Here is a 253,461-nt window from a genome sequence, read left to right as displayed (position 1 = left end):
TGATAAACTAGGTTTACCAACTGTTAACTTTAGTTTACGGACTCTAAACTATAGTTAACTATAGTTTCTTGTTAACTATAATTTGCGGTTCGTAAACTTTAGTTAACGATTCGTAAACTATAATTAACGATCCGTTTACTATAGATTTTATCTGCAAAACCATTTTTAACATTAGTAAACCATAGCTTACAAATGATAATTTATGTTGATCTGTCTGCAAATAACGTTAACGATAGATTATGCAGATGAATATAGATTCACATCTGTAAACTATAATTTGCATTCGTTGTTAATCATAGTTGCACACTCTTGAAACTATATTTATCAGATAAACTATGTTTTGCAATTGCAAATGGTTGTTTTCAGTGTTAATTATAGTTTAACACAGTTGAAACATAGATGATGCTTAAACTATGGTTTACAGATATGAAATATAGATTATCGTCGTTAACTATAGTGTAAAATCCGTAAACTTTAGTTTACAGCCGTTAAACCTAGTTTATGGACTATGAAACTATGATTAACTCATTTTCTGTGAATTTGGCGTGCCATACCTGTGCCAACAGTCTACACATATGCGATCAGAAAGCGTTGCATAAGCGTTCCGTCTCCAAAAAAAAGAAGACAGAAAACCCCCAACACACTCAATTAAAAGAAGTACCGGGAAAAAATCATAAAAGTAATATATTTATTGTATTAATATGATAAATTATTCACTAGTGAAAAATATTGTCAATCGAAGATATAATGACCTATATTTTCTTTGGAAAAAACTAAAGAGGTAGCTAGCAATGGAATATGAATACTTTTCATTTACATTTCTTGGAGAAGGTGTAAAGAGTACCTGACTATAATATTATATCGTGAATAGATAGTGCGCACTGATCGAATATATTAAAAAGGGCACATGATAATAGAAATAATGATATTGATAAATTTATCTTTATCAAATTTTTATCTTAACTACCAATATTACTATTTATTCTTTGCCTTCGCAAGTTTGCTCTCTCGCCTTCGCAACCTTGGACTTTCGTCTAAGCCTTTTTTGATCCCATTCAATAAGCCTCGGTCGATTACTAATAATTTTCTGCAGGCACCTTACTTGCCCAAGCTTTGCCGATTAATCTCAAATGTTATCAGTATGCAAGCGCTAGGACATCTTGCTATCATTTATATTTATTAATATTTTATTGTGTTATGTAACATGTGTTTACCAGTGTTGCCTATGCCCAATCATTATATACTTCACATGAAACTAAATGTTCGCCAGAATATGTACACATGCACTTCCAGAATCCTGTCACTTATCAGCTGCATGCTTACCTTAGATCAATACTGCTATTAAAATACTGTGACATTTTAATTTCAATTTGCGACATTCATGCACAGATCTAAAGGGGAGAAGACGTCGAACTTCATCTCCTTGAAAATCTAATGTTATTACTTTTGTATAGTTAAATTCCTAAAAATATGCCTCGGGACCCCCCCCCCCCCCACCCCCCCCCCAACCCCGGCAAACACAAGTATCCCATTTTTAGAAAAATCGTCGGGCTCCGCCATAGCATCATCGCAATTTCACTCCTTTGGGGGAAAATAGGTAATGGAGATAAGGCACCCTTTGTCGCTGACATTAAGGGTATATAATTTGGCGTCTTTTTGTCGCTGATTAAAGGTACCACTGTATGGAAAGTGTTAATCGAAAATGCAGTTGATTTGGACCACTGGCTATACATTTACTGTCTGCACATTTAGACAAAAATACAATATTAAGATCTTTTAATCAACTTTGATTAATTGCATCAAACTATTTAAAACAGAGATGTTTTCATTTTCAAAGTTTATGGTTTTTTTTGTTTGTTTTCATTTTCATTTTCAGTCATTTATGACAGGCGTTATTCATCAGTCTGATTGTTAATGTTTAAATATTTATCCAGTAATGTAAACTTTGGAAAGGTGTTTATTGTTACATGAATCAAGAATATATACGAAGCATTCAAATTAAATTCGAACACAAGTTTTTTTTCTATGCCTTGAGAATGACACCAAATATATACCTACCCTCGTTTTTGAAAACTAATTTATGTTTGCTTAGTAATTTTCTAAAGACTACCCTTTGTTGTCACGACGGCTATACCATTTTCAGGTAGATCTCATGTATTGTGCATTATACAATTGATAATCAACACTAGACTTTACGGTTTCAGGTACAGTATTTATATTAAAACGTTACAACACAGTTTCAGGAACATTGTGATTGTATAGCGTTTTGTTTTGTTATGGATTTTTAGCTCGCCTGAACCGAATATCCTGACTTCAATATCTTTACTTATTAAAAATGAGTCTGTGCTCCATATTTTGTCATAGGCAAGATAAGGTATAATGGAAACTAACCGATTTTAATCAACAAACACGTAGAAAAATGATCCACTGTATATTTAAAATATAATTTTGGATCCCAATAATTGAACGTTTTAGAAAAATAATATATGTCCGTGTATTTGTGGCGAATGTCCCATGTAGCATTGAAACAGTACACTTTGTTGTGACTGAATTGGCTCAGATGTTATAGCACCAGCAATTTGTTCACCTTATGGAATTACGGCTCGAAACCACCAAACCTTAAGGTTTTTTCCTAATTGTTTGTTAAAATATTAAAAATTAAACATAGTTTAAATGTCCTTTTGCTAACTGGAATTAAAACATGAGTAAATAGATTTTTTTTAAATGGAAAAATCTGTTGATGTATTCTTTTTATTTAAATGTTCTCCAGTTGGGGTAGCCAATAAAAAAAATCTTGACAAATACTAGTAAATAAAATGTTTATAACTATTACAGTCAAACCATTCATAATTTTCATATTTGATTTGTGGTACCTTTTAACATAATTAGCGATAGATGATAACTGTACGTTCATTTATAGCTAAAACATAACTTGTATTTAATTATATTATGATTGCAGTAACAGTGATGCAAAGTGTTGCTTAAGTAGAATCGTTGCAATAGATGCAGTTGGAAATATTCTTTACATTGTATTATATAACTGTCGTGATTGTTTAGTCAAACACAACAAGATTCGATTTCTATTTACAATTTTTATATAAAATAAAACTAAACAAATATACATAATTTATACATAACATGAATAATAAAATGTTTAAGTTGTCTGGTGTCCCAAGTCTCCATCACAGGCATGTAGAATAGAAATAGATGCCACCCAGTGAGTAGACGGTAGATATGGTATGGCGTGAGACAGTGGCGGACAGGTATAACCATGGCGATGGACTGCCAGAAACTGGATAGGGACCTTATTAAATTAAACAAATAAACATATTTTGAGTCACATGATTAATATAGCTTACATAAACATAGTCGCACGGACTTAAATATAACATTATGGCAACAACAGCACGCCATACAACAGCACGAAACCACAGCGAATACGAACACTGCATAACGTTAAGAGTATCACACTTTTAAACAAAGAAAAACCACGTCAAAACAATATACAAATACTCCGTACTACACGGACAATATACAAGTACACTGTACTACACGGCAAAAATACAAGTATATCATGCATTTATATCCCAATATTAAGCACACACACTCGACACGTGACCACACAGGAACACGCGCGAGCAAGCACCTATGTTAACATGTAACAGTTCTACCTCGTAAAACCAGTATATCAAAAAGTAACAAAAATACTTAATATAAACTCCACAGTAATGTAAAAAGACTGAGCCGTAGTTAAATTACAAAAGTATAAAATAGTTTAACTTACCCCTAATAGGAGAAAGGGTTACTCAAAACCTTAGCTGCTCATACCTATCATGAAGAAAACGTGGCCACTGTCTGCAAGGTCTGTAATGCGGCAGTTTAAAAAAGGTAATCAAACAATAGAAACTGACTAATACGTACTGTAGCTGACACTTTGTCTGGAAGTGGTCGAAGTTCCTCATTTCCTGCAATATGCCCAAGACACTAAAGACTTTTATATCCTATGAAACATTTGCTAGGTTTAACAGTAAGGTTCGCAGCACAAAGTCTCTCTAAAAAGTCGTACGTGTAAAAACAATGACATCGTCAATAAAGTTATCAACACATTGCATCCCTTCAAGAAATTTTCTCATAAGGCGACTAAAACTAGCAGACGCATTGTCTAACCCGAACGGCATCACTGAAAATTGTTACAAACCCATCGGAGTCTGGAGCGCTGTGATCTCAATCGAAGATTGCCCCAACGGTAACTGCCAGTAGCCCTTAGAAAGATCGAATTTAGACACATATCTACAACCTGACAATTGAACAGAAATGCCATCAGCGTTAGGGATTGTTTCAGCATAAAAAACAGTGATTTTATTGATTGCGCGAAAGTCAATACAGAATCTGTTAGTCCCGTCCTTCTTCACAATAACTATTGGTGAACAATATGGACTTGACGACGATTCAACTACGCCTGCTTCTATAATCTTCCGCACCTCTTCACACACGGTATCTCGGGAAACGAAGGAAGAGCATATGGTTTCGTACGAACTGGTTCATTTGTCGTCAACTTGATGTCGTGGACCCCCAAAGTCGTTACACCAGGAACATCTGATAAAACATCTTCAAAATCGTCAAGTAATGTTCGTATTTCAGTGTCTTCTTCTTCAGAGAGGTCATCACTTACTGTAACTTCCCTAGCACCTTCTGTTCTTTCCTGCCCCGGAGAATCGCACAGCTCGTCTTCCCCATCGTCTTCGTCGTCAGCAAGATCTACGACTGCAACTCCTGCAATTCCTAAAACACCTGCATCATTCTCATTGTCTCTGTCAGGTTCTCCTTGGCCATCGTGCACGTTGACTCGAGCCGCTCTTTGAGATCTACAATGTATTGATAAGTAGTACGAACTTCAGGATCATTTACCTCTTTAGTCCAGAGTTCACGCAAAATTCTCTTCGGTCCTCTCACAGTTCGTCCATACACAAGTTCAAAAGGCGAGAAACCTAAACTTTCTTGAGTAGCGTCACGGTAGGCGAATAAAGCTGCTGATAGATACTTGGTCGCTCTGCACATAAACGGCGTAGAATCTGTTTCAGCGTCCCATTGAAGTGTTCAACAAGACCATTGCACATCGGGTGGTAAGGTGTAGTCGTAAGCTGCCTAAAGGAAAGAAGGCGACTCGTCTCTGCCATCAGCTCTGACGTAAATTACGTACCCTGGTCCGTAAGCGTTTCTTTCGGAACTCCAATTCTACAAAATATATCAATCAAAGCTTCAGCAACTTTCTCTGTCTCTATACCTTTCTGTTCGAGTAGCAACGAGTAGCAAAGTCCACCAGCGTCAAAATGTAGCGATTGCCCCGGTCCGTAGCTGGCTTTATCGGTCCTATCAAGTCCACTGCTACACGTTGAAAAGGGACGTCGATAAGCGGCAATTCACCGAGAGGAACCTTTGTTGTCCTTCCTTTGGGAGTCGTTCTCTGACAAATGTCACACGATCTGCAATAACGACGCACATACGCCTGCACCCAAAGCCAATAGAATTCAGACATAACTTTATATGCTGTCCTACTTGAGCCTAAATGTCCAGTCATTAATGAATCGTGTGCAAGAGACATTACTTTGTTTTTCGAAGGTTTTGGTACGATAAGTTGAGAAATTTTCTTATTATTTTCAACTGTAGGTGATTGAAAAGATCGATAAAGAATACCGTTTTTCCGGACTTTGCTGCTTTCGTCTGCAGGTTGTTCAGCTAGCTGCCTTATCTTGTGCAATGATTCATCTTCTCCTTGAGCTCGGATGACGTCATCTGGACTACAGGAAAGTTCTGGACCAATTATGTCAGGTACATGAAGAGCTGACTCGGCTTCCAGTTTTGATCTGGATCAGATGGGTCTCTGGCTTTTGGGATGTTTCCTATTATAAGCTCAAATAGAGGATTTTCCAAACACCAAGCACCAACTTCACCCACAAAATATGGCGTATCAATACTCACACGAGCTATCGGTGCCTCAATCTGTGATCCATCTGTCAGTTGCTCCTCTGGAACTAACGCTTGACGAACAACAACCCCATTACACCCAATGTCTCTCAACACTTTCACAAAATGGTCATTAAGTATACCATCACTTGTAGGCAAGCTACCTACTGATGCACTAGCGTTACAAGAAGTGTTCGGTATACTAATTTTTTTGCTGCGGATACGGATGAGGTAGTAGTTACTGTAGTAAATGTAGCGCACTTGACTAGATAACTGTTATCCGAAGATCCTTTTCCGTCGACTGCCATCCCAACAGAATTTCGTTCCTTTGAACACTGATATGAGAAGTGGCCTGCTTTTCGACGACACTTGTAGCACGTTACATCCATCCTTGCTTTGGGTGGTTGGTCTTTGGGTTTCCCTGCAGTTTCCTTCTGATCTCGCTGAACCTGAGGTTTGGGTTGGCTAGAATTCTGAGGATCAACTGATGTGTCTTTTCTGTTAGAGTTATCTAATGTTTGAATGTTAGCACATCTTGCCTCCTTATATTGATCAGCCAAAGCACACATATCTTGAATATTATTGAAAATGCGTTCTTTAAGAAACAAAATTAAGTCTTTGTTGCATACTGATAAGAAATTGATCACGAAGTACAAAGTCATATAATCCTTGAAAAGTCTTGTTCACTTTCCCAATTTCTATCCATCTGTCGAGATAGCTCGCTAATCTAACAGAAAACTGGGTAAATGTGTCACCTCTCTCTGGGCGACATCTGCGAAATTGCTGTCTAAACCATTCCTCAGTCTTCTCGAAACGTTTCAACAGAGCTGCCTTCAGGGTTGCATAGTCTAGGGCCCTCTCTTGTGGCAGAAGAGAGTATACGTCCAACGCTCTTCCCCGTAGCAACGCATCAAGGTTTACCGCCCACGTTTCGCCGTTCCACTTCCGTGCTGTAGCATAACGCAGAAGCATTACTAGACATATCAGTTTTAGTTTCTTGTAACTGTTGTTCAAGCTTAAGTAACGTCTCTTTGTACTTACTTTCAGCTTCAGCAATACGTTTAGCTTCCGCTAACTTCATCCTCTCCAAATCCAGTTCTTCTCTCTTCAGCTGATACTCTCTCTCCTCTTTCTCCTTAGATCTTTCTGCTGCTCTCAAATACCGATAATGAGTTTGCTGTTAGAAGAATTTCTGAAGGTCTGTCCCCTTCAACTCCATCTTTCTCCCGTTTTCTGTTAGCTCCTGTAGTGTTGGCGACTCCATCTTAACTACGCTAACTAACACGACAATGAACAAAAATAATTCTTACAAAAGAAAAAGCGTTTATAAAAAACAATGCTTCTAGTATCAATATAACTGACCTCTCAACACTCGAGAGTTATTACATATACAAACTTGAGCAACCTTTTTCAGTTCGGGGCCCTTCCATATATCAACGCCACAAAAAAAATCTACAAAAATATATTTACAAACGACTTAGACAGTCTGCTCCAACATTATCTGAACCCTTAATAGATATAATTCAAAATCTATAAGGTTGTAATAATAACGCCCATCGCATCAATCGAGCATTGGATACTTAAGCTTGTGTCAAGTATACTAACGGTTGATGATCTGTTTCTAAAAGAAACTCCCTTCCGTATAGATATCGCCGGAACTTTTGCACTGACCATACTATTGATAAGCACTCTTTCTCTATCGTGGAGTAGTTGATCATGACTTGCCATTTGGTAAGTTTCTTGCTGGCATACGCAATTGACTTTTTACACCATCCTCGTACTGAAGTAACTCCAACTCCCAAATCAGAAGCGTCTGTCTGTAAAATTAACGTTTCATTCAAATTTGGCAATTTCAAAACAGGCGTTACCATAAGCACCGATTTGAGGGCTGTGAAGGCATTCTCCTGTGCTTCACCCCACACCACCTTGTTTGATAGGCCCTTCTTTGTAAGATCTGTCAGTGGTGCTGCCACAGCAAAAAAGTTTGGTATGATCTTGCGATAGAATCCAACCAGACCGAGAAAGGAACGTACTTGCTTCTTTGTAGAAGGTCTTGCGAACTTCGAAATAGCTGACACCGTGTCCAGAGAGGTACACTACGGGTATAAAAATAATAGTTACACAGGAACTTTAAGAGGGCCCCTACAGATACTTATACGTAAAAATAGGATACCGGTAGATACTGATTTGTGAAAATAACACAAATACCCAAATCAAACATTTCCTATCAACTCAACTTGACTATAACAAAACGCGAATCAAGCATCGCATGAACACCAACTATGAGAGGCCATGAATTCAAACTCTACAATTACTTACTCTGCTTTATCACTGTTTCAATTAACAACGACTCGTTGTTGGTTATCAATACCCAAATCAATCATACGTAAATGTTGAAATCATCATACTATCTTAAAAAAAATAACGAAACTTCGTTTATTTTTCTGACGGATAGGAGAAAAAGTTGCAATATCATAAAAAAAATAACGAAACTTCGTTTATTTTTTTGACGGATAGGACAAAAAGTTGTAGCAATCGCAAAAATCTTTTTCAAACAAAAAAAGCAACACTGTTCATTTAAGTTTAGTTATGCTTTTCGGAATAATTAGGTAGCAAGCTTTTTACACAGTAACCCAAAACTAACTTTTCTGATATATTTAGTCTTTCTTATCCCCTTTGTAGTTCTGCATTTCAAACATACACAGGAGTATCCAAATCAAATATAACTAGTGATCCAATCAACCACATTTTTGATAAGCACTTTTCAAAAAGTGGGCGCCTTTTGTTGCTGACATTAGAGGTAGATGGTTGGGCACATTTTGTTGCTGATTTAAGGGGTTGATGATCTGGCATCCTTTGTTGCTAACTTTAGGGTAAGTTGATTGGGCGCCTTTTGTTGCTAACATTTAGGGTAGAAATATGTATATGACATTGGGCAGCTATTGTCGCTTACTTTTGGGGAAGAGATAAACACAGGAGATTTGTCGCCTTTTGTTACGGATATTGTCACCTCATATAGAGTTATTATCAAATCATGACATTTGGCAACTATTTTTGCTTACTTTTGGGGTACAGTTAAATGCAAAAGATTTGGTACCTTTTGTCACTAACATTGTCGTCTCATACCAGGTACTGTCAAAGGGGGATGGTCACGATTATGGTCAATTTCATTCATAAATTTTATTGCTTACAATGCTCAAGTTATGCATTTTTATTCATCAACAAAAATGTGAGGGTCAATCGTAAAGTTATAAACATTATACATAGCTTATAATTCTTGTTATGCAGACAAGACTTGTGCCATGTTTTATTTTACATTAATTCAACATATCAGTTAAGTTCTTTTCAAACTGATTTTTCTATTTTGTACATAGCGTTTGTCACAATTATCTCTGGTCTAAGCCTGGAAATTAAAAATGTAAACAAAAACACGGCAAAGAATTAGAAGTTGCTTTTATAAATCGACGATTGACACTCAAATTTTGTTTGACTAATGTAGATTCCTTGTTTTACACGATTCAACTGTTTTCCATCAAATTGCACGAATATAAAATGGTAAATTCCGGCCGACTTTTCATCTTATTTTCATGTAGTTTACAAGTCCGGAAAATACAAGCTTGATGTGCTTTTTGCAATTTTACGCTGATTTCAATTCATTGCGTTAAATTAGGAATCTACAGTATTAGAAATGCCTTTCTTAAGCATTGTAAACATTAAAAAGAATAGAGTGTTTGACTTGAATCGTGACCATGACCCTTTTAAAAGTATACTGAACTAAGGACTTATAACAAGATACGATGGGATCTTTGTTTTTGTCTTGGTGCAAGCTACAACATTGTCTTCAAGGTACGTAGGAAATGGAAATTAAAGATAACAAATGCAACAGATTTACTGTTTTCATCACTTTATTTTGATAAAAACTATTAAAAGAGCTCTATAAAAACATATACCAGGACCTCTCTTTGTGGTAATTTAAAGCTAATGTCTGTAAAATCTGTGCCTGGGCTTTTCCAGTCTGTTGGACCAGATTTCTGAAGAATCCATCCTCTTTTTGTAGAAGTCGATGTGGTGTATCAAATTCAACAAGTTTTCCCTGGTTTAAAACCTAGAATAAAGACACATGCAGGCATTTTAAAATCAGTTATATCCAAACCGAATGTTATTTATATCAAATTACTTTATCAAAACAGAGATGAAGTATATGCTGAATTTTGCACACTAGTACTGCTAGGTTGTTTATTTTTTATAACATGTGATTGTGTGAAGGTATGAGGCAAAGATACTTACCATGACTCTACTGGAGTCCATAATGGTATGAATCCTGTGGGCAACTGTTAGGACCGTACAATTCTTGAACCGACTTCTAATTGTTTCCTGGATCAACATGTCAGTGCTGTCAAAATAACTAAACTACTGAATATAACCTAATTCTAATATTCAGTGTTTTGACCTCCTCTACGATATCTGACTTTTTTTATCTAAATGAATTTAAAGTTAATATAATGATATTGTGACCTACTTGTGACCCAAATATTTAGATTAGTATAAATGACCTACTTGTCACCCCCATAAGACTCCATGACCTACTTGTGGTCCACATTGGCGGTGGCCTCATCCAGCACCAGTATGTTGTTCTGTCGGAGGATGGCCCTGGCCAGACAAACCAGCTGTCTCTGCCCCACACTCAGGTTCTGTCCGCTGTCAGACACCTCCATGTACAGACCCTCTCTCTCACTCTGAACTTTCAGCTTGAGCTGTACCTGTAATAAAATGCAATGCAGCTTAGACTTAATACATCTGTAAACACTGATTAAATTTCAATTTCAGACTTTAAATAGTGAGTTGAACACATTTAAAGAACTTTATACAATTAATAACTTGTTTTTACAATATTATAACACACATCTGTCAGTCTTACTGCCATGTTTGTACCTGTTCTAGTGCCATCCATAGCTGGCCATCTGTGTATTCCTCAAAAGAATCCAAATTCTTCCTTAAAGTACCACTGAATAAAACTGGATCCTTAAAACAAAACGTTTATCAATTCAGTTCCCATCATTCCATGGTCTAATGTAAGTTGAGAGAAACGTAATTCATGTGCTGGCATATAAAATGTTCAAACCAATTTCTTCAATTGGTATGTGACTTGTCAGGTTGGCCTTACCTGTGGAATGACAGATATTTTATTTCTGAGTTCGTGGAGGCCGATCTTTAACACATTGACATCGTCGATATAAATCTCCCCTGTAGGCTCAGCTAACCTCAGTAAAGCGGCCAGTAAAGAACTCTTCCCTGCTCCAGTCCTCCCCACAATCCCAATCTAAAAGGAGGACCCCGATATTATTTGAATCACCATGACAATGTTAATTTGATGAATTGTCAATATTATTGGTTTATAGGGATATTTATGATTTAGTTAAACTTGTAATGGATAAAGAATGTCTTTAATAATATGTTCGGGGTATTTAGACCTATTCATTGGTGAAAGGTACCAAAAAATCTCTAGAAACTAAGTCCCAATGGTTTTACAGTACCTAATAATCTAAACACGTCTTGTTAGGTTATTAAAATATTATTCATGTATTTGCAAGTCCTGTGTAATTAAAATTAGACCTGAAAGTCTGCATACCTACGACACGCTATACAATATCCAAAAGCATATTGTACGGAGTCATCCCAGAGTGACCTTTCAAATAAACAATGATATCACCCACTCAGTCACTCACTCACTCACTCAATCCTCTATGCACTATTAGTTGCCTGAGGCAGTTTCAAGGGATTTCCAACTGTCTACTCGAGGTGCTGTCTCTTTGATCAGGCATCTGCTATTCAGGTCTTTTAGGGAAGATCGTCTCAACTTCTCCTTTGGCTGGTCTTTTTTCCCTTTCCCCTGGGGTGTCCATCTAAGCTAAGGACGACCATGGGTAGTGAGTTTGAGGGCATGCGCAGAACATGACTAAGCCATCGCCAGCGTCTTGTTTGGATGATCTGTGATATTGTAGTCATCCTTAATCGTTTCAACCGTTCATTTGAGATGGTGTTTGGCCAGATCGTTAGATACTAGATGAACCCCCCCCCCCCCCCCCCCCGCAAGCGCGGGAATTAACACTATACACATTAATTTAAATATGATACGATGCTTTATATGTTGAACCATAATTTTTTAAATGGATTTTTGAAATTCAACTATAGCTAACGGACATCATCTCACATGTGATGGTATACCAAAGGTGTGAGAAGTTTCATGGTGCAGGCGTTTTGTAGTTTATTTTCAAAAAGTCTTATTTCATAAGTATAGATACGTCTGAGGGATTTTGTTTAAAAGACTTCGTTTTTCTTTCAAAAACTACAGATTTTCCATCACTGTATACCATATAGAAGGACACCAAGAACTTTCCTATTAAAGACTTTGATTTTGGTGTAGATGTTAAGTGCTGTTGATCTCAATTTAGGGTTCAGAATTGCAAAAGCTTGGTTTGACTTGCTGATTCTGGTGTCGATTTCTATGTTGCAGTCGCCAGTATAGTGAGTAAGCTACCCACGGAAGTAAACTCCTCAACATCCTGTGTTGGTTATGCTTTCAATAAATACTGGGTTACTGTTTGAAGTTTTTCTCATAAAACCGTTGTTTTTTTATTGCGACAATGAATTCGCTGCAGTCGAAATCTTGCCTGTTCGGTATTTCGGATATTTGTTTCTTTATAACCGATAAACCTCGAGTCCTCGAGATACTTCGTGTAGTAAATAGTCATGTCGAAGTGCATGTGTCGATTTTGAAGAGACCTCGAAACGATTTGAGATCAAGTTATTTATTTTATTTTTCAGTTTTAAATGTTAAAAAGGTTTGTAAAGGTGTTTTAGAAGTCTCGTAAAAATTTGAGTTAAAAGCAATATACAGGGTTTAGATTTTTTGGTGTTGTTAACAAAGCTCGATGCTTGTTAATGTTAATAGTTTCAATCAAATGTTTAAAAACTAGAAGTTTGGTCGGATATTTTACACACGATTTTCAGGAAAAAGTAAATTTCGCATAAGAGAGACGATTGACCATTAGCTCTTGAGTTGAAAGAAATAAAGCTATTAAACTAATTTAGACTTGATTATCGAAGCTAGAATCTAATTGGTGTAAATATTTATGTTTATTCATCATTGAAAGTTCTCTGTAAAATGACATTGAATGGGTAATTTAGATCTTGTATAGGGTATCGGAGAGGAGCGGAATTACAATTCTTATTTTAATTAGACTGTGTGTCAATCTGTCTTATTTATAATGATTTAACTCTGGGCCTACCTTCTCTCTGCTTTTCATAAGACAGGTTATATTGTGTAAGACGTGGTCAGTATCAGATGAGTACCGTAGTCCAACATTGACTAGTTCAATCTCACCATTTTGAGGCCAGGAGGAAGGGGGCGGGAAATCAGAGACTATGGGGGCCTCCTGTTCTAGCCTTGTAAATGACATGATTCTTTCCACGGAAGTAATCTATAATCAAAGCCATTTTAGAATTATTAAAAGTAGAAGTAACATTAGAGCAAAATTCTTCTCCTAAGACTAAAGAACTTCGGAAATACATGTACAGAAACAAGTAAATGGATCTGAATGGAATCCTACTTGTGTGTTTAGGACCGCAGACAACCTCATCATGTCCTCAAAAGGGTCAGCCATTGTTAGCAAATAGTTAAGAGCCATTCCAAACAACCCTCCGGACAATCCGATCACTGAAGTAAACAACAAATACGGATGCGGTTTATAGTGAGAAAAAATTCAATAATTCATTTTTACACAGTTTAAAAAACAATCAACATTTATATAATATATCTGTTGATTTGTTTTTACTGTCAAAATCATGATATTTCCCAAAGGAACTTACCTAAAATGACTAGATTTATTAATGCTGATTTCTTGCAATTGGTATTAATCATATAACTGAGACCATTGTACATTATTTTACAGCATCCACTGCATACTATCTCATTGAGACCACTACTTACTATTTTACTGAGGCGACTTCTAATTATCCTTCTATCACTGCTTACTTTTTTACTAAGGCAACTTCTTATTATCTTTCTATCACTACTTACAATATAACAAAGACCACCATTTATAATCTTACTGAAACCACTGCCTACAATCTTGGTGGGGCCACTATATGCTATTTTTCTGAGACAACTACTTACCAATCTTACTGAGACTACTACTTACTATCTTCCTGAGAACAATACTTATTATCTTACAGAACTAGTTCTTAATTAATTACTGGGTTTTCTACTTAATATCTTACGGTCACCACTACTTGCTATCTTTTTATTTACGTTCACCTCTTAATATCTCCATGAGACCACTACTTACTATCTTATAAGACACTACTTACTATCTCACTAAGACCACCACTTACTATCTTACTACGACCATTACTTTCTATCTTGGTGGGACCACTACTTTTTTATCTTACTGGGACCACTGCTTGCTATCTTACTTGGACCACTACTTACCGTCCTACTGGGATCACTACTTACTATCTTACTTGGACCACGACTTATTATATATTATTATGCCTTCTGTCAGTTTGTCACTATATATTCAATAAACATCTATTTTCGCATAGTATCAAAGGATTTATATAGCGTAAGCATACTATGCCGAAATAGAGCATGGCAAATATTTTCAACGAAAATCTTTCAAGCGCCGACAGCGGGATTCGAACTCACGACGCTAAAATCATTCCAGCTATATTCGCCGTTATTATATCTAACGGTAACTATATATATAATACGTAGATATACATGACTAACATCAAGCAATTAAAATTATTCATTTTTCCAAAAACACTTCATTATTGGCGGTAATTTTAAAGTTTAAGTTTCTTATAAACTATTGAACAAATTGATTGAACATTTTTCAAAGAAATTCTACAAGTGAATCACAAAAACGCTTTTTTAAATGACGCTTGATAAAGAATCTACCAGAAAAAAATTCAAAGAGATTTCGTCTGCTAAACATTTCGAGTTTTCTCGGTAAGGCCAAACGTCTCTCATATCTTGAAAAGAACATAAACCTTTATTGACTTTTTATTGTACAACAACTTGTTGATTAAATAAACAATCAAATCAATTGATTAATTTGAAAAAACAACAAAACAAACGCTTGCTTTTCAAGTGATTATTTTTAGGGACTTGTCAACACTCGAACGTCACAGCTACTGATAACAAAGCACGTCAGTATATTCAACAGTCGGCATAATAATAACAATAGTGTTGTGTTGTGCATGTACTATGCCTAAATAGTAGTCAGGGTTTGATACATAGTGGACTCGCCTCCGGCTCGTGCACTATTTATCAAACCCTGACTACTATTTAGGCGTAATACATGCACAACACAACACTATTATATAAATAGGGACAACCTCTTACTATCTTACTGGGACAACTACTTACTATCTTACTGGGACAACTACTTACTATCTTTGTGGGACCACTACTTACTACCTTTCTGTGACCACTTCTTACTATCTGAGACCACTACTTACTATCTGAGACAACTACTTACTATCTTACTGGGACCAATACATACTATCTTATTGGGACCACTACTTACTATCTTTGTGGGACGTCTGATTACTTTCTTCTTGAGACCATTACTTACTATCCCTAAGAACCAATGACAACAGGATGACAAAGATGAAGTAGATGTCGAGGAAGAAGAGAGAGCGCAGACTATACCAGCGGTTGGCAGACAGATACAGAAAGAAGGCGCCGGTGTGTCGGTCCTGGAATCTGTCAAAATCCTGCAGGAACTTCCGACTCATCCCCAGAGCTCGGATTGACTGGAGACCCACCAGAGTGTCAGAGATGTGGGAGAAGATAGGGCTCTTGGCTAAACAAAGAACGGAATGTGTGGATGATAAAGAATCAAATAATTTTTTTGTGTAAATTTTAGATGATCTGACATGTGTTCAATGAGAGATCTCAGTGGTTATTGTATTTGCTAGAGTAGATACATGTATACAAGTCCTGCTATATGCCTTGATTGAATAAATGTTTGTTATGGCTAATCTAGCATACGCTTCAAGATCGAAAATTGCCATATAAAGGTTATTATCAGCTAAGACCTTGTACATAACCCTTTACTTGTAACACTTACTCATGGCCTCTAAGCGTTTCATATTTCTGGTGGTTGGTACAGACCCTGAAACGTACTACTACACCAAAAAAGCGTGCGACTTTCGTGCGAGAAACGTTTCGTGTAAACCGTTTAGCGTTTCGTGTAAACCGTTTAGCGTTTCGTGTGAATCGTGAAGCGTTTCGTGTAAACCGTTTAGCGTTTCGGGCAAAGCGTGCAGCGTTTCGGGCAAAGCGTGTAAATCGTTTCGAGCAAAGCGTGCGAGAACCGTGTGAAACGTTCATCAGATTTCATTCGGAACTCTCTGACAATTTAATTGTTTCAAAATAGCCCTCGTGTTAAACATTACTTTAAACTGATTGGCAAAACTCCTTTGAGATATTCTCGTAAAATAAATCTATAAGAAATAATATACTTATCTTTTTACAAACTTGGATTAATTTTTAACAAACAAAAGAAAAGTACGCGTATTGAAAGAAGACTAGTTACTGAGACTTTTAGGCTGTGTACAACCAGTACACATACATGTAACCTCGGACATCGGGTAAGACCTGCACCTGGCTGAACCTGTCAATCAAACTCTGTGTATTCGTTTTCATTGGATGGTCACGCATCTCTTTTTTTGTCAATAGCCAATAGAAATTTAATGACTTCAAGGTAGTCGGAATCAGTATTTGATGATGCACACAATTTCAATGATAGATTATTTAACATTAATTTAAACAAAATTAAATGTAAACATAGAAAGAAAATATACTGTTCATTTCTATGAAATGCGGGAAGTAAATTCTTCTGAATCCCGATTAAAAATATTTCTACAAGTTATTATTTTAATTATTTAAACACTGATACCGGAAAACAACAAGCAATTTACACACTGAAATTTTCCTAAAATGTACACATGCAATTAATTATTATGGGAATCTATATGCATGGTACTTAATTCAAATAGATTAATTTATGATAGATATATTGTACGCCGTTATGCAGGGTGCCGGTTATGTATACGAATATTGAGACAAAAATCTAAATCATTTTTTTATTTGTTGTTCTTTCCGAAATCCAAAATAGTAATGACAACTTTCTTTATTGTTTAATCCATTGATTTTTCTCTGTGATGTTATGTACGGAACATTTATTTACGCGAATGATTCGACATAAAAAAAATTAGTTGGTTGTTTTATAGCATTTTTCTAACTTATGTGACTAATTTAATTTTACATAACTTTCAAAATTATCAATGTAAATAACTACAGGTTTATTTACAGTTAGTTTTTTTTACATCGTATTCTCTGAAACCAATAAGAATATTAATGTGAGAAGAAAAAACAAATCCCGCCGAATACTGAAAAACCAAATTGTCAATGTAAATAATTACAGGTTTATTTACAGTTAGTATTTTTACATCGTATTCTCTGAAACCAAGAAAAATATTAATGTGAGAAGAAAATACAAATCCTGCCGAATACTGAAAAACCGATTTCAGTTTGTAATCATACGGATTTTATTTTTGGTATTGAATATTGTGTTATGGTAACTTTTTTCTCTGGAATTTTTATTATTTACTGGACTAATAAGAATCATGGATATTTCTTTTGAGCAATAAATATTTTTATAGAAGTAATATTTTTGACTAGTTCTGTGAATAAATAATTTTTTGCTTTAAATATAAGTACCAAATTAATTGAATTAATCAATTCAATACTTATGTACATATATGTTTCTAATATCAGTATTTCAATTATTTCGTGTTTTCTTAAAATTAATTCCTACTAACAGAGTAAGAAGAAAGAGAAAGGGTAAAATCCGAGAGGACCCGAATCGATCAGGATAAAATCGTGTCCAAAGCGTGTGAAAAGCGAGCAAATCGTTTCGTGCGAGAATCGTTTCGTGTAAACCGTTCAGCGTTTCGTGTAAATCGTTAAGCGTTTCGGGCAAAGCGTGCAGCGTTTCGTGTAAACCGTTCAGCGTTTCGTGTGAACCGTTCAGCGAGCGTGTAGCGAGCGTGCAGCGAGCGTGTGGTGTAGTAGTACGTTTCAGGGTCTGTAACGAAAACCATCTTATTAGGTAAATCACTAAAACCAAGGGAGTCAAAGGTAACAGCAAGAATGGATTGATGATACAGGTTATACCAATTTGCAAGGCCAAGCGAACGATTATCTATGTTCAAGTGCAAAATAAAACAGACATTAAATATAATATTATGAATTAAAAGTTTAAAAATCAGTAGACTCATGGGCCTGAAAGGTTGCCCGAACAAACAAATAATGACTCAATGCATTTCTTCATTAAAGAGACATATATTGAAACATATAATTATTTGACGTAGTGAACTCTGACTGTAGATGTGTTTGTCTATCAGGTTTGCTGGGATATTACATGTACATTTATTCATATTTGTATCTTTTCCTAACACTTCCTTATTTGAACTAATAGATATACTTCAAAAAAGATATATACCATTTGTGGTAGTTTTATTTTCAAGTGTATGACATGTAAAACCTTGCAATATTTAATTTTTTTCTATGTGTATTGACTATTTTTTTATTTTCTATAACTTTGCAATTACATTTTATAATTTCAATTTATATTCTATAATTTCAATTTGTATTCCATAATATTTCATTGTTTGTTTTAGATAATTTTCATTTGGAATTTTTTACAATGGTTTATTCCGAAAAATCTCTTTTGGTCTGATCTTATTTTTCTAATACAATATATTCAAAATGGGAAATGCTCAGGGTATTTTTGGTGGTTTACCAGAGATTAGCGGTCCTAGTTATTTTTGTCGACGTTAATTGTTATTGTTAATTTAATGGACTAAATACTTATCGAAATCATCATATACCAATCTGCATGCTGCATATGATTTGTGCACAAATTTTTCGCTTGGGGTGATTTTTAAATTAAACGATACAGCCTCTAATTAGCCGTTCTTATTCCAATATTATCATTATTTGAATCATGCTTGTTAAATTAATAGTATATATTATAAACCAATCAAATATTAACGTAAATTCAAAAGGACACTACCACAATTATGAGTTACCTGACATATGTTATTTGTTAAATATTGCCTAATAGAGGAAACGTTGTTCAAAAAACATTTTGGTCCATTCGTAGCAGTAACTCCTACTTAAATTGGTGTACTGAAAACGACATGTATCTTGGTATCTAAATAACCTGTCAAACTTCATAAAAAAGCTAAGACAGATGACATTGTGTAAACCATCTAAAGATATATGCATTACCTAGTATGATAAAGGATACATATTAAACCAATGAAATCCTTCGTAATAAACCAAAATAAGCAATCCTTTAAGAAACAATAGGAATGAAATATTACGCAATGCAATTAAATAAGTATACAATACAATTGAAATATTTTACAAATGGAAATAAATAAATAAAAATAGAACTTATATGATACAAATAAAAAATTTAACAATACCAATGAATTGATACAAAAGGAAATAGAGAAAAATATACAATGCAAAAAGCAAATTATAGATTTGAAATAAAATTTACAGAATATTAGTAGAAAATCAAATAATTCAACTCGAATGAAAAAGATCGAACATTGCAACGTTTGGCATTCCTATCACTCAGGCTGGTTCTTTTATGTAATTTAAAATTTATCTGGACATTGTAGTAGAATAAAGATATAAAAAGATTTTCAAAATTCCCCTCAGATAGTATAATGTTGAACATTGAGCCACTTTTAAACGAATGTTTTCAAAGACATATCACATTAGTATTACAGTTCTCAAGAAGATCTAAAACAAATATCTAAAAACCTACATCAAACTTTGAGCAAAACTGTCCAGGTTCTGAGCTATTGAGAATCAATAATATGTCAAGATGTCCGCTTATTAGTAAAACCATACATCATAACATTTAAGTTTACAAGAATAGTTTATTTTTTTCTATGGCTTTTGAGATTTCTTAAGATTTTTATCTACTAGTATATATTCCTATGTAAAAATGTGATCCCCAGGCCACACCCTACCTTTGGGGATCAGGATTTGAACAAACTTGAATCTACCTCACCTAAGGATGCTTTTGCGTAAGTTACAGCTTTTCTGGCTCATTGGCTTTTAAGATGATCTTAAAAGATTTTTCTCTATAAATCCTTATGTAAAACTATACCCCCTATTGTGGTCCCACTGGGGATCAAGATTTGAACAAACTTGAATCTCCACTAATTTCTCTATCTCCCTTTGAAAAGGGCTTGGTCCTTAATTCTCACAACTTTAAAGCCGCTTTGCCTAAGGGTGCTTCGGTTGAAATTGGTTTAGTGGTTCTGGAGAAGATGCTGAAAATGTAAAAAAGTTTACGGGCAGATGGGTATACAGACGGACAGACGGACGACAGACAGAATGTTATCAGAAAAGCTTACTTGAGCTTTCAACTCGTATGAGCTAAAACCATTTCATTATTCTTGTCACACAAGACCAACAGACTCAAATCCATCGATTGATGATGTCACGGCTTTGTTCTCTCCAAATGCAGATATTGTAATATTATATTAAAAAAAAAGAAAATGGAGTAAACACTAATATACCTCTAGAACCCTGTTTGTTAATTCAGGTATGACTGAATATATCAACCCCAAATCTCTTGCAAATTTGTTCAATGTTCGACCTGAAGAACAAAATAGTATGTAAAAGTCAAACATGAGAGCTGAGAATAAAACAAGACTGATGGAAAGACAGACAGAGATGGTGAAACACCTTCAAAAAGCAACTCCAAAAAATGCAGCTAGCAAATAAATTAAATTTATTGGATTGTACATGTATTAAAACCATTTATTCGACCTCCAGAGATAAGACACAGAAAAACAATACATTTCATATATATTTCCCTACCCACAGGATTTGAGTCAAAGAAATGGGTCTTGGCCCCCATCACTACCCGGAACATGTTGTTGTGAAGTCTCTTGCTGATGATGACTGACATTCTGAAGTACACCAGGCTGAAGAGGCTGATTCCCACCACAAAGACAGACATGGCCACCAGGTACTGCTGCATCAACTCATCTCCCTGGACGGGGATCAGGGACCCCTCAGTAGTAGAGTTACTGGTCTGTAGAAGGGGTGTTATGTTGTACAATGTGTTTGATCCTAGTGTTTGGTTCAATGTATTGGCCACTGGATATAGTGGATACGATCCATTTTGTGCCTTAACGTTCAGAGAATCGGAGAGTTCAGCCCTTGAAAGATTTCGAAATAACAGATAACCCCATTAAAGAGAAATTATTTCGACCTATGTAGTTTATTCATACATAGCATAATTCAAATGCAAGAAATAACTTTCGCACTTCTTTCTTTCATTGTAGATTGACTGACAGTTTTACAACACCCACAGAAATAATAGATTAAATAATTGATAATAAGTTTTATATGCAAATTCAGTACAAATATATTTGCAAAAAGGTCGTTTACACATCACTTAACATTTAGCTAAATGACAGTCTCCATACCCATAAGCAGCCTGTAAATTTGTTTTAAAAAATTAATCTTTGATGTTAGAAACTGAAACCTTTAAGAGGTACTCAGAATTATGTTGTAGAAATTCCTGAACAGTATGAACATTCGTTGTTTAAAAATCCTGTTAACAAAGGCATCATCAGTCTTGCTTTCTTCAAAAATCAAAAATCTAATTTATGTGTATATTTCCGTAAAATCCTTAAAAATGTGTGCAGAGATATCTTTGTTATTTATATGATTAATTTCTTTTCTTTGTCATCACATATAGTCATGGATGAACTAAAGGAAATTCAGTGTAGTATCAGAATAAGAGATGCTCAATTTGCAAGTATTTTGCATATCCCTATATGTGTACAAAGGATTCAAACCCGCCACACATACACCCCCCCCCCTCACACACACACACACACTGCTAGAACGCCACACACACTCTTGTTAGCTAATATAACTGACATAGGCTATCACAAGAAGGAACATGGTCAGTGGTAGGAACAGCCATGGCCGCCCAGAGAGGTAGTAGTCCATGTAGAAATTCCAACCAACGTCCCCAGTCTCCGCAAATTCAACGTCATCAACCGCCTTAGTACTCTATAGAAATAAAATGTATCCTCACCTCAATGGTCTCAGATCTTTTTAGTTTCCAATGACATAAATGTTCCACACTAGTATGTAAATCAAATATCTTCCAGTTTGATAATCACATATTCTTAGGTCAGTTGCGAATTCCAGATCAGGAACCTACCTTTTCTCCCGTTACATTGACGGATTTTTCCTGACTTTCATCTTTTTCTTCAATATTTTTGTCATGTCTGGTAAGGATGGAGGAGAATTCTGTCCCCTGTTTCACGAGTTCATCATATGTTCCAACACTTACAACTCTACCCTACAACAACATATCGTAGTTTTTGGTATCCTTTTTATCAAACCAAAGTAAGAGAAACGTAACAAAATATGTGCGACTTCAAAGATAACTAACAGTAACCATTAACAGCATTGGTCAGATTAAGAGGAACAAACCTCATTCAGAACAATTATTCTGTCAGCTGACCGTAGATACTGCAGCTGATGAGTCACCAAAATCCTGGTCTTCCCTCTCATCAACTCACAAATACATCTGAATAAAAAGACATGAGCATTTTATTACGTCTCTCTATCTCTCTCTCTCTCTCTCTTTCTCTCTCTCTCTCTTACCTCTGGAACAGGTGACTCCCCACCTCTGTGTCCACTGCCCCCAGGGGATCATCCAGTAGATACACATCTGCCTCTCTGTACACCGTCCTATAAATCAAAAAAGAATGAAGAGCATGGTCACCCTACATTTTTTATATCAAAATGAATTAAATTTGGTTTATATTTAGGTCAGAAATTTATCAATGTAAAATTTTCACCTGACATGTACAAACAATTATTAATCAAAGTACTGAAGAACTGACGGGAGTTGATTTTGTCGATGTTTATTTATTTTAAAATCAATGATATGTTATTTTGCATGACAAGTACATGTAGTTTCTAATTTGAATTACGCACATTTTTATAATATGAATTTTTGGACATTTTCGACAAGAATGTCGAGAAACCCCCATACGAATCATGTTAAATAATATTTAAAGATAAAATTAATTCAATCAAACTATGTATCAGTAATAGAAATATTTCTCGAAAAATGTATGGATCCAAGCAATATTGAACTCTAGTCTCGTTCAACCAGACGCTTGGCTGACACCGTAAATCTCCGACAAGGATTTATGGAGACAGCCGAGCGTCAAGTTGAACGAGACTATATTGAACACTGGCGTAGGAATACATACGACTACAAAAAATATCTAAATTGTTCGTACCAATTAAAATCTGACTATTTTCAAGGTATTTATAAATAAGTTTCCTTGAAAAACAATGCTTTAGCATACATTACATCGAATTTATCAATTATTTTCAAGAACTAAGTCTTGTCAGCAGCAATGATTTGTGCTGAGGTCCAAACACTGTTTCACTTTCGGTTTGTCTGAGTAATTGCATAGGAGAGTTGATTAAAATTAACTCCCAAAAACCATTAAAAACTTTAACACATATTGATTTTGACCTCTGTGGAAGCTATTTTTTCATGGGTGGGCGCATTTTCATTGTTACTTAAGTGTTACGCAAAACTCGTTCATTTCTTCATTTCAACATAAACTGTATTTGAGTTTATACACGAATGGGATGAAAAGCATGGTCTGTTGATTAGTGTGATGCTGAACTTATCTTTGATAACTTGATTTCAACATGAACTTTGAGTTTAAAGTTGTGTTTAAGTAAAACTTTAAAAAAAAATTATTCACGCTACATTTTTGCAGTCTACATAGATAAATAATCATTAAAAGATTAAAATTCACCAAATGGAGAATTATCAGTAAAACAAAAAACACTAAAAACTTTCATTGCTGATTTTACCTCAGTCTATGAATTCATTTAAATTTGACTGAGCTATTTTTTCATGGATTGTCAAATTTTAAAAAGTTTGTTGATATTTAATTTTATGAATTAAATGAAGTAAGAATATATAATTATAAATTAAGGCATTTTGCAAATAAACAACAAATGCCTGTACCTGAGTAATTGCTTACGCCTTTGGTATTTCAACGCATGTGAGATGATGTACGTAAGGTATAATTGAATTTTAACTGATAAGTTATCATTGTGTAATTAATCAAAGACCTACTTTCATGTTCGATACAAAAGCCCGAAATAGCAAAAATGATAGTAACGTGGTGGACACGCTTTGGCGGATCCATTTCAGGGATAGTCTCGATCAAAATATATACTTGCAATAAAATAATATTGAATGATTACGTGTAGAGTGAATATATCTACTGTGAGCCTATTTAGAAAATATATAAATTTAAAGGTAAGATTTGACAAATGTTGAATAGATAAAATAAGTCAATTCGTTTCTGTAATGGGCGATTTTAGTTTTGATACTTATTCGCTTGCGAAGCACGACCTCTGGTGAGAGAATGAGGCAGACCTTTCCAAAAAGGGGTAACCAAGAACGCGGATTGACTTATTAACGAAAAGTGTAGGACAAGTTCATCATTCATCGCGGGCAGATACCTTGCAACGGATTTCGGTTAATACAAAAAGTTAATTAATAAAATGGAACAATAAATACGATTTAAGTATTACCAGAAAGAACATTCCAGAACAAGTTGCCTAAAAACGGGTTGACTAATTGACATCATGGCGGAATGAAAGGTATATGTGGCGTATTTTTTTCAAGCTAAGAAATATTTGATTGATTCATTTATTTAAATTAGTGATATAAAGATAGATCTTCACAATAAATTGCGATGTTTATATCGGGTTAAAAAGATATAGACATTAATAAATAGTTTTTATAATTTTTGTGGAGTCCACAATAAATACAGCATTTGAATAAACCCCGCCTAAATTGGTCACTTGATACCACGCCCAGTCTATCACAACAATTGCGACGACGAGAGAGTTAGTTATCCCGTTAAGTTTGATAGATTTGGCAAAGAACAAAACAAAAGAGACAGACTGACAAGGATAGGAACAAATGGAAGATTGTCATCGGAGACCATGTAGATTAAGGAAATAAGAAATATATTGATCATGAAGTTGTAGGGGTTTTGCTAGTCAGGTTCGTACGTACTCCATGTGTTCCATGTCTTTACTTTATAAGTAATAAACCACAAGTGGATTTTCATTTAGAGAAAATTTTGAATAAAGAATAAATACTCTCAGTATACATGCATCCCTCAGGGAGAGGGGGTATTCACTCATTTTACCGCGTCGTTGATGCTAAAATCGTGTTTCATCTTTATTACACATAATTAGCAATTTCTATCGTTCTACATTAATGAATAACGGAATAATAATGTGTCGGATATCATCTGATATAAGAATTCTCTAATTTAAGACACGAAAAACGTGGTTGTAAACAAACTGTTCTTCCATCGTGTTTTCTATGTTTTTCCGCACTCATGCGCAGTAGCGTTACAATGGCGAATTCCATTGATACTCATCAGACGTGTAGCAAAGTTTAGAGACAAATAACTAAAGAAAGAACATGCCTAAAGTTTGCGAAACGCCTAATTATGAGAAGCATGATGTAAATGTTTACTCAAACTCATGTCAAAATTTTTACTCCAAATAAGCCACATATACCTTTAACCATCGGCTTTGACCAGCTACCAGCTACTTTGAATCCGACAACTTTTGATTAAAATATGTATGCAAATGAATAGTAATGCATATTAGAACCTAGCATGTTTTGATTGGTTGTAAACCTTAAACGTTAACAAACAGATAATTGTATTCTATGTCTATATACTGTCAATCTTCTCGGGAAGTTTCGATTGTTATACCGTATGGATAAATGATGTATGCATAAAACGGAAACGTTTAATGGGGATGCAGCCCCCCCTCCTTCAGATTGTTTTTCTTTTATCCGAGATTCTTATTTGCAACAGAAATAGAAATTATATTAAAAATTGACCTAAAGAACCAAATTTAGAGAGATACACTAAATACCTTTTCACTGGTTTGAAGTAAATACATGTAGAATTTAAAAAAAAGTTTATTTTTATTTAAGTCAGTTGTCTACGGACTTTTCCGCGTTTTTTCCCGTATACAACAAAGAGCACAGAGCCGGTGTGACCGGTTAGCAGAGGATGCTCTTTTCTCCTAGGCACCTGATCCTACCTCTATCTTTTTGGAGGTAAGTGTTGCTCTTTTTTGATTTTTCTTTTCTTTTTATGGATTTTTGAGATGGTTGCAGTTTGTTATTGTCATATTTTTCGTTGCAAAAAACCGTATTAAGGCCACGTACATGTGTATAAATTCCTTTTCAGTTTGGATTTTTCATCCCTGCCCGCTCCTCTGGATATCTAACAATGCAGTTCGTTTTTTATTTCATTTTTAAAGGATTAAGATAAGGGAAAACATGGACAAAGCATAAAAAAAAAATATGGTTTTACATATTAAGCATCCAATTATAATGTGTAAAGTGTTTATTCCCGCGCTTGTGCAGGGTATCATCTAGTGTTTTATGATATGTTGGAGGTTTTGATTCATTGGTGAGGGTTACCTAGGAAAATCCCCAAAGAATGGTCAATACCTTGCTAGTGTGAGCCTTGCCTTCTGGCCACCACTCAGTAACAAGCCTCGCTCCCCAACCAAAGTCTGGTCTCCCAATCTCATCAGCTCCAGGTCCTACAGAGAGTGTGCAGTCATATATAATTATTAAGAATTCAATAATTACATTCACCAGATCCTACAAAAGAGAGCAACCAGTTATGTAAACTATTTATTTTTTTAAAAACCTTGATAATATGAACTTCCATCCAAATCCAATTTTCAAGGATCAGAAGGAAAATGTTAATAGAATCAAAAAATGGTAGTGATTGAAAAGACAACAACTGTACCTCAGATCAGCTGCTGAATGTTTCTGGCTGGCGTAAGGATTACTGAGCCTATTTTTACCTTGTATAAAGCACAGGCATGTAGCACCTGGCGATATCTTCCTTCTTCCACATTCTCTCCAAACGTGACGTTGGCTTGAATGGTTCCAGACATGACCCACGGCGTCTGAGCCATATATCCCAGTCTGCCCTGCACACACACCTTTCCCGTCTCGGGTGGAAGTTCTTTAAGAAGGCTCAACAGAAGGGATGTCTGTGGGGAAAAATATCTCATTTCAAATCTTATGCAGTCTATACATTTACAAACAACAATAGAGAAACGTATATATAAAAGAATACCGAAATCAACTGAAATACAAACCTTTCCAGAACTAACTGGTCCTACTACTGCCAATAGTTCTCCCTGGAATAAAAGAATTAAATTCATAAAAAAAATTATGAAATTTCAAGAATATTTATACTTTTTGTCAAAGAAAAAAACCATGACTGTTAAAATATCAGAGCTTTGTTATTGACATTTATTTATTACCTTCTTGATATCTAGATCAATATTCTTCAAAGAAAATGCCTCAGTCATCTCCTGAAATAAAGCAACATAGGAAAGTTGACTTCAACTTGAGATTGATAACATTTTATTTTAACAATAATGGTTGAATTATATCACTCATAATGTTTTTCAGATAAGTACATACCATTAAAAAGCAAAAAACATATATGTAAACAGTGTTTTAGATGAAGCATTCTGAAATATTTTCTGAACACTGCTGAGATGTTAAGTAATCTATTTGTGTAGTTTAGCAAATAATTTTAAAATTTTATAATTCCGTTTTAAGCTCTGAATGGCAATAATAACCATTAATAATTGTTTATCAAATTGATTACTTTTATTATGCAAACTCGCCTGGTCAAAAAGTTTATTGGCAAAACCACCCTTGTCCAGGGGGTGTGGCCCGTGCCAGCTGGTAGTCATGTCCCGAATACAGACAAACACACCCCCTTTTTCCATCGACTTAGTTGTTCCTTCAGACTCAGAAAAGACCTTCATATCCTCTATTGTGAGGAAAGACTGTGAAAAAGTTAAGCATGTGTAGATTGTGACAGACAGGCAGAAGACAACTAATTCAAAAAAGGTTTTTATTAATATGCTTGGTTGGGAGGAATTCACGTTCTGTCAAAATACTGAAGAGAGTACATATTTACAGTTTTCTCTAGCAAATTCATTAAAGGTTTACCTGTATTCTTTTGAGGGAAGATTCCAGTTGTTTGTTATTTTCCACCAGGTACATCATGAAGAGGAAGATGGTTTGTCGCAGAGAGAAGACCCAGCCCAGGGTACTGTAGATCCTCTGGGCGGACAGGGGAACCCCCGTATACCACGCTGTTCCAAACAGGGCCATGCTGATGATCACAGAGGCACTCTGGAACAATCCAATGTTGATGGACTTGGCAATATTGGCTTTCCATATCTCAGATACTTCCCACCTGAAAACAAAGCTTAAAGTAAGTAAACTGCTGATCTTCACCAACTTTATAAGTAAATCAAAGATTTTTTTAACAATTTTGATGATATTTAAAAATTCAATCAACCCAAGCAACATTTAAAACCTACCAATGACAGATACCAGATACATGTAATCAATAAAAGTTACAATTACCCTCTGATGTTAAATACAATTTCACTGAATGGTTTCTCCCAGCAGTACATTTTGATCACTCTCATCCCAGCGATTATCTGGTTCATCAAATGGATTCTTTTGTCTCCTGCAGCTCCTATCGTCATCCTTCACGAAAATTATTCATAATACATAACTTGTGATAGATATCAACAAAACTTAACAACTCTTTAATACAGTCAAACACATTTACAGCATACAAGGAATTCACCCTTACATTGATTTCGGTTTTTATTCTCATCATTATTTATAACAAATCAAAGTTATTAATATTTAGTACTTGTTTTTTTTTCTTTTACTGTAGCTACTAAAAAGTATGATTAGACTTAAAAAAGGCAATAAATGTCTGCACCTAAGCTTCCCATAAATCCATCCCATCATGAACTGTAGGGGTAGGAGAACCAGGGTGACGGCTAGAGTAAGGAGGCTGACTAGACCTATCTGTTGGTACAACAAGTACAGGATAGCCACAATCTCCAGGGGACCAAGCCAACAGAAATGGAAGCTCTCGATCGTCTGAGTAACACAACAGGTAAACACTCAGTTGAAACTTAAGTTTTTGTCAATAACAAAAAACAACATAAAAATTTGAATTAAATTGAAACTTACGTTATTCTCAACCACAAAAATAACATAGAATTGCTTCAATAAATTTACTTAGAGAACATTTTCTTACATATGAAAACTTCTCTAAATCCGTTGACAAATGGTTGATGATTTTCCCTGATGTTGTGGAATGGTTTGACAAGCTGGTAATTTTGAGTATCTGAAAAATTTCAGTTTTAGAACATGAATAAGAAGTCTAGATTTAACGTTGAGATATTCACTGGTAATGAATAAAAATACTGAGCAATATCAGATTAATTGGAATTATAAACATCAATACGAGGTTTGTTAAGGAAGAAGAATACGTGCAATTTGGCATCTTATTTTAACGGTAATATAATAAGCCTGAAAATTAATCACTGTTTTGATTCAGACCAAATTTTTTATTATTTTACGTTTAAATAAACGTTAATGCAATAAAATTGGTTAGTACAGTGTACATTATTACCACCTCGGTGCATTATGATATGATAACTAAATATAACCTGCCTATATATATATATATATATATATATATATATATATATATATATATATATATATATATATATATATATATATTCAATATCAGCCCGAGGGCCGAAGGCCCGAGGGATGATATTGGTCGAGGGCTGATACAGGCTGTGATATGGAAAAGGGTATTTATTATTATATTTATTACATACTAAGTAATAAAATTTTTAAATAGAATCAACTTGAACAAATTGATTTCAAATATTTTTTGAAAGTAGTCTGTACTTGTACTAAATGAAAATATGAGATCGTACTGGTTTTCCATACATTCAGCTACAGAACCAGAATTTCCTCGTGTTTTGAAATTAACTGCTCTAAAACAAGTTTTTAACTGCATTAAAAAATGTCGACTGTAAGAAATGTTTTATTTTTCGTCTGTTTACATGCAGAAACGAAAAATCCGCACGGAGTGTAATACGGATTCGTATCAGCCTTAGGGCTGATAACCTGTATCAGCCCCGGAGGCCGATATGCGTTTTAGGATGTCATCTGTATCACATAAGCACTCGTAGGTCTTTACTAAACAATAAACATAAAAACTAAAGACAAAACATCTCAGTTTTATGAAAATTGCTGCTAGAATCCTATGATCTTCTAGATTAAATATTTATTCAGTTAGCCCTCTGAAAACCATCCCCAAATGTTATACAGTTTGTACAGAAAACGGCATGTTGAATTAAAGCCACACAGAGTGGAACATTTTTAAAGCAATTTTTAAAGGGCCATGGCCACGATTTTGGTCATATTTTATTTTTCCGTTTTTATTATTTACAACGGTTTAGAATTGCATTTCTAATGATGAAATAAAATTTGAGAGTCCTCCATAGAGTTATGAGCAAGATATAACTCGCTTATAGCTTAACAAATGACACTCAAATGTCGGTTGCCTTTTTAAAATGCCTTACTGAAGCATTGTAAAAATTAAAATCAATAATTTTGGACCAAAATCGTGACCATGCCCCTTTAATTTCAGCATACTTTAGATACTTGTTAGATATGTGTCAAGCTATATGGGATAGTAACGCTGTTCTATTCAGACTTTTATATTGTAAACACCGACAGAAGAAAGCCTGGCCGAGCAATAAAAGCATCGTTACATACTTCTTTTAACAAATATTTGATTCAATTAACATCTATTCCATTATTCTCTTATTCAATTTGCAGTAAATTACACCAAAATACTTTATTTGAGTTCTAAGTTTTCTTGTATTTTGAACCTGTTGACAATGCTTTCCGCTCAAATTTGCAGGACTTTCAGTTAAGTTGTCATCAATGTGTAAAATCTACATAACACATTTTAATCTATTGGGAATAATTATTTCCGATTTTATTTTATTTGTTTTTACTCTACGTTTCTTTGGGTTTTTTAATTTTATAGGTATATAATAAAACCCCATTTGTTTCTAGTATTTAGAGGAATAACGTGTAACTTAGATTCCACGTGCTTCCTTAACACCCCTGGGTAAACAGTGAATGATAGAGTTTGTTTTACCTTCCTATAAATGAGGCTAGCCACAGCTACTTTCATTTTCAAAGCAATGTGGAGACAGGTAAAGAAATACTTGGGATAAACGATCAGCTGTAGAATGTGGCTGACTGCCACCACCGTTGCGTAGATGTACACCTCGGTCTGTGACAAGGTGGAAGCAGGCTTGAAGTAGGAGATTATCCGACCAATCAGGTAGGGCTGGGCAATTCTGATTCCTTCCTACGTGAAAAAATGAAGGAAAAAAACTACCATAAAATCATTTTTTATTAATCTGGTAAAGAGTACGAGGTTAATTTTTCTTTTAGTTATAGCATGCTGATACATGCTGATACTTGGACAACCATATGCATTAACTAAATGTTTAAATAATTATATTAGGAATTTCTACTTAAAATTTTCTTAATTGTATCACAAATAAGTAATTATTTCACCGAAAAAAATTCCCATAGGTTACTAGAATCTACTAGGGATTGGTATCGCAAACAAATTTGAATTACGATATTTTTTTTTCAAAATATCGCGAAAATTTTAAAAATAAATGAAAAATCAATGATTTCATTATGTATTTGTGTTTTAATTTGTGTTGCATTTAACTATTCATATAAAATCAAACTGCATATAACAAAAAGCAATCCAATAAAATATAAATTTGAATATATTTAAACTCGATTGTAAGTTCGCGTATCGCGTTACCTATCGGTCGACAAAAAATCGCGATATGCCGGTTTATCGATAAAATTGCACAAGTTTTAACGTAGCGTGCTGCACAATTTGCAAAATGCTTACAGAGGCAACTAGAAAGATGCCGTTAACGCCCCACTCCCATTTGAACTCTGTAATGACTGCCCAGTACAAACTTGGCTTTTTCCCTTTCTCTTCACATTTTTTCACATAGGCATTCCAGGAACTACAAGCATCAGACGAAAAAATCCTAATAAGATACACAATTCTATAGATTTCTAAATCATTCTAATCAGTATACGTTCATGTTAATATTCATGACTTTTCTTACTTTTCCATGCGATCCCCTAACAAGTCGGACTGGTCCTCTGGTAGGACATCGTACAGATGATCCTGTGTCAAGGGGTGGCGGAAACCATAACGGAACAGTGGAAAAACCCACCTATGTCACCAAAGACAATAATTATCAATAAATATATCACCCACGTAAATCACAAAAATACTGTCAACAAAAATCGCAAATGTCTACATTTCCAAAGACATTAAGGAAAAACATGTAAAGTATGAACATAGATATAGTAAAATCTCAAATATAACAATGTTATGTTGAGTCCCTGGCAAAATTCAACGGCGCAATAGGTTAGAGTGTTGACTTAGTATATGTTAGTCATGTGTTCGAATCCCGCTGGAGCTTTAAGATTTTAACCTTCCAAAAGTTTTTAAAACATATTTTTTGGTCAAATACTGTGTAATTTAAAATTTTTAAAATGATAAAAGTATTTAGGTTACTTTTGTTCACAATAATATCGACTGGTGTCGCATTCCACTTTAATTAGTTAAAACACTTATATCAAACTAAATCAATACTGCTGGATGAAAACAAATATTAAAATACATTCTCCTTCTTAACACAAATATCTAAAAAAGTGCAAATATTTACTAAATATAACTCACTTACTTGATGTCAGAACTGAGTAATCACATGAACTAAATTTAAATCGAATGTGATACCTTGTTGACCAAATGGTATACCAATCTAGCAAGCTGTTGAAACTCTACCGGTAATCAGTATTTCGCTGTATATATAGTTTAAAATTAATTTCTTACCGAGTCCTGAATCTACCACTTATTTTTTATTCAGGCATATAAGACTTATCAACAATAGTGCTAGTAATTCAGTTCCAATAGGCTGAATGAGATAACTTATTTTGATTCCACCTTTTTTTGTGCAACAAAAAATACACATTAATTTAATTCTACCAGTATTAAATATCCTTCAGGAATTATGTTCGGCTCCGTTTTTCCGTTTTAGAAAAAGAGCACACGGCGGATGTGATAGATCATCAGAGGATGCTCATTACTCCCTGGTACCTGATCCCATCTTTTTTAGAGGTCCGTGTTTACTCTGCTTATGTTTTGTCTTTTTCCTTTGGATTTTGGTGTTAAACACTGTTTGTTATAACCATTTCTCATTTCTAGTAATCGAAATTCCAAATGCTAAATGGTTTAACATACTCACTCAATCGTCTCTGTACCGTGATGTGCTTGAGGCGTCTACAAGGGATTTCCATCTGACTCGGTATGCAGCTATTCGAGGTGCTGTCTCCATGGTCAGGCTCTGCTTCCAGGCCTTTTAGGGCATTTCTTCTCCAGCTCTCCGTTGGCCGGCTTGTATTCCTTTTAGCCTGATTTGTCCATCTTAGGGCGACCCTAGGCAATGAGTTTGGGGAATGGATATGACCAAGCCATCACCAGCTTCTTGTTTGGATGATCTGTGATATTGTGGCCATCCAAGTTTTTTTCAACAGTTTACGTATGGGGGAGTTGGTTTAGAAGACACCAGGTTTCTTTTAATTAATAGAGAGGTTTTACAAATCTTTGAACCATATAGGAGGACACTGAGTACGTTGCTATTAAAGATCTTGATCTTGGTAAAGATGTAAAGTGCTTTATTTCTTTATCTAGGTTTCAACATTGAAAAATCTTAGTCTGCCTTGCTGATACTGGTGTCGATTTCTATGTTGCATTCGCCAATTGTGGTAACTTTGCTGCCTAGGTAAGTATACTCTATTAGTTTGCTTTCGAAAAGAACTGGATTTCTGTTGGTAGTATTTACTCGTTAAACCTGTGTCACTTGGTTTTGACCTTTATACCGATTTTGCTAGCTGTTGCGCTGAGAAGTTCTGTCTTCTAATGGATTTCCTGATGTTTGCTTGACCAGAAATCTAGGTCATCAGCATATCAGCATAACTCAGGTCCTCTAGGATTAGGATCAGTGTCTACTGCAATTCCTGTTTTTTGCCTAAGGTGATGTTCTTCACAATCCAATCTATTGTAAGGGAAAATAGCACAGGTGACATCCTTGCTTCCATCTGCCGTTTACTGCAAAAGGCTCTGTGGACTGGTTATTATAAATCACCAGCACTCAAAGTTTTCAAAGAGTAACTGGATGATGTAAACCAGTGTCTGAGGGATTCCGTAGTGAAACAGGATCTTCCAAAGAGAATTACGGTGCAAGCTGTCAAAAGCCTTATCGAAAACGATAAATACAGCATCATGTGTGCTGTATCACTCGCATGACTGTTCCAGTATCTGTCTTAGTACAAATATATGGTCAACACAGGATTTCCTCTTTCATGATCCAGCCTGCTCCTGGCCGAAGTATATTTACTACAGCAGTTGTGATGCGCTGCAGTATGATGCGACTACAGACTTTTCTGGTGAGAGAGAGAGAGAGAGAGAGAGAGTGAGAGAGAGAGAGAGAGGTGTTATTCTACGCCAGTTGTTGCAGTCTACAAGGTCAGCTTTCAGTTTGATGATGACTCCTTTCTTCCAGTCATCTGGGAATCCTCTTTATCCCATTATTCTTTATTCCATATACTTTGGAGGATACGCTGCAGTATGTAGAGTGTTTCGTTTCATTCTGATTTCAACCTCTGGGGACATATGCCATCCCCCCTTGGGCTTTATCACTTTTCAATTTATGTATTGCGTTTTTCACCTTATTTACCTTATTTAGCGTGATGGGGCCCATTTTTATCTCAAGGTCGTTCTCTGTCTCATCAATGTCGGGAGGTATCAGTGGATCTGGTCGGTTCAGAATGCTTTCTGCATCTCCCTGGTTTTGCCCTCTCCTCTGTTTTTGCTGAACTTAGTACAAATATATGGTCAACACAGGATTTCCTCTTTGTATAGGATCGTTATTACCACAAAGTTTTTTCGGGATCAGGTAAACGGTTTTCATATCAGCAATTTTAGCAGCTCTCTGTGCTTTCTCAGCAAGCTTGTCTGTGTAACTACTCTTATCTCTCATTGCTGAATTCTTCATTTCCGTTTGTCTTTCTCTATATAAAGCAGCTGACCTTTTATTAAGTCTGGGTGCATTTGCATCTAGAAACTTTTTTTAGTTGTTTCCTCTCTTCCATGGGGCCCACATGTTTTTGGTTAACCATTCTGATTTGGTTGATTTTTTGTAGCCTATGCTTCAGTTGCATTTTCAGTCACGGCCTGATGGAATTGGTCGATAGTGACAGCTGTCTCATCTTGGAGTGTTCTGTATCGGTTTATGATGGTTATGTTGAATTCTTCTTTGACATCTGGGTCCTTGAGATTGCTAACATCATACTGTTTGATGTTGCAAGTACCGATCTTGGCCTTTCACACTTAATGAATCTTGGCTGTAACAATTTTATGGTCACTACCGATGGCGCATTTGTCGCAAGTCCTGTAGAGAGTGTCTCCATTTGATGTTAATGGTTAATATAACATGCAGTCTATTCGATAAAATACTTATAGAGGCGACAGGAAAGATAATGCCCCACTCCCACTCCTATTTGAACTCTGCAGTCACTGCCCAGTACAAACTTTGGTTTTTTTTTCGTTTTTTCTTCACATTTTTCTTCGCATGGGCATCCCATGCTCTACAGGCATCAGACAGAAAACAAAGAAAATATATTTATAAACATTTTGATGATAATTATTTGGATTAATTTCTTGATCATCAATCATACAAGAACCTTATGATTTTTGAATTGATTTACTGTCCGTTTCTTGGGCTGAGACCATTCAGAGCAAAGGCGGACCATAAATGTTAACAATAAAGGTCTACCCGAAACGTTTTACTGTACAGACCTTTAATTATACGACATCGGTAAGACATTGTAGATATTATCCTGTGTCAAGGGTGGAGAAAACCATAACGGAATAGTGAAAAAACCCACCTATATTACCAATGAGTTTTTATTGCGAATATCACAGATGATCTATATATATTATTGTAATCCATGACCTCATTTCACCCTTAAAAAATGTTAAACTTAAAATCTCCAGATAGCATCCTGCAGTTTATAGTGGTACTGAATTAGTTTTATACTGCAGGTAGGATACTTACACATTATGTCAGTTGATATGATGTCATGCCTTTTCTGTAGAGTTTATGTACCAGGAGGCCTTCCTTACCACCTATCGGACATTCATCACACCGCACCAACTCATCGACAAGCTGCTGTACCGCTTCCACAAATTCCACCATGCCAGCGAGAAGAAGAAGAAAGTTGCCAGGAACACATTCTCCCTGCTTATCATTGGGAGATGGAATGGGCCAGACAAAACCTAGAGGCATGTGACCATATTTTTCAACCTCAAACTTTTTTGACCACATTTCTTCTGTACCTTAAAATTCAACTTTGATGGGATCACAATGCTGTACTTTAAAGTACTTTGATATGACCCTATACCTGTACTCTTAACTTCTATTTTGATGGGTATCAAGTTGATGATGTAGGCTAACCGAGATATTGCCTTTTTTCAGGCATTAAAAGAGTTCTGTCAGTTGATTGACAGTTCTCGGTCGTTCCGAGCTTACCGCCAGGCTCTTGCTGAGACTGAGCCCCCCTGTATTCCATACATGTAAGTCATGGCAGCTGTCACTCTCCTATTTGTGTTTTTTTTTTAAAATAAAGGGAATGCTGCATTCAAATCCCTGCAAAGAGGCAGGGACATGTTATTAAATTTGTTGATTTTTTTATGGGACTTTTCTCCTGATTCTACTAATCTTAATGTATGTACTGTAATAGATTGTTCAGAGCTTTTAATAATTCTGAAGTGAATTACTCATTTTCAGAGCCTTTATAAGAATACATGTATTTCCAATTGTGGTTGGAGAATGTAGAACTGTTTTTTCTCTCTCTCCCACAGAGGTCTGATTCTACAGGACCTCACCTTCATCCATATTGGCAACCAGGACCTACTGCCCGATGGAAGCATCAACTTTGCCAAGAGGTGGCAGCAGTTTAACATTCTAGACAACATGAGGCGATTCAAGAAGTGGTAAGTGTAATTATGAGGATATTTATGCAGAATTCAGTCTTCAAGAAATTGTTTGTACTTAAGGTACAATGTCCATCTAACAATTAAGATCAAACATTATCGTTAAAGATATTTTTATGCACAAGGATACTCAAATTTGAATTGTAATTGATATAACTTCAAAAATTGTTATTAAAAATATATTTTCATGCATGAGGATACTTGGGGAATATTGCATCTTTATCTATTAAAACACACAAAAATCTTTAAAATATGATTTTATATTTTTATTGCAGCAACTACCAGATTAAAAGGAATGAGAAACTGATAAACTGCTTTAATAACTTTGATGATTATCTCAGTGAAGAAAGTTTATGGCAGATATCAGAGAAAATTAAACCTCGCGGTGGGAACAAGAAAAGGTTGGAGTTTGACAGCTAATGAGGACAGTAAGGAACAAAGCTGATGCTGGGATAACTCATCTACTGATTCAGTTTGCAGGGTCAGGAAGGAAGTGATACCATGTATCCAATAAGCCATAATTTAATTCACTGAATCATTTTGTGTGGAGTTACATGCACCATTAAATGGGAATATGTTTACAGAAGAGACATGAAGGTTTTGTTTTGAGTGTGAGAGTTGGAGATGATACAAGTTGTACTTATTGTTATAACGCTATGTTTGTTACATTGACCAATCCCTGACTTGGGGATTACTTGTTATGGATGACCAGATTCCTACTGGTGATGTTCATTGAATGACATTTGATTGGTTGTAGACTTTTATTCATTCCACAGAGTTTTCTTTTTTACCCAATCCTAGGTTGAAATCAAATTCCTTAAGAATCTAAAAAATTTTTATTATTTAATGAGAGATTATTTTACAATACAAATATAACTTTTTTTTTTATCTTGTCAATGATTTGTAAAACCTGTATCCACACCTTTAGACTCTGAATTAAATATCTGAAGCACTCTCTTTTTCAGTAAATATAGTGATCAATTTTTGGGTTGTCTTTGTGCCAAATTGCTTCTGCTATTGATTGTGCTATGAGAGGCCTAGAGTATTTGGAGAGTATTTATTGTTCTATGTATACAAGTGCTATGATGTGTCACATTTTATAGAGTTCTGTAATTTATTTCACCATGTGTAGCAAACTTGCTGTGATTCTGTAGTTGATTAAATGATGTCCTATTTATCATGTAGACTTGTAGAATACAGGGAGTTGTATGTTATAGAAAATGGACAACAGGGGTGTATTACAATATTACCATGGATTTGAATCAAAGTGGTGTTATGGAATTAAAATATCACAATTTTGTTAATTGATGTAAAATATGATTGGATCATAGGCATCTGTATTGCATTTATTACAAGAGTGTAAATTATTGTAACACTACAATGGATTATACACTGATCTGTAATACAAATATTAAAATGAACTGTAATATGTAATCTTATGATGGACTGTAATATGTATTGTTTACACTAGTGTGTTAATTATAATTTAGATGTTAACGAGTCTAAAGATGCAGAAAGGAATACCAAGTGTCAAATTCACTCAGTTGTTGTGGTTTTATATACAAACAATGCCAACCTGTTCTATCACCAGTATTACTGTTAGTTGAATGAACTCTGACCTCGAAATGAACACCATGTACTTTTCTATTGAGCTTTTTTAAAAAATTGATAAATTACCCGTTTTTCTAGAAGAAAAAGATGTAGGATTTTAACAGTTGAGTTTTGGAGACCATTTTTCTCTGTGCTGACGTTTGGAGTCACGTTCAGAATGTTTGTGTTGTTTGATAATTCTGTGTAGGAGATATTTGTAGAGCTGGCTGGTGTTCAGAATGTATTGTTTTGTTATAGCTGAGTGACCTAGGACATGTACATAGTCGCCTCATATGCAGTTATTATTAAAGAGTATCAGAAATAAAGAATTATAACAAGAGGCTGTCTCTGTCGTTATCTCGGTTGTTCTGGAAAGGAGCAGCTTTGTAAGGCACACAGGAAATAAAAGATAACAAAAGAATTAATGATTTTAATAAAATTCTTTAAAAGAGTTCTTAAACAAAACATATATATCAAGATCTCTCTTTGTGGTAATTCTCAGCTAATGTCTGTAAAACCTTTGCCTGGGCTTTACCAGTTTGTTGGACCAGATTTCTGAAGAATCCATCTTCTATCTGTAGAAGTTGATATGGTGTATCAAATTCAACAAGTTTTCCCTGATTCAAAACCTGGAATAAGAAACACATATGCAACTATATGTAATTTAATTGTCTATGTTAAAGTGGACTATTCGATTTACTAATAGCTATATCATTCATTCGTTATAACCGTAAAATGAATTAGTAATACTAAGCATAGTGAATTCATTATATACCAGTTCATGTACATGTTTCCTTTCATATGACTACCACTTGAATGTGATAATTTTGGCATTGAATAAAAATACATTTTTACAACTTTGAATGATTGGATTGAAAATATAAAAATATGTGTAAATATACATTTCAACAATAATGTCAATAAGTACTACTATCTTTTATCAATTAAAAACAATACGCTATAAGCAATGTAAATTTCATTATTTTTCACCTCTACGGGGCTCAGTTCGCCAAGTTGTTTATTTTTTTATACATGTGATTGTGTGGAGATATGAGGCAGGGATACTTACCATGACTCTACTGGAGTCCATAATGGTATGAATCCTGTGGGCAACTGTCAGGACCGTACAATTCTTGAACCGACTTCTAATTGTTTCCTGTATCAACCTGTCAGTGCTGTCAAAAAAACCTCAGCTACTGAATATAACCTCATGCTACATTTAAGTGTTTACATGTTTACACATTCAGTCATCTCAGGCCTACTTGTTACAGTTAACAACATCAGAATTCAGCATGCTTGGCCTCTACGATTTCTATGATATTTGACTTAAATGAACTTATAGTTGACATTAAGATGCTGTAACCTAGAAGAAGATCCCTAGTCATTCTTTGACCTACTTGTTGTATTCTGTGATCTGCATTTGACCTGAACATATTATGGAACCTTATTTTGATTCCTTCACACTTTGTGACCACCACAGATTCTGTTATCTGACCCTTCCTGACTGTGACCTACTTCTGACCTCCACAGACTCCGTTACCTACTTGTGGTCCACATTGGCCGTGGCCTCGTCCAGCACCAGTATGTTGTTCTGTCGGAGGATGGCCCTGGCCAGACACACCAGCTGTCTCTGCCCCACACTCAGGTTCTGTCCGCTGTCAGACACCTCCATGTACAGTCCCTCTCTCTCACTCTGAACTTTCACCTTGAGCTGAACCTGTAATAGAATGCAATGTAGCTTAGACTTAATGCATCTGTAAACACTGATTAAATTTCAAGACTTATTACAACAATGATATTGTAACACACATCTGTCAGTCTTACTGCCATGTTTGTACCTGTTCTAGTGCTATCCATAGCTGGTCATCTGTGTATTCCTCAAAAGGATCCAAATTCTTCCTTAAAGTACCACTGAATAAAATTGGATCCTAAAAAAAAGTTTATTAATTCAGTTCCAATTTGAATGGGATCTATATAAAAAGTGCATGTATGTGCAGACCTGATAAAAAGAAAACTTGACTGTTAGATGACCCCCAGTGTTAAACAATGCCAACATAGTGGAACCCTAAACTGAAAACTTGTTGAGATTTTGCAAGATAACAAATTGTACTTGTGTATAAAATATACTCAAGTATAAAGTGTTCCAATTTCTTATATCAGTATGTGACTTGTATGGTTGACACTACCTGTGGAATGACAGAGATTTTATTCCTGAGTTCATGGAGGCCGATCTTTAACACATTGACACCGTCGATATAAATCTCCCCTGTAGGCTCCGCTAACCTCAGTAAAGCGGCCAGTAAAGAACTCTTCCCTGCTCCAGTCCTCCCCACAATCCCAATCTGAAAGGAAGATCAGACTTATCCCATTGTCAAAGCATGCTTTATTAGGTCCTCAAAATATCTTCGCTGATTGTCTTTAATTGATCATCTGGCTGTCTGCCGGTCTATCTGTCTGTCTGTGTGTCTTATGGTGTTTTACATGTACATCTGATTTAACTCTGAACTTACCTTCTCTCTGCTATTGATAAGACATGTTATATTGTGTAAGACTTGGTCAGTATCAGATGAGTACTGTAGTCCTACATTGACTAGTTTAATCTCCCCATTTTGAGGCCAAGAGGAAGGGGGCAGGGAATCGGAGACTTTGGGGGCCTCCTGTTCTAGCTTTGTGTAGAACACGATTCTTTCCACAGATGTCAGCTACAATCAGAGTCATTTAAAACTGCTTACAAGTAGAAATAACATAGAGCAAATTTCTTCTCTAAACACCCAAGAATATCTAGAATACATGTACAGAAAGATGTGAATGGATGTAAAATGGACTCTTACTAGTGTGTTTAAGTCGGCAGTTTTCCTCATCATATACGCAAAAGGGGTGGCCATTGTCAGCAAATAATTCAGAGCCATTCCAAACAGTCCCCCTGATAATCCAATCACTGAAACAGAAAACCAGTACTTACTATCTTACTGAGATCACTACTTTCTATCTTCCTGAGACTTCTACTTACAATCTTACTAGGACCACTACTTACTATCTTTCTGGGACAACTACTCACTATCTTACTGGGACCATTACTTTCTATCTAACTGGGACCACTACTTACTATCTTACTAACACCATTACTTTCTATCTAACTGTGACCAGTACTAACTATCTTACTGGGACCATTACTTACTATATTACTGGGACTACTACCTACTATCTGAGACCACTAATTACTATATGAGACCACTACTTACTATTTTTCTGGGACAACTACTTACTATCTGAGACCATTCCTTACTATCTTACTGGGACCACTACTTACTATTTTACTGGGACCACTACCTACGATCTTACTGGGACAACTACTTCCTATCTTACTGGGACCACTACTCACTATCTGAGACCACTACTTAATATCTTACTGGGACCATTACTTACTATCTAACTGGGACCACTACTTACTATCTGAGACCATTACTACCTATCTTACTGGAACCACTACTTACTATTTTACTGGGACCACTACTTACTATCTTACTTGGACCACTACTTACTGTCTTACTGGGACCACTACTTACTATTTTACTGGGACCACTACTTACTATCTTACTGGGAACATTACTAACTATTTTACTGGGACCACTTCTTATTATCTTACTGGGACCACTACTTACTATCTTACTGGAACCACTACTTACTATCTTACTGGGACCACTACTTACTATCTTACTGGGACCACTACCTACTTTCTGAGACCATTACTTATTTTCTAACTGGGACCATTACTTACTGTCTTCCTGGGACCACTACTTACTACCTGAGACCCTTCCTTTCTATCTAACTGGGATTACTACTTACCATTGAACTAAGATCAATACTTTCCATCTAACTGAAACCACTATTTACTATCTTACTGAGACCATTACTTACTATCTTACTGGGACCACTACATACCATTTTACTGGGACCATTACTTACTATCTTACTGGGACCACTACTTACAATTTTACTGGGACCAATACTTACTATTTTACTGGGGCCACTACTTCCTATCTTACTGGGACCACTACTTACTATCTGAGACCACTACCTACTATCTAACTGGGACCATTACTAACTATCTAACTGGGACCACTACTTACTCTCTTACGGGGAATACTACTTACTATCTTACTGGGACCACTACTTACTATCTTACTAGGACCACTACTTACAACTTTACTGGGACCAATACTTACTATCTTACTGGGACCACTTCTTACTATCTTACTGGGACCACTACTTACAACTTTATTGGGACCAATACTTACTATCTAACTGGGACCACTACTTACTCTCTTACTGGGACCACTTCTTACTATTTTACTGGGACCACTACTTACTATCTTACTGGGACCACTACTTACTATTTTACTGGGACCACTACTTACTATTTTACTGGGACCACTACTTAGTATCTTACTGGGACTATTACTTACTGTCTTCCTGGGACCACTACTTACTACCTGAGACCCTTCCTTTCTATCTAACTGGGAATACTACTTACCATCTTACTAAGACCAATACTTTCCATCTAACTGAAACCACTACTTACTATCTTACTGAGACCATTACTTACCATCTTACTGTGACGACTACTTACTATCTTACTGGGACCTCTACCTACTTTCTGAGACCATTACTTATTTTCTAACTGGGACCATTACTTACTGTCTTCCTGGGACCACTACTACCTATCTTACTGGGACTACTACTTTCTATCTTACTGGGACCACTACTTACCATTTTACTGGGACCATTACTTACTATCTTACTGGGACCACTACTTACAATTTTACTGGGACCAATACTTACTATTTTACTGGGGCCACTACTTCCTATCTTACTGGGACCACTACTTACTGTCTTCCTGGGACCACTACTTACTACCTGAGACCCTTCCTTTCTATCTAACTGGGAATACTACTTACCATCTTACTAAGACCAATACTTTCCATCTAACTGAAACCACTACTTACTATCTTACTGAGACCATTACTTACTATCTTACTGGGACCACTACTTACTATCTTTTTTTGGACCATTACTTACTATCTTACTGGGACCACTACTTACTATCTTACTGGGACCATTACTTACCATCTTACTGTGACGACTACTTACTATCTGAGACCATTACCTACTATCTTACTGGTACCATTACTTACTATCTTACTGGAACCACTACTTACTATCTTACTGGGACCTCTACCTACTTTCTGAGACCATTACTTATTTTCTAACTGGGACCATTACTTACTGTCTTCCTGGGACCTCTACTACCTATCTTACTGGGACTACTACTTTCTATCTTACTGGAACCACAACTTACTATCTTACTGGGACCACTACTTACTATCTTACTGGGACCACTACCTACTTTCTGAGACCATTACTTATTTTCTAACTGGGACCATTACTGACTCTCTTTCTGGGACCACTACTTACTATTTTACTATGACCATTACTTTCTATCTAACTGGGAACACTACTAACTATCTTACTGGGACCACTACTTACCATCTGACTAAGATCAATACTTTCTATCTAACTGAAACCACTACTTACTATCTTACTGAGACCACTACTTACTATCTTACTGGGACCACTACTTACTACTATACTGGGACCACTACTTACTATCTTACTGGGACCATTACTTATTATCTTACTTGGACCACTTCCTACTATCTGAGACCACTACTTACTATCTTACTGGGACCACTACTTACTATCTTACTGGGACCACTACCTACTATCTGAGACCACTACTTACTATTTTATTGGACCTATTACATACTATGTTAATGGGAACACTACTTACATTTAACATCTAACTGGGACCACTACTTATTATCTTACTGGGACCACTACTTACTATCTGAGACCACTACTTACTATCTTACTGGGACCACTACATTCCATCTGACTGGAACAACTGCTTACTATCTTACTGGTGCCACTTCTTACCATCTAATTGGGACCACTACTTACTATGTTATTGATACCACTACTTACTATGTTATTGATACCACAACTTACTATCCCTGAGAACCAATGACAACAAGATGACAAGGACAAAGTAGACATCCAGGATGAAAAGAGAGTTCACACTGAACCAGCGGATGGTGGACAGGTAAAGGAAGAAGGCACTGGTGTGTCGGTCCTGGAATCTGTCAAAATCCTGCAGGAACTTCCGACTCATCCCCAGGGCACGGATTGACTGGAGTCCCACCAGAGTGTCGGAGATGTGGGAGAAGATAGGACTCTGGGCTTAACAAAGAACAGGAGATTGAACAAAGTATGCATACTAAGATTTAAATTGGACTCATGGCTACCCTAATTAAAGAAACAAGGAGTGGAACAAACTGTACATGATAAAGGCTCAAATCATTGTTTTGTTACTTTAAGAAGATGATTTGACAAGGGTTGCCTGCAAGATCGTAGTGGCTTTTGTAGCTTCTAAGTAGATACATGTATCCAAGTCCTACTGAATGCACTGTATGTGTTAATGCTTCTTATGGATAAACTAAAATATAGTTTAAGATTATAATGGCCACATCAAACTAGTTAGCTGCTAAAATCTTGAACACAGTCTTGAACTTGCATTCTACTTACTCATGGCTTCTAAACGTTTCATATTTCTTGTAGTCGGTAACGAGAACCATCTTATTAAGTAAAGCACTATAACCAAGGGAGTCAAAGGTAACAGCAAGAAAGGATTGATGATACAGGTTATACCGATTTTCATTGCCAAGTGAACAGATATCTAAATTAAAATACAAAATGAAAGAGCTGACATTTAATATTTAGAACAATAAACATATGGGTCTTAAAGGTCAATTGAAAAAATATGACACAATTTTTAAAGGGGCATGGTCACGATTTTGTTAAAAAATTATTTTTCGGAATTTTATGTTATAATGCTTCAGGAAGGCTTTTTTAAATTTTGAGTTATAAGCAAGTTATAGAGCTTACAATTCTTTGCTTTGTAAACAAAGCTTTTGTTTACATTTTGAATGTTCAATTGAAAATTCTAGTTTTAGACCTAAATTGAATGTGTTTTGACGTTTGGAACTGTTTATTTATGCTTAAAATGAATATAAGAAGATAGACAAACCAGCTTGATAAAGAAATCTTACAAGTATATTGAACCTATGTAAACAAAAACAGGGCATGAGCCTTGTTTACATGACAAAGAATTGCGAGCTCTGTATCTTGCTTATATCTCTACAACTGACTTTCAAATTTCATTTGATAATTAGAAACGCATTTCTAAAGAATTGTAAATAATAGAAACAACAAAATAAAATTTTACCAAAATTGTGACCATGCCCCTTTAACCACACTTTACTTTATCTTCAAATAGTAAAATAAAGACACTGATTTTAATTTAATCAATACAAGAAGATTGGTATGCAATAGCTGTTTCCAAGATCCTGAGTTTCAAAAATAAAATTCAAGTTAAGGATTTCTTTTATCATATTGCAGATATTTAATGTGTGAAAAAATATGTTCCTGGGTAAAGGATCGAACTTACTTCTATGACCATGCATGTTAATGAAGGTATGAGTGAATCTATCAAACCCAAGTCTCGTGCAAATCTGTTCAGTATCTGACCTGAAAAGAGATCGACAGCATGATTTAAGTCAATCTTAAGGGTGACCATGAGAATACCGGTAAGACAGACAGACAAGATGGTGTCACATCTTCATAAATAGTCTCTTAAATACTCAGTTAACAAACAATAACATAAAGATACAAAGTTATTAGGTTATGAACATAGGGTTATTAGGGCTTTTCGACTTTCGGTCGAAAAGACCTATTGTTATTGTTCTGTTTCATTATTATTATTCTTCTCGACGACAAAGTTTCGTCAGCGATTTTTTGAGAACGTAACAGAAAAATAAAAATTTAATGTTAGATTCTTTTAGCAATTGTTTAGTTCTCCCGTATGTCCTCTTTTAGACTTCCGGTCTATATACTTCCGGTTTACACATGCAAAAAAAAAAATATTAAAAGGACCTTTGTATCTATTTTATTTTTTGATTATAAAGAAATTTTGGATTTAGAGACTTCTGTAATGAAAATTCCTTTGATTATGTAAATAGAGCAATCAGGGTCAATCAAATATATTCAATCATAAGCTATTCCTTGGGTGTGGTAAACTGTCTCAAACGATTTAATGATCCTCGGATGAGTCAGCAGAATTGACGGAGGGTATAAATAGGAAGCGCGTCTGCGCATAGTTGTTAGTCTGCTGATAGACGCAGAGGAGAGAAGATAGGTAAAGTTAGCTACTAGTAACTGGCTACTAGTAACTGGCTTCGAGAAGTAAGAAAACCTAGCTACTAGTAACTGGCTACGAGATGAAAGAAACTTGGCTACTCGTTACTTGTTACTGTTCATGTGAGTACAAATACCTAGGATTTTTATTTGTGTTCTTAAGATGAACATTGCACTATATCACTGTCAATTGTCAATATATCTCAAGTAGCTGTATATATAAATTGAAGATATATGCCAGACTTGCTAATATCAACATTATGTCAAGTCATCCACATAATAGCACGACACAATTACTCAGATATCCCTCTGTATGTAGTCAGCTACTTGTGAATTTTGTTACAAATATCCTTATATTTTGACGGTTTTGTCAATAAATTGCAAGTAGCTGTATATTTAAACTGAAGATATATGCCAGATATGCTATTATCAACATTCCTTCAAATCATCCACATAATATTACGACACAATTACTCAGATATCGCGCTTTATGTGGTCAGCTACTCGCGCTTTTTTGTTACGATTTTGGCGGTTTTGTCAATATATCTCAAGTACATGTAGCTGTATATTTAAATGGAAGATATATGCCAGACATGCTATTATCAACATTCCTTCAAGTCATCCACATAATATTACGACACAATTTCTCAGATATCTCTCTTTATGTAGTCAGCTACTTGTGCATTCTGTTACAAATATCGTTATTTATTGGTTGTTTTGTCAATATATCACAAGTAGCTGTATATTGAAATTGAACATATATGCCAGACATGCTATTATCAACATTCCTTCAATATTACGACACAATTAATCAGATATCCCTCTGTATATAGTCAGCTACTTGTGCATTTTGCTACAAACATCCTTATATTTTGGCGGGGTTGTCAATATATCTCAAGCAGCTGTATATTTAAATTGAAGATATATGCCAGATATGCTGTTATCAACATTCCTTCAAGTCATCCACTTATTATTACGACACAATTACTCAGATATCGCTCTTTATGTATTCAGCTACTCGCGCATTTTGTTGCAAATATCCTTATAATTTTGCGGTTTTGTCAATATATTGCAAGTAGCTGCATATTTAAACTGAAGATATATGCCAGACATGCTATTATCAAACTCCCTAAAGTCATCCACGTAATATTACGACACAATTACTCAGATATCTTTCTTTATGTAGTCAGCTACTTGTGCATTTTGTTACAAATATCGTTATTTTTTGGTGGTTTTGTCAATATATCAAAAGTTGCTTTATATTTAAATTGAAGATATATGCCAGACATGCTATTATCAACATTCCTTAAAGTCATCCACATAATATTACGACACAATTTCTCAGATATCTCTCTTTATGTAGTCAGCTACTTGTGCATTTTGTTACAAATATCTTTATTTTTTGGCGGGGTTGTCAATATATCTCAAGTAGCTGTATATTTAGATTGAAGATATATGCCAGATATGCTATTATCAACATTCCTTCAAGTCATCCACATATTATTACGACACAACTACTCAGATATCACTCTTTATGTGGTCAGCTACTCACGCATTTTGTTACAAATATCCTTATATTTTGACGGTTTTATCAATATATTGCAAGTAGCTGTATATTTAAACTGAAGATATATGCCCAACATGCTATTATCAAAATCCCTAAAGTCATCCACATTATATTACGACACAATTACTCAGATATCTTTCTTTATGTAGTCAGCTACTTGTGCATTTTGTTACAAATATCGTTAATTTTTGGTGGTTTTGTCAATATATCACAAGTAGCTGTATATTTAAATTAAAGATATATGCCAGACATGCTATTATCAACATTCCTTCAAATCATCCACATAATATTACGACACAATTACTCAGATATCGCGCTTAATGTGGTCAGCTACTCGCGCTTTTTTGTTACGATTTTGGCGGTTTTGTCAATATATCTCAAGTACATGTAGCTGTATATTTAAATGGAAGATATATGCCAGACATGCTATTATCAACATTCCTTCAAGTCATCCACATAATATTACGACACAATTTCTCAGATATCTCTCTTTATGTAGTCAGCTACTTGTGCATTCTGTTACAAATATCGTTATTTATTGGTTGTTTTGTCAATATATCACAAGTAGCTGTATATTTAAATTGAACATATATGCCAGACATGCTATTATCAACATTCCTTCAATATTACGACACAATTAATCAGATATCCCTCTGTATATAGTCAGCTACTTGTGCATTTTGCTACAAACATCCTTATATTTTGGCGGGGTTGTCAATATATCTCAAGCAGCTGTATATTTAAATTGAAGATATATGCCAGATATGCTGTTATCAACATTCCTTCAAGTCATCCACTTATTATTACGACACAATTACTCAGATATCGCTCTTTATGTATTCAGCTACTCGCGCATTTTGTTGCAAATATCCTTATATTTTGGCGGTTTTGTCAATATATTGCAAGTAGCTGCATATTTAAACTGAAGATATATGCCAGACATGCTATTATCAAACTCCCTAAAGTCATCCACGTAATATTACGACACAATTACTCAGATATCTTTCTTTATGTAGTCAGCTACTTGTGCATTTTGTTACAAATATCGTTATTTTTTGGTGGTTTTGTCAATATATCAAAAGTTGCTTTATATTTAAATTGAAGATATATGCCAGACATGCTATTATCAACATTCCTTAAAGTCATCCACATAATATTACGACACAATTTCTCAGATATCTCTCTTTATGTAGTCAGCTACTTGTGCATTTTGTTACAAATATCTTTATTTTTTGGCGGGGTTGTCAATATATCTCAAGTAGCTGTATATTTAGATTGAAGATATATGCCAGATATGCTATTATCAACATTCCTTCAAGTCATCCACATATTATTACGACACAACTACTCAGATATCACTCTTTATGTGGTCAGCTACTCACGCATTTTGTTACAAATATCCTTATATTTTGACGGTTTTATCAATATATTGCAAGTAGCTGTATATTTAAACTGAAGATATATGCCCAACATGCTATTATCAAAATCCCTAAAGTCATCCACATTATATTACGACACAATTACTCAGATATCTTTCTTTATGTAGTCAGCTACTTGTGCATTTTGTTACAAATATCGTTAATTTTTGGTGGTTTTGTCAATATATCACAAGTAGCTGTATATTTAAATTAAAGATATATGCCAGACATGCTATTATTAACATTCCTTCAAATCATCCACATAATATTACGACACAATTACTCAGATATCGCGCTTTATGTGGTCAGCTACTCGCGCTTTTTTGTTACGATTTTGGCGGTTTTGTCAATATATCTCAAGTACATGTAGCTGTATATTTAAATGGAAGATATATGCCAGACATGCTATTATCAACATTCCTTCAAGTCATCCACATAATATTACGACACAATTACTCAGATATCTTTCTTTATGTAGTCAGCTACTTGTGCATTTTGTTACAAATATCGTTATTTATTGGTTGTTTTGTCAATATATCACAAGTAGCTGTATATTTAAATTGAACATATATGCCAGACATGCTATTATCAACATTCCTTCAATATTACGACACAATTAATCAGATATCCCTCTGTATATAGTCAGCTACTTGTGCATTTTGCTACAAACATCCTTATATTTTGGCGGGGTTGTCAATATATCTCAAGCAGCTGTATATTTAAATTGAAGATATATGCCAGATATGCTGTTATCAACATTCCTTCAAGTCATCCACTTATTATTACGACACAATTACTCAGATATCGCTCTTTATGTATTCAGCTACTCGCGCATTTTGTTGCAAATATCCTTATATTTTGGCGGTTTTGTCAATATATTGCAAGTAGCTGCATATTTAAACTGAAGATATATGCCAGACATGTTATTATCAAACTCCCTAAAGTCATCCACGTAATATTACGACACAATTACTCAGATATCTTTCTTTATGTAGTCAGCTACTTGTGCATTTTGTTACAAATATCGTTATTTTTTGGTGGTTTTGTCAATATATCAAAAGTTGCTTTATATTTAAATTGAAGATATATGCCAGACATGCTATTATCAACATTCCTTAAAGTCATCCACATAATATTACGACACAATTTCTCAGATATCTCTCTTTATGTAGTCAGCTACTTGTGCATTTTGTTACAAATATCTTTATTTTTTGGCGGGGTTGTCAATATATCTCAAGTAGCTGTATATTTAGATTGAAGATATATGCCAGATATGCTATTATCAACATTCCTTCAAGTCATCCACATATTATTACGACACAATTACTCAGATTTCGCTCTTTATGTGGTCAGCTACTCACGCATTTTGTTACAAATATCCTTATATTTTGACGGTTTTATCAATATATTGCAAGTAGCTGTATATTTAAACTGAAGATATATGCCCAACATGCTATTATCAAAATCCCTTAAGTCATCCACATTATATTACGACACAATTACTCAGATATCTTTCTTTATGTAGTCAGCTACTTGTGCATTTTGTTACAAATATCGTTAATTTTTGGTGGTTTTGTCAATATATCACAAGTAGCTGTATATTTAAATTAAAGATATATGCCAGACATGCTATTATCAACATTCCTTCAAATCATCCACATAATATTACGACACAATTACTCAGATATCGCGCTTTATGTGGTCAGCTACTCGCGCTTTTTTGTTACGATTTTGGCGGTTTTGTCAATATATCTCAAGTACATGTAGCTGTATCTTTAAATGGAAGATATATGCCAGACATGCTATTATCAACATTCCTTCAAGTCATCCACATAATATTACGACACAATTTCTCAGATATCTCTCTTTATGTAGTCAGCTACTTGTGCATTCTGTTACAAATATCGTTATTTATTGGTTGTTTTGTCAATATATCACAAGTAGCTGTATATTTAAATTGAACATATATGCCAGACATGCTATTATCAACATTCCTTCAATATTACGACACAATTAATCAGATATCCCTCTGTATATAGTCAGCTACTTGTGCATTTTGCTACAAACATCCTTATATTTTGGCGGGGTTGTCAATATATCTCAAGCAGCTGTATATTTAAATTGAAGATATATGCCAGATATGCTGTTATCAACATTCCTTCAAGTCATCCACTTATTATTACGACACAATTACTCAGATATCGCTCTTTATGTATTCAGCTACTCGCGCATTTTGTTGCAAATATCCTTATAATTTTGCGGTTTTGTCAATATATTGCAAGTAGCTGCATATTTAAACTGAAGATATATGCCAGACATGCTATTATCAAACTCCCTAAAGTCATCCACGTAATAGTACGACACAATTACTCAGATATCTTTCTTTATGTAGTCAGCTACTTGTGCATTTTGTTACAAATATCGTTTTTTTTTGGTGGTTTTGTCAATATATCAAAAGTTGCTTTATATTTAAATTGAAGATATATGCCAGACATGCTATTATCAACATTCCTTAAAGTCATCCACTTAATATTACGACACAATTTCTCAGATATCTCTCTTTATGTAGTCAGCTACTTGTGCATTTGGTTACAAATATCTTTATTTTTTGGCGGGGTTGTCAATATATCTCAAGTAGCTGTATATTTAGATTGAAGATATATGCCAGATATGCTATTATCAACATTCCTTCAAGTCATCCACATATTATTACGACACAATTACTCAGATTTCGCTCTTTATGTGGTCAGCTACTCACGCATTTTGTTACAAATATCCTTATATTTTGACGGTTTTATCAATATATTGCAAGTAGCTGTATATTTAAACTGAGGATATATGCCCAACATGCTATTATCAAAATCCCTAAAGTCATCCACATTATATTACGACACAATTACTCAGATATCTTTCTTTATGTAGTCAGCTACTTGTGCATTTTGTTACAAATATCGTTAATTTTTGGTGGTTTTGTCAATATATCACAAGTAGCTGTATATTTAAATTAAAGATATATGCCAGACATGCTATTATCAACATTCCTTCAAGTCATCCACATAATATTACAACACAATTACTCAGATATCCCTCTGTATGCAGTCAGCTACTTGAGATATATTGACAAAAATAAAGATATTTGTAACGAAATGCACAAGCTGACTACATAGAGAGAGATATCTGAGTAATTGTGTCGTAATATTATGTGGATGACTTGACAGAATGTTGATATTAGCATGTCTGGCATATATCTTCAATCTTTATATTCAGCTAATTGACAAAACCGCCAAAAAATAAAGATATTTGTAACGAAATGCACAAGTAGCTGACTACATAATGAGAGATATCTGAATAATTATGTGATCTTATTATGTGGATGACTTCACAGAATGTTGATATTAGCATGTCTGGCTTATATCTTCAATCTATATATTCAGCTACTTGAGATATATTGACAAAACAGCCAAAAAAAGATGATATTTGTAACGAAATGCACAAGTAGCTGACTACATAAAGAGAGATATCTGAGTAATTGTGTCGTAATATTATGTGGATGACTTGGCAGAATGTTGATATTAGCATGTCTGGCATATATCTTCAATCTATATATTCAGCTACTTGAGATATATTGACAAAACAGCGAAAAATAAAGATATTTGTAACAAAATGCACAAGTAGCTGACTACATAAAGAGAGATATCTGAGTAATTGTGTGATCATATTATGTGGATAACTTCACAGAATGTTGATATTAGCAAGTCGGGCATATATCTTCAGTCTATATATACATCTACTTGAGATATATTGACAATTGACAGTGATATAGTGCAATGTACATCGAAAGAACACAAAATGAAATCCTTGGAATGTGTTCTAACATGGACAGTAAGAAGTAACTAGAAGCCAAGTTTCTTTCATCTCGTAGCCAGTTACTAGTAGCTAGCTTTTCTTACTTCTCGTAGCCAGTTAGTAGTAACCAGTTACTAGTAGCCAACTTTTATTTAATCTCGTAGCCAGTTACTAGTAGCTAGCTTTTCTTACTTCTCGTAGCCAGTTACTAGTAGCCAGTTACTAGTAGCTAACTTTACCTATCTGAGGAGAGAAGACATCATTCAGAGATCAGAGTTACAGCGATAATAGTAGGTACGGGTTTATGTTTCATTTGCGGGACCCCAAAATACTGCGGGTGGACCATTTGAAACATTAGAGTATATCATATAGTCCGGGAGCATAGGCTCAGAAATAAATAAGTTCGGACTAGGTTCAGAACAGGGTCTGAAACGGTGGTCTGAAACAGTGGTTTCAGACCAAGTGCTGTACAAGGATAGCGAAAGGAAAATTATACGTTATAAATCAGTTAGAATCATCGTGTTTGATTTAATTTGATGAACAGTGTTTAAGAGTTGATTTTATTCCAATCATTTAGAAACGTAGGAAACGTTTCGGGAAAATTAATATCTGTGGTTTTAACCCACATTACACGTTACAAATTTTTGGTGGCAGCGGTGGGATAATTCAAACGAACTTAATTTTCTTTTCATTGTGATTAAGCTTTTCAAACTATTGTAGTTTTAGATAGAATTTTGTATGTTCATATTTACTTTTCATGTTTGAAACAAGTTATTAAGAGATATTCATACAGGGTTAAATAATAAAAATCATGGATAAGATAGATGAAGAAATCAGTTTTCTGGAGGAGAGAATTAAGGAGCTTTCGAATGTAAGCATGGAGATTAAAGAGCACAGGACACAGTCAACGCCTGGGACTGTGAGAGATTCGGGAATTGGAGCGTCTGGACGTGGTGTAGAACATACCGTGGAAGAAAACTATGATGCCAAAGGTGCAAGACCTAGACCAAGATGTATGCCCAGACAGAAGATTCGTTTGAACTTTACGATAGAAATGACAGGGTTCAAAAGGAAACAACGCCGATGTATTTAGATACGCCAGACAATATGCCAAGAAATATAACATCGCGTAGAAACAGGGATGTGCCGCAAGTTCGCACTTATGATGATCAAGAGAATACATATAAGCCTGGTAAGCTGAAGCCAGCAATCTACGATGGGTCAACACCATGGGTGGATTATAAATCACATTTTAATGCGTGTGCTTGTTTGAACCATTGGTCCGAGGCTGAACAGGGAATGTATCTGGCTGTTTCCCTTATAGGTCAGGCTCAAGGAGTACTTGGAAACATGGCTGAAACATTACAGATGAATTTCAGTGCACTATCAAAAGCTCTAGAAGAGAGATTTTCCCCAGCCAACCAAACAGAACTATATAGAGTTCAGTCAGAGAAAGAAGACAAAAAGCTAGTGAGACAATACCACAGCTCGGACAAGATGTCAGACGATTGACACGGCTGGTCTATCCTACTGCCCCAGCGGATGTTTGTGAAACTCTCGCCAAAGATTATTTCATTGATGCTCTTACAGGCGCATACATGCGTCTGAGGATAAAACAATCCAGGCCACAGGATCTCAACGATGCTATCAGACACGCAGAAGAGCTTGGTGCAAAACGTAAAATGTATGAAGAAACCGGATTTCTAAGAGAAGTTGGGGATCAAATTAAGCCTGAACCAAAGCGTGAAAGGTTGGAGGAAACTGTCGGTTCAATAAAGGAGATATTGGTTAAACTGCAGAAAGAAATTAATGATTTGAAACATGAAAAGAAGGGATCTCATAGAACCGACAATGTGCCAACAAATCCTATGAAGTGTTACAATTACGGCAAACCTGGTCATATAAAGAGAAATTGCAGACTTAACCAGTCAAACAGAAAGAATGATCAGAAGTTTCAACTACTGAACAAAAACAAAGTTGACAAACCCAGTGAAAGAAAAACCGGCAGCTCCCGACATTTCAAAAAGGCAACGCATAGAATGAGAAAACCAACTGCAACACGTGGGTACCAAGGAAGCATTGGAGTTCAAAGAAATGCTAATGAACCAGGAATGTATGTCAGAGGAAACATAAATGATATTCCTGCCATGACGTTAGTTGATACAGGGACTACAGTCACACTAGTGTCTCGGGAAAAGTTTGAAGAGATGAATAAAAAGTGCAAAATAGAATTAGCTGAAACGAATCAAAGTATTCTATCAGCGTCTGGACCGCCTCTTCAAATTTACGGTAAAGCACTTGTCAAATTTAAGTTTGGCGACAAAATATTATATCAGACAACACTGGTTGCTGACATGACTGTTGATGCTGTTCTGGGCCTTGATTGTTTGAAGGCTTACAAGGGCATTCTTAATTTGCAGGACAGAACACTGAGTTTGAGGGGAGAATTGGATGTTTTAGAATTGTAGCACTGGAAACTGTATCCATATCATCCAAAATAGAAATTGTTACAAAAGGAAAAGTTGTAGTTCCAGAGAACGAAGAGATGCACTTAGATGTTGGAGTAGTGGAACCAGCAGAAACGTTTTTGAGTTCTGGCAGAGGATTGGTTGGAAGAACAGTAGTGAAAGGTAGTTCTACTGTTCCAGTAAGACTCTTTAATCCGTCTGACAACAATGTAATAATCCACACTGGAACAACGGTTGGGCAATTGTCACACATAGACCGTATAATAGAGGAAAAATACTAAGCTACAGTTGAGAAACTGCCTGAGCATTTAGAGGAGTTGTATAGAAGGACTAGCCAAAATATGAGTAAGACAGAAGCAGGTGCAGTCAAAACACTCCTAATAAACTATGCTAATCTATTTACAAAGTCCGATAAAGACATGGGAAGAACAGGACTTGCTTAACATATCATTGACACCGGAGATCACAAACCCATCAAGGAAGCTCCTAGACGACTCCCAGAACACATGAATACAGAAGTAGAAAAGCATGTGAAGGAAATGATGGAGAACAAGATAATAGAACCCTCAAACAGTCCTTGGGCTTCTAGAGTGGTGCTTGTGAAAAAGAAGGATGGCTCTACACGATTTTGTGTAGACTATAGGCGTTTGAATGCTATAACTGAAAAAGACGCCTATCCAATTCCACGCATTGATGAGACCCTGGACCAAATGGCAGGGTGCAAATGGTTTTCAACCCTCGATTTACACTCAGGCTATTGGCAGATTGAGATGGACCCAAAAGACAAAGTCAAGACAGCATTCGTCACTCGAAATGGGCTATATCAATTCAATGTGATGCCCTTCGGGCTGTGCAACGCCCCAGCAACGTTCGAGAGGCTAATGGAGTTAACATTACAAGGGTTGCACTGGGACATTTGTCTCATCTAATTAGATGATGTCATTGTAAATGCAATGACATTTGATGAAATGAAGACTAATTTGTCGAGAGTCTTCGACAAACTTGCAGCAGCTGGACTAAAACTGAAGGCGAAAAAGTGCACGCTATTTTCACGAAGTGTCGATTACCTAGGACATTTTGTGTCTGAACATGGTATTTCCACAGACCCAAAAAAGACTGAAGTTATTAAGAAATGGCCCCAACCTTGTAATGTAACAGAACTAAGATCCTTCATTGGTTTCTGTAGTTATTATCGTAAATTCGTTCCAAACTTTGCAGTTTTGGCGAAACCATTACATGTTTTGACAGAGAAGGGAACAAAATTCATTTGGTCTAGCGACTGTCAAACGTCAAAACGTCAAACTTAGCTGAAACTAGTTAATAAAATTGTATGTAGAAAATGGACAGTGTTCGAGACAAATGACGAAATACTCCAGCAAGTTATTCCTCTTTCTGACAGAAGAACGATTTTGAGACTTTGTCATGATGAAAGAAACTCGGGACATCTTGGAGTACATAAAACGATGTCAAGAGTTAGGCAAAGGTTCTACTGGCCTGGCTTGCAACAAGACGTTAGACAATATGTCACAGGCTATGATATTTGTATGAAGCGGAAGAATCCAAACAAGAAAAAGATAGCACCGATGCAGATAGTTCCATCAGGAATGCCCTTAGAGCGCATAGCAGCTGATATTCTCGGCGAACTTCCAGTTACGGAAAATGACAACAGATATATTTTAGTAGTCTCAGACTACTTTACCAAGTGGACGGAGGCTTTTCTTATGCCAAACATAGAGGCTAAGACCGTGGCTAAATTGATTGTAGAGGAAGTTATTGTAAGGCTTGGGACACCTTAAATAATACATTCTGACCAAGGCAGGCAATTTGAATGTGATTTTTTTAGGGAAGTGTGTAAACTTTTAAACATTCAGAAAACGAGAACCAATGCCTACCATCCCCAGTCTGATGGGATGGTAGAAAGGTTCAACCGAACCTTGACAAGCATGCTGAGCGCATACATACAGGAAAATCAAAGAGATTGGGACACACATATTCCCTATATTATGATGGCATATAGGTCAGCTGAGCATGAATCAACAGGTTTTACACCTAACATGCTTATGCTAGGAAGTGAAACGTCTTTGCCATTGAATTTGAAGTTCGACATGCCAGAGCCTCTAAAAGAAATGAGTCCAAATGAAAGGGCTTGGACTCTTAGAGAGAGAATAGAGAGAACTCACAGTTTTGTTCGTCACTACACAGAAGCTGCTATGAATAGACAGAAAAACTATCATAACATGAAGATGTCTTGGGAGAAATTAAAACCAGGGGACCAAGTTTTTGTTTATTTCCCACAAAAGAAAATAGGCTGTTCTCCGAAACTCACTTCATTTTTGCGCGGGCCATTTGACGTCCTTGAAAAATGGTCAGATGTTCTCTACGCTGTTAACTGTGGAAGAAAAGGAGAAAGGCAGATCATACATTGTGATCGTTTACGCAAAAAGAGGGATCAAACTCTCAGAGGAGAGGATACTGGTTTAATTACCGAGCTGTTAGACAGTTATACTGAAACAGATGAAGAAGAGCAAGAAACTGATAAGATTTTAGAGAGTGTTGATGAACTTGTCGAGTCTGCCAGGCCTTAAAGAAAATGTGGCCGTCCAAAGTGGTTAGAGGACTATGAGTCCTATTAAGTTGTGTAAAACTTTATTATTTAGTAAGAAAGCTGTTAATTTTTTTTTTTATTTTGTAGAAAATGCCGAACCTGAAAGTTACAAAAGCTAAAGTTAGAAATCAGATGTCCATTGTGTGAAGGTAAAGTTGTTGATTACCAATGGCCTGAACATTTGATGAGATGCGCGGGAGGCAAATTTCTTTGCAAGACGTGTGGAAAATTATTCAAGAAGAAGGAATATTTGATCAGACATGAGAAGAAATTCCATGAGAAAGAATCAGTCAATCAAAATGACAATGGTGTTGACAGCGGCGATGAAGAGTGGCTTACACAGGACCCAGGTGATTTGCTTGGACATGTATCCAGTACAGATGACAGTACCAGTGACGAGGGAGCTGAGTCCTGTGAACACAATTCAGAGGAGATTAAAGAGCAGGTTTGAGCAGCGTCAAATGAAGATAAGGGTGAAAGTTAGAAAGAGAAGCATAGTGCGAAACCAGAGAGCCGTAGTCCTTTGGAAAAGGGTAGAGTTGTGCGAAAGCGTACAGAACCAGCTCCAGTGGTTTCAACCCAAAGCAGTGGGGTCTGCACATCTTCCGTATCGAGGTTCAGTTTTGGAACGACATACAAGTCATCGAGCACACAAACGGAGAATCAGTCTGGTGATGGACAAAAGAGAGTTTTGAAGAAGCGGAAGTTGCACAAAGTCGTGTCAACCTACACCAAGGATGACAAGCAGGTTGAAGAAATTGTGGAAGAGGAAGAATTCGAGTACGTGGAATGAAGGACATTGATTGATGTGAACAGGCAGAAACCTGTTATGCTTCTGAAACATTTTGTTTTGTTGAATAACTTTATCAAAAATGTATTATAAAAAAAAGTTCGTATTTTGTTTTATTTCATATGCAGGGTCGCATATATTTCGGAGGCGTGGGTAATGTAATGAAAATTCCTTTGATTATGTAAATAGAGCAATCAGGGTCAATCAAATATATTCAATCATAAGCTATTCCTTGGGTGTGGTTAACTGTCTCAAACGTTTTAATGACCCTGCGATGAGTCAGCAGAATTGACGTAGGGTATAAATAGGAAGCGCGTCTGCGCATAGTTGTTAGTCTGCTAATAGACGCAGAGGAGAGAAGACATCATTCAGAGATCAGAGTTACAGCGATAATAGTAGGTACGGGTTTATGTTTTATTTGCGGGACCCCAAAATACTGCGGGTGGTCCATTTGAAACATTAGAGCATATCATATAGTCCGGGAGCATAGGTTCAGAAATAAATAAGTTCGGACTAGGTTCAGAACAGGGTCTGAAACGATGGTCTGAAACAGTGGTTTCAGACCAAGTGCTGTACAAGGATAGCGAAAGGAAAATTATACGTTATAAATCAGTTAGAATCATCGTGTTTGATTTAATTTGATGAACAGTGTTTAAGAGTTGATTTTATTCCAATCATTTAGAAACGTAGGAAACGTTTAGGGAAAATTAATATCTGTGGTTTTAACCCACATTACACGTTACACTTATAGTATAATATACGAAATCGTAAGCGACAACTTTTTTGTATCTCTTTCTGTTTTTGAGATATTAGACTTTAAACTATGAGAAAAGGGGGGATGAAAAAACTAAAAATTGAAATAACCACCAAATGTTTTAAATGAGGAATGGAAAATGTTTAAACTGTCATAAATATCATATATTTAAAGTTTCGTTTGAAATCATTGAGAAATTCTGGTTTTATAAGTTGATAAAAAATCGTCTATGGGTGTTTTTATGTTAAACTGAATTCACGCGTGCCACTTTTTCTCAAACAGTTTTCAAGTAAATATTTTCATATTTAATATTTATATTGAGGGACCTAACTTGCAGAACGGAAAATGTTTTGAGATAAAAATTTTGAAAGATAAGGGATCTAGAAGGGTCGAAGCTAAAAACAACCCTATAGTTGTATTTTTTTTTTTTTTTTTCATTCGATTTTTAAAATCTTTTCGGTTTTAAGTTTTGAGTAAAGAGTACAATTAAAAAATTATGGTCCGTAGGGCCATTTTTTGACTCTTTTAGGAGTATTATAGGGGCATGGTCACGATTTTGGTTAAATTTTTATTTTTCTGTTTTTATTATTTACAATGCTTTAGGAATACATTTCTAATGATCAAATGAATTTGGAGAGTCAATCGTAGAGTTATAAGCAAAATACAGAGCTCACAACTCTTTGTAATGTAAACAAGGCTCATGCCCTGTTTTTGTTTACATATGTTAAATATACCAGTAAAAATCTTTTTCAAACTGATTTTTCTATCTTCTTATTCATTTTAAGCATAAACAAACAGTTACTTAAGTTTAACACATTATGTTTGGTATAAAACTGTAATTTTCACTTCAACATTCAAAATGTAATCAAAGGCTTTGTTTAAATAGCAAAGAATTGTAAGCTCTGTAACTCGCTTATAACTCAACAAATGACACTCAAATGGTTGCATATTAAAAACGCCTTACTAAAGCACTGTAAACATTAAAATCGGAGAAATAACTTTTGACCAAAATCGTGACCATGTCCCTTTAAGGGCGTAATATTTGCAACTTTTTGAAAGTTTAAAAAGTGATTTAGAAATGGTTTTCTCGCATTATCACCGGTGTGAGATCGGTTTGTCCAGTGTGAGACAGCAGTGTGAGATTTTTCTGTCTTACACTGTGTATTACTACGCCGTTTTAAAACGTAAACAAACGTTTTCTGCTGTATGTAAATGCAAAATGATTGATTGAGATAATTCATTAAGAAACTGTTTTGCTCAGTTGATTACAATTTATTATATTTTTATTAATGAAACTGTCGGGTGCTCTTATTTTGACTTGCACTATTTGAAGCACGCGGAGGGATAAACCGAAAGTAATCTTTTGATCGTCATGACAGAAAGTTGTCAGACATGGTTTTTAATGTAAACTAATGCGAGAAAAATAATCATTCATTATATACTCGTGTGAGATAGTGAAATTCCACCTCGGGGCCAAGATTCACGGTCTGGGACTCGGCAAAGCCTCGTCCTAGACTATGAATCTTGTCCCCTCGGTGGAATTTCACTATCCCACACTCGTAATAATGAATGATCCTATTAATCTCGCTTTGCTCAATGAACGTAGAACATTAATACTCTAGGCATACCACGTTTTCTATTTGAGAAAGGAATACTTATTTTTTTTTTATGATTTTTTGGAAATATTCTTTTAGAAATTAAAAGTATATTTACTTTTAAAGTTCTGAAGTTATCTTTTTTTGACATTGCATTATTTATAAGGTTATATTTCTAATAGGCAACTGATTATACCAAGGCGGTGAAGAATTTTTAAATAAAAAATAGAAACGTTTTTACCTGACATTTACAATCAAAAAAATGAAAGGGGATGTCGAAAAGCCCTTTCTTTTTGTTGAAGACTAAAAAAGTTCTCGTTTTTACTTTTTATTTTTGTCCTTCTAGACGCAGTTTAGCCCCATCTTTAATTTGCCCAGACACAATGCATGTGTTTAAGGAGAGATGTAAAACATTGGAATTCGCCCTTGATTTTCTTAATTTTGCCTCGACAACGAGGGCAACAGGAGCAAAAATAAAAAAAGGGGGGAAAATTTTCCTGTATAAAGTACATGTATATCAAAACCATCCATTGGTCTTATCGAGAAACGACAGACAAGCATATATTTTGTGTATATTTCCCTACCCACAGGGTTTGAGTCAAAGAAATGGGTCTTGGCCCCCATCACTACCCGGAACATGTTGTTGTGAAGTCTCTTGCTGATGATGACTGACATTCTGAAGTACACCAGACTGAAGAGGCTGATTCCCACCACAAAGACAGACATGGCCACCAGGTACTGCTGCATCAACTCATCTCCCTGGAGGGTGATCAGGGACCCCTCAGGAGTAGAGTTACTGGTCTGTAGAAGGGGAGTTATGTTGTACATGTATATTGTGTAAAGTCCATGTGTTTGGTTCAATGTATCAATCACTGGATAAAGCGGATATGATCCATTTTGTGTCCTTAAGTTTAGAGAATCTGAGAGTTCAGCCCTGGAACCAAGAGATTAAGAAATTACAGGTGTGAAGTAAAATATAACTACTTGTGTTCATACATTAATATATTGACTGGCATGACTCACAGCACCCACAGATATAGGAAAAGTTAAAGTTTAAACATGAGCAATCAGTACAGATATACTTTGAAAAAGGGTGGTTCATGAAACACTAACCATTTAGCTAGATACCAGTGTCCATATCCATAAGAAGCCTGTAAATTCATAAAAATTATTTTATATTTAAATCTAGGTTACCCTATAGGTAGTCACGCAGAGACTATCCTGACACCTTTAATAAATACTTAGAAATATGTTGTTGAAACTGTGGAACAGTTAAAACAGATTTATTTAATAGTAAAAACCTAATACAGTAATCAAACCATCCTCAAACATTCATTCTCCCACAATGTAAATGTTTATATCTACATGTATATCACTGTAAAATCCCTCCAAAAAGTTTGCAAAGATTTCCTGTGTACTGATGTATATATTTCACATCTATGATTTATTTACATTGTGATGTGATCACATACATATTCACAAAAGGAAATTCAGTGTATTTTCTGGATAAGTTTCACTTTATTAGATGCTCAAATATTTTGCATATCATGGATTCAATCTGCCCCCCCCCCCGTATTTCACATCCACACCCACACCCAGACTTGCACTGTTGGTTAGCTACTCTCACTGACATAGGCTATCAGAAGAAGAAACATGGTCAATGGTAGGTACAGCCATGGCCGACCGGAGAGGTAGTAGTCCTTGTAGACATTCCAACCAACATCCCCAGTCTCCACAAATTCACCATCATCGAACGCTTCAGTACTCTACATAAAAAAGAAATTTATCATCTGCTCAATGGTATTGGATTTCTTTCTAGTTTTTTCTAGTTCCAGTTTGACATATTTTTAGTTTTATCTAAGGTCAGTTGACATTTCCAGATCAGGAACCTACCTTCTCTCCCGTTACATTGACGGATTTTTCCTGCCTCTCATCTTTTTCTTCTATGTTTTTGTCATGTCTGATAAGGATGGAGGAGAATTCTGTCCCCTGTTTCACGAGATCATCATACGTTCCAACACTTACAACTCTACCCTACAACAACATATCGTAGTTTTTGGTATCCTCTTTATCAAACCAACTTTAAAAAACGTAAGAAACGTAAGAAAATATCAGCAAAAATTAATAATACAATGGACATTAAACAAAGAATATTTGCGACTACAAAGATAACTAAGAGTAGCCATTTACAGAATTGGTCAGATTAAGTGGAACAAACCTCGTTCAGAACAACTATTCTGTCAGCTGACTTTAGATACTGCAGCTGATGAGTCACCAAAATCCTGGTCTTCCCTCTCAACAACTCACAAATACATCTGAATAAAAAGACAACAGCATTTCATTACTTGTTCTCTCTCTCTCTCTTTCTCTCTCTCTCTTACCTCTGGAACAGGTGACTGTCCACCTCTGTGTCCACTGCCCCAAGGGGATCATCCAGCAGGTACACATCTGCCTCGATCCCTTTACGTCCCCCCTCTCTCTCTCTCTTACCTCTGGAACAGGTGACACCCCACCTCTGTGTCCACTGCCCCCAGGGGATCGCCCAGCAGGTTCACATCTGCCTCTATCCCTGTACCCCCTCTCTCTCTCTCTTTCTTTCTCTCTCTCTTACCTCTGGAACAGGTGACTCCCCACCTCTGTGTCCACTGCCCCCAGGGGATCATCCAGTAGATACACATCTGCATCCCTGTACACCGTCCTATCAATCAATAAAGAATTAAGAGCATGGTCAGTGATCATCTCTAATTTCAAAAGGAATTCAAGTTGGCGTTTTCTTAAAGTCAGAAATTAATCCACACTACATTTTCACCCTACATACATTGGAAGAGAATTATTAGAAAACATTACAACCTTAAAGGAGCTGGATGGTCAACAAATTAGCCATCATGCAGATCTTTAAAAATGTCAAGACATGAATTGTCAAACTGTAAATTACAACCCATAATAATTTATCTTTCTAATTGGGTGTTTCTTTAATTATTTCTGGAACTCTTCCTAAAAAGGGGATCAATACAGTTTTAAAAAAAAAGCCACAGCCATCAAGCCTACCGAATAATTTTGAAACCTGTGGATTCATTTTTTGTAGGAGCTATTTTTTATGGATTGTCACATTTTCAAAGGTTTGTTGGTATGTATTTCATGGAATTGCTTGTACATGTATTTGGCTAAGAATGTGTTTCAAAATTGTTGGAGATGTTAATTTCAAGGTGAGAAGTACCCATGAAATCCACCTTATTGAGCCCCCATAGAACTGTGAGTACCTTGCAAGTGTAAGTCTGGCCTTCTGACCACCACTCAGCAACAAGCCTCGTTCCCCGACCAAAGTCTGGTCCCCATATCTCATCAGCTCCAGGTCCTACAGAGAGTAAGCATCCCTCAATCAGAACTTGATATACAAAACTTCCTATAATACAGTTTTACAGGAAAATAGCCCCTGACTCTTTATTTCTGGCAGTGTATTGAAATCTGACAAGCTAGAAAGGGCATTTCAAAGGAGAAATCTTGGAATTTTTTGATACATTTTTGTATCATTAAATAAATTACATTTGAACCTAGAGAATGTGCTGCATTAATATCCTTGGACAGAGTGAAGAGGGTAAACCATGGTACATTTATTACATCAACAGTTAATGATCATTAACTAATAATGGCTTGACTTATGATGAAAAGGATTTTGACTTAAATAAAGGTCTACTGCTGATTATTTATAGCTAATTAATTAAAGTTAAATCCTTCCCGTGCCATTAAGGCGTATAAGGCAGGTGCTTATCCCCGGTTTCCTTGGTACTAAGTGGACAAGAATTGTTGATTCCTCATGGATGGCTGGTTCATTCCAAGCACAAGCCGGTACCCAATTCCAGCTGGGTGGACTGAAGCAATGTAGATTAAGTGCCTTGTCAAAGTGCACAAAACACAACATCAAGTGACCACAGCAGGGGTTTGAACCAGTGACCTTTTGGTTACTGGTCTAACACCTATGACCACTGATCCATGTGCTCTACAACTAAACGATTAATCAGCCTATTTTTACCTTGTAAAAAGCACAGGCATGCAACACCTGGCGATATCTCTCTTGCTCAACATTCTCTCCAAATGTGACATTGGCCTGAAAGGTTCCAGACATGACCCACGGCGTCTGAGCCATGTACCCCACCGTACCCTGTACACACACCTGTCCTGTCTCAGGTGGAAGCTCTTTAAGCAGGCTCAGCAAGAGAGATGTCTGTTGGGGAAAATATATTTTGAAATTCTATTTTGAAACTCTTTTGCAGTCTATACATATAATGTAGGAACAACAATTGAGAAATGTATGTGTAAAAGAATACAGAATATTACTAAGATAAAAACCTTTCCAGAACCAACTGGTCCTACTACAGCCAGGAGTTCTCCCTTAAATAAAAAGTGAAATTCACATAAAATTATATAATTCAAAGGATATGAAAACTTCCTGTCCAAGAAAAATCATTATAACAGTTAAAATATCAGAACTTTGTGACTGACATTCATCTCCTACCTTTTTGACTTCCAGATCAATGTTCTTCAAAGAAAATGCCTCACTCATCTCCTGAAATGAATCAACAAAATAACCTTGACCTTTGGTATTCTTTTTTAAAATTGAGATTTACATAATTTTATTGGGAAGAAAAATAAAAAATTTAGTACAATTATTCAATCAATCAATTAATAATCACTCTGATTGTTGATTGGAATAATGTATAAATCAAGAAATATTGATTGCTTAATTTCAATCTTTTCAATGCTTAATCATTAGTATGAATAAAATATCTTTTTGAGTTTCCTTCCCCTTTCAGTAAGCTCTGAATGGCTCTTATAACCATTAGTAAATTGTTATTGATTCTGTTACTTTTATCTCACCTGGTCCAGAAGTTTTTCGGTGACACCCTCTTTGTTCTGGGGTTGGTGCCCGTGCCAGCTTGCGGTCATGTTCCTGATACAGACAGACACACCCCCCTTCTTGTTTGATTTGGCCTTCCCTTCAGAGAAAACCTTCATATCCTCCACTGTGAGGAAAGACTGTAAAAACAAGCATAAAATGATATATACTAAGTAATGTTGATATGTTATAAGAAAATTAATTCAAGAAAAGATTTTCATTAACAAACTTTGTTAAGAGGAACGTCCTTACATTAACAGTATTCTGATTAACTGAGAGTTTACCTGTATTCTTTTGAGGGATGATGCCAGCTGTTTGCTATCTTCCACCAGGTACACCATAAAGAAGAAGATGGTGAGACGGAGACAAGAGACCCAGCCCAGAGTGCTGTAGATCCTCTCGGCGGACAGGGGAACCCCCGTGTACCACGCTGTTCCAAACAGGGTCATGCTGATGACCACAGAGGCACTCTGGAACAATCCCATGTTGATGGACTTGGCAATACTGGCTTTCCATATCTGGAACACCTCCAACCTTAAATCAGCATTTCAAATATATTTAAAATTGGTACAATCTTTACAATATATTAATAAATAAAGCTTGATTTGTAAGGCTTTCCATGAAATCAGACATTGGCCATGCAAGTAGCAGTTACCCTCTAAGGTTAAATCAAAGTACACAGCGTACAGATATTTGGGCTCATTTGATGTGCATTGAAAACATTTTCTTGATATGGCATTATTACAAACGAAAAAGACACATTGAGTCATGATTCATGATTTAACTGAGTTTATAAGGATATTTATACTAATACTAGACTAAGTATCAAAAATGTAATAAATTGTAGGAGGGTAAGATATTTAACACCCTAACTAAGATTAATTGTTGCCAAGTTTCGCTCTTAAAACAATTCCCGCAACAATTTGACTATGTACTTGAACTGTATAAGCTCGAAGTATTTAGAATATTACAGAGAAGAAGAGTATCATGTGGTTATTAATTATATAATTATAGATGTAAAATTAAAATGACTGAACGGCATGCTCTACATTCTACCTTCTCTTTTAAGTTGGAACTACATTTCTTGTGTGTAGAAACAATTTCAGTGGTTGTTCAGTCAATATCCGCTAGTGTGCACTGTAACTATAGCCTAGCCATTGCTTACGGAATGAGCCAAGCTAATAAAAATTCTTTTTAAAAATGGTTTCTCCAAGTAATACATTTTTATAGCCTTGATCACAGCAATAACTTAGTATGTCAAGATTTGTGATTTTTTTTTGCCTTAAACGATCGAAATATTGTTGGTTAAGCAGAGACGTAGTGAAAGTAACAGTTACCCTCTAAGATTAAATACAGTTTCACTGAATGGTTTCTCCCAGCAGTACATTTTGATCACTCTCATCCCAGCGATTATCTGGTTCATCAAATGAATCCTTTTGTCTCCTGCAGCTCCTATCTTCATCCTGCATAATAACATTCATGAACATAATCTGTATCAAACAGCAGACTTTTCTTTAAGCACCCTCTCTATACAGTAATGATGAGCATGCTTATAACAAATTCATGCTGGTACATGTAGGGGTACAAATTATTGAGCATTAATCATTTTGATATTAATTAAAATATGTCGATAATTAAGTAAAATAAAATTTTCTCTTCGAGTACTCTCAGTACTTTGCTGAATTTCCTTATTGGCTGCTAGCTTCTACGGGCTTAGTGGCTGCTGTTAGTGGCTGCTAGCTTCAGCCTGGTTGTAGTGAAGTCAGTTTCATTTCCCCTAGCTTTTATAATAAGCTAATACATATTTCAAATTACATTTGTAATGAATCAAAATTGGTTGTTCCTGGCACTTCTTTCTAATCATGTATAGCTGTAAATACTGGTAATATATACTTCAATCTAGAGTGGAAAAAGGCTAGTGTAAATGTCTGCACCTCAATTTCCCATAAATCCACCCCAGCATGAACTGTAGGGGTAGGAGAACCAGGATGACGGCTAGAGTAAGGAGGCTGACCAGACCTATCTGTTGGTACAACAAGTATAGGATAGCCACAATCTCCAGGGGACCAATCCAACAAAAATGGAAGTTTTCAACTGCCTGCATGAGGAAATAATTCACATTCATATTCATTGCAATTAATCTTTAAGTTTTTCTTGGCAACAAAAAAAAATCATTTAAATGTTTCAAAGAAATTATACTTTGATTATCTTTCTTACATATAAAAATTTATCTAAATCTGTTGACAAATGGTTGATAATTTTTCCTGATGTTGTGGAATGTTTTGACCAGCTGCTCATCTTGAGTATCTGAAAATGTCACCTTATTTTTTATTAGAACAATAAATGGAAGTATAGTATTTAGCACTGGTTATAATTTAATAAAATTGCAATTCTATTTAAAATTCACATGAATTATAATCATCATTAAAAAGTGAATTGTAAGTTTGTCCTACCTTCCTATAAATGAGACATGCAACAGCTACTTTCATTTTCAAAGCAATATGTTGGCTATTACAGTAATACTTGGGACTGACAATCAGCCTTAGAATGTGGCTGACTGCCACCACCGTCGCATAGATGTACACCTCGGTTTGTGACAAGGTGGAGCCAGGCTGGAAGTAGGAGATGATCCGACCAACAAAGAAGGGTTCGGCGAGTTTGATGCTTTCCTATTACAAATAAATGAAAAGTAAAAACGAAAAAAATATAAAAAGACAGTATTATATAGTTTCTATATCTGGCGGTAAGTTCAAAATAATCTAATTTGCCATTTAGTCAAAGCATGGTGATTCTTGTACATTGGATTGTCTTGTCCTCAAGCACTATCTGCGTTGCTAGCTTATTATATTAGCTGTATGCTATAATGGCAGAAAAATCATTTTTTAAACCAGCTAGTTAGCATATATCTGAATTAGTGAGCTCCTGATGTTTCTATTCTTTAACATATATGCAAGGCATTGGTGATGTACCTGATTTAGTTGATGCCTTATTCCACACAAAACAAAATACACCTTTTTTTAAGGAATGCATGCACTTTTAAAAAAACCTTACAGTCTTTACTTGTGAAGCAAAGTAATGATCAAAACCGAAAATATCCCTTTGGTTCCCTGTGGTAGTATTATGCTGACTTCCGGTTTCATGAACGCATCCCATTCGATTCTCATCTGATCACGTGGTACCTGAAGGGTAAATAAGCTGAGAAAATCTGTGGGATTGGAGAGTTTGTGTTTGACGGCAGAAGCATCAACACATCGAAGCCAGAACAGAAATCGATGTTGGAAAGATAAACCTGTCTATATATGGTCTTACGTGCCTGTAATAGGCTTTCGAGACTATAGGTGTATATTTGAATTAATAGATTTACAAATTGGCTTGTCGACTGTGGTTGGTACGCTACAGTCCAAGAACGGCGCGTGCGCCCCTGTCTCCAAGCAGTGCATACGCAATCATCATTCAAAGTGCGTGCACCACATAGAACCGAGGGATAATACTTGTACATATTTCTAATTAAAACATGTGATTGAGGAAATAGATTATCAAATTCACACTTTGATTTGCTCAGGGAGAGCGGCCAAATCCCTTATCGAACTCAGAAACGTTACACTAGGTATAATACAAAATGAAACAAGAAATCATATTGACGCAAGCGTCAAATGGACCGCAAAAAATATAATTGTTGTATAAATCATTCGTTGTTTACATAAAAACACACCACAAAGAAGAAAAAAAGTTGTACTAATTTGTATGGTAAATTTTAATATACTTTCAGCAACTTGTTTTGAAGTTTAACATTTTACTATTATCATAAAGAATCGATTTCGTTACTGTAAGCATTTCTAACGGAAATTGTATGATCATTGCCATAGTATGAAGTAATGGAGAACACATTGATTTTTACATTACTCTAATAAAAAGTTCAACTTATCATTTTTCTCTTGGAGATTATGTATTTCAAACCATTTTTTTTTTGTTTTTTTTTTGTTGCATTGTATTGAATGAAAACTTAATGCATTACATAGTCATTTTATTTGACACGGCACATAGAAATTCAAATGTATCATTTATATAAAATTTAATTCTATTATCATAAAGAATCGATTTCGTTACTGTAAGCATTTCTAACGGAAATTGTATGATCATTGCCATAGTATGAAGTAATGGAGAACACATTGATTTTTACATTACTCTAATAAAAAGTTCAACTTATCATTTTTCTCTTGGAGATTATGTATTTCAAACCATTTTTTTTTTGTTTTTTTTTGTTTTTTTTTTGTTGCATTGTATTGAATGAAAACTTAATGCATTACATAGTCATTTTATTTGACACGGCACATAGAAATTCAAATGTATCATTTATATAAAATTTAATGACATTCAGGTCTTTCGTATTTCAGGTCTTTAGTATGTCCCGCATACCGATCCTGATGCATTGTTTTGAAAAGAATGAAGAACTCCGAAATTTTCCGAATAGATTATAGTCTCGATAAAAACGCGCCAAATACGACAATCTACTATAAGTATGACCTACTTTTCATTTACGAGTAAAACAAAAAATATGTGATATTTTCTAAAAGGCATAAAACATATTTCTACATGCAAATTTACGTTTAATTCATAAAAATAAGCATAGTATTAATTCTATTAAAAAAGAACTATCCCGCAGAAACGCAGTAACAATATTTAAATGTGTATCAAATAACGGACCGCCTTCCGGCGGCCCGTAATAAAGTATCGAAAGCCTTATTTAGGCATGTGAGACTTAACCTATTTTAAATTGTTTGTTCTCACCTAGTGAAAAAGTGACTGTCTTCAACTTAACACTGCAACTAACTTAAACTTCTTTTGTGGCTGCTTACATACTCTTGCATCTTAAGTGATCAGCAAGGATCGAAAGGGAGTGATAAACCGAAAGTGCTTGATAACTCGGCTTCAATAGACTGTATAGGAACTGTGATCTCGATTCCACATTTGTTTCACATCCATATGTACCCATATTACGAAAAGTTACTTTTATTTATTTAAAATTTTTTATTTGTATATGTTTGTTTTTTTTTTCATAATAAAGATGCTTTGCTTTATGTGTCATTTATCAGTAGGTTAGCCTAATGGCAATCAAATGACATTGGGTGTCTTAGGCAAAGGCCTAATTATGTTATTAATGACGCCCTCTTGCTTGGTGCCTAATGCCTAATGGTGGCCTAATCTTCTTAGGCAGCAGGAAGCCCATTTATTATTTGGAGCCTAACAGAAGCCTAACTACGCTAGGCTGTTACCTAGTATAAATACAGGGTGAAAGAATACGCTGACCTTTTTTCCTTACTTTCTTTCTTGTTTTTCTCGCTGTAATTGGTGTACATTTGTTACAATACAATTTGTTATATGAAAGCACGGTGTTGCTCTTCATTGATTTATAAAGATCGCAAATCCGACGCACGTGTTGCTGATCCACATAATTTTTGTGACTTAGCTGAGGTTTAAGTGGAGTTTGACATCCACAGGTCAAGAATATCCAGGCACACTTTATTTTCAGGATTGCAGGTAGCTCGCAGGATTAATAGCCCCATTGTCAAATCCGAGTTAGCAGTGAGTGTCTTTAGAGAGAGAAGCGAATCTAGAACAAGCTTAAAGAAAATCCTGTTCATTTGGTCTCTTTTTGCTTTGGTTGATGTTAATTGTACAAAGCCTGGACCTCTTTCCATTTAATGAAATTAAATGTTTGGCGATCTAATGAACATTTAACAATTTCTCTCGCATCTGTTGCGAGTGTAATAATGTTATTGATTATAAAAGTATCATGAAAATATGGGAGAACAAGCTCTGTAGCTTTAAATGAATCCTCAAGGGATCAAACGTTGGCTATTTTGGTGGCGAGGCAATCAACAGTCTATAGGGTACCTATCAGGAACCTAATGTAGTTGGGCAGCTGAGGCCTGATGCCCTTAATGTGGGGTCAAGGTTCTTCTCTTGGAATAGGGCATAACTTTGAACTCCCATTTGCTAATGCAACTCCTGTTAGCAGTCCAATAAAAAGGAAGCAGGATAAGATGTGTCCGAGGGTGACTGAATATCCGGTTATTCGGGAACATACAATAATGTTTGGAACGAATTTACTTATTTTGAAATATTGCTGAGCTCAACTCATGGGGACCTGAGAAGTCTAGTCGAGTGTTGTTGAATACACGGCGGGGTCAAGCAGACAGTTACACTAATTAAACACCCATTGCAACTCAAAGGGATTATGAACAACTTAAACAAAAAATGGAGCAGAGATTTTGCCATTCTATTATGAAAACACGCTATATAGCAGATGCTTAACTTCAAAACAGCAATCTGGGGAGTCTTTACGAAATTTCGGACAAGCTTTTGAGACCTTTACAAGAGAGCTTATCCAGAAAATCTTGACATACTTGACGAAAACACTATTATGTCGTGTTTGGACAAGTGTAGACAGTCTGAAAATTTTTGTCTGGCAGTGAAGAGGACATGGCTTAAAACACTGCAGGAAGCTGTCCGAAACGATATGTAAGAGTGGTGTCTGCAAGTTGGAGAGAGGGAACTGCTGAAGGAGCACAAAGTCGTCCACCAACAGATATATGAAATTGGAACTAAGAGGGAGGGGGCATACCGTCGTTGCAGGTTTGAGCAAATATAAGGGTTAAGGAAGGCTTGAAGGAACACCTATAGAGAGGAAAATAGATACTTGGACAGAGCGGACGTCTGCGTCTAAAGAATCTATACAGCATCGTACAAAAACCAACTCTAGGTCCTCTTAATGCCTCGTATATTGTAGCGGATGGACGATCTCTAGACTTTGCTGGCGAGGCTACCATGGTACTAAATTTTGGAGATAATGCTTTTGAGCATCCGGCTATTGTAGGAGATAGAAAGCTTAACCTCATTGTGAAGATTTATTGATAGGTTTCGTTGTGGATGGGATCAAGACGAAAAGAGTTTTATTATCAAAGGGGTCAAGTACGTCTGTGAGGCTCTGATAAAGAAGGACCTGGAAGAGTGATATCACTAGAGTCGACAGATGTCCCAACTGGTGGTGAAGCCCTGGTTCTTTCTGGATTTACTGGGCGTAATAGAACGAACGCAGGGGAAAACTTCGGGGTTACTACGCTTAAGAGACCTTTTATGGAACGATATGGGTTAGTTATAGAAAGGACATTGGTTGATTCTAAAAATGCGGCGATCAACACTAGGATATTTTATCCTAGGGAAGAAGACGTGAAGATCTCTCGACATACGCATATAACGTTATTTACCCCAAATGATAATGTTTGGCAAGTATTTGAATTGCGAACGAGTAAAAGCAATAAAGAGCAAGTTGAGGTGAATGATAGTTTGATTACTGATATCCCGGAACAACTCCGGGAAGTGTTCACAAAAGGATGCGAACACCTCGATAAAACGTAAGCAAAGACATTCTAAGAATTCATTTTTAGTTAGCAAAATTAGTTTTGCTAAACCAGGAGAGGTGGGAAGAACAAATCTAGAGTACCATGACAAAAACCTGTCCGGGAATCTCCAAAGAGAGTTTTATTACACAAGAGAAGCCTAAGAAGAGGAAGTTAAGAAATTAGAGGTTAAGAAATTAGAGAAACAAAATCGAATAGAAAAAAGTACGAGTCCCCGGTTATCTCATATCGTTATGATACAGAAGAAGAACAGATCATGGAGGAAGTGTGTAGATTGTAGTAAACTGAATGAAGCAGAATGGTTTTCCTCCCTAGAATTAGATATGGCCTACCATCAGATACCTTTAGCGGAAGGAGACAAAGGAGAAACTGCTTTCGCTACGCCTAGGGGAGGTCTGTTATACTTGCAGTGGCATACTGCGGTATTGTACCTGGATGATATCGTTGTATTTGGGAAGACATTTGAATAACATTCTAAGAATTAAAATTAGGTTATGGATCGATTAGCAAAGGCTGGTCTGAAGCTCAAACTAAAGAAATGTCATTTCCTGGAGAAGAAAATAAAGGATTATATTTGGAATGGTCAAATATTTGCCCCCCCCCCCCATATTTAACCAATTTTTAAAATAGTATTGTATAAAATCAATTCTTTATAAATCATTTTACAGAGGATTTCTATCACTTGCATCATTGCTAATTCGCTTTTTATTTATGACGTCACCTAAATGACCAAATTCCCGCAATTTTGCAAACAAAAAATTGTCATTTTTCTTTCTATTTTGCGTTCGGGAGTATAGAGCGCAGGTCTGCTCAGGTACGATTTTAACATTTTTCTTCATATATCTATACACCCAATGCCCATATTTTGCTACAAAACATTTATTAACAAAAGAAGACCATCTTCATGAAGTCATTTCGACATTATAACGTCAATGTGGTGTTAACCTTTTACACACTTATTTTCAATATGATTTCAACTATCTTCCGCCTCATTTTTAAAGCCTTTTACAAACTTTTAATTTTGGGGGCGAAAAAGTGCATAATACTGCACATAGTCCTTTCCTGGAACGTGGTTTCAAAAGAAGGTATACAGACAGATCCAGAGAAGACGAAGGCAACAGATCCAATTCGATTAATTACTTCTTTTAAAAACGTGCGATGTTTATTAGGATTGGCCTGCTTTTATAGAAAATTCGTAAAGGCTACTCAAAAATTGCGTAGCCTCTATATGACCTCACAAAGCAAGATAAGAAATAGTTTTGGACAGATAATTGCCAACGTGCGTTTGAATAACTTGAGTTCAAGTTAATATCAGCTCCTATTTTGGCATATCTCAACATGAAAAGAGGGGAGTTTGTGCTCGATATCTGTGCTAGTGCCTTTGCTATCGTAGCAGTCTTACTACAAAAGCTAAATGGTAAACAGAGGGTTATAGCCTCTAGAATCAGGAAGCTCAATGAGCCACAAAGAAATTGTTGTGTTTTAAGAAGGGAAATGTTGGCTGTTGTATACTTTACAAGATATTTCAAGCATTATCTGTTAGGAAAAAGGTTAACCCCGAGGACTGATCATGGTTCCCTCACGTGGCTAAATTTTTTTAAAGAACCTGATGGCAAGATACATAGGTGAATGCAACAACTTAGTCAGTTTCACATGAAGATACTAGTAGTGCATAGGCCAGGAAAATGACTTGGGAATGCAGATTCAATGTCAGGTTAACAGAATTACCAAAGGAAGTATATAAGCAATGTGATATGTCAAGTAACTAAGGACTTACAGAAGTAGACGTTCCATACATGAAAGAAGGATATCAACATAAAAACCACAAGCAGTGAGTGATGAGGAAATTTTAGAGAAGGGTAGAGAACATGAAAGTCCTATCTTATTTTCAAATAATGGAAGTAATAGTGGACTACATGATTCAGATGTGATTGATGGAACACCTATTTTGAGAAGGAGTAGGAAGGTTAACAGATTCGTAACCGCAAAACAAAGATCCGGACCCAAACTTAATCTAAACTACACTAATAAAAGAATAAGAGGAAGACGAATTAATTTATTTTGCTATTTTTACTTGGCAGTAAACTAAAAGAGAACTTTACGAAGAAAATAGAAAAAAAATACTACTCAGGGATCAAGTGACTGAACTTTATCGAAATATTTGCAAAGTATTATGGTGCTGATGATGTGACTGTATAAAGTTTTGTTTTATTTTTATGTCAATTGGTCTTATATATATTAACATTTTTTAAAGTTGAAATTGTTCTAGATTATATTTGTCACTTATATGTTCATTATGTTTTTGTTTTGAAAATGGGTCGTGTACATTTCATTTTCGTTTAATAGTCTCGTTTTTTAATGGGCACTAAAATTCCATTGCTTTAAGGAAGGATCAATGTAATGGATTTTTTTTGGTTCCATAATAATGTTTTTTTTATTTGACATTTATCACTAGGTAGCCTAATGACATTGGGTGTCTTAAGCAGAGGCCTTATTATGTCAGGTTATGAGACCCTCTTGCTTGGTGCCTAATGCCTAATGGTGGCCAAATCTTGTAAGGCAGCAGGAAGCCCAATTATCCTGGTGTGCTCTTGTGCCCAGTAGTCGTGCGCTGAAATAATCTCATTTATTGAGCAGTTAAATTAAATTGATGGTTATTTGTCACGATAATTAAACTTACTGAACTGTAGCCTTATTTATTGTTAATCTAAAATACATCAAAGTACTTTAAACAGCTTATTATCGAGGCCCAACGAAGCGAGATTTCAATATCGGCCATCTTTGTTTGGAACCAGTAGTCGTGCACCCGGATGTATAAACAAGAATTAGACCAAGAAAAGTAAATGTTTGTATGTTTTGTAACTTTTTCATTTTCATATCACAAATAACATATCAAATATATTCATAAACATCAACATATTCCAATAAATGCAATGAAAACTTAACAATAAGTTAAATAAAGTATGTTTCATAATTCCAATGAATTTCATTATTTCACAACAACTTACGGTTCAGTCATATACAAACAAATAACACGTCTATAGGGCACGCACGACTATTGGACCTTTAACCATATTTGGAGCCTAATAGATGCCTAATGTAACCTAACGTAGTTAGGCTTTAACCTAGTATAAATACAGGGCGAAATAATACGTATACCTCTTCTCCTTTCTTTCTTGTTTTCTTCGCTGTAATTGGCGTACATTTGTTACAATACAATTTGTTATATGAAAGCACGGTGTTGTACTTAGTTGATATAAAAAGATCGCAAATCCGACTCACGTGTTGCTGATAGCACAGGAACCACATACTTTTGTGACTTAGCTTAGGTTTAAGTGGAGTTGGAATAACCGTAAGCAACATTACCCCCCAGTCGCGTTACAATGCCATTTATAAAAAAATTGCTTCAAGAATTACATTTAGTTCAAATATGCATGAGTTACACTATTGCAGGAAATTCCAAACGCTATTAATAGTTCTACACTACATGCAGCCTTTTTGACACAATGCTTACAGAGACGACAAGAAAGATGCCATTAATGCCCCACTCCCATTTGAACTCTGCAATCACTGCCCAGTACAAACTTGGTTTTTTCCCTTTCTTTTCACATTTTTTCACATGGTCATTCCATGATCTACAAGCATCAGATGGAAAGCACAGAATTTTTTTAATAGAGATTATGAATTATTAATAATCATAACATTATTAATAATAATTATTTGGATCAATTCCTAGATTATCAGACAAACCATAGAAGAACTTTTTAAATCAATTTACTGTATGTGTATGAATTTTCTCTCCTTACTTTTCCATGCGATCCCCTAACAAGTGGGACTGGTCCTCTGGTAAGACATCGTAGAGAATATCCTGTGTCAAGGGGTGGCGGAATCCGTAACGGAACAGCGGAAAAATCCACCTATATCACATGCACCGAAAACAAAAACATCAATCACCCACAAACATCAGAGAAACATGATAAACAAAATTAAACTACAGGTCTTGACGGTCACCCGAGTACCGTGGTCCTTAGAGAGACCTATTATGGACTCTCGTGTTTGCATTTTAAGTTTCATTTTGGAGTATAAACCCTTATCTGAGATTCCCCTGACTGTTACCCTTACTTTTATTTGATGTTTGCAAAGGAGGGGGGGGGGGCAGTGTTGCAGAAATCTAGGATTGTCTATACCATAGTTCAAAGGGCCAAAAAGTGTAAACTTTTAGTAAAAAGAAACCTAAATGCTTTTAATGTCACTTGTCAATTGTAAAATGAACGTTTGTAGCTGAGAATGCTGTGAGATTTAATAGCCTTTCTTATTCTCTTCAGCTATTAAAGTACAGCAGCCATAACTCTGATCAAATCAGCATAACAGTATCAAAATCAAAATATCTTTTATGGCAATGTGGTTTTAAAAAAAAGATATTAAAAGATTTTCTCTATATCTACCTATGTAAAAATTCGAGCCCCCCTCCCCCCTCTGATGTGGTCCCATTATACTCTTGGGATCATAATTTGAACAATCTTTAATCTACACTATCTGAGGATGCTGCAACTTAAGTTTAAGTTTTTCTGGCCTAAAAATTTTTTAGAAGATTTTAAAAGATTTTCTCTCTATATCTTCCTATGTAAAAATCCATCCACCATTGTGGCCCCATCTTTTCCCCGGGGACCATGATTTGAACAAACTTGAATCTACACTACCTGAGGATGCTACTATACAAGTTACAGCTTTTCTGAAGATTTTTAAAAAATATCAACAATATTTTAATAATTCTAAATTATCTTCTCTTTAAAAATTAGTGTGACCCTCAATTTGAATAAACTTGAATCTTCTTCATCCATTGATGCTCTGTTTCAAGTTTGGTTGAAATCGGCCCAGTGTTTGCGAGAAGATGAAAATGTGAAAAGTTTATACTAATGACGACTGACAACGGACAAATTTTGATCCGAAAAGCTCACTTGAGCTTATAAATAACTGGTTATTTAAATCAATAAACAATGTCAAACAGTTAACATTGTAATTTTGCATTGTTAACATTCTCCCAGTAAACAATATTACTGTCAATAATAGACATTATTCTTATTGGTGACGAGTCCTGAAAAGCAAAATGGTTATGTCATTTGACTGACAAAAAATTCTAACCCAAGAGAGCGAGTGCATGCATAGATCAACTTCCCTTAGGTGTTAGAGGCTAGCTAATGCAAGCATTCTGTGTTCGGGCGTGCATTCTTAGTATTTATGACATTTTCATTTACTATGTGGCCAAATTGGCCCTACCCAAGAGCCTAAAGCTTTATCCAGGGGCCATTAATGTCATTGTTTTGGTAAACATCCTCATAAACATGATAACCATGAATTCTTTTTATCTCCAAGTATACTGTGGAATTAAAGAAGATGTTCTAAGATGAAATACATTTTCACTCAATGGTCATACTGGGTTTGCCTTAGGGCCTGAGCTACTGATTCAAAAGTTTATTAATTAGAAAATAGAGGGCTTTATGCGATTGTGATGTTAGTCTTGGATTGTGTTATGTGAATCCCTGTCTTATGTGGCATTTTTATTTGTCCCTTGGATGGTCTCATAAGACCAGTCTAGACTGTAACAAATTTCAGAATTTAATTTCTACTTATTATGTAGGTGTGAAACTAATCTCTTACTGTATATTTAAATTCTATGAGTGCGCCATCATTGGATTTTATATTTTATTCACTTTTCAAATTTCTTTATCTCAAAAATGGGGATTCCTAAAAAATAAACACATTCTGTTGGCTACCAAAATGTCTTGTGCAAACGTCCCTATGAAAGTTGAATTCTCTTTTCACCCATTTATTATAAAGTTGTAGAGTATTTACAAACTTACCAGTAAATGAACCTAGAGAGCCAGTTAGCTGTACTATATGGACATGGTCCCTTCAGTTTCTCTGCCATTGAGTCACCTTAAGTGTTTGGATTTTGATCTCATTCAAATGGCTTTATGTAAGTGTTTCAATATCATTTCCACCTAAAAAACAATTAAATCAAATACACATTAAAACAGTGACCAAGCATGTTTCTGCATTTCAGATAACTTAAACAACAAAATGCTCTCTTTGGTGATTCATCCGGGACATGAATGTGGCGACACTGCAGAAAAATTAAATACATAACCGACGGGTTATGTTCATTTTCTCTGCAAAAATCGCTAACTTCATAACCCACATAAATCATTGAATAAAGCATTTTATAGTTTATATTCGCAACTTTGTTTTAACAAATAAATAATTTGATTGTAAAAAGTAAGTTAAATTAACTAAATCACTGTTAATCTACATCAGTACATTAGCTAAAAGAAACAGCCAAATTGTCTCATTTGGGAATTTGAGTCTGACATCATCATGATTATTTTGTGCACTCCGTGACTTACGTTGCTGTAGATTTCGATCAATCGATTAAAGAATCGTGTAGATTGTTTCTATAAAGATGAAATTAATGATAAGTTTTCTTAAGAAATAGAGGGAATCATACTCGGTAAATGTAGATATAATTTCGGAAATTATCATTCCACCTCGGTGAGTTTCAATACTTTGATTTCTTTTAATCTGGCCGCCAGGAATTGGTAAATTTGAATATACCTTGAAAAGTACTACTACACGACATTCTCGCTGCAAGTTACCATGAAACGCTTATTGGTAAACGAAAGCCGTACTTTTTGCTTGAAACGCTGTAAACGATTTACACGAAACACTGCATTCTAAGCAACTTTGCCCAAAACGCACTTAACGATTTTTCACAAATGCTGAACGTTTTAAACGTCTTGCACGAAACGATTTCCCCGCTTTTCACAGCCTTTGAACACGCTTTCATCTTGATCGATTTCTGTTTTAATCGGGTCCTCTTGGGTTTTTCCTTTGACAGTAAGACTTGTTTTCACATAAATAGAATAATGTATACATATATGGCTTACCAATATCCAAAATATTCGACTTTTACTTGAATGTCACTGTGGTCAGCAGCTCTCTTAACTAATTATATAAATCACTGAATTCGTTAAGAAACTGGTGTATATAGTTTCTCATGTATGTAACAAATACTCCCACCAGTCTTGCGTCACTAGCATTACAAACTGCAAACATATGTACGGCAAGCCAAATTCACCAAAATGAGCGAAACATGTTTCACATATGATTAATTAGGTTTATCGACTTGTAACTATATTTTACGAACCGCAAACTATAGTCAAAGATTCTTTAACTATAGTTTTCATCTGTAAAACTATATTTAACGGTTGTAAACTATAGTTAACGAATGATAATGTAAGTTAATCTGTCTGCAAATTACGTTAACGATGGATTTTGCTGATCAATATAGATTCACATCTGTGAAATATAATTTGCATTCGTTAACTATAGTTTAGAGTTGTTATTCATAGTTTCACAATCGTGAACAATATTTATCAGATAAATCATGTTTTACAATCGCAAATGGTTGTTTTCAGTATTAATTATACTTTTACACGTCTGAAACAAATGTTTGCGTTAATTATGGTTTACAGATGTGAAATATAGATTAACGGCGCAAGATAAAGACACAGATGATAAACTAGGTTTTCCAACTGTAAACTTTAGTTTACGGACTCTAAACTATAGTTAACTATAGTTTCTTGTTAACTATAATTTGCGGTTCGTAAACTTTAGTTAACGATTCGTAAACTATAATTAACGATCCGTTTACTATAGATTTTATCTGCAAAACCATTTTTAACATTAGTAAACCATAGTTTACAAATAATAATTTAAGTTGATCTGTCTGCAAATAACGTTAACGATAGATTTTGCAGATGAATATAGATTCACATCTGTAAACTATAATTTGCATTCGTTAACAATGGTTAAGAATTGTTAATCATAGTTTCACACTCTTGAAACTATATTTATCAGATAAACTATGTTTTGCAATTGCAAATGGTTGTTTTCAGTGTTAATTATAGTTTAACACAGCTGAAACATAGATGATGCTTAAACTATGGTTTACAGATGTGAAATATAGATTATCGTCGTTAACTATAGCGTAAAATCCGTAAACTTTAGTTTACAGCCGTTAAACCTAGTTTATGGACTATGAAACTATGATTAACTCATTTCTGTGAATTTGGCGTGCCATACCTATAACTGTGCTAACAGTCTACACATATGCGATCAGAAAGCGTTGCATAAGCGTTCCGTCTCCAAGAAAAAAGAAGACAAAAAAACCCCAACACACTCAATTAAAAGAAGTACCGGGAAAAGAATCATAAAAGTATTATATTTATTGTAATAATATGATAAATTATTCACTAGTGAAAAATATTCAAAGATATAATGACCTTTATTTTCTTTGGAAAAAACTAAAGAGGTAGCTAGCAATGGAAAATGAATACTTTTCATTTACATTTCTTGGAGAAGGTGATTTTTAAAAATAATTATATATATATATATATATATATATATATATATATATATATATATATATATATATATATATATATATATATATATATATATATATATATATATATATATATAACACATTTGTTATTAAATCTGCTGATCATGGATGAAACAATATCTTCAGTGCAATTTTGTAAAGAGTACCTGACTATAATATTATATCGTGAATAGATAGTGCGCACTGATCGAATATATTAAAAAGGGCACATGATAATAGAAATAATGATATTGATAAATTTATCTTTATCAAATTTTTATCTTAACTACCAATATTACTATTTCTTCTTTGCCTTCGCAAGTTTGCCCTTTCGCCTTCGCAACCTTGCACTTTCGTCTTCGCCTTTTTTGATCCCATTCAATAAGCCTCTGTCGATTACTAATAATTTTATGCAGGCACCTTACTTGCCCAAGCTTTGCCGATTAATCTCAGATGTTATCAGTATGCAAGCGCTAGGACATCTTGCTTACTATGAATATTTATTAATATTTTATTGTGTTATGTAACATGTGTTTACCAGTGTTGCCTATGCCCAATCATTATATACTTCACATGAAACTTAATATCCGCCAGAATGTGTACACATGCACTTCCAGAATCCTTTCACTTATCAGCTGCATGCTTACCTTAGATCAATACCGTTATTAAAATACTGTGACATTTTAATTTCAATTTGCGACATTCATGCACAGATCCAAAGGGGGAGAGGACGCCGAACTTCATATCCTTGAAAATCTAATATTATTACTTTTGTATAGTTAAATTCCTAAAAAATATGCCTCGGGATCCCCCCCAACCCCGGCAAACACAAGTATCCCATTTTTAGAAAAATCGTCGGGCTCCGCCATAGCATCATCGCAATTTCACTCCTTTGGGGAAAAATAGGTACTGGAGATAAGGCACCCTTTGTCGCTGACATTAAGTGTATATAATTTGGCGTCTTTTTGTTGCTGATTAAAGGTACCACTGTATGGAAAGTGTTAATCGAAAATGCAGTTGATTTGGACCACTGGCTATACATTTACTGTCTGCACATTTAGACAAAAATACAATATTAAGACCTTTTAATCAACTTTGATTAATTGCATCAAACTATTTAGGCAGAGCTGTTTTTATTTTTAAAGTTTATGTTTTTTTTGTTTGTTTTCATTTTCATTTCCAGTCGTTTATGACAGGCGTTATTCATCAGTCTGATTGTTAATGTTTAAATATTTATCCAGTAAAGTAAACTTTGGAAAGGTGTTTATTGTTACATGAACCAAGAATATTTACGAAGCATTCAAATTAAATTCGATCACAAGTTTTTTTTCTATGCCTTGAGAATTACACCAAATATATACCTACCCTCGTTTTTGAAAACTAGTTTATGTTTGCTTAGTAATTTTCTAAAGACTACCCTTTGTTGTCACGACGGCTATACCATTTTCAGGTAGATCTCATGTATTGTGCATTATACAATTGATAATCAACACTAGACTTTACGGTTTCAGGTACAGTATTTATATTAAAACGTTACAACAGTTTCAGGAACATTGTGATTGTATAGCGTTTTGTTTTGTTATGGATTTTTAGCTCGCCTGAACCGAATATCCTGCTTTCAATATCTTTACTTATTAAAAAAAATGTGTCTGTGCTCCATATTTTGTCATAGGCAAGATAAGGTATAATGGAAACTAACCGATTTTAATCAACAAACACGTAGAAAAGTGACCCACTGTATATTTAAATATCATTTTGGATCCCAATAATTGAACGTTTTAGAAAAATAATATATGTCCGTGTATTTTTGGCGAATGTCCCATGTAGCAATGACACAGTACACTTTGTTGTGACTTAATTGGCTCAGATTTTATAGCACCAGCAATTTGTTCACCTTATGGAATTAGGGCTCGATACCACCAAACCTTAAGGTTTTTCCCTAATTGTTTGTTAAAATATTAAAAATTAAACATAGTTTAAATGTCCTTTTGCTAACTAGAATTAAAACATGAGGAAATATATTTTTTTTAAATTGAAAAATCTTTTGATGTATTCTTTTTATTTAAATGTTCTCCAGTTGGGGTAGCCAATAAAAAAATCACGACAAATAAATTAAATGTTTATAACTATTACAGTCAAACCATTCATAATATTCATATTTGATTTGTGGTACCTTTTGACATAAATAGTGATAGATGATAACTGTACGTTCATTTATAGCTAAAACATAACTTGTATTTAATTAGATTATGATTGCAGTAACAGTGATGCAAAGTGTTGCTTAAGTAGAATCGTTGCAATAGGTGCAGTTGGAAATATTCTTTACATTGTATTATATAACTGTCGTGATTGTTCAGTCAAACACAACAAGATTCGATTTCTATTTACAATTTTATATAAAATAAAACCAAACAAATATACTTAATTTATACATAACATGAACAATAAAATGTTTAAGTTGTCTGGTGTCCCAAGTCTCCATCACAGGCATGTAGAATAGAAGTAGATGCCATCCAGTGAGTAGACGGACGATATTGGTAGATATGGCATGGCGTGAGACAGTGGCGGACAGGTATAACCATGGCGATGGACTACCAGAAACTGGATAGGGACCTTATTAAATTAAACAAATAAACATATTTTGAGTCACATGATTAATATACCTTACATAAACATAGGCTAAGTCGCACGGACTTAAATATAACATTATGGCAACAACAGCACGCCATACAACAGCACGAAACCACAGCGAATACGAACACTGCATAACGTTAAGAGTATCACACTTTTAAACAAAGAAAAACTACGTCAAAACAATATACAAATACTCCGTACTGCACGGACAATATACAAGTACACCGTACTACACGGCAAAAATACAAGTATATCATGCATTTATATCCCAATATTAAGCACACACACTCGACACGTGACCACACAGGAACACGCGCGAGCAAGCACCTATGTTAACATGTAACAGTTCTACCTCGTAAAACCAGTATATCAAAAAGTAACAAAAATACTTAATATAAACTCCACAGTAATGTAAAAAGACTGAGCCGTAGTTAAATTACAAAAGTATAAAATAGTTTAACTTACCCCTAATAGGAGAAAGGGTTACTCAAAACCTTAGCTGCTCATACCTGTCATGAAGAAAACGTGGCCACTGTCTGCAAGGTCTGTAATGCGGCAGTTTAAAAAAGGTAATCAAACAATAGAAACTGACTAATACGTACTGTAGCTGACATTTTGTCTGGAAGTTCCTCATTTCCTGCAATATGCCCAAGACACTCAAGACTTTTATATCCTATGAAACATTTGCTAGGTTTAACAGTAAGGTTCGCAGCACAAAGTCTCTCTAAAAAGTCGTACGTGTAAAAACAATGACATCGTCAATAAAGTTATCAACACATTGCATCCCTTCAAGAAATTTTCTCATAAGGCGACTAAAACTAGCAGACGCATTGTCTAACCCGAACGGCATCACTGAAAATTGTTACAAACCCATCGGAGTCTGGAATGCTGTGATCTCCTTCGAAGATTGCCCCAACGGTAACTGCCAGTAGCCCTTAGAAAGATCTAATTTAGACACATATCTACAACCTGACAATTGAACAGAAATGCAATCAGCGTTAGGGATTGATTCAGCATAAAAAACAGTGATTTTATTGATTGCACGAAAGTCAATACAGAATCTGTTAGTCCCGTCCTTCTTCTTCACAATAACTATTGGTGAACAATATGGACTTGACGACGGTTCAACTACGCCTGCTTCTATCATCTTCCGCACCTCTTCACACACGGTATCCCGGGAAACGAAGGAAGAGGATATGGTTTCGTACGAACTGGTTCATTTGTCGTCAACTTGATGTCGTGGACCCCCAAAGTCGTTACACCAGGAACATCTGATAAAACATCTTCAAAATCGTCAAGTAATGTTCGTATTTCAGTGTCTTCTTCTTCAGAGAGTTCATCACTTACTGTAACTTCCCTAGCACCTTCTGTTCTTTCCTGTCCCGGAGAATCGCACAGCTCGTCTTCCCCATCGTCTTCGTCGTCAGCAAGATCTACGACTGCAACTCCTGCAATTCCTAAAACACCTGCATCATTCTCATTGTCTCTGTCAGGTTCTCCTTGGCCATCGTGCACGTTGACTCGAGCCGCTCTTTGAGATCTACAATGTATTGATAAGTAGTACGAACTTCAGGATCATTTACCTGTTTCGTCCAGAGTTCACGCAAAATTCTCTTCGGTCCTCTCACAGTTCGTCCATACACAAGTTCAAAAGGCGAGAAACCTAAACTTTCTTGAGTAGCGTCACGGTAGGCGAATAAAGCTGCTGATAGATACTTGGTCGCTCTGCACATAAACGGCGTAGAATCTGTTTCAGCGTCCCATTGAAGCGTTCAACAAGACCATTGCACATCGGGTGGTAAGGTGTAGTCGTAAGCTGCCTAAAGGAAAGAAGGCGACTCGTCTCTGCCATCAGCTCTGACGTAAATTGCGTACCCTGGTCCGTAAGCGTTTCTTTTGGAACTCCTATTCTACAAAATATATCAATCAAAGCTTTAGCAACTTCCTCTGTCTCTATACCTTTCTGTTCGAGTAGCAACGAGTAGCAAAGTCCACCAGCGTCAAAATGTAGCGATTGCCCCGGTCCGTAGCTGGCTTTATCGGTCCTATCAAGTCCACTGCTACACGTTGAAAAGGGACGTCGATAAGCGGCAATTCACCGAGAGGAACCTTTGTTGTCCTTCCTTTGGGAGTCGTTCTCTGACAAATGTCACACGATCTGCAATAACGACGCACATACGCCTGCACCCAAAGCCAATATAATTCAGACATAACTTTATAGGCTGTCCTACTTGAGCCTAAATGTCCAGTCATTAATGAATCGTGTGCAAGAGACATTACTTTGTTTCTCGAAGGTTTTGGTACGATAAGTTGAGAAATTTTCTTATTATTTTCAACTGTAGGTGATTGAAAAGATCGATAAAGAATACCGTTTTTCCGGACTTTGCTGCTTTCGTCTGCAGGTTGTTCACTAGCTGCCTTATCTTGTGCAATGATTCATCTTCTCCTTGAGCTCTGATGACGTCATCTGGACTAAAGGAAAGTTCTGGACCAATTATGTCAGGTACATGAAGAGCTGACTCGGCTTCCAGTTTTGATCTGGATCAGATGGGTCTCTGGCTTTTGGGATGTTTCCTATTATAAGCTCAAATAGAGGATTTTCCAAACACCAAGCATCAACTTCACCCACAAAATATGGCGTATCAATACTCACACGAGCTATCGGTGCCTCAATCTGCGATCCATCTGTCAGTTGCTCCTCTGGAACTAACGCTTGACGAACAACAACCCCATTACACCCAGTGTCTCTCAACACTTTCACAAAATGTTCATTAAGTATACCATCACTTGTAGGCAAGCTACCTACTGATGCACTAGCGTTACAAGAAGTGTTCGGTATACTAATTTTTTTGGCTGCGGATACGGATGAGGTAGTAGTTACTGTAGTAAATGTAGCGCACTTGACTAGATAACTGTTATCCGAAGATCCTTTTCCGTCGACTGCCATCCCAACAGAATTTCGTTCCTTTGAACACAGATATGAGAAGTGGCCTGGTTTTCGACGACACTTGTAGCACGTTACATCCATCCTTGCTTTGGGTGGTTGGTCTTTGGGTTTCCCTGCAGTTTCCTTCTGATCTCGCTGCACCTGAGGTTTGGGTTGGCTAGAATTCTGAGGATCAACTGATGTGTCTTTTCTGTTAGAGTTATCTAATGTTTGAATGTTAGCACATCTTGCCTCCTTATATTGATCAGCCAAAGCACACATATCTTGAATATTATTGAAAATGCGTTCTTTAAGAAACAAAATTAAGTCTTTGTTGCATACTGATAAGAAATTGATCACGAAGTACTAAGTCATATAATCCTTGAAAAGTCTTGTTCACTTTCCCAATTTCTATCCATCTGTCGAGATAGCTCGCTAATGTAACAGAAAACTGGGTAAATGTGTCACCTCTCTCTGGGCGACATCTGCAAAATTGCTGTCTAAACCATTCCTCAGTCTTCTCGAAACGTTTCAATAGAGCTGCCTTCAGGGTTGCATAGTCTAGGGCCCTCTCTTGTGGCAGAAGAGAGTATACGTCCAACGCTCTTCCCCGTAGCAACGCATCAAGGTTTACCGCCCACGTTTCGCCGTTCCACTTCCGTGCTGTAGCATAACGCTGAAGCATTACTAGACATATAAGTTTTAGTTTCTTGTAACTGTTGTTCAAGCTTAAGTAACGTCTCTTTGTACTTACTTTCAGCTTCAGCAATACCTTTAGCTTCCGCTAACTTCATCCTCTCCAAATCCAGTTCTTCTCTCTTCAGCTGATACTCTCTCTCTCCTCTTTCTCCTTAGATCTTTCTGCTGCTCTCAAATACCGATAATGAGTTTGCTGTTCGAAGAATTTCTGAAGGTCTGTCCCCTTCAACTCCATCTTTCTCCCGTTTTCTGTTAGCTCCTGTAGTGTTGGCGACTCCATCTTAACTACGCTAACTAACACAACAATGAACAAAAATAATTATTACAAAAGAAAAAGCGTGTATAAAAAACAATGCTTCTAGTATCAATATAACTGACCTCTCAACACTCGACAGTTATTACATATACAAACTTGAGCAACCTTTTTCAGTTCGGGGACCTTCCATATATCAACGCCACAAAAAAAATCTACAAAAATATATTTACAAACGACTTAGACAGTCTGCTCCAACATTATCTGAACCCTTAATAGTATCAATATAACTGACCTCTCAACACTCGAGAGTTATTACATATACAAACTTGAGCAACCTTTTTCAGTTCGGGGACCTTCCATATATCAACGCCACAAAAAAAATCTACAAAAATATATTTACAAACGACTTAGACAGTCTGCTCCAACATTATCTGAACCCTTAATAGATATAATTCAAAATCTATAAGGTTGAAATAATAACGCCCATCGCATCAATCGAGCATTGGATCCTTAAGCTTGTGTCAAGTATACTAACGTTTGATGATCTGTTTCTAAAAGAAACTCCCTTCCGTATAGATATCGCCGGAACTTTTGCACTGACCATACTATTGATAAGCACTCTTTCTCTATCGTGGAGTAGTTGATCATGACTTGCTATTTGGTAAGTTTCTTGCTGGCATACGCAATTGGCTTTTTACACCATCCTCGTACTGAAGTAACTCCAACTCCCAAATCAGAAGCGTCTGTCTGTAAAATTAACGTTTCATTCAAATTTGGCAATTTCAAAACAGGCGTTACCATAAGCACCGATTTGAGGGCTGTAAAAGCGTTCTCCTGTGCTTCACCCCACACCACCTTGTTTGATAGGCCCTTCTTTGTAAGATCTGTCAGTGGTGCTGCCACAGCAAAAAAGTTTGGTATGAACTTGCGATAGAATCCAACCAGACCGAGAAAGGAACGTACTTGCTTCTTTGTAGAAGGTCTTGCGAACTTCGAAATAGCTGACACCGTGTCCAGAGAGGTACACTACGGGTATAAAAATAATAGTTACACAGGAACTTTAAGAGGGCCCCTACAGATACTTATACGTAAAAATAGGATACCGGTAGATACTGATTTGTGAAAATAACACAAATACCCAAATCAAACATTTTCTATCAACTCAACTTGACTATAACAAAACGCGAATCAAGCATCGCATGAACACCAACTATGAGAGGCCATGAATTCAAACTCTACAATTACTTACTCTGCTTTATCACTGTTTCAATTAACAACGACTCGTTGTTGGTTATCAATACCCAAATCATTTATACGTAAATGTTGAAATCATCATACTATCTTAAAAAAAATAACGAAACTTCGTTTATTTTTCTGACGGATAGGAGAAAAAGTTGCAATATCATAGAAAAATAACGAAACTTCGTTTATTTTTTTGACGGATAGGACAAAAAGTTGTAGCAATCTCAAAAATCTTTTTCAAACAAAAAAAGCAACACTGTTCATTTAAGTTTAGTTATGCTTTTCGGAATAATTAGGTAGCAAGCTTTTTACACAGTAACCCAAAACTAACTTTTCTGATATATTTAGTCTTTCTTATCCCCTTTGTAGTTCTGCATTTCAAACATACACAAGAGTACCCAAATCAAATATAACTAGTGATCCAATCAACCACATTTTTGATAAGCACTTTCCAAAAAGTGGGCGCCTTTTGTTGCTGACATTAGAGGTAGATGGTTGGGCACATTTTGTTGCTGATTTAAGGGGTTGATGATCTGGCATCCTTTGTTGCTAACTTTAGGGTAAGTTGATTTGGCGCCTTTTGTTGCTAACATTTAGGGTAGAAATATGTATATGACATTGGGCAGCTATTGTCGCTTACTTTTGGGGAAGAGATAAACACAGGAGATTTGTCGCCTTTTGTTACGGATATTGTCACCTCATATATAGTTATTATCAAATCATGACATTTGGCAACTATTTTTGCTTACTTTTGGGGTACAGTTAAATGCAAAAGATTTGGCACCTTTTGTCACTAACATTGTCGTCTCATACCAGGTACTGTCAAAGGGGGATGGTCACGATTATGGTCAATTTCATTCATAATTTTTATTGCTTACAATGCTCAAGTTATGCATTTTTATTCATCAACAAAAATGTGAGGGTCAATCGTAAAGTTATAAACAATATACATAGCTTATAATTCTTGTTATGCAGACAAGACTTGTGCCATGTTTTATTTTACATTAATTCAACATATCAGTTAAGTTCTTTTCAAACTGTTTTTATTATTTTGTACATAGCGGTTGTCACAATTATCTCTGGTCTAAGCCTGGAAATTAAAAATGTAAACAAAAACACGGCAAAGAATTAGAAGTTGCTTTTATAAATCGACGATTGACACTCAAATTTTGTTTGACTAATGTAGATTCCTTGTTTTACACGATTCAACTGTTTTCCATCAAATTGCACGAATATAAAATGGTAAATTCCGGCAAACTTTTCATCTTATTTTCATGTAGTTTACAAGTCCGGAAAATACAAGCTTGATGTGCTTTTTGCAATTTTACGCTGATTTCAATTCATTGCGTTAAATTAGGAATCTACAGTATTAGAAATGCCTTTCTTAAGCATTGTAAACATTAAAAAGAATAGAGTGTTTGACTTGAATCGTGACCATGACCCTTTTAAAAGTATACTGAACTAAGGACTTATAACAAGATACGATGGGATCTTTGTTTTTGTCTTGGTGCAAGCTACAACATTGTCTTCAAGGTACGTAGGAAATGGAAATTAAAGATAACAAATGCAACAGATTTACTGAATTCATCACTTTATTTTGATAAAAACTATTAAAAGAGCTCTATAAAAACATATACCATGACCTCTCTTTGTGGTAATTTAAAGCTAATGTCTGTAAAATCTGTGCCTGGGCTTTTCCAGTCTGTTGGACCACATTTCTAAAGAATCCATCCTCTATTTGTAGAAGTCGATGTGGTGTATCAAATTCAACAAGTTTTCCCTGGTTTAAAACCTAGAATAAAGACACATGCAGGCATTTTAAAATCAGTTATATCCAAACCGAATGTTATTTATATCAAATAACTTTATCAAAACAGAGATGAAGTATATGCTGAATTTTGCACACTAGTACTGCTAGGTTGTTTATTTTTTATAACATGTGATTGTGTGAAGGTATGAGGCAAAGATACTTACCATGACTCTACTGGAGTCCATAATGGTATGAATCCTGTGGGCAACTGTTAGGACCGTACAATTCTTGAACCGACTTCTAATTGTTTCCTGGATCAACATGTCAGTGCTGTCAAAATAACTAAACTACTGAATATAACCTAATTCTAATATTCAGTGTTTTGACCTCCTCTACGATTTCTGACTTTTTTTATCTAAATGAATTTAAAGTTAATATAATGATATTGTGACCTACTTGTGACCCAAATATTTAGATCAGTATAAATGACCTACATGTCACCCCCATAAGACTCCATGACCTACTTGTGGTCCACATTGGCGGTGGCCTCATCCAGCACCAGTATGTTGTTCTGTCGGAGGATGGCCCTGGCCAGACAAACCAGCTGTCTCTGCCCCACACTCAGGTTCTGTCCGCTGTCAGACACCTCCATGTACAGACCCTCTCTCTCACTCTGAACTTTCAGCTTGAGCTGTACCTGTAATAAAATACAATGCACGTTAGACTTAATACATCTGTAAACACTGATTAAATTTCAATTTCAGACTTTAATTAGTGAGTTGAACACATTTAAAGAACTTTATACAATTTATAATTTGTTTTTTACAATTTTGCAACACACATCTACCAGTCTTACTGCCATGTTTGTACCTGTTCTAGTGCTCTCCATAGCTGGTCATCTGTGTATTCCTCAAAAGGATCCAAATTTTTCCTTAAAGTACCACTGAATAAAACTGGATCCTTAAAACAAAACGTTTATCAATTCAATTCCCATCATTCCATGGTCTAATGTAAGTTGAGAGAAACGTAATTCATGTGCTGGCATATAAAATGTTCAAACCAATTTCTTCAATTGGTATGTGACTTGTCAGGTTGGCCTTACCTGTGGAATGACAGATATTTTATTTCTGAGTTCGTGGAGGCCGATCTTTAACACATTGACATCGTCGATATAAATCTCCCCTGTAGGCTCAGCTAACCTCAGTAAAGCGGCCAGTAAAGAACTCTTCCCTGCTCCAGTCCTCCCCACAATCCCAATCTAAAAGGAGGACCCCGATATTATTTGAATCACCATAACAATGTTAATTTGATGAATTGTCAATATTATTGGTTTATAGGGATATTTATGATTTAGTTAAACTTGTAATGGATAAAGAATGTCTTTAATAATATGTTCGGGGTATTTAGACCTATTCATTGGTGAAAGGTACCAAACAATCTCCAGAAACTAAGTCCCAATGGTTTTACAGTACCTAATAATCTAAACACGTCTTGTTAGGTTATCAAAATATTATTCATGTATTTGCAAGTCCTGTTTTATTAAAATTAGACCTGAAAATCTGCATATCTACGATACGCTATACAATATCCAATAGCATATTGTACGGAGTCATCCCAGAGTGACCTTTCAAATAAACAATGATATCACCCACTCAGTCACTCACTCACTCACTCACTCAATCCCCTATGCACCATTAATTGCCTGAGGCAGCTACAAGGGATTTCCAACTGTCTACTCGAGGTGCTGTCTCCATGATCAGGCATGTGCTATTCAGGTCTTTTAGGGAAGATCGTCTCAACTTCTCCTTTGGCCGGTCTTTTTTCCCTTTCCCCTGGGGTGTCCATCTAAGCTAAGGACGACCATGGGTAGTGAGTTGGAGGGCATGCGCAGAACATGACTAAGCCATCGCCAGCGTCTTGTTTGGATGATCTGTGATATTGTAGTCATCCTAAATCTTTTCAACCGTTCATTTGAGATGATGTTTGGCCAAATCGTTAGATACTAGATGAAACCCCCGCAAGCGCGGGAATTAACACTATACACATTAATTTAAATATGATACAATGCTTTATATGTTGAACCATAATTTTGTTAATGAATTTTTGAAATTCAATTATAGCTAACGGACATCATCTCACATGTGATGGTATACCAAAGGTGTGAGAGGTGACTCTGGTGCAGGCGTTTTGTAGTTTATTTTCAAAAAGTCTTAATTCATAAGTATAGATACGTCTGAGGGATTTTGTTTAAAAGACTTCGTTTTTCTTTCAAAAAATACAGATTTTCCATCACTGTATACCACATAGAAGGACACCAAGTACTTTCCTATTGAGGACCTTGATCTTGGTGTAGATGTTCAGTGCTGTGGATCTCAATTTAGGGTTCAGAATTGCAACAGCTTGGTTTGCCTTGCTGATTCTGGTGTCGATTTCTATGTTGCAGTCGCCAGTATAGTGAGTTAGCTACCCACGGAAGTAAACTCCTCAACATCCTGTGTTGGTTTTGCTTTCAATAAATACTGGGTTACTGTTTGAAGTATTTCTCATAAAACCGTTGTTTTTTATTGCGACAATGAATTCGCTGCAGTCGAAATCTTGCATGTTCGGTATTTTGGATATTTGTTTCTTTATAACCGATAAACCTCGAGTCCTCGAGATGCTTCGTGTAGTAAATAAAGTCATGTCGAAGTGCATGTGTCGATTTTGAAGAGACCTCGAAACGATTTGAGATCAAGTTATTTATTTTATTTTTCCGTTTTAAATGTTAAAAAGGTTTGTAAAGGTGTTTTAGAAGTCTCGTAAAAATTTGAGTTAAAAGCAATATAGAGGGTTTAGATTTTTTTGTGTTGTTAACAAAGCTCGATGCTTGTTAATGTTAATAGTTTCAATCAATTGTTTAAAAAACAGAAGTTTGGTCGGATATTTTACACACGATTTTCAGGAAAAAGTAAATTTCGCATAAGAGAGACGATTGACCATTAGCTCTTGAGTTGAAAGAAATAAAGCTATTAAACTAATTTAAGACTTGATTATCGAAGCTAGAATCTAATTGGTTTAAATATTTCTGTTTATTCATAATTGAAAGTCCTCTGTAAAATGACCTTGAATGGGTATTTTAGATCTTGTATAGCGTATCGGAGAGGAGCGGAATTACAAGTCTTATTTTAATTAGACTGTCTGTCAATCTGTCTCATTCATAATGGTTTTACATCTGATTTCACTCTGGGCTTACCTTCTCTCTGCTTTTGATAAGACAGGTTATATTGTGTAAGACGTGGTCAGTATCAGATGAGTACCGTAGTCCAACATTGACTAGTTTAATCTCCCCATTTTGAGGCCAGGAGGAAGGGGGCGAGAAATCAGATACTTTGGAGGCCTCCTGTTCTAGCCTTGTAAATGACATGATTCTTTCCACAGAAGTAATCTATAATCAAAGACATTTTAGAATTATTAAAAGTAGAAGTAACATTAGAGCAAATTTCTTCTCCGAAGACTAAAGAACTTCGGAAATACATGTACAGAAACAAGTAAATGGATCTAAATGGAATCCTACATGTGTGTTTAGGACCGCAGACAACCTCATCATGCCCTCAAAAGGGTCAGCCATTGTTAGCAAATAGTTAAGAGCCATTCCAAACAACCCTCCGGACAATCCGATCACTGAAGTAAACAACAAATACGGATGCGGTATAGTGAGAAAAAAGTCAATAATTCATTTTTACACAGTTTAAAAAACAATCAACATTTATATAATATATCTGTTGATTTGTTTTTACTGTCAAAATCATGTTATTTCCCAAAGGAACTTACCTAAAATGACTAGATTTATTAATGCTGATTTCTTGGTATTAATCATATAACTGAGACCATTGTACATTATTTTACAGCATCCACTGCATACAATCTCATTGAGACCACTACTTACTATTTTACTGAGGCGACTTCTAATTATCCTTCTATATCACTGCTTACTTTTTTACTAAGGCAACTTCTTATTATCTTTCTATCACTACTTACAATATAACAAAGACCACCATTTATAATCTTACTGAAACCACTGCCTACAATCTTGGTGGGGCCACTATATGCTATTTTTCTGAGACAACTACTTACCAATCTTACTGAGACTACTACTTACTATCTTCCTGAGAACAATACTTATTATCTTACAGAACTACTTCTTAATTAATAACTGGGTTTTCTACTTATTATCTTACGGTCACCACTACTTGCTATCTTTTTATTTACGTTCACCTCTTAATATCTCCATGAGACCACTACTTACTATCTTATAAGACACTACTTCCTATCTCACTAAGACCACCACTTACTATCTTACTACGACCATTACTTTCTATCTTGGTGGGACCACTACTTTTTTATCTTACTGGGACCACTACTTACCGTCCTACTGGGATCACTACTTACTATCTTACTTGGACCACGACTTATTATATATTATTATGCCTTCTGTCAGTTTGTCACTATATATTCAATACTCATCTATTTTCGCATAGTATCAAAGGATTTATATAGCGTAAGCATACTATGCCGAAATAGAGCACGGCAAATATTTTCAACGAAAATCTTTCAAGCGCCGACAGCGGGATTCGAACTCACGACGCTAAAATCATTCCAGCTATATTCGCCGTTATTATATCTAACGGTATCTATATATATAATACGTAGATATACACGACTGACATCAAGCAATTAAAATTATTCATTTTTCCAAAAACACTTCATTATTGGCGGTAATTTTAAAGTTTAAGTTTCTTATAAACTTTTGAACAAATTGATTGAACATTTTTCAAAGAAATTCTACATGTGAATCACAAAAACGCTTTTTTAAATGACGCTTGATAAAGAATCTACAAGAAAAAAATTCAAAGAGATTTCGTCTGCTAAACATTTCGAGTTTTCTCGGTAAGGCCAAACGTCTCTCATATCTTGAAAAGAACATAAACCTTTATTGACTTTTTATTGTACAACAACTTGTTGATTAAATAAACAATCAAATCAATTGATTAATTTGAAAAAAAACAAAACAAACGCTTGCTTTTCAAGTGATTATTTTTAGGGACTTGTCAACACTCGAACGTCACAGCTACTGATAACAAAGCACGTCAGTATATTCAACAGTCGGCATAATAATAACAATAGTGTTGTGTTGTGCATGTACTATGCCTAAATAGTAGTCAGGGTTTGATACATAGTGCACGAGCCTCCGGCTCAAATCCTGACTACTATTTAGGCATAATACATGCACAACACAACACTATTATATAAATAGGGACAACCTCTTACTGGGACCAATACATACTATCTTACTGGGACAACTACTTACTATCTTAGTGGGACCACTACTTACTATCTTTCTGTGACCACTTCTTACTATCTTTGTGGGACCACTACTTACTACCTTTCTGTGACCACTTCTTACTATCTGAGACCACTACTTACTATCTGAGGCAACTACTTACTATCTTACTGGGACCAATACATACTATCTTATTGGGACCACTACTTACTATCTTTGTGGGACGTCTGATTACTTTCTTCTTGAGACCATTACTTACGATCCCTAAGAACCAATGACAACAGGATGACAAGGATGAAGTAGATGTCGAGGAAGAAGAGAGAGCGCAGACTATACCAGCGGTTGGCAGACAGATACAGAAAGAAGGCGCCGGTGTGTCGGTCCTGGAATCTGTCAAAATCCTGCAGGAACTTCCGACTCATCCCCAGAGCTCGGATTGACTGGAGACCCACCAGAGTGTCAGAGATGTGGGAGAAGATAGGGCTCTTGGCTAAAGAAAGAACGGAATGTGTGGATGATAAAGAATCAAATAATTTTTTTTTGTAAATTTTAGATGATCTGACATGTGTTCAATGAGAGATCTCAGTGGTTATTGTATTTGCTAGAGTAGATACATGTATACAAGTCCTGCTCTAAGCCTTGATTGAATAAATGTTTGTTATGGCTAATCTAGCATACGCTTCAAGATCGAAAATTGCCATATAAAGGTGATTATCAGCTAAGACCTTGTAGATAACCCTTTACTTGTAACACTTACTCATGGCCTCTAAGCGTTTCATATTTCTGGTGGTTGGTAACGAAAACCATCTTATTAGGTAAATCACTAAAACCAAGGGAGTCAAAGGTAACAGCAAGAATGGATTGATGATACAGGTTATACCAATTTGCAAGGCCAAGCGAACGATTATCTATGTTCAAATGCAAAATAAAACAGACATTAAATATAATATTATGAATTAAAAGTTTAAAAATCAGTAGACTCATGGGCCTGAAAGGTTGCCCGAACAAACAAATAATGACTCAATGCATTTCTTCATTAAAGAGACATATATTGAAACATATAACTATTTGATGTAGTGAACTCTGACTGTAGATGTGTTTGTCTATCAGGTTTGCTGGGATATTACATGTACATTTATTCATATTTGTATCTTTTCCTAACACTTCCCTATTTGAACTAATAGATATACTTCAAAAAAGATATATACCATTAGTGGTAGTTTTATTTTCCAGTGTATGACATGTAAAACCTTGCAATATTTAATTTATTTCTATGTGTATTGACTATTTTTTTTATTTTCTATAACTTTGCAATTATATTTTATAATTTCAATTTATATTCTATAATTTCAATTTGTATTCCATAATATTTCATTGTTTGTTTTAGATAATTTTCATTTGGAATTTTTTACAATGGTTTATTCCGAAAAATCTCTTTTGGTCTGATCTTATTTTTCTAATACAATATATTCAAAATGGGAAATGCACAAGGTATTTTTGGTGGTTTACCAGAGATTAGCGGTCCTAGATATTTTTGTCGACGTTAATTGTTATTGTTAATTTAATGGACTAAATACTTATAGAAATCATCATATACCAATCTGCATGCTGCATATGATTTGTGCACAAATTTTTCGCTTGGGGTGATTTTTAAATTAAACTATACAGCCTCTAATTAGCCGTTCTTATTCCAATATTATCATTATTTGAATCATGCTTGTTAAATTAATAGTATATATTATAAACCAATCAAATATTAACGTAAATTCAAAAGGACACTACCACAATTATGAGTTACCTGACATATGTTATTTGTTAAATATTGCCTAATAGAGGAAACGTTGTTCAAAAAACATTTTGGTCCATTCGTAGCAGTAACTCCTACTTAAATTGGTGTACTGAAAACGACATGTATCTTGGTATCTAAATAAACTGTCAAACTTCATAAAAAAGCTAAGACAGATGACCTTGTGTAAACCATCTAAAGATATATGCATTACCTAGTATGATAAAGGATACATGTTAAACCAATGAAATCCTTCGCAATAAACCAAAATAAGCAATCCTTTAAGAAACAATAGGAATGAAATATTACGCAATGCAAATAAATAAGTATACAATACAATTGAAATATTTTACAAATGGAAATAAATCAATAAAAATATAACTTATATGATACAAATAAAACATTTAACAATACCAATGAATTGATACAAAAGGAAATAGAGAAAAATATACAATGCAAAAAGCAAATTATAGAATTGAAATAAAATTTACAGAATATTAGTAGAAAATCAAATAATTCAACTCGAATGAAAAAGATCGAACATTGCAACGTTTGGCATTCCTAACACTCAGGCTGGTTCTTTTATGTAATTTAAAATTTATCTGGACATTGTAGTAGAATAAAGATATAAAAAGATTTTCAAAATTCCCCTCAGATATTATAATGTTGAACATTGAGCCACTATTAAACGAATGTTTTCAAAGACATATCACATTAGTATTACAGTTCTCAAGAAGATCTAAAACAAATATCTAAAAACCTACATCAAACTTTGAGCAAAACTGTCCAGGTTCTGAGCAATTGAGAATCAATAATATGTCAAGATGTCCGCTTATTAGTAAAACCATACATCATAACATTTAAGTTTACAAGAATAGTTTATTTTTTTCTATGGCTTTTGAGATTTCTTAAGATTTTTATCTACTAGTATATATTCCTATGTAAAAATGTGATCCCCATTGAGGCCACACCCTACCTTTGGGGATCAGGATTTGAACAAACTTGAATCTACCTCACCTAAGGATGCTTTTGCGTAAGTTACAGCTTTTCTGGCTCATTGGCTTTTAAGATGATCTTAAAAGATTTTTCTCTATAAATTCTTATGTAAAACTATACCCCCTATTGTGGTCCCACTGGGGATCAAGATTTGAACAAACTTGAATCTCCACTAATTTCTCTATCTCCCTTTGAAAAGGGCTTGGTCCTTAATTCTCACAACTTTAAAGCCGCTTTGCCTAAGGGTGCTTCGGTTGAAATTGGTTTTGTGGTTCTGGAGAAGATGCTGAAAATGTAAAAAAGTTTACGGGCAGATGGGTATACAGACGGACAGACGGACGACAGACAGAATGTTATCAGAAAAGCTTACTTGAGCTTTCAACTCGTATGAGCTAAAACCATTTCATTATTCTTGTCACACAAGACCAACAGACTCAAATCCATCGATTGATGATGTCACGGCTTTGTTCTCTCCAAATGCAGATATTGTAATATTATATTTAAAAAGAAAAGAAAATGGAGTAAACACTAATATACCTCTAGAACCCTGTTTGTTAATTCAGGTATGACTGAATCTATCAACCCCAAATCTCTTGCAAATTTGTTCAATGTTCGACCTGAAGAAAAAAATAGTATGTAAGAGCCAAACATGAGAGCTGAGAATAAAACAAGACTGATGGAAAGACAGACAGAGATGGTGAAACACCTTCAAAAAGCAACTTCAAAAAATGCAGCTAGCAAATATATAAATTTATTGGATTGTACATGTATTAAAACCATTTATTCGACCTCCAGAGATAAGACACAGAAAAACAATACATTTCATATATATATTTCCCTACCCACAGGATTTGAGTCAAAGAAATGGGTCTTGGCCCCCATAACCACCCGAAACATGTTGTTGTGAAGTCTCTTGCTGATGATGACTGACATTCTGAAGTACACCAGGCTGAAGAGGCTGATTCCCACCACAAAGACAGACATGGCCACCAGGTATTGCAGCATCAACTCATCTCCCTGGGCGGTGATCAGGGACCCCTCAGTAGTAGAGTTACTGGTCTGTAGAAGGGGTGTTATGTTGTACAATGTGTTTGATCCTAGTGTTTGGTTCAATGTATTGGCCACTGGATATAGTGGATACGATCCATTTTGTGCCTTAACGTTCAGAGAATCGGAGAGTTCAGCCCTTGAAAGATTTCGAAATAACAGATAACCCCATTAAAGAGAAATTATTTCGACCTATGTAGTTTATTCATACATAGCATAATTCAAATGCAAGAAATAACTTTCGCACTTCTTTATTTCATTGTAGATTGACTGACAGTTTTACAACACCCACAGAAATAATAGATTAAATAATTGATAATAAGTTTTATATGCAAATTCAGTACAAATATATTTGCAAAAAGGTCGTTTACACATCACTTACCATTTAGCTAAATGCCAGTCTCCATACCCATAAGCAGCCTGTAAATTTGTTTTAAAAAATTAATCTTTGATGTTAGAAACTGAAACCTTTAAAAGGTACTCAGAATTATGTTGTATAAATTCCTGAACAGTATGAACATTCGTTGCTTTAAAATCCTGTTAACAAAGGCATCATCAGTCTTGCTTTCTTCAAAAATCAAAAATCTAATTTATGTGTATATTTCCGTAAAATCCTTAAAAATGTGTGCAGAGATATCTTTGTTATTTATATGATTAATTTCTTTTCTTTGTCATCACATATAGTCATGGATGAAAGAAAGGATATTCAGTGTAGTATCAGAATAAGAGATGCTCAATTTGCAAGTATTTTGCATATCCCTATATGTGTACAAAGGATTCAAACCCGCCACACACACACACACACACACACACACACACACACACACAAACACCCCCCCACCCCCCCCCCCCACCCCCCCCCCCCCCACACACACACACACTGCTAGAATGCCACACGCACTCTAGTTAGCTACTATCACTGACATAGGCTATCACAAGAAGGAACATGGTCAGTGGTAGGAACAGCCATGGTCGCCCAGAGAGGTAGTAATCCATGTAGAAATTCCAACCAACGTCCCCAGTCTCCGCAAATTCACCGTCATCAACCGCCTTAGTTCTCTATAGAAAGAAAATTTATCCTCAGCTCAATGGTCTCAGATATTTCTAGTTTCAAATGACCTAAATGTTCCATACTAGTATGAAAATCAAATATCTTCCAGTTTGATAATCACATATTCTTAGGTCAGTTGACATTTCCAGATCAGGAACCTACCTTTTCTTCCGTTACATTGACGGATTTTTCCTGACTTTCATCTTTTTCTTCTATATTTTTGTCATGTCTGGTAAGGATGGAGGAGAATTCTGTCCCCTGTTTCACGAGTTCATCATATGTTCCAACACTTACTACTCTACCCTACAACAACATATCGTAGTTTTTGGTATCCTTTTTATCAAACCAAAGTAAGAGAAACGTAAAAAAATATGTGCGACTAAAAAAGACAACTAACAGTAACCATTAACAGCGTTGGTCAGATTAAGAGGAACAAACCTCATTCAGAACAACTATTCTGTCAGCTGACTTTAGATACTGCAGCTGATGAGTCACCAAAATCCTGGTCTTCCCTCTCAACAACTCACAAATACATCTGAATAAAAAGACATCAGCAGCATTTTATTACGTCTCTCTCTCTCTCTCTCTCTCTCTCTCTCTCTCTCTCTCTCTCTTTCTCTCTCTCTCTCTCACCTCTGGAACAGGTGACTTCCCACCCCAGTGTCCACTGCCCCCAGGGGATCATCCAGTAGATACACATCTGCCTCTCTGTACACCGTCCTATCAATCAAAAAAGAATGAAGAGCATGTTCACCCTTCATTTTTTTTTTTTTATATCAAAATGAATTTAATTGGGTTTATATTTAGGTCAGAAATTTATCAATGATAAATTTTTACCTGACATGTACAAACAATTATTAAAAACCATTAAAAACTTTAACACATACTGTGGAATCATTAGAATTCGAGGTGGCTCAATTTTCGTGGTATTCGTTGGTACCTCTCACCCACGAATTTACATCCTCCACGAAAACTAATTATAAAATATTTAGTTTTCCTTCTGAAACTGAAAACCGACGCATCCACGAAATTACGTCCCCACGAATAAGCAAAAATCTCACAATCCACGAAAATTGGCCCCCACGAAATTAAATGATTCCACAGTATTGATTTTGACCTCTGTGGATTAATTTTTTTAAAAGCTCTTTTTTCATGGGTGGGTGCATTTTCATTGTTACATAAGTGTTATGCAAAACTCGTTGATTTCTTTATTTCAACATGAACTGTATTTGAGTTTATACATGAATGAGATGAAAAGCATGGTCTGTTTATAAGTGTGATGCTGAACTCATCTTTGATAACTTGATTTCAACATGATCTTTGAGTTTAAAGTCGTATTTAAGTCAAAATTAAGAAGAAAAAAAAATTATTCAAGCTACATTTTTGCACTCTACATAGCTAAATAATCATTAAGAGATTAAAATTCACCAAATGGAGAATTATCTGTAAAAGAAAACACTAAAAACTTTCATTGCTGATTTTACCTCAGTCTATGAATTCATTTAAATTTGACTGAGCCATTTTTTCATGGATTGTCAAATTTTCAAAAGTTTGTTGATATTTAGTTTTTCTGAATTAAATGAAGTAAGAATATATACTTATAAATTAAGGCATTTAGCAAATAAACAACAAATGCCTGCACCTGAGTACTTGCTTACACCTTTGGGATTTCAACGCATGTGAGATGATGTCCGTAAGGTATAATTGAATTTTAACTGATAAGTTATCACTGTGTAATTAATCAGAAACCTACTTTCATGTTCGATACACAAGCCCGAAATAGCAAAAATGATAGTAGGGTGGTGGACACGCTTTGGCAGATCCATTTCAGTGATAGTCTCGGTCAAAATATATACTTGCAATGACATAATATTGAATGATTACGTATAGAGTGAATATATCTTCTGTGAGTCTATTTAGAGAATATATAAATTTAAAGGTAAGATATGACAAATGTTGAATAAATAATATAAGTCAATTCTCTTCTATAGTGGGCGATTTTAGTTTTGAGACTTATTCGCTTGCGAAGCACGACCTCTGGTGAGAGAATGAGGCAGACCTTTCCAGAAAGGGGTAACCAAGAACGCGGATTGACTGGCAGATACCTTTGAACGGACTTCGGTTAATACAAAAAGTTAATTAATAAAATGGAACAATAAATACGATTTAAGTATTAACGGAAAGAACATTCCAGAACAGGTTGCCTAAAAACGAGTTGACTAATTGACATCATGGCGGAAAGTGTAGGGCAAGTGAAAGGTATATGTGGCGTATTTTTTCACGCTAAGAAATGTTTAATTTCTTGATTTATTCAAATTAGTGATATAAAGATAGACCTTCACAATAAGTTGCGCAGTTTATATCGGGTTAAAAAGATATAGAAATTAATAAATAGTTTTTATAATTTTTGTGGAGTCCACAATAAATACAGCATTTGAATAAACCCCGCCTAAATTGGTCACTTGATACCACGCCCAATCTACCACAACAATGGCGACGACGAAAGAGTTAGTTATACCGTTAAGTTTGACAGATTTGGCAAAGAACAAAAAAAAAAAGAGACAGACTGACAAGGATAGGAACAAATGGAAGATTGTCATCGGAGACCATGTAGATTAAGGAAATAAGAAATATATTTATCATGAAGTTGTAGGGGTTTTGCTAGTCAGGTTCGTACGTACTCCATGCGTTACATGTCTTTACTTTATAAGTAATAAACCACAAGTGGATTTTCATTTTTTATTTTTGAATAAAGAATAAATAAACACTCTCAGTACATGCATCCCTCAGGGAGAGGGGGTATTCACTCATTTTACCGTGTCGTTGATGCTAAAATCGTGTTTCATCTTTATTACAAATAATTAGCAATTTATATCGTTCTACATTAATGAATAACGGAATAATAATGCTTTGGGTACCATCTGATATAAGAATTATCTAATTTAAGACACGGAAAACGTGATTTTAAACAAACTGTTCTTCCATCATGTTTTCTATGCTGGGTTTTCCCGCACTAATGTGCAGTAGCGTTACAAATGGCGTATTCCATTGATATTCATCAGACGTGTAGCAAAGTTTAGAGATAAAAAGCTAAAGAAAGAACATGACTAGAGTTTGTGAACGTCTAATTATGAGAAGCATGATGTAAATGTTTACTCAAACTCATGTCAAAATCTTTACTCCAAATAAGCCACATATACCTTTAACCATCATCGGCTCTGACCAGTTACTTTAAATCTGACAACTTTGGATTAAAATATGTATGTAAATGAATAATAATGCATATTAGAACCTAGCGTGTTTTAATTTCGTACATTTTCATACCACGACAGATTGGTTGTAAACCTTAAACGTTAACAAACAGGTAATTGTATTCTACGTCTTTATACTGTCAATCGCAACTTCTCGGGAAGTTGCGATTGCTATACTGTATGGATAAATAATGTATGCATAAAACGGAAAAGTTTAATGGGGATGCAGCCCCCCTCCTCCTTCAAATTGTTCTTCTTTTATCTGAGATTCTTATTTGCGACAGAAATAGAAATTATATTAAAAATTGTCCTAAAGAACCAAATTTAGAGAAATACACTAAATACATTTTCACTGGTTTGAAGTAAATACATTTAGAATTTTAAAAAAGTTTATTTTTATTTAAGTCAGTTTTCTACGGACTATTCAGCGGTTTTTTTTCCCGAATACGACAAAGAGCACACAGCGGGTGTGACCGGTTAGCAGAGAATGCTCATTTCTCCTAGGCACCTGATCCTACCTCTATCTTTTAGGAGGTCCGTGTTGGTCTTTTTTTGAATTTGTATTTCTTTTTATGAATTTTTGAGATGGCTGACGGTTTGTTGTCATTTTTTTCATTGCAAAAAACCGTATTAAGGCCACGTACATGTGTATATTATCCATTTCAGTTTGGATTTTTCATCCCTGCCCGCTCCTCTAGATATCTAACAATGCAGTTCGTTTTTTATTTCAATTTTAAAGGATTAAAATAAGGAAAAAAATGGACAAAGTATTGACACAAATTTTAAAAAATATAGTTCAACATATTAAGCATTCAATTATAACGTGTAAAGTGTTAATTCCCGCGCTTGTGCAGGGTATCATCTAGTGTTTTATGATTTGTTGGAGGTTTTGATTCATTGGTAAGGGTTACCTAGGAAAATCCCCACAGAATGGTCAATACCTTGCTAGTGTGAGTCTGGCCTTCTGACCACCACTCAGTAACAAGCCTCGCTCCCCGACCAAAGTCTGGTCTCCCAATCTCATCAGCTCCAGGTCCTACAGAGAGTGTGCAGTCATGTATAATTATTTAGAATTCAATAATAACATTCACCAGATCCTACAAAAGAGAGCAACCAGTTATGTAAACTCAATCTGTTCTTAAGAGGTTGATATTTTACTTTCATTGTTTCATTATTTATTTTTTTAAAAACCTTGATAATATGAAATTCCATCCAAATCCAATTTTCAGGGATCAGAAGGAAAATGTTAATAGAATCAAAAAATGGTGGTGATTGAAAAGACAACAACTGTACCTCAGATCAGCTGCTGAATGTTTCTGGCTGGCATAAGGATTACTGAGCATATTTTTACCTTGTATAAAGCACAGGCATGTAGCACCTGGCGATATCTTCCTTCTTCCACATTCTCTCCAAACGTGACGTTGGCCTGAATGGTTCCAGACATGACCCACGGCGTCTGAGCCATGTATCCCAGTCTGCCCTGCACACACACCTGTCCCGTCTCGGGTGGAAGTTCTTTAAGAAGGCTCAACAGAAGGGATGTCTGTGGGAAAAAATATCTCATTTCAAATCTTATGCAGTCTATACATTTACAAACAACAATAAAGAAACGTATATATAAAAGAATACAGAAATCAACTGAAATACAAACCTTTCCAGAACCAACTGGTCCTACTACTGCCAATAGTTCTCCCTGGAATAAAAGAATTAAATTCATAAAAAAAATTATGAAATTTCAAGAATATTTATACTTTTTGTCATACAAAAAACCATGACTGTTAAAATATCAGAGCTTTGTTATTGACATTTTTACATTACCTTCTTGATATCTAGATCAATATTCTTCAAAGAAAATGCCTCAGCCATCTCCTGAAATAAAGCAACATAGGAAAATTGACTTCAACTTGAGATTGATAACATTTTATTTTAACAATAATGGTTGAATTATATCACTAATAATGTTTTTCAGATAAGTACATACCATTAAAAAGCAAAAAACATATATTTAAACAGTGTTTTAGATGAAGCATTCTGAAATATTTTCTGAACACTGCTGAGATGTTAAGTAATCTATTTGCGTAGTTTAGCAAATGATTTTAAAATTTTATAATACCGTTTTAAGCTCTGAATGGCAATAATAACCATTAATAGTTGTTTATCAAATTTATTACTTTTATTATGCAAACTCGCCTGGTCAAAAAGTTTATTGGCAAAACCACCCTTGTCCAGGGAGTGTGGCCCGTGCCAGCTGGTAGTCATGTCCCGAATACAGACAGACACACCCCCTTTTTCCATCGGCTTGGTTGTTCCTTCAGACTCAGAAAAGACCTTCATATCCTCTAATGTGAGGAAAGACTGAAAAAATTAAGCATGTGTAGAGTGTGACAGACAGGCACAAGACAACTAATTCATAAAAGGTTTTTATTAATATGCTTGGTTAGGAGGAATTCACGTTCTGTCAAAATACTAAAGAGAGTACATATTTACAGTTTTCTCTAGCAAATTCATTAAAGGTTTACCTGTATTCTTTTGAGGGAAGATTCCAGTTGTTTGTTATTTTCCACCAGGTACATCATGAAGAGGAAGATGGTTTGTCGCAGAGAGAAGACCCAGCCCAGAATGCTGTAGATCCTCTGGGCAGACAGGGGAACCCCCGTATACCACGCTGTTCCAAACAGGGCCATGCTGATGATCACAGAGGCACTCTGGAACAATCCAATGTTGATGGACTTGGCAATATTGGCTTTCCATATCTCAGATACTTCCCACCTGAAACCAAAGCTTAAAGTAAGTAAACTGCTAATCTTCACCAACTTTATAAGTAAATAAAAGATTTTTTAACAATTGTGATGATATTTAAAAATTCAATCAAGCCAAGCATGATTTAAAACCAAGCAATGACAGATACCAGAGACTCAATGAAAGTAACAGCTACCCTCTAAGATTAAATACAATTTCACTGAATGGTTTCTCCCAGCAGTACATTTTGATCACTCTCATCCCAGCGATTATCTGGTTCATCAAATGGATTCTTTTGTCTCCTGCAGCTCCTATCTTCATCCTTCACGAAAATTATTCATAATACATAACTTGTGATAGATATAAACAAAATTTAACAACTCTTTAATACAGTCAAACACATTAACAGCAGATATGCATATAAGGAATTCACCCTTACATTGATTTCGGTTTTTATTCTCATCATTATTTATAACAAATCAAAGTTATTAATAATTAGTTATCGTTTTGGTTTCTTTTACTGTAGCTACTAAAAAGTATGAAAAGACTTAAAAAAGGCAATCAATGTCTGCACCTAAGCTTCCCATAAATCCATCCCAGCATGAATTGTAGGGGTAGAAGAACAACGGTGACAGCTAGAGTAAGGAAGCTGACCAGACCTATCTGTTGGTACAACAAGTACAGGATAGCCACAATCTCCAGGGGACCAAGCCAACAGAAATGGAAGCTCTCGATTGTCTGAGTAACACAACAGGTAAACACTCAGTTGAAACTTACGTTATTCTCAACCACAAAAATAACATAGAATTTCTTCAATAAATTTACTTAGAGAACATTTTCTTACATATGAAAACTTCTCTAAATCCGTTGACAAGTGGTTGATGATTTTCCCTGATGTTGTGGAATGGTTTGACAAGCTGGTAATCTTTATTTTGAGTATCTGAAAAATTTCAGTTTTAGAACATGAATAAGAAGTCTAGATTTAACGTTGAGATATTCACTGGTAATTAAAAAAAATACTAAGCAATATCAGATTAATTGGAATTATAAACATCAATACGAGGTTTGTTAAGGAAGAATACGTGCAATTTGGCATCTTATTATAACGGTAATATAATAAGCCTGAAAATTAATCACTGTTTTGATTCAGACCAATTTTTTTTAATTATTTTCCGTTTAAATAAATGTCACTGCAATAAAATTGGTATGTACAGTGTACATTATTACCATCTCGGTGCATTATGATATGATGGCTAAATATAACCTGCCTATATATATATATATATATATATATATATATATATATATATATATATATATATATATATATATATATATATATATATATATATATATATATATATAAAGCACTGAATAGAATCAACAACACTAGGCATCTTTAAAGTGTCGGATCTAATATATAGATACTAAGCCAGTAAACTGAATATAAAAAGCACTAAAAATGGCTAACGACACGAACAATAGAAATTGTCAAATTTTCGGGACAACCAGTCCCTTCTTCAGGACCAAAAAATAAATTACATGAGTACAAAACAAAGAAAACAAAATCTAAAGCTACTACTAAACTACTTAAGAAACTATAAAAAAGAACAGCTACATTATAAACATTTGTTCACATTCTTAAAGAATGTGTTGCTACTGTCGCCGATCGCTCTAAAGTAATCAATCGACTGCCAACTTCACGCCTGATTAAGTTAATTAGCTAATTAAAATTGGCGTCCGAGTTATCTAATGAAAATTTGAACCCCCGTTGTTAACTCGTACGGCACTTATGATATAGACTCGAATTTTGATTAAAAAGAGATAAAATTCAATGAAAATAAATAAATAAAAAAAAATGATTTACAAATAAAAGGTAGTAAAGAAACTAATAAATGAATGGAAGAGGCGCAGTTGACAGATTTCATGAATTTACTATGTGGGTGTCAGGTGATGTATGGCTATGAGACGTTCATTTTAGTGAAGTCCATTTGTTTGTTCATGCCATCAGGTCTGAATGATTTGAGTCTGTGCATCCAGAACTTTTCCTTGCTCTTCCTCTCCGCGTCTGTCCAATGAGGATTATGGTCAATAACCAATACTGTCATGTCTTCCCATTTGTGGCCACTTGTATTAAAATGTTCTCCGACGGGCTCCTTGACTTTTTTGGTCTTTATGGTAGAGCGGTGGTTGTTGATCCTTCTGCGGAGGTCACCTGTTTCACCGACGTATTGCTTAGAGCAGACTTTGCAACTGATGAGATAGATGCAGTTGTCTGTGCGACAAGAAGTGTTGCCAAATATCTTGTAGGTGCGACCTGTGATGGGGCTTTTAAAACTGTCCGCGTTGGTGCTGTGTTTGCACAACAGGCATCTGGTATCGGAACATGTTTTAAAACATCCATTTGGCAACGGGTTGTCTAATCTTGCCCTCACTACCATGTCCTTTAAGTTCCTCGGGCGTTTAAATGCAGCCATTGGTGGATCCTTGAAAAGATCAGCCATTCTTTCGTTAGTGTAAAGAATGGGCAAATTATTTTTAAGGATGGTGTTGAGGTTCTTAAGGGCGGGGTGATATGTAGTGACAAGTGGAACCCTGCTTTTGTCTGTTTTCTCTTTGTATTGTAAAAGGGTTTTCCTGTCTTTTGTAGTAATCTCATCAATTGCAGATTGAACTGTGTGGGCTTTATAGCCTCGATTACACAGATGGGATTTTAATATTCTGCTCTGTTCTTCAAATATCTCATTAGAAGAACAGATTCGTCTGATTCGGGTTGTTAATCCTTTAGGAATTCCTCTAAAAGTATGGGGAGGGTGGCAACTCGATGGCTTGAGGTAGAGGTGAGAATCAGTGGGTTTGGTATGGAGACTGAATTTTATTTCACCATCTTCCAAGGTGGGTGTAGTATCCAAAAATACATTTTTGGAACTAGATATGTCCACTGTGAATTTAATCAAATTGTGGAAGGAGTTGGCAAAGGTGATGAAGTCATTTAGGCAGTCTCGGTTTTCGACCCATTTCATCTCAATATCATCAATGAACCGCAACCAGCTCAAAGGTTTGAAAGGAGCTCTGAGAAGCAGGTTGCGTTCCAATCTTCCCATAAATATATTGGCGTAAGAGGGGGCCATTTTGGTGCCCATAGCTGTACCACTTATTTGTATGTAATGTTCGCCATTAAACATGAAATTGTTCAGCTTGAGAACATGTTCAAGGAGCTTGAGTAGAGATTCCGTTGACGGCTGCTGAATCGTTCTACTATCCCATACCTCCCTGCAGGCCTCGATACCTTCATCGTGAGGAATATTCGTGTACAAGGACGTGACGTCCATTGTAACGAGAAGAGTATGGTCTGGCAGGCCAGAGGAAGGTGTTTTATTCAGGTAATCTGTAGTGTCCTTGAGGTATGATGGCAAATCTTCTACATGTGGACGGAGATGTAAATCTATAAATTCAGATATTTTCTCCGTGGGGTGGCCGATGGCACTGACTATAGGGCGCCCAGGCATTCCTTCCTTGTGGATTTTTGGAAGCAGATAAAATTGACCTGGTCCACAGTTTGTTGGGCGAAGCGTTTCATAAACATTAACACCAATCTCATCATTTTCATACATTTTGTCCAGGGTGTTAGTGATGAGAGCTGAAAACTCTTCAGTAGGATCAGAGTCCAGTTTCTTGTAAAAACGATCGTCTGTCAGCTGTCTGTTGGCTTCAGCTAAATACGCTTGTTTGTCGAGGACAACCACGGAGAAAATATCTGAATTTATAGATTTACATCTCCGTCCACATGTAGAAGATTTGCCATCATACCTCAAGGACACTACAGATTACCTGAATAAAACACCTTCCTCTGGCCTGCCAGACCATACTCTTCTCGTTACAATGGACGTCACGTCCTTGTACACGAATATTCCTCACGATGAAGGTATCGAGGCCTGCAGGGAGGTATGGGACAGTAGAACGATTCAGCAGCCGTCAACGGAATCTCTACTCAAGCTCCTTGAACATGTTCTCAAGCTGAACAATTTCATGTTTAATGGCGAACATTACATACAAATAAGTGGTACAGCTATGGGCACCAAAATGGCCCCCTCTTACGCCAATATATTTATGGGAAGATTGGAACGCAACCTGCTTCTCAGAGCTCCTTTCAAACCTTTGAGCTGGTTGCGGTTCATTGATGATATTGAGATGAAATGGGTCGAAAACCGAGACTGCCTAAATGACTTCATCACCTTTGCCAACTCCTTCCACAATTTGATTAAATTCACAGTGGACATATCTAGTTCCAAAAATGTATTTTTGGATACTACATCCACCTTGGAAGATGGTGAAATAAAATTCAGTCTCCATACCAAACCCACTGATTCTCACCTCTACCTCAAGCCATCGAGTTGCCACCCTCCCCATACTTTTAGAGGAATTCCTAAAGGATTAACAACCCGAATCAGACGAATCTGTTCTTCTAATGAGATATTTGAAGAACAGAGCAGAATATTAAAATCCCATCTGTGTAATCGAGGCTATAAAGCCCACACAGTTCAATCTGCAATTGATGAGATTACTACAAAAGACAGGAAAACCCTTTTACAATACAAAGAGAAAACAGACAAAAGCAGGGTTCCACTTGTCACTACATATCACCCCGCCCTTAAGAACCTCAACACCATCCTTAAAAATAATCTGCCCATTCTTTACACTAACGAAAGAATGGCTGATCTTTTCAAGGATCCACGAATGGCTGCATTTAAACGCCCGAGGAACTTAAAGGACATGGTAGTGAGGGCAAGATTAGACAACCCGTTGCCAAATGGATGTTTTAAATCATGTTCCGATACCAGATGCCTGTTGTGCAAACACAGCACCAACGCGGACAGTTTTAAAAGCCCCATCACAGGTCGCACCTACAAGATATTTGGCAACACTTCTTGTCGCACAGACAACTGCATCTATCTCATCAGTTGCAAAGTCTGCTCTAAGCAATACGTCGGTGAAACAGGTGACCTCCGCAGAAGGATCAACAACCACCGCTCTACCATAAAGACCAAAAAAGTCAAGGAGCCCGTCGGAGAACATTTTAATACAAGTGGCCACAAATGGGAAGACATGACAGTATTGGTTATTGACCATAATCCTCATTGGACAGACGCGGAGAGGAAGAGCAAAGAAAAGTTCTGGATGCACAGACTCAAATCATTCAGACCTGATGGCATGAACAAACAAATGGACTTCACTAAAATGAACGTCTCATAGCCATACATCACCTGACACCCACATAGTAATTTCATGAAATCTGTCAACTGCGCCTCTTCCATTCATTTATTAGTTTCTTTACTACCTTTTATTTGTAAATCATTTTTTTTTTATTTATTTATTTTCATTGAATTTTATCTCTTTTTAATCAAAATTCGAGTCTATATCATAAGTGCCGTACGAGTTAACAACGGGGGTTCAAATTTTCATTAGATAACTCGGACGCCAATTTTAATTAGCTAATTAACTTAATCAGGCGTGAAGTTGGCAGTCGATTGATTACTTTAAAGTGATCGGCGACAGTAGCAACACCTTCTTTAAGAATGTGAACAAATGTTTATAATGTAGCTGTTCTTTTTTATAGTTTCTTAAGTAGTTAAGTAGTAGCTTTAGATTTTGTTTTCTTTGTTTTGTACTCATGTAATTTATTTTTTGGTCCTGAAGAAGGGACTGGTTGTCCCGAAAATTTGACAATTTCTATTGTTCGTGTCGTTAGCCATTTTTAGTGCTTTTTATATATATATATATATATATATATATATATATATATATATATATATATATATATATATATATATATATATATATATATATATATATATATATATATATATATATAACCAATAGCAGCCCGATGGCCGAAGGCCCGAGGGATGATATTGGTCGAAGGTTGATACAGGCTGTGATATGGAAAAGGGTATTGATTATCATATTTATTACATACTTAGTAATAAAAATTTTAAATAGAATCAACTTGAACAAATTGATTTCAAATATTTTTTGAAAGTAGTCTGTACTTGTACTAAATGAAAATATGAGATCGTACTGGTTTTCCATACATTCAGCTACAGAACCAGAACCCTGTGTTTTGAAATTAACTGCTCTAAAACAAGTTTTTAACTGCATTAAAAAATGTCGACTGTAAGAAATGTTTTATTTTTCGTCTGTTAACATGCAGAAACGAAAAATCCGCACGGAGTGTAATACGGATTCGTATCAGCCTTAGGGCTGATAACCTGTATCAGCCCCGGAGGCCGATATGCGTTTTAGGATGTCATCTGTATCACATAAGCACTCGTAGGTCTTTACTAAACAATAAACATAAAAACTAAAGACAAAGCATCTCAGTTTTATGAAAATTGCTGCTAGAATCCTATAATCTCCTAGATTAAATAGTTATTCAGTTAGCCCTCTGAAAACCATCCCCAAATGTTATACAGTTTGTACAGAAAACGGCATGTTGAATTAAAGCGACACAAAGTGGAAAATTTTTAAAGCACATTTTTTAAAGGGGCATGGCCACGATTTTGGTCATATTTTATTTTTCTGTTTTTATTATTTATAATGGTTTAGAATTGCATTTCTAATGATGAAATAAAATTTGAGAGTCCTCCATAGAGTTATGAGCAAGATATAACTCGCTTCTAGCTTAACAAATGACACTGAAATGTCGGTTGCCTTTTAAAAATGCCTTACTGAAGCATTGTAAATATTTAAATTAATAATTTTGGACCAAAATCGTGACCATGCCCCTTTAATTTCAGCATTCTTTAGATACATGTTAGATGTGTGTCAAGCTATATGGGATAGTAACGTTGTTCTATTCAGACGTTTATATTGTAAACACCGACAGAAGAAAGCCTGGCCGAGAAATAAAAGCATCGTTACATACTTCTTTTAACAAATATTTGATTTAATTAACATTTATTCCATTATTCTCTTATTCAATTTGCAGTAAATTACACCAAAATACTTTATTTGAGTTCTAAGTTTTCTTGTATTTTGAACCTGTTGACAATGCTTTCCGCTCAAATTTGCAGGACTTTCAGTTATGTTGTCATCAATGTGTAAAATCTACATAACACCTTTTAATCTATGGGGAATAATTATTTCCGATTTTATTTTATTTGTTTTTAATCTACGTTTCTTTGGGGTTTTTAATTGTATAGGTATATAATAAAACCCCATTTGTTTCTAGTATTTAGAGGAATAACGTGTAACTTAGATTCCGCGTGCTTCCTTTACACCCCTGGGTAAACAGTGAATGATAGAGTTAGTTTTACCTTCCTATAAATGAGGCTAGCCACAGCTACTTTCATTTTCAAAGCAATGTGGAGACAGGTAAAGAAATACTTGGGATAAACGATCAGCTGTAGAATGTGGCTGACTGCCACCACCGTTGCGTAGATGTACACCTCGGTCTGTGACAAGGTGGAACCAGGCTGGAAGTAGGAGATGATCCGACCAATCAGGTAGGGCTGGGCAATTCTGATTCCTTCCTACGTGAAAAGATGAAGGAAAAAAACTACCATAAAATCATTTTTTTTAATCTGGTAAAGAGTACGAGGTTATCTAATTTTTCTTTTAGTTATAGAATGCTGATACTTGGACAACCATATGTATTAACTAAATGTTTTTGCCAGGATTTATTTCATTATATTAGGAATTTCTACTTAAAATTTTCTTAATTGTATCACATATAAGTGATTATTTCACCGAAAAAAATTCCCATAGGTTACTAGAATCTACTAGGGATTGGTATCGCAAAAAAAATTGAATTGCGATATTTTTTTCAAAATATCGCGAAAATTTTAAAAATAAATGAAAAATCAATGATTTCATTATGTATTTGTGTTTTAATTTGTGTTGCATTTAACTATTCATCTAAAATCAAACTGCATATAACAAAAAGCAATCCAATAAAATATAAATTTGAATATATTTAAACTTGATTTTTAAAGTCTGGTCCATGATATGATTTCTTTTCCCGAATTTTTAAACATGTAAGTTCGCGTATCACGTTACCTATCGGTCGACAAAAAATCGCGATATGCTGGTTTATCGATAAAATTGCTCAAGTTTTAACGTTGCGTGCTGCACAATTTGCATAATGCTTACAGAGGCAACTAGAAAGATGCCGTTAACGCCCCACTCCCATTTGAACTCTGCAATGACTGCCCAGTACAAACTTGGCTTTTTCCCTTTCTCTTCACATTTTTTCACATAGGCATTCCAGGAACTACAAGCATCAGACGAAAACATCCTATTAAGATACACAATTCTACAGATTTCTAAATCATTAGACAAACCAGAGAGAGAATCTTATATTTTAATCAGTATACGTTCATGTTAATGTTCATGACTTTTCTTACTTTTCCATGCGATCCCCTAACAAGTCGGACTGGTCCTCTGGGAGGACATCGTACAGATGATCTTGTGTCAAGGGGTGGCGGAAACCATAACGGAACAGTGGAAAAACCCACCTATATCACCATAGACAATAATTATCAATAAATATATCACCCACGTAAATCACAAAAATACTGTCAACAAAAATAGCAAATGCCTACATTTCCAAAGACATTACGGAAAAACGTGTAAAGTATGAACATAGATATAGTAAAATCTCAAATATAACAATGTTATGTTGAGTCCCTGGCACAATTCAACGGCGCAATAGGTTAGAGTGTTGACTAAGTATATGTTAGTCATGTGTTCGAATCCCGCTGGAGCTTTAAGATTTTTACCTTCCAAAAGTTTTTAAAACATGTTTTTTGGTCAAATAGTGTGTAATTTAAAATTTTTAAAATGATGAAAGTATTAAGGTTACTTTTGTTCACAATAATATCGACTGGTGTCGCATTCCAATTTAATTAGTTAAAACACTTATATGAAACTAAATCAATACTGCTGGATGAAAAAAATATAAAAATACATTCTCCTTCTTAACACAAAAATCTAAAAAAGTGCAAATATTTACTAGATATAACTCACTTACTTGATGTCAGAACTGAGTAATCACATGAACTAAATTTAAATCGAATGTGATACCTTGTTGACCAAATGGTATACCAATCTAGCAAGCTGTTGAAACTCTACCGGTAATCAGTATTTCGCTGTATATATAGTTTAAAATTAATTTCTTGCCGAGTCCTGAATCTACCACTTATTTCTTAGTCAGGCACATAAGACTTATCAACAATAGTGCTAGTAATTCAGTTCCAATAGGCTGAATGAGATAACTTATTTTGATTCCACCTTTTTTTTTTGCAACAAAAAATACACATTAATTTAATTCTACCAGTATAAAATATCCTTCAGGAATTATGTTCGGTTCCGTTTTTCCGTTTTAGAAAAAGAGCACACGGCGGATGTGATAGATCATCAGAGGATGCTCACTACTCCCTGGTACCTGATCCCATCTTTTTTAGAGGTCCGTGTTTGCTCTGCTTATGTTTTGTATTTTTCCTTTGGATTTTGGTGTTAAACACTGTTTGTTATAACCATTTCTCATTTCTAGTAATCGAAATTCCAAATGCTAAATGGTTTAACATACTCACTCAATCGTCTCTGTACCGTGATGTGCTTGAGGCGTCTACAAGGGATTTCCATCTGACTCGGTATGCAGCTATTCGAGGTGCTGTCTCCATGGTCAGACCTCTGCCTCCAGGCCTTTTAGGGCATTTCTTCTCCAGCTCTCTGTTGGCCGGCCTGTATTCATTTTCGCCTGATATGTCCATCTTAGGGCGACCCTAGGCAATGAGTTTGGGGAATGGATATGACCAAGCTATCACCAGCTTCTTGTTTGGATGATCTGTGATATTGTAGCCATCCAAGTTTTTTTCAACAGTTCTTTATTTGAGATGTTGTTTGGCTAAAAGATCTTTAGGATACGTATAGGGGAGTTGGTTTAGAAGACACCAGGTTTCTTTTAATTAATAGAGAGGTTTTACAAATCTTTGAACCATATAGGAGGACACTGAGTACGTTGCTATTAAAGATCTTGATCTTGGTAAGGATGTAAAGTGCTTTATTTCTTTATCTAGGTTTCAACATTGAAAAATCTTATTCTGCCTTGCTGATCCTGGTGTCGATTTCTATGTTGCATTCGCCAATTGTGGTAACTTTGCTGCCTAGGTAAGTATACTTCTCAACATTCTTTATCAGTTTGCTTTCGAAAAGAACTGGATTTCTGTTGGTAGTATTTACTCGTAAAACCTGTGTCCCTTGGTTTTGACCTTTATACCGATTTTGCTAGCTGTTGAGCTGAGAAGCTCTGTCTTCTAATGGAACTCCCGATGTTCGCTTGACCAGAAATCTAGGTCATCAGCATATCAGCATAATCCAGGTCCTCTAGGATTAGGGTCAGTGTCTACTGCAATTCCTGTTTTTTGTCTTAGGTAATGTTCTTCACAATCCAAGCTATTGTAAGGGAAAATAGCACAGATGGCATCCTTGCTTCCATCTGCCGTTTACTGCAAAATGCTCTGTGGGCTGGTTATTATAAATCACCAGCACTCAAAGTTTTCAAAGAGTAACTGGATGATGTAAACCAGTTTCTGAGGGATTCTGTAGTGTCACAGGATCTTCCAAAGAGAATTACGGTGCAAGCTGTCAAAAGCCTTCTCGAAATCGACAAATACAGCATACAGTGTGCTGTATCACTCGCATGACTGTTATATATGGTCAACACTGGATTTCCTCTTTCTTGATCCAGCCTGCTCCTGGCCGAAGTATATTTTCTACAGCAGTTGTGATGCGCTGTAGTATGATGCAACTACAGACTTTTCTGGTGAGAGAGAGAGAGAGAGAGAGAGAGAGAGATGTTATTCTACGCCAGTTGTTGCAGTCTACAAGGTCAGCTTTCAGTTTGATGATGACTCCTTTCTTCCAGTCATCTGGGAATCCTCTTTATCCCATATATCTTTATTCTATATACCTTGGAGGATACGCTGTAGTGTGTATAGTGTTTCGTTTCATTCTGCTTTCAACCTCTGTGGACATATGCCATCCCCCCTTGGGCTTGATCACTTTTCAATTTATGTATTGCGTTTTCACCTTATTTACCTTATTTAGCGTGATGGGCCCATTTTCATCTCAAGGTCGTTCTCTGTCTCATCAATGTCGGGAGGTATCGGTGGATCTGGTCGGTTCAGAATGCTTTCTGCATCTCTCTGGTTTTGCCCTTTCCTCTGTTATTGCTGAACCGACCTCTGCTTTTACTGGTAGGTCTTGTTTAGGTTCGTTATTACCACATAGTTTTTCCGGGATCAAGAAAACGGTTTTCATATCAGTAATTTTAGTAGCTAGCTGTGCTTTCTCAGCAAGCTTGTCTCTGTAACTACTCTTATCTCTCATTGCTGAATTCTTCATTTCAGTTTGTCTTTCTCTATATTAAGCAGCTGCCCTTTTTTCAGTCTGGGTGCATTTGCATCTAGAAACTTTTTCTAGTTGTTTCCTCTCTTCCATGGAGTCCGCGTGTTTTTGGTTAACCATTCTGATTTTGGTTGATTTTTTTGTAGCCTATGACTTCAGTTGCATTTTCAGTCACGGCCTGATGGAATTGGTCGATAGTGACAGCTGTCTCATCTTTGAGTGTGCTGTATCGGTTTATGATGGTTATGTTGAATTCTTCTTTGACATCTGGGTCCTTGAGATTGCTAACATCATACTGTTTGATGTTGCAAGTACCGATCTTGGCCTTTCACACTTAATGAATCTTGGCTATACCAATTTTATGGTCACTACCGATGGCATATTTGTCGCATGTCCTGTAGAGAGTGTCTCCATTTGATGTTAATGGTTAACATAACATGCAGTCTATTCGATAAAATACTTATAGAGGCGACAGGAAAGATAATGCCCCACTCCCACTCCTATTTGAACTCTGCAGTCACTGCCCAGTACAAACTTTGTTTTTTGTGTTTTTTTTCACATTTTTTTTCGCATGGGCATTCCATGCTCTACAGGCATCAGACAGAAAACAAAGAAAATATTTATAAACATTTTGATGATTATTATTTGGATTAATTTCTTGATCATCAACCATACAAGAACATTATGATTTTTGAATTGATTTACTGTCCGTTTCTTGGGCTGGGACCATTTAGAGCAAAGGCGGACCATAAATGTTAACAATAAAAGTCTACCCGAACCATTTTACTGTACAGACCTTTAATTATACGACATCGGTAAGACATTGTATATATTATCCTGTGTCAAGGGTGGACAAAAACCATTACGGAATAGTGAGAAAACCCACCTATATTACCAATGAGTTTTTATTGCGAATATCACTACGAACATTACAGAAACATGATTAACAAAAAAATAAAATCATAGGCCTCTGAGTACCATAGTCTTTAGATAGACCCGTTAGGGGGTCTCATGTTTGCATTTTAATCTTCATTTTGGAGTCAAAGCCATCGTTCCGGACTCCTATGACTGTTTCCTTTGCTTTTATTATTCGATCATTGTTAGAAAAATCGCAGATGATCTATACTCTAGCTCAATGGGCCAAAATTTTAATTTTTTGGTAAAAGAGATCTGCTTTTAATGGTCATTTGTCAAAAAATAAAATAAAGGTTTGTACCCAAGAATGTTGTGAGATTTAAGTGCCTTGGTGAAAATATATTCCGGAATGTCTCAAAGAAATAGTTCTGCAAAGTCTACTCGATGAGAATGGACATCAGGGAATCGATATAACGTTTAAATTAATCCGACAAAGATATCACTGGCCTAATACGTACAAGGATATTAAGACCTATTATCAAAAATGTGAGAGATGTGCAATTTCAAAAATACCGCCACCACCTGTTTACAGTGGAATGGGACAATTAAGTGCATCAGAACTTTTGAAATGTATTTTCATAAACTTTACCGTTCTTAAGAAATCCCAAATGTACTCGTGTTAACGGATGTGTTCAGTAAATGGACTTTTGCAGTTCCAACCAGAGACCAAACCGCACGAACTGAAGCGAAAGTGCTAGTAAGACAACTATTTTGTACATTTGGTGTATGCAAGCGTATCCACTCCGGTCAAGGAAAGTGCTTTGAAGCTGAAATAATCCAACACCTGTGTTCTTTGTATAACATCAGGAATTCGAGAAATACAGCGTATCATCCTTAGGGCAACGAGCAATGCAAACGTTTCAATAGAACGTTACACGACTTGCTTCACTTTTTACCACCAGCCAGAAGATGAAAGTGGCCAGAGTACATTAAACAGTTCGTGTTTTCATGTAATGTTACACCAAACGCATCGACTGGTTATTCCCCCTACTACCTGATGCATGAACGACAACCAAACCTTCCAATTTTTTTCTCCTAGGCTTAAGGTATCCGATCCATAATAGCCAGTGTTAAATCAATCGGGATGCATGACGGATATGTACAGATTTAATACTCAGTATACTTTGACATACTTGCGTGGAATATGTCCTCATAATTGACCTTTTTATGTTATCGAAAAGTTGCCATCTTTGCTTTTAATCAATAAAATTCAATTCTAAAAAACTCTATACGGTATAAAAATTTGTTTTAAATACTTTTCCTATCCCTAATAATTTAATGCATCTTTCTACCAGAGCTTTTATTGATACACTTAGTATTTCATTTTATTTTAAAAAATGTGCTTGTCTCTATAGACCTAAACTCAATCTTCATTAATTAATTACTGCTTAGTTAATGATAATTTTGAAAATGTCTCTCGGTTAATCTTTTTCTACTCTAAAATTCATTGAACTAATATAAGAGTTTTTAATACATGATTAATATTCAAGGTTAGAATAATTATGTCCTGATATGGATCGAATACCTTAGTAGGTACCAAACCGTCAAACGAAATCAACATTGACAGATAGATAGATTTACATTGGAAGAAGTTTTTTTTGCTTAAAACAGAGCGAGAGAGAAACTCATCAGAAATGATTAAGCACGAAAGCCGAAACATAAAGCTGGAAGATCGGAAAGAGAACTACAGATTGGCAAAAAAGTATATATTTGAAACAGAGGATTTAACAGTAAAGACAAAATTCAGGACAAATGGAAACCTAAAGTTTATGTAATCGTAGACAAACCGTATAAATCTGTGTACAGTGAGAAAGCCAGTGAATAGTGTTTTCTGTGACAACTGTGAACTGTTTGGGATTAAACGAGTCAAAACGTGAAATGTGAGCAAATGTTTGTAATACATCGTTTTATAGAATATAGAATATCTGTATAGTTTATTTGTGTTCATATATTAATTCGAGGACGAATTAGTATTTGAAACTTTATTGCGCGAGTATGGTTCTTAAATTTCATTGGTTCAAATTATTTAATAAATTTAATTATCAATTAGTATAAGTAACCGTTCAAACTAAGTGAATTTGCATCGGCAGTACTTCATTTTCAACGCTTTTAAGGTTTATACTTTATTATCGTATTTGTTTATTTCATTTCCAACATCCTCAAGTCAATTTATTAAAGACTTAAATGAAATATTGTTTAATTTTCTCTGGATATCTAAGGTGGACAATTGGCCATGTAGTTTTTCAAGAATAAGTTTTAAAATTTAATGTTTACGCACGACGAAGGGCGAAGAATAATTGCAATAGGTCACTTGAGTGACTCACGTAACCTAAAAAATGTAAACATGTTAACGCACGACGCATGGCAACAAATGAAGACATAGCAATTTTTCACCTGAGTCACTTAGGTCACCTAAAAACTTGGCTGAAAAAATTAAACGTATGCAATCATACCTCAATACTAAGGTATAACCGTACAATATACTAGTATTGTAATTCTATGAGTGCCCCATCATTGGATTTTACATCGATTTATTTTACAAATTGCTTAATCTCAAAAATTGAACACATTCTGTTAGCTACTAAATTCTTTCGTGGAAAGTCTCTATAAAAGTTGAACTCTGTTCGTCCTTTTATCCTAAAGATATTGCTTACAAGAATTGTAACTTACCAGAAAGTGAACCTAGACAGCCAGTTGGCTGTACTATATGGACATGGTCCTTTCAGTTTGTCTGCCATTGAGTCACCTCGAGTTCTTGTATTTTGATCACGTTCAAGTAGCTTTGGTTTGGTATCTCATTATAATATCCACCTAAGAAAAATTAGATACACATTAAAACAGTGACCTACTAAGCATGCCCCTGCATTTGTGATCGAAATAATGTTGCAATCCGGAAAATGCCATTCCACCTCGGGGAGTTTCAGTACTTCGGTTTTCTTGGCCTACATACCTTGAACTTTTCTTTGATTTTCCATATGTGTCCCAGGCATTCATACTCGTTTCTAGCAGTTTCTAAATGTAGACACACCAGCTGTTTTTCTTATTACCACTCTCTAAAACCCCTTGTATTTATATACGACATTAGAATCTAGTTATTAATACGCCAACATTCCTACATAATGTTTAACTTTCCTGGGATTTTCTTTATAAGTGTCCCAGGCATTCATACTCGTTTATAGCAGTTTCAAAAAGTAGAAACACCAGCTGTTTTTAGTATATGAATAGTTTTGTATAATATAATAATCATGTTTAATATTATATAAATTTTATATATACCGATTTATTTTAATAAAGTTATTAATTTCATCGAAAAGAGGATGTAAATATAATCATTGCCGGCAGTTATCGACACCACGACGTCAGAAAAAAATCATTAAATAAAGCTATACCAAAAAGCCTCTGTCAGGTAAATAGCGTTTGACGATGCACCAATGTATGACCGTGTGTTACTTTGTTTTTTTTTCAAAGTGCGTTAATTTTGGGACCAAGTCAACGTACTTTGATTTTTTTTGAAAACCGAAGGTTCAAGTGAGTTTTTCTGATCACCCGTTGTCCGTCCGTCCGTCGGTAAACTTTTCACATTTTCAATTTCTTCTCAAAAACCACTGGGCCAAATTTAACCAAATTTAGTACAAATCATCCTTATGGAAAGGGGATTATAAATTGTTAAAATAAAGGGCTCAGCCCTTTTCAAAAGGGAGATAATTGCGAAACAGTGAGTATAGGGTGCATGTCTTTAAAAATCTTCTTCTCAAGAACCACTGCAGCAGAAATTCCAATTTTTACACGAAAGCTTGTATATATAGTGAAGATGTTAAATTGTAAAAATCGTGACCCTCGGACAAAAACTGGGGCCCCAGGCGGGGTTCAAAGTTTAACATAGAAATACATAGGAAAATGTTTAAAAGATCTTCTCTTCAAGAACTACTGCACCAGAAATGCCAATTTTTACACAAAAGCTTGCATTTATTGTGAAAATTCTAAATTGAAAAAATCGTGATCCCCCCCCCCCCCCGGACTAAAAAAATATAGTTGCATATTGTGGTATTAATAGACTTTTTGTACGTACGACCTAACTCAGACAGCACGCGCACGGATCTCTATCTCGCGGGACGGTGCTTGGCGAGGGCTATTGTGAAATCTTGTTGATGAACCCATGGTTTATGTGTTTTTGTATGTTGTCTGCTTGGCCATAAATACTATATGTACTAATATAGTTACACAAAATATTTTTAGTCTGATATTATTTGATATACGACTATTGGTACAGAAATTTAAATTAATGATACCTATTTTAAAGAAAATGTCAGCTCGATGCCTTTGTGGGCGTTGCGGCCTTTGATATGTATAATGAAGATTCTTAATTGTAGAAATCGTGACCCTCAGACCAAAACTGCAGCCCCAGGCGGGGTTCAAAGTTTAACAAAAAACTACATATAAAAATTGTTTAAAATTTTTATCTTTTCAAGAACTACTGCACCAAAAATGCCAATATTTACACAAAAGGTTGTATATATAGTGAAGATTCTAAATTGTAATCAAAGTACTGAAGAACAGACGGGAGTTGATTTTGTCGATGTTTATTTATTTTAAAATCAATGATATGTTATTTTGCATGACAAGACACAAATACATGTGGTTTCTCATTTGAGTTACGCACATTTTTATAATATGAATTTTTGGGCTTTTTCAACAAGAATGTCCAGAAACCTCCATATGAATTATGTTAAATAATATTTAAAGATAAAATTAATTCAATCAAACTATGTATCAGTAATAGAAATATTTCTCGAAAATTGTATGGATCCAAGCAATATTGAACTCTAGTCTCGTTCAACCAAACGCTCGGCTGACACCGTAAATATCCGACAAGGATTTACGGAGACAGCCGAGCGTCGAGTTGAACGAGACTATATTGAACTCTGGCGTAGGAATACATACGACTACAAAAAATATTTTAAATGTTCTTACCATTTAAAATCTGACTATTTTCAAGGTATTTATAAACAAGTTTCCTTGAAAAACAATGCTTTAGCATACATTTCATCGAATTCATCAATTATTTTCAAGAACTAAGTCTTGTCAGCAGCAATGATTTGTGCCGAGGTCCAAACACTGTTTTACTTTCGGTTTGTCTGAGTAACTGCACTAAAATCAACTCCCAAAAATCGTGACCCCCGAACAAAAAGTGGGGCCCCAGGAGGGGTTTAGATTTTAACATATATAGGAAAATGTTTTAAAATCTTCTTATCAAGAACTATTATGCAACTGTTTGGGATATTACTATGCATACATGTACATCCTTAAATAATGTAGATTCTAATTTGTAAAAATCGTAACTCCCGGACAATTGATGGGCACCAAGACGGGTTCAAAATTTAAACATTTTAAAAACATATAGGAAAAGTTTTAAAATGTTCTTCTCAAGAACTACAATGTTATACACAGGACGAAAAACCACCTTTAAGCAAGTCCTTAAAGGTGGCTTAAAGGTGACTTAAAGGAGCTTAAAGGCTATACGACCTTTAAGCCGCCTTTAAGTCACCTTTAAGCAAGTGCTTATAGGTCCTTAATGTCCAAACTTCTTTAAGCCACCTTTAAGCATCTTTAAGTGGCATTTACGCTCTCTTTACACTGCCTTTACACTGTCTTTAAGTGGCCTTTAAGTCAATATTGATCGAGCTGAACAATAAACACATATATCAAATGCAAAAGCTCTTTTATAGAGATGGAAGGGGGTCATCCGAGTGATAATATAATTTCCAAGGAAGGGGGGGGTGTTCCAGGCGGTTTTAATCGTCGCTCCATTAAACACAGATCGCTATCATCAGCACCGCTCCGATGGACACAGATTGCCGTTATAAAATTCTTGTATCTTAATATGTGCATAAAACTAATTAAAGTATGTTTGTTTCAAATTATAAATTAATCGGTGAAAAAAATATCTCTCTCTCTCTCTCTCTCTCTCTCTCTCTCTCTCTCTCTCTCTCTCTCTCTCTCTCTCTCTCTCTCTCTCTCTCTCTCTCTCTCTCTCAGGTCATCCGGTTATTTAACAAAATAAAGATAATGAACCAAATATGCATGATTTAATTTGCTAATCGGATTAAGGTTTGTATTTTTTTTTTCAATTTTCATTATTTCTAACTCTAGATCTGCTAGATACATGTTAAAGATGAAAAGACTCTCAACTGCCTTTGTTATATCGGGCAGGATATTACTGCTTTGTTTGTCTAGACATAGTTTTGTTCGTTTGTGTATATCTAATTAGAGTCTATTGTTTGTACAACTTAAGAAAACCCCTGGAACTAACACAGAATATACAAGATATACACAACAGTTGTGTCGTGTGCCCAGGTGCATGTTTGTGTATATCTAATTAAAGTCTATTGTTTGTCCAACTTAAGAAAACCCCTGGAACTAACACAGAATATACAAGATATACACAACAGGTGTGTCGTGTGCCCAGGTGCACGCCAGGGTTTCTAAAGGCGTTAAATTTTAGTATGTACGAGTATACGATAAGTCTAGTGAATAAAAGTTAATTTACATTTGTAATTCATTTTCAAAGTATCATTTCCTAGCTCTGGGTTTCAAAGATGTTACGTCTACAAATTAACGATACATGTATGTAAGAGTAAAATTTTGAGGCTAATTAATTAATGTACCGGTGATCATAAATAGGGGTTGATTATTTAAATATATGTATAAGGGTAAATATGTCAAATATACCCGGCCTGGCACATCATACAATTGTATGTACAAGTCATTTGCAATTGCCACATGCAGTAAATACGTCACCGGTAATTGGTAATTTTGTTTGTTATAGAATTTATAGTTTATAAATCATGTACATACAATTACATGTAAATATTTAAACATATTGGAACGGCGCCGCGATCATGAAAACCTGGAAATTGCGGGAAATTGAACAAATACCCTAATAGTATCAATGCATTTAATAAAAGAAATGATTTCATTTTCTTTCTTACATTTTTATAGCTATAAATAAGATGAACGTATATCTACTCGGTTTAAATTTATTAACTACATGTCAGAAAGCCTACTAGCCTATAGTGAACCTAACGGTTTCCATTTAGGTATAATATATTTTTGTTCACTGAAGACCAAGTTCCGTATTTCATTCTAAATACATGCATGCATGTAATTTATAAATTAGATATAATTGATTGTTACAAACTGAATGGTTTGTCAAAATCTTTTCAAGTAAACACATTCAATACAGTGATTCAATATCCACTGATATATAGGATATAAAAACGCTCATATTTATGTAAGTTGCAGTGGCGCAGAGGATGTGTGGTGATGCTAGTAAACTAAGGGTCCCGGGTTCAATTCTCGCCGTGGCCGTTTTTTTTTGTGTTTTTTTTTTTCATTTTTCTTTCTAGAACAAAAACCGTTTTAATACCTTTTCTTTCATAAAGTTAATACATTTTATTGGAAATTAAGCACAACATTGAATTAAATTTTTTTTTAATGGCTTAAAGGTGGCTTAAAGGTAGCTTAAAGGTGGCTTAAAGGTGGCTTAAAGAAGTTTGGACATTAAGGACCTATAAGTTGTCCTTAAAGGTGGCTTAAAGGTGACTTAAAGATAGTCTTTAAGCTGCCTTTAAGCCATCTTTACGCTTTCTTTAAGCCACCTTTAAGCAATACATATAGCTTAAAGGTAGCTTAAAGGTGGCTTAAAGATCGTCTTTAAGCTACCTTTAAACACCTTTAAGCTATCTTTAAGGAGGACTTAAAGATGGTCATTCATCCTGTGATAGTTTGTGGAATTTCTATGCATGCATCTTTAGCTTATGTAGATTCCTAATTGGTAAAATCGTGACCCCCGGACCAATACTGGGGCCCCAAGAGGGGGTCAAAGTTTATTAAAGAAATATAAAGGTAACATGTTAAAAATCTTCTTCTCGAGAACTACAATGCTTCAATTTGTGAGATTACTATCATGCATACAACCTTGGATAATGAAGGTTCGACAGTTTTAAAATTGTGACCTCTGGACTAATACTGGGGACCCAAGATGGGTTTAAAGTTAAATGTAGAAGTATATATGGAAAATGTTTAAACATCTTCTTTTCGAGAACTACAATGCATCAATTTGTCAGATAACTACGTAAGCATCCTCAAATAGTGTAGATTCGAAATTATTAAAAACCGTGACCTCAAACTAATACTGGGGCCCCAAGAGGGGTTCAAAGTTTAGCATAGAAATATAGAGGGAAAATGTTGAAAAATCTTTTTCTAGAGAACTATAATGCTTCAGCTTGTGAGATTACCATGCAAGCATCCTTAAATAATGTAGATTCCAAATAATTAAAGCTTTAGCACTGGACTAATACTGTGGCCCCAAGAGGGGTTCAAAGTTTAACATAGCGATATGACCCATTGGCCTCTTGTTGTATATACTTTGTCCGATTTTATTCCTTGTCTTATTCTTTAAAATTGAAATAAAAAAACAACGTTTATTGTTGGATATTTAGAAGCATAGGGATGAAAAGTCTAATTTGAAATGGTTAGCCTAATATCTACATGTACGTGGCCTTATTCTTGTTTGTTGCAGTTGATTAAAAAAAAACCCTTTTTATTGTATTTATTTCAAACCAGTAAATTGGTATTTAGTGTATCTCTCTGTAAATTGGTTCTTTAGGTCAATTTTAAATATAATTTCTATTACTGTCCCAAATTAGAATTTCAGATAAAAGACTGTTTTGAAAAAATAATCTGGAAGGGGGGAGGGGGGTGTTCTCATTAAACTTTCCGTTGTATGCAAACATCAGTCATCTATATAGACGTAGAATACAATAATCACGTAGAAGTGTGAAATTAAAACACGGTAGATTATGTATTATTATCAATTTGCATGCATATTTTAAACAAAACTTGTCAGATTCAAAGAATCTGCCCGATGGTAACTTGCCCTACACTGTCCGCCATGATATAAATTAGTCAACCCGTTTCTGGGTAACCCGTTCTGGAATGTTCTTTTCATTTATACTAAAGTCGCATTGATTGTAGTAATTTATTTATTAACTTTTCTTATTAATCGAATTCCGACCCAAGGTATCTGCCCGCGATATGATGAACTCGCCTTCACTTTTCGTTAATGAGTCAATCCACGTTCTTTGTTACCCCATTCTAGAAAGTTCTATCCTATTCTCTCACCAGAGGTCATGCTTCACAAGCAAATGAGTATAAAAACTAAAATCACCGACTAAAAGAGCGAATTAGCTCATTTTATTTATTCAACATTTGTCAAATCTCAACTACTGTGTATTCTCTATATAGCACGACAGTAAAAATATTGACATTTATTATTATTTAATTGCAAGTATATATTTTGATCAAGACTATACATGACTTGGATCCGCCAAAGCGTGTCCACCACCGTATTCTCATTTTTGCTATTTCGGGCTTGTTTATCGAAAATGAAAGTAGGTTTTTGATTAATTTCACAATAATAACTTATCAATTAAAATTCAGTTATACCTTACAAACATCACCACACATGTGTTGAAATACAAAAGGTGCAAGCAAGTACTCTGGTACAGGCATTTTGTAATATTAACACTTCAAGACTTCTAATTTTTTTTATACAAAAGGCAGATTTATGGTACGTATAAAAACATTACAGATAACTTAAAGATATCAAACATTGCTTAAAACCAGAGATCGTTAATATAACCAAGGATCCAGTGAGGCATTTCTAATACCCAGCCAAATTTTGAGTGTCGGTTTTGAAGTTATCAGTGAGCTACAGAGCTTGGTTGACTACTAGAAATGCCTTATTAAAGCATTGTAAACAAGAAATATGGAGATATATAATTTATTTCGGTTGAACTCGGTGAATTAGAATAAAATTATTTTCTTTTGTGGAATCGCCAATAAGAGATAGGGGCGGGGCTTAAGGTTTTTTTTTTAGGTAAGTCGTGTTCGATATGTATTCATTCTGGCGTTCAAACTTTGCACGGGAAAGTTTAAAGTGTGTGGTTGTGGTAATCAGTACTTGATAAGGTTCTTATTGAGTATACCGGTATTATGGTAATGTGTTCTTGAGCAAATATGACAAGCTGCTTGTCAAATGAAAACTTCAGAAGTTTTCAGATGTGGTTGATGTTGAATATTGCAGAATATTGATGTTGAATATTGCAGATTGTGTGGGAGTGACTTTCTGTAATGCAAGAACGCAAATGCAAAAAATAAATATTGTATTTTGTTTTTGCGTTTATTGCTCTTGTTAAGTGCAAGTACAAAAGAATTGATGTTAGTATTCCAATGGTGTGAAAAAAGAACGTAAAATTCGATAATTTCGCTGCAACCAATTAACACGCCGAGGCAAAATGTACGTTAACACAGGTGAGATCTCAACAGCAATATATTTTTAACTGTTTAGAGATCTGTGCCTTATATAGGGGTTGAAGGGACAGCGGTGGTGAGAAAGAAATATTAACGACCGATGTTAAGCTTTAAAGAGTAAACAAAACAAAAAATTAAAAATCGGAGACTGTGGAAGCTTTGTCTTGTTTCGGCGGAAAGATTCAACATTGTCTTCAAGGCATGCAGGACATGAAAACAAACATAACAAATGCAACACATGTACTGAATTCAAGAATTTATTTTGATAAAAACCATTTAAAGAGTTCTAAAAACAAAACATTGATCAATATATCAAAAATTTAAGATATCTCTTTCTGGTAATTCTCAGCTAATGTATGTAAAACCTTTGCCTGGGCTTTACCAGTCTGTTGGACTAGATTTCTGAAGAATCCATCTTCTATCTGTAGAAGTTGATATGGTGTATCAAATTCAACAAGTTTTCCCTGGTTTAAAACCTGTAATAAGAAAGGAATAAAGAACTTCAGGTGAAAAAAATTGGAAATTATTTATATCCATACATACTGTTATTTATGTAATAAATTTATCTACATAAGAACATAGATAAAGTAGATGATAAATTTTGTACACTGCAAAGTTGACTTTTTTTAACAAGTGATTGTGTGGTGGTACACGTATTGGGATACTTACCATGACTCTACTGGAATCCATAATGGTATGAATCCTGTGGGCAACTGTTAGGACCGTACAATTCTTGAACCGCCTTTTAATTGTTTCCTGGATCAACCTGTCAGTGCTGTCAAAATAAAACTTAGCTTCTGAGTATAACATCACACAACGACTAAGTGTTTACATATATACACATTCAGCCACCTTTGGCCTACTTGTTACATGGATCAAATGTACAATTCAGCATGCCTGACCTCTACAATTTCTTTCTTTCACCTAAATGAACTTATAGTTGACATTAGTTGACATTAAGATATGTGACCTACTTGTAACCCATATATTCTGTAATCCCTATTCCCTATAATAACCTTCATGTGCTAAAAATTAATTACTTGACCTACATGTTACTCCTAATGAGTCAGATTGTGTGACATTCTTGTGTGTGTGACCTACCTGTGACCCTTATAGATTGTGACCTTCTTGTAACCTCTGTAGATTCTGAGGACAACTTGTGACTCCTACAGATCTAAATACCTATAGACTTAGTGACCTGCATGGACATCTGACCCTAACAGATATAATTATCCCTACCAATTCTTCACTTTTAAAGTTTGTGTGATCTTTTTGCAAACCCTACATATTCTGTGACATTTGACCTGTTCATATTACTTACTTTAGACTCCTAAAAATTATGTGACCCCCACAAACTCCATGACCTACTTTGTGACCCCTCTTTACACTCCGTGACCTACTTGTGGTCCACATTGGCGGTGGCCTCGTCCAGCACCAGTATGTTGTTCTGTCGGAGGATGGCCCTGGCCAGACACACCAGCTGTCTCTGCCCCACACTCAGGTTTTGTCCGCTGTCAGACACCTCCATAAACATGCCTTTTCTCTCACTCTGAACTTTCACCTTGAGCTGAACCTGTAATAGAATGCAATGTAGCTTAAACTTAATGCATCTGCAAACACTGATTAAATTACAAATTTAAATTAGTGCATGTAACACTTTAAATAATATATAACAATTAATAATTTGTTTTAAAAATATTGTAACACACATCTGTCAGTCTTACTGTCATGTTAGTACCTGTTCTAGTGCCATCCATAACTGGTTATCTGTGTATTCCTCAAAAGGATCCAAATTCTTCCTTAAAGTACCACTGAATAATATTGGGTCCTAAAAACAAAACGTTTTTCAATTCAGTTCCCAGCATTCCATGGTTTAAATTTACAAAGTATTCTCAGTATTAGAAGGCAAAAGCTCTGGTCATTTGAATGGGATCGTGTACAAACAGTACACAGATATGCAGACCTGATAAAAAGAAAACTAGACTGTTCAATGATCCAAAGTGTTAAACAATGCCAATGTAATATAACCCCAAACTGAGACTTGTTGATTATAATATACTGCAGTAGACCAACTTTTATTCGCAACGATATTATTTCGCGAATAACCTGTGATAAACCTGGTCGCAGCAACTAATTTTCGCGATCAAGCCTTATCTAAAACCATGTTTTTATAACACCCGGATGAAAAGGACCGGTTAACGGCGAGAAAAATTGCAACGAAGAATTAAAGTTGGTTTACAGTAAAAAGAAAAGTTGAGGGAAATGAACTTCATGTGCTGGCATATTAAATGTTTGAATCAATTGTTTGCATTGGTGTGTGACTTGTCAGGTTATTATGTCAGATATTTTATTTCTGAGTTCATATGATTGGTACATAACTAGTCCGGTTGGCCCTACCTGTGGAATGACAGATATTGTATTTCTGAGTTCGTGGAGGCCAATTTTCAACACATTGACATGGTCGATATAAATCTCCCCTGTAGGCTCCGCTAACCTCAGTAATGCCGCAAGTAAAGAACTCTTCCCTGCTCCAGTCCTCCCTACAATCCCAATCTGAAAGGTAGACCCCGAGTTACCTTGTTGTCAAGACATGCTTCATTATGTCCTCAAAACCAATGTAATGTCAAAAAATGATGGCATTAATCAAATATATGTATGCTAACAGTATTTCTTGCTCATCACCTGTCTGCCCGTCTGCCCATATGTCTGCCTTATTGTCAGTCTTTCCTAAGGTGTCTTACCTTTTGATTCTAACTCGTAACTTACCTTCTCTTTGCTGTTGATAAGACAGGTTATATTGTGTAAGACTTGGTCAGTATCAGATGAGTACTGTAGTCCTACATTGACTAGTTTAATTTGCCCATTTTGAGGCCAAGAGGAAGGGGGCGGGGAATCAGAGACTTTGGGGGCCTCCTGTTCTAGCTTTGTGTAGGATATGATTCTTTCCACAGATGTCATCTACAATCAGAATCTATTAAATGATTGAAAGAGGACTAAACAAATGACAAAATTTCTTCTCTAGAAATCAAAACTCTATTTGAAGTACAAGTACAAAAACATTAAAATTGATCATAAAAGGTTCCTACCTGCGTGTTAAGGTCAGCAGATATCCTCATCATGCTCTCAAAAGGGTCAGCCATTGTCAACAAATAGTTCAAAGCCATTCCAAACAGTCCCCCGGATAATCCAATCACTGAAGCAGACAATTACAGGTAAGTTTCATCTTGAGAAAATTGAAGCATTTTTATATACTATGTACAAAAATCATCATTCATTGTATGTTTCTGTTATCAATTCTAAAAATGAAGTGATCTAGGGCTGAGTTTCTCAAGAGGACTTACTGCTAATGGCCAGATTTATAAATGCTGATTCCTTAATATTCATCGGCTACAAAATGCAGCCTAGGATAACATCTTTCTGAGACCACTACTTTCTATCTTACTAGCACCACTACTTGCTATGTTACTGGGACAACTACCCACCAACTAACTGGGACCACTACTTACTATCCCTGAGAACCAATGACAACAGGATGACAAGGACAAAGTAGACATCCAGGAAGAAAAGAGAACGCAGACTGAACCAGCGGTTTGCGGACAGGAACAGGAAGAAAGCGCTGGTGTGTCGGTCCTGGAATCTGTCAAAATCCTGCAGGAACTTCCGACTCATCCCCAGGGCTCGGATTGACTGGAGTCCCACCAGAGTGTCAGAGATATGGGAGAAGATAGGACTCTGGGCTAATGAAAAAAAAGGAGTTGAACAAAGTGTAAATGATAAAAACTCCATTTTTTTTAATAGAATTTTCAAAAGATGAATTAACCTGGGATGCATTTCAGTACATAGAAGTTAGTGTGCTTCCTCGGTTACATATCTAGATTAAATCGAATATGGTATGTATCTGCTATGATCTATAATGTAGCCCTTTACTTATAACACTCACTCATGGCCTCTAAGCGTTTCATATTTCTTGTAGTCGGTAACGAGAACCATCTTATTAAGTAAATTACTATCACTAAGGGAGTCAAGGGTAACAGCAAGAAAGGATTGATGATACAGGTTATACCAATTTGCATGGCCAAGCGAACGATTATCTAGATTAAAATACAAAATAAATTAACTGAGATGAACATAACAATAGACCCATGGACCTTAAAGTTCACATGAAAAAAAAATGACACAAATTTTCACTACATCAGTTTATCTTTAAATTATGAAGTATAGAAATATATTGATTTGAATTTTGTGGCAATTCACTGATAATTCATAATGAGGACTGGTATGTTATAGCTTTTTCTAAGTCCCACGGCTTGAAACTTAAATTACAGTCAAGGATTGGTTTCTCATAATAATGAAATTTTATGTTTGATACATGTACTAGCAAAAACTATTATACATACCTCTAAAACGATGTTTGTTAATGTAGGTATGACAGAATCTATCAACCCCAAGTCTCTTGCAAATTTGTTCAATATTCGACCTGAAAGAAAACATAGCATGGCAGAGTCAAACATGAGCATCGAGGCTGAGAGACTGATTGAGAGACAGATGGTGGAAAATCTTTTTAAAGAAATCTTTATAATCAAACTCTGTCCAAAAGATAAAAGCTTATAAAAACCATTCATTTGACTTCTGGAGAAAAGACAAGTATAAATTCCATATATATTTCCTTACCCACAGGGTTTGAATCAAAGAAATGAGTCTTGGCCCCCATCACCACTTGGAACATGTTGTTGTGAAGTCTCTTGCTGATGATGACTGACATTCTGAAGTACACCAGGCTGAAGAGGCTGATTCCCACCACAAAGACAGACATGGCCACCAGGTACTGCTGCATCAACGTGTCTCCCTGGGTGATCAGGGACCCCACAGGGGTAGAGTTGCTGGTCTGTAGAAGGGGTGTTATGTTGTACAATGTGTTTAATCCCAGTGTTTTGTTCAATGTATTAATCACTGGATATGGCGGATAGGATCCATTTTGTGCATTTAAGTTCAAAGAATCTGAGAGTTCAGCCCTGGAACCAAACGATTAAGGAATTACAGATGATTGTAAATGTGAAGTAAGATTATAACTAGGTGTGTAGTTTATACCTTTATATATTGACTGGCATAACTCACAACACCCACAGATATAGAAAAAGTCAAAGTTTACACATGCAGTCAATAAAAACATAGTTGCAAAAAGCTGGTTCACTTAACACATACCATTTAGCTAGATACCAGTCTCCATATCCATAAGCAGCCTGTAAATTTATAAATATTATTATTAAAGTACATATATGTACTCACCCTAAGTAGTCAAAAATTGAGGCCATCAGATACCCAAAAATATTTTGTATAATTTGCTAAACAGTTTAAAAAAGTGATTCAAATCATTCTCATTCTTGCATTGTCCCAAACATTTTAATTTTCATATTTCTGTAAAATCCTAACTATTTTATAGTCTGCAGAAATTGAATATTGATATATTTCATAGTAAATATAATTCATTTATAGTGTTGTGTGATTAAATAGTATGTGCAAATGAACTACAGGAAACTTAGTGTATTTTCAGAAAACGTTTCACATCATTAGAAGATCAAATATTTTGCATATCATGGATTCCATCTGCCCCCCCCCCCCTTTTCACACCCACACCCAGACTTGCAATCTTGTTAGCTACTATAACTGACATAGGCTATCACGAGAAGGAACAAGGTCAGTGGTAGGTACAGCCATGGCCGACCGGAGAGATAGTAGTCCTTGTAGACATTCCAACCAATGCCCCCGGTCTCCGCAAATTCACCGTCATCGACCACCTCCGTATTCTTTAGAAAAAAAAGTTATCTTCAGCTAAAATGTCCTAGTTTTTTTTTTTAGTTTCAAATACCATAAAAATATCAATATTTAATCAATCTAATCAATCTAGTTCTAGTTCAGTTTTATCCAAGGTCGGTTGCCATTCCCAGCTCAGGAACCTACCTTCTCCCGTTGTTCATTGACCAATTTTTCTTGTCTCTCGTCTTTTTCTTCTACGTCTTTGTCATGCTTGGTAAGGATTGAGGAAAATTCTGTCCCCTGTTTCACCAGTTCATCATACGTCCCAACACTAACTACTTTACCCTAAAACAACAAGTTTATAATAATTCCCAGTCAAAGAAGAAAAGGGATTAAACTGATTAAAGCAAATACATTATTGACTAGATAGATGGCTAAGAATAAGCATCATTGCTGCCTACAGCATTGGTCGGATTAAGTGGAACAAACCTCGTTCAGAACAACTATTCTGTCAGCTGACCTTAGATACTGCAGCTGATGAGTCACCAAAATCCTGGTCTTTCCTTCCAAGAACTCACAAATACATCTGAATAAAAAGACATCAGCATTGTAGTCTCTCTCTCTCTCTCTCTCATCCTCTCTCTCTCGTTCTCTCTCTCTCTTTCTCTCTCTTTCTCTCTCTCTCTCTGTCATACCTCTGGAACAGGTGACTCCCCACCTCTGTGTCCACGGCCCCCAGGGGATCGTCCAGCAGGTACACATCTGCCTCCCTGTACACCGTCCTATAAATCAATAGAGAATGAAGAGCATGGTCAGTTTATAAGTGTGATGCTGTACTCATCTTAAATGATACCTTGATTTCAACATGAACTTCGATTGAGTTTATACATGTATTAAAGTCAAGAAATTATTCATGCTTTGTTTTTGCACTCTACATAGCTTAATTATGATTGAAAGATTAAAGATCACCGAAGAGAAAAAAATTAATTGACGGTTTGTTATTGTCATTTTTTCACTGGTTAAAGAAAATACTAAAAACTTTCACCTCTGATTTTTACCTTAGTATGTGAATTCTTTAAAATTGAGGGAGGCAACTTTTTTTTAATGAATTATCATTTTTTTCAAAGGTTTGTTGAAATGTAATTTTATGAATTCAATGAAATAAGAATGTTTCAAAATTTGTTTGGGGTTTTGATTCATGGTTGAGGGTTACCTAAGAAAGCCCCTACAGAAGGCAATACCTTGCAAGTGTGAGCCTGGTCTTCTGGCCACCGCTCAGCAATAAGCCTCGCTCCCCGACCAAGGTCTGGTCCCCCAATCTCATCAGCTCCAGGTCCTACAGAGAGTGTTCAGTCATGTACAATTATAAAGAATTCAATAATAACATTCACCAGATCTTTCAAAAGAGAGACTCAATCTGTTCTTAAAAAGATAGTATTGTACTTTCGTTATTTCATTATTTATGTTTTTAAAAAACCTTCATAATTATAACTCCAAGCCAAACCCAAGTTAAGAGATCAGAGGGAGAATGTTAATAGCTGTTCACAACTGTGGTCATTAAAAAGATGACAACTGGAATACATGTCTGCTTCTGAAAGTTTCTGGCTAACTCAAGAGTTACTTAGCCTGGAATTACCTTGTTTAAAGCACAGGCATACAACACCTTGCGATATCTCTCTTGCTCCACATTCTCTCCAAACGTGACGTTGGCCTGAAATGTTCCGGACATGACCCACGGCGTCTGAGCCATGTATCCCAGCATGCCCTGCACACACACTTGTCCTGTCTCGGGTGGAAGCTCTTTAAGAAGGCTAAGCAGGAGAGATGTCTGTTGAGGAAAATATATATTTTAAAACTCTTTTGCAGTCTATACATATACGAACAACAAGTTACAAATGTATATATAAAAAAGAACTTTGATAAAAACCTTTCCAGAACCAACTGGTCCTACTACTGCCAGGAGTTCTCCCTGGAATAAAAAGTGGAATTCACATAAAATAATGAAATTTATTTAATTTTAAAGGATATGAATGTCTTGTCAAAGAATAAAACCCAGACTTTAAGATATCAGAGCTTTCTTACTGACACTTAACTCGTACCTTTTTTATTTTCAGGTCAATATTCTTCAAAGAAAATGCCTCAATCATCTTCTGAAATGAACAATATGGTAACCTTGACTTTTATCAATCTTTTAAATATTGAGATTCGCATAAATTTATTTAAGCTATGATAATTAAATTATATCATTAATGATTTTAATTCAGAAAAGAATATGCCATTAAAAAGCTAATATGTAAATAGTGTTTGAAAAGAGTATTTTGAAATCAATGGTCTTTTGAATGTACTGAGTTCAGTTAACATTTTATAATTTCGAAAATAATTCTTAATTTTAAAATATTAAAAATGTATAAAAATATTCTGGTAAGTTCTAACTGCTATAAATAACCATTAATAAATTGTTAATTGATTATTTTTATCATGCAAACTTACCTGGTCCAGAAGTTTATCGGCTACACCCTCATTGTCCTGGGGGTGATGCCCAAGCCAGCTGGCTGTCATGTCCCTGATAGAGATAGACACACCCTCCTTCTCCATCGACTTGGTTGTCCCTTCAGACTCGGAAAAGACCTTCATATCCTCTACTGTGAGGAAAGACTGTAAGAAAAGTTACATATTTAGTAATGTTTCAGACTTGTTACAAACAATTACTTCAAAAAAAGATTTTTCATTGATATGCTTGGTGAGGAGGAAGCCATTTTCTGCCAAAACACTAAATAATACAGTACTCATTTACAGTATTTTGATTTACTGACAGTTTACCTGTATTCTTTTGAGGGAAGATGCCAGTTGTTTGTTATCTTCCACCAGGTACATCATGAAGAGGAAGATGGTCAGTCGCAGACAGAAGACCCAGCCCAGGGTGCTGTAGATCCTCTGGGCGGACAGAGGAACCCCCGTGTACCACGCTGTTCCAAACAGGGTCATGCTGATGACAACAGAGGCACTCTGGAACAATCCCATGTTGATAGACTTGGCAATATTGGCTTTCCATATCTCAGATACTTCCCACCTGAAATCAATGCTTAAAATAATCGAATTCTAAAACTTCATCATATCTAAAAATAAAGCAAAGATTTTAAACACTTTTGATATTTCAAAAATTCAATAAAGCCAAGCAGCATTTAAAACCTAGCAATGACAGATACCAGAGACTCAATAAAAGTAACAATTACCCTCTGATGTTAAACACAATTTCACTGAAAGGTTTTTCCCAGCAATACATTTTAATAACTCTCATCCCAGCGATTATCTGATTCATCAAATGAATCCTTTTGTCTCCTGCAGCTCCTATCTGCATCCTAAACGAAAGTTAACTCATTATACATAATGTGATCAATAAAATAGACATATTTTTTTTACATTTACAGCAGATATGCTTAATAGGAATTTACCTTTACAGTGAATTCGGTATTATTTCCCCTAATCTTTTCATTACGTATCAGATACATGTAAATTACATTTGTTACAATAATAAAATATCAAAACTATTCATACTCGGCACTTTTTTGTTTGTGTTTTTGTTTTACTGTAGATACTAAAAGAATATATTTCAATTTGTAAAATCCAGTAAAAGTCTGCACCTCAATTTCCCATAAATCCATCCCAGCATGACCTGTAGGGGTATGAGAACTACGGTGACGGCGAGAGTAAGGAGGCTGATCAGACCGATCTGTTGGTACAACAAGTACAGGATAGCCACAATCTCCAGGGGACCCAGCCAACAAAAATGGAAGGTTTCAGTCGTCTGAGTTAAGCAACCGGTAAACACTAAATTGAAACTTAAGTTTTTCTCAATAACAAAAAACAACATAAAATTTTTTGTCAATAAATTTACTTGGGGAAAATTTTCTTACATATCTAAACTTCTCTAAATCTGTTGACAAATGGTTGATAATTTTTCCTGATGTTGTGGAATGTTTTGACCAGCTGCTCATTTTGAGTATCTGGAAATGTCATTTTTAGATCATGTAATAAGAGTCAATATTTCGCATGGAGAAATTCCTTAGTTATGAATAAAAATAAAAACTAAAGCAATTCTAGATTCATTGGAACTATGATATGAATATGGAGTAGCTTAAGGAAGCATATGAGCAATTTTGACTTGACTGTAATACACAAATTTGTAAAATTAATTACCAGTACTGTTTTGAAACAAACCAAAAAACTTGGTATTTTCTGTTTAAATAGATGATATATTACTACCACTTCGGTGTATTAATTATCACGTGATAACTACAGTATAAATAGTCTACAATAGATATATTCCTTAATATAAAATGAGTTTGAACAAGGTTTGCACTAAACAATTAACATATCAAGAAAAAAACAAAAAATGTCAGTTTTATGAAAATTACTGCTAAAATCCTATATATTCTCTAACACAGTGTAGATTAAATAGTTATTCATCCATTTCTCCTAAAACCTTCTACTTTTTTTCAGTTTGCACAGAAAAACTTCACGTTGCATCAAAGTTACAAAGAAACCATGATTCTAGTATGTAGCAATTCTCAATTTAAGCATTGATCAAACTATTGATACATGTTGACTTTGAAGTTCAAAATATATAGGGTAGTGTTGTTCCAGTCGGATTTTTATATTGTAAACGACAACAGAAGAATTAAAGCCTGGTCGTGAGAAAAAAGCATATGTACATACCTTTTTAGCTATTGATACAATTACTATCTATTCCATTGAATGCTTGTTCAATTTTCAGTACAAAAAAACAAAAATACTTTGTTTGAGTTTTATATTTCTTGTATTTTATAGTTAACAATGCTTTCTGTTCCAATTTACACAGCATCCCACTTTCAGTCATGATGTCATCAATGCATTAATCTACATAATACATTCTCTAATAATCTAGAGGATAAAAAATTCTTTCCTCTTTTAAATTTGTGTTTCATCTAGGTTTCTTTGTTTTAATATTTGTATTGATACATTTTAACGAACATTTGTTCTTAGTATTTATAGGAATAACATGTAATTTGATTCCATATGCTTTCTTAACACCCTGGATAAACAGTGAATTTTAAAGTTTGTTTTACCTTCCTATAAATAAGGCTAGCCACAGCCACTTTCATTTTTAAAGCAATATGATCGCAGTTGAAGAAATACTTGGGATTGACAATCAGCTGTAGAATGTGGCTGACTGCCACCACCGTCGCGTAGATGTTCACCTCCGTTTGTGACAAGGTGGAGCCAGGCTGGAAGTAGGAGATAATCTGACCAATCAGGTAGGGTTGGGCAATCCTGATACCTTCCTACACAAACACAGGTGGAAAAAGATATTAATCGATGTGAACCAACAACAAGAGGCCCATGGGCCACATCGCTCACCTGAGGAACAATAGGTATGATAAAGTCAGCTTAATGGAGTCATAATACAAACAATCTGGACAATGTACAATAATACATGTAGATCCTGTATAAATAAAATCCATTTTCCCCCTTGGAACTCGGATAGCGGTGATTGCTGCCAATATTTACAAGATCGGACGTTAATCACCGCTCCTGCACATATATAGGGACTCAACGTTACGCAAGCAGGGATGACCGCACTCTTACGCAACTCAACAGGTACCAACGTTTACGCAAGCAGGGATGACCACGCACTTGCGCCAACAGCTCAACCTAACTCAAGCAGGGAGTGCCGCACACTTGCGCTTGAAAGGCCTGAACAGCAGCAGGGATGACCATACACTAGTGCTCCGTCGCAACCACCACCAATACAAGCAGGTATGACTGCACACTTGTATTAATGCGATACAGGGCAGGAATGACCACACACTTTGTATCGAAGGTTAGAAAACACGTAGATTAGATGGAGCAGGGATGTTCACACACTCAATATATCTGTTGAAGTTTAACCCCAAACAGTCGCTCATGGTGATGCAATAGACACTGTCCCTATATATGTGCCGGCCTAAAATAATTCATAGTATCTAAAAATTGGAAATCAAAAATAAACAAACTAATCCGGCCTAACCCACAACTTTTTATGCAGAACAACTTATATACATTGAATATTCATTATTGTATTAAAAATAAACATCACAATAATTGGTTAATGGTGGATGCATTAATTAAAATAATCAAGAATCAATAAATCAAGGGCAATAACTCAATACAGTAATACAAAAATATTCTAATGAAAAAATAGCTGCCTGCTTCAATTTTATAGTCATATTACATGTTGAGTATTGCAGTTCTCAAAAAGATCCTTTACAATTGTTTATATATGGGATATTTAGCTACATCAAACTCTGAACCTTCTTGTGAGGCCGAAGAATTGTCCTGGAGCCAAAGTTTTAACAATTATAAAGAATCATCTTGCTGATTAGTTTCTGAGAAGAAGATTTTTAAAGATTTACTTTATAGATTCCTATGTAAAACTTTAACACTCCCCCCATGTGGCCTCACCCTACCCCCAGGGGTCATGATTTTCACAACTTTGAATCTACACTACCTGAGGATACTTCCACACAAGTTTCAGCTTTCCTGGCTGATTAGTTTCTGAGAAGAAGATTTTTAAAGATTTATTCTATATATTCCTATGTAAAATTTCGACCCCCCATTGTGCCCCACCCTATCCCCAGGGATCATGATTTTCACAACTTTGAATCTACACTGCCTGAGGATGCTTCAACACAAGTTTCAGCTTTCCTGGCTGATTAGTTTATGAGAAGATTTTTAAAGATTGACTCTATATATTTCTATGTAAAATTTTAACACCCCCCCCCCAAAGTGGCCCCACCCTACCCCCAGGGGTCATGATTTTCACAACTTTGAATCTACACTACCTGAGGATGCTTCCACACAAGTTTCAGCTTTCCTGGCTGATTAGTTTCTGAGAAGAAGATTTTAAAAGATTTACTCTATATATTCCTATGTAAAATTTCGACCCCCCATTGTGGCCCCACCCTACCCCCGGTGATCATGATTTTCACAACTTTGAATCTACACTACCTGAGGATGCTTCCACACAAGTTTCAGCTTTTCTGGCTGTTTAGTTTTTGAGAAGAAGATTTTTAAAGATTTACTCTATATATTCCTATGTAAAACTTCGACCCCCCATTGTGACCCCACCCTACCCCGGGGGTCATGAATTTCACAATTTTGAATCTACACTACCTGAGGATGCTTCCACACTAGTCTCAGCTTTCCTGGCTGTTTAGTTTCTGAGAAGAAGATTTTTAAAGATTTACTCTATATTTTCCTATGTAAAACCTCGACCCCCCATTGTGGCCCCACCCTACCCCCGGGGGTCATGGATTTCACAACTTTGAATTTACACTACCTGAGGATGCTTCCACACAAGTTTCAGCTTTCCTGGCTTTCTGGTTCTTGAGAAGAAGATTTTTGAAAATTTCTCGAAATTTTTCATTAATTTCTAATTATCTCCCCTTGAAAACGGGTGTGACCCTTAATTTTCACAACTTTGAATCCCCCTTTGCCTAAGGATGATTTGTGCCAAGTTTGGTTGAAATTGGCCTAGTAGTTCTTGAGAAGATGTTGAAAATGTAAAAAGTTTACGGACAGACGGACGACAGACAAAATGTGATCAGAATAGCTCACTTGAGCTTTTAGCTCAGGTGAGCTAAAAACCACCCAAACAAGCATTTATTTCTGAATCTGGTAAAACGTACAAGGTATTCTTATTTGTCTTTTAGTTATAGCATGGTGATTCTCGGACAACCAATGTAATAAACTGAAAACCTACCAAGATTTATTTCATGATTTCAGAAATGTCTACTATAATTTTAATTGGTATCATAAATAAGCGACAATTTTACAGAAAATATACAAATGTCAATAGTTTTAACACTGCTGCTGCATAATTTACACAATGCTTACAGAGACGACAAGAAAGATGCCATTAATGCCCCACTCCCATTTGAACTCTGCAATCACTGCCCAGTACAAACTTGGCTTTTTCCCTTTATCTTCACATTTTTTCACATGGGCATTCCAGGATCTACAAGCATGCAACAGACGGAATAGAAAAAATTAAAATATTTATAAAATTGCTATTATTCTACGTTTCTAAATCTTCGGACAAACCAAAGATAAAATCTTATGACTATTGAATCAATTTACGTGTGTGCATGACTTTTCTTACTTTTCCATGCGATCCCTTAACAAGTCGGACTGGTCCTCTGGAAGGACATCATACAGATGATCCTGTGTCAAAGGGTGGCGGAAACCATAATTGAACAGCGGAAAAGCCCACCTATATCCCCAAAGACAATAATTATCAATGAATATATCACCCACTTTAATCACAAAAACACTGTCAACAAAAATAGCAAATGCCTACATTACCAAAGACATTACAGAAAAAATTGTTTAGTATGAACACGGATATAGCTAAATCTCAGATATAACAAAGTTTTGTTGAGTCCCTGGCAAAATTTTCATTACACTCTAACGCGCATTACTTAATTTGTATGCACACACCGTTGCAATTATGAGATTTTATCTTTCAAAAAAATAATGATTCAATACTTAAATGTTACAGCATACTCTTATTGTAATTCTATGAGTGTCCCATCACTGGATGTTATATTTGATTTGTTTTACACATTGTAAATCTCAATCTGTTAGCTACCATAAACTTAGTGCTAATTGCAGAACAGTCGGTCTATTTAAGTTTCAATTCTGTTTGAATTCATATCATAAAGTGCTTACAAAAAAGTGTATGTTACTTACCAGAATGTAATCTTAGAGAGCCAGTTTGCAGTACCGTAGGGACATGGTCCTCTCGGTTTGTTTTTCATTGTCACAGCTATAGTGTTTTTATTTTTTTTCACCTTCAAAATTTCTGGTCTTTAGGTGAGTAGCTCATCATTACATCCACCTAAGAAACAGTGAATTAAATCAAATACACCTGAAACAGTGTCCAGTCATATTTCTGAATTATTATATGATAACAACAGGTTAGAAAACTCTTCAAAGATAGCTCAGTGAAGGAGCACCAGAACTAAGTTACTATGGATCAACATTTCACTCTTTTCTGTTCACTCCTCCTTTCCTACTGCTGCTGATATGGCATGGCCGATGGTACCTTGTTTTGGCAGTGTATACAATGTTGCTTAGTCCAATGATAACACTATAACAAGGTAAACCTACCTTTTGTATATAGAAAGGGGAGTATTCGATGGAGTGGAAGGGGGTTGGGGTGGGGAGAAAACAGTATTTAAAACTATTAATTATGGACCATGTATATTAGCCTAACACATCTATTAGGCTAACTCGATATGAAGGGTCCAAGTTTAATTTCTGCTTTAAATATGATCCTTTTCAATAAACAATTACATTAAACAATTTCTTATAGTTCTCACTTCCGGTACATACTCTTTTTTTGTTCACAATCATACTGAACATTTCACAAAACAAGAGTACACGATTGGAACTTACACTTCCTCCATTAATATTCCTATCAGAACTGAACACTAAAAATACCACGCCAGTGAGATTTCTGAGAAATGATAAAATTCAAGCAACAAGGACATATGTTTTTATCGAATTTATTCATGTATATGTACGTTATCATTTGTTTGTACGCTGGACTTTAACACCACTGATCTGACTGTTTAGTTGAACACAGTAAATAAATTTAACTTTCTGTTGTTCCAGATACAGTCAATGTGGGCGACAAGCATCATTAAAATAAGGGTATATAATTATGGACTTACCTGAGGATTTAGATAATCAAAGAGAGAAGACATGGACTTAACAACATGGTGTCTTTCAGAATCATACCGGAAAGCATGAGAGCAATGCTACCTTATCAATCAAGAATTCGGGGATGACTGGAGAGTATTTGACGATAAACTGAAATTTGATAAGAATAATCTGTCTTACTGGGTCAACGTAAAAATGCAAAGCAGTAATAAAGGCAGAGTATGTGTTCTCAAGCTTTTGAGATTGACATTGTAGAAACAGCTTGTACTCTACTGAAATCTATTTGTATGCACCGGAAAGGAAATTTAAACAAAAAGGACTGGAAATATGTTGTTGTTAAAATAAGTTTTTACATCTCTTTAGTCCATTAATTATCTTTGTTATCCTATCCATAATCACCTCTTGTTTTGTGTTGCATCTTTAATAAGTAACATCAGCTGTCACGATACTCAGGTAAAAGTCTGACAATTATTAGCTTCTGGTTTTATATTCTACACACCAACTAGAATTTCTAAATTCTTCTCCCACTTAATGAGTGCCTCAGTTTAATTTTTGTTTTCTTCAAAAACTAACTATAAAAGAACAGATTATTATTAGATAACAAATACGCCGGCATGCTCGATTAAAGGCAACAAATGTGCTTCATCAAAAGCTGACAAGCAACTTCTCGCTTATGGAAGTCAAGAGCCCCTGAAGGTAACATAGCTCTTATATTTACAGCAACAGTTAAATACAACAAAACCGTTATACCGGATGTGGAATTCGTGGTCATCGATGGAAAGGGACAGGCCCTACTCGGTCGTGATACAGCTCTACAGTTGGGTGTTCGACAGATTGTGCGCAGCGTTAGCAATGCCGTCAACGCAGATAACCGTTCTGTGTTTGATAAGTACCCTCAGTGCTTCAAAGGGGGTAGGAAAGCTGAAATCGCTTCAACTAGAAGTTCCAACTGATCCAGGTGTTAAGCTATTGATTCAACCAATGAGGCGGATACCGTATAATCTGCGTGACGAACTCGCCAACAAGCTAGATTAACTGCTTGACCTGGCCCCAGTGCCATAAAACTGATAAGCTGACTTTTGATCTCAGTCTCACTTTTCCACAAGGAATATTTAATGGAAAGTTAGACTGAGATCAAAGTGACCTCGCCTACATTTTATGATCCCGGGGCCTGGGCATCCTTGAACGCGATGAAGAGCCGTGTTCGTGGGTTTCGCCCTTTGTGTGCGTTCCGAAACATTCAGGTGATGACATTAGATTGTGCGTAGACATGCGCCAAGCCAATACCGCCACCAAAAAGTTCGTCATCCTATTCTAACCGTTGATGAACGTTTGCATGAAATGAACTCTAGTACTATTTTTAGCAAACTTGATGTTACTTGGGCATATCGCCAAATTGAATTGAAACCTGAATCTCGTGATATTACATGTACTACCTTTGTAACACACAAGGGTTTTTATAGATACCAACGGGTTCTGTTTGGTATTAGTTGTGTCCCTGAAATGTATTAGAAACAGGAATTTATCCTCATCCAGCAGCGCCCGGGCTCTCTTAGCGAACATACTGCGAAATAATCGACATCATCTTCGGAGATGCTTAACACACTGACGCCATTGGCCAGAGCTATGGTGCCCACAGAGGCTTCAATGCCAATCATTTGTGGTTCTGATCCCACCTTTTCTGTGGCATTGCCACACTCTATCACTGTTGATGCTGACAGAAATAAATTCGACTTCTAAGTCGCTTGTAGACCCACCAGTGGTAATTTGATACGCCAGCCATTACACCCTTTGCCTACTCATAGTGGTTCTGTTTTGGCGCAAGGTTCACCAAAACGTTGGCTTTTCCAGTCTGCTCAATCAAAGCCATTTTTGCAACCAGTCACACAAGTGGGTATATCCCTCTAACTATTTTTAGAATCGGTAGGACAACAAAGTAGTGCCTTTCAGCAAAATAGTCCCTATACTTGCAGAGTGTATATACATTTATTGGGACATTTTAAATCAGAATGCTTGACACATGTCAGAAAAGAGGATTTGCAATTTCAAAAACAAGTGTCAAAATTGAATTATCATTTGAAGAAAAGAATTGAAATTGTTTGATGTACACCCTTTCCAAAACTGAGAAATTCCCTACTTTTACTTTCATTTTCAGAGTTTTTCAACACAGACGCATTTTGCCGGAAAACGAATCTGACTTCACACCACGAAATTTTAACAGGGAAGAGACAATTTGATGAGCTTTCATTCAAGAGGTTCCTCGTTGCTGAACGAATATTAGGGCCGGAGCTATGAACCATAACGTTAACATTACCGCCTATGGAAAATGCATTAGTGGACTATACCCAAGTTGCAGAAAAGCGCAAAGTCGCAAGTACGGCAACTACTCTTAGCAGTATTGCGGATTCCTACACACAGTCGGGCTTGGGTGTTACCGGAAGTTCGAATGAGGCAACTTCAATCATATCGGCGCCCATCCTCGATCAAAATACTGTCGCCTGTTTACAACAGTCTTTGGGAATCGATGCCTTCGTAAGCTCGATTAGACAGTTAACGGCACAGATGCATAAAAACAAAGAGGAAGAAACTGATGATGACTGTCGGCCCACAATAAGCATCAAATTAGATTTTGCAGAATCGGAAAACTAGGACGATGACTCGGACGTAGAAATAGAAGACGAAGAAACACGACTTGGTTCAACCTTCTCCAAAAGTAAGACTGCATATAGCGTAAATAAGTCAATGGCAGACATGATGAATAAAGCGCGTAATTCAACAGCTGAGTCTGATTTTGTTAAAGACATGAGACAAAAATATAATTGACCAAGTAAGGTTCCATTTTTGTTGGTGCCGACAGTCAGCAGTTCGATTTATAGGATGTCTAGGTTTAATAAAGACTTGGACCATGGACTTCAAAGGAACCAATGTACCCTTTGTAGTGGCATCTATGCTACAAGTATGCTAGCAGACAAATGAGTTGAAAAAAACCAAACCGTAAAGATAAAATCATCAATAAATTGCTTACTCTATCTGAAGATGCAACTTTTTTTTTATCACATGCTTCATTTTTGATGTCACTATTTCGGAGAGAGCACTTGAAACATTTCTTTTAAGAAGATCATAAAGACTTGTGTAAAAAATCTGTATAAGTTACCGATTACTTGTTCATTCATGTCCAATACATTTCTGTGTCGATATAGTCAACATCGCGATGTATACTATATTGATACGATATCGATTTTACATTGCCAACATTGCCGAGATTTCTTTGCTGTTAACATCGTCGACATTGTCGACATCACAACGTCGACAATGTTGAACCGATATCGAATTTACATCGTTAACATTGCCAATATTTCTTTGCCGTTTACATCGTCGACATTGTCGACATCGCAACGTTGACGATGTTGAAGCGATATCGTGTTTACATCGTCAACATTGCCGATATTTCTTTGCTGTTAACATCGTCGACATTGTCGACATCTCAATGTCGACGATGTTGAACCAATATCGAATTTACATTGTCTACATCGCGAGTAGAACTATACAATGTAAGACATATAGAATATCACCATGTTGGTCATCATTGCGATATTGACAATGTCGACGATGTAAACATGATATAAGAGGTACGATGTAGACACGATGTTGACTCGATGTCGATCAACATTGTGATGTCGACGATGTAAACAGGAAAGACGGCACACGATGTAGACACGATATCGACGATGTAAACAGGATAAAAAAGGTACAGTGTAGACACGATGTTAACTTGATGTCGATCAACATTGCGATGTCGACTCGATGTTGGTCAACATTGCGATATAGACAATGTCGACGATGTAAACCTGATATAAGAGGTACGATCTAGACACTATGTTGACTCGATGTCGATCAACATTGCAATGTCGACAATGTAAACAAGAAAGAAGGCACACGATGTAGACACACTGTCGACTCGATGTTTGTCAACAATGCGATATTGACAATGTCGACGATGTAAACAGGATAAAAAAGGTACGATGTAGACACGATCTTGACTCGATGTCGATCAACATTGCGATGTCGACGATGTAAACAGGAAAGAAGGCACACGATGAATACACAATGTTGGTCAACATTGCGATGTCGACGATGTAAACATGATAAAAGAGATACGATGTAGACACGATGTTGACTCAATGTCGATCAACATTGCGATGTCGAAAATGTAAACAGGAAAGAAGGCACACGATGTAGACACGATGTCGACTCGATGTTGGTCAACAATGCGATATCGACAATGTCGACGATGTAAACAGGATATAAGAGGTACGATGTAGACACAATGTCTACACGATGTCGATCAACATTGCGATGTCGACAATGTAAATAAGAAAGAAGGAACACGATGTGAACACAATGTCGACTCGATGTTGGTCAACATTGCGATATCGAAAATGTACACAGGATATATATGGTACGCTGCAGATGCAAATTTAATAATTATACTAATATGATATTAACACAATGTGTACTCGGTATTGGCCAACATTGCGATGTCGACAATATTGATAAAACATCGTGCATTGGACATACCTCTACTTGTTTGGTTTAGAGCTTTCTAAAGCTTGTAAGGACATTTCAAAAGCTCCTAGGGCTACTACCAAGCTTTTGAAGAACAACAAATCCTCTGGCCCCTTTTATTCCTTTCGTCCCCGTCAAAGGGATTCCTATCGATTTATCAAAGGCAATTACAAAACCAACGGTCAAAGGAAAAATGCACGAAGCCAGTTATGTCAGCCCTGAAGTCTCATCAGGAATCATTTACATCGACGATTCTCTGTGAATGGCAAAGAGTGCACAGGCAGTGGAGAAAACAGGTTCACCGGTAGTGAACATATGTGAACATATGTCAACAAGCAGGTTTTCAAATCAACGAATAGAAATACTCCCATCAACTGACTCAATCTTTCCCGTTCTTGTGCTACGTGATAGATACAGAATAGATAACAGTTTCTTTACTTCAAGAGAATGTTCAACAAATTCTCGAAGAAATTCAAAATTTACTTCTTCAAGTACAACCCATGTAGCACATGGCAAAGGGCTCCTTATTGCAGCATTTCCTGCTGTTTACCAAGGTCCCCTTAATTATCGTTGTTTGGAAAGAGACAAAACAAAAGACATGCTTCAAGTTAAATCGTTCCAATGGAAGAGGACATTATCTACAGAATCAATAATGGATTAAAAATTGTGGATTCAGAATTTAGAAATTCATAATGGGAAGTCGGTACATTTTCAAGATCCGACCATAATTATAACGAAAGATGCTTTCAAAAAGGCTAGGGGAGAGATGAACCAACACCGAGTGTCAGGCAGGTGGTAACCGGAGGAGACTCACTTTCCTAACACTAAAAGCAGCTCAGTTTGTACTAATGACTTTGACCAATCAAATTTATGGTCAGAATATCCATATTCAAGTAGACAACAAGACATCAGGGGCTTACCTTAATCACATGGGATGAACTCATTCAACAACAATGAACACTCTTGCAAAGGAAATATGGGAATGGGCAATAGTGAGGAAGATTCATCTGACAGCAGTTCACATTCCAGGAATGGAGAACACGAATGCTGACTTTCTCAGTTGACATTTTATGGATCAAATGGAATGGCAGTTAAACCAACAGATAACTTGCAAGACATTTCAACGACTTTTTCAGCCAGAGGTGGAACTATTTGCAATTCGCCTAAACTTCAAGATTCAACGTTATGTGTCATGGCAACCAGATTGTATGGCTTAGACAACAGATGCCTTCTCAATTCCATGGAAGAACCTAAAAGTCTTTGCATTTCCTCCATTCAACAAATATCAGCGGTGTTTCAGAAAGTGTTAAGTGACAATCCTCTTCTAATACTGATAGGTCCGATTTGGAAAACACAACCATAGTATCCACAAGTTGATCGTTTGTCTTGCAAAAACCCATTTCTCCTTCCAACAATGAACAATTTAATGGCATTGCCTTACGACCTAGAACAGAAGAACACGATGGAGAAGACCCTCTAGCTAGTAGCGTGGACAGTGTGCGGAAACATTTCATTATAAAAGGTTTATCAAAGAAAACAGCGGAAATACTTAGTAAGGCATGGAGAACCAGAACTATTTAACAATATCAATCTGTTTATAGACTCTGGTTGGGCTGGTGTAGCAGCAAGAGTGTGGATCCATTTTAACCATCTATAATTGAGGTTAAGGATTTTTTGTTTTGTGAAATTCAGAAATATAAGTCATATAGGGCAATAAACAGTTATCGCTCAACTTTATCTACTATTCCACCGATTGATGGGTTTCCAATTGAAAGGCACCCAACTGTTGTACAGTTTATGAAAGGTGTATAAAATTTAAACCAGTGGTACCAAAATATGCTTGTGTGTGGAATGTTTCAGTAGTTCTGAAATTTCAAACTAGTGGTATCAAAATATGCTTGTGTGTGGAATGTTTCAGTAGTTCTGAAATTTCTTAATTTATTAACGTGTAATGACAAACTATCATTAAGGATTTAAAGCATAAATTAGCTATTTTAATAGCTTTAGTGTCTGCATATAGGGGACAATCTAATTCACTTTTGGATCTTAATCAGTTGAAGATATTTCCGACCAAGGCAATCTTTATAATTAACAAATTGACTAAAACCTCCTGACCAGACAAGCCAGCCAAAAGAATAATTCTACCATCTTACACAAAGTGTGCGAAATTGTGTGAAAAGTCAGTTTTGCAGTGTTACATTAATAGAACTAAAGAATTACGGAGTACATGTAACTCGATGCTATTTATCTCAATTTTCAAACCTTATAAGCCAGTTACTTCATGTACTATTGCCAAATGGATTAAATCTGTGTTGATAAGGTCCGAAATCACCGGATATGGAGCCCATTCTACAGGAAGTGCATCCACTTTGGCAGCCTTAGAAGTAGGAATTTCATTGAAAGATATCATTAATGTTCCTGAGTGGTCAAATGCTTCAACTATTTACAAATTCTACAAAAAAGTGACTGGGTCATCAGACGTTTCTTTTGGAAAGACAATTTTAGCTAAATCCCTCCTTTCCCATTCCTGGTTTTTGGAAGTTTTTATCGGCACACTCTCTCTCATTTGCTCTCATTTGTTCACACTTCATAACTATGATGGGTAGTGGCGATAAAACTTTTATTGTTTCTATGAATTATTGGTCATTTTCTGCGCATGCGCTGCATACTGCATATTTAGCTCTAAATGTACGACAAGGACTCGGATAATCCCAATTATCCTACAGGTAAGTGCCATCCTTGTCTAATTGTACATTATGGATGATATCATTGTACATGCCAATAGTCAAGTAGAACGGTGATAGAAATGATAGCTGTCTTGAAAAGGTTGTCAAAGTGTTGTATGAGAAAAGTTTTACTCTTAATAGGGACAAATGTCAATTTAACATTTCACAGGTTGTTTTTATGGGTCATGTGTTGTCTGGTCGTGGCATAGGTCCGGCAGATGTTAATAAAAGACTGTCGTCGACGCGTGAGAGCGAAAAACTTAAGTAGAAGTTCGTAGCTTTCTGGGACTTATGAATTACAGTTGTAAATTTATTCTGTATCAAGCAACAATTGCTGCCCCATAACGCGAGTTGACGTGTAAGGATGCAAGTTTTAGATGGGGGAAATCGGAATAAGAATCATTTGTTGAACTGAAGCGTCGTCTTGCGGATGCCGATAAGTAAGGCTTCTATGACAAATCTGCGCCGACTACAGTGATAGCCGATGCTAGTTCCGTTGGATAAGGGGCAGTACTTGTTTAAGAGCAAGATGATAAATTTCATGTTATTTGATATGCGAGCCGTAGTTTGAGCGATACGGAACGACGTAGTTACTCTCAGACGGAGAAAGAGGCGTAAGCACTGGTGTGGGCATGTGAAAGATTTCATGTTTATCTCTACTGTGTTGAGATCAGTGTTAAAATCACTGATCAAAAGACGCTTGAATGTATTTATTCTGCGAAGTCAAAGATCTGCGCTAGAATAGAACGTTGGGTGCAGCCGTACAAATTTAAAGTTCGGTATATTCTGGGTCTGAAGAACATAGCAGACACGCTTTCACGTCTTGTTAAGGATGACATTCCGCAGAAGTCGCAGGATATTGTAAACGATTATGTTAGGTTTGTAGTAGAAGAAGCAATACCGATTGCTATGACAACCCGCGATATAGAGAGATAGTGTCAGAGAATGACCCAGAACTTTGTTCGGTTAGACAATGTCTTGTTTATCAGCAGTGGCATCGCATCGAGTTCAAGCAATATTTGCCAATACGCAACGAATTGTGTTCGATTGGAAAGTTAGTATTACGAGGTACGCGAAACGTATTCCCAGCACAAATGCGCGATCAAGTTCTTCAACTTGCGCATACAGGACATTCCGGCATCGTTGTAATGAAATCTCGGTTAAGAAGTATAGTTTGGTGGCCAGGGATTGACAAATGTGTTGAAAAGTTTTGCAGAAGTTGTTACGGGGGGTGTCAGTAAGTCAGCCTAGTAAACCCGAACCGATGAAACGCACTGAGTTCCCTTCTGCGCCTTGGCAAAATCTCGCTGCGGATCTCTTAGGTCCATTGCCGAGCAAGGAGTACATATTCGTACTAGTTGATTACTAAGGTAGGTAGTTTGAAGTCGCAATCAGGAAAAATATTTCGTCTGAGAATATGACAGCATTGATTTCAAATTTCTTTATAACTGATGGGTTGCCGTTATCAGTCAATACAGAAAATTGTCCTCAGTTTGTAAGTCAGTATTTTAATGACTTCATGTTGCACAACGGTATTGTTCACCACAGAACGACTCCTTTATTGCCGCAGGCGAATGGTGAAGTTAAGCGCCAAAATAGATCAATAATGAAACGCCTTAGAATTGCTCACGCTGAAGGTCGCGCTTGGAAAGCGGAACTTTATAAATTGCTTTTGATGAATCGCAATAGGCCGCATACTACAACTGGTGTAAGCCCATCTCAGTTATTGTTTGGTCACAAGCTTAGCACAAAGTTACCTGAACTTTTTTACTACAACGTTGATGATCTTGAAGTACGCGATCGCAATGCGGAACAGAAGAAAATGGACAAACCGACAAACGTCGTAAAGCAGTTGAATCCGATATTCATACCAGTGCTTCAGTTCTTGTAAAACAAGATTGCAAACACAAACTATCCACACCATTCAATACATCACCATTTAAAGTTGTTGAGATGAATGGCAATAGTGCAGTTATTGAATCAGATGAAGGTGTACAGTACAAAAAAAAATGTTACACATTTGAAGAAATTCAAGGAGAGAGAACATAAAGATGAACCAAAATTGAGTGAAACTGACGAGAGAGTTAATGAAAACTGTGAGGCACACCCAAGTACAAATGTTAGTTATAACTCAGAAAGTCAATGTAGTATTGAACCTGTCAGTATTTCCGATGATACATGCAGTGAAACTGTTGGTGTTCAGCGCAGACCTGTACAAAATAAGAAACTACCGTCAAGGTTTGAGGAATTTTCTATGTAATAATAACTTCCTGGGAAAAAAACCTGTAAAATGGCTTTCTTGTATGGGTAAAATGTAATTAGAAATCCTCATGTTAAATTTTAAATATTTCATTATTTCTTTGTCAATGCAAGTAATTATTTTGTGCCAATGTACAAAATAGTATGGAATTTCTTATTGGAACAAAGTTCTATTGCAAAAAAGTAGGGATGTAGTGTTTGTAGTTCGTTGTGTTTTCTAAGAGAGATAACTCTATACCATCCCTTATTGTGTTATGTTTGGTTATTGCCCCTGTATTAGGTGTGACGTTTTTTAAGGTTTAATAAAGGTCTTCAATGACGAACATGTTATTTATTGATACACTTACTCTGGTTTAATCCTATATGTAGAATGCAAGGACGCTACAGTTCCATGTTTTATCTTTCATTGGTTCAGTATACCAGTTCTTTTATAAAGGGGCATGTTCACGATTTTGGTCAACATTTTTACTCTATTTTTAATACAACCAGTGCGTTAGTAAGGCATTTTTAATATTCAACCAAATTTTGAGTGTCAATTAAAGTTATAACTTAGCTACATAGCTCAATTTTTTGTTATGTAAACAAAGCTCAAAGCATGTTTTTATTTACATTTTGAATTTTCAAAAGAAAATTCGAGGTTTAAACCTAAAATAAGTGTGATAAGAGTCTTGTGTACATAACAAGAATTGTGAACTCTGTATCTTGCTTATAACTCTACGAATGACACTCAAATTTTTATTTCTATCTGCTAACTCGTTTTGTACATAAATAAGTAGTTTCCAGCGTTTGACATATTTATTTTAGGTCTAAACATGGAAATCCAAAATGTAAAAAAAATGACTTGAGCTATAATTGTTTCCATATAAGTAACAAGGCATTATGACCTGAGTATCTCGCTAATAATTTAACGACTGTCACCAAAATTTTGGTTGACCATTAGAAATACCCTACTGAAGCATTGTAAACATTAAATATTAAATAGGGAGAAAAAATTAACAAAAACACCAACCATACCACCTTAGAGAGTAATCTGAAATAAAGAATTATAATAAGAGACTGTGAGCCTGACAGTGTCAGGCCTCTGTCTTGCCTCAGGTGAAATGTACAACATTGTCTTCAAGGCATGCAGGAAATGAAAATCAAAGATACAAATGCAACACATTTACTAGATTCATTAATTTATTTTGATAAAAATCTTTAAAAAGTTCTAAAACAAAACATATATCAAGATCTCTCTTTGCAGTAATTCTCAGCTAATGACTGTAAAACCTTTGCCTGGGCTTTACCAGTTTGTTGGACCAGATTTCTGAAGAATCCATCTTCTTTCTGTAGAAGTTGATATGGTGTATCAAATTCAACAAGTTTTCCCTGATTCAAAACCTGGAATAAGAAAGAAATATAAGAATACAGGTGTTTTGAATTTATTTATATCCATACCTATTATTATTTATGTATCAATTTTTTTTTTACGCCCTTGGAACATATATATGATAAATTTTGCACACTGCTAGGTTGTTTCTTTTTAATAACATTTGATTGTGTGGAGATATGAGGCAGGGATACCTACCATAACTCGACTGGAGTCCATAATGGTATGAATCCTGTGGGCAACTGTCAGGACCGTACAATTCTTGAACCGACTTCTAATTGTTTCCTGGATCAACCTGTCAGTGCTGTCAGAATAAAACCCAGCCACTGAATATAACCTCATGCTATGATTAAGGGTTTAGATGTATACACATTCAGTCACCTTAGGCCGACTTTTTATATGTATCTACATTAGAAATCAGCACGCTTAACCTTAAGAGTTCAGCATGATTGACCTCTAACAATTCTATGATATTTGACCTAAATGATTAAGGTATGTGACCAGCTTGTAACCCAATGATTCTGTACTCTGTACTGTGTAACCTTCATGTGACCGCTAAAATTAATTCTGTGACCTACATGTTACTTCTGCAGTGTAAGTGAGCCTCTTGTGACCGTTTCAGATTGTGTGACCTTCTTGTGAGTGTGACCTCCCTGTGACCCCTACACACTGTGACCTTCTTGTGACCCCTGTATATTCTGAGGCCTTTATGTGATTCAAACAGATGACCTATAGACTTAGTGACCTACATCTCTGACCTTACAGATTTAATGAACCAATCCCTATTCTTTGATCTACTCGTGACTCTTAAAGATTGTACGATCTTATTGCAACTACTATGCATATCCTGTGACCTACCTTTTACCTGTACATATTCTTTTACCTACTTAGACTCCTAAAAGTTTTGTGACCCCCCCCCGCAAACTCCATGACCTACTTTGAACCCTATTTGACCTACTTGTTACATCCCACCCACCCTCCTTTAGACTCCGTGACCTACTTGTGGTCCACATTGGCTGTGGCCTCGTCCAGCACCAGTATGTTGTTCTGTCGGAGGATGGCCCTGGCCAGACACACAAGCTGTCTCTGCCCCACACTCAGGTTCTGTCCGCTGTCAGACACCTCCATGTACAGACCCTCTCTCTCACTCTGAACTTTCACCTTGAGCTGAACCTGTAATAGAATGCAATGTAGCTTAGACTTAATGCATCTGCAAACACTGATTAAATTTCAAACTTAAATTAGTGCATGTAACACATTAAAAGGAAATGTTACAATTAATGATTTGTTTTTAGAATATTGTAACACGCATTTGTCAGTCTTACTGCCATGTTTGTACCTGTTCTAGTGCCATCCATAGCTGGTCATCTGTGTATTCCTCAAAAGGATCCAAATTCTCCCTTAAAGTACCACTGAATAATATTGGATCCTAAAAGCAAAAAGTTTTTCAATTCAGTTTCCAGCATTCCATGGTTTAAATTTACAAAGTATTCTCCACATTAGAAGGCAAAAGCTCTTGTCATTTGAATGGGATCCTGTGCAAACAGTACACAGACATGCAGACCTGATAAAAAGAAAACTTAATTGTTCAATGACCTAAGGTGTTAAACAATGCCAACATAATGAAACCCCAAACTGAGACTTGTTGATTATAATATACTGCAGTAGACAAACTTTTAATCGCGACGACTTTATTTTGCGAATAACCTGTGATAAACCTGGTCGCAGCAACTAATTTTTGCAATCAAGCGTTATCTACAACAATGTTTTTATAACAGCTGTAAGACTAGGACCGGTTTACGGCAAAAAAAGAGGCTCTCACAAACCATACAATAAATTCTAGCAGACAAATAAAAGTTTGTTTACAGTAACAAGAAAAGTTGAGGGAAATGAACTTCATGTTCTGGCATAGAAAATGTTTGAATCAATTTTTTACATTGATGTGTGACTTGTCAGGTTATTATGTCAGATATTTTAGTTCATATAATTGGTACATAACTAGTCCGGTTGACCCTACCTGTGGAATGACAGAGATTTTATTTCTGAGTTCGTGGAGGCCGATCTTTAACACATCGACATCGTCGATATAAATCTCCCCTGTAGTCTCAGCTAACCTCAGTAAAGCCGCCAGTAAAGAACTCTTCCCTGCTCCAGTCCTTCCAACAATTCCAATCTGAAAGGAAGACCCCTAGTTATTTCATTGTCAAAGCATGCTCCATTAGAGCTTAAAGTACATTTGTACCAATGGAATGTTACTACCGGTACATTTGTGGCATCCAGATATATGTATGCTAGCACTATTTCAATGCTCATCTGTTTGTCTGCCAGTATGTCTTATGATGTTTTACCGGCTGATTTTAACTCTTGACTTACCTTCTCTCTGCTGTTGATAAAACAGGTAACATTTTGTAAGACGTGGTCAGTATCAGATGAATACTGTAGTCCTACATTGACAAGTTTAATCTCCCCATTCTTAGGCCAGGAGTGAGGGGGCGGGGAATTGGAGACTTTTGGTGGCTCCTGTTCTAGCTTTGTGTAGGACACGATTCTTTCAACAGACGTCATCTACAATCAAAGTGGTTTAAAACTGCGTACAAGTAGAAATAACATTTGAGCTAATATCTTCCCTGAACACCCAAGAATGTATAGAATATATGTACAGAAAGATGTAAAAGGATTTAAAATGGCCTCTTACCTGTGTGTTTAAGTCGACAGTTTTCCTCATCATATACTCAAAAGGGCTGGCCATTGTCAGCAAATAGTTCAAAGCCATTCCATACAGTCCCCCAGATAATCCAATCACTGAAGCAAACAATCACTACTTTCTATCTAACTGTGACCACTACTTACTATCTACTATGACCACTACTTTTCATCTTACTGGGACCACTACTGACTACCTTTCTTAATATTTTACTAAGACCACTACTTACTATCATACTGAGACAACTACGTACTATCTTAATGAGACCACTACTTTTGATCTTAATGGGACCACTACTGACTATCTGAATAGGACTATTCTTGACTTTCTTTCTGGGACCACTACTTACTATCTTACTTGGACCACTACTTTCTATTTAACGGGCACCACCGAAGAACAAAAACACAGTTTGACGCCTTATTAAAGGAGATTCTGATGTATATTGTCAAAATGATCCTGATTTGGGATATGCATCTCTTGTAAAACATTCGATCAAATAACTGACAAATACCCATTCGCGTACCACATCGAAGTATTCCACCCAATCAATTAGAGTAAATGAAACAACATTTTAGTAAGCTGTTGGATCAAGGAATCATCAGAAAAAGTAACAGTCCTTTTGCATAGCCATTGTTATTATGCACAAAAAGGATGGAAGTATACGGCCATGTGTCTACCATCAAAGATGCGTACCCCTCCGGAGGATAGAAGATACTCCTGACATGTTACATTGTGCAAAGTACTTTAGTTCTATAGATTTGGCACAGGGATACCAATAAGTGGATATGGATAAGGAATCATTTCCCAAAACAGCATTCAAAGTTGGTACCAAAGGACTCTATGGAATCTGGAAAATCGAATCAAATGCTGATGCATTAATACGAAAACCTATTCCAAAAGTTAAGAATGTGACGTGTCAGTTCAGAGAATCGTGTGTAGTTCCCTGTTGATGGATATATGGAAGGATATATCTGTTACGCCTTCTTCTGGTAACGCCACACATGCATAATCAAGAATATATGTTACATTAACGTTACAAGGATACGGAACAACAGAAATAGCGTCATATCAACGGAATGATCCATCTATTAGCCGTGTTACTTACTGGTAGAGGTCCCCTACCCAACCTTTTACCGTACAGTTGAAGCAAGAGAACAAAGATGTCAGGAAACTTCTGAAACAAAGAGACAAATTAATGTTTGAAGAGGATATATTGTATCTATAACAATGACATATATCAGGTTAGCTTTACGGCCCTGTGAATTTAAACTCGGCTGGGTATTACCCACAATTCTATAAAAGACGTGATCGTGTGTGACGTAGTAGAATCGAGCCGTTTTCTCAGATGTGCGGCTGTAGTCTAGAATCGTAAAGCTAACCTGATATATGTGATTGTTACAGTATCGAACCATAGAGATGGAAACTGGATTATAAACTTAAATGTGCTTCCAACCATGAAGGGTCACGTGCTAGAACCTCTCCATAACCATGCAGGACATCACGAATGTGAAAAAGCACTATCGTTTATTCAGAAACGGTGCTACTGGCCAACCATGATGAAAGACGTAGAACTGTATTGTAAAAGCTGTGAAAGATGCATGGTAGCCAAGGCTTCTATTCCATCTTTACGAACATCGATAACCAGTTTACTAGCATATCAGCCGCAGAACATTTTATCGATAGATTTTACAGAAATGGAACACTTCTCAAAGAATGTGCTTGATAGACATTTTTAGTAAGATCACACAAGCTTTTCCAACGAAAGACCAAAAGCACTGACAGTGACAAAAGTTCTCATCAAAGAGTGGTTTTTCCATTATGGTATACCGAGGAGAATTCTGGGTGATAAAGGGAGAAACTTTGACAGTTCCATTGTAAAAGAACTGTGTGATATGTACAATGTTTCGAATAGTAGAACCACCCCATATTATACAAAAGGAAACAGACAAGTTTAAAGATACATGTATACAGAACTTTGCATAATTTGTTAAAGACCTTATCAGAACAGAAACGGAAGTGGACAGAGCAAAGATTCTACCAAAATTAGTGTACATTTACACTTCAAAGATTCATTCGTCAACTGGATATACGCCGTGTTTTCTCATCTTCGGTAGTGAACCAGTGTTACCCATCGACCATTTTTAGGAATATCTACTACAGATCCAAACAGCATCGATAAGTACTTTTCATACCATAAATAGAAACTTTGAACTGCATTTAATCCAGCACGGACAAATTTAGAGGAAAACGCATAGAGAAGACAACATTATAATAAAAGTGCAAAAGAAAGTGTCATTCCTGTAAGGAGTATTAACCCAAAATTGCGTGCAAAGAAGAAATAAAATTCAAGATGTGTGGGACCCTACTTTTACATATTCATGAGAGATTATGTGATAATTCTTTTCACGTAGCAGATAATTCAGGACCAGTGAAAAATGTGAACACAAGAAAAATTCTCAACACCATAACAAACTGGGAGAATATGAGAGAAGAAGAGTTGTTAATACTATGTTTTTATAAATATTTTATAGACAAGTAACCCAATAAAAATTAACAAAATGAGGTTCTACTGGGGATTGAACCTGCCCGCTGTAACTATTGATTGCTGTCTTATCCAGTAGGAAACACACACTTATATAACAAGATGTTTTTGTTATTACATCAGAGAATGACTGTTGATTAATCTATAGGGAAATGGTTTGAACATTTTGGACATTGATGTGAATTAGAATTATTTTGATAATTATAATGTAAGGAATATTTCATAATGTGTACTATTGTTTATAATTTTTCTTGAAAGAAATTTTCTAAAGAAATTAAATTTTGTTAGATTTGCAATTATCAAGAAGATTATTAATTTCGTACAATAGTCATTTTTGTTTGTAAACATTGCTTAGGCCAGTTCAGAAAACTTTAATTTTGCCAACCAGTTCATGTAATTGTAAATATACTCGGCTAGCTTTTTAGATCATCTGTTCCTTTCACCCTTATTTAGGGAGCGTCACCATAATAAATAGATGATAAACGAAAGTCAGACAAACTCGTTTGTTACATTAGGACCACTTCTTACTATCTTCCAGGGACCACTACTTACTATCTTAATGAGAACGACTTACTAACTTACTTAGATCACAACTTACTATATTACTTGGACAACTACTTACCATCTCTCTGTGACCACTACTTACTATTTTACTGGTATCACTCCTAACAATCTTACTGTAACCACTACTTTCTATTTTACCGGGACTACTATTTAGTATTTATGAGACCATTACTTACTATCTGTACTTAGACCACTACTTACTCTCTTACTGGGACCAATACCTACTTTCTCTCTGCAACCAGTGCTTACCATCTTATTGGGAACACTTCTAACTATCTACGTCACTACTTACTATCATACTGAGACCACTACTTACTATCTTCCTGGGACCCCTTCTTAGTATTTAAAGGAGCACTACTTACTATCTTACTTAAACCACTACTTACTATCTTACTGAGACCACTACTTACTATCTTCCTGGGACCACTACTTACTATCTTACTGGAACAACTACTTACTATCTTCCTGGGACCCCTTCTTAGTATTTATAGGAGCACTACTTACTATCTTACTTAAACCAATACTTACTATCTTACTGGGACCACTTCTTCTTATCTTACTTTGACCACTACTTACTATCTTACTGAGACCACTACCCTTATCTTACCATGACCACAACTTTTTATTTTACAACTACTTACATTACCGATCAGACCCAACCTAACAGAAATTAAACCCCAGTTAAACCCTGGGTTTACATTCTGGGTTTACTCTCGGTTTACTCTTGGTTTACTAGAGTGGGCCCAGAGTAAACCCAAAGTAAACCCACAGTGGACACAGAGCTAAAACTTGGTCAGAAGTATAGCCCTGAAAGCAGACGCTAACTGTGTATTCGGGATATACAAGGGGCAGAAATTACAGGCAGTAGGATGGTCAGATAAAAGACGGGTCTGCCTCACACTTCATTGCGTACAGGCAATTTCCATGTAAACCTAAAGTAAACCCCGATTAAACCCAAATTTTCAAAAGATAAACCAAGAGTAAACCCCAAGTGGACCCAAAAATCTGGGGTTTAGTTGGGGTTTACTCTGGTGTAAGGTAGGGTCTGATCGGTACCGTAGTATTTATGCGACCACTACTTACTATCTTATTGAAACCCCTACTTTCGATCTTACTGTGACAACTACTTACAATCAAACTGTAACCACTACTTACTATATAATTTAGAGCATTACTTACATACTTTCTGTGACAACTACATACTTCCTTACCGTGACCACTAATTACTTTTTTACTGGGACACTACTTAGTATCTATGGGACCACTACTTACTAGGACCACTTAGTATTATCTTACTTAGAACACTTCTTACTATTTTTCTCAGACCACTACATACTTTCTACCTGAGACCACTAAATACTATTTTACATGGACCACCACTTTTTATGAGACCACAACTTACTATCTTTCTGTACCCAGTGCTTACTTTCTTACAGGGACCACTTATAATTATCTATCTAAGACCATTACTTACTATCACACTGCGACAACTATTACTATTTAACTAAGACACTATTTTAAATCTTACTGGGACCACTACTGACTATCTTACTGAGACCACGACTTTAGATTTTACTGGTACCACGACTTACTCTCTTACTGGGACTTCAACTTACTACATTACTGAGTTCACTACTTACTCGGACCACTCTTTATTATTTTACTTGGACCACTACTTACTCTCTTACTTCGACTACTACTAACTATCTTACTGAGAACACTTCTTACTATATTCCTGGAACCACTACTTACATTCTTACAGAGATACCTAATTACTATCCTACTGGAACCACTACTTGCTGACCATCACTTACGATCTTACTGGGACTACTTCGTACTTTCTTACTTAGTCTACTATTTACTATCATACATAGACCACTAGTTACTTTCTTACCTAGACAACTACTTACTAGTTTCCTGCGACCACTACTTATTATCTTACTTACACCACTACTTTCTATCTTCTTGAGATCACTACTTTCTTTCTAACTAGGACCACTACTTACTTTCCCTGAATACCAGTGACAGCAGGATGACAAGGATAGAGTAGATGTCAAGGAAGAAGAGAGAGCGCAGACTGTACCAGCGGTTGGCGGACAGGAACAGGAAGAAGGCGCTGGTGTGTCGGTCCTGGAATCTGTCAAAATCCTGCAGGAACTTCCGACTCATCCCCAGGGCACGGATTGACTGGAGACCCACCAGAGTGTCAGAGATGTGGGAGAAGATAGGACTCTGGGCTACACAAAGAAAGGGAGATCCAACAAAGTGTGGATGATAAGATTAAAACTGGATTTATGGCTATCCTAATCAAAGACGTAGGGAGTTGAAAAACTATACATGATTATTGCTCAAATCATTGTGGTTTTTTTTTTTACTTTTAAAGGTGATTTGACAAAGGTTGCATGCAAGATTGTAGGTTAGATATATGTATCCAAGTCTTACTGAATGCATTGTATGTGTTAATGCTTCTTATGGTTAAACTAACATGGTTTGAGATTATAATGGCCACATCGAACTAGTTAGCTGCTACAGTCTTGAAAACAGCCCTGGGCTTGCATTATACTTACTCATGGCCTCTAACCGTTTCATATTTCTGGTAGTCGGTAACGAGAACAATCTTATGAAGTAAATCACTATAACCAAGGGAGTAAAAGGTAACAGCAAGAAAGGATTGATGATACAGGTTATAACAATTGTCATCACCAGGTGAACAGATACCTAAATTAAAATACAACATGCAAGAGCTGACATTTAATACTTAGAACAATAGACATATGGGTGTTAAAGGTCACGTGAAAAAAAGTACACAATGTTTAACCATACTTTACTTTACCTTTAAATCGTTAAATAAGAAAAGACAATTATTTTTTAAATTCAATCCATTCAAAAAGATTGGTATGCTCTTTCCGAGTCCTGAGCTTCAAAAATCAAATTCAATTTAAGAATTTTTTTTCATATTGCAGATATTCAATGTGTAAAAAAATGGTTTCTGGGAAAAGGATCAAACATACTTCTATGACCGTGCTTGTTAATGCAGGTATGAGTGAATCTATCAAACCCAAGTCTCTTGCAAATCTATTCAATATCCGACCTAAAAAGAGACAGCATGATTAAAGTCAAGCTTGAGGGTGACCATGAGAATAAGATAGACAGACAAGATGTTGTCACATCTTCAGAAATATTAGTCTTTTAAATTCACAGCTGACAAACTATAACATAAAGATACAAAATTATTAGGTTACTGAATATAGGGTTATTTTCACTTGTTATTTTTGTCCTTCTAGACGCACTTTAGCCCCATCTTTAATTTGCCCAGACACAATTGCATACGTTTAAGGAGAGATGTGAAACATTGGAATTCGTCCAGTCTTAATTTTGCCTCGGCAACAAGGACAAAATGAGCGAAAATTAAAAAAAATGGAGTCAATATTTCCTGTATAAAGTACATGAATTTCAGAACCATTCATTGGTCTTATCAAGAAACGACAGACAGACATAGATTTTATGTATATTTCCCTACCCACAGGGTTTGAGTCAAAGAAATGGGTCTTGGCCCCCATCACTACCCGGAACATGTTGTTGTGAAGTCTCTTGCTGATGATGACTGACATTCTGAAGTACACCAGGCTGAAGAGGCTGATTCCCACCACAAAGACAGACATGGCCACCAGGTACTGCTGCATCAACTCGTCTTCCTGGGTGGTGATCAGGGCCCCCTCAGGGGTAGAGTTACTAGGGAGAGTGGGGTGTAGAGGTAGAGTGTTGTTGTACATGTATGTTGTGTAAAGTCCATGTGTTTGGTTCAATGTATCAATCACTGGATAAAGCGGATAAGATCCATTTTGTGTCCTTAAGTTTAGAGAATCTGAGAGTTCAGCCCTGGAACCAAAAAATTAGGAAATAACTATGCAAATCTGAAGTAAAATCATAACTACGTGCGAAGTTTATACATTTATATATTGACAGATATGACTCACAACACCCACAAATATATGAAAAGTCAAAGTTTGAACATGTGCAATCAGTACAGATATACTTTGAAAAAGGTTGTTCACACATTACTAACCATTTAGCTAGATGCCAGTTTCCATATCCATTAGCAGCCTGTAAATAAGAAAAATAAAGCGCTTAAGCTATATTGAACGTTTTTCGTGTTTTCTTATTTTACTTTTTATCTATCTATCTATCTATCTATCTATCTTTCTATTTATCTATCTATCTATCTATCTATCTATCTATCTATAATGCTAGAATGACACAAGCACTCTTGTTAGCTACTCTCACTGACATAGGCTATCACAAGAAGGAACATGGTCAGTGGTAGGTACAGCCATGGCCGCCCAGAGAGGTAGTAGTCCTTGTAGACATTCCAACCAATGCCCCCGGTCTCCGAAAAATCACCGTCATCGACCGCCTCTGTACTCTATAAAAAGAAAATTTACACTCACCTCAATGGGCCTGGATTTTTCTAGTTTCAAATAACATTAAAGTTCCGTACAAACAATATATCAAACTTCTTCAAGTTCCAATTTGATGAAGGTCAGTTGCCATTTTCAGATCAGGAACTTACCTTTTCTCCCTGTTCATTGATCAATTTTTCTTGTCTCTCGTCTTTTTCTTCCATGTCTTTGTCGTGCTTGGTAAGGATGGAGGAAAATTCTGTCCCCTGTTTCACCAGTTCATCATACGTCCCAACACTAACTACTCTACCCTACAACAACATTTCTTTGTTTTTGGTATCCTTCTTAACAAATCAAAGTCAAAGAAACCTAAGAAAAAATCGTCAAAATGTCATATTTGACATTAAACAAAGAATATTTACAACTACACAGATAACTGAGAATAAGCATCATTGCTGCCTACAGCATTGGTCGGATTAAGTGGAACAAACCTCGTTCAGAACAACAATTCTGTCAGCTGACCTTAGATACTGCAGCTGATGAGTCACCAAAATCCTGGTCTTACCTCTCAACAACTCACAAATACATCTGAATAAAAAGACATCAGCATTTTATTACCTCTCTCTCTCTCTCTCTCTCTCTCTCTCTCTCTCTCTCTCTCTCTCTTTTACCTCTGGAACAGGTGACTCCCCACCTCTGTGTCCACGGCCCCCAGGGGATCATCCAGCAGGTACACATCTGCCTCCCTGTACACCGTCCTATATATAAATCAAAAAAGAATTTACACCGTTTCAAGAGTATGGTCAGTCTTCATCTTTAATTTCAAAATTAATTCAAGTTGGGTTTTTCTTATAAAGTCAGAAATTAATCCACGCTGCATTTTCACCCTACATACATACAAACATACATACATACATTGGAAGAGAATTATTAGAAAACATTAAAACCATAAAGGAGCTGGATGGTCAACAAATTAACCATCATGCAGATCTTTAAAAATGTCAACACATGATTTGTTAACTATAAAATATAATAATTTAAGTAAATATTCATATAATATATCTTTTTAATAGGGTGTTTTTTTTAAATTATTTATGGAACTCTTCTTTTAAAGGGAATCAATACAGTTTAAAAAAGCCAAAGCCATCAAGCCCTCTAATATTTTAATACCAAATGATTTTGACATCTGTCGATTCATGTTTTGTACGAGCTATTTTTCATGGATTGTTCTATTTTCAAAGGTTTGTTTGGGATGTATTTCATGGAATTTCTTGTATATGTATTCGGCTAAGAATGTGTTTCCTTATTTGTCGGAGATGTAAATTTCAAGGTGAGAAGTACCCATGAAATTCACCTTATTTAGCCCCCTTAGAACTGTGAGTACCTTGCGAGTGTAAGTCTGGCCTTCTGACCACCACTCAGCAACAAGCCTCGCTCCCCGACCAAAGTCTGGTCCCCCAGTCTCATCAGCTCCAGGTCCTACAGAGAGTAAGCATCACTCAATCATAACTTGATATACAATACATCCTATAATACAATTTTACAGGAAAATAGACACTGACTCTTTATTTTTATCAGTGTACTGAAATCTGACAAGCTAGAAAGGGCATTTCAAAGGAGAAATTTAAGAACTTTTTGATACATTTTTGTACTAGGAAATGGATTACATCATTTGAACCTGTGCCGAGAGAATGTCTTGCATTTTAAAATATCCTTGGACAGAGTAAATAGGGTAAACCATGGTACATTTATTACATTAACAGTAAATGATCATTAACTAACAATGGCTTGACTTATAATGAAAAGGATTTTGACTTAAATAAAGGTCCACTGCTGATCATTTATAGCTAACTAATTAAAGTTAAATCCTTCCCCGTGCCATAAAAGCGTATAAAGCAGGTGCTTATCCCCGGTTTCCTTGGTACTAAGTTGAAGAGAATTATTGATTCCTCATGGATGGCTGGTTTATGCCAAGCACAAGCCGGTACCAATTCCAGCTGGGTGGACTGAAGCAATGTAGATTAAGTGCCTTGTCAAAGAGCACAAAACACACTATCAAGTGACCACAGCAGGGTTTGAACCAGTGACCTTTTGGTTACTGGTCTAACACCTATGACCACTGATCCATGTGCTTTCAAAATAAAGTACTACTCAGCCTATATTTACCTTGTTTAAAGCACAGGCATGCATCACCCTGCGATATCTCTCTTGCTCCACATTCTCTCCAAACGTGACGTTGGCCTGAAAGGTTCCAGGCATGACCCACGGCGTCTGAGCCATGTATGCCAGCATGCCCTGCACACGCACTTGTCCTGTCTCGGTTGGAAGCTCTTTAATCAGGCTCAACAAAAGAGATGTCTGTTGGGAAATATATTTTAAAACTCTAATTTGAAACTCTCTTGTTGTCTATACATATAATGTATGAACAACAATTAAGAAATGTATGTGTAAAAGAATACAGAATAATACTAAGATAAAAAACCTTTCCAGAGCCAACTGGTCCTACTACAGCCAGGAGTTCTCCCTAAAATAAAAAGTGAAATTCACATAAAAATATAAAATTCAAAGGATATGAAAACTTCCTGTCCAAGAAAAATCATCGTAACAGTTAACTTTGTAACTGACATTCATCTCCTACCTTTTTGACTTCCAGATCAATATTCTTCAAAGAAAATGCCTCAATCATCTCCTGAAATGAATCTACATAATTATCTTGACCTTTGTTAATCTTTTTTAAAATTGAGATTTACATAATTTTATTGAATACTACTGAGATGTTGAAAGGGAAGAAAACTCAAAAATATAGTACAATGAATGAATCAATCAATTAATAATCACTGTGATTGTTAATTGGAATAATGTTTAAATCGAGAAATATTGATTGCTTAATTTTTTCAATGCTTAATCATTAGTATAAATAAAATATCTTTAAAGGGGCATGGTCACGATTTTGGTCAATTTTTTTTTTCTGTTTTTATTATTTACAATGCTTTAGCAATGTATTTCTAATGATCGACTGAAATTTGGGTGCCAATTTATAAGTTTTAAGCAAGATACAGGGCTCACAATTCTTCGTCATGTAAACAAGGCTCGTGCCCTGTTTTTGTTTACATAGGTTCAATATACCAGTAAAAAATCTTTTTCAAGCTAATTTGTCTATCTTCTAGTTTATTTTAAGCATAAAAAACAGTTCCTAACGATTAACTCATTCATTTTAGGTCTAAAACTGGAATTTTTTCTTCAACACTCAAAATGTAAACTAAAGCTTTGTTTACATAGCAAGATTTGTAAGCTCTTTAACTCGCTTAAAACTCAACAAATGACATTAAAATTTTGGTTGCTTATTAAAAATGCCTTACTAAAACATTGTAAACATTAATATCGAAAAAAGAATTTTTGACCAAATCGTGACCATGCTCCTTTAAGAGTGTCCTTCCCCTTTAAGTACACTCTGAATAGCACTTATAACCATTAGGAAATTGTTATTGATTTTGTAACTTCTATCTCACCTGGTCCAGAAGTTTATCGGTGACACCCTCTTTGCTCTGGGGTTGGTGCCCGTGCCAGCTTGCGGTCATGTACCTGATACAGACAGACACATCCCCCTTCTCCATTGATCTGGCCTTCCCTTCAGAGAACATTTTCATATCCTCCACTGTGAGGAAAGACTGTAAAAACAAGCATAAAATGATATACGGTATACTAAGCATTGTTGATAACGAGCGCAGCGAAGCGAACTCCACCAGCAAGGCGTGTGTGAATAGAAAATTCGGACTAGTTGCACATTCATTCAAAGGATTTTTTGGCGTCAGTAAATCGGGCCAGTAATGCATTGTTTCAATCGTCCCAGTAGTTCACTGTAATGAAAGCAATTTTTATCACTTCACACTTTCACGAGAATCAGCAAGACAATAAAAACAATAATGTATCAAAATTCTAATCCTTCAGCTCTTTGAAGTTCAATGGTTTCTTTATTTTCTCTTCCATGCTCCAAATCCCAAAGGGTGTGGGGGGGGGGGGGGGGGGGGGGCAACGGTCGCACCGTGAAACATATTATGTTAAAAGAAAATTATTTAAAGAAAGGATTTTCATCAACATACTTTGTTAAGAAAAAGTTCTTACATTAACAGTATTCTTATTAACGGGGAGTTTACCTGTATTCTATTGAGAGATGATGCCAGCTGTTTGCTATCTTCCACCAGGTACATCATAAAGAGGAAGATGGTGAGACGGAGACAAGAGACCCAGCCCAGGGTGCTGTAGATCCTCTGGGCGGACAAGGGAACCCTCGTGTACCACGCTGTTCCAAACATGACCATGCTAATGATCACAGATGCACAGTGGAACAAACTCATGTTTATGGACTTCGCAATATTTGCTTTCCATATCTGAAACACCTCCCACCTGAAATCAGCATTTCAAATATATTTAAGTTTGATACAATCTTTTCAATATTTATAAATAAAACCCAGATTTGTAAGGCTTTCCTTGAAATCACATATGGGCCATGCAAGTAGCAGTTGCCCTCTAAGGTTAAATCAAAGTACACAGAGTACAGATATTTAAGCTTATTTGATGTGTATTGAAAACGTTTTCATAATATGGCATTATTACAAACAAAATAGACACATTGAGTCATGATTCATGATTTAACTGAGTTTATAGCCATATTTATACTAATACTAGTATCAAAAATATAATAAATTGTAGGAGGGTAAGATATTTAACAGTGTTTACACCCTAACTAAGATAATTGTTCTTAAAACAACTCCTGCAACATTTGACTATGTACTCGAACTCTATAATCCTGAAGTATTTAGAATATTACAGAGAAGAAGAGTAGTGTGTGATAATTTAATATGTTAGATATAAAATTAAAATGACTAAATGGTATGCTTCGCATTCTAACTCCTATTTGAAGTTGGAACTACATTTTTGTGCGTAGAAATTTTTTTAGGAGTTGTTCAGTCAAAATCCGCTAGTGTGCACTGTAACTATCGCCTGGCCATTGTTTACGCAATGAGCCCAGCTAATAAAATTTCTTTTTAAAAATGGTTTCTCCAAGTAATACATTTTTATACCTATAGCCTTGATCACAGCAGTAACTTAGTTTGTCAAGATTTGTAATTTTTTTCATAAAACGATCCAAATATACCTGGCTAAGCAGAGACTTAGTGAGATTAACAGTTACCCTCTGATGTTAAACACAGTTTCACTGAATGGTTTCTCCCAGCAGTACATTTTGATCACTCTCATCCCAGCGATTATCTGGTTCATCAAATGGATCCTTTTGTCTCCTGCAGCCCCTATCTTTATCCTTCATAATAACATTCATGAGCATAATCTGTATTTAACAGCAGACTTTTCATTAAGCAGCCCCTCTATACAGTAAAACACAGTTATGATGAGCATGCTTATAACAAATTCATGCTGGTACATCTAGTGAAGTCAGTTTAATTTCGTACATATAGTGAAGTCAGTTTCCTTTCCTCTAGCTTTTATAATCCGTTAATACATATTTCTAATTACATTTGTAATGAATCAAAATTGGTTGTTCCTGGCACTTCTTTTTAATCATGTATAGCTGTAAATACTGGGAATATCTACTTCAATCTAAAGTGGAAAAGACTAGTGTAAATGCCTGCACCTCAATTTCCCATAGATCCATCCCAGCATGAACTGTAGGGGTAGGAGAACCAGGGTGACGGCTAGAGTAAGGAGGCTGACCAGACCTATCTGTTGGTACAACAAGTACAGGATAGCCACAATCTCCAGGGGACCCAGCCAACAGAAGTGGAAGTTTTCAACTGCCTGCATGAGGAAAATAATTAACAGCTGCACATTAATGCAATTGAACTCTACGTTTTTCTGGGCAACAAAAATATTATATGTTTGTTTTAATGAAATTACACTCCATACTTTTTCTTACATATGAAAATTTATCTAAATCTGTGGACAAATGGTTGATAATTTTTCCTGATGTTGTGGAATGTTTTGACCAGCTGCTCATCTTGAGTATCTGAAAATGTCACTTTTACTTTTTATTATAACAATAAATGGAAGAATAGATTTTAGCATTGGTTTTGATTTAATAAAATTACAATTCCATTTAAAAATCACAAGAATTATAATCATCAATAAAAAGTGAGTTGTTGAGTTTGTCCTACCTTCCTATAAATGAGACTAGCCACAGCTACTTTCATTTTCAAAGCAATATGGTGGCTATTAAAGAAATACTTGGGATTGACAATTAGCTCTAGAATGTGGCTGACTGCCACCACCGTCGCGTAGATGTACACCTCCGTTTGTGACAAGGTGGTCCCAGGCTGGAAGTAGGAGATGATCCGACCAACAAGATAGGGCTGGATAATTTTGATGCCTTCCTATTATAAATACATGAAAAGTAAAAACGAAAAGAAATATACAAAAGACAGCATTATATAGTTTCTATATCTGGCTATAAGTTCAACGTAATCTAATTTACCATTTAGTCAAAGCATGTTGGTTCTTGTACATTCTTGTCCTCAAGCACTAGTCGTGTTACTAACGTATTATATTAGGTGTATGCTATTATAGCTGAAAACGATTTTTCAGCCAGTTAGCATAGATTTGAATAAGTATGCTCCTGGTGTTTCTATTCTTTAACATATATGCCAGGCATTTGGTGATGTACCGGATTCAGTTGATGCCTTATTTCACACAAAAGAGAATACACAGCCAATTGTAATACGCTTACAGTATTCTGCTGCTCTGCCTGAGCAAATCCAGAAATATATAAGATAACTTTACATTTTCTCAATCAGATATTTTAATTTATTTAACATACAAATACTTTTTTTCATTGAATGCATGCACTTCCAATAAACCCTTAAAGCCGTTACTTGTGAAGTGAAGTTATGATCAAAACCGAAAATATTCCTTTGGTTCCCTGTGGTACTTTTGTGGTGACTGACTTCCAGTTTCATGTACGCACCCCATTCGATTCTCAGCTGATCATCTGGTACCTGAAGGGTATTTAAGCTGAGAAAATCTGTGGGATTGGAGAGTTTGTGTTTGACGGCAGAAGCATCAACACATCGAAGCCAGAACAAAAATCGATGTTGGAAAGACTAACCTCTCTATATATGGTCTTACGTGCCTGTAATAGGCTTTCGAGACTATAGGTGTATATTTGAATAAATTAATATACAGATTGGCTTATTGACTATGGTTGGTAGGCTTCAGTCCCGGAACGGCGCGTGTACTCCTGTCTCTAACCAGTGCATACGCAATCGTCATTCAAAGTGCGTGCACCACAGAGAACCGAGGGACAATACTTGTACATATTTCAAATTAAAATATGTGATTGAGGAAATAGATTATTTGATTACTCTTTAATTTGTTGCTCAGGGAGAGAAGCCGAATCCCATATCGAACTCAGAAACGTTACACTAGCTATAATACAACATTAAAGTATTGAACGCCTTATTCAGGCACGTAAGACTTATCCTATGATAAATGGTTTGTTCTCACCTAGTGAAAAGTGACTGTCTTCAGCTTAACAATGCAACTTACTTAATCTTCTTTTGTGGCTGCTTATATACTCTCACATTTGAAGTGATCAGCAAGGATCGAAAGGGAGTGATAAACCGACATTCCTGATAACTCGGCTTCAATAGACAGTGTATGATCCCGATTTCGACATTTGTTTCACATGTGTACCATGTGTACCCGTTTTACGAAAAATTACATTCATTTTATAATTTGTTTATTTGTTTATGTTAGTTGTATTTCATAATAAAGATGCTTTGCTTTATTTGTCATTTATCAGTAGGTTAGCCTAATGACATTCTAATGACATTGGGTGTCTTAGGCAGAGGCCTAATTATATTAGGTGATGACGCCCTATTACTTGGTGCCTAACAACTTATGGTGGGCTAATCTTGTAAAGTAGCAGGAAACCCGATTATTTGGAGCCTAATAAATGCATATTAGAAGCCTAACATAGTTAGGCTGTTACCTAGTATAAATACAAAGTGAAAGAATACGTAGATCTCTTCTTCTTCTTTCTTTCTTGTTTTCCTCACTCTAATTGGTGTACTTTGTTACAATACAATTTGTTATATGAAAGCACGGTGTTGCTCTTCATTGATCTATTTTAAAAAATCGCAAATCCGACGCACGTGTTGCGGATAGCAGAGGAACCACATAATTTTGTGACTTAGCTGAGGGTTAAGTGGAGTTGGACATAATCGTAAGCAACGTACATTACCCCCCCCCCCCCCCCCACTCGCGTTACAACGCCATTAATAAAAATAATAAGACCTACATTTAGTTCAAATATGCATGAGTTACACTATTACAGGAAATTCCAAACGCTATTAATAGTTTTTACACCACATGCAGCCTTTTTGACACAATGCTTACAGAGACGACTAGAAAGATGCCATTAACGCCCCACTCCCATTTGAACTCTGCAATCACTGCCCAGTACAAACTTGGTTTTTTCCCTTTCTTTTCACATTTTTCCACATGGTCATTCCAGGATCTACAAGCATCAGATGGACAACACAGAAAATATATTTATAGAGATTATGAATTATTCATAATTATTACATTATTATTGATAATTATTTGGATCAATTCCTAGATCATCAGACAAACCATATACATTGTATAACTGAGCAGAAAGGAGGCAGATGATGGTTTCAGTCAATTTATTGAAAAGATAAATAAAGAGCATTGACCTATAAACAAAGAACTTAAGATCTTTAAATCGATTTATTGTATGTGTATGAATTTTCTGTTCTTACTTTTCCATGCGATCCCCTAACAAGTGGGACTGATCCTCTGGTAAGACATCGTAGAGATTATCCTGTGTCAGTGGGTGCCGGAATCCGTAACGGAACAGCGGAAAAATCCACCTACATCACATGCACCGAAAATAAAAACATCAATAGTCCACAAACATCAGAGAAACATGATGATCAAAAGTAAACTACAGGTCTTGACAGTCACCCGGGCACCATGGTCCTTAGAGAGACTTACAATGAACTCTTGTGTTTGGATTTTAAGTTTCATTTTGGAGTATACACTCTTATCTGAGATTCCTCTGACTGCTGACTGTTACTCTTAATGTTATTTGATGTTACCAAAGGAGGAGAGGGGGTCAGTGTTGGAGAAATCTAAAATTATCTATTTCTTAGTTCCAAGGGCCAAAAATTGTAAACTTTTGGTAAAAAGAGACCTAAATGATTTTAATGTCACTTGTCAATGGTAAAATAAAAGTTTCTACCTAAGAATGCTGGAAGATTTAATAGCCTTTCTAAAATCTATTCAGCTATTGAAGTAGTGTGAAGGCAAAGGAATGTAAACCAAAACAGTCAAATTCTTACTCAGGGGCCACATTGCTCACCTGAGCAACAATAGCCATAACTCAATGATCAAATCAGCATTACAGTATCAAAATCAAAATATTTTTTATGGCAAAGTGGTTTTGAACAGATTTTTAAAGATTTTCACTATATCTACCTATGTAAAAATTTGAGCCCCCCTCCCTCTGATGTGGCCCCATCATACTCTTGGAGTCATAATTTGAACAATCTTGAATCTACACTATCTGAGGATGCTGCAACACACGTTTAAGCTTTTCTGGCCTAAAAGTTTTTAAGATTTTAAAAGATTTTCTCTCTATATCTTCCTATGTAAAATTCCACCCCCAATTGTGGCCCCATCATATCCCCGGGGACCATGATTTAAACAAACTTGAATCTACACTACCCGAGGATGCTTCCATACAAGTTACAGATTGTTTGAAGATTTAAAAAAAAATATCAACAATACTTTAATAATTATAAATTATCTTCTCTTTAAAAATGAGTGTGACCCTCAATTTCAATAAACTTGAATCTCATTCATCCAGTGATGCTGTGTCAAGTTTGGTTGAAATCGGCCCAGTGGTTTGTGAGAAGATGGAAATGTGAAAAGTTTATACTAATGACGACTGACAACGGACAAAGTTTGATCAGAAAAGCTCACTTGAGCTTATAAATAACTGGTAATTTAAATCAATAAACAATGTCAAACAGTGAACATTGTAATTTTGCATTGTTAACAATCTCCTAGTAAACAATATTACTGCCAATAATAGACATTACTCTTATTGGTGACGAGTCCTGTAAAGCAAAGTGATTATGTCATTTGACTGACAAAATATTCTTACCCATGCTAGAGAGCAAGTGCATGCATTTATCAACTTCCATTAGGTGTTAGAGGCTGCCTAATGCAAGCATTCTGTGTTCGGACGTGCATTCTTAGTATTTAGGACATTTTCATTTACTATGTGGCCAAATTGGCCCCACCCAAGAGCCTAAAGCTTTATCCAGGGGCCATTAATTTCACAGTTTCATAAACATCATAACCATGCATTCTGTTTATCTCCAACTATATTGTGGAACTAGAGATTTTCTAAGATGAAATACACTTTCACTCAGTGGTCATATTGGGTACGCCTTAGGGCCTGAGCTACTGATTCAAAAGTTTATTAATTACAAAATTTAGATAGAGGGCTTTATGGGATTGTGATATTAGTCTTGGACTGTGTGATGTGACTCCCTGTCTTAAGTGACATTTTATTGGTCCCTTGGATGGTCTCATAAGACAGTCTAGACTGTAACAAATTTCAGAATTTAATTGCTACTTATTTTGTAGGTGTGAAACTAATCTCTTACTGTATATTTCAATTCTATGAGTGCCACATCATTGGATTTAATATTTGATTTATTTTACAAATTTCTTTATCTCAAAAATGGGGATTCCCAAAAAATGAACACAATCTGTTGGCTATCAACTGTTTTGTGCAAACGTCCCTATGAACGTTGAATTCTTTTCACCCATTTACTATAAAGATGTAGAGTATTTACAAACTTACCAGAAAGTGAACCTAGAGAGCCAGTTGGCTGTACTATATGGACATGGTCCTTTCAGTTTGTCTGCCATTGAGTCACCTTGAGTGTTTGAATTTTGATCACATTCAAATGACTTTATGTAAGTGTTTCAATACCATTTCCACCTAAGAAACAATTAAATCAAATACACTTTAAAACAGTAACCAAGCATGTTCCTGCATTTAAGATTACTTAAACAACAAAATGCATTCTTTAGTGATTCATCCGGGATATGAATGTGGCGACATTGCAGAAAATTAAATACATAACCCACGGGTTATGTACATTTTCTCTGCAATAATCGCTACCTTCATAACCCGCATGAATCATTGAATAAAGCATTTTATAGTTTATATTCACAACCTTATTTTAACAAATAAATAATTTGATTGTAAAAAGTGAGTCAAATTAACTAAATCACTGTTAATGTACATCAGTACATTAGCTAAAAGAAACAGCCAATATGTATATGACATTGGGCAGCTATTGTCGCTTACTTTTTGGGTAGAGTTAAATACGGGAGATTTGTCGCCTTTTGTTACTGATATTGTCGCCTCATATACAGTTATAATCAAATCATGACATTTAACAGCTATGTTTGCTTATTTTTCGGGTAGAGTTAAATACAAGAAGTTTGGCGCCTTTTGTCACTGACATAGTCGTCTCATATGCAGTTACTGTCAAAGGGGGATGGTCACGATTGTGGTCAATTTCATTTATCATTTTTATTGTTTACAATGCTTAAGTTATGCATTTCTATTGATCAACAAAAAATGTGAGGGTCAATCGTAGAGTGTGTTATAAACAATATACATAGCTTATAATTCGTGTTATGTAGACAAGACGTGTTTGCCATATTTTATTTTACATCAATTCAACTTACCAGTTAAGTTCTTTTCAAACTGATTTTTCTATTTTGTACATAGCTTTTGTCACAACTATCTCTGGTCTAAGTCTAAAAATTAAAAATGTAAACAAAAACTCGACCATGTAACAAAGAATTAAAAGTTCTATAACTTGATTATATAAAACGACGACTGACACTCAAATTTTGTTTGACTAATATAGATTACTTATTTTACACGATTCAACTGTTTTCCATCAAATTGCAAAAATATAAAATTGTGAGTTCCGGCCGTCTTTTCATCTTATTTTCATGTAGTTTACAAAAGGTTGTTGGGTCTAACATTGAACCTACCTTATGGGAAGAATTGTAGACTCTATTGTAAATGGTAACTTGAAAACGGACTAAAGATAATAATGCAGGGTTTTAATAATCATATATTGACTGTTACTGGCAATATAAAGGGTTATTAGACTGACCCCTGGGGGTCATCCCCACCCCCAGGAATTGGAAATTACCATATATCTCAGAAACTATTATAATCATGACCCCTAATCCATATATATTCTTGTTCCTTATATCAAGGGGCATCAAATGTTATGTAGGTCATGGGCCCTGTAGCTGGTCCTGACCTCCCTCGAACAACAAGTCCCTTAATATATTCAAAACAGTTGAGATCCCCACCCTTAAACCATATATATTCTTGTTCCTTGTGTCAAGGGGCATCAAACGGTATGTAGGTCATGGGCCCCGGGGATGGTCGTGACTCCCCACAAACAGAAAGTGCACAAGTATCTCGAAAACGGTTGAGATCCCCATCCCTTAACCATAGATATTCTTGATCCTTAAAGGGCATCAAACGATATGTAGGTAATGGGACCCAGGGTTAAATTTAATTTTTCAAAACCGTAATACACATCTATAGAACAGTCCCTATCATATTCCAAGATATGATGTGTCTATCTATTAAATCATAAGAGGAGTTCTGCTGGGATCTATGTTTTTTTAGTGATAAACGTCAATTTTCGGCCACTATTTGATTCCCTGGATGACATTTAAATTTTTAAAACCTTACTGCAATTCTATAGAACAGTCCTTATCATATCCCAAGATATGATGTGTCTATCCATTAAAACATAAGAGTAGTTCTAGGATCTATGTTTTATTTTGGAGTGACAAACGTCAATTTTCTGCTACTACTTGAATCCCTTGATGAAATTTAAATTTTTAAAACCTTACTGCACATCTATAGAACAGTCCCTATCATATCCCAAGATATGATGTGTCTATCCATTAAATCATAAGAGGAGTTCTAGGATCTCTGGGGGTTTTTTTTTTAAGTGATAAACGTCAATTTTCTGGTTCTATTTGACTCGCTGGATGGAATTTTAATTTTTAAAACCTTATTGCACATCTATAGGACAGGCCGCATTATATCCCAAGAGATGACGTATCTACTCCAAAAGTTGTAAGAGAAGTTCTGGGAACCATACTTTTTTGCAAAAAAAACCGTCATTTTCTGTTGCCCACTGATCCCCTTAATAAAAAAAAATAATTCTGGAACACTTCAATATGACAACCCAAATCATATTCTAGAAGATCATGTGGCTACTGCAAACAAAATGACGTTTTTGAAACCAGTTTTTTGTATAAAAAAAAAACCAAAAAAACCCCCCAAAAAACCCAGTAATTGTTCAGCCATTAAATGACCCCCAGGACAAAATTGAAATTTCCGAAACCTTATTGCGCATCTATAGGATATCCTATAGCATATTCCAAGAGATGATATGACTATTGTTAAAGAGGAATTCGAGGAAGAAGGTTTTTTGTTTAAAAAAACGTCATTTTTTACAAATTATTTGACCCCCAAGACTACCAGAAATTTTTGAAACCTTTTTACAAAACAACATGACACCCCAAATCAAACTTAAAAGGGTTCAGTTTGATGGTTTTTAAGATGTAACAGCAGTTTGAGAAAATAAAACGTGACAGATGGACCGACGGACGGACAGACGGAACAGGGTAACAACAATATACCCAAACTTTCTTTAGAAGGTGTGGGTATAATAATAGTAGACATTGCAGTAGTTTTCCAAGTCAATTAAGCCAAATTGCAATGAAAAAATTTTATGTACAAAATTTGTTAACAAAACAAACGACATAAAAGGGTATTGCGTTATTTCGCCTCATGTTAAAATTCACCCCGGACGTCAAAACGGGTATGGTTGTATTACAACTTTGACATTGCTATAAATAAAGGTCATAATGTTCAGGCAAATTACAAATGAACCTGTGTACGTTTTGTTTACTGATATTTTTAAGGTTTGCTTTGTTTACAATCGATGCATAGCATGCGGGTTGTATAACCCCAATCATTTGGGGGATAAAACCAAACGGTTGCCTTTTCTAAACATCCGATGATGCATTTTCATTTTTTTTTTCGTTTGCTCAAAAAGAAATTTATTTTGAATATTTGTAACTTTGAAAGGAGACCGATTTTTTTGGTGTAAATAGGAGAAAGTCCATAACTTCTATGACAAATGGTTTGTATGGAATATTATTTGGTACTGTAATAACAAAACAAAAAAATCGGACCAAGCAGCTTAAATGAGAGTATCACCACAAACATCACAGAAACATGATAAACAAGCAATTAATTCATAGGCCTCTGAGTACGATAGCCTGTTAGGGGGTCTGATGCTTGCATTTTAAGCTTCATTTTAGAGTCAAAGCCATCATCCCAGATTCCTATGACTGATTCCTTTGCTTTTATTATTCGATCTTTGTTGGAGAAATAGCTGATTATCTATACTCTAGCACAATGGGCCAAAATTTTAAATTTGTTGTAAAAGAGACCTGCAGGCATTCACTTGCCAATAAATAAAATAAAGGTTTGTACCCGAGAATGTTGTGAGATTTAAGTGCCTTGGTGTCTCAAAGAAATATTTCTGCAAAGTCTACTCTATAAGAATGGAAATCAGGGAATCAATAGAGTGTTCAGAATAATCCGACAAAGATATTACTGGTATAATATGTACAAGGATATATAAGACCTATTGTCTAAAATGTGAGAGATGTGCAATTTCAAAAATACTGCAACCAACTGTTCACAGTGGAATGGGACAATTAATGCATCAAAACGTAGGAAATGTATTGCCATAGACTTTACGGTTCTTAGGAAATCCCAAGGATTCGAAAATGAACTTGTGTTAAGGAAGGAATCTTCTCGTTATCAAACATACCTCTTATAATAAGAAATTAATGAAATTTTGACACAGTAAAACGGATCATATGCATATTACCAAATGATTCTATCAGTTTAATCACATTTGACCTTTTTGTTTTCGCATAAAGGTCAGGTCAAGGTCTCCACATTTTCCTCAACGTAAAAGATGATAAAAATAAGTGTAGCTCTTTGTAGTTCTGTAGAAATATGTTTAAGATTTGAAGATTCTATTCTTTAATGAAATAATAGAATATCAGAATGTCTATAAGCTTTTACAACTAAATTGGAATAAATATTTATACTAAAATTGATATTGCTTAGTCCGCATTTCCTCTAATTTTCTTAAATTTTGAAGACATTTTGATTTTTTTTGTGCTTTCAATAATAAATTATATTTCTGATTTTTATGTATAATGAAGACTTTATATATAAAGATATAAATTGACAGAAAAGCTAATATATTGACCATTTAATAAGAGAGAAAAACTAATTTTAGTGATTTTTTCACAAAAATAAATGTATAGAATCGGCGCTTTAAAAAGCTTATAAAAATGTACTGTGATAAGCAAATCATATTATAAAAACGTATTCTAAAACCAAAGTACCATATCATTGGTTCACTTTAGTAAAAAAAATCAAACAGTAATGTTATTGTTTTTAGAATGCTAAAACAGACTCATTAATCTGCAACAATTCTGAATTGCGAAACATGTTATATTTTCCTACGCCAATATTACGCCAAAAATATAGTCCTTGTTAGATTCTAAACATTGATTACTTTTTCTATGCCAAGTTGTATGATAATAAAAAAAGAAAGAAAAATATATTTTTTTTAATTTCCTTTCATCTTGCTTTAATAAATAATTAATCAAATTTACGTCTGACAAGTCGAAAAACAGAGAAGACTCCTTCCTTAACGGACTTCTTCAGTAAATAGACTATTGCAGTTTCAACTAAAGATCAAACCGCACAAACTGAAGTGAAAGTGCTAGTTAGACAACACTTTTGTACATTTGGTGTATGCAAGCGTATCCACTCCGATCAAGGAAAGTGCTTTGAAGCTGAAATAATCCAACACTTGTGTTCTCTTTATAACATCAAGAGGTCGAGAACTACACGTATCATCCTCGGGGCAACGGGCAACGCGAACGCTTCAATAGAACGTTACACGACTTGCTTTACTCTTAACCACTAGTCAGGAAACGAAAGTAGCTAGAGTACATTAAAGAGTTCGTGTACACCAAACGCATCGACTGGTTATTTCCCTTACTTCTTGATGCATGTACGACATCCATACCTTCCAATGGATTTTTAAAGTACCAAACCGTCAAATGAAAACAAACATAGACAGACGGGCGGATTTACATTCCGAGAAACTTTTATTTGCTTACAACAGAGCCAGAGAAGAACTCAACAGAAATGAATTAGCAAGAAAGCATAGACATGGAGATCGGAAAAAGAACAAAATCTATATTCAAAACAGAGGTTTTAAAGACAAAATTCAGGGCAAATGGAAATCTGAAGTTTATGTAATCGTAGACAAACCGTATAAATCCGTGTACAGTGAGAAAGCCAGTGAATAGTGTTTTCTGTGAATTGTTTGGGATTAAACCAGTCAATACGTGAAATGTGAATATATTTTCGACTGCAAATGGTTGTAATATATAGTTAGTTGTAATCGTATAACTGAATATTTTATATGTATCAATTATATTAATTCGAGGACGAATTAACATTTGAAGTTTTATTGCGCGCTTATGGTTCTTTAATTTCATTGGTTCAAATTTTTATCTTATAAATCTAATTCTCAATTAGTATAAATAGCCATTCAACTAAAATAAATTTGGGCAGTACTTTATTTGTACATTATTATTGTATTTGTTTATTCCACTTCCAACACCATCAAGTAAATTTATAAAAAACTTAAATGAAATATTGTTTAATTTTCTTTTAAAATCTAAGGTGGGCAATTGGCCTTGTAGTTTTCTAAAAAAAAGTTTAAAATATAAAATATATCTGGGCGAATTCAAGAAGAGGCTAAACCGTTTGCAAATCAGGAAGGGCGTAAATAACACGAATTTTTTTTACAAATTGTTTCATCTCAAAAATTGAACACATTCTGTTAGCTACTAAATTCTTTTGTGCAAAAGTCTCTATAAAAGTTAAATTCTGTTCGTCCATCTATCTTAAAGATAGTGCTTACAATTAATGTAACTTACCAGAAAGTGAACCTAGAGAGCCAGTTGGCTGTACTATATTGACATGGTCCTTTCAGTTTGTCTGCCATTGAGTCACTTTGAGTGTTTGTATTTTGATCACGTTCAAGTGGTTATGGTTGGGTATCTCATTAAAATATCCAACTAAGAAAAATCAAATACACATTAAAACAGTGAATTATATATCAAGCATGCTCCTGTATTTGTAATAGGAATGAAACAATCCGGAAAATGTCATTCCACCTCGGGGAGTTTCAGTTCTTTGGTTTTTTTGGCTGTCAGATCGCATTGTTCAAAAGGTTATCTTCATAAGCGATAGATCCATGCTGTGTCAATGCAATAATAACAGTGCTTTTAAAAAAAACCCGGAAAATTAGAGCGCACTTCTTCTCCAATAATGCAGTCTTACATATCCTGAAACGTACTACTACACCAAAAAAGCGTGCAAGAATCGTTTCGTGCAAACCGTTTAGCGTTTCGGTCAAAGCGTGCAGCGTTTCAGGCAAAGCATGTAAATCGTATCGGGCAAAGCATGCAAGTATCGTGTAAAACGTTTCATCAGACTTCAATCGGAACATTTCTAATTTATTAATTCTTATCAAAATGGCATCCGAGTTAAAACTTCCCAGAGAAGTTTGTGATTAACAAAACACTTATGTATACATATACTATAATGAGTTATTTTGCGAAAATTGAATCAGCTCTTTGTGATACTGTCAAGTCGTAATAAACATGTAATAATTGGGTTTTTTTACATTGATAACTGAAACTTTTAGACCGTGTACAATTCGCACTCGAACATCGGGTAACACATGCCTGCAGCTGACAGGTCAGCTGTCAATCAAACTCTGTGTATTTTTCTAATTGGATTGTCACACGTCTCTATTTTTGTCAACAGCCAATAAAAAAATTACTGACTTTAAAGCAGTCGGAATCAGCTTTTGATAAAGGACATCATTTAAATGGTTTAACGTCCATCAACTCAATGAAAAAAATTAAAGAATTGAGGGGAAAATATACTGTTCACACACACACACACACATATATAATTTATTTAATTAATTTTAGAAAAAAGAAATCCTACACAGTGATACAAACATTATTTTTGTTTATTCCATTCGTCTTATTTTCTCTATGGTTTTATGTGCGGAACATATATTAATATGCAGTTGATACGATATAAGAAAAAAATCCTGATTGCTTAGCTTTCCTTTAAAATTCGGTGACTAATTTACTTCTAAATATTTGTCAATTATCAATGTAATTAAATAAATATTTATTAAATACTACGTTTTTAATCTCTCAAACCATTTCATAACAGTCCCTAATGTTGAAAAATGAAACCGCCGTATAACGAAAAATCGATTTACGTTTGTAATGATACTGATTTCAATTTTAATGTTTTAAAATCAAAAAGCCATTTACATTTTCGTGTCTTTTTTATTTTCATTTGAACGTAACAATTTCATTTTTCCTCCGACATAAAAACGGTTGATAAATATTTCTTTTGAGCGATGAATACGTGTACGTGCATGTTCTGTAGAATTTTTTAAAATTATTTCTGTAACTAGAGACGAGCTCGTTGCAAGGTTTTCCGTCGTAGCTGCGTCATACTTGTGACGTATTACAAAAAATTGATAGCTGGCCATAGTACAATATTAGATGTGTAAACACTGAGAAACAAAGTATTATATTTCTGTGACCGCGTAGATTTTACGGTGATAGAGAATTCGTCTGGATCTGCATCGATGGTGTGCAGTACGAACCGGGTGAGGGAATGTTGGCGTAAAGTGTATAAGGTAAAAGGTTGGGGCGCGCTGTGGGCCGTAAGCTAAAACGAAGGGTAGGTTTGCCGTATTCCCGAAGGTCCACCAGTATACAGTTCCAGAGAAATAAACAGGCAACTGATGCAGGATTCCACATTATTGGACGAGACTCAACGATGGCAACATTATTACAATTTAACAGACAGAAATGTTACAAACAAGTCGGATATGGCCAGAAGTGGCCTCCGGACTCAAGACTCTGGGAGAGTCGGACGTGGCCGGGGCTGGCCGCCGTATTCCAGACTGCGCATTGACAATTGTACATAACTATTTATAAGAATCTTTACAATGAGTATAAATTGCAATTGAAAGGCAATGATATAAGTAAGTTGAGTGAAAGGTTCACAGATATAAAATAATTAAATAAACTTAATGAGTCTTTGATGTCCAAGAAATGAAAATCTGATAATTGCACAATGTTGTTTTAAGAGATTAACAGTCCTTGAGAAATGACACTGTCTCTTTGAAATCACATATAAAGTCTGAAAAGTGTCAATCAGTAATTTAAAAAAGTAACTATGTAAGAAATAAACTGTGAGAAAAAATAACGAAACAGATGTTGAATTTTACAAGTAAAGTAAAAAAAAAATTATAATTGAACAGTGCATTTTGCACGATGATACTACATGTTTATAAGCAAATACAGATCTTAACACGCGTTTTCTCTAGTTTGATTCGCCGCATTTTATTCAGAGTTGGACTGTGGTTATGCCCGGTACGAAGGTAAAAAGACCATTGGCAAACGTTTTACACGCATTTTTATCGAACGCAAGCGCCAATGAATCTCTTAGTATAAATGCAGAGATCCTGGAAATTTTACAAGGGGTTTTGAGGAATAATTTTGTATTTCGAGGAGGGGGAACATGCGCGGATCAGAAAATTTTTCCGGGGTGGGGGTTGAAAAGTCAGACGGTTATTTGAGTTTGCCAAGGGATGTCCGAGGCAAATTGGTAAGTTTATAATGTACACGTAATTGAAAGAAATTTCGCTGGGGGGGGGGGGGGTCTGGAACACTTCCCCTTCTAGATCCGCGCACGGAGAAGACCGATGCCGGTAATTTTACTGTAATTTTAACCATTTTATTTAATTATTCATGTTCATACATGTAATCATCAGAAAACCAGTATTACCTTTCAAAGCAGTTAAAACTTAAAACTTAAGATACGAACCATTTAGTCTCGGTGAGTATTGCGTCCGCGTCAAAAAAAAATGGCAATTTTCAAGAAATTCGGATAGACGATCTGTGTCCTAGGTCGTCCATCCGATTCTTTTTCTGACTAAAAGCTACAGACCTGCAGTTAGAGATTGTCAAACTCTTATTGATTATGTCAATTTGTTTGTCTCAAAGAATCATTTTTTAAATCAATAAATTTTTACCTTAAAAAAAAGAAAGAAATCGGGCACAATTTTCAATGTTAGCATTTTACAATTTTATGGTCTAATAAAATTTCAAGAAACAACTCTTCATTGCTTTATCCGAAATATTGCATGAAAAAATTTTACATCGCCCTTTTTAAAATACAAAAAGATATTCAAAATGAACTTTGATTAATCGCTAACAAACAGGCATAAAGAGAGACTGAGAACAAATTTCTTTTTTTTTTACATCAAAAGAAATTCAAAAATAAATCAAAATATATTTTTTCTTTGTATGCGTTAATGAAAATGTAAATCAGCAAGGGGTTCTTTTTCGTGCAAGCACCTACTTAACCGATTGTTACACAGGTCTACAACGATGACAAATATCGAAAAGGCAATATTGTGGGTGAAGGATGAATGTGTAGTTTGTTTTTTAAGTTTATTTTTGATACATGTAATTATATTTATCTGGATCGGTTATGTTTGTTAGATTGTTTTGTTTATTAAAGAGGGGAATAAAGAAATGAGTAGTTTCCAAGCACGGAGCATCGTTTTTGAAAGTGTGGGTGTGTGGGGGGGGGGGGCAAACTCATCCAACAAATCTTGACAAGCAAAAAAAAAAATATTTTTTTAATTTTCTAAAATTTTCAAAATTTCACTCATAATTTCATGATTTTCATACCATCATTTTTACATGCTACCAAAATGGGGGGGGGGGGCGGAACTCCATGATAATTCAATTTTTTAATGTAAATTTTATAAAAATAGTTGCTTCGAGAAAAAGTGGGGAGAGGACATCTTTATGTCATATAACATGTGAACCTGATTTCATTCCACCCACAAGCTTGAAATAATGAAATAAATTTAATGATAACAATATAAATAGACGTCATAAATCCCATATCAAACGACATATTACCACTTGACTCTGCGCGTCTTTTTAATTAATTTAGAAACAGCCGCAAATTCTAAAATGTATTTTTAAAGGTAATGTTAGCTGCAAGTCTGTAGACCTTGTATGAAAAATTTCGGATGGTAGTCAATTTTTGCGGGATACAGACCGAGCGGTACATATACATGTATGCAGCTAAGGTAACTAAGAATGATTCCAATAAAATACCTTGTTGAGTAATGCAAGCTTTTAAGAAAGCAATATTTATATTTGTTTAAAATATAACACCCAAATACTTCGTCTTACATTCGCTATTTGTAGAACAAGCAGAACCAGTATCAGTCTGACCGGCCTCACCATATACATTGTTGGAATTTTATTGTCCTAGCATTGCATTGCTCTGCATGTACACAATTTCTGTTAAAAATTAAACACTTAATTAAAGTGTTCATCTATATGGCAACACATAACGTACACACGTGATTCAAAATAACCCAGACGGAAAACGGTAAAGAATTCAGTCATTGAGTCTACGTTTTATAGAACTTGTAAGAAAACACATTGCGGGTCTGAATGTTTGTTGATATGTCAATCTATCAATATACAGTTTGTTAATTATTTTCGATTTGATGAACATTGAACAACATTTTTTCCATGCCACTTTTTTCCATGGAAGATAGCGAATACAAGTATAAAGCATTTATAAAATTTATTTAATTACCTCTTTAGAATTGTGTATGGAATAAATAATTTATAAGTTGCTGCTGAAGGTTGTTTGGTATTTTCGTTTGTAGATGTTTTGCAAGTAAAAAACCTGAAACGCGGGGCAAGTCATAATTAATATCCCTAATTACCGTAACTTAAAACTAGCGGCTTTGGATTCAAATATTATCGTATACGAATATTAAGTTCACTTTTTAAAATCATCTCCACGATGATATAATTATATTATATCCATCGCAAATCAGTATTTTTTTTTTTGCTTTAAAAGAATTGTTCTATCGGGAGCAATCCCGCGTTCGTTTAAATTGCCAGCGTCCATTTGTCATGTCAGTAATACACATTGTGCTTTATATGACGGCCGTGTATACGTATTTAGAAAAGTTGAGTTTAATTAACCTGCATTGGAACCATTTTATTAACACATCTTCCAGTACTGAAACAATTCAAAATGTCTCTGTTACAGTAACACACTGGGGCGTTAATCGTGTGCGTCCAGCTCTACAAGCACATGCACTGTCGTCTAGGCTACGGCCTGAATACAGCTAGCGACTCTCCTATCGATCGGTTACCTGAGTCTCGTAATGCATCTTAATATAGACAGGGGCACAGTAATGAAACAAACAACAAAAATATGGTCAAAGAGGTTTATCTATATGAAATGAAAATGTACATATGTATAAAACATTTGGGAATTTTATGTGGAATTATTTTTGCGCGCTACATGTATCAGTTTGTGCATTACAAGAAGCCCTTTCATAACCTCATAAACGTGCGCACCCCCACAAAAATGGACCCAACTGACAACATTTGTTTCTGCAAAAACTGACTATAAATTGCGAAAACATTAAATTGAATACTATAGAAGGATTCAAAATTAATTTCTTTACAACTTTGCTTCAATAATGCATTAGAAATGTTTATTCCTTTTTAAGTTATTGACAAGAAACTTTGGACGCCTCTAACTCCCTAATTATAAGGGCCAGCCCCTTTTTCGGTATACCGAATGAAAGGTCTGGGTAAGACCAATAACTTTTAAAATACATGTTATAACAAATTTTTATCAGGTAGAAAACTAACACGGAAAATACGCGAATTTTTTTGATTTTATTTCTAACCTTTGTTTCAACATCTATACCACCCCTTTTATTTGCATTTAAATAATAAATAAAATATATCTAGCACAAATTCAATGTATTAGCTTTCAAACCAGCCCATCTTTGAGACTCTGCCAGTCATCGTTAAAGCTAAACCCCTGGACAAAAGAAGTCGTTAAATTTTACTAAAAGGGGAATAATTCAAAACCGGATGGAGACTAAAATATGCAACGACAACATCACGCGGCATGTTATCAGTCCTGAAAATTTCAAAACAATCAGTGAACAAACGAGCGAGATATTAAGGATCAAAGTTGGCGTCTAGAAGAAAAAAAAAATAAGAAATTTGAAAATTTTTCAGAATAATAGTAAGGTTTTCCGCTGAGAGCGGAAAACCTTAATGAATTATTTTAGATTAAATGTTAATATCAATATTGTTGATTTTTAAAAAATATCTATTGGTCAAATATCAGTATTTCTATTACTGTATAGCAGGTTAAAATTGCGATCGGAAAAGATCACGATTTTTTCACAAAAAAGGACTCTGGTATGTGAATATATGAAAGTTCAATAAAAAAAACAACAAAAAAACAAAAAAAAATAATGCGCAAGTAATTTGCCTATTTACGAGTGGTATTCAGCTTTAAAGAGTAAACTAAAAAAAAAAGAATTATTAACAAGAGACTGTGAGAGCTCTGTCCTGTCTCGGCTGAAGGGTACAACATTGTCTTTAAGGCATACAGGGCATGATAACTAACGAAAGATAACAAATACAACAACCACAAGTGCTGAATTCAAGAATTTATTTTGATAAAAATCATTAAAAGAGTTCTAAAACAAAATATATATCAAAACCTCTCTTTGTGATATTTCTCAGCTAATCTCTGTAAAACCTTTGCCTGGGCTTTACCAGTCTGTTGCACCAGATTTCTGAAAAATCCATCTTCTATCTGTAGAAGTTGATATGGTGTATCAAATTCAACAAGTTTTCCCTGATTGAAAACCTTGAATAAAAAAGAAATAAATGCAGGTGTTTCAAAATTATTTATATATATACCTACTGTTATTTATGTATTAAATTTACCTACATACCACGGTAATGAAAACAGAAATTAGATATATGATGAACTTTTCACATTGCAAAGCATCAGATTTTATATTGGGATACTTACCATGACTCTACTGGAGTCCATAATGGTATGAATCCTGTGGGCAACTGTTAGGACCGTACAATTCTTGAACCGAATTCTAATTGTTTCCTGGATCAACCTGTCAGTGCTGTCAAAATAAAACTCAGCTTTTGAGGATAACATCGCACCATGACTAAGTGTTTAAATGTATACACCTTCAGTCACCTTAGGCCTACTTCTTACATGTATCTGCATTAGAGTTCAGCAAGCTTGACCTCTACAATTTCTTTCACCTAAATGAACTTATAGTCGACATTAAGATAAATGACCTACTTGTAGCCCAAATATTCTGTGCTCCCTATTTTGCAACCTTCATGTGACTGCTAATAATTAATTCCGTGACCTACATGTTACTCCTACAGAGGCAGTGAGCTTCTAGTTATCAAAAGTTAACAATACAGATTGTGTGACCTTCTTGTGTGTGTGACCTCCCTATGATCCCTATGGATTGTGACCTTTTTGACAACTCTAAAGTGTGTGTAATCCAAAGACCTAGAGACCTAGTGACCTACATGTACATCTGACCCTTGCATATTTAATGATCCCTACCAATTCTTTGACCTACTTGTGGTTCTTAAAGATTGTGTGATCTTTTTGCAACCCCTACATATTCTGTGACTTTTGATCTGTACATATTGTATAACTTACTTTAGACTCCAAAAACTTTTGTGACCCCCACAAACTCCATGGCCTACTTTTGAACTCTACAGATTATTTGACCTACTTGTGACATCCCACCCCCCCCCCCCACTTTAAACTCCGTGACTTACTTGTGGTCCACATTGGCGGTGGCCTCGTCCAACACCAGTATGTTGTTCTGTCGGAGGATGGCCCTGGCCAGACACACCAGCTGTCTCTGCCCCACACTCAGGTTCTGTCCGCTGTCAGACACCTCCATGTACAGTCCCTCTCTCTCACTCTGAACTTTCACCTTGAGCTGCACCTGTAATAGAATGCAATGTAGCTTAGACTTAATGCATCTGTAAACACTGATTAAATTTCAATTTCAGACTTTAATAAGTGAGTGTAATATATTTAAAAGACTTTATACAATTTATAATTTGCTTTTACAATATTTTAACATCATCTGCCAGTCTTACTGCCATGTTTGTACCTGTTCTAGTGCCATCCATAACTGGTCATCTGTGTATTCCTCAAACGGATCCAAATTCTTCCTTAAATTACCACTGAATAATATTGGATCCTAAAAAAACAAAAAAATATATTTATCAATTCAGTTCCCAGCATTCCTATGTTTACATTTACAAAGTATTCTCAACATTAGAAGGTAAAACCTCTAGTCATTTGAATGGCATCCTGTACAAACAGTACACAGATATGCAGACCTGATAAAAAGAAAACTAGACTGTTCAATGATCCAAAGTGTTCAACAATGCCAACATAATGTAACCCCAAACTGAGACTTGTTGATTATAATATACTGCAGTAGACCAACTTTTATTCGCAACGATATTATTTCGCGAATAACCTGTGATAAACCTGGTCGCAGCAACTAATTTTCGCGATCAAGCCTTATCTAAAACCATGTTTTATAACACCCGGATGAAAAGGACCGGTTAACGGCGAGTAAAAATTGCAAAGAAGAGGCTCTCACGAGCCTTGCAATAAATTTTAACAGGCATTTTAACGTTGGTTTACAGTAAAAAGAAAAGTTGAGGGAAATGAACTTCATGTGCTGGCATATTAAATGTTTGAATCATTTTTTAATACATTGGAGTGTGACTTGTCAGGTTATTATATATGCCAGATATTTTATTTCTGAGTTCATATAATTGGTACCTAACTAGTCCGTTTGACCCTACCTGTGGAATAACAGAGATTTTATTTCTGAGTTCGTGGAGGCCGATCTTTAACACGTTAACATCGTCGATATAAATCTCCCCTGTAGGCTCCGCTAACCTCAGTAATGCTGCAATTAAAGAACTCTTCCCTGCTCCAGTCCTTCCCACAATCCCAATCTGAAAGGAAGACCAAGAGTTTTCCCAATGTCAAAGCATGCTTCATTATGTCCTCAAAACCAATGTAATGTCAAAACAATGATGGCATGAATCAGATATCCGTATGCTAACAGTATTTCTTGCTCCTCATCTTTCTGTTCATCTGTCTGCCTGTCTGTCCATCTGTCTGCCCATCTGTCCTTCTTTCTTAAGGTTTCTTACCTTTTTATTTCAACTCATGACATACCTTCTCTCTGCTGTTGATAAGACAGGTTATATTGTGTAAGACTTGGTCGGTATCAGATGAGTACTGTAGTCCTACATTGACTAGTTTAATATCCCCAATTTGAGGCCAAGAGGAAGGGGGCGGGGAATCGGAGACTTTTGGGGCCTCCTGTTCTAGCTTTGTGTAGGATATGATTCTTTCCACAGATGTCATCTAAAATTAGAATCTATTAAATGATTGAAAGAGGAATTAACATATGACAAATTTCTTCGCTATAAATCAAAACTCTATTTGAAGTAAAAGTACAAAAGCATTTAAATTGATCTAAAAAGGATTCCTACCTGTGTGTTAAGGTCAGCAGATATCCTCATCATGATCTCAAAAGGGTCAGCCATTGTCAACAAATAGTTCAGAGCCATTCCAAACAGTCCCCCGGATAATCCAATCACTGAAGCAGACAAGTACCAATAAGTTTTATCTTGAGAAAATTGAAGCAGTTTTTATATATTATGTAAAAAAAAATCATTATTCATTGTATGTTTCTGTTATCAATTCTTAAAATGAAGTGATCTAGGGCTGAGTTTCTCAAGAGGACTTACTGCTAATGGCCAGATTTATAAATGCTGATTACTTAATATTCATCGGCTACAAAAATGCAGCCTATGATAACATCTTTCTGAGACCACTACTTTCTATCTTACTAGCACCACTTCTTACTATCTTACTGAGACCACTACTTTCTATCTTACTAGCACCACTTCTTACTATCTTACTGAGACCACTACCAACTATCTTACTAGCACCACTTCTTACTATCATACTGAGACCACTACCAACTATCTTACTTGGACAACTACCTACCATCTTACCTGGACCACTAATTACATGTACTTTCATATATGGACCACTACTTACTATTTTACTGTGACCCCTACTTACTTTCTTACTGCGACCACTACTTATTATCCATGAAAACCACTAATGTAAATTCCTAATTAACGCAAGGAATTAATATCAGCGTAAAATCGCGAGAAACTCGTCTCGCAAATTCTAAAATCTCGCTTTTAATATTCCGACAAATGTAAACTACATGAAACTATGATAAAATTTCGGCATTCGCAATTTTATGTTTTCGCGATTTGATGGAGAATCGTTGAATCGCAGAATTAAGTACTCGCGTAAAATAAGGAACCTACAGTACCTCCTATCTTTCTGGCACCACTATTTATTAATTTACTGATACCACTACTTACTATCCCTGAGAACCAATGACAACAGGATGACAAGGACAAAGTAGACATCCAGGAAGAAAAGAGAACGCAGACTGAACCAGCGGTTTGCGGAAAGGAACAGGAAGAAGGCGCTGGTGTGTCGGTCCTGGAATCTGTCAAAATCCCGCAGGAACTTCCGACTCATCCCCAGGGCTCGGATTGACTGGAGTCCCACCAGAGTGTCCGAGATGTGAGAGAAGATAGGACTCTGAGCTAATGAAAGAACAGGAGTTGAAGAAAGTCCTGATGATAAAAACTCAATTTTTTTTAAATTTTCAAAATATGATTTAGCCTGGGCTGCATTCAAGGACATAGAAGTTAGCATGCCTCCTAGGACACATTCAAGTACAGAGAAGTTTTCATGCCTCCTAGATTACGTATCTAGGTAAAATCGAATATGGTAAGTATCTACTATGATCTTCAATGTAGCCCTTTACTTATAACACTCACTCATGGCCTCTAAGCGTTTCATATTTCTTGTAGTCGGTAACGAGAACAATCTTATTAAGTAAATCACAATAACCAAAGGAGTTAGAGGTAACAGCAAGAATGGATTGATGATAAAGGTTATACCAATTTGCATGGCCAAGCAAATGACTATCTAGATTAAAATACATAATAAAACAAATGACGGTGAACATAACAATAGACCCATGGACCTTAAAGGTCACCTGAAAAAAAATGACACAATTTTTCCATACTTTAGTTGATCTTTAAATTATGAAGTATAGAAATATATTAATTTGAATTTTGTGGCAATTCACTGATAATCAGTAATGAGAACTGGTATGCTATAGCTTCTTCTAAGTTCCATGGCTTGAAACTTAAATTCCAGTCAAGGATTGGTTTTTCATAATAATGAAATTCTATGTTTGAAAAAGATACATGTACTAGCAAAAACTATTAAACATACCTCTAAAACGATGTTTGTTAATGAAGGTATGACAGAATCTATCAACCCCAAGTCTCTTGCAAATTTGTTCAATATTCGACCTGAAAGAAAACATAACGTGGCAGAGTCGAGCATGAGCATTGAGGCTGAGAGACTGATTGAGAGACATATGGTGGAAAATATTTTTTAAAAAAGAATCTTTATAATCAAACTCTGTCTAAAAAATAAAAAGTTATAAAAACCATTCATTTGACTTCTTGAGAAAAGACAAGCATACATTCCATATATATTTCCTTACCCACAGGGTTTGAATCAAAGAAATGAGTCTTGGCCCCCATCACCACTTGGAACATGTTGTTGTGAAGTCTCTTGCTGATGATGACTGACATTCTGAAATACACCAGGCTGAAGAGGCTGATTCCCACCACAAAGACAGACATGGCCACCAGGTACTGCTGCATCAACTCATCTCCCTGGGTGATGATCAGAGACCCCTCAGGGGTAGAGTTGTTGGTCTGTAGAATGGGAGTTATGTTGTACAATGTGTTTAATCCCAGTGTTTGATTCAATGTATTGACCACTGGATATAGTGGATACGATCCATTTTGTGCCTTTACGTTCAGAGAATCGGAGAGTTCAGCCCTGGAACCGAAAGACTTAGGAATTACAGATAAATGTACATGTGAAGTAAGATTATAACTAGGTGTGTAGTTCATGCATTAATATATTGACTGGCATGACTCACAACACCCACAGATATAGGAAAAGTCAAAGTTTATACATGCAGTCAATAAAAACATACTTGCAAAAAGGTGGTTCACTTAACACATACCATTTAGCTAGATGCCAGTCTCCATATCCATAAGCAGCCTGTAAATTTATAAAAATTATTATTAAAGTACATTTATGTACTCGTCCTAAGTAGTCTGAAATTGGGGCCACCAGATACCCAAAAATATTTTGTAGAATTTGCTAAAAAGTTTTAAAAAGTTATTCAAATCATTCTCATTCTTGCATTGTCCCAAAAATCTTAATTTTCATATTTCTGTAAAATCCTTACTATTTAAAAGTCTGCAAAAATTTCCGGAATATTGATATGTTTTATAGTATATATAATCTATTGATATTGTTGTGTGATGTAATACTGTAAGCAAATGGACTACAGGAAACTTAATGTATTTTCAGGAAAAATTTCACTTCATTAGAAGATCAAATATTTTGCATATCATGGATTCAATCTGTCCCCCTATATCCACACCCACACCCAGACTTGCAATCTTGTTAGCTACTATCACTGACATGGGCTATTACGAGAAGGAACAAGGTCAGTGGTAGATACAGCCATGGCCGACCGGAGAGGTAGTAGTCCTTGTACACATTCCAACCAATGCCCCCGGTCTCCGCAAACTCACCGTCATCGACCGCCTTAGTGTTCTTTAGAACAAAAAAATTCTCTTTAGCTCAATTTTCCTAGTTTTTTTCTAGTTCCGAATAACATAAAATATCAATATTTTATCAATCTAATCAATCTTGTTCCAGTTCGACATATTTTCAGTTTTATCCAAGGTCAGTTGCCATTCCCAGCTCAGGAACCTACCTTCTCCCGTTGTTCATTGACCAATTTTTCTTGTCTCTCGTCTTTTTCTTCAATGTCTTTGTCATGCTTGGTAAGGATGGAGGAAAATTCTGTCCCCTGTTTCACCAGTTCATCATAGGTTCCAACACAAACTATTTTACCCTAAAACAACAAGTTTACAATTATTCCCAGTCAAAGAACTATATGGATTAAACTGACCAAAGCAAATACATTATTGACTATATAGTTGACTGAGAATAAGCACCAATGCTGCCTACAGCATTGGTCAGAATAAGTGGAACAAACCTCGTCTAGAACAACAATTCTGTCAGCTGACCTTAGATACTGCAGCTGATGAGTCACCAAAATCCTGGTCTTCCCTTCCAACAACTCACAAATACACCTGAAACAAAAAAGCATTAGCTTTATAGTCTCTCTCTCTCTCTCTCTCTCTCTCTCTCTCTCTCTCTCTCTTACCTCTGGAATAGGTGACTTCCAACCTCTGTGTCCACTGCCCCCAGCGGATCATCCAGTAGATACACATCTGCCTCTCTGTATACCGTCCTATAAATCAATAAAGAATGAAGCGCATGGTCAGTTTATAAGTGTGATGCTGAACTCATCTTAAATGATAACTTGATTTCAACCTGAACTTCAATTGAGTTTATACATTTATTAAAGTCAAGAAATTATTGATGCTTTGTCTTTGCAATCTACATAGCTTTGTTATCATTAACAGATTAAAGTTTTCCAAACAGGAAGAGAATTAATTGACAGTTTGTTATTGTCATTTTTTTACTGGTTAAAGGAAATACTAAACACTTTCACCTCTGATTTTTACCTTAGTATGTGAATTCTTTAAAATTGGGTTGGGCAATTTTTTACGAATTATCATTTTTTCAAAGGTTTGTTGAAACGTTTTTTTATGAATTCAATGAAATAAGAATGTTTCAAAATTTGCTGGGGGTTTTGATTCATGGTCGAGGGTTACCTAGGAAAGCCCAAACAGAAGTTAATACCTTGCAAGGGTGAGCCTGGCCTTCTGACCACCACTCAGCAACAAGCCTCGCTCCCCGACCAAAGTCTGGTCCCCCAGTCTCATCAGCTCCAAGTCCTACAGAGAGTGTGCAGTTATGTACAATTATTAAGAATTCAATAATAACATTCACCAGATCTTTCAAAAGAGAGCAATCAAAAAGAGACTCAATAGGTTCTTAAAACGATAGTATTGTACTTTTGTTATTTCATTATTTATGTTTTTAAAAACGAGCCAAACCCAAGTTCAGAGATCAGAAGGATAATGTTAATGGAGTCTAAAACTGTGGTGATTGAAAAGACGACAACTGAAATACAGGTCTGCTTCTGAAAGTTTCTGGCTTACTCAAATTACTGAGCCTGGAATTACCTTGTATAAAGCACAAGCATGCAACACCTTGCGATATCTCTCTTGCTCCACATTCTCTCCAAACAGGACGTTGGCCTGAAATGTTCCGGACATGACCCACGGCGTCTGAGCCATGTACCCCACCGTACCCTGCACACACACCTGTCCTGTCTCGGATGGAAGCTCTTTAAGAAGGCTCAGCAGGAGAGATGTCTGTTGGCGAAAATATATATTTAAAACTCTTTTGCAGTCTATACATATACGACAACAAGTTACAAATGTATATACAAGTTGTTGTTCTTAAAAAAAGGACTACAATACGTGGACCATTTGCATGCGTTTCCAACGAAAACGTGAAAGCCTTAAGATTATCAGAGATTCCACCGATTCTAGCCCTCTGCTTTTAACCACTAAATTTGTACGTTGTATTACGTATACATGTATGTATAGCCCTGACTTTTTATCTCAGAATTTAAAGGATCCATACTTCTAAAATAATTATGATAAGTTACATATGTATTCGGAAAACAGCAAAACATTGCAAATTATGCTATTAATATTTGATGCATGTTGTAGTTTCGGCATGATATTAACTTATTTCATAATACTGATAATTCATATCACATGCCAATCATTTTTTTAAACGGAATACTTTGTTTCTGTACTCTTTACCGACAACTTTACAATTACAGCGCCTCTGAACTTATGTGTGCGTATGGCACGGAATCCTGATCCCGGTTCAGATAAACGTGTGCTAGCCTGGTTCCCTAAGCTATCCACTACACACAGGAACCAGGCTAGCTCATGCGCAGGCTGAATTTTCACCATAGCATCCGGTTTAACCTCGCTTATATATTTTCTGCGTGGACCTCAGGGTCCACGCAATAAAAGAACTTGGATAAAAACCTTTCCAGAACCAACTGGTCCTACTACTGCCAGGAGTTCTCCCTGGAATAAAACGTGAAATTCATATAAAAATAATGAAATTTATTTCATTAAAAAGGATATGAATTTCTTGTCAAAGAATAAAACCCAGACCTTAAAATATCAGAGCTTTGTTACTGACAATTAACTTCTACCTTTTTTACTTCCAGGTCAATATTCCTCAAAGAAAATGCCTCATTCAGCTCCTGAAATAAACAACATTGTAACCTTGACTTTTATCAATCATTTAAATATTGAGATTGTCATAAATTTATTTAAACAATGATAATTAAATTATATCATTAATGATTTTAATTCAGAAAAATTATGCCATTAAAAAGCCAATATGTAAATAGTGATTGAAATAGAGTATTTTGAAATCAATGATCCTTTGAATATACTGAGCTGTTCAGTTAACATTTTAATATCTGATTTTAAACTATTGAAATTTTATTAAAATACCCTGGTAAGTTCTGAGTGTTATTAATAACCATTAATAAATTGTTAAATTCATTATTTTTATCAATCAAACTCACCTGGTCCAGAAGTTTATCGGCTACACCCTCTTTGTCCTGGGGGTGGTGCCCAAGCCAGCTGGCTGTCATGTCCCTGATAGAGACAGATACACCCTCCTTCTCCATCGACTTGGTTGTCCCTTCAGACTCGGAAAAGACCTTCATATCCTCTACTGTGAGGAAAGACTGTAAGAAGAGTTGCATATGTTGTAATGTTTCCAACTTGTCAAAAGACAATAAATTAAAAAAAAAGATTTTTCATTAATTTACTTGGTAATAAGAAAGCCATTTTTGCCAAAACACTAAATAATACAGTACACATTAACAGTATTCTGATTTACTGAGAGTTTACCTGTATTCTTTTGAGGGATGATGCCAGTTGTTTGTTATCTTCCACCAGGTACATCATGAAGAGGAAGATGGTCAGTCGCAGACAGAAGACCCAGCCCAGGGTGCTGTAGATCCTCTGGGCAGACAGGGGAATCCCCGTGTACCACGCTGTTCCAAACAGGGCCATGCTGATGACCACAGAGGCACTCTGGAACAATCCAATGTTGATGGACTTGGCAATATTGGCTTTCCATATCTCAGAGACTTCCCACCTGAAATCAATGCTTAAAATAATTGAATTGTAAAACATCATTATGTCTATAAATAAAGCAAAGATTTCAAACACTTGATATTTCAAAAATTCAATAAAGCCAAGCAGCATTTAAAATCAATAAAAGTAACAATTACCCTCTGATGTTAAATACAATTTCACTGAATGGTTTTTCCCAGCAGTACATTTTGATCACTCTCATTCCAGCGATTATCTGGTTCATCAAATGGATCCTTTTGTCTCCTGCAGCTCCTATCTTCATCCTTCACGAAAATTATTCATAATACATAATTTGTGATAATTTTAATACAAATTTTCTTAAATCATTAACAATATTGAACATTTCTTGATATAGTAAATCACAGTTGCATCAGATATGCTTAAAAGGAATTCACCCTTACAGTGAAATCGGTATCATTTCCCCTAATCTTTTCATTACGTATCAGATACATGTATAATGAATTACATCTGTTACATTAATAACAAATCAAAATTATTCATACTCGGCATTCATAGTTTGTTTGTGTTTTTGTTTTACTTTAGATACTAAAAAATATGCCTCAGTTTGAAAAAGCAAGTAAATATCTGCACCTCAATTTCCCATAAATCCATCCCAGCATGAACTGTAGGGGTAGGAGAACTAGGGTGACAGCTAGAGTAAGGAGGCTGACCAGACCTATCTGTTGGTACAACAAGTACAGGATAGCCACAATCTCCAGGGGACCCAGCCAACAAAAATGGAAGCTGTCAATCGTCTGAGAAAACAGTAGGTCAGCACTCAAATAAAACTCAAGTTTTTCTCGACAACAAAAAACAACATAAAATTGTTTCATTAAATTTACCTACGGAAAATGTTCTTACATATCTAAACTTCTCTAAGTCCGTTGACAAATGGTTGATTATTTTTCCTGATGTTGTGGAATGTTTTGACCAGCTGCTCATTTTGAGTATCTGGAAATGTTATTTTTTATCACGTAACAAGATTCAAGATTTCACAATGAGAACTTCGTTAGCTATGGATAAAAATAAAAAATAATGCAATTTTAGATTCATTGGAATACTTATATGAATATGGTGTAGGTTAAGGAAGCATATGAACAATTTTGACTTGACTGTAATACACAATTTTGTAAAATTAATTACAGTATTGTTTTGAATCAAACCAAAAAACTTAGTATTTTCCGTTTAAGTAGATGTCAATGTAATAAATCAGTTATTTAAGTGTACATTACTACCACCTCGGTGTATTAATTATCACGTGATGTCTGTAATATAAATAGTCTGCAATAGATATATCCCTCCATATCAAATGCGTTTGAACAAGGCTACCTCAAAGTTTGCACTAAACAATTAACATATCAAGTAAAAACGAAACATCTCAGCTTTATATACATTACTGCTAGAATCCTATATATTCTCCTACACAATGTAGATTAAATAGTTATTCATCGAGTTCTCCTAAAACCTTCTACTTTTATACAGTTTGCACAGAAAACTTCATGTGGCATCAAAGTATTACAGAAAACATGATTCTAGTAATTAGCACTTCTCAATTTAAGCATTGATCAAACTCTTGATACATGTTAAATTAGAAGTTCAAAATATATAGGGTAGTGTTGTTCAAGTTGGATTTTTATATTATAACAACAACAGAAGAATTATAGCTTGGTCGTGAGATAAAAGCATCTTTACATACCTTTTACCTAATATTTGATACAATTAACATCTATTCCATTGATCTCTTGTTCAATTTTCAGTAAATAAAACAAACATACTTAGAGGGTTTTTTTTTTTACATTTCTTGTATTTTATAGTTGACAATGCTTTCTGTTTTAATTTACACAATATTCCACTTTCAGTCATGATGTCATCAATGCATAAATCTACATAATACATCCTATAATAATGTATGGGGGAAAAATTCTCTCCGTTTTTTTTGAATTTGCGTTTTATCTAGGTTTCTTTGCTTTAATATTTCTATAGATACATAATAACGAACATTTGTTACTAGTATTTATAGGAATAACATGTAACTTAGATTCCATATGCTTCCTTAACACCCATGGGTAAACAGTGAATTGTAGAGTTTGTCCTACCTTCCTATAAATGAGGCTAGCCACAGCTACTTTCATTTTCAAAGCAATGTGATCGCAATTGAAGAAATATCTGGGATTGACGATCAGCTGTAGAATGTGGCTGACTGCCACCACCGTCGCGTAGATGTACACCTCGGTTTGTGACAAGGTGGAGCCAGGCTGGAAGTAGGAGATGATCCGACCAATCAGGTAGGGCTGGGTAATTCTGATACCTTCCTACACAGGCACAGGTGGAAAAAAATAATTGTATGTGAACCAACAAAGAACATCCAAAAAAGCATTTATTTCTGCATCTGGTAAAAAGTACAAGGTATTCTTATCTGTCTTTTAGTTAGAGCATGTTGATTGTTGGACAACCAATGTATTAAACTGAAACCTACCAGGATTTATTTCATGATATCAGAAATTTCTACTATAATTTTAATTTGTATCATAAATAAGCGACAATTTACAGAAAATATACAAATGTCAATAGTTTTAACACTGCTGGTGCATGATTTACATAATGCTTACAGAGGCAACAAGAAAGATGCCATTAATGCCCCACTCCCATTTGAACTCTGCAATCACTGCCCAGTACAAACTTGGCTTTTTCCCTTTATCTTCACATTTTTTCAAATGGGCATTCCAGGATCTACAAGCATGCAACAGACGGGAAAGAAAAGAATAAAATATTTATAATAGAGTAGCTATTATTCTACGGATTTCTGAATCATCGGACAAGACCATAGTAATAATCTTATGACTATTGAATCAATTTACGTGTGTGCATGACTTTTCTTACTTTTCCATGCGATCCCCTAACAAGTCGGACTGGTCCTCTGGTAAGACATCGTACAGATGATCCTGTGTCAGGGGGTGGCGAAAACCATAACGGAACAGAGGAAAAGCCCACCTTCATCACCAAACACAATAATTATCATTAAAAATATCTCCCACTTAAATCACAAAAAAACTATCAACAAAAATAAGAAATGCCTACTTAACCAAAGACATTACATAAAAACTTGTTTAGTATAGAAACGGATATATCTTAATCTCAGATATAATAAAGTTTTGTCGAGTCCCTGGCAAAATTTTCATAACATTCATGACACCCATTACTCAATTTGTATGCACACACCGTTGCAATTATGAGATTTTATCTTTCAAAAAATAATGATTCAATGCTGAAATGTTACAGCATATATTGTAATTCTATGAGTGTCCCATCACTGGATGTTATATTTGATTTATTTTACAAATCATAAATCTCAATCTGTAAGCTACCACAAACTTAGTGCTTATTGCAAAACAGTCGGTCTAGATAAAGTTGAATTCTGTTGGAATTCATATCATAAAGTGCTTACAAAAAAGTGTATGGAACTTACCAGAATGTAATCTTAGAGAGCCAGTTTGCAGTACCGTAGGGACACGGTCCTCTCAAATCGTTTTTCATTGTCACAGCTAGAGTGTTTTTATTTTTTGGGCTAGTATCTCATCATTACATCCACCTAAGAAACAATGAATTTAATCAAATACACCAGAAAACAGTATCATGTTTCTGAATTAGTATCTGATTACGACAGGTCAGAAAACTCTCCAAAGATAGCTCAGTGAAGGAGCACCAGAACTAAGTTACTATGGATCAACCTTTCACTCTTTTCTGTTCATTCCTCCTTTCGTACTACTGATGATATGGCATGGCCGATGGTACCTTATTTTGGCAGTGTATACAATGTTGCTTAGTCCAATGATACCACTATGACAAGGTAAACCTACCTTTTGTTTATAGAAAGGGGAGAAATTTAATTGGATGGAGGGGGTGGGGTGGAGGGGGTAGGGGTGGGGAGAAAGCAGTATTTAAAACTAATCATTTGGACCATGTATACTAGCCTAACAAATTTATAAGACTTACTAGATATGAAGGGGCCCAAGTTCAATTTCTGCTTTAAATATGATCCTTTTTAATAAACAATTACATTAAACAATTACTTATAGTTTACACTTCCGGTACATATCATATTTTAGCACATACATACTCATCATTTCACAAAACAAGTATACACGATTGGAACATTTAAGTTTGCTCTTACACTTCCTCAATTAATATTCCTTTCAGAACTGAACACAAAAAATACCACGTCAATGAAATTTTGAGAAATGATAAAATTCAAGCAACAAGGATATATTTTTTATCAGAATTTATTCATGTTAATGTACGATATCATCTGTTGGTACGCTGGACTTTAACACCTCTGATCTGACTGTTTAGTTGAACACAGTAAATAAAGTTAATTATCTGTTGTTCAAGATACAGTCTATGTGGGTGACAAGCATCATAAAAAGAAGGATATATAATTATAGAACTTACCTTAGGATTTAGATAATCAAAGAAAGAAGGCATGGACTCGACAACATGGTGTCCTTCAGAATCGTACTGGTTACTATACGGTATGACTGAAATTTGATAAGAACAATCTGCCTCACTGTGTCAATGTAAAAAATGCAAAGCAGTAATAAAGGTAGAGTATGTGTTCCCTAGCTCTTGAGATTGACATTGTAGAAACAGCTTGTGCTCTACTAACATCTATTTGTATGCACCGGAATATAAATTTAAACAAAAAGAACTGGGAATTTTTTGTTGTTAAAATAAGTTTTTACATCTTTTAAAGTCCATTAATTATTTTTGTTATCCAATCAATAATCACCTCCTGTTTTGTGTTGCATCTTTGATAAGTAACATCAGCTGTCACGATACTCAGGTTAAAGTCTGACAATTATTAGCTTATGGTTTTTTATTCTACACACCAACTACAATTTCTAAATTCTTCTCCCACTTAATGAGTGCATCAGTTAAAATTTTGTTTTCTTCAAAAACTAACAATAAAAGAACAAATTATCATCATATAACAAATACGCTGGCATGCTCCATTAAACGCAACAAAACTGAATCAGGAATGAATAATTTTGAATGTTGGGGGTGTTGAACTCAATATGATTATCCACTCAGGAGCAAGTTGTAACATCATAGGAATGCCGTTATGGAACAGTCTGGGGGACAAGCGTATCTAATGTGTTTCATCAAAAGCTGACAAGCATATTTTCGCTTATGGAAGTCAAGAGCCCCTGAAGGTAGCTGGTATATTTACAGCAACTGTAAAATACAACCAAACCGTTATACCGGATGTGGATTTCATGGTCATCGATGGGAAGGGAAAGGCCCTACTTGGTCGTGATACAGCTCTATAGGGGTGTTCTACAGATTGTGTGCAGCGTTAGTAATGCCGTCAACGCAGATACTTGTTCTGTGTCTGATAAGTACCCTCAGTGCTTCAAGGGGGTAGGAAAGCTGAAATCTTTTCAACTCGAAATTCCGATTGATCCAGGTGTTAAGCTATTGATTCAACCAATGAGGCGGATACCGTATAGTTTGCGTGACAAACTCGCCAACAAGCTAGATGAACTGCTTGACCTGCCCTCGGTGCCATAAAACTTAGACCAGCTGACTTTTGATTTCAGTCAGTCTCACTTTTCCACAAGGAATATTTAGTGTAAAATTTAGACTGAGATCAAAAGTGACCACACCTAATTTTTATAATCCTGGGGCCTGGACATCATTAAACGCGATGAAGAGCCATGTTCGTGGGTTTCGCCCATTATGTGCGTTCCGAAACATTCAGGTGATGACATTTGATTGTGCGTAGACATGGGCCAGGCCAATACCGCCGTCAAGAGAGTTCGTCATCCTATTCCAACCGTTGATGAACTTTTGCATGAAATGGACACTAGTACTATTTTTAGCAAACTTGATGTTACTTGGGCATATCACCAAATTGAATTGAAACCTGAATCTCGAGAAAGCACTACTTTTGTAACACACAAGGGTTTATTTAGATACAAACGTCTTATATTTGGTATTACTTGTGCCCCTGAAATGTATCAGAAGGTCATGCAACAAGTGTTGCAAGGTTGTGAGGGTGTACACAATATTATCATTCGTCCTCTTACATATATTCATAGCAAAATATTCAATATCCAGCGCATGCATAGATAATGACCACTAATTCATAGAAACAATAAAAGTTTTCCCGTCACTACCTATCATAGTTAATTAAGCGCTCGCTCAGAGAATACCACCCGCGTATTACACCAACTTTGTTTCCTTTTTATTAATTTTTTGTGAAAACATTTCATTTATTTCGTGCTATATTAGATTAATATGGATGAAAAACAAGAATTTATCATCATCCAGCAGCGCCCGGGCTCCCCTAGCAAACGTACTGCGAAAGAATCGACATTGTTTCTGGAAATGCTGACGCCATTGGCCATTGAAGGGCACGCTGCCTCAGAGCAGCTTACTATCATGCCCACAGATGCTTCAATGCCAATCATTTGTGGTTCTGATCCCACATTTCCTGTGGCATTGCTACACTATATCACTGTTGATGCTGACAAAAAAATTCGAATTCGAAGTCGCTGATAGACCCACCAGTGGTAATTTGATACGCCAGACATTATACTCTCGGCCTACTCATAGTGGTTCTGTTTTGGCGCAATGTTCACCTATACGTTGACTTTGCCAGTCTGCTCCATCAAAGTCTTTGTTTGCGACCAGTCACACAAGTTGCAGAAAAAAGCAAAGTCGCAAGTACGTTGACTAGGCTTAGCAGCATTGCGGATTCCTACACACAGTCAGGTTCGAGTGTTACCGGAAATTCGAATGAGGTAACTTCAATCATTGCGGCGCCCATACTCGATCAAAATACTGTCGCCTGTTTACATCAGTCTTTGGGAATCGATGCCATCGTAAGTTCGATTAGACAGTTAACGGCACAGATGCATAAAGATAAAGAGGAAGAAACTGATGACTGTCGGCCCACAATACGTATCAAATTAGATCTTGCAGAATCCGAAAACTAGGACGATGACTCGGACGTAGAAATAGAAGACGAAGTAACACTATTTGGTTCAGCCTTCTTCAAAAGTAAGACTGCGGGTAGCGTAAATAAGTAGCTGACAGGCATGATGAATAAAGCATGTACTTCAACAGCTGATTCTGATTTTGTTAAAGACATGAGACAGAAATATAATTGACCAAGTAATGTTCAATTTTTGTTGGTGCCGACAGTCAGCAGTTTGATTTATAAGATGTCTAGGTTTGATAAAGACTTGGACCATGGCCTTCAAAAGACCCAAGGTAACATTTGTAGTGGCCTCTATCCTACTAGTATGCTCGCAGACAAATTGAATGAGTTGAAAAAATCAAACCCTGAAAATGAAATCATTAATGAGTTGCTTACTCTATCTGAAGATGCAACTTTTTTGTTATCACATGCTTCAATTTTGATGTCACTATCTCGAAAAGAACACTTGAAACATTTCTTTCAAGGAAATTATAAAGATTTGTGTAAAATTTTGTAGAAGTTACCGACAACTTGTTTGGTTCAGAGCTTTTTAAAGCTTGAAAGAACATTTCAAAAGCTTCTAGGGCTACTTCCAACATTTTTAAGAACAACAAATCCTAGCCTCTGGTCCCTTTCATTCCTTTCGTCTACGTCCCAGTGATTTCTCTCGATTTATCAAAGGCAATTACAAAACCAACGGTCAAAAGAATTCAAAAAAAACTTAAGATGGAACCCAAATTCTCTAACAACGAACACTTCAAAAATGTCTACGACAAAAAAACTCAAAGTCTCAATAAAAGCAGGAAATTTAAAGAAACATTTAGAATTTTGGACAATGCTAATTTCAGATGCAAACATTTTAGAAACAGTTCAGGGTTACAAAATAATTACTTCAAGAGGAAATAGATTCATTACTTCAGAAGCATGCAATTATTCAAGTGCAAGAAACTCCACAGGAATTTATATCCACAATTTTCTTGGTTCCGAAGAAATATACAGGAATGTGCCCAATATTAAACCTGAAACCCTTGAACAATTTTATGGAAACATTTCATTTCAATATGGAGACTCTTCAAACAACTCTAAATTTACTGCAGAAAGGAGATTGTCTGGTCAGTGCTGATCTGAAAGATGCATTTCAATTCATCATCAATATCGAAAATAAAGATGTGTTTGAAAAAATCAGAGGTGCGAGTTTCAATGCCTCCCATTTGGATTAAAATCTGCTCCGAGGAAGTTTAAAAAAAACCACAAAGCCAGTTTTGTCAGCCTTGAAGTTTCATCGAGAATTTTTTTAAATCGACGATTCTCGACGATTATTTAAATCGACTATTTTCTGTGGATGGCAAAGAGTGCACAGGCAGTGGAGGAACCAGGTTCACCGGTAGTGAACGTATTTCACAAGCAGGTTTTCAAATCAACGAATAGAAATCTTCCCTACAGCCGACTCAATTAATCACGTTCTTGGGCTACGTGATAGATACAATACAGATAACACTTTCTTTACCACAATGGAATGTTCAGCAAATTCTCGAAGAAATTCAAAATTTACTTCTTCAAGTACAACCCAAAATTCGTTCCGTACCACATGTCATAGGGCTCTTTGTTGCAGCCTTTCCTGCAGTTTACCAAGGCCGTCTCCATTATTGTTGTTTTGAAAGAGACAAAACAAAAGCCTTGCTTCAAGTTCAATCGTACCAAGGGAAACTGACATTATCTTCAGAATTAATAATGGAATCAAAATAGTGGATTCAGAATTTAGAAATTCACAATGGGAAGCCAGTACAAATTCAAGATCCGACCATGATTATAACTACAGATGCTTCCAAAATAGGCTAAGGAAGAGATGAACCAACAACGAGGGCAACATTGAGGAAGATTCATTTGACAGCGGTTCACATTCCAGGAGTGAAGAACACGAATGCCGACTTTCTCAGTTGACATTTTATGGATCAAATGGAATGGCAGTTAAATCTACAGATTACTTGCAAGATTTTTAAACGACTTTTCCAGCAAGAAGTAGACCTATTTGCAAGTCGCCTAAATGTCCAGATTCCATGTTATGTGTCATGGCAACCAGATCGTATGGCTTGGACAACAGATGCCTTCTCAATTCCATGGAAGAACCTAACAGTCTTTGCATTTCCTCCATTCAACCAAATATCTGCCGTGCTTCAGAAATTATTAAGGGGCGATCCTCTTCTAATACTGATAACTCTGATTTGAAAAACACAACCATGGTATCCACAAGTTCTTCATTTGTCTTGCAAAAACCCAATTATCCCTCCAACAGTGAACAATTTAGGGGCATTGTCTTAGGACCTAGAACAGAAGCACACTATGGAGAAGATCCTCAAGCTACTTGCGTGGACACTGTGCGGAAACATTTCATTGCAAGAGGCTTTTCAAAGAAAACAGCGGAAATACTTAGTAAGGCATGGAGAAGCAGAACTAATAAACACTATCAATCTGCAAGGAGACTCTGGTTGGGCTGGTGTAGCAGCAGGAGTGTGGATCCATTTCAACCATCTATAGTTGAAGCTGTGGAATTTTTGTTTTTGTGAATTTCAGAAATATGTCATATAGTGCATTTAACAGTTATCGCTCAACTCTATCTACCATTATTCCACGGATTGATGGTTTTCCGATTGGAAAGCACCCAACTGTTGTACAGTTTCTGAAAGGTGTATATAATTTGAAACCAGTAGTACCAAAATATGCTTGTGTGTGGGGTGTTTCAGTAGTTCTGAAATTTCTTAATTCAGTAACCCGAATGACGAACTATCGTTAAAGGATTTAATGGACACATTAGCTATTTTGATAGCTTTCGTTTCTGCAGACAATCATTTTCACTTTGGATCATAATCACTTGAAGATATTTCCGAGAAAGGCAATCTTTGTAATTAACAAATCGACTAAACCAGCCAAGCCGGCCAAAAGAATAATTCTACCAGCTTAAACAAAGTGGTCGAAATTGTGTGAAAAGTCAGTTTTGCAGTGTTATATTAATAGAACTTAAGAATTACGGAGTAACTCGATGCTGTTTATCTCAATTTTTAAACCTCATAAGGAAGTTACTTCAAGTACTATTGCCAGATGGATTAAATCTGTGTTGATAAGGTCCGGAATCACCGGATATGGTGCCCATTCTACAAGAAGCGCATCCACTTCGGCAGCCTTAGAAGCAGGACTTTTATTAAAAGATATCATGAATGTTGCTGACTGGTCAAATTCTTCAACTTTCAACAAATTCTACAAAAAAGTGACTGGGTCATTGGACGTTTCTTTTGGAAAGACAATTTTACAATCTTCTGCTTAGGCTGTATAGAATATATACATGCTATGAAGTTTGCATATTTAGATATAAAAGTAAGATGACGAAGGATAATATACTATATGAAAAGGGTAAGGTACTTACCTGTAGGATAATTGGAATTATCCAAGTCCTTGTGATACAGTCATAGCTAAATCCCTCCTTACCCATCCCTGGTTTTTTAGAAGTTTTTATCGGCACATTTTCTCTCATTTGCCCACACCTCGTAACTATGATGGGTAGTGGCGCTAAAACTTTTATTGTTTCTATGAATTAGTGGTCATTTTCTGCGCATGCGCTGGATACTGCATATTTAGCTCTGAATATACGACAAGGACTCGGATAATCCCAATTATCCTACAGGTAAGTACCGTATCGTTGTCTAAATGTACATTATGGATGATATCATTGTACATGCAAGTAGTCAAGAAGAACGATGATAGAAATGATAGATGTCTTGAAAATGTTGTCAAAGTCTTGTATAAGAAAGGTTTTACCTTTGATAGGGACAAATGTCAATTGAACATGTCACAGGTTGTTTTTATGAGTTGCCTTCTGCGCCTTGGCAACATCTCGCCGCGGATCTCTTAGGTCCATTGCCGAGCAAGGAGTACATATTCATACCAGTTGATTACTATAGTAGGTAGTTCGAAGTCGCATTCACGAAAAGTATTTCCTCTGAGAATATAACGGCATTGATTTCAAAGTTCTTTCTAACTCATGGGTTGCCGTTATCAGTCAATACAGATAATGATCCTCAGTTTGTAAGTCAGCATTTTAAAGACTTAATGTAGGACAACGGTATTGTTCACCACAAAACGACTCATTTATGGCCTCAGGCGAATGGTGAAGGTGAGCGCCAAAATACAGATCAATATTGAAACGCCTTAGAATTGCTCACGCTGAAGGTCGCAATTGGAAAGCGGAACTTCATAAATTTCTTTTGATGTATCGCAAAACGCCACATACTACGAATGGTGTAAGCCCATCTCAGTTATTGTTTGGTTGCAAGCTTCGCACAAAGTTACCCGAACCTTTTTACTACAAAGTTGATGATCTTGAAGTATGCGATGGCAATGTGGAACAGAAGAAAATGGGCAAACTGTATTCCGATAAACGTCGTAGAGCAGTTAAATCCGATATTCATACCGGTGCTAAAGTTCTTGTTAAACTAGATTGCGATCACAAACTATCCACACCATTCAATACAACACTGTTTAAAGTTGTTGAGAAGAATGGTAATAGTGGAGTTATTGAATCAGATGGTGTACAGTACAAACGAAATGTTACACATTTGAAGAAATTCAAGGAGAGAGAACATAATTGTTTGTCAGATGAACCAATATTGAGTGAAATTGATGAGAGAGTTGATTAAAACTGTGAGGCACATCCAAGTGAAAATGTTAGTTATAACTCACAAAGTTAATGTAGTACTGAGATTGTCAGTATGTCCAGTGATACATATAGTGAAACTTTTTGTGTTTAAAGCAGACCTGTACGAAATGAGAAACTACCTTCAAGGTTTGATGGATTTTCTATGGATTAATAACTTCCTGGCAAAAAACTGTATTATGGCTTTCGGGTATGGGTAAAATGTAATTGGAAATCTTCATGTTAAATTAAGAATATTTCATTATGTCATTGTCAACGCAAGTAATTATTTTGTGCGAAAGTACAAAATAGTATGGCATTCTTATGTGTGTTGAAATTGATTATTAGGCATTATTTTTATTTGGAACATAGATGTATTGCGAGAAAAGAAGGTATATTGTGTTTGTAATTCATTTTATGTATGCTAAGAGAGATAACTCTATACCATCCCCTATTGTGTTATGTTGGGTTATTGCCCCTGTATTAGGTATGACGTTGTTTAAGGGGTAATAAAGGTCTTCAATAACGAACATGTTATTTATTGATACACTTAATCTGGTTTAATCCGTATGTGTAGCATCCAAGGACGCTACAGTTCATGTTTTATTTTCCATTGGTTCAGTAGAACAGTTCTTGTAAAAAAGGGCATGTTCGCGATTTCGGTGGAAATTTTTAATTCTGTTTTTAATACCACCAGTGCTTTTGTAAGGCTTTTTTAATATTCAACCAAATTTTGAGTGTTGGTTGAAGTTATAAGTTAGCTACAGAGCTCACTTTTTGTTACGTAAACAAAGCTCAAGGCATGTTTTTATTTACATTTTGAATTTTCAAAAGAAAATTCCAGGTTTATACCTAAAATGAATGTGACAAACGTCGGAGACATAAATAACAATGTTATTTATGTCTCTGCAAACGCTAATAACACCTTCATGTTCAAATCGATCAAATTATCAGATATAAAAAAGCAGCTTGAAAAAGAACTTTTACCGGTATATTGAACCAATGTAAACAAAAACATGGCACGAGTCTTGTTTCCATAACAGGAATTGTGAGTTCTGTATCTTGCTTATAACTACGAATGACACTCAGATTTTTATTTCATATCTGCTTATTCATTTTGTACATAAATAAACAGTTCCAAGCGTCTGTCATATTTATTTTAGGTCTAAACATGGAAATTCAAAATGTAAAAAATGACTTGGGCTATAATTGTTTCCATATATGTAACAAAGCATTATGAGCTGTGTATCTCGCTTATAATTCAACGGCTGTCACCAAAATTTTGGTTGACCATTAAAAATTGCCTTACTGAACCATTGTTAACATTATGAATACGGAGAGAAAAAAAAATAAAAAAAAAAGAAATAACCATGCCTCAGTAAAGAGTAAACTGAAATAAAGAATTATATGAGACCCTCAGAAATCCGTCTTGCCTGAGGTAAAAGGTACAACATTGCCTCCAAGGTATGCAGAACATCAAAATCAAAGATAAAAAATGCAACAAATTTACTAGATTCATCAATTTATTTTGATAAAAATCTTTTTCAGAGTTCTAAAAAAAAACATAAATCAAGATCTCTCTTTGTGGTAATTCTCAGCTAATGTCTGTAAAACCTTTGCCTGGGCTTTTCCAGTCTGTTGGACCAGATTTCTGAAGAATCCATCTTCTATCTGTAGAAGTTGATATGGTGTATCAAATTCAACAAGTTTTCCTTGATTTAAAACCTGGAATAAGAATGCAGGTGTTTCAAAATTAATTATATCCATACCTACTGTTATTTATGAATTAAGTTTATTTACAAAATAAGAACATACTAGTATATCATTAATTTTGAAAACTGCAAAGTTGGCTTTTTATACATTTGATTGTGGGGAGGTATGAGGCAGGGATACTTACCATGACTCTACTGGAGTCCATAATGGTATGAATCCTGTGGGCAACTGTCAGGACCGTACAATTCTTGAACCGACTTCTAATTGTTTCCTGTATCAACCTGTCAGTGCTGTCAAATAAAACTCAGCTACTGAGTATAACATCACACTATGCCTAAGTGTTTACATGTATACACATTCAGTCACCTAAGGCCTTCTTGTTATATATATCTACATTAGAATCCAGCACGCTCGGCCTCTGCGATTTCTTGGATATTTGACCTAAATGTGACGAACTTGTAACCTTCTTGTGACCGCTAAAATTAATTCCGTGACCTACATGTTACTCCTACAGAGTCAGTGAGCCTCTCGTGACCCTCACAGATTGGTTGGCCTTCTTGTGTGTGACCTTTTTGTGACCCCTATAGATTCTGAGGCCTACATGTGATCCCAACAGATCCAGTTACCTATAGACTGAGTGATCTACATCTCTGACCTTACAGATTTAATAAACCAATCCCTATTCTTTGACCTACTCGGGACTTTAAAGATTGTGCAATCTTTTTGCAACCTCAAAATATTCTGTGACCTACTTTTGACCTGTACATATTCTATTACCTGACCCTCCACAACCTCAATGACCTTCTTTTGAACCCTACATATTATGTGACCTACTTGTGACCCCCCCCCCCCCCTTTAGACTCTGTAACCCACTTGTGATCCACATTAGCCGTGACCTCGTCCAGCACCAGTATGTTGTTCTGTCGGAGGATGGCCCTGGCCAGACACACAAGCTGTTTCTGCCCCACACTCATGTTCTGTCCGCTGTCAAACACCTCCATGTACAGTCCCTCCCTCTCACTCTGAACTTTCACCTTGAGTTGCACCTATAATAAAATGCAATGCAGCTTAGACTTAATGCATCTGAAAACACTGATTAAATTTCAATTTCAAAGTTAAATTTGTGAGTGTAGCACATTTAAATGACTTTATACAATTTATAATTTATTTTTACAATTTTGCAACACACATCTGCCAGTCTTACCGCTGTGTTAGTACCTGTTCTAGTGCTATCCATAGCTGGTCATCTGTGTATTCCTCAAAAGGATCCAAATTTTTCCTTAAAGTACCACTGAATAATACTGGATCCTAAAAACAAAAAGTTTATCAATTCAGCTCTAATCATTCCATTGTTTAAATTTACAAAGTATTCTCCACAACAGAAGGCAAAAACTCTGGTCATTTGGGTCATTTGAATGGGATCCTGTATACACTGTACAAATATGTACAGACCTGAATAAAAAACCTCACTGTTCATTGATCCAACGTGTTAAACAATGCCAACGTATCAAAACCCTGAACTAAAACTTGTTGAGTGTTAGATAACAAGAAAAGGTGAGATAAATGAACTTGATGTGCTGGCATATAAAATGTTTGAATCAATTTTTCACACTGGTGTGTGACTTGTGAGGTTGGCCCTCCCTCTGGAATTACAGAAATTTTCATATAATTCGTAAAAAAACTAGCCAGTTTGACCCTACCTGTGGAATGACAGAGATTTTATTTCTGAGTTTGTGTAGGCCGATTTTTAACACATTGACATCGTCGATGTAAATCTCTCCTGTAGGCTCAGCTAACCTCAGTAAAGCGGCCAGTAAAGAACTTTTCCCTGTTCCAGTCCTCCCCACAATCCCAATCTGAAAGGAAGACCCCGAGTTATCTCATTGTCAAGACATGATTCATTACAGCCTAAAATACCAATGAAATGTTACTACAGGTAAATTGGTGGGATCCAGATATCTGCATGCGAACATTATTACATTGCTCATCTGAATGTCTGTCTGTCTTGTGGTGTTTTACGTCTGTCTTGTGGTGTTTTACCTGCTGATTTTGCCTCTTGACTAACCTTCTCTCTGCTGTTGATAAGGCAGGTTATATTGTGTAAGACTTGGTCAGTATCAGATGAGTACTGTAGTCCTACATTGACTAGTTTAATCTCCCCATTTTGAGGCCAAGAGCAAGGGGGCGGGGAATTGGAGACTTTTGGTGCCTCCTGTTCTAACTTTGTGTAAGACATGATTCTTTCCACAGATGTCATCTAAAATCAGAGTCTATGAAATACTTGAAAGAAGAATAAAGAAATAAGAAAAATTCTTCTCTGGAAATCAAAACAACGTACATTTAAATTGATCTAAAGAAGATTCCTACCTGTGTGTTAAGGTCAGCAGATTTTCTCATCATGCTCTCAAAAGGGTCGGCCATTGTCAGCAAATAGTTAAGAGCCATTCCAAAGAGTCCCCCGGATAATCCAATCACTGAAGCAGACAAGTACCGGTAAGTTTTATCTGCATAAAATTGAAGCATTTTTACATACTTGGTTAAAAATCATCAGTCATTGTGTGTATTAATTAATTTTTATCAGTTGTAAAAATAAAGTGATCCAGGACTGGGTTTCCCAAGAAAACCTACTGCTAATGACCATAAATGCTGATTACTTAGTATTCATCAGCTACAACAAACTGCAACTTAATTTGTTCTAGGTTCTTTTGTTAAATGGAGCTTAGGATAACATTTTATTGAGACCACGTCTTAGTATTTTTTATACCACTACTTACTGTCCCTGAGAACCAATGACAACAGGATGACAAGGATAAAGTAGATGTCAAGGAAGAATAGAGAGCGCAGACTGAACCAGCGGTTGGCGGACAGAAACAGGAAGAAGGCGCTGGTGTGTCGGTCCTGGAATCTGTCAAAATCCCGCAGGAACTTTTGACTCATCCCCAGGGCTCGGATTGACTGGAGACCCACCAGAGTGTCCGAGATGTGGGAGAAGATAGGACTCTGGGCTAATCAAAGAACAGGAGATTGAACAAAGTGGAGATAATAAAGACTAACATTGTTTTAAGAATTTTCATAAGATAATTTGACTTGGGTTGCATTTAAGGACATAGCAGCTAGCATGCCTCCTAGGTTATATATCTAGCTAAAATCGAATACACTGATTAAACTAATGCTTGTTATGGCTCAGCTAGTATATTTTTTCAAGATTGTTAATGATATGTATCTGCTATGATCTTCAATGTAGCTTTTTACTTGTAACACTCACTCATGGCCTCTAAGCGTTTCATATTTCTGGTGGTCGGTAACGAAAACCATCTTACTAGGTAAATCACTATAACCAAGGGAGTCAGAGGTAACAGCAAGTATGGATTGATGATACAGGTTATACCAATTTGCATGGCCAAGCGAACGATTATCTAGATTAAAATACAAAATAAAACAACTGACGATAAACAATAACAATAGACCTATGGACCTTCAAGGTCACCTGAGAAAAAAAATGACACAATCCGTTTCTATACTTCAATTTATCTTTGAATTGAGAAATGAAAGATATTGAAGTCTATTTTGTGGTATATTACTGGTAAACTGTAACAAAGACTGGTTTGCTATAGGTTTTTCCAAAACCCACGGCATGAAAGAAAAATTTAAGTCAAGGACTGTTTTCTCATAATGATGATATTCTTCGTTTGAAAAAGATGTTACTAGGGATAAATATCAAACATACCTCTACAACAGTGTTTGTTAATGTAGGTATGACTGAATCTATCAATCCCAAGTCTCTTGCAAATTTGTTCAATATTTGACCTAAAAGAAAACATTGAACATTGAGGCTGAAAGATGGACATAAAGACAGATGGTGGGATATTTCAAAAAAAGAATCTTTTAAATCTGCAGCTGACATAATCTGATTAGAAATACAAAGTCACCAGGTATAAATGAAACCATCCATTCAACTTCAACACAAACAGTCAAGTATAAGTCTTATAAACGATTCGTTACCCACAGGGTTTGAGTCAAAGAAATGGGTCTTGGCCCCCATCACCACCCGGAACACGTTGTTGTGAAGTCTCTTGCTGATAATGACTGACATTCTGAAGTACACCAGGCTGAAGAGGCTGATTCCCACCACAAAGACAGACATGGCCACCAGGTACTGCTGCATCAACTCGTCTCCCTGGAGGGTGATTAGGGACCCCTCGGTGGTAAAGTTGCTGAGGAGAGTTGGGTGTACAGGGGAAATTTTATCCATCACTGGATAAAGCGAATATGATCCATTTTGTGTCCTTAAGTTAAGAGAATCTGAGAGTTCAGCCCTGAAAAGATTTAAAATTACAGATTATCCCTTTAAAGTTAAATTGTTTTGACCTGTATAGTTCGGACATAGATAGCATAATCCTTATGCAAGAACAAACTTTATCACTTATTCCTTTGTTGTAAGATGACTGACAAGGTTCACAACACCCACAGAAATAAGTTAATTCTAAGTTTATATACAGCACGTATCAAGAACAGATATATACATTTAAAAGGTCGTTAACACATCACTTACCATTTAGCTAGATGCCAGTCTCCATATCCATAAACAGCCTGTAAGTTTATTTATAAGATTAAACTATGTAGTCCGAAACTGGGACCTTTAAAAGATACTTAGAAATATATTCTTAAAATCCTTAACAGTTTGAACAGATTTATTGTTTAAACAATTCTAGACCTGTTATTCAAGCCAACCTCAATCTTGCATTTGTCAAAGATCTAATTTTTATATATATATATAATACTGAAAAATCCCCACAAATGTCTTATAGATTTCCTGGACATTAACGTATTTTATTTCTTTTATTTGTCATCACCTGCATATTAACTAAAAAAAAATTAAGCGTATTTTTAAAAGTTCAGTGTATTTTCAGAATGCGTTGCACTTAATAGATGCTCAAGTAGTTTGCATATCCTTATATGGACACAATTGATTCCAAACCTCCACCCCACTCCCTCACCCCTCTTCCCACACTAATAGAATGACACAAGCACAAGCACTCTTGTAAGCTACTCTCACTGACATAGGCAATCAGAAGAAGGAATATGGTCAGTGGTAGGTACAGCCATGGCCGGCCGGAGAGGTAGTAGTCCTTGTAGACATTCCAACCAACGTCCCCGGTCTCCCCAAATTCACAATCACCGACCGCCTCAGTGCTCTAAAGAAAGAAATTTATCCTTAGCTCAATGGTCTTAGATTTTTTAAGTTTTAAATGATATAATAAATTCCATGCTGACAGAAAATCAAATATCTTCAAGTTTCAATTTGATGATTACATATTTTCAGTTTTATAAAAGGTCAGTTGCGATTTCCAAGTCAGGAACTTACCTTTTCTCCCTGTACATTGACAGATTTTTCCTGCCTCCCATTTTTGTCTTCTATGTCTTTTTCATACCTAGTAAGGATCGAGGAAAATTCTGTCCCCTGTCTCACGAGTTCATCATATGTTCCAACACTTACCACTTTACCCTACAAAGAAAAGTTTTATGTATATATAAAAACATTTTCTCCTCAACAATTCTCAATCTGAGAAAAAATAAATTAAATTGATCAACAATAAACATCACTTCAAGATGACTAAGAATAACCATCAATGCTGCCAATAGCATTGATCAGATTAAGTTGAACAAACCTCTGTCAGAAGAACAATTCTGTCAGCTGACCTTAGATACTGCAGCTGATGAGTCACCAAAATCCTGGTGGTCCCTCTCAGCAACTCACAAATACATCTAAATAGAAAGACATCAGCATTTAAGTATATTCTCTCTCTCTCTCTCTCTCTCTCTCTCTCTTGCATCTGGAACAAATGACTCCCCCACCTATTTGTCCACTGCCCCCAAGGGGATCATCCAGCAGCTACACATCTGCCTTCCTGTACACCCTTTCTCTCTCTTTCTCTTACCTCTGGAACAGGTGACTGCCCACTTCTGTGTCCACCGCCCCCAGGGGATCGTCCAGAAGGTACACATCTGCCTTCCTGTACACCGTCCTATAATTCAAAGAAGAAAGAATGGCATGACTAGTTTTTGTGAAGCTGAACTCATATTTGAATCTTTATTTCAAACTCAGTTTTATATACTGTGGAATCATTAAATTTCGTGGGGGCCAATTTTCGTGGATGACTTAAATTTGACTTAAACTTAAAATTGACTTAAAGTTCGTGGGGACGTAATTTCGTGTATTCATATGTATCTACAAAAGGGAATATGACTTTATTACCCTAATTCATCAATTCGTGATGGATGTTATTTCGTGGATGAGAGGTACCCACGAATTCCACGAAAAATGAGCCACCACGAGATCTAATGATTTCACAGTAGTTGTGTTTATATTACACTGAGTGAGCTTGACTTGTGATTTATATAAATTCATGAGAGCTAATCTTTATGGAATCTCAAGATGGAATATAATTTCATGGATTTGCTTCTGCATAGATTAAACTAAGAATGTGTTTCATAATTTGTTAGAGATGTTCATTTGAAAGTGATAGGTTCTCACTAAACATCACTGAGTACCTTGCAAGTGTGAGTCTGGCCTTCTGACCCCCGCTCAGCAACAAACCTCTCTCACCAACCAAGGTCTGGTCACCTAGTCTCATGAACTCAAGGTCCTACAAAAAGTATGCAGTCATGCACACTCAATTAGTACATGGTACATGTATTTAATAACCAACCGATTGTAATTGAGTGTGTAGCCATGTACATCCAATAAATACCTAAGCATAGCTTAAAGACAGAGTTTAAATTAAGATAGTACTTTCAGACTTTCTTTTCTTTATTCATGATTCAAATGGCCTGGTACAGCATTAATAGTCACTAATATAGAGTGAAAAGAACTTCTACTAGTAGTCTAGCAGAAGGTTTTCTGCGCTTAAAGGTTCTGTATAACTCAATGATGAACAAGCCCATATGTACCTTGTATAAAGCACACGCATGTAGCACCTGGCGATATCTCTCTTGCTCCACATTCTCTCCAAACGTGACGTTGGCCTGAAAGGTTCCAGACATGACCCACGGCGTCTGAGCCATGTATCCCAGCCTGCCCTGCACACAAACCTGTCCTGTCTCAGACGGAAATTCTTTAAGAAGGCTCAAAAGAAGAGATGTCTGTTGAGGAAAATATGATTTAATACTTTATACTATACGTAAATGTAGCGTTAAAAATGTAAATAATCAGTGTTGAATCTAGATACAAGCCTTTCCAGAACCAACTGGCCCCACTACTGCCAGGAGTTCTCCCTGAAATGATAAACAAAAGCCCTGAGTACCATAGCCTTTATTTTGACTAATGTTTGCATTTTAGGCTTCATTAGAGGTAGAAGGCCTCATGGACATCATAATTGCTTATTCAGTTTTTCTCAAATATTTATTGGAGTAAAGAATATTTTTATTTCAGTTTTTCAGATTTAAAAAAATGCTTCAGTTTCTGATAGACAACATCTATGCAGTTTTTGGAAATCAAATCTTCCAAAAATCTATTGGAATTCCCATGGGTACCAATTGTGTCCCATTGTTAGCAGACCTATTTTGGTATTCTTCTGTAGTAGAATTTATTCAAAAACTTGTACGTGAAAAAAATAAATCACTCGCTGTGGCCTTCAACTCAACATTCAGATATTGACGACAGATTATCAATTAACAATTGTTATTTCAATACTTAAGTCGACCCAATATATGCCAGTGAACTTGAAATAAAAGATACCACCGAGTCTGCGCCATCTGGTTCATGTTTGAATATTTTACTGGACATTGACATTGATGGTAACCTAACAACAAAACATTATGATAAACGCGATGACTTTTTCTATAGTCAACTTTCCTTACTTATGTAGCAATATACCTTCATCACCTGCATATGGTGTTTTTGTCTCTCAGTTAATTCGATACACAAGGACATACTCTTCGTATAAACAGTTTCTAAGGCAAGGCAAGCTACTGACAAACAAGTTGATAAAACAGGACTATCTACAGTCTCGTTTGAAGTCATCTTTTCGTAGGTTCTATGGTCGATACAACGACCTTGTCAGCAAATACAATCTTCCATTGGGTCGCATGCTGACTGACGTTTTCATACTAATTTTTAGACCATAATTACGACGATTACGACAAAGAGGACACGGCGGGTGTGACCAGTCAGCTGAGGATGCTCATACCTCCATGGCACCTGATCCTACCTCTATCTTTTTAGAGGTCCGTGTTGCTCTGCTTTGATTTTGTATTTCGTTTTATGGATTTTGGAGATAATTGACAGTTTGATTTTGTCATTTTTTTCATTTAATAAATTTCCATGATATAGTAATATTGGCCCAACCCTAGGGCCTGAACCCTTGGCCCAGGGGTCATGAACTTTATATAGAGAGAGCTTCATGGACATCATGACCATGTAATTAGGTCTCTTTTGCATTTGTGGGAGTAGAGAGAATTTTTGAAAGTTTGGCCCTGTCCATGAGGTCCCGAGGGTGGTAAGGTCATAAATTTCATAATTAAGATTCCTTTTATCCCAAGATGTTTTAAACTTAAAGTGAAATAATTGGCATTGTAGTTTTGACGGCGGAAAAAGAGAATTACAAAACATCACCCGACATTGAAATTCAAGAGACATAGACTCTTTCAATTGTAAAAGAATAGAACTGTTAAAACATTAGAAATTTGTGATTGACATTCACCTCCTACCTTTCTGACATCAAGATCAATATTCTTCAAAGAAAATGGTTTTTTCATCCCCTGAAATGCCCACAATATATCACCCTTCACTATCAATATTAGGTTTTCTTTACTTCTAATGTCTGAATTGTATTCAAATTGATTTTGTAAGTTTTCAATAAAAGATTCTAAATCCAAAGTTATAACTTTAACACATTCTACACACTAGTATAACATGGTTGTTAGTTTTGTACATTGTTAAATTTTTTTATTTAAAAAAAATTAAGATAAAATTGGTAGAACATATCAATTTGGTCTCTGTGTTTTCTTTTCATGCAGACTCACCTGGTCTTGAACGTTATCGGCAAAACTCCCCTTGTCCTGGGGGTGGGGCCCGAGCCAGCTGGCGGTCATGTCCCTGATACAGACAGACACATCCCTCTTCTCCATCGACTTGGCCCTCTCTTCAGACTCGGAAAAGACCTTCATATCCTCCACTGTGAGGAAAGACTGAAAGAAAAGTTCAGCATTTGTAGTTATTTTTCAGACATGTAAAAAGACAATTAATCAAAATAATGACAAAGTGCATGTAGTTTGGAAAAATGTGATCAAAAAATTATATACATATATATTACATATTATGTAATTTATAAATAAATGCCTCAATGTTTCATATGCATACACTAGAATGTTTAAAAATGTGAAGGTTAAAAACTCTAAAACAGATGGTTCCTATTTTGTTTTGTTTGATTACAACTCAATGTGGCAGAAAAGCACTGTGACTTATTAGAACATTTGTATTTCATATTTATTTTTCATAAAGATGTTGTACTCTTAAAGATTGGCGGGATGAGGAATCACAACCTTGATATGTTTCCTAATTAAATGTATAAAAAGATATACAACGTCATATTCTTTAGCAGATTTACTGACAGTTTACCTGTATTCTTTTGAGGGAAGATGCCAGCTGCTTGTTATCTTCCACCAGATGCATCATAAAGAGGAAGATGGTAAAGCGGAGACAAAAGACCCAGCCCAGGGTGCTGTAGATCCTCTGGGTGGACAGGGGAACCCCCGTGTACCACGCTGTTCCAAACAGGGCCATGCTGATGACCACAGAGGCACTCTGGAACAAACCCATGTTGATGGACTTGGCAATATTGGCTTTCCATATCTCGGACACCTCTAATCTAAATTCAATATACATGTATTAAATACATTAAATTAAGAATCTTTATTTTATACTTGATATAAAATACAGGGCCTTTGCTTCCCTAGGCCTGATACAATAACGAACAACGGCAAACGCCTTCATCACATCCAGTATGTCATCACCTTTTTTTTACTCTTTAGCACACCCTTACTAACACCTTTATGGAACACCTTTGCTTTTTTCCTAAATACCTCAGATCTTTTCTCTTATATTGATGCATAATCTGTAGTTTGAACAATGATTTAATGACATGAATATATTGTCATAAAATGGTCAAAACATGCCGGTAGGGAGATAGAAAAGCTATGATAAAGTTTTAAAAAGTTTTTGACATGAACATAAAGATGTGTTATTAATTCAAATGTTTAATAAACACAAAAATCCATGTCAAAATCTGTATCAAAATCAACCATCGACCAATCAGTCCTCTGCTCTGGTCTTTGGTCCTTGGGCTGATTTTACAGTCTCGGGTTGACATGGGGTGTAATATTCAGTTTTGCTTTTATTATTCTCTATTTATCAGGATAAAACGAAGACAGGATTTGTAATACTTTTCACGATTTCCCATATAAGGCTTAGCAGCATATACATTCCAGCAATGACAGACACCAGAGACTCAATAACAGTAAATAAACGTTTTTCCCAGCTGTAAATTTTTATAGTTCTCATCCCAGCGATTATCTGGTTCATCAAATGAATTATTTTGTCTCCTGCAGCTCCTATCTTCATTCTTCACGAAAGTGACCTCTTGATACATAACTTGTGATAAATAATTGATATTTTTTAACCTCCAAACTGAAAACAAAGCTTAAAGTAAGTAAACTGCTAATCTTCACCAAAATCATAAATAAATCAAAGATTTTAAACAATTTTGATGATATTTAAAAATTCAATCAAGCCAAGCAGCATTTAAAACCAAGCAATGACAGATACCAGAGACTCAACGAAAGTAACAATTACCCTCTGATGTTAAACACAATTTCACTGAATGGTTTCTCCCAGCAGTACATTTTAATAACTCTCATCCCAGAGATTATCTGGTTCATCAAATGGATCCTTTTGTCTCCTGCAGCTCCTATCTTCATCCTACATAATTACATTCAACATAATTAGTATTAAACAGTAGACTTTTCATTTAGCAGCTTCTTATAAAGTTCAACACAGTTATGATAAGCATGCATATTACAGATTCATGCTGATTGTGAAGGCTTAAAACATAAGATTAAAATGAATCAAAATTTGGGGGGTTTTTTCTGGCGTTTTGCTCAAAGCGCCTGTAACTGTAAATAATTGAAATATGTGTTTCCACTAGCAGAGAATTACGAATGTCTGCACCTCAGTTTTCCATAAATCCATCCCATCATGACCTGTAGGGGTAGCAGAACCAATATAATAGTCAAAGTAAGGAGGCTGATCAGACCGATCTGTTGGTACAATAAGTACAGGATAACCACAATCTCCAGGGGACCCAGCCAACAAAAATGGAAGCTCTCGATCGTCTGAGTAAAACAACAGCTGCACAATCAATGGAACATTAATTTTTTCTCAACAACAAAAAATCTTATCATTCAATAGTTGTTATGAATTTACAGTCTTACATATGAGAATTTTTCCAAATCCGTTGACAAATGGTTGATAATTTTTCCAGAAGTCGTCGAATGTTTAGACCAGCTGCTCATTTTCAGTATCTGAAAAATTTTATTTTAGTTTATGAAATAACAATCTAGTTTTACATTGAGAACTCCATTAATTAAGAATAAAATTACAGATCAATTTTTTTAACAGTCAATTGTAGAGTTTGTCTCACCTTTCTATAAATAAGGCTAGCCAGAGCTACTTTCATTTTCAAAGCAATATGTTGGCTATTGAAGTAGTACTTGGGATTGACGATCAGCTGTAGAATGTGGCTGACTACCACCACCGTCGCGTAGATGTACACCTCCGTTTGTGACAAGGTGGTCCCAGGCTGGAAGTAGGAGATGATCCGACCAATAAGGTAGGGCTGAACAATCCTGATGCCTTCCTATATAAATACGCGACAAGAAGAAACGGAAAAAAAATTACAATTGTTTATAGAGACAGCATTATAGTTTCTATATCCGGCTACAAGTTCAATGTAATCTAATCTGTCATTTAGTTGAGGCATTGTGATTCTTGTTCAACTGTAATGTTTTTAAGTATTAGGTTGTTCTCCCTTAGCTTGCTTATTTAAGAAATATATAAATTAACCGTGCTATAAATTTTCTTAAACAAATATTTTAATCAATAATATACACAAACACATATTCTATCATGGAGCACATGTGCTTCAAACTTATCCTCTTATCAAAGTTCTCACTTAGAATAAGGTAATCGTCTTCAACTTAGACTTTGTCTTCAACTAAGACTGCATCTAACTAAAACCTTTATCGTGGCTGCATATATACTCTCATGTCCAACATGATCAACAAGGATTGAAAGGGGTGATAAACCAAAACTACTAATAACTTTAACTCCAATAGACAGAACAGGATAATGATTTCTATAACGACTTTTGTTTCCCAACCATATGTATAATTAAAAATCACATTTATTTTATGAATATGCCAGCAATAACAATTGTTTTAAGAATTATGTTTGGTCGAAAATGCATGAGTTACACTTTTAAAAGAAATTCCAAAAGTTGATAGGTTTAACATTACATCCAGCCAATTTGCTTACAGAGGCGATAAGAAAGAAGCCATTGACACCCCACTCCCATTTGAACTCTGCAATCACTGCCCAGTACAAACTTGGATTTTCCTCGTTATCTTCACATTTTTTCACATGGGTATTCCAGGATCTGCAGGCATTAAGAAAGAAAATATATCTAAAGACTTAAAATAATATTCTATGGACTCCTAAATCATCGGAGAAACCATAAGAGAATCTTACAATATACAACTATTTACTTCATTTGTAAGTCGATATGTTGTTATATGGACCCATGTCAAGTGATATTGACTGAGTACACAAAAATCGATATGGATTGAGCATACATTATCACTTTCCGTGACTTCGGTCCATATCACTTGACATTGGTCTATAAAACCACAAATTGACCGTAAACTGATGTCCATAATAGTTATATTATATCTCTCTCAGTAATTACTGTCAAGAAAGCCGTCTATGCAAAAAGATAGAGAAATAAAACTAGATCGTTCTCGTTGCGAGCAACGAGTGGGTCTTCCGTCCGATTTTTGAGTAAATGAGATTAAATCCTTCACTTTTAAGACTAAATTGTTAATTAACGCCAAAAAAATTAGGAAAAAAAATGTCGGCACCCAGGGCTTGAACCCAGGTCGCCTGGGCACATGTCCACCACTGTAACGACTGAGCTAATCGGACTCTCGCTTCAGGAATTTGATGCTTAATATCTCGGGAACGCATCAATCGAATCAGTAAAAGAGTCTCTATCAACCCGTTAGAAAAATATATATAAATAAAAAGTTGAAAAAACCGATTTTTTATCTTTTCTTCCGGTGACGACCGGAAGTGACGGCGGACGATTTTATGACCATGTTGCAACAGGTTAAGTGGAAGACTTTCTTCACTGAAAATTTCAGCCCTATATCTTTATTCGTTTTTTATATCTCTAGCCGACAAAATTGACTTTTAAAAATCGTAAACGGACGATTACTTCCGACCGGAAGTGATTATCAAAAAATTGAAACGGCGGTACAAACTTCAGATACCGACACATCAACCCTCAAAATTTGAAGAAATTCGAATGAGCCATCTTCGAGAAATCGCCTGCACAAAATTTGTAAGACAAAAAAAGAATAAAAAGAATAACTAGAGCAAAGCTCGTTGCAAAGCAACGAGTGGGTCTTCATTTAATGTCCGAACTAAATCTGGAAGTTCCTGTAAGAGGCAGAGCTCTTAAACCAATAACAAGAGTAACTAAAATAAAAAATTGAAAAAAAAACGAATTACTCCTGGTACGATTTAACAAAATCCGAATGATTTTAAGTACGACTTAACGAATTCATTTTTGATTTGATCAGAAAATTCATTTTTTCGAAAAATTTGTTTCATTTCCGGTTTCGACCGGAAGTGACAGATTTTCATTTCGAGCCTTATTACAGAGGTAAATCGACCAAATCATAACCATTGAAAATTTCAAGCCACTATCTTAAAGCGTTTTTGAGAAACGCCGCGGACAAAATGACTTTTTGAAAATTTTAAAAATGACGTAACGTAAAAACGGAAGTGACGTTTTTAGAGAAACTTCACAAACCTTGAGGTTTTATAGTTTCACATAATCTCTGAAAGTTTCATTAAAATCGGTTGTTAACTTTTTGAGTTATAAAGCCGAGAAGGAGTCAGAAAAAAAAAGAAAAGAATAATAATAACTAGAGCAAAGCTCGTTGCAAAGCAACGAGTGGGTCTTCCGTTAATGTCGGAAGTAAAGCTGGAAGTTCCTGTAAGAAGCAGAGCTCTTAAACCAATAACAAGAGTAACTAAAATAAAAATATGAAACAAATCGAATATTCCTGGTACGACTTAACAAAATACGAATGATTTTAAGTACGACTTAACAAAAACCTTTCCGATTTTAAGAACGACTGAACAAAAAAAATCCGAATGTGTTCAGGTATGACTTAGCAATTATTTTTGGTACGAGTTAATTTTACTCTGAACATTACGCTATTTTTTAAACCAAGGCCGCGGAATCAAAATTTCCGGAAAAATAAATTTTTAAACCCCGATATCTCTGTAATGCATCGTCCGTTTTGAAAACGGCTTTCAGTGTTAGATTCAGCTTAATAAGCTCTACAAAACACATATTCTTTTTTGATTTGATCAGAAAATTCATTTTTTCGAAAAATTTGTTTCACTTCCGGTTTCGACCGGAAGTGACAAAATACATTTTTTTGGTCAAATGCCATAAGTAAATCCACAGATTTACAATCACAGAAAATTTCAAGTCTTTATAAACAACCGTTTACTATAAAAGTCCTGGACAAAATCACTTTTTGAAAATTTTTAAAATGACGTAACTAGAAAACGGAAGTGATTTAATGGCTGAAACTGTAAAAGCTCCAAGGGACAAGAATTTAACATAATCTCTGAAAATTTCTTGCAAATCGGTTGAATAGTTTTTGAGATATAAAGCAAAAAAAAGGCAGAAGGAAAAACAAGAAGATTAATAATAATAAAAAAAAAAAAATAGAATAACAAGAGGGTCTTCCGTTGATAACGGAAGACCCTAACTAGAGCAAAGCTCGTTGCAAAGCAACGAGTGGGTCTTCCGTTAATGTCGGAAGTAAAGCCGGAAGTTCCTGTAAGAAGCAGAACTCTTAAACCAACAACAAGAGTAACTAAAATAAAAAGATGAAAAAATCGAATTATTCCTGGTACGACTTAACAAAATCCGAATGATTTTAAGTACGAATTAACAAAAACCTTTCTGATTTCAAGAACGACTTAACACTTATTTTTGGTTCGAATTTTTTTTACTTTGAACATTACGCTATTTTTTAAACCAAGGACGCGGAATCAAAATTTCCGGAAAATCAATTTTTAAACCCCGATATCTCTGTAATGCATCGTCCGATTTTCAAACAGATTTCAGATTTGAATTCACCATGGCAAGTTCTATAAAACGATGGTATTGTCTTATTTTGTTCAAAAAAATGAAAATTTCCAAAAATTGGAACTACTTCCGGTTTTGAGCAAAATTGATGAACAAAATTTTAAACCCCCAGTACATTATAGAATTGATACATCTATCATCAGTAAAAATTTCAAAGCGATATCTTTAAAGTTTACGGAGATTTCTTCCGGACAAAATCACTTTTTTTAAATTTAAAAATGGCCGCCAAATTTGAACGGAAGTGACATAAATGCTGAAACTTTTACATTTACTTTAGGCACGGTTACTTTACAAAAGCTCTGAAAATTTCATTGAAATCGGATGAAAACTTTTTGAGATATAAAGCCGAGAAGGAGTCAGAAAAATAATAAAAAATAAAATAATAATAAAAAGAAACCGAAGAAAAACAAGAGGGTCTTCCGTTGGAAACGGAAGACCCTAATAATAGAAAGAAACAATAGAATAACAAGAGGGTCTTCCGTTGAAAATCGTTAAGAAAAGTGAAAAAGAAACAATAGAATAATAGTAGGGTCTTCCGCTGAAGACGGAAGACCCTAAATATTCTGAAATCTTTTTAAATAACTATTAGCGCATATATTAACGAATTCAAACAATCCCTATCTTAATAAGCTGCAGGTATGTAGATCCCGTTCAAAAAAAAATCGGATGGACGACCTAGAAGCTACATATTGCATAACTTTATGCGTAGCTCCACTGAAGATTTGGGTTGTCGGACTTCGGAGCTACGGTTCCGTCCATACAAAAATCTGTTTATTTATTGCACACAAAAAGTAGAAGTATTCGACTTACTAAACTAATTAAGGAATTAGGAAATAGATAGAAGGGTTAACTAGATGTTTTACGAGTAACAACAAAAAATAGAAATTATACCTTTGACTTACTAGAATATGACTAAAGAATATCTTGCACATTATTTCAATATATGCATCTAATAATTCCCATTTGCATTTTGTCTCACAATGACTTTTTTTTAATTATTCTGTCGAGTCGTGTAATATCGTAATATGCAGACGTGCTCTCGTGTCGACATCGGAAAAGAATGACAATGAAGTTGTGTACTATAATGATAATAACGAAAATGAATGTTTCATATAATATATCAAAATACGACATGTGCAAGACTTTCCTTACTTTTCCATGTGAAAAAATCCAATTTAAATAAACTATTCTACAGATTTCTAAATCATCGGACAAACCACTGAGAGAATCTTACACTTAAATCAATATATGTTCACGTTAACGTTCAAGACTTTCCTTACTTTTCCATACGATCCCCTAATAAGTGGGACTGGTCCTCTGGTAAGATATCGTACAGATGATCCTGTGTCAAGGGGTGGCGGAAACCATAATGGAACAGCGGATTTACCCACCTAAATCACCAACGACATTATTAAAAAAAACATCACCCACAAACATCACAGTAACATGGTTAAAATAATATCATGTACAGTACAATATTCATATCATTGTACTCAGCTTACTTTCATTTGAGATTGGTCACCGGCATTGATGGTCAACTGAATAATATGGCACTTTGAATTTGTTTTTCGTTTTATGGATTTTTGAGATGGTTGACGGTTTGTTATTGTCATTTTTTCATTAAAGCCGACTTGAATTCATAAAAGCATTTGGTCGCCAGATTAGTTTCGATCGCTCCTCTATTCCTGCCACTGGGATACATATTCCGGTTAAGAAAGTTATGGTCGGTTGCTTTCCGATCGATGCATTCAGGTTGCACGGACTTCTAAATGCATGATCTACACATTGTAGTAAAATTTTTGTCATAAAGAATAAAGGAAACAATAATCAATAAAACACAAAATATATTTATTCTCTGAAAGAATGTCCAAGATATCCGTATTATTTTGCACAGATAATGTCGCCTTAATTTATATGCATATCAAAGACGTGTGTCGTTCATACAGAGTGCATGACGTCTGCATCTTTTTGAAAACCCCGGTAGCACTACATCTAACACAGTAAGTAAATGATAGTAAATCCAAGAAAGTAACAATGAAACATCGTTTTCATTGGTTTCTACAAAAACGCTCAATTTCTAAAATCTATGCAATCATTGACATTGCTCGATCTGCCACAATGTGTTGTTTGCGCATGTACGATGTTATAACATACACAGGAAAAAAAAGTCTACAATAATCATTGAAAATTTCAATTTAATTTTTGAAGTATCTGTGCCTAGATTTCAGTCTTTCTTGTTTCGTCGTTTATTGGATGTTCCTTGCCAGTGCAGCGGTTATCATATTTTTGTTAAAAACCCGTTTCTTCACGTCTTTTTCTCCAAGGTAACGTGTTCGGGTGTATGAAATACCTGAATGCGGTGAGGCATGAATAGTGCTCTCAGCCTTATATAGGGGGTGTGTAGCGTTGAGCAGAACAATAGAAATCGACAACTAATATGGCGGTAGTAGGAGTTAAAAGGGAAATAATGCGTATCTATAAATTCATGTCAGCTTTAAGCTTCATTTCGGAGTATAAACTTCGCAGGAGATATTTCGCGAGAAGTCGTCTCGCAATATGCACCAAATTTTTTTTCGAAGTACCGATGATGAAAAATCGGGTTGAAAAGAAAGAGTGTTTTCCTTGTGAAGAACTTGATCTAATATCTCCTGTGTTCCTCTGTTACGATGATATCGCGGCCTTTTCTTCAATGTATTTGCATGCCAGCTGTAGGTTCGATCTATAGTATTTGGCACAGTGAGATTCTTCTTCATTCATCTCTCCGAGTAATTGTCTTGCTAAGTCGGAAGACAGTGTCCTTGTGCTATGAACCATCTTAAGGGCTTCTATTTTACTGCTTTCCGGGTTTCTTCGGGATAAAAGTGTATTTCACTATGTGTTCCAATTCAATTGTTTCTTTAAAGGTTCGTGTCTCTGGATTCACATAACAGAACAAATCGTCCTTGGAAGAACCTTTCTCATCCAGGTATCATCCCTATTTTGACAAACTGACCAGCATGTACATCAACATATATCTCCCGATAATAGGTTTACGTCTGTGAAAACAATGCCCTAAAATTATCGTTATTGCTTACTCTTATTTATCATTTCTTTACAGGGCTTAGGGAGTAATTTACATGGGTTAGTGGTTAGCTTGAAGAATAGACCTACTTTTCGTATTATTTTATCTATTTCCATATTTTCGTCTAAGGGTACATTTGGGTTATCTAGGGTTATTTCATAGTTTTGACCTCTATCTTCACAATGTTCTTTCTCAAGGGTTTCATATGATCCCGACTCAAAATCAATGACATTTTTAATTCTTATACTTCATTTAAGTTTTGCTAGGGGTGTGTCTTCTTTGTCTAACGGCTGTTCACTTTCCTGTTGTTAAAACTGTATAGCTCTATCTAATGGTTCCGGTTGCACATTTACATTTTCCGATGATGGCTCGTCTTCAGGTTGTACAAAATAATTTTTATCAGAGTTCTTCTGCTATCTTCAGTAGCTTGTGAAAGGGATCAATGAAAACTATCAGCCATTATAAATTATTGTGCTTGGCATTTGGTGGTTAATCCAGTCAATTAATCTCTCACCACGAAACTAACTGGTCCTTTTAGGTAGACCGAGTCTCCTACCTAAAAATCTTCGTCTTTACTCTACTTATCGGCTTGAGCTTTCTTTTTCTTCTTTTTTCATGTTACAATGTACTAGTATAAAACCTTGTGACACGACGAATCATTAAGATGGACATGATTATAATGCAGATCCTATGTTTGAGCGTTGTCTGTTATTTTCTTAGCAATTACACCGTGAAGGGTTCGATGAAATCTTTCCACTTTGCCATTAGATTGAGGACAGTAATAAGATGTTATGACGTGGTTGATATCCAGTTCTTTTAAAGTTTCTTCCACATTGTTATCCACGTTCTCTTTTCTGTGAGGATTTGAAGAGGACAACCGTATGTTGAATATATTTCTTCTAATATAAATTGAACTATATTGTCAGCTGATTTATCAGAAACAGGGAAGGCTTCTGGCGATCCAGAGTAAATGTCATGAAAAGAGACTATTTTGTTTCCTAAGAAGAATGTCGGATATCATCCTAATAAATTCAGTCCAACATTAGCCTTTGGAAAAGGTAGTATGTTTATTGAAGTGGGGATGAGTCTTCTAAATGCTCCTCGTTTGGCATACTATGCATCCCTCTTCATAGGAATATTTGGCATAAAGTACTTTTGTCTGATTACGTCATATGTGTTGTCAACGTCCATACGTCCAAATTCATCATGGTATTGCTGCACTACCAAAAGTTCCAAATTACATACCGGCGAAACATTGGACCTTATGAGTCTCTATCTGAAAGATAGTGCATCAAACAGTCTATTTCTAGGAACTTCTTTTCTTCAGTTGCTATTGATGTTCCTATCTCTAGCCGATTCTTTAGCTTCTTGATCTGCTCATTGTTTTGTTGACTTTCTTTTATGTTGGCTTTTTTCTGGTAGATTGATAAAAGGTTTGATTAGTACGTCGTGCTGCTTAGCTTTTTACTTGGCAAATATTTTAGGTTAGAATACGTTTGATTTCAGTGAATTCTTCTGACAGAAACTGACCTTAACATCTGGTTCATCATGTGTAGATTGTTTTCCTTCTTCTAAGTCAGGGGGAACTGTTGGTAATCTAGATAATAATAATAATAAGTTCTGCACAGCAGTTAAATCTTCTTTCTGTGTACTCCACCTTATACATGTACCTACATCCTGAGATACTTAATGCCTATATTTGAATTTTCTTATTGTGTATAGTGTTCTAAGATGTATTTTAGCGGCTTCTGATCTGTTTTTATAGTAAACTGAGCACCGTGTAGGTAATGGTCCATCTTCTGTAGGGCGTTGTGGGTTGCAAAAACTTTCTTTTCTATGGTTGACATTTATTGAGTTTTACTCATGATCAGCTCGTGGGATAAGAAGTATACTGACTTATTTTCTCCTTCGTTTGTCCTTTGGGCAAGGCAAGCCCCAATACAATTGTCGCTGACATCTATGTAAAAGATTATATGTGGTGATAACGAACAGTGATCAAATCAAAAGTCCAAAGAAAAAATACAACAGAAGTAGAGCAAACACGGACCTCTAATAATATTAGAAGTAGAATAAGGTGCCATGCAGGAGTGAGCATCTTCTGTTGACCTTTTCACACCCACCGTGTGCTCTTTGTCGTAATCGGGAAAACCGAAAAATCCGTAGACAATTAGGTGAGAAATTATGGTTTAACAATAAGTATGGGAAAACGTCGGTCAGCATGCGACCAAGTGGATTATTGTATTTGCTGACAAGGTCGGCTTTAGTATCTGGATAATCTAACAAAGGTACAACTGTTAAACTCTCTTTGAGAAAGTCAAACGCTTATTGACAACATGGTGTCCATATAAATCTTTCGTAAGTCAATCAATGGTTCTGAATCTTGAAGAAGTTTGGTAAGAATCTCCTGTAATAACTACACAAACCTAAAAGGCCAAACACTTCTTGGACTGTAGTGGGCGCGTATAACCTGGTAGTTTCGATGTTCTTCGAATCAAGTGTAACGCCATGTTAATTGATGATAAAATCAAGATCTTCAGTCCACTCCTTGAACATACTGCATTTCTATGGTTTCAGTTTTGGTTCATTTTTCTTTGTCGATTCAACAGATTTTGAATATAGCGAAGATGATCTTCTGGTGTCTTTGAGAATTTGAAAATGTCGTTCAGGTATGCGATGGCAAACTCTTCCTGTCTTTGAAGGACTATGCTTATATTCATCAGCTCATAAAAGTCTGCTGGTGAATTACTCAGCTCAAATGGCATCCGGTTGAACTGGAATAGTCCTTTGTGACATGCAAAATCTGTTTTGTATTTGATTTAATCTTCTAATTCCACTCTTTCAGTCAACTGCAGTGTACTTTGATTTGCCAAACAAACAAAGGGTGTCATTAATCAATGGTAGTGGGAATGATATAGGTCTTAGTTTCTTGTTTAAACTTCTAAAATAGACGCATATCCGGTCTGTTCCGTCTTTCTTCTCCTCCACTATTAAGGGAAATGACCTAAGCGACTGTGATCTTTCAATAAACTTTAAGTCCATCATTTCAGTAACGGCATTATCGATTATCTGTCTATTATTTAGGTTACACTGTATGGTATATTCTTTATTGGATGATGATCTCCAGTTTCCATCTTAATCATAACAGTATCAGTCACTCTAAAATTACTGTTTTTTCTTTTCAAATAAATCATTGTTTTTGTTTACAAGTCTTTTGATTTAGTGTTGAGATTCTTTTTGGCACATCAATCTTGTCTTCTGTGATTTGAGTGGTCTGTATTTCTGAGATTTCTTTTGGGTTTTAATGCGACAACACGTCCTACGATGTACCTCTTTTAATTTTATATTTTCTGTTGGTTTAGTTAAGGAAGATTTTTAGAAACCTCTTGTCTTTTCGAACTATACAAACTGTGTTTTGAAATATAGCCATGGATCCTCCATTACGCAGTTATTTTCTATACTGTTTACTTCAAGTAAGTCACATTCTTCTATAGTGAAATTGTTGTTTATTCTTCCAAATAATACAGTCACAGTGTTTAGTCCCATAATAAATTTCTTAGGTGTTCTTACAATAGTTAAGATGTGTAAACATTTTTTCAGTTCCGAATATACTTTGCCATCGATGTGCAGAAGCCCATGATCAGAGTATTCAAACGAACATCTTTTTTCTTGAGCCTATCACTGTCCCTGTTGAGTCCCTTTGTCAAATAAAGATTGTGTTCTAAAGTTAATCTGTAATCTTAAACGAGATATTTACCTAATCGCAATCAAAGAACTGCCATTTGCTGCTTATTGAAATGAGATGTCATTTTTAAACAACTTGGGACTGGAAAATAGATTATCATACATTGTCTTACTGATTTTAGATACAGCTTCACCAGTATATACCAAAGCTCTAAAGAACGAGTGCACTTATAGGCCCTGGTGAATAGTGAAAAAATAAAGATTCAAGTTCAGCATATTTTTTTTATCTCACATCATCTCTTGATATTTAAACCATATGAATCAACAAGTTAGCGCTGAATTTGGTTTGTAGCAAACCACAAAGCTTTGCAACATAGTAAGGGTCAGTCGACATTCATTAATTATTTATATAGTATATCGAGGACAGGCATTCATTTCAAAGCCATTGCTTATTGCCAGCCTAACCGTCTACGAACTTGTGGGAAATATGAAAGACGTACTATACATTTAGAATACTCCTGTGAAGTTTGTACAACATTAGACTAGTACTAAAGAAATGAAAAACTTCAAGTTTTTCCCGATAGCAAGCCAAAGCTATTACCTGCGTGATCCATGTTGAATCCAAGTATGGAATAAATCATTTCAAATACATGTAGTCACGTGGGTTATATCCAGGTAGACGTTTGTCAAATGTGCTCACTGTAAAACACTGACACGTTTTAAATTGCTTCTATCGACTTTGTATGGTCAAGAATGTTTGATCACTATGCCAATATACAACTGTGTCTTCCACGATTTATGACAGTCTTTCAGCAAGCAACGGAAAAATTTCATAAGAATTATGTTGAGTCTTTCGCATTACTGCTAACGCCTGTTTAGGGTCTGTTTCTTAAGGTCTTTCCAAAACGGACTTTCTTTAGACGCATCTGTTTCATCTATATACCTTTTAATGGGTTTTTTGAATGGTGGCATAGTTCTGCCACCACTTGTCAGATATCCATGTCGACTTGTCAGATCTTGATGTCGACTTGTCAGATAATTATGTTGACTTGTCAGATCTTTATGTCAGGTTTTTTTCACATTGTGATCGTATAGTTTTACAAAATTGTAAGCTCAATTCTAACAGCACAAGTATCTATATAAATTCCGAAGGTATATTTTACTTCCAAATACAGTAAAACAATCTGTAAAACTGTCCATCATATAGTCTAGGGATGCGGGTTTCTGAGCCTCCGGCATGGTTATGAGTCCACGTGCAATATTGATAGATCATATATAGAAACATATATAAGTACATGGTTTTAAAGGTTACAAAGGTAACATACATGACTAAGTATCTAGTACAAGTGATATCGATGCGGACACGGGGTCGCCAAATCTGACTTGTTTATAAACTCTCAATTTGGATATGATTGTGCCCGTATCCTATCTTGAACCTGGTAGCATAACATTATCTAAGACTACTGCGCAGTATAATTTTGCAGTACTTACAAAAGCCATCGTCCGGCCACAAAGTGCATTCTGTCACTCTGCATTTGAACAACTATTGCACAGAAAATGGGAATCAAAATATTCATGACTAATTCGCCATACTATCGATTTGTACTCATTAGGGTCACAGCATGGCTATCTGTTTGCAGTGCTTAAAAAGATAGTAAAAACTGGACTTCAAGTTTTTATGGAGAAGATAAAATTGTAAAACTGTTAACGGACGACGCACAAAAATAAACAGACCAAAAGCAAGATCTCTACGAAAGTTGAATTTTTAATTGGCCTTCTTTTCAAAAGGCTGCAGTGCGTTTAAAAAAATTATGACTTACCAGAAAGTGAACCTAGAGAGCCAGTTAGCTGTACTATATGGACATGGTCCTTTTAGTTTGTCTTCCATTTTATCGTCTTGAATGTTCTTATTTTGATCACCTTTAAGTGAAAGTTAGTATATCATTTTTATGTTCACCTAAGAAACAAATCAAATACACATGAAAAACAGTGACCAAGCATGCATCTGAATTAGTTACTACATGAGGTCATACAAACTGTGACAATCCAGATATTGTCATTCCGCTTCAAGGAGTTTCAGTACTTTAATAGTTAGCGTTATTTGTGGGAGTTATTAGCGAAAAACTCTATGCTGCGGGAGGGTTACATGTATATATGCCGTTTAACGCTATTTTTGGTATGTTAGAAACCCAACCCAAAATTTGTCTTCTTAATTTCATATATAAAATGGCTTCAGGTTGTATTTCAGAACGCATTAAAACTTTTCTAGACAAATTCGTATGTAAAGATCAAACAGGTTTTATAAAAGGGAGATTTATAGGTGAAAACATTAGGATTGTATATGATATTATGAACTATACAGAACGAAATTCCATACCTGGTCTGCTAATGATGATAGCTTTTGAAAAAGATTTTGATTCGATATCATGGGATTTCATTTATCAGACACTTGACATTCAATTTTGGTCAACCTATCAAAGATTGGGTTAAAACATTTTATAATGATATAAATTCATGTGTCTGACGAAATGGATTCTCTTCAAAATATTTTAAAACCAGACTGTAGGCAGGGTGACCCAATTTCATTTATTTTTATTATCTTCTGAAATATTAGGAAGTTTGATAAGAAATAACAAAGATATTAAAGGAATAACAAGAGATGGAGAATAATATATAATCTCTCAATATGCAGATGATACATCTCTTGTTACAAATCAAATGGATCACCAGAATCTTTAAATGGGATTCTTATACAATTAGATATTTTTGCGAGTATTTCAGTTCTAAGAATTAACTTTACGCAAACAAAAATGGTCTGGATAGGCAGTAAAAAAAATTTCAAAAGATGTTTTTCATCACTCTAGATGGAAACTGACCTGGAATAATACAACTTTTGATCTGATGAATTAATACAAAAGTTTGAAAAAGCTTTATTCAATTATCTCTGGGGGTCAGATATACACAAAATTAAGAAAAATACAATCATTCAAGACTACAATCAGGGAGGGCTAAAGATGATTGATTACAAGGAATTTATGTTAGCACTTAAATCAACCTGGAGAAGAAGACTTCCTCATTCCTCGCCGAAATGGATACATATTTTAGAAGCTGAAATGAATTCTAGTGTGAGCAACTTATGGTGAAGAGGTACTGAATATACTCTAAAAATATGTAAATTAATACATAATTGTTTCTGGAAAGAAGTACTTCTGAGCTGGACCAAAATAACTGATTGCCAGATAACTATAAAAGAATTAATTCCATTTGAACATATATGGTATAATCCAAGAATTAAAATAAACAAGGCATCTGTGTTTCTAAAACAATATTTTAATAATGGTATGATTTATATTATTGACTTTTTTGATCCAAATGGTAATTTCGTAACTTATGAAACGATTATTAACTCAAAGGTAAAAACAAATTATGTAGAATATGTAGGACTGAGGAACGCAATTTTTGAATATATAGGGACGTGTAATATGACACAAGTAAAACAAAAGATTCAGCCATATATACCAATGCCCCTGAAAGTGTTTTACAAAAGTAAAAAAGTAAAAAAGGATGTAAAGATATGCACAATTTACTTACTAGAGAAAAGAAAAAGCAATTTACCTCGGTAATAAATTGGAGAGAAAAAAGGATATGATATGAATGAATTTGACTGGGGAAATATATTTGAACTTCCATTTAAAGTTACTCTTGAATCTAAACTCCAATGGATGCAATATCAAATATTACATAGAACTGTCCCTACAAAAAATTATCTCTATAAAATTTATCTTAAGGACTCTCCTCTTTGTAGCTTCCGTAAATTAAACATTGAAACAATAAAACATGTATTTACAGAATGCTCTGAAGTTAAGTATATATGGTATAGAATTGAATAGCTGTTCTTAACAAAATATAATGTCTCTTTTGTTTTTGATAAAAGTAGCATACTTTTCGGTAAATACAACAATAATAAATTATACAGAGTTCAGAACTTATTGATACTTATTGTAAAACAATACATTTTTTCCTGTAAATTCAAACCTATCCAAAAACTTGACTTTCTTAGTTTAAGTTTCATAATTGCCGATAGATTCCTTATTCAAAAATTTATGCTATTAAAAAACTGCAAATATTTAGAATATAAAAGAGATTGGAAAGTAATTTGTGATTTGCTGTATAGGTAGCATATATATTCGCTATTATACTGAACTTAGGAACCCAATATCCGTTACAATATAGCTGATTTATGTTTGATGTACATGGTGTGATTGCCTGTCTGTCTTATTTTATCTCTCTGTGATATATAACTCTTTTGCCAAATATTACGCTAAATATTATTTTTTTTTGTTTCATGTAAAATTGTAAAAGAGTTTCAATAAAATGTTTCAAAAAAAAAAAATTGTTAGTTTTCAATTTATACAATTTAGTTCAAATGCCTGCGGACTTTAATTTGTACAAACCCTTAGATGTAACTGAATAAGTCTTTCCTAGCTTTGTACTTTTTTCCAACAATTGCAATAATTAGCTATAAGAGCTGGAGCCATGAAGATTCGGAGCCATAAGAGACCCACTGTAAATCCAAGGGCCTATTTCACTAAAAGGCGTACGACCGGCGTAACCTTACGCGTGGCATAAATCAAATATTTGGGCTAAGGTATGTTTTCCTAAAAAACGTAAATTTGCGCCGACCTAAATTAAGCCAAATATCTACGCTTAGACAAGGGTGGTCGTAACTTTTGGCGTTAACAAAAAAAGATTGCTAGTTCTGTTGCTGAGAATATCCATTGTTACCATAATGTTAAATTGTACAATTTGTCACGTAAACTTAGTTAAATTCGAATAAAATTAAGAAAATAGAGAGTTTTGATAGGTGGTATCAATTCTCGCATAGAAACGTTCTTATCGTGCTTTATTCACATTTTTATGCATGAGTTCACCCGTTCTGTACATTTGTTTCAAGATATTTTTGTACTGCACGCTACAAAATCCTCATGGGCGAGCCGGCTGATATCCTCAAGCGAAAGTGACAGTCAAAAAGCACCAAATAAGAACTGTTGACAAGTAAGTATTCATCTTTATTTCCTCCATTATCGAAATTCGAATTACACAGGTAACAAGTAGATTACAGTGAACGAATAAAAATTATATATATATATATATATATATATATATATATATATATATATATATATATATATATATATATATATATATATAATGAGAAGGAATGAATTACTTGTAGGGTTTAGATTATTTACATATATTTTAAATGTAAAAAAATTAATTAATTAAAATGATGGGAGCTGTAAATTGAGCTACCCAAGGAGGCTGTTATAGACTGCACAAGAAGTCACAATATGTGTTGAGTTTAATTTCTTTCTTTTTTTTCTTTCGTTTGAGTAAGAACTGATCACTCCCTTTAAGATATTACTGAAAAATAAACCACAAATAGCGCCTAACCTCAAAAATCTAACTAGTACCGCTCAAAAGTCAGCGACAAATTAGCGGAGAGCACCTCATCTCCTCAACATTAACCCTCTTGAAAGGTCATCACCAATAGAACCATATATCCCAAACCTAAAGAATTACTTGTTATTTTAACAAACAGTGCCAAAATATCCAAAACTTAAACTATTTTGATAAGCCAGCAACAAATAGCACTAAACTTCCTTACCAAAGAATTCTTTAAAATGTCAGCAACAAAAAGCACTAAACTTCCTTACCAAAGAATTCTTTAAAATGTCAGCAACAAAAAGCACTAAACTTCCTTACCAACGAAGTCTTTAAAATGTCAGCTACAAATAGCACCAACTCTCCTGAACCAAAACCTTAATTTAAAATGTGGTAATAAATGAACCAAATCTCCCTGAATTAAATGTTCTTGAAAAATCAGATACAAAAAGCACAAAATATTTTTATTTTCAAATCTATTCGAGGTAGCAACGAATTTTAATCATATTAATTACATCAACTCAGGTTAATGAGAAAGGCAGTGACAGATCACTCATTCTATCTCTGTTTACGTTATACAATTAAAACTCTCAGTTAAAATCTTTTTCGTGAGGTGAATTTAATACTCTAAATTGTTTGAATTAATTTGGACGGAGAACAAATCGCCTGTACCCTTTATTACTTTCATTTAATCAGAAAAATATTTCTTCTCTGTAACGGATACATGATATAAAATCAATGGGTTACAAGGGATAAACACGAATTATTTCAATCCAAACTACAACTCTAAAAAGTAGTCAACACGTGATAATTACGGTATTGCGGGCATTGCTTGCATTTCCCTGGAAATTGAATCTTTTCTGAACCCATTCTATGCATCAACCTCACTATCTTAAGACACTATTTAAGTGTTGAACAAGTACTTTTGCACAATTTGATATACATCCAAAGTACTTTTAATGTGTTAAGACACAGGGATGATTCAGAAAATGCAAAGGGGTGAATATACGTACAGAAGATTTGGTACCTTTTGTCGCCGACATTGGGGGTATATAGTTTAGAATCTTTTGTAGCTGACTTTAGGAGTCTGTTTGTTGCTGATTTCTGCACCTCTTGAAGCTGACTTTAGGGGTAGATGATTTAGTGCCTTTTGTTGCTGACTTTAGAGGTAGGTGATTTGGCGCCTTTTGTGGCTAAGTTTTAGTGTAGACATACAAATCAAAGCTACCAAACAATCACAGTCTTTCAGGAAAAGTTCAATATAAGATTTATGAATCATGCATTATGCGAATTTTGACTTATGCCTCAGAAATTTGGATAAGTGATTTTAAAAATATAACAAAAGATTTTGACAAAACTTCATTCATAATAAAGCTTCTAATTTAGCAGTTAGAATAGAGTTTGGTGCACTTTCTATTATTAACAGAATATATAAGTCGTTACACAGATATTATTTCAGAGTGCAGAAAAATTTTTCAGATCAAGAGAACTCAGATTGGCTTTTAAAACATGCATATTTAGAGGATGAAAAACTTGCAGGAAATGGAAAACCTTGTTGGCATTACTGTATACGAAGAATCCTTGACGATATTATTGGTTCACATACTAATACAGTATCTATAAATGATTTTTAATATAATTTGAAAAACTATTTTGAAAATATAGTTTTCAAAGACATTAACAATGGAAAATTGTCATTCTACAGCCAGTTAATAAGTACACAATATCTAAACAAGCTTGAAATTCAACCATTCTTAGATTTTCCATTTCCAAGAAAATTCGTTCCTTTTTTACTCAAGTAAGAATAAGTGCACATAAATTACAAATAGAGGTTGACAGGTATTGTAACCCTATTATTCCAAGGGACGAAAGATATTGTATCAATTGTCATACTGTTGTTGAAGTTGAATATCATTTTTTATTTGTATGTCCTCTTTATTAACAACAACGAAGTGAATATTGTTCACCTTTTAATAACACGTGTATATCTTATAAAATCTTAACCCATCAGATGTTCAATCAACAAAAATATTTGTAACTCCATACGTGATGCATTTTACATAAGAAAATCTATGTACTAATTATATTTGTATACTGCATGTATGACTTGCGCCACGTATGCTTTTTGTCAATAAATTGAATTGAATTCAATTTTTCTTTTTTTTCTTTTTTTTTGTTAACGATGCTTAAGGCATTATTTTATGCATTTGTAATGATCAACTAAAATTTGAATGTCATTCGTAGAGTTTTAAGCAAGTTACAGAGTTCATAATTATTTGTTATTTAAACGAGGCTCGTTCCATGTTTCATTTTCCATTGGTTCAACATACCAGTAGAAGTTCTTTTTATGTTATGTTACGATTTCGGTCAAAATTTGTTTTATTCTGTTTTAATGTAACCAGTGCTTGAGTAAGGCATTTTTAATATTCAACCAAAGTTTGAGTTTCGGTTGAAATTATAAGTAAGCTACAGAGCTTACAGTTTTTTGTTATGTAAAGCTCAAGGCATGTTTTTATTTACATTTTAAATGTTCAAAAGAAAACTCGAAGTTTAGACCTAAAATTTGTCACATGTCAATGAATGTGACAAACGCTAATGACTGTTTCATGTTCAAAACGAATTATCAGATAGAATCATCTTGAAAAAGAACTTTAAATTTACCGGTATATTGAACCAATGTAAACAAAAACATGGCACGAGGCTAGCCTTCTTTACATAACAAGAATTCTGAGCCTTGTTACTTGCTTATTACTCTACGAATGTCATGCACACAAGTTTTAATTTCTATCTGCTAACTTGTTTTGTACACCAATAAACAGTTCCCAGCATTTGTCATATTTATTTTAGGTCTAAACATGGAAAATCAAAATGTAAAAAAAAAAAGACGAGCTATAAATATTTCCATATATGTATCAAAGCATTATGAGCTGTGTATATTGCTTATAATTGAACGACTGACACCAAAATTTTGGTTGACCATTAGAAATGCCTTATTGAAGCATTGTAAACATTAAATATGGAGAAAACATAACAAAACACTAACCAGGCCACCTTAAAGAGTATACTGAAGGTGAAAGGTTCAACGTTGTCTTTGATCAAGACACGCAGGAAATGGAAATCAAAGAAATCAAATATTTAGAGGTCGCGTCATCAAGCTAACACTGACGATGTGAGGATCACGTGACCTGGTGTACACATTGATCAAAGGCAACAAATTTACTGAATTCATCAATTTATTTTGATAAAAATCTTTAAAAGAGTTCTAAACCAAAACATATATCAAGATCTCTCTTTGTGGAAACTCTCAGCTAATGTCTGTAAAACTTTTGCCTGGGCTTTTCCAGTCTGTTGGACCAGATTTCTGAAGAATCCATCTTCTATCTGTAGAAGTTGATATGGTGTATCAAATTCAACAAGTTTTCCCTGATTTAAAACCTGGAATAAGAAAGAAATATAAGAATGCAGGTGTTTTGAAATTATTTATATCCATACATACTGTTATTTATGTATTGAATTTATTTACACAGTAAGAACATATATGATAAATTTTGTACACTGCAAAGTTGGCTTTTTTTAACAAGTGATTATGTGGAGATATGAGGCAGGGATACCTACCATGACTCGACTGGAGTCCATAATGGTATGAATCCTGTGGGCAACTGTTAGGACCGTACAATTCTTGAACCGACTTCTAATTGTTTCCTGGATCAACCTGTCAGTGCTGTCAGAATAAAACTCAGCTACTGAATATAACCTCATGCTATGATTAAAGATTTACATATATACACATTCAGTCACTTTAGGCCTACTTTTTATATGTATCAATATAAGAGTTCAGCATGATTGACCTCTATGAATTCTATGATATTTGACCTAATGAACTTATATTTGACATTAAGATACATAGGCGTCGGAACCGGGGGGGCTAGGGGGGGCTTAGCCCCCCCCCCACTTTTTTTGCAAAGTTATATCTAACCATTAGAAACATAGCATGATAGAGGGTTCAGCCCCCCCACTTTTTCTCGCAGGAAGGATTATTGTTCCTAAATTTATCTTGAAAGATTAAGAAGTAGATTCAGAAGCATACTAGCCCCCCCCCCCCCCCGGATTAGAAATTTCATGATTTTGGGAAAAAAATTTGGGTAAGTAATTTTTTTTTTGGAAGTATAGGTATACTCCCCCCCGGATTAGGATTTCCATGATTTTGGGAATTACTTTTTTCTCAATATTTCTAGGATTAGTCTAGCCCCCCCCACTTTCAATTTGCTTCCGATGCCCATGAGATATGTGACCAGCTTGTTACCCAAACATTCTGTACTGTGTAACCTTCATGTGACCACTAAAAATTAATTCTGTGATCTACACGTTACTCCTACAGAGTCAGTGAGCCTCTCATGACCGTTGCTGATTGTGTGACCTTCTTGTGAGTGTGACCTCCCTGTGACCCCTACAGACTGTGACCTTCTTGTAACCCCAATATATTCTGAGGCCTATATGTGATCCCAACAGATCCAGTGACCTATAGACTTAGTGACCTACATCTCTGACCTTACAGATTTAATGAACCAATCCCTATTCTTTGACCTACTCGTGACTCTTAAAGATTGTGCGATCTTATTGCAACTACTACACATATCCTGTGACCTACTTTTTACCTGTACATATTCTATTACCTACTTAGACTTCTGAAAATTCTGTGTCCCCACAAACTCCATGACCTTCTTTTGAACCCTACGGATTATTTGACCTATTTGTGACATCCCACCCCCCTCTTTAGACTCCATGACCTACTTGTGGTCCACATTAGCCGTGGCCTCGTCCAGCACCAGTATGTTGTTCTGTCGGAGGATGGCCCTGGCCAGACACACCAGCTGTCTCTGCCCCACACTCAGGTTCTGTCCGCTGTCAGACACCTCCATGTACAGACCCTCTCTCTCACTCTGAACTTTCACCTTGAGCTGAACCTGTAATAGAATGCAATGTAGCTTAGACTTAATGCATCTGTAAACACTGATTAAATTTCAAGACTTATTACAACAATAATATTGTAACAAACATCGGCCAGTCTTGCTGCCATGTTTATAACTTAGACTTAAACACTGATTAAATTTCAATTTCAGACTTTAATTAGTGAGTGGAACACATTTAAAAGACTTTATACAATTTATAATTTGTTTTTACAATTTTGCAACACACATCTACCAGTCTTATACTGCTATGTCAGTACCTGTTCTAGTGCTATCCATAGCTGGTCATCTGTGTATTCCTCAAAAGGATCCAAATTCTTCCTTAAAGTACCACTGAATAAAATTGGATCCTAAAAACAACAAGTTTATCAATTCAGTTCCCATCATTCCATGGTTTAAATTTACAGAGTATTCTTCGCAACAGAGGGCAAAAGTTTTGGTCATTTGAATGGGATCCTGTATAAACTACACATGTAAGAACAGACCTGATAAAAAGAAAACTTCACTGTTCAATAACCCAAAGTGTCAAACAATGCCAACATAATGAAACCCTGAAATGAGACTTGTTGAGTTTAAGATAACAAGAAAAGTTGAGGGAAATGAACTTCATGTGCTCGCATATAAAATGTTTGAATCAATTTATTAAATTGGTGTGTGACTTGTCAAGTTGGCCATACCTATAGAATGATAGAGATTTTATTTCTGAGTTCATATAATAGGTACTTAACTAGTGACCCTACCTGTGGAATGACAGAGATTTTATTCCTGAGTTCGTGGAGGCCGATCTTTAACACATTGACATCGTCGATATAAATCTCTCCTGTAGGCTCAGCTAACCTCAGTAAAGCGGCCAGTAAAGAGCTCTTCCCTGCTCCAGTCCTCCCCACGATTCCAATCTGAAAGAAAGACCCAGAGTTATCCCATTGTCAAAGCATGCTTCATTAGAACCTGAAATACCAATGTAATGTTACAAAATTGATGGCATCCATATATCTGTATGTTAACAGTATTTCTTGCTTATCTGTTTGTCCATCTGTCTGCCTGTCTGTCCACCTGTCTGCCTGTCTGTCTCTCTTTCTTACGGTGTCTTACCTTTTTATTTTAACTCGTGACTTACCTTCTCTCTGCTGTTGATAAGACAGGTTATATTGTGTAAGACTTGGTCAGTATCAGATGAGTACTGTAGTCCTACATTGACTAGTTTAATCTCCCCATTTTGAGGCCAAGAGGAAGGGGGCGGGGAATCGGAGACTTTGGGTGCCTCCTGTTCTAGCTTTGTGTAGGATATGATTCTTTCCACAGATGTCATCTACAATCAGAATCTATTAAATGATTGAAAGAAGAATTAACAAATGAGAAAATTTCTTCTCTGGATATCAAAACAACATTTGAATTGATCTAAAAAAGATTCCTACCTGTGTGTTTAGGTCAGCAGATCTTCTCATCATGCTCTCAAAAGGGTCGGCCATTGTCAGCAAGTAGTTCAGAGCCATTCCAAACAGTCCCCCGGATAATCCAATCACTGAAGCAGACAAGTACCGGTAAGTTCTATTTTGATAAAATTGAAGGATTTTAACATACTTGGTTAAAAAATCATCAATCATTGTGTGTATTTGTTAATTTTTATCAGTTGTAAAAATAAAGTGATCCAGGGCTGAGTTTCCCAAGAGAACTTACTTTTAATGGCCATAAATGCTGATTACTTAGTATTCATCAGCTACAACAAACTGCAACTTAATTTGTTCTAGGTTCTTTTGTTAAATGCAGCCTAGGATAACATCGTATTGAGACCATTTCTTAGTATTTTTGATACCACTACTTACTATCCCTGAGAACCAATGACAACAGGATGACAAGGATGAAGTAGATGTCAAGGAAAAAAAGAGAGCGCAGACTGAACCAGCGGTTGGCGGACAGAAACAGGAAGAAGGCGCTGGTGTGTCGGTCCTGAAATCTGTCAAAATCCCGCAGGAACTTCTGACTCATCCCCAGGGCACGGATTGACTGGAGTCCCACCAGAGTGTCCGAGATGTGGGAGAAGATAGGACTCTGGGCTAATCAAAGAACAGGAGATTGAACAAAGTGGAGATAATAAAGACTAACATTGTTTTAAGAATTTTCAAAAGATAATTTGACTTGGGCTGCATTTAAGGACATAGCAGCTAGCATGCCTCCTAGGTTATATATCTAGGTTAAATCGAATACACTGATTAAACTACTGCTTGTTATGGCTCAGCTAGTATATTTTTTTAAGATTGTTAATGATATGTATCTGCTATGATCTTCAAAGTAGCTTTTTATTGTAACACTCACTCATGGCCTCTAAGCGTTTTATATTTCTGGTGGTCGGTAACGAGAACCATCTTACTAAGTAAATCACTATAACCAAGGGAGTCAGAGGTAACAGCAAGTATGGATTGATGACACAGGTTATACCAATTTGCATGACCAAGCGAACGATTATCTAGATTAAAATACAAAATAAAACAACTGACGATAAATAATAACAATAGACCCATGGACCTTCAAGGTCACCTGAGAATAAAATGACACAATCCGTTTCCATACTTCAATTTATATTTGGATTGTGAAATGAAAGATATTGATGTCTATTTTGTGGTAATATGGTAATCTGTAACAAAGACTGGTTTGCTATAGGTTTTTCCAAAACCCACGGCATAAAGAAAAATTTAAGTCAAGGACTGTTTTCTCATAATGATGATATTCTACGTTTGAAAAAGATGCTACTAGGGATAGATATCAAACATACCTCTATAACGGTGTTTGTTAATGTAGGTATGACTGAATCTATCAATCCCAAGTCTCTTGCAAATTTGTTCAATATTTGACCTAAAAGAAAACATTGAACATTGAGGCTGAAAGATGGACATAAAGACAGATGGTGGGATATTTCAAAAAAAGAATCTTTTAAATCTGCAGCTGACATAATCTGATTAGAAATACAAAGTCACCAGGTATAAATGAAACCATCCATTCAACTTCAACACAAACAGACAAGTATAAGTCTTATAAACGATTCGTTACCCATAGGGTTTGAGTCAGAGAAATGGGTCTTGGCCCCCATCACCACCCGGAACATGTTGTTGTGAAGTCTCTTGCTGATGATAACTGACATTCTGAAGTACACCAGGCTGAAGAGGCTGATTCCCACCACAAAGACAGACATGGCCACCAGGTACTGCTGCATCAGCTCATCTCCCTGGGGAGTGATCAGGGACCCCTCGGTGGTAAAGTTGCTGAGGAGAGTTGGGTGTAGAAGGGAAATTTTATCAATCGGATATGATCGATTTTGTGTCCTTAAGTTAAGAGAACCCGAGAGTTCAGCCCTGAAAAGATTTAAAATTACAGATTATCCCTTTAAGGTTAAATTGTTTTGACCTGTATAGTTCAGACATATAAAGCATAATCCTTATGCAAGAACAAACTTTATCACTTATTCCTTTGTTGTAAGATGACTGACAAGGTTCACAACACCCACAGAAATAAGTAAATTCTAAGTTTATATACAGTACGTATCAAGTACAGATATATACATTTAAAAAGGTCGTTAACACATCCCTTACCATTTAGCTAGATGCCAGTCTCCATATCCATAAACAGCCTGTAAATTTATTTATAAAATTAAACTATGTAGTCCGAAACTGGGACCTTTAAAAGATACTTAGAAATATATTCTAAAAATCCTTAACAGTTTGAACAGATTTATTGTTTAAACAATTCTAAACCTGTTATTCAAGCCATCCTCAATCTTGCATTTGTCAAAGATCTAATTTATATATATATAACACTGAAAAATCCCTACAAATGTCTTATAGATTTCCTGGAAATTAACGTATTTTATTTCTTTAATTTGTCATCACCTGCATATTAACTAAAAAAATTTACCGTATTTTTAAAAGTTCAGTGTATTTTCAGAATGCGTTGCACTTAATAGATGCTCAAGTATTTTGCATATCCTTATATGGACACAATTGATTCCAAACCTCCACCCCATTCCCTTATAAGCTACTCGCACTGACATAGGTAATCAGAAGAAGGAATATGGTCAGTGGTAGGTACAGCCATGGCCGACCGGAGAGGTAGTAGTCCTTGTAGACATTCCAACCAACGTCCCCGGTCTCCCCAAATTCACAATCACCGACCGCCTTAGTGCTCTAAAGAAAGAATTTTATCCTCAGCTCAATGGTCTTACATTTTTTAAGTTTTAAATGATATAATAAATTCCATGCTGACAGAAAATAAAATATCTTCAAGTTTCAATTTGATGATTACATATTTTCAGTTTTATAAAAGGTCAGTTGCCATTTCCAAGTCAGGAACTTACCTTTTCTCCCTGTACATTGACAGATTTTTCCTGCCTCCCATTTTTGTCTTCTATGTCTTTTTCATGCCTAGTAAGGATCGAGGAAAATTCTGTCCCCTGTCTCACGAGTTCATCATATGTTCCAACACTTACCACTTTACCCTACAAAGAAAAGTTTTATGTATATATAAAAACCTTTTCTCCTCAACAATTCTTAATCTGAGAAAAAATAAATTAAATTGATCAACAATAAACATCACTTCAAGATGACTAAGAATAACCATCAATGCTGTCAATAGCATTGATCAGATTAAAGCTGACATGAATTCATAAATACGCATTATTTCCCTTTAATCTCCGACTACCGCCATATTAGTTGTCGATTTCTATTGTTCTGCTCATCGCTACACACCCCCTATACATGTATAAGGCCGAGAGCACTATTTATGCTTCACCCCATTCAGATATTTCATACACCCGAACACGTTACCTTGGACGAAAAGCCGTCTAGAAACGCGTTTTGAAGAAAGATAAAATGACTGCACTGGCAAGATATATCCAATAAACGACGAAACAAGACAGACTGAAATCCAGGCGCAGATACTTATAAAATTCCTCCATAACTGTGGACCGTTTACCTGTGTATGTTATAACATCACACATGCGCAAACCACACACTGTGGCAGATCGAGCAATATCAACGATCGCATGGATTTTAGAAACGGGGCGTTTTTTGTAGAAACGGTTAGAAACGATGTTACGTTGTTACTTTCTTGGATTTACAATCATTTATCTACTGTATTGGATGTAGTGCCGCCGGGGTTTTCAAAAAGACGCAGACGTTATTCACTCTGTATGAACGACACACGTGTTCGATGTGAATGCGAAGTGATGCAGCACTGTCTGTGCAAAATAGTAAAGTTATCTGGAAATCCTTTCAAAGAATAAATATATTTTGTATTTCATTGATTGTTGTTTTCTTTATTCTTTACTACAAACATTTTACTACAATGTGTAGTTCATGCAATTAGAAGTCCGTGCATACTGAAAGCCTCGATCGGAAAGCAACCGACCGTAACTTTCTCAACCGGTATATATACCCCAGTGGCAGTAGAGGAGCGATCGAAACTAATATGGCGACCAAATGCTTTTATGAATTCATGTTAGCTTTAAGTTGAACAAACCTCTGTCAGAAGAACAATTCTGTCAGCTGACCTTAGATACTGCAGCTGATGAGTCACCAAAATCCTGGTGCTCCCTCTCAGCAACTCACAAATACATCTAAATAGAAAGACATCAGCATTTTAGTATATTCTCTCTCTCTCTCTCTCTTACCTCTGGAACAGGTTAACCCCACCTCTGTGTCCACTGCTCCCAGGGGATTGTCAAGCAGGTACACATCTGCCTCCCTGTACACTTATCTCTCTCTCCTTCTCTCTCTC

At 35.6% G+C, this 253,461-nt stretch overlaps 10 protein-coding genes and 1 pseudogene across 17 annotated transcripts in view; 2 read left to right on the top strand and 9 right to left on the bottom strand.

The window, feature by feature from the left end:
- Positions 1-9,868: 9,868 nt before the first annotated feature.
- On the bottom strand, positions 9,869-16,136 carry LOC136273172 (ATP-binding cassette sub-family C member 4-like). Its single transcript, XM_066077390.1, has 9 exons — positions 16,104-16,136; positions 15,606-15,836; positions 13,575-13,681; positions 13,254-13,445; positions 11,129-11,284; positions 10,897-10,986; positions 10,552-10,724; positions 10,252-10,369; positions 9,869-10,069 (listed from the first exon to the last, which is right to left on the bottom strand). The coding sequence occupies exons 1-9, from the start codon at positions 16,123-16,125 to the stop codon at positions 9,899-9,901; spliced, it is 1,260 nt and encodes a 419-aa protein (XP_065933462.1). The 5' UTR covers positions 16,126-16,136; the 3' UTR covers positions 9,869-9,898.
- Positions 16,137-20,714: 4,578 nt separating this feature from the next.
- On the bottom strand, positions 20,715-36,487 carry LOC136271740 (ATP-binding cassette sub-family C member 4-like). Its single transcript, XM_066072170.1, has 22 exons — positions 36,398-36,487; positions 34,967-35,101; positions 34,376-34,485; positions 33,472-33,666; positions 32,288-32,398; positions 32,062-32,182; positions 31,279-31,494; positions 29,344-29,433; positions 29,020-29,183; positions 28,650-28,775; positions 28,227-28,476; positions 27,896-28,060; positions 27,524-27,574; positions 27,356-27,397; positions 27,056-27,247; positions 26,691-26,785; positions 22,763-22,849; positions 22,589-22,685; positions 22,314-22,454; positions 22,025-22,159; positions 20,955-21,167; positions 20,715-20,726 (listed from the first exon to the last, which is right to left on the bottom strand). The coding sequence occupies exons 1-22, from the start codon at positions 36,485-36,487 to the stop codon at positions 20,715-20,717; spliced, it is 2,838 nt and encodes a 945-aa protein (XP_065928242.1).
- A 59-nt stretch (positions 36,488-36,546) lies between these two features.
- LOC136271737 (rap guanine nucleotide exchange factor 1-like) lies at positions 36,547-39,214 on the top strand. Its single transcript, XM_066072164.1, has 4 exons — positions 36,547-36,573; positions 36,767-36,864; positions 37,153-37,284; positions 37,560-39,214. Exons 1-4 carry the CDS (start codon positions 36,547-36,549, stop codon positions 37,702-37,704), a joined length of 402 nt encoding a protein of 133 aa, XP_065928236.1. The 3' UTR covers positions 37,705-39,214.
- Positions 39,215-39,289: 75 nt separating this feature from the next.
- Positions 39,290-123,815, bottom strand: LOC136269632 (ATP-binding cassette sub-family C member 4-like). Of its 2 annotated transcripts, none has more exons than XM_066077368.1 (29): positions 123,680-123,815; positions 117,091-117,201; positions 116,837-116,957; positions 116,002-116,217; positions 109,530-109,625; positions 109,260-109,423; positions 108,882-109,007; positions 108,466-108,715; positions 108,137-108,301; positions 107,765-107,815; positions 107,598-107,639; positions 107,298-107,489; positions 65,491-65,585; positions 64,842-64,928; positions 64,449-64,545; positions 64,124-64,264; positions 63,862-63,996; positions 63,344-63,381; positions 62,815-63,164; positions 46,442-46,521; positions 45,520-45,670; positions 44,944-45,174; positions 41,706-41,812; positions 41,385-41,576; positions 41,061-41,216; positions 40,713-40,802; positions 40,419-40,591; positions 39,944-40,049; positions 39,290-39,503 (listed from the first exon to the last, which is right to left on the bottom strand). In XM_066077368.1, exons 1-29 carry the CDS (start codon positions 123,745-123,747, stop codon positions 39,348-39,350), a joined length of 3,987 nt encoding a protein of 1,328 aa, XP_065933440.1. In that variant the 5' UTR covers positions 123,748-123,815; the 3' UTR covers positions 39,290-39,347. The 2 variants fall into 2 exon arrangements, with proteins under 2 accessions (XP_065933440.1, XP_065933439.1); XM_066077367.1 differs by lacking the exons at positions 39,290-39,503; positions 39,944-40,049; positions 40,419-40,591; ... (12 more) ...; positions 64,842-64,928; positions 65,491-65,585 and adding exons at positions 92,320-92,537; positions 92,720-92,837; positions 93,020-93,192; ... (12 more) ...; positions 103,329-103,415; positions 106,888-106,982.
- Positions 69,692-81,643, bottom strand: LOC136273175 (ATP-binding cassette sub-family C member 4-like). Its single transcript, XM_066077393.1, has 6 exons — positions 81,490-81,643; positions 80,407-80,547; positions 78,352-78,462; positions 78,060-78,180; positions 70,094-70,303; positions 69,692-69,793 (listed from the first exon to the last, which is right to left on the bottom strand). Exons 2-5 carry the CDS (start codon positions 80,472-80,474, stop codon positions 70,181-70,183), a joined length of 423 nt encoding a protein of 140 aa, XP_065933465.1. The 5' UTR covers positions 80,475-80,547; positions 81,490-81,643; the 3' UTR covers positions 69,692-69,793; positions 70,094-70,180.
- A 7,811-nt stretch (positions 123,816-131,626) lies between the features above and the next one.
- LOC105337546 (ATP-binding cassette sub-family C member 4) lies at positions 131,627-147,030 on the bottom strand. Its single transcript, XM_034444643.2, has 30 exons — positions 146,893-147,030; positions 145,907-146,054; positions 145,317-145,427; positions 145,052-145,172; positions 142,243-142,458; positions 141,052-141,141; positions 140,779-140,942; positions 140,371-140,496; positions 139,958-140,207; positions 139,628-139,792; positions 139,237-139,287; positions 139,065-139,106; positions 138,774-138,965; positions 138,379-138,473; positions 137,833-137,919; positions 137,627-137,723; positions 137,342-137,482; positions 137,053-137,187; positions 136,586-136,623; positions 136,055-136,395; positions 135,781-135,860; positions 135,324-135,474; positions 134,890-135,120; positions 134,470-134,576; positions 134,150-134,341; positions 133,781-133,936; positions 133,122-133,211; positions 132,784-132,956; positions 132,053-132,158; positions 131,627-131,859 (listed from the first exon to the last, which is right to left on the bottom strand). The coding sequence occupies exons 2-30, from the start codon at positions 145,972-145,974 to the stop codon at positions 131,704-131,706; spliced, it is 3,972 nt and encodes a 1,323-aa protein (XP_034300534.2). The 5' UTR covers positions 145,975-146,054; positions 146,893-147,030; the 3' UTR covers positions 131,627-131,703.
- A 10,567-nt stretch (positions 147,031-157,597) lies between these two features.
- On the bottom strand, positions 157,598-184,196 carry LOC117680611 (ATP-binding cassette sub-family C member 4-like). The gene is made up of 30 exons (XM_034444641.2): positions 184,018-184,196; positions 178,921-179,061; positions 176,804-176,914; positions 176,418-176,538; positions 174,179-174,394; positions 173,941-174,030; positions 173,659-173,822; positions 173,203-173,328; positions 172,166-172,415; positions 171,521-171,679; positions 170,650-170,700; positions 170,494-170,535; positions 170,178-170,369; positions 169,396-169,490; positions 168,683-168,769; positions 168,503-168,599; positions 168,182-168,322; positions 167,900-168,034; positions 167,678-167,715; positions 167,132-167,490; positions 166,623-166,702; positions 166,179-166,329; positions 165,618-165,848; positions 160,497-160,603; positions 160,175-160,366; positions 159,819-159,974; positions 159,141-159,230; positions 158,802-158,974; positions 158,000-158,105; positions 157,598-157,812 (listed from the first exon to the last, which is right to left on the bottom strand). The coding sequence occupies exons 2-30, from the start codon at positions 178,986-178,988 to the stop codon at positions 157,657-157,659; spliced, it is 3,984 nt and encodes a 1,327-aa protein (XP_034300532.2). The 5' UTR covers positions 178,989-179,061; positions 184,018-184,196; the 3' UTR covers positions 157,598-157,656.
- Positions 184,197-191,904: 7,708 nt separating this feature from the next.
- Positions 191,905-206,260, bottom strand: LOC117681185 (ATP-binding cassette sub-family C member 4). 3 transcript variants are annotated; one of them, XM_066077379.1, is made up of 30 exons: positions 206,103-206,250; positions 205,120-205,242; positions 204,534-204,644; positions 204,263-204,383; positions 203,750-203,965; positions 202,515-202,604; positions 202,245-202,408; positions 201,791-201,916; positions 201,405-201,654; positions 201,074-201,238; positions 200,693-200,743; positions 200,520-200,561; positions 199,635-199,826; positions 199,249-199,343; positions 198,707-198,793; positions 198,536-198,632; positions 198,251-198,391; positions 197,953-198,087; positions 197,486-197,523; positions 196,952-197,295; positions 196,675-196,754; positions 196,212-196,362; positions 195,744-195,974; positions 194,832-194,938; positions 194,512-194,703; positions 194,130-194,285; positions 193,421-193,510; positions 193,077-193,249; positions 192,289-192,394; positions 191,905-192,120 (listed from the first exon to the last, which is right to left on the bottom strand). In XM_066077379.1, exons 2-30 carry the CDS (start codon positions 205,185-205,187, stop codon positions 191,965-191,967), a joined length of 3,975 nt encoding a protein of 1,324 aa, XP_065933451.1. In that variant the 5' UTR covers positions 205,188-205,242; positions 206,103-206,250; the 3' UTR covers positions 191,905-191,964. The 3 variants fall into 3 exon arrangements, 1 of the variants encoding a protein (XP_065933451.1); XR_010711389.1 differs by lacking the exons at positions 191,905-192,120; positions 192,289-192,394; positions 193,077-193,249; positions 193,421-193,510 and having other exon boundaries at positions 194,147-194,285; positions 194,512-194,716; positions 206,103-206,260; XR_010711388.1 differs by lacking the exons at positions 191,905-192,120; positions 192,289-192,394; positions 193,077-193,249; positions 193,421-193,510 and having other exon boundaries at positions 194,155-194,285; positions 194,397-194,703; positions 206,103-206,251.
- Positions 206,261-210,703: 4,443 nt separating this feature from the next.
- On the top strand, positions 210,704-213,818 carry LOC136271732 (uncharacterized; annotated as a pseudogene).
- A 1,023-nt stretch (positions 213,819-214,841) lies between these two features.
- LOC117680662 (ATP-binding cassette sub-family C member 4-like) lies at positions 214,842-239,192 on the bottom strand. 5 transcript variants are annotated; one of them, XM_066077382.1, is made up of 29 exons: positions 239,104-239,192; positions 231,822-231,932; positions 227,625-227,745; positions 226,732-226,947; positions 226,523-226,612; positions 226,260-226,423; positions 225,885-226,010; positions 224,652-224,901; positions 224,057-224,221; positions 223,742-223,792; positions 222,266-222,307; positions 221,984-222,175; positions 221,585-221,679; positions 220,972-221,058; positions 220,702-220,798; positions 220,398-220,538; positions 220,093-220,227; positions 219,585-219,622; positions 219,035-219,348; positions 218,760-218,839; positions 218,298-218,448; positions 217,807-218,037; positions 217,400-217,506; positions 217,098-217,289; positions 216,733-216,888; positions 216,251-216,340; positions 215,906-216,078; positions 215,217-215,322; positions 214,842-215,044 (listed from the first exon to the last, which is right to left on the bottom strand). In XM_066077382.1, exons 1-29 carry the CDS (start codon positions 239,169-239,171, stop codon positions 214,889-214,891), a joined length of 3,945 nt encoding a protein of 1,314 aa, XP_065933454.1. In that variant the 5' UTR covers positions 239,172-239,192; the 3' UTR covers positions 214,842-214,888. The 5 variants fall into 5 exon arrangements, with proteins under 5 accessions (XP_065933454.1, XP_065933456.1, XP_065933455.1 ...); XM_066077384.1 differs by lacking the exon at positions 239,104-239,192 and adding an exon at positions 237,885-237,909; XM_066077383.1 differs by lacking the exons at positions 227,625-227,745; positions 239,104-239,192 and adding an exon at positions 232,044-232,622.
- Positions 239,193-245,943: 6,751 nt separating this feature from the next.
- LOC105337548 (ATP-binding cassette sub-family C member 4) overlaps positions 245,944-253,461 on the bottom strand; it is a 52,045-nt gene continuing 44,527 nt past the window's right edge. Inside the window, exons 18-32 of the mRNA XM_066077377.1 lie at positions 253,204-253,300; positions 252,041-252,181; positions 251,736-251,870; positions 251,280-251,317; positions 250,741-251,042; positions 250,466-250,545; positions 250,009-250,159; positions 249,519-249,749; positions 249,111-249,217; positions 248,813-249,004; positions 248,436-248,591; positions 247,956-248,045; positions 247,520-247,692; positions 246,344-246,449; positions 245,944-246,163 (exon numbers count right to left, since the gene is read on the bottom strand). Coding sequence (XP_065933449.1) covers positions 246,008-246,163; positions 246,344-246,449; positions 247,520-247,692; positions 247,956-248,045; positions 248,436-248,591; positions 248,813-249,004; positions 249,111-249,217; positions 249,519-249,749; positions 250,009-250,159; positions 250,466-250,545; positions 250,741-251,042; positions 251,280-251,317; positions 251,736-251,870; positions 252,041-252,181; positions 253,204-253,300 — 2,155 coding nt within the window. The 3' untranslated portion in view covers positions 245,944-246,007. The remainder of the gene's footprint in view (positions 246,164-246,343; positions 246,450-247,519; positions 247,693-247,955; positions 248,046-248,435; positions 248,592-248,812; positions 249,005-249,110; positions 249,218-249,518; positions 249,750-250,008; positions 250,160-250,465; positions 250,546-250,740; positions 251,043-251,279; positions 251,318-251,735; positions 251,871-252,040; positions 252,182-253,203; positions 253,301-253,461) is intronic.

Source organism: Magallana gigas, chromosome 2 (assembly GCF_963853765.1).
Source record: "Magallana gigas chromosome 2, xbMagGiga1.1, whole genome shotgun sequence".
Lineage (NCBI taxonomy): Eukaryota > Metazoa > Mollusca > Bivalvia > Ostreida > Ostreidae > Magallana > Magallana gigas.
This window is presented reverse-complemented; position numbering and strand designations above follow the sequence as displayed.

Bases quoted from the DNA above. Each gene is read 5' to 3' on its own strand.
- LOC136273172 (XM_066077390.1), bottom strand. From the start codon at position 16,125: ATGAAACGCTTAGAGGCCATGA. The intron at 10,987-11,128 runs GTAAGGCCAACC...TTTTGTTTTAAG, and splicing joins AAATATCTGTCATTCCACAG to GATCCAGTTTTATTCAGTGG. The intron at 10,725-10,896 runs GTACAAACATGG...ATTTTATTACAG, and splicing joins TATGGATGGCACTAGAACAG to GTACAGCTCAAGCTGAAAGT.
- LOC136271740 (XM_066072170.1), bottom strand. From the start codon at position 36,487: ATGGTGGAATTTGTGGAAGCGGTACAGCAGCTTGTCGATGAGTTGGTG. The intron at 32,183-32,287 runs GTAAGAAAAGTC...TGATGCTTGTAG, and splicing joins TTAGGGGATCGCATGGAAAA to TTCCTGGAATGCCTATGTGA. The intron at 31,495-32,061 runs GTAAGCATTTTG...TTTTTCACGTAG, and splicing joins GCATCTTTCTAGTTGCCTCT to GAAGGAATCAGAATTGCCCA.
- LOC136271737 (XM_066072164.1), top strand. From the start codon at position 36,547: ATGGAATGGGCCAGACAAAACCTAGAG. The intron at 36,865-37,152 runs GTAAGTCATGGC...TCTCTCCCACAG, and splicing joins CCCCCCTGTATTCCATACAT to AGGTCTGATTCTACAGGACC. The intron at 37,285-37,559 runs GTAAGTGTAATT...TTTTTATTGCAG, and splicing joins ATGAGGCGATTCAAGAAGTG to CAACTACCAGATTAAAAGGA.
- LOC136273175 (XM_066077393.1), bottom strand. From the start codon at position 80,474: ATGGCAGAGAAACTGAAGGGACCATGTCCATATAGTACAGCTAACTGG. The intron at 78,463-80,406 runs GTAAGTTTGTAA...CATGTGATATAG, and splicing joins CTCTCTAGGTTCATTTACTG to GTGGATTTTTCCGCTGTTCC. The intron at 78,181-78,351 runs GTAAGGAGAGAA...TGATGCTTGTAG, and splicing joins TTAGGGGATCGCATGGAAAA to ATCATGGAATGACCATGTGA.
- LOC136269632 (XM_066077367.1), bottom strand. From the start codon at position 123,747: ATGGCAGACAAACTGAAAGGACCATGTCCATATAGTACAGCCAACTGG. The intron at 103,416-106,887 runs GTATTGACCATT...TTTGATTGATAG, and splicing joins GCCAGACTCACACTAGCAAG to GACGGTGTACAGAGAGGCAG. The intron at 101,215-101,439 runs GTAGGGAAATAT...TTTTTTCTTCAG, and splicing joins CTTTGACTCAAATCCTGTGG to GTCGAACATTGAACAAATTT.
- LOC105337546 (XM_034444643.2), bottom strand. From the start codon at position 145,974: ATGAAAAACAAACCGAGAGGACCATGTCCCTACGGTACTGCAAACTGG. The intron at 137,724-137,832 runs GTATGACAGAGA...CTTTTTATTCAG, and splicing joins GGGAGTCACCTGTTCCAGAG to ATGTATTTGTGAGTTCTTGG. The intron at 133,937-134,149 runs GTAAGTTACGAG...TCTACCTTTCAG, and splicing joins TTATCAACAGCAAAGAGAAG to ATTGGGATTGTAGGGAGGAC.
- LOC117680611 (XM_034444641.2), bottom strand. From the start codon at position 178,988: ATGGCAGACAAACTGAAAGGACCATGTCCATATAGTACAGCCAACTGG. The intron at 168,323-168,502 runs GTTTGTTCCACT...ATGTTGTTGTAG, and splicing joins GAATTGTTGTTCTGAACGAG to GGTAGAGTAGTTAGTGTTGG. The intron at 167,491-167,677 runs GTTAGTAATGTG...TTTTGGTTCCAG, and splicing joins AACTGGCATCTAGCTAAATG to GGCTGAACTCTCAGATTCTC.
- LOC117681185 (XM_066077379.1), bottom strand. From the start codon at position 205,187: ATGAAAAACGATTTGAGAGGACCGTGTCCCTACGGTACTGCAAACTGG. The intron at 195,975-196,211 runs GTGAGTGTTATA...TTCTTTCATTAG, and splicing joins GAAACGCTTAGAGGCCATGA to CTCAGAGTCCTATCTTCTCT. The intron at 194,704-194,831 runs GTAGGAATCCTT...TTCTAATTTTAG, and splicing joins CTGCTGACCTTAACACACAG to ATGACATCTGTGGAAAGAAT.
- LOC117680662 (XM_066077382.1), bottom strand. From the start codon at position 239,171: ATGGAAGACAAACTAAAAGGACCATGTCCATATAGTACAGCTAACTGG. The intron at 226,011-226,259 runs GTGCAGACATTC...GTAATTATGTAG, and splicing joins TGGATTTATGGAAAACTGAG to GATGAAGATAGGAGCTGCAG. The intron at 224,902-225,884 runs GTAATTGTTACT...TATTGAATTTAG, and splicing joins ATTGTGTTTAACATCAGAGG to ATTAGAGGTGTCCGAGATAT.